The sequence below is a fragment of the Vigna unguiculata genome, chromosome 5 (assembly GCF_004118075.2).
Source record: "Vigna unguiculata cultivar IT97K-499-35 chromosome 5, ASM411807v1, whole genome shotgun sequence".
Taxonomy (NCBI): domain Eukaryota; kingdom Viridiplantae; phylum Streptophyta; class Magnoliopsida; order Fabales; family Fabaceae; genus Vigna; species Vigna unguiculata.
This window is the reverse complement of record NC_040283.1, coordinates 2,338,044-2,620,706: the sequence shown is the minus strand read 5'-3', so window position 1 is coordinate 2,620,706 and position 282,663 is coordinate 2,338,044. Positions and strand designations below refer to the sequence as shown.

The 282,663-nt window shown below is 31.7% G+C and overlaps 34 protein-coding genes, 1 long non-coding RNA gene and 2 pseudogenes across 49 annotated transcripts; 17 read left to right on the top strand and 20 right to left on the bottom strand.

The window, feature by feature from the left end:
• Window positions 1–11,223: 11,223 nt before the first annotated feature.
• On the top strand, window positions 11,224–13,211 carry LOC114185131 (phenolic glucoside malonyltransferase 1-like). The gene has a single exon (XM_028072665.1). The coding sequence runs from the start codon at window positions 11,647–11,649 to the stop codon at window positions 12,988–12,990; it is 1,344 nt and encodes a 447-aa protein (XP_027928466.1). The 5' UTR covers window positions 11,224–11,646; the 3' UTR covers window positions 12,991–13,211.
• An 877-nt stretch (window positions 13,212–14,088) lies between these two features.
• On the top strand, window positions 14,089–16,280 carry LOC114186114 (phenolic glucoside malonyltransferase 2-like). Its single transcript, XM_028074139.1, has 2 exons — window positions 14,089–14,102; window positions 14,599–16,280. Exons 1-2 carry the CDS (start codon window positions 14,089–14,091, stop codon window positions 16,127–16,129), a joined length of 1,545 nt encoding a protein of 514 aa, XP_027929940.1. The 3' UTR covers window positions 16,130–16,280.
• Window positions 16,281–21,844: 5,564 nt separating this feature from the next.
• Window positions 21,845–24,138, top strand: LOC114184042 (transcription factor TCP13-like). 2 transcript variants are annotated; one of them, XM_028071274.1, is made up of 2 exons: window positions 21,845–22,127; window positions 22,681–24,138. In XM_028071274.1, the coding sequence occupies exon 2, from the start codon at window positions 22,749–22,751 to the stop codon at window positions 23,874–23,876; it is 1,128 nt and encodes a 375-aa protein (XP_027927075.1). In that variant the 5' UTR covers window positions 21,845–22,127; window positions 22,681–22,748; the 3' UTR covers window positions 23,877–24,138. The 2 variants fall into 2 exon arrangements, with proteins under 2 accessions (XP_027927075.1, XP_027927076.1); XM_028071275.1 differs by having other exon boundaries at window positions 21,857–22,115.
• A 4,341-nt stretch (window positions 24,139–28,479) lies between these two features.
• LOC114185535 (transcription initiation factor TFIID subunit 8-like) lies at window positions 28,480–30,529 on the top strand. 2 transcript variants are annotated; one of them, XM_028073317.1, is made up of 2 exons: window positions 28,480–28,784; window positions 28,998–30,529. In XM_028073317.1, exon 2 carries the CDS (start codon window positions 29,108–29,110, stop codon window positions 30,254–30,256), a length of 1,149 nt encoding a protein of 382 aa, XP_027929118.1. In that variant the 5' UTR covers window positions 28,480–28,784; window positions 28,998–29,107; the 3' UTR covers window positions 30,257–30,529. The 2 variants fall into 2 exon arrangements, with proteins under 2 accessions (XP_027929118.1, XP_027929119.1); XM_028073318.1 differs by having other exon boundaries at window positions 28,485–28,784; window positions 28,880–30,529.
• Window positions 30,530–34,653: 4,124 nt separating this feature from the next.
• On the bottom strand, window positions 34,654–40,035 carry LOC114182931 (protein LONGIFOLIA 1-like). 3 transcript variants are annotated; one of them, XM_028069742.1, is made up of 6 exons: window positions 39,826–40,035; window positions 39,242–39,571; window positions 37,797–37,852; window positions 35,859–37,721; window positions 35,615–35,756; window positions 34,654–35,476 (listed from the first exon to the last, which is right to left on the bottom strand). In XM_028069742.1, the coding sequence occupies exons 2-6, from the start codon at window positions 39,393–39,395 to the stop codon at window positions 34,803–34,805; spliced, it is 2,889 nt and encodes a 962-aa protein (XP_027925543.1). In that variant the 5' UTR covers window positions 39,396–39,571; window positions 39,826–40,035; the 3' UTR covers window positions 34,654–34,802. The 3 variants fall into 3 exon arrangements, with proteins under 3 accessions (XP_027925543.1, XP_027925542.1, XP_027925541.1); XM_028069741.1 differs by having other exon boundaries at window positions 39,839–40,035; XM_028069740.1 differs by having other exon boundaries at window positions 39,242–40,035.
• Window positions 40,036–56,069: 16,034 nt separating this feature from the next.
• On the top strand, window positions 56,070–64,866 carry LOC114185086 (E3 UFM1-protein ligase 1 homolog). Its single transcript, XM_028072590.1, has 20 exons — window positions 56,070–56,397; window positions 56,569–56,880; window positions 56,968–57,234; window positions 57,891–57,938; window positions 58,209–58,274; window positions 58,397–58,500; window positions 58,650–58,743; window positions 58,820–58,876; window positions 59,449–59,887; window positions 59,971–60,125; window positions 60,281–60,346; window positions 60,426–60,494; window positions 60,569–60,661; window positions 60,821–60,886; window positions 61,288–61,334; window positions 61,432–61,495; window positions 63,352–63,429; window positions 63,505–63,567; window positions 63,781–63,873; window positions 64,432–64,866. Exons 1-20 carry the CDS (start codon window positions 56,224–56,226, stop codon window positions 64,534–64,536), a joined length of 2,460 nt encoding a protein of 819 aa, XP_027928391.1. The 5' UTR covers window positions 56,070–56,223; the 3' UTR covers window positions 64,537–64,866.
• A 1,402-nt stretch (window positions 64,867–66,268) lies between these two features.
• LOC114183049 (putative pentatricopeptide repeat-containing protein At1g02420) lies at window positions 66,269–69,305 on the bottom strand. 5 transcript variants are annotated; one of them, XM_028069883.1, is made up of 5 exons: window positions 67,689–69,305; window positions 67,349–67,531; window positions 67,051–67,244; window positions 66,865–66,966; window positions 66,269–66,480 (listed from the first exon to the last, which is right to left on the bottom strand). In XM_028069883.1, exons 1-2 carry the CDS (start codon window positions 69,144–69,146, stop codon window positions 67,394–67,396), a joined length of 1,596 nt encoding a protein of 531 aa, XP_027925684.1. In that variant the 5' UTR covers window positions 69,147–69,305; the 3' UTR covers window positions 66,269–66,480; window positions 66,865–66,966; window positions 67,051–67,244; window positions 67,349–67,393. The 5 variants fall into 5 exon arrangements, with proteins under 5 accessions (XP_027925684.1, XP_027925683.1, XP_027925687.1 ...); XM_028069882.1 differs by having other exon boundaries at window positions 67,051–67,531; window positions 67,689–69,304; XM_028069886.1 differs by lacking the exon at window positions 67,349–67,531 and having other exon boundaries at window positions 67,689–69,300.
• A 639-nt stretch (window positions 69,306–69,944) lies between these two features.
• LOC114183405 (uncharacterized FCP1 homology domain-containing protein C1271.03c-like) lies at window positions 69,945–73,981 on the bottom strand. 2 transcript variants are annotated; one of them, XM_028070418.1, is made up of 7 exons: window positions 73,705–73,981; window positions 72,167–72,635; window positions 71,996–72,077; window positions 71,776–71,845; window positions 71,283–71,468; window positions 71,096–71,156; window positions 69,945–70,327 (listed from the first exon to the last, which is right to left on the bottom strand). In XM_028070418.1, exons 2-7 carry the CDS (start codon window positions 72,492–72,494, stop codon window positions 70,239–70,241), a joined length of 816 nt encoding a protein of 271 aa, XP_027926219.1. In that variant the 5' UTR covers window positions 72,495–72,635; window positions 73,705–73,981; the 3' UTR covers window positions 69,945–70,238. The 2 variants fall into 2 exon arrangements, with proteins under 2 accessions (XP_027926219.1, XP_027926218.1); XM_028070417.1 differs by lacking the exon at window positions 69,945–70,327 and adding an exon at window positions 70,406–70,773 and having other exon boundaries at window positions 73,705–73,980.
• A 16,501-nt stretch (window positions 73,982–90,482) lies between these two features.
• Window positions 90,483–95,737, top strand: LOC114185562 (putative methylesterase 11, chloroplastic). The gene is made up of 5 exons (XM_028073375.1): window positions 90,483–91,076; window positions 92,434–92,670; window positions 93,533–93,676; window positions 93,960–94,091; window positions 94,817–95,737. Exons 1-5 carry the CDS (start codon window positions 90,762–90,764, stop codon window positions 95,087–95,089), a joined length of 1,101 nt encoding a protein of 366 aa, XP_027929176.1. The 5' UTR covers window positions 90,483–90,761; the 3' UTR covers window positions 95,090–95,737.
• A 1,443-nt stretch (window positions 95,738–97,180) lies between these two features.
• LOC114184237 (probable receptor-like protein kinase At5g38990) lies at window positions 97,181–98,263 on the bottom strand (the record flags this gene model as incomplete). Its single annotated transcript, XM_028071518.1, has 2 exons — window positions 97,181–97,548; window positions 97,630–98,263. Coding segments are annotated over 2 exons (1,002 nt in total), but the record flags the coding sequence as incomplete, so codon positions are not given.
• Window positions 98,264–103,116: 4,853 nt separating this feature from the next.
• On the top strand, window positions 103,117–107,566 carry LOC114184941 (putative disease resistance protein At1g50180). 2 transcript variants are annotated; one of them, XM_028072360.1, is made up of 4 exons: window positions 103,117–103,225; window positions 103,901–104,928; window positions 105,125–106,903; window positions 107,172–107,566. In XM_028072360.1, the coding sequence occupies exons 2-3, from the start codon at window positions 103,911–103,913 to the stop codon at window positions 106,897–106,899; spliced, it is 2,793 nt and encodes a 930-aa protein (XP_027928161.1). In that variant the 5' UTR covers window positions 103,117–103,225; window positions 103,901–103,910; the 3' UTR covers window positions 106,900–106,903; window positions 107,172–107,566. The 2 variants fall into 2 exon arrangements, with proteins under 2 accessions (XP_027928161.1, XP_027928160.1); XM_028072359.1 differs by having other exon boundaries at window positions 103,132–103,225; window positions 103,894–104,928.
• A 2,869-nt stretch (window positions 107,567–110,435) lies between these two features.
• Window positions 110,436–111,434, bottom strand: LOC114186098 (receptor-like protein kinase FERONIA). Its single transcript, XM_028074118.1, has one exon. The coding sequence runs from the start codon at window positions 111,432–111,434 to the stop codon at window positions 110,436–110,438; it is 999 nt and encodes a 332-aa protein (XP_027929919.1).
• Window positions 111,435–112,824: 1,390 nt separating this feature from the next.
• Window positions 112,825–115,340, top strand: LOC114184967 (PI-PLC X domain-containing protein At5g67130-like). Its single transcript, XM_028072404.1, has 8 exons — window positions 112,825–113,022; window positions 113,123–113,245; window positions 113,770–113,907; window positions 114,015–114,113; window positions 114,241–114,544; window positions 114,632–114,855; window positions 114,961–115,047; window positions 115,149–115,340. Exons 1-8 carry the CDS (start codon window positions 112,939–112,941, stop codon window positions 115,182–115,184), a joined length of 1,095 nt encoding a protein of 364 aa, XP_027928205.1. The 5' UTR covers window positions 112,825–112,938; the 3' UTR covers window positions 115,185–115,340.
• A 4,212-nt stretch (window positions 115,341–119,552) lies between these two features.
• LOC114184968 lies at window positions 119,553–120,331 on the bottom strand. The gene has a single exon (XM_028072405.1). The coding sequence runs from the start codon at window positions 120,231–120,233 to the stop codon at window positions 119,841–119,843; it is 393 nt and encodes a 130-aa protein (XP_027928206.1). The 5' UTR covers window positions 120,234–120,331; the 3' UTR covers window positions 119,553–119,840.
• Window positions 120,332–123,863: 3,532 nt separating this feature from the next.
• Window positions 123,864–126,725, top strand: LOC114186088 (receptor-like protein kinase FERONIA; the record flags this gene model as incomplete). The annotated part of the gene is made up of 1 exon (XM_028074106.1): window positions 123,864–126,725. A coding segment is annotated over one exon (2,715 nt), but the record flags the coding sequence as incomplete, so codon positions are not given.
• A 9,058-nt stretch (window positions 126,726–135,783) lies between these two features.
• On the bottom strand, window positions 135,784–138,706 carry LOC114184966 (annotated as a pseudogene).
• A 1,059-nt stretch (window positions 138,707–139,765) lies between these two features.
• LOC114183400 (kinesin-like protein KIN-12F) lies at window positions 139,766–141,487 on the top strand. The gene is made up of 5 exons (XM_028070414.1): window positions 139,766–139,962; window positions 140,038–140,176; window positions 140,391–140,474; window positions 141,046–141,138; window positions 141,289–141,487. Exons 2-5 carry the CDS (start codon window positions 140,111–140,113, stop codon window positions 141,310–141,312), a joined length of 267 nt encoding a protein of 88 aa, XP_027926215.1. The 5' UTR covers window positions 139,766–139,962; window positions 140,038–140,110; the 3' UTR covers window positions 141,313–141,487.
• Window positions 141,488–148,350: 6,863 nt separating this feature from the next.
• LOC114186071 lies at window positions 148,351–149,810 on the top strand (annotated as a pseudogene).
• A 437-nt stretch (window positions 149,811–150,247) lies between these two features.
• Window positions 150,248–150,836, bottom strand: LOC114186294. The gene has a single exon (XM_028074349.1). The coding sequence runs from the start codon at window positions 150,754–150,756 to the stop codon at window positions 150,415–150,417; it is 342 nt and encodes a 113-aa protein (XP_027930150.1). The 5' UTR covers window positions 150,757–150,836; the 3' UTR covers window positions 150,248–150,414.
• Window positions 150,837–151,500: 664 nt separating this feature from the next.
• On the bottom strand, window positions 151,501–153,278 carry LOC114183785. Its single transcript, XR_003604518.1, has 3 exons — window positions 153,187–153,278; window positions 152,994–153,071; window positions 151,501–151,709 (listed from the first exon to the last, which is right to left on the bottom strand). It is a non-coding gene; the product is annotated as an uncharacterized LOC114183785 (long non-coding RNA).
• Window positions 153,279–169,582: 16,304 nt separating this feature from the next.
• Window positions 169,583–172,440, bottom strand: LOC114183161 (receptor-like protein kinase FERONIA). Its single transcript, XM_028070074.1, has one exon. It carries the CDS (start codon window positions 172,244–172,246, stop codon window positions 169,679–169,681), a length of 2,568 nt encoding a protein of 855 aa, XP_027925875.1. The 5' UTR covers window positions 172,247–172,440; the 3' UTR covers window positions 169,583–169,678.
• Window positions 172,441–175,047: 2,607 nt separating this feature from the next.
• LOC114184154 (receptor-like protein kinase FERONIA) lies at window positions 175,048–177,868 on the top strand. The gene has a single exon (XM_028071413.1). It carries the CDS (start codon window positions 175,259–175,261, stop codon window positions 177,815–177,817), a length of 2,559 nt encoding a protein of 852 aa, XP_027927214.1. The 5' UTR covers window positions 175,048–175,258; the 3' UTR covers window positions 177,818–177,868.
• Window positions 177,869–183,717: 5,849 nt separating this feature from the next.
• Window positions 183,718–185,373, bottom strand: LOC114183391 (coumaroyl-CoA:anthocyanidin 3-O-glucoside-6''-O-coumaroyltransferase 1-like). Its single transcript, XM_028070404.1, has one exon. It carries the CDS (start codon window positions 185,212–185,214, stop codon window positions 183,811–183,813), a length of 1,404 nt encoding a protein of 467 aa, XP_027926205.1. The 5' UTR covers window positions 185,215–185,373; the 3' UTR covers window positions 183,718–183,810.
• A 1,046-nt stretch (window positions 185,374–186,419) lies between these two features.
• LOC114185240 (solute carrier family 25 member 44-like) lies at window positions 186,420–191,776 on the bottom strand. The gene is made up of 6 exons (XM_028072859.1): window positions 191,431–191,776; window positions 190,555–190,936; window positions 189,625–189,821; window positions 188,802–188,946; window positions 188,226–188,379; window positions 186,420–186,880 (listed from the first exon to the last, which is right to left on the bottom strand). Exons 1-6 carry the CDS (start codon window positions 191,469–191,471, stop codon window positions 186,855–186,857), a joined length of 945 nt encoding a protein of 314 aa, XP_027928660.1. The 5' UTR covers window positions 191,472–191,776; the 3' UTR covers window positions 186,420–186,854.
• Window positions 191,777–194,934: 3,158 nt separating this feature from the next.
• Window positions 194,935–197,713, top strand: LOC114183395 (protein COBRA-like). Its single transcript, XM_028070410.1, has 6 exons — window positions 194,935–195,128; window positions 195,700–195,779; window positions 195,919–196,375; window positions 196,610–196,769; window positions 196,860–197,137; window positions 197,284–197,713. The coding sequence occupies exons 1-6, from the start codon at window positions 195,047–195,049 to the stop codon at window positions 197,484–197,486; spliced, it is 1,260 nt and encodes a 419-aa protein (XP_027926211.1). The 5' UTR covers window positions 194,935–195,046; the 3' UTR covers window positions 197,487–197,713.
• Window positions 197,714–201,051: 3,338 nt separating this feature from the next.
• Window positions 201,052–204,693, top strand: LOC114183393 (protein COBRA-like). The gene is made up of 6 exons (XM_028070407.1): window positions 201,052–201,328; window positions 202,295–202,374; window positions 202,784–203,240; window positions 203,466–203,625; window positions 203,713–203,990; window positions 204,090–204,693. Exons 1-6 carry the CDS (start codon window positions 201,247–201,249, stop codon window positions 204,377–204,379), a joined length of 1,347 nt encoding a protein of 448 aa, XP_027926208.1. The 5' UTR covers window positions 201,052–201,246; the 3' UTR covers window positions 204,380–204,693.
• Window positions 204,664–207,161, bottom strand: LOC114183394 (COBRA-like protein 4). Its single transcript, XM_028070408.1, has 6 exons — window positions 206,976–207,161; window positions 206,799–206,878; window positions 206,035–206,491; window positions 205,801–205,948; window positions 205,438–205,715; window positions 204,664–205,343 (listed from the first exon to the last, which is right to left on the bottom strand). Exons 1-6 carry the CDS (start codon window positions 207,025–207,027, stop codon window positions 205,063–205,065), a joined length of 1,296 nt encoding a protein of 431 aa, XP_027926209.1. The 5' UTR covers window positions 207,028–207,161; the 3' UTR covers window positions 204,664–205,062.
• A 4,049-nt stretch (window positions 207,162–211,210) lies between these two features.
• Window positions 211,211–213,592, bottom strand: LOC114183077 (UDP-arabinopyranose mutase 1). Its single transcript, XM_028069924.1, has 4 exons — window positions 213,178–213,592; window positions 212,206–212,456; window positions 211,950–212,118; window positions 211,211–211,858 (listed from the first exon to the last, which is right to left on the bottom strand). Exons 1-4 carry the CDS (start codon window positions 213,487–213,489, stop codon window positions 211,529–211,531), a joined length of 1,062 nt encoding a protein of 353 aa, XP_027925725.1. The 5' UTR covers window positions 213,490–213,592; the 3' UTR covers window positions 211,211–211,528.
• Window positions 213,593–216,319: 2,727 nt separating this feature from the next.
• On the bottom strand, window positions 216,320–220,394 carry LOC114183716 (cytochrome P450 85A). The gene is made up of 9 exons (XM_028070831.1): window positions 219,764–220,394; window positions 218,692–219,013; window positions 218,439–218,588; window positions 217,806–218,051; window positions 217,634–217,720; window positions 217,414–217,492; window positions 216,998–217,104; window positions 216,798–216,922; window positions 216,320–216,653 (listed from the first exon to the last, which is right to left on the bottom strand). Exons 1-9 carry the CDS (start codon window positions 219,952–219,954, stop codon window positions 216,560–216,562), a joined length of 1,401 nt encoding a protein of 466 aa, XP_027926632.1. The 5' UTR covers window positions 219,955–220,394; the 3' UTR covers window positions 216,320–216,559.
• A 15,862-nt stretch (window positions 220,395–236,256) lies between these two features.
• Window positions 236,257–237,104, bottom strand: LOC114186122. Its single transcript, XM_028074150.1, has 3 exons — window positions 236,970–237,104; window positions 236,799–236,887; window positions 236,257–236,564 (listed from the first exon to the last, which is right to left on the bottom strand). Exons 1-3 carry the CDS (start codon window positions 236,991–236,993, stop codon window positions 236,417–236,419), a joined length of 261 nt encoding a protein of 86 aa, XP_027929951.1. The 5' UTR covers window positions 236,994–237,104; the 3' UTR covers window positions 236,257–236,416.
• A 2,629-nt stretch (window positions 237,105–239,733) lies between these two features.
• LOC114183928 (protein DOWNY MILDEW RESISTANCE 6-like) lies at window positions 239,734–245,234 on the top strand. The gene is made up of 4 exons (XM_028071121.1): window positions 239,734–239,936; window positions 241,409–241,650; window positions 243,855–244,176; window positions 244,355–245,234. The coding sequence occupies exons 1-4, from the start codon at window positions 239,736–239,738 to the stop codon at window positions 244,601–244,603; spliced, it is 1,014 nt and encodes a 337-aa protein (XP_027926922.1). The 5' UTR covers window positions 239,734–239,735; the 3' UTR covers window positions 244,604–245,234.
• On the bottom strand, window positions 244,460–249,071 carry LOC114183926 (receptor-like protein kinase FERONIA). Of its 3 annotated transcripts, XM_028071120.1 has the most exons (4): window positions 248,219–249,071; window positions 247,747–248,137; window positions 247,549–247,551; window positions 246,625–246,713 (listed from the first exon to the last, which is right to left on the bottom strand). In XM_028071120.1, the coding sequence occupies exons 1-4, from the start codon at window positions 248,847–248,849 to the stop codon at window positions 246,650–246,652; spliced, it is 1,089 nt and encodes a 362-aa protein (XP_027926921.1). In that variant the 5' UTR covers window positions 248,850–249,071; the 3' UTR covers window positions 246,625–246,649. The 3 variants fall into 3 exon arrangements, with proteins under 3 accessions (XP_027926920.1, XP_027926919.1, XP_027926921.1); XM_028071119.1 differs by lacking the exons at window positions 246,625–246,713; window positions 247,549–247,551 and adding an exon at window positions 244,460–244,546 and having other exon boundaries at window positions 247,701–248,137; window positions 248,219–249,070; XM_028071118.1 differs by lacking the exons at window positions 246,625–246,713; window positions 247,549–247,551 and adding an exon at window positions 245,851–246,385 and having other exon boundaries at window positions 247,701–248,137; window positions 248,219–249,070.
• Window positions 249,072–249,906: 835 nt separating this feature from the next.
• LOC114185716 (receptor-like protein kinase FERONIA) lies at window positions 249,907–251,445 on the bottom strand. Its single transcript, XM_028073594.1, has 2 exons — window positions 250,464–251,445; window positions 249,907–250,403 (listed from the first exon to the last, which is right to left on the bottom strand). Exons 1-2 carry the CDS (start codon window positions 251,092–251,094, stop codon window positions 249,997–249,999), a joined length of 1,038 nt encoding a protein of 345 aa, XP_027929395.1. The 5' UTR covers window positions 251,095–251,445; the 3' UTR covers window positions 249,907–249,996.
• Window positions 251,446–252,421: 976 nt separating this feature from the next.
• LOC114185643 (receptor-like protein kinase FERONIA) lies at window positions 252,422–253,824 on the bottom strand. The gene is made up of 2 exons (XM_028073499.1): window positions 253,119–253,824; window positions 252,422–253,027 (listed from the first exon to the last, which is right to left on the bottom strand). Exons 1-2 carry the CDS (start codon window positions 253,714–253,716, stop codon window positions 252,600–252,602), a joined length of 1,026 nt encoding a protein of 341 aa, XP_027929300.1. The 5' UTR covers window positions 253,717–253,824; the 3' UTR covers window positions 252,422–252,599.
• Window positions 253,825–257,511: 3,687 nt separating this feature from the next.
• Window positions 257,512–259,945, bottom strand: LOC114183616 (hyoscyamine 6-dioxygenase-like). Its single transcript, XM_028070697.1, has 4 exons — window positions 259,696–259,945; window positions 259,229–259,479; window positions 258,078–258,399; window positions 257,512–257,879 (listed from the first exon to the last, which is right to left on the bottom strand). Exons 1-4 carry the CDS (start codon window positions 259,891–259,893, stop codon window positions 257,646–257,648), a joined length of 1,005 nt encoding a protein of 334 aa, XP_027926498.1. The 5' UTR covers window positions 259,894–259,945; the 3' UTR covers window positions 257,512–257,645.
• A 9,544-nt stretch (window positions 259,946–269,489) lies between these two features.
• LOC114186132 (myb-related protein 340-like) lies at window positions 269,490–270,763 on the top strand. 2 transcript variants are annotated; one of them, XM_028074159.1, is made up of 3 exons: window positions 269,490–269,754; window positions 269,878–270,007; window positions 270,097–270,763. In XM_028074159.1, exons 1-3 carry the CDS (start codon window positions 269,580–269,582, stop codon window positions 270,626–270,628), a joined length of 837 nt encoding a protein of 278 aa, XP_027929960.1. In that variant the 5' UTR covers window positions 269,490–269,579; the 3' UTR covers window positions 270,629–270,763. The 2 variants fall into 2 exon arrangements, with proteins under 2 accessions (XP_027929960.1, XP_027929959.1); XM_028074158.1 differs by having other exon boundaries at window positions 269,497–269,784.
• Window positions 270,764–276,094: 5,331 nt separating this feature from the next.
• Window positions 276,095–281,728, top strand: LOC114183650 (developmental protein SEPALLATA 1-like). 2 transcript variants are annotated; one of them, XM_028070733.1, is made up of 8 exons: window positions 276,095–276,641; window positions 279,729–279,807; window positions 279,962–280,026; window positions 280,237–280,336; window positions 280,916–280,957; window positions 281,042–281,083; window positions 281,174–281,313; window positions 281,393–281,728. In XM_028070733.1, exons 1-8 carry the CDS (start codon window positions 276,457–276,459, stop codon window positions 281,487–281,489), a joined length of 750 nt encoding a protein of 249 aa, XP_027926534.1. In that variant the 5' UTR covers window positions 276,095–276,456; the 3' UTR covers window positions 281,490–281,728. The 2 variants fall into 2 exon arrangements, with proteins under 2 accessions (XP_027926534.1, XP_027926535.1); XM_028070734.1 differs by having other exon boundaries at window positions 276,096–276,641; window positions 279,965–280,026.
• The last annotated feature ends 935 nt before the right edge of the window (window positions 281,729–282,663 follow it).

The window sequence follows — 282,663 nt, the reverse complement described above, 5'->3', positions numbered from 1 at the left end:
AAAAAGGAGAACAAAGACAAGAAGGGCAAACAGAGAGAGAATGATCATGATGATGATGATCGTGTCACTACTGCTACAGATGGTGATCTTGTTCTTCTTCGTGACTTTGAGTCCGTTAATCTTGTATCTGATGAGAGCATGTGGATTATTGATAGTGGTGCTACACTGCATGTTACACCTAGGAAGGAGTTCTTCACATCTTACACTTCTGGTGATTTTGGAGTGTTGAAGATGGGTAATGATGGTGAGTCTAAAGTGATTGGTGTTGGTGATGTTTGCCTGCAAACCAACATGGGAGTGCAGTTGTTGCTTAAAGGAGTCAAACATGCTCCGGATGTTCGTTTTAATTTAATCTCTGTGCAGTTGCTTGATGATTGTGGTTATGACAATCACTTTGGTTCTAGTAAATGGAAGCTCACTAAAGGTAACTTGGTTATGGCCAGAGGGGAGAGACAATCTAAATTGTATTGGACTAAAGCTTTGGTTGCTAAAGACAGTGTGAATGCTATGTATATGGAGGCATCTTTGTGGCACCGGAGGCTTGGTCATATAAGTGAGAAAGGGCTTAACTGCTTAGCTAAAAAGGATGTGCTTATGGGATTGAGAAATGCAGAATTGGAGAAATGTTCTCATTGCATGGCTGGTAAACAAACCAGAGTATCTTTTAAGAAGCATCCACCCTCAAGGAAGTCAGAATTGCTTGAATTGGTGCATTCTGACGTTTGTGGCCCATTAAAGGTAAAGTCATTTAGTGGTGCAGTTTACTTTGTTACTTTTATTGATGATTGTTCCAGGAAGCTATGGGTCTATGCTCTTCAGCGGAAAGGTCAAGTACTTGAAAAGTTCAAGGAATTTCATGCTATGGTTGAGAGGCAATCAGGCAAGAAGCTGAAATGCATCCGTAGTGATAATGGTGGTGAGTACCGTGGACCTTTTGATGTTTATTGCAGGCAGCATGGTATTAGACACGAGAAGACTCCTCCTAAAACTCCTCAGTTGAATGGTCTAGCGGAGAGGATGAACAGGACCTTGGTTGAAAGGGTTACATGTATGCTTTCAGAAGCAAAGTTGCCTAAGCACTTTTGGGGAGAGGCATTGCTTGCAGCTGTGCATGTTATTAATCTCAGTCCCGCAGTTGCTTTGAATACTGAGGTGCCAGACAAAATTTGGTTTGGTAAGAATGTTAGCTATGATCATTTGCGTGTCTTTGGTTGCAGGGCATTTGTTCATGTTCCTAAGGATGAAAGATCCAAGTTAGATAAAAAGACAAGGCAATGTATCTTTATTGGCTATGGTGAGGATGAATTTGGCTACAGGTTTTATGATCCTGTTGAGAAGAAGCTTGTTAGAAGTCGTGATGTACAATTCATGGAAGACCAGACCATTGAAGACATTGATAAGGTGGAGAAGACCACACCCGAGAAAGATAGTAATCTCACTGATGGTAATCCGATGAGGTTGCCCGCTCACAATTTGGAGAATGTTGAAACGGAAGCTCAAGACAATGAGCAACATGGTGATGTTGATGATCAACAGTTTGGAAGTGGAGTAGAGGTTCCAATTGATGATGCTCAAGAGGAACATGATGATGATGACGATCTTGGTGATATACCTGAATCACCTCAAGTCCAACTCAGAAGGTCTAATAGACAAAAACAACCTTCTACAAGGTATTCCTGTGATGAGTACATAACCTTGACTGACGGTGGAGAACCTGAGTGTTTTGAAGAGGCTTTGGATAGTGAAGAGAAGAAACAGTGGCTGGATGCAATGCAAGATGAGATGAAATCTTTGCATGATAATCACACTTACGACTTGGTGAAATTGCCTAAGGGCAAAAGGGCATTGGAAACTAGGTGGATTTTCAGGGTGAAACAAGATTCAAATTCTACGCTTCCAAGGTACAAGGCCAGATTAGTGGTGAAAGGTTTCAGACAGAAAAAGGGTGTTGATTTCAATGAGATTTTCTCACCTGTGGTGAAAATGTCATCCATCAGAACTGTGCTAAGTTTAGCTGCTACTCTTGATTTGGAGGTTGAGCAGATGGATGTGAAGACAGCTTTCCTTCATGGTAATTTGGAGGAAGAGATATACATGAAGCAACCTGATGGTTTTCTTATTAAAGGCAAGGAAGATTATGTGTGTAGACTAAGGAAGAGTCTATACGGTTTGAAGCAGGCTCCAAGGCAGTGGTATAAGAAGTTTGAGTCTTTTATGTGTGAGCAGGGTTACATGAAGACTACTTCTGATCATTGTGTCTTTGTTAAAAGTTTTTCTAATGATGACTTTATTATCCTGTTATTATATGTTGATGACATGCTTATTGTTGGAAAAGATATTTCCAAAATTGACAGGTTAAAGAAGACACTTGGCGAGTCTTTTGCCATGAAAGACTTGGGAGCTGCTAAAAGGATTCTTGGCATACATATCTCACGTGATAGGAGAGAAAAGAAGATTTATCTATCACAAGAGCAATACATTAGGAAGGTGTTGCAGAGATTCCAGATGGAAAATGCTAAAGCTGTGAGTACTCCTCTTGCTACTCATTTTAAACTGAGTGTTAAACAGAGTCCTTCAAATGAAGTTGAGAAGACCAATATGAGTAGAGTTCCTTATGCATCTGCGGTGGGCAGTTTGATGTATGCGATGGTGTGTACAAGACCAGATATTGCACATGCTGTTGGTACAGTTAGTCGATTTTTGTCAAACCCAGGTAGAGAGCATTGGAATGCTGTGAAATGGATTTTGAGGTATCTTCATGGTACAGTTGATATGAAGCTTTGTTTTGGAGGTGATAAACCTACTTTGATGGGTTACTCAGACTCAGATTTGGCTGGGGATATTGATTCCAGAAAGTCCACTTCGGGCTATTTGATAAAGTTTGCAGGGGGAGCTGTGGCTTGGCAATCAAGACTACAAAGGTGTGTAGCGTTGTCTACTACAGAAGCAGAGTTCATTGCTATTACTGAAGCATGCAAGGAGGTGTTATGGTTGAAGAAATTCTTGCAGGAGCTTGGTTTTAGGCAAGATAACTATTCATTGTTTGTTGATAGCCAAAGTGCTATCCATCTTGGTAAGAATCCAACTTTTCATTCTAGATCCAAACATATTGATGTGAGGTATCATTGGATACGTGATGCTTTGGATGCTAAGTTGTTGGAGTTGAAAAAGGTTCATACAGATGATAATGGTGCTGATATGATGACTAAAGCATTGCCAAGAGGAAAGTTTGAAGTTTGTTGTGAGATCGCCGGTTTGGCGGTTATCTCCACATAGTTGTGAGGGGGAGATTTGTTGGGTATTGGGCTCCCTTCCTATGTGGAGAAAAGGCCCAAAATTTGAGAAGCCCATGTCTCACTTAAACCTAGTGGAGAGGAGGCTATAAAATAAAGAGAGAGGCAGAACAATAGAGTCAGAATACACTGAAAGCCCTAACACATAGAGGGAGAGGTAGAGGGAAAATTCTGTTCACGTTTTTCATAGAGCTGTCGCAGTAAATTCGGCGCTGCGGATTCGTTCACCGTTGGATCGGGCTGAAATTTTTACAGCAGGTTCGGAACTCATTGCTCTTCATTCTGACCGGTCGGATCTTTGATACGAGGTCTGAGTTGGAAGATATTAATTTCGCACTGCAGCAGTGATTTGTAGAGGTTTTCCTCTCTTGTTCTTCTCTATTTGAAAGCTTTGTTGCTTTGTTATTTGGTTGGGTGTTGGCACTAATTTGTGCTATTGATTAAGACTCTTTTGTACTCTTGTTGATCATAGTGAAGCTATTTCTTTGGTCTGGACGACTCGTGGTTTTTACCCTTGATTTGAGGGGTTTTCCACGTTAAGAGTCTTGGTGCCTTTATTTGTGTTTTTGGTGATTTATTATTGCTGCCCTTTGATTATTGCTCCTCATAGATTCTTGCAAGTTAGGGGAAATTATATCCGCTGCATTCTCTGGTATATTGTTTGTTGTTGTTTTCCCCATCAAACACAAATACTATAGTCACACATTTATATCCGTTTATAAATTCAACCATGAAACATTAAAGTTTATCAATGAAATTAGTTTCCCTTACCCTTTTACGATTTTGCCTAGTATTTCTCTCTAACTCTAGATAGCTTTACACTCAAAATTACCCTTTCTACAAAGCAAAAGATTCCTATTATCATTTAAGGCATAAGCATCTCCTCGAAAGGATATTTTAACGAGAAAGAAGGAAGACTACATGTAATAAAAAGATAATCGCATTGAAAGGAAAAGAAAAAAACCATATTGCTTCCTAGGAAAAACAAGAGAGGAAGAAATCAAAATTAACTAGAAAATTTTGATCAAGAACTTTCATAAAATTCTTCACATAAACCACTCTTATAGTGTTGATTCTGCTGACTAAAAATTTAGAAGGAAATAAGTGAGATTTTACAAAGAAGAAAAGTGATTTTTACGGAAAGGGTTAATTGAGACTCTAACTAAAAAAATCAATTATTTTTTATAAATATTTACTAAAAAGTTATGCAATCAAAATAAATAATAAATTAATTATTAACAACAGAAATTTGAATATTATTTCTACTGTTATAATTTAATTACTTTGTAACTAATTTTTTTAATATATATTTATTTTATTTAAATTAAATTAAGAGTATTTTTGTAGTTTTGTTCTGGTACACATTTAATTTATTTACTGTTTCTGTTACATGAATTAAATCTACTATAAAAATGTCCATCATGAAGATAATACGTCCTTTTAGAAACACTATTTAAGAATGATTGGAATTACTAATCAATTGTTTAGCCTCCATTAGTGATAATAAATTTTAATCATTAGTATGTAAGTGGAAGACTTAGATCATCCACTTAGAATTTTATTTTAATTGTGGGATACTATAATAAAGTTGTAAAGAGTACTCAAAAGCAGTAGAATCCAACCAACTCACAGTACTGTTGAGAATCGGACAAATCAATATTTAAAAATGGTTTGGTATAGGAAGTGTTCTTGTTACTTTGTGTTTTTTCTTTCGTTTTCGTTTCTCTTCGATGCTAATAAAATTCTAATCAAAACGTAATGATCCGTATTGTATTTGGACGATTAAACATGTAAATATTTTTCACTGCAACTTAACAATAACTTACTGACAATAACAATATTTCAAATCAAGTTAAATTTTATAATATATATATATATATATTAATTTATTTTAAAAAATGAGTTATTTTCCCTCATAATAGCTTCACTGGAGATGTTTCCGGAGTTTTGTGAGGAACTTTACCAGATAGTGGAAATCATTTACATTGTAATGTGAGTTTCGAGAAATTAAAATTATAGATAATATAAAATCTCAAATTTTCTATATGTGTTGCATCGAAATAACAACTCTATATTTCAATTTTGTTATTTTACATTACCAAAAAAATATATTTTTTATTATTTTTTCTGACATTATTTTTTATAAATAATTATTGATAAAAAATTATGGAATTTTTTTAAAATATTTTACGAATATATTTACAAATTTTATATTTTTATAATAAAGGAAATTATCTGTTAATTAATTTTTTTAAATATAATAAAAATTTTTTTTTTAAAGATATTTATAACAAATTTTGAAAAAATCTCATAAAAATTTATAGTGTTAGATAATCTTGATTCTAAAACTGATTTCAGATAGTATCTACTTTGTTTGGTGCTAGGGTGAAAAGCTCCAACTTTTTATGCAAAACTAAAGAAAAAACAAACTATATAGCTTCAATATTTATAAAATAATAATAGACTATCATTTCATATAATTGATTGTGATTTTCTATTATAAATAATTATAATAATTCAAAAATAATAAATACAAATAAAATTATTTATCTATTTATTTATATTTATATAAATAATTTTCTTTCCACTTACTATTTTTTGCGTTACCTAGGTAACAAGCAATTTTGTTTGTTTTTTTTTTTTTTTTCTGATGGAGCAATTGCTTCATGGATAAGTATCATCTCTGTCTAACTATTATGGTAGACACAAAAAAAAAAACCTACCCTTCAGCTCGGTACTGAAAAACTGTACCGAATCATAAAGAATGGTGGTACCGTGATATTTTTAGCTCTGTTTGTTGGTTAGATAAAATCTTTTCAACAAAATTATAAACATGAGAGAAATAAATAAGAGTAAAGATTGTTTGGTAAAAATAAATAAATAAAAATAGGTGAAGTGATTGAAATTCCGAATATATGGAGATCGTATATGAGGTGTTATTTGTTTTTAAATTTAGGGTGTTATTATAATTTTATCTTTAAAAATGTTATATTTGGTTAAAAGAGAAGTAAATATTTAAATTGTATTTGGGTTCGATTTTTAAATGATGGAAAAGTATTGAATATATGAAAATAAATCTCTAGTTAGGAATTTTTTATTTTCATAAATAATGTCAATATTTTGATTTTAAATCGGTTGAAACAGCATAAATAATTGAAAAAAAAATTAATCATAGATTTTTTATTTAAAAAATTCATAACTTATGTCTTACATTTTTATTCAATCATAAAAATTTAATTATTTGAGCTTTTTATTCTGATTTTTTATTTATGCGCAACTTATTTATTTGTAGTTATATATTGCTTAGGATATGGTTAATTGGGATGAAGAATTGCTAGACTTATTATCAAATGTAATCTAACAATTAATTAATATATTTTTAAAATCCAAAATTGAATAAAGTTATAAATAATTAAATATTAAGGAATAAAAACTGTGAAATAAAAGATAGAAACCAAATTTTGAATTTTTAAAATATAATAATTATAATTAAAAAAGCACAGATAAAATATATCTTTTACTAAAACCATGAGATAAATATTTATTTAAAATTTAGAGGGGTTATAAATAAAATTTTATTAAAAGAAAAGATAGGTGTGTATCTACCTCAAAACTAAAAGTGGTGTGATGTTCTTTAGGATGATTTTAGAGTAGCCGAACACGTAATTTTTTTCTAAATAAAAAAAAAAAATAGAGAAGGGCTTTAGGCCATTAGACTTTTCTTTGTGAAAAAAAGTTACAAAAATTAAATCAATAAGGGATAATATGTTGAATGTGGTATTATTATCCCATAACGAAAAAGTGAATCGAATCACAGTGAAATTATGATACTTGAATTATTATATTTTTAAATAAAAAAATTATAATCAAACTAATAATTATAATTTTTGACAAGAGTAACCACTCGATCCTAATATAATCAAATTCTTCATGACATTTATCTACCTCCTACTAAATAAGATTAGCTGAAAAAAAAAAGACGTGAACTAAAATGGAATTCCGAGTTTGTGGAAAACTGTCTAAAAGGAGATAGATTTATATTTCTGATGCATATTTTAGAGACAGCCATTCAAATCGATGAATGTGACACAATTATTACAATTGAATTATATCAATGCCCCACCCAATAGTAGAAAAGACAACAAATTAAAAAAATCAAAGGAAAATAAATTGCATGCCTCGATTAACTTCAATAATATTTAGTTGAAAATATTAGATATTTTTATTCCAATTATAATAATAATTCATTTGTTGTTATGTCGCATGTTATTTTTTGTTAACAAGTTAAACTGATAAGTACTATTTATTGTTTAATTCATGTACTAGTATTCGTATTAGAAAACTATTATCATCAATTTGTATAATAGACTAGATGAGTATAAAACCACTCGTTTTTTGAACAGGGCAAACAAATTGAGAATTTTTAAAATTGTTCAAGAGAATTGAAAAAAAATAATATTATAATAGTAGAATAAAAAAATTGTTAAACTCTAAATTCATTTTTTTATAAAATAACTTATCACTAATTTATCGTTTTTTTATTTCAAAACGGCTATATTATAATTTTAAATTCTTTATTTTTTTAAGTTTTCTCTCTGTCATTCAATTACGATATTTATTAATTATAAAAAACTCTATATTTTTTTAATTACGCTAAAATCATAGTAATTTTTGTAAGGACTAGGTTTTTATTGTAAGTGTGTAAAATTAGAAAAGTTGCAAATAAGTTTGATATATGTTTAACTTTAGTATTTAAAGTATATATACAATGCTTATGGATTATGTTTAAATTTTTATTAGAATATGAAAGTTTTATTAATTTAAGGGCCGTCAGTAATTTTGGAATGTTCAGTGTGGTTAAAGGAAGTTGAGCCTTGATGTTTAGATTGTTATAAAAATAAAATAGAATCAAGATGAAAAGGGTGAGATTATAAGTATAAGGGTGCATATAACAATGTAATAAAGTAATTTCATTTCACCGAAACTCAAACTTTTGTTCTTTCAGTAAATTTTGAAATAAGTCTATTTTAAAATTTTGAACCAATTTAGCTTTTAATATCTCAAAATATATGAATTTAGTTATTTTAATAAAATTTTGTTAGGTTTATTTGATGTTTCGTATGTATTTCAGAATCGTATTTAAGTTTTTTATACTGTTTGACATATTTTTACTTCAATATTAAGTCAAATATAACTATGAAATGCCTTTGAAATGTCAAATAAACTTAAAAAAATTTGATTAAAATAACTAAATTCATGTATTTCGAGAGATGAAAGATTAAATTAGTCTAAAATTTCGAGATGTACTAATTCCAAAATTTAACGAAAGTTAAGGATAAAAAATATATTTAACTTTTTTTTTCAAGTCTCATTCACATTTTTTACTAATTTATCCTTTTTCTTTTATGCTCATAGAAGATCAGATTCTCTTCTTCCTTTACTACAGAGCATCAGAAATTAAACTCTTGCCATAGGGTACGTTTTTCTAACTTTCATCTTTTCCTTTTTGATGAAGTAGTGTAAATAGGGTTTCATCTTATTTTTAAAATATGAAGATTAGATTCTCTTCTTCCTTTACCATGGAAAATTATTTCTTAACAATTTTTTTTGACAAACTTTTAATAATATTGATGTGGTGGTATCTCATTAGATAAAAAAGAAAAGGTTAAGTATGATTTGAACAGAGAAGAGAAAGATTTAGTGTGTCTTTAAAATAAAAAAAAATCAAAATTTATAAAAAAAGAAGTTTGTTAAACTATCAAACTCTCTTTTCTACAGAGAATCTGAAATTAAAGTCTTTTTCTAACTTTCGTCTTTTTCCTTTTTATGATAGAGTAGTGTAAATAGGGTTTTGTGGATTGAAGTGAACCTTTACTTAATCTTGACTTTGGGGTGTTTGAATTTTTGACTTAGTGAAGAGAGAAGGTGCTCTTGTGTTATTCTGCTTCAATAATTCTTTTCTAGATTTTATTTTTGTTAGAGTTTAAGGAAAGTTTTGTTAGAAAATCCAAATTTATATTTTTCTCTTTCTCTTTCTTTTTCTATATATATGTATATGCATTTACATGTTTATAACGTGTTACATTTTTCAATTCTAAAAATTACCCCTTTTAATTTTATGGCCATAGCTTCCATTGTTTTCAAATAATCTTTAAATTTATATGATTAAATTAAAAAACTGACAATTTATTCAAAAATTTAAAAGTATTTAAAAAATAATTTAAACCTCGTCTTTCAATTATACTTATTTATTTTATTCCAAGTTTATTTTTAAAATAACAACACCCACACTAATATTGAAACTGGTTTTTTTTTTTTGAAAATGACCCACAACAAACTGGTTACCCTTTAATCCTTACCCAATTTGCCAAAAAGAAAGCAACACGTTGAGAATTCCGTTTTGCCAACTAATTTCTAGACACGAACAATAATATGTACGATGCATGATTGGAGAAATTATTTTACGTTATCTGACCAAATTCGTGTGAAATTATATATTTCTTCAATGTCATTGTTTTTAATCAATATTATTATGTATTTTCATTATCATGTATTTCCTTTAACTGTTTTGTAACTTTCATTATTTTTAACTAATACAATGTCTTATAAATTTCTCGTGTATTTAAACATGTTTTACAAATTAAATAAACTAAGTTTTCTCGAAATTTTAATATTTTAACGTCAATAATTCAAAATAGGCTTAAATATCTTTTTGGTCATCATTTTCGTAGTGTTTGTTGCGGATTGTCACAGAATGTTTAAAATGATCATCATTTTGACCGAATGTTTAAAATGATCCCCATTTTCGCAATTCGTGTTTTATTTAGTCCTTTCCTGTAACGCCGTTTAAATCATTAACGGAACATTGTACCACACCTATACAGTACACGTAACGTAACATACCCTAATACAAACCGTGTCACCTGGTTTAAATCATTAACGGAGCATTGTACCACACCTATACAGTACACGTAACGTAACACACCCTAATACAAACCGTGCCACCTGTACAATGTTCCGTTAATGATTTAAACGATATTACAGAAAAGGACCAAATAAAACACGAATTGCGAAAATGGGAATCATTTTAAACATTCGGTAAAAATGATGATTATTTTAAACATTCTGTCAAAATGAGGACAATCCGCAACAAACACTACGAAAATGAAGATCAAAAAGTATTTAAGTCTTCAAAATATATATAAATATTTTATTATCAAAATTAAATATTATAAAATAGGAGTTTCTTATTATAATTAGATAATAGATTCTTGAGATACGAGAGTTTACGTATAAATAATAAATAATAATATTTTGATAATTTTTTATATTATTTAAAATAATATTTTTTAAATGATTTTAAAATATAAGAAAAATGATATATTATTTAAAATATATTACAGAAAAAAAAATCGACATTTAGTTGTTAAAAAATTATTATTTTTTAAATATATATTAGAGCACGTTTTATAAGAAGCTCAAAAGGGTTTCTGTTGTTAGATATGAACAATTTCAGCGAAACAGTAACCACAATGAAGGAGATATATGATTGTTTGCATTTTCAGATCTTGCCCATATGGCTTCACGTGCAAATATTCTTTTTTTACTTCACCACAAGATATTCTTATTTTTTAGAGGCCAATATTTATTTTTCTCGGCTACCACAATTCTGCACAAAGACCAGTTGCTGTGTGATTTACCCATGAACTAAAATCTCATCACACTCAAATGCTCTCAGAAGGTAAAAGTAGAAATGAAGAAGAGGTTGAAACGGGGTGGGGTAAAGCATTGGATCTCAATCTCCTCTTTCTTATCTTCCAGCTGTTTGTTGGAGACTGTGTGGTTCTGCTAGAGTGTAGATCTCATTGCCTTCTTCAACATCTTATTTAATTTGTTTTTAAAATATTATTTTTATTATTCAAATTTCATTCTCATTTTACTTCAAATTTTACAGAAGCAGACCTTCTGGTACGTTCTGTAATGTCAGTACTAACTGATAAAACAACTACCTATTAACCATGTTACAGCAATAGAATGGGGTTTTCTCGGTTTAAACAGGGTTCTGTTCTGTGTATATCATTGGGAAAACAGAGAGAAAATACTGATAAAAGTAAAACGTGAATGAATGAATAAGAAAGTTGTTAGAAAGTAGATGGATAGATTTTGTTTTATAAGCGCATCGATGTTGGTACCCGAGAAAACTTATAAAACTAACACGTGAGTGAATGAATAAAAAAGTGGTTGGAAAGTGGTTGGATGGTTTTTATAACAGCACTGAGGATCGGTAATCACTGGATTATAGCTGTCTGGTTTTCCCGTATTTGGTCTGGGTAGAACAAAGCAGCAAGAAGCCATGAAAGTGGTAGAAGTTGAGAGTATAGCACCAAGCTCTGAATCCAAAGAGTTACCGACAGAGGCATCTTTCGCCCTCACCTTCTTCGACATATTATGGCTAAGGTTACCCCCTGTTCAACGTGTCTTCTTCTATGAATTTCATCATCCAAGTGATGTTTTTTTCGATACCCTTCTTCCCAAACTCAAACGCTCTCTCTCTCTTGCACTTGGCCACTTTTACCCTCTCGCTGGACACCTCACTTGGCCCACTCACTCCACCAAACCCCTCATCGTTTACAACCAGGGTGATACTCTTTCACTCACTGTAGCTGAATCTGACGCCGATTTCAACCATCTTGCAGGGACAAATTTCACCGAAGCTACAGAAACTCACCCTTTTGTACCTCCCTTGACCATATCCCACGAACAAACCACGCTTTTTGCCGTGCAAGTTACTCTCTTTCCAAACGCTGGATTTGCCATCGGAATAACCTCCCACCATGCTGTTCTTGATGGCAAGGCTTCAACAACATTTGTCAAATCGTGGGCGTATCTCTGCAGAGAAGCACAACCACCCTATTCTCTGCCAGCGGAATGGGTTCCTTTCTTTGACAGGGAAATAGTGAAAGACCCCACAAAAATAGGAGAAAAGTATTCCCGTGATTGGTTAAAGATGGGTGGACCCAACAACAGAAGCCTCAAGGTTAGCGAGATGCCAGTTCCGGAAGAAGCAACTAGAGGCTTGTTTCATTTGTCTAGCTCCGGTATCGAAAAGCTGAAGCAGATTGTGCAGAGTAAAGAGAACAACACCAACCTTCACTTGTCAACTTTTGTTCTAGCTGCAGCCTATTCGATGGTGTGCAGAGTGAAAGCAGAAGGTGGCCAAAGTACAAGCACTGGTTTCGGTCTGAACGTTGATTGCAGGCGTCAGATGGAACCGCCTGTTCCCCCGACGTATTTAGGGAACTGTGTTGGTATCACTGTTGCAATTACTGAAACAAAAGACTTGTTGGGGGAGGATGGGCTTGTTGTGGCTGTGAAAGCACTGAGTGAAGCTTTGGGAACATTGAAGAAGGAGGGTTTTCTGCACGAAGCAGAAGACTGGTGGAAGATGGTGTATGAAAGTTACAAAGTTGGTGACACAAAGACAGCTGCATTTGCAGGGTCACCGAGGTTTGACATTTACAGTAGTGATTTTGGTTGGGGGAAACCAACGAAGGTGGAGATGGTGTCTATTGACAGAACTGCAGCGTTTTGTTTTTCAGATAGCAGAACTGGTGATGGTATTGAAATAGGTTTCGTGACCAAGAAAAAAGCTATGGAGACCTTTGCTTCTCTCTTTGAAGAGGGTCTTCGATCTTGAGTCTCTATCCTATTGGTTTGGGTAGATGTTGTGCTTTTCAGGAATAAGACTCTCTATCATTTGGTAGCTTATTGTCATCTGAAATGTTGTGTCGGTGTGGAATGATGAAATAAATCATTTGACAACCATGTATTAGCAGCATAGGTGTTGATTATCCCCATGTTTGGGTAGATCATTTCTCTTTTCAGGAATAAAAGTCTGGCAAAACTTTTTATCTCTTATACTCTATCATTTGGCTAGTTATTATTATCTGAAACGCTGTGTAGGTTTGCAATAGTAAAATAAATCATTCCACTATCGTGTATTAGCACTGGTGTTGGTTATCCCCATATTTTGTTAATGTGAAGTCGTAAGGTGAAGTACTGGTGTTGATTTTTGAAAATGTTGATCCTCCCCCTCAATTTTTTGGGAGGAAGTATGAAAAGTGTTAAAAAGGAACAAAAAGAGAAGAAAGAAACTGGGTGGGAACGAGGACAAGGACAAAAGGAAAGAACTGATGATATAATCTTACAAAAACGACTTGTTAGATTTTGTGAAAGATTGATTAGAAATTAAGGTGTGTTGTTTTGACTGGACTCTTTGTAGGAACTGGAACCATTGTTTCTTGGCATTATGAACAAGCTAGTTCTTCGAGAAATACAGATGAAGATTCAATGGACAATAATTTGCCAAGTCGAAGAATCCAAACAAAAATAAACTGATATGATTCAGTCGAGGCACATTCTACACGCAGAAATAAACTTTCACTCCTAACATGATAAAATTACAATGACTAAATGACCGACTAATTCACCATGTAACTAATACACACATTACAAATCTTAGACATAGATCGACAAAAGGATGAGACTAGAAAGATTTTTGAGTGAAACACGAATCCACCAAGCTGTTTGAAAGAAAAGGACGGAAATAGTTCGGAATCACTTGGATGAATCTAGATTTTGTTTGTCTGCTTCCGTATCAACTTGTTGATAAATATAATCTTATTTATAATTTGTTGCTTTCACAACAATAATAAAATATAAGAGTAAGATTGAAAAAGACATTTTATTATGATTGAAGTGTTTTAAACATAGATTTTAGCACAATATACAATATATGGTCTGTGTTCTGTCTTTATAGATGCAATCTAAACTAAAGAAATAATAAAAGGTCATTCAACAACGAATACTTAAGACAATAAACAATCTCTATAAGACCATTTAATTGTATGATTGAACTCTTCATCATACTTTTAAAACCAATCATCACATAATTTAATATTTTATATAGTATGGCATTACACATTTCTCCCACGATGATATTTAAGATTTGAGAGATTTGGTGTGAAGGAAATTATCATCTATGGAATTTTTGGAACTGCTGGGTCTAAATTGGATTGTTTAAAGTATGAGTTATATAGAATGGATAAGATACGTCTAAGAACTTAAAAATGTAATACAAAAAATGTTATCAAAACGAAAATAAGCTAAACTTAGAAGAAGTGAAATGCAATTGGAACTGCACAATTCATCTCGTAGCTTTAAACACGTACATTGAGGGTAGGAAAAAAATTGTTGTAGAAATGACACGTACAAAAGATTCATGCAAGAAATGACACCTGTGAAGTGTGAGGAGAATTCATCAGAGAAGATTAATAATAGCTAATAGCTTAGAATCAACACATTTGAAATGTATAAGATTACAGGGCACGTTATGCAGAGAATATAATGTATATCTGTTTCAATTAACCACCTGCATCAGTTTTCTTTTCTCTTTTCCTTTTTTTCTGTTTGGTCCAAGCAACAAGAAAGAAACCATGCATGTGGTACAAGTTTTCAGCATAGCACCAACTTTGGATTCAGAAGAATTACCAACACAAACATCGCTTCCTCTCACCTTCTTTGACATACTATGGTTAAGGTCACCTCCTATTCAACGCATTCTCTTCTACCAATTCTCTCACCCAACCCCACCCTTCTTCCATACCCTTCTTCCCAAACTCATAAACTCTCTTTCTCTTGCACTAGGCCACTTTTTTCCTCTTGCAGGCCACCTCACTTGGCCCCTTCACTCCCAAAACCCCATCATCAATTACAAAACGGGTGACACCGTTTCTCTCACAGCAGCTGAATCTGATGCTGATTTCAACCATCTAGCGGGCTCAAATCTTTGGGAAAGTGAAAAAATGCACCATCTTTTACCTCACTTGACAATATCACACGAACAAGCTACGATTTTAGCCTTGCAAATCACTCTGTTTCCAAACTCCGGATTTTCCATTGGAATAACCTCACACCGTGCTGTTCTTGATGCCAAGACTTCAACATCGTTTATCAAGTCCTGGGCTTATCTTTGTCGAGAATCACGCGCAGCCACTTGTTTGCCACCTGAATTGTGTCCTTTCTATGAAAGGATACTAGTAAAAGACCCCAACCAAATAGGGGAAAAATTCGTCAATGATTGGTTAATGCAGGGAGGATCCAACAACAGAAGCCTGATGGTTTGGGATGTGCAATCTCCGGAACATGCAACTGGAGGATTATTTCAATTGTCTGGTTTAGATATTGAAAAGCTGAAGAATTGTGTCGTGTCTAAGCAGGGACAGAACAACAACATCAATCTTCACTTGTCAACGTTTGTGTTGTCTCTTGCATATGCATGGGTTTGCAGGGTGAGAGCCGAGGAAATGGAAAACGAGAGAGTTATGTTGATTCTGACAGTGGATTGCAGGGGTTGTTTGGAGCCACCTCTTCCTCCGACCTATTTTGGTAACTGTGTTGGGTTAAGACTTGCAACTGCTGAAAGAAGAGAATTGTTGGGGGAGGATGGACTATTTGTGGCTGTGGAAGCACTAAGTGAAGCTTTGGAAAGTGTGAAGAAGGATGGTGTTCTGAATGGAGCTGAAAATTGGTCATCATGGTTGCTTGAAGCTGATGTGAAGGCGATTGGAGTTGCAGGGTTACCGAATCTTGAGGCTTATAGTTGTGACTTTGGTTGGGGAGGACCAAAGAAGGTGGAGACAGTGTCTGTTGAAAGAACTACAGTGTTTAGTCTTTCAGATAGCAACAGTGGAGAAGGAATTGAGATAGGTTTTGTGTCCAAGAAAACAACAATGGAGAACTTTGCTTCTCTCTTTGCTAAAGGACTTCAATCTTGAGTTCCTCCCATGGCTTTTCAAGAATAAATTCCATTTAGGAAAATTATGTTTTGAAATGTAGCATGTAACAGCTTCTTCTTTGAAATGTTCTGTCCTTTCATAATAAAGAAGTGTTTATGGAATGTGGTTTGAGAGATATTGTTAATGGTTATGGGAACATAGCATAGAGCAAATACTTATTCACCCTTAATATAAAGTGGACAAATAAGTTAGGGTTTAGGGTTTTTAGTGTTCATACATCAAAATGAAGTTTAATGAGAAAGAGAGCTTTCTGGGACCAAATCAAATGCTCTGAAAAAGAAAACTGCAGAAATGAATTTTGAATCTAATTTGAAATTTCAGATAATTGATGAACGAAACACTCTTTTTGTGAATATTTTTCTTTTCACCCACGATCTTTTTTAAACTCTGATATTGATGGACAAACCTTCATATCTCTTTCATCAAAAGATGCTGTTTGACAATTTTTTTTTACTGAATATATTTTGAAAAATTGTTCGAGACAGAATAAGAAGAAAAAAAATAAAACATATTCATTTACAAGGAAACTCTTATGTATACATTAATATGTAAAAATGTTTTCATGTCATTTCTTTAAAATTTTATTTACTAATTTGTGTATAAGTTAATTTTAACTTATAAAAGGATATTTCATTTATTTTTATCCAAACAAAAAGAATCATATTTCTAATTGGAGAATGAAAGGTATTTTTTCTTTTCAAGGAGGTTGATCATACATCAAGTCTAGATCAGGTATAAATTTTCAAACAAAATTTTTACGTTGCCACACCTTGCAGATACAATTTTAATTCTTTTTTGGATTAAAACATATAATTTATTTTTTTTGGATCTATCTCACTCAGATCTCATTACCAAGATTCACGGATGTTTAAGATAATCAGGCCTTTTAAAAGTTTTAATGTCAATTGTTGAGACTAAAAATAAATCATATTTTGAAAGAAGACAAAAATATTCAATTAAAATATAACTCTGACTTAATAATTTTAATATTACTACCTCTGGCCAAAAAGTGAGGTATGACATTAACAATCTAACCACCCTCCCCTTACTTCTACTTTACGGAAATTTATTAACAGAGGATGAAATTACCAACTTCAAAAAAGTTGTTTTTCTACAGCTAAATCATAATTATGATTAAACCTACATTTATTAAATTAATCAGAAAACAAAAAAAATGAAAAGCTTGACCCATACACATAAAAAAAAAAGCAGGCGACAAATCATAGGGCATGCGTCCGACAAAGCAAGTTATGGAAGACAAAAATATTAGAAAGACAAAGCAAAGAGGTGACACATATCCCAACAAAACAAACCATTTGTTATGTCACGAGTTCTCTTCTATTCAGTCTCAAGAGACAAAACCTACCGTTTTTCTCTTTTCTTTTTCTTTTCCTTCTAAGTTTCTTTTGGATCATCTTTCTGTAGTCTGCTCATAACAGTAACTGCATGTCACACAGAACTGTTGAATGGAAGTTTAATTGAATCACTTCCTTATTAAGAAATATTAAATAAACTTTTGATTTTTTTTTCTTTTAATGAGTCAGTCATACAATTTTAGTCACATGGTTTCTAATTGTGTTAATTCGATTCTTAAGTATTCAAATGTACATTTTTTATCTTTAAGAAATTCAATTACAATTTATATATTGAGTTTTCATATATCAAAATTGTAAAATTTTAATTACTTCATCGATTGGGATAACTTACCCATGATATGTTTGAAAAATTAAAATTATACATTTACAGCATATAAAATATTTAACTAGAGAGTTTTTTGTTATCCGCATTTAACTAGCTAGCATAATTAAAACATGACACTAAAATCATTGCAACAATATTTGAAAAACCTGATTATCATGAAAAATTAAAGTAATACATTTGAATGCTAAAAAAATATAGAATTTTAGTTAAAACTAAAATATAATTAGTGATTTAGAAAAAGTAAAAGCCAGCACTCATAGACCGTGTTTGATCATGTTCTTTTTTTCTCTTCAAGTTGAATCTCAAAACAAGGAACAACTTTTAGTGTGTGAGGGAACCTGAAATTTCAGATTGTAATGGCTTGAAGCATGTGGATAAACTGCATTTTAGACGAACTAAATCACACCTTTATTTTTTTTCAGTGATTCTTGTATTAATTTGTCATTCAAAGCCTGGTACTAGAGATTAAAAAGATATTAATTTCTCAAGAAATTAGATATAAAGTTAGTTTTGAAAATCTAATTACTTTTTTTATTGGAACTTCAGCGTCTTTAATCCTTATCCCTTAGGAAATGACCTCACTTTATAAATATCAGTACCGAATGCTTTAGAGTACAAAAAGAAGGATAAACTTAAAAAAAATGAAGGATTATCTTGATGGTGCCAAAAAGATAAATATTTATAGTTTTTATTTGCTAAAATAATAATTATTTCAAATAGATGGAGAGTTTCTAATCGGGTAGGAGTTTGCTTAACGTTACCTCTACTTTTAAGTGTGACTGATAGCTTTCGTTCTCAATATGCATATAGTATCAGGATTTATTTGGATGAATTCATTAGTAAAATCTTCAAGGAGAAAAATACATAAAAAAGAATGAAATTAATTTTTGTAAAACTTTAAACTTAAGTTATGTATAAATTAGAAAAAGAATATAGCATAAAATACATGCTCTGAAATTTGACAAAATTGCAGTGAGCGTGAGTGACTATGACGCTTGATTCTTTAGAGATATAATAGAGCGATTGGCATTGAAAAAACTGTAACATGATTGGTGTGGCGGTGCCTTAGTCCAAGTGTTTGGCAACTATTTTTTCATGGAGGTTACTGTCTCAATTTCTACCATTATGGGGGCCACTACCATTTCTATATCATTCTTATAATACACTCTGAAAATGAAAACCTAAAACATTAGGTTTTGCATTATATTATTACACCGCAGTTCTTCTGCTGGTTAATTAGGGTAAGAGAAATGATGATATTAATGGAAATTATGCAGTTGTAAACACCCTAAAAACCTAGAGGATGTGGACAAAATTGTAGTTGTAGACTGTTTTCTAATCATCACACAACACAACATACAAATAACTTCTTTATTTTTCTCTATCTTTCTTCCTTTTGAATCACCTGCATATTACACTGTAGTTGTGATTACGATTTTAACGTGTTCTATACAGTTGTGGAAGCTATCATTTTTTTACGTTACAATTGATATTACAGTCGCATATTTTTAAAAGCTTCATAGCTGTATTGCAAATTCGTCACGAATCACCAAACTTCCATTGTTGATGAGCTTAGACTGACATGCAAAATTGAAGTTAGGAGTTGGACAAAGACACAAGATAACGTTACAGCTTACAGATAGTACGGTTGCTTCTGCTTCTGATGCGTTCTGGCAGTTTATAAAAGTGGATGATTAGTCACGAGCTCTGCGTCTGACCCAGGGTTTCTATGACGAATCTGGAAACCATTTTTTGGATCATATTGTTTCCCATACAAAGAAACCAGTCATTAGTCTGTTTATCATTTCTTTTTTTCGGATAAAACACTAGACACTGCTTGTTCATAGTCTTTTATATAGCCTCGGAAGCTTTCACGGATGACAGAAAGGAACCCTCTATTACAGTGTAAAGAATGTATATATAACCATTTTCCTTTCTCCTTTCAGAAAGTAGAAACTTGATTTTTTTCTTCCTTCTTTTCACCTTTCGCTCATGTTCTCTTGGCCGTTTATGTCTTAACTTCTTAATGTCCTACGTTATATATTAGGTATATATGATGTTCTTTTAGCTGCAAAACATATTCATATCATAGTACTCCCTTCTTCTTCGATGGTTTAAATAATGAAGCAAATTTATAACACTGTTTAGAAATGTTTGGGCTTAGTGACTGTGGAATAACTTCTTGAGCATCCATCTCTTTCAGATAATCACTCGAACCATGATGTTTTTTTTTTTTTTTGTAACGTATGCGTGATGAAAAGGAATTGGAGCCAAAGAGTCGTTTGCCTTTGTTCTTTTTGTGGAATTAAAAGAAGGCCCACTTCTTTTTCCATGGAAATTAAAGAACATTGTATCTTTAGGAATATATATAGTCTGCCTTTTTCTATTTTCTCATGCTTTTACATGTCAAATATATGCAAATTAGAAGATATTTTGTTTAGGGCATATAAGAACTTTGCTTAACACGTATCTATTAATTAAAGAAAAATCAGGTTGGTTGCTGTAGTTTTCAGATTTATTCCTTGTTTGTTAGGATGAATTTATCCATGTTAGAAACCATGAGAAGGAAAATTGTAATGAAGGCTATACTGGAACTGAGATGGTTTAGGGTTTTGAGATGAAGGCTAATCCAAATTGAAAAGTGAAAGAACATAATAGCAGTCTTTGCCAAATGAAGAAGAGAAGAAACTTGGGTTACGTTTGTGCATCAGACATATGATTAATTGACTTTGTTTTGATGAAAGCATGCGCCATAGGGTTAATAACTGTGTCAGTGTCAGCTCAATGAAAAGCCTCAACTTGCCTCCCATGCATATCTCTCTGCAAAAGTTGTGTGGTCCTGTTTGTGCTCAGTGGGTGTACGTTTCAAAAGATATCACAACATAATTGGTCCCTCACCTACCAGTACCTTTCCCTTCTCCGAAGTAGCTATCATACACATAGACATGACAATGCCCTTGGACAAGGCACCACAACTTTTTAAGTCTCGCCATTACTTATCCCAACTGGATTTCTCTGTTTGTCTTCTAAATCCTCTCCATGTGATGCCCTTACTCTTTCTGTTTTATCTCAACTTCTTTTTTTTTACCTTTTCTTTTCATCTCTGAGCCACCAACTATGAACATCCCATGCTCCAAAATATAGTAACTGTAAAAGGAAACAGATAATTCTGCCCAAGAAAAACTGTCGAGTGAAAACATTACGGATGACATATCAATCAATGATTTGTTTATACAAAAATCATTGTCACCTTTTGTTTTTTTCGTCAATCCAAAATCTCTTTCGATCTATTCTGCTGATAACTGTTATTTCGACAATACAAAGATTAATTTAACTGTCGACTCTTGGTAAAACAAAACTTGGGATTATTGTTGCAATTGGGTTGTCCAAAACTTGACTGATCAATGATTATGAGGCTGTCATGTCCTTCTGAAACTATTCATGTTCGATTATGAGAATACGTTAATGGAAAACTTCTTATACATTAATATGTTAAGAGATGCAGATATTAGTTAACAAGGCTTTTGCCCTTAATAAGAACAACATTTTTTGTTGATGCTTGCTACATCTGTGGATCCCCATGTGATGTGTTCAGTCACAAAACCTTTTGTAGTTGTCGATAAAGTGTAATCAGGCGTTTTAGAAGTGTGTATAGGAATGGTCCCCTTCTGATATTATTAACTGTGTTCATTAGGTTAAGCCCTAAAGCAAGCACTTTTTTTTTGTTAAATTAAAACCTAACAAATATAGTGAAAAATCTTTTGTACAGAAGTCAAGCCACTTTCCTTTAATAACAAACTAAGAAAACTTACCCCGAACACTTTTACCTTCCAAAAAATTAAAGTAATTTGTAACAATTTTTATCAGTAAACGTTACAAAGTTGTTTAATTGCCCTACATTAAGTACTCAAGGTTTGTGACAACAAAATATCAGAATATATAGCAACTATAACAAAGGAAATGATTGCCCATTATGCCTGACCAAAAAATGATAAGACAAAGACTACCATACTTATTTGACCAATTGGGATGTTTGCCACGTGTCAAACTATGCGCCATTGCTTTATCTTTCAGTGTGGCGTGGTAGTTGAATTCCGGCATCTTCCTTTTCCAAGCTGCAGACTCCAACTTCCACACTATTATGTGCAATTAAAGCCAAGTCAAGCTCGATCGCAAATATCAAATTTTGTTCAAGCTTGTTATTCAAAACCACAGTGCAAACTTCATCCTTCTACCTTGTGGTGCATGCTTGGTATGAGAACAGGCACGTGTTCATGTGAGTTTGCAGATTTACGATCAATTATATATATATATATATATATATATATAACTAGGGTTTGTATAAATTAAATTTAATATTCAAGCGTAGCTACATGTTTAGCTTGTGAGCTTAAATATTAAATAGTTGCATTATTTTTCCTGATAAGTTTAATTGCACCTTCCTGACTGTGATGCAGCCTTTTGCTGCAGTTTTCTTTATGTATATATGATAGATAGATGCCTCTGCTTCTAATTTCTAAATTATTTTAGAGTATTTTAATATACAACTGCATTTGATATGATTCTTTTTGGTATTTCATACAAATGTTCTTTAATCCCCTCAAAATCACATATATAGAGAGAGAACTATATGCTAACATCCATTAGTTTTCTGCAAGTCAGCGATCTGTGTCGCCTTCTTCATGCTTCCACTTCCAAAGGGAAAGAATATGGATTTTAAACAATATTTATATTTGATTTATTTAATTAACGCCTTTAAATCTGAGTAAATTTTATGGAATCATCTTCTTAGTATTTCCTATTATTTTATTTCGTGTGTTTCCATGCAGATTCCTAGGATCGAGAGACAACCCGTAAATCCGCACAAGGGACTTAAAATTTAGCAGTTTCATTGTTGATGGTACTGTGGAACAGAATTTTGACAAGCATAAAGTGGAAGGACAAAACTCTGCACCTAGCTACCAACAATGAGATACATAAGATCATGATTAAGAGCCCAAAAGAAGTGGATTTTGCTTTAAAACAAGAGGGTGGTCATTCTCAATCAATTAGTGATCCTGAAAAGGCAAAGGCTTCATCAAGCTCAGTAGCACAATGGCCAAGATTGAAGGATCCAAGAATTGTTCGAGTCTCTAGAGCCTTTGGAGGGAAAGACAGGCACAGCAAGGTCTGCACAGTAAGAGGGTTAAGAGACAGACGGGTGCGATTATCAGTACCAACTGCTATCCAACTCTATGATCTTCAAGATAGGTTAGGGCTCAGTCAACCCAGCAAGGTTGTTGATTGGTTGCTGAATGCTGCTAAGCATGAAATTGATGAACTTCCACCACTGCCACTTATTCCTTCAGTGAATAACTTCACCCTTGGTTATCATCCATCTGCTGTTACTTCTAATGATGCCACAAACCCTCACTCTCAGCAGAATGAACAAGTTCTTAATATAAATAGCAGCATTCAGTGGCAAGGTTCAGACCAAAATTCTTCATGGAAATTAAAGCGTAAAGAAGTTTCAGGAGAAATGATCAGCACTGATCAGGATGAGCAAGGAAGCAATAATGAAGGTCCTAGCACACATGTTATGCCAAATAATCTTTTGCCAAGGGTTAACCATAATTCATTCTTGGGCCTGCTAAATGCTATGCCACAAGGTTACCAGTGGGAAGCTTCCGCTGGTGATGTTTCTCATCCTCAGTTGCCAAACAATGGATTTTCTAACCAAACAGACATACATAACGTTGTACCTTTCCCAACATCAACATTGTCTTTATCAACAGGGAATTCTCAAATTCTGCTGTGTCCTCCGGGAGCAGCACAGCCATATTTCCCATCACATTTTACAGCAATGGACATGGATCAGAGGCAAATCAACCACCACTATCAGATGATGAGTTCAGGTTCTCAAAACCCATTGGCGAATTCTCTCAATCATTCTTTTAGCTTTGCTATGATGTCTCATAAACCCCTCCATTCACCCAACAGCAGCAAAAGCCCTTCCGACAAACACCAAGATTTCCCTTCCAAGTGAGTGATACACAAAAATACAAAGTTTATCTGCTCCTTCTCGCACAATGTGCATGGATCATGAAGACTGTGAGAAAGCTTCTTCAATTACAAGATGGTCCACGTTACGGCGAGTTTGAATAATCATTTCGTTCTTGAATGCGTGTTTGGATTTCCTTCTATTTCTTTCAGTTATATAGGTAACCCTTAAATTTTCCCTTTAGTTTTTTGAGCTTATATATTTGCATGAAACGGTCTTACATATGAATGGCTTTCTATGGGTATAATATAATATAAGAGTTCTCCTTTAAGCGATAATGAAGAACATAAGAACTAAGAGAATGCATATATTCTGCAGATCTTTAACTCTTTATGCAGTAAGATATTTTTTCTTTACTTACATTGTGCTAAAGCAATTGGATTTTAGTTCATTCACAATAAATAATTTCTATCTGTTTAACATTAAAGACATAAAGTAACACATTAAAGTAAATTTATAAAGCCTTAATCTTCTAATTTATTTTTATAAGCATTACATAAATCTCTGAAGTTAAAAAGAATAAAAAGCTTATTGTGATCCAAACTTCTCCTTAGAGAACACATGTGTTATTGTCGTATTATTCAGCCTTCTTTTGTTTGTCTTGTTATTCCGTGAGATGACATAAAACGAAAGATAATGGTTCATGCGCGGTCGCCAGCGCAGCGATCTACCATAGGTTATTGTCTGAAAACCGTGAATATGACTTTCCCCGCCAGTCACTAAAAGGTGACATGAAAATAACGTATCTCTAAAATTGCTGCACAAAGCAAGGAAATTAAACAGGAGATAGGTGTGCATTATTAGGGAATATTTTTATATTAATTACATTATATGGTACTATGTACTTTAAAGAAAACTGAGCAAGAAAACAGAAGTTCAGAGTACTTACGCCTTCTGTATACGTTGTCTCGGAATAAAGGTTAAGAGGTGTCTTCCAAAAAGGTCAACTTGAAATGAAAGGATAAAGTATATTACTACAAAAAAAAAATTAAAAAAAAAATCGACAGTATAAAGATTTTCTATCCCTATTTAAATCTTAATAAAAGCTAATACTTTTATTTTTTTCAGTTTTTTTCAAACTATTTCATATTGTAAAATAAAAATATAGATTATTAGTGTTGAATAGGTGTAGAATAGAAATGAAGGCATTCATGTTACAAGAAAATTACAAATTATCAACGAATTTTTACAGTTTTTCCGACAAATAATAGTCGTCGATAATTTTTGTTTTTTTAGTCGTATCATCACTAAATCGTAATCAGAAAGATAAAAGAAAGTACAAAAGTATTACAACTAATATAAGTGTGTGTGAGTTTATCTTGTATTGAATAAAACTGAAAATGTTGAATAACATACAAAAAATATTTATAACGTATTTTTTTAAGATTTTGATTTGAATATATTATCAATTGAACTTGTATCTCGCATCGTTATATCTTCTCACTTTCTGGATAAGCATTTAATATAAAAATGTTTTTCTTGTCCTTGACTAATAACATATCTTGATTTTAGTTTAGTATAATTTGAATCTCTATTAAATTAAAAAAACAAAAAGACTTAAAACAAAATTTTATTCCTCAAAAGCAACAACACAAACACCATACAGCAACATCTATTACAAATAACACTACTAAAAAAATTCATATTTTGTTTTGAAAATTTTTTCGTAGAAAATACTTACAAATTTTATTGTGAAAAAAATTTGTAAGAAATTGCTATCAATTTTCTTGCAAAATATTTTGTATAAAACATTTTTCACAATAACTTTTGTAGGAAATACTTATTTCGTAGAAAATGATTATCCACGAAAAAATTACCTATTAATTAAAATTTTTAAAAAATAAGAGAAAAAACAATTTTTTTACAAATTTTCTTAATAAATTCGCAAAAAAAAATTCTACATAATATGAGAATTTCTAATAATGAAAATACAAAGTTCAAAATTGTTTCTACGAACAAATGAGTCATGATGATATTGTTTATCTGAGCATGAAAGCACCACGTACACAATCAACCATGATCAAACAGAATACCAAACAAGTAGATTGAGGAAAAGGAAAAAATCAAGTGATTACAAAATTATTGGGATGGTTAAAATAGAAAACACATAAATATCACGAGACCGTGTTAATTGTATACCTTCTTTGAATATTTCAATAATAAATTTACAACTATTGTTGGACATACACATATCTACACCATCACCATCAACATATACTAACATATTTAGGGTTTTGAGTGTGTGTAATGGTAGTGTTGGGGTGAATGATCGACATGATTTGATTTTAAAGTCTTGAAGTTTATTCTCAATTAATTTGACAAGACCAATGACTTGAAGATGGTTCTGGGCAAATATTAGATTAAAGACCTGATAGGAAACTATTAAGGATAATACCAGCTAATAATACATTTGCAGAGTTTTTAAAACATGGCTTAGAACTCGGTGACACTGCCATGATGTTGTAGTTTGAAAAGTTTTTGCTCGGTGTATCGGTGAGTGAGTTTTTTTTTTTCTCAGTATTATTAAAAAAATTCATATTTTATGTTAATTTTATTTTTAAATTTTTTATAGAAAATATTTATTAATTTTGTTATGAAAAAAATTATAGGAAATCGCCGTTAATTTTTTTGTAAAATATTTTATATAAAATACTTTTTACAACAAATTTTATAAAAAATATTTGTGAATTTTATAATTTAAAGGGAAATAATTATCCACGAAAAAATTACTTACCAATTAAAATTTTTAGAAAAAATTATTTTCTTATAAATTATTTTAACAAATTTACAAAACAACTTTAAATATAATATGAGAATTTTTAACAGTGATACGCGTCAAATTTCCTACAATATCTTATCAAATTTCTTCTTGCACCCCATCAAACTGGATTTTACTTTCCTGAACATATTAGACCAATTTCGGAATTTTTTTCGGAAGACACTCGTCCTACCACTATTCTCAGTTCAAAAATTTTGGAAGTTTGTAAGGAAGTATAAGAAGAAATTTGACGGGGTGCACGAGGAAACATCCATATTTAAGGCAATCATTTGTTGTTGGGCTCAATGTATTAAGGCTTAGCTGGTTTTATTTCTATGAAAAAAATGTGCTATTTGGACCTCTGATTCTTTTCAGTTTGCTCAGAACGGTTTTACTAGTATTTTTTCTTGTTATGTGATATTTAATTTTATTATTTTTATTTAATGTGATACTTAGATTAACACTTAGGATATTTTTAACAAATAATAATTGGTAATGGTATGAGAATGACAGAAAATGTTATCCTAAAAGCAAATTCATAATTTGTTTATGTCATGAGGGGTGGTTAATCATATGATAATTTCTTGCTAATACAGAAAAGAAAGTAAGGGGAAAAAGAAAGAGAAGATCGAATGAACAAGGATAATCAAGGATAAAACAAAAATTGCAGAAGACAACCATTCAAAGTTTACTTCTTAGTAAAAAAAATGTCCCTTTTTAAGTGTTAAGACATTAGAAAACACAGAGTGACTTTACAAGAAGAGGATATTGTACATCCTAGGATTACGTATATATAACAATGAGAATTAAATTGAATTAGGATGATTTTCAAATATTTATAACCTCCTATTTCATTTATGTTTAATAAATATTAAAAACATAAAATTGAGTTTAGTAAAGAGTAGAATGATAAGGAAATATATAGAGAAAAAAATTAATATATATATATATATATATATATATATATATATATATATATATATATATATATATATTATATTTCCTCTTCTACTTTTTCGATTCATATTTTCTTATATCAAAATGTAAATTCATCATTTCTTTTTTATTTTCACACTATTTTTTTTTCATTTTTGAAGAAAAAAAAATACATTAATTTATTTCATCACACATGTTATATTTTATTCTTAAAAAAAAGTATAACCTTTTCTTAATCTGTTAAATATTGAACATTAGTTTCATAGTGTAATATTTATGTTTCAAGATATGTCTGAAAAATGTATTTAATGAATGAATAATATGAGATGTTTATGATTTGATTGTTATAATGAATGTAAATGAAATCGCTTTATCATATTAATTAATTGTATTTCAAATAGTTTTTCCTTGATTAGTGATCATATAATAATAACGTTGTTACACAAAAAACAATTAAAAAGCTTATCTAAGAATGAAACGATCGATGAGTAGAAAAATAATATAATATTTATATATAGTATGATAAATATAATAATTGTTGGAGTGCTATAGTTTACCTATAAATATGTATTTTTAAAAGTTTGTGTGACATACTTACAAGTGTGAAAAACATTATGTTCTTTACGTATATGGATGTTATTTGTGAACAACATATAATTAAGGATAACAAAATTAATAGTAAAAAAACAAAAAATTGCAGTTGAGAAATCGCTTCACTACCAACTAATATCATATTACGGGTAAAAAGTCTTAAGGTACAATATATTAATCCAACAAAATTTTTATTTTGTTTTATGATCTATTTTTGGAAAACATTTTTGGTAAGCATGGCGTGATCATTCCTCAACTGAAACGACGCCGTTGCGTGGGAAATATTTATGATTATTTTTTGGGTATTGATGCCCCTACCCCAATTAAGGTTGAGTATAGGAGGGTTCAAATCTCGAAACCGCATCGTGTCCGTGTCCTTAATTCTGCTTCCAAATTTCCAACTCCCTCTGTTTCTAATGGTAGCAGTGTAGTGTATTTCGATCCAAGGGTTTCCCAGGGTTTAACCTGAACCAAACCCTAAACCCTAAATTTCCCAATTTCTTCCATCTATATTCCGCTCTGTCTCTTTCTCTCTCTGTGTCTCATAATTGCTGACCCATACTCTCTCGTTTGTGCTCTCAGATCCAATCACCACCCTCTTATCACTGGTAAGTTTTTCTGCTATTTTCCTTTTTGCTTTTAATTTCCATTTATGGTGAATATTTATTTCCGATTCCTCCTCCCTTTTTATTGGACGAGCTAGGGTTTTGCTTAGCTAATAAATATTGTTAGTGGGAAACGCCGAAATTGTGATCTTGGCATTCAACTCAAGTTCTGTGTAATCTGAGACTCGTTTTTCTTTTAATTGCGATTTTTCTCAGAAGTGATTGGCGTTGTTGGGGTGTGATTCTTGGTGGGTTTTGGGGTGCTGAATGATAGTGATTTGGGGAATGTGTATTTTTGGGTTTTCAAGTGATATGAAGTGCTGAATATGAGCAATGGCGGTGGGAAGACTGGAAGACAGCTTGAGCAGCCTGGCCCATGGAGGAGGAGGAAAGTGGGTGGTGGTGACGACTTTGCCAGGGCAATTGCGAAGATTGCGGTAGCGCAGGTGTGCGAAAGCGAGGGGTTTCAGGCTTTTCAGCAGTCGGCTCTGGAGGCGTTGTCTGACGTTGTGGCTCGCTACATTTTTAACGTTGGGAAATCGGCACATTGCCATGCTAATCTTGCAGGAAGAACTGATTGTCATGCTTTTGATGTCATTCAAGGGTTGGAAGATATGGGATCAGTGCAGGGATTTGCAGGTGCTTCTGAGGTAGATCATTGCCTTGAAAGTTCAGGTGTTATTAGGGAAATTTTTCATTTTGTTAACGAGGGTGAACCGGTTGTGTTTGCGCATCCTATTCCTCGCTTTCCAGTTGTGAAGGAACGGGTGCTTAATCCAAGCTTTTTGCAAAAAGGAGAAGAACCTCCTGGCGATCATATTCCTGCTTGGTTGCCTGCATTCCCTGATCCGCAAAATTTTTCACAGTCACCAGTGGTGAATGGAAGGGGTACAGAACCTCGTGCAGTAAAATTTGAGCAAGAAAGAGAGAATGGCAGCAAGGGGGAGTGGCCTGTGTTGAATTTGAAGCAGCAGATGGTCTCAAATATGTTTGAAAAGTCTGCCTTGGTTGACCCTGCAGACACTAAGGCAAAAAGAGTAGCAGCAGAAGGTAACCCATTCCTTGCTGCTCCTTTGAAAATTGAGGACAAGGAAATTGCTTCTGTTCCTCCTGCAGCCAAGCTTTTCAATGATGTGGTTCTCGATAATCCTGTTGTTGAAAATTTCGTTGAAAATGAACCAATTTCAGCTTTGGAGACATTTGCTCCAGCAATTGAAGCAATGAAAAGCACATGCTTTGATTCTAAGGAAGGCCAGACAAAAAATTTTGTGAATGAGAAGCCTATTGTGCGTTTTAAGATTGGGATAAAAAACAAATTAGTAGGAAGGTCCATTGGTTTGATCCCACAAACAGAGGAGCATAACAAGACTTTGCCATGGTTTGCGATGGAAGATGAGAAGGATGACAGGAAAAGGAGGGCAGAGAAAATTCTAAGGGAATCCTTGGAAAACCCAGATCAGCTTGTTCAGTTGTAAATTAGATTTTTCTTTAACTAGAATCTGTATACTTGATCAGGAGAATGTCAGGATAGCTAGTTCTGGGATATTCAAATCTTGGTAACTGTCTGGTTGTGGGCATTATAGGATGGATATTACTATTTTGCTCTGACATGTTCTCACTTTAACAATCTTTCAGGTATGTGCATGTCAATTGTTTGGTAGATCAATTTATGATTCTTTTTATTGAAGTCCTTTGGATCTGTATGATCTTATGCTAAATATAGCATATAAAAACATCTCAACTTCTGACTTGTGGCAGTTACTCTAAATTGTTTACCGTACTCCTTTACTTCATAATTAGTGCTACATCCACAGCTAAATTCCCACAGAAAAAAAAAATCACATTCCTTTATGAGTAACCTACAAACTGGCGGTAGAACTGAATCAATTCCAATTGTTTCAGATCACTTGTTATAATAACTAACAATTGAGAGAATTCATTTAGTTAACAGTGACAGATAATCCTCGTATTCTAATGTATAAACAAGTGTACTAAAGTCTCACACCCAGATATTACATTATTCTTATTCAGCACCCTGCTGTTTCAATTCACGTGTTATAGTTAATAGTTGAGAGGACAATGCATAAGATTCGTTTAATAGTTACCCGTATTTATCCTCTGCACATTGTCATTGTAGCATGTTCATGTATAAAGAAGTAGTATCTGAGCTTCATGCCTAAAATGTACAGAGAACTATTTGTTCTAGTCTAGCTGTTGTATTTTCCCTTTTTTCTTGTTAGCATTATCTTGAAAAGCCACATTTTTGCTTGTACAAAGAACTTGAGTTTTGCACTACCAATTTATCTTCATTTTACATATTTTAATCCATTTTTCCTTGTTTTAAATGTATAGTTATTCTTGCCCTGTTGCTAATTTTTTTTTTGGATTTGCTTTTAATACTGGACATCTGTAAACCCAGCAATACGGAGTACTGACAATAGCATAAATAGCGGTAAAGTTGATTATAAGCTTGAGATGAATAACTGGGCTTACAATTCTACAAGGTATGAAGGTCGTCAGGTTAAAGTAGTTGCTATTGAGGAATATGGCATGAATTTGCCTACGTAAGTTTGTATATTATCATGTGAAAATGTCGAGAAAGGCTTTCCACAAGTAAAATGGTACACGAGGACCAAGTAAAACTTAGAGGAAATCATTAGAAACTACTTCTATCAGAGTGAGCTTATTGAAATTTAGTTCTTGACAGAGCCCAATGACATTTTTGCTTCATGTTACTAACTTCATCGAATGTTTTATCAAGCTCTCCTTGATCAGGTTGTCATATAGAGTTGTTCTTAAACTGTAGAACTTACTGGTATCTTCGACTTCTGCTTTATGCCAGGATGTCATATATTGTGCTACATATCTCTGGTTTCTGATCACAGTTGTCATATGGCCTTTCTTTACAATTTTTTATTAAAATATTTTCATTTCAGATAATTAGTGGATATGAAATTCACGTTGAGCTCAAATCCTTTGACTTAGACATGTAAATGCAGCTTGACGACATTCTAAATTGAAGCAATTTGTTTCTTTGAAGTACTAAGACTCATCTTTTTCCCCCCACATCATTTGTGGAACAATGTGAACTGTCTATATGTAGGATCTTGTCTGTTGGATTGTTCGATCTATATTGTGGAATTAAGGTTGGATATAAACAAACAACCCATATCTTCCCTGGTTCTTTCTCCCACCACTTCTCATCGTTCTGGAATAATTCCAAATACTTTTCTTACAATATCTTGAAAATCTTGCTATTTTTTTGTGGTATTAGATTTTTTTTATATTTCTAAGATGTTTAATACATTTATTTTCTCAATTAATATTTTCTTATTAAAGTTGTAATAATATTTGTACGAGGGTTTATATTACTTCACAGTTGTAGAAAAAAAATTGGGGACCTGTTTCGGGAAAAGGAAGATTTGTAGTTTGTATACTGAATGAGAGCAATATTCAATGGGGGTTCCTCCAAATTTATCCCGTAAAATTATGATTATGGAGACTTATAAATGTTTATAACAGACTTGGATGGTTTATAAGTGGTACGTTTTATTCCAAGTTTATTGGATAGCTGCACTGTCTTGGCATCGATGCAAATTTTGGGCAGAAAAATCACTGTCTCTGTTCATTTGGAGTCAAATTTTGTAAAAATGTGTTTTCAGCTTAAGTTTTACTTGATTTAAAGTTGCAAACAATTTGGCCCAGTTCACTAGTTCATGAGCTCAAGTCTTTAGAAGCATATACTGATAGCATTTTGTGTGAAAAATAATTGCCGAAAATGAAATACAAATATATTATATTTTTGGTAGAGCCAGGGCTTAGAATGGAATGAATATTTGGTACAGTTAAAGGGTAAAGTGATGGATCCAAAGTTAAAATGTTAAGAATTAAAATGGAGTTTTGGACAATAGTTTGTAACTCATTTAATATATTTAACTTGTGTACGCACTCATTCACTTGTTAAATTAATCGAATTATAGTTAACTTAAGTTTACCATATTTATTTCATAAATCAATTGCATCAGGCTAATTAACTAGTTCGGTTTTAAATTAATATCTGGGTTGGTTCAATTAGTTGTTATCACTCCTAAATGCAATTATATGAAAATTGTTGGTGTTGTGGAGGGTGCGTTTTCTTTTCTTTCTGATGTTGGTTAGTACTGTTCAAAACTCAAATTAATGCACAGACATTTTGGTTTTCATCACTCCAAATTTTGTCTGAGATGGCTCACATGACTTAAACGTCCCAACCCAACAAGCTTCATTTTACTAAATTTATTAGAAAAGGTTATTTAATGCACAGGTATGCTAATTATGACTGTGTTAAATGCTCATAAAGCAAATGAAGTGACGCAATAAAAGAACCAGCTCATCTTCAAGCTATGGTGGTTGTTTATTTGGAAATGAAACCATTTCCTTTTACAAGGGAACAATATTTGAATTTAATATTTCACATAATTAGGAAACCTTGTTAAGTTAAAAACGAGACTGTTTCAAGGAAAAAGTAGAAACATAAGAAAGAAGATTCAAATTACTCCATTTTTATAAAAGACTCAAATTTTTGAAAAAGAAAATGATTTAATGCATCTTTCATTTCAATTAAGAAAAAGTAATTAATATTATTCACAAACTTAAAATTGAAAGACAAATTAAATCTTTTTCTTTTTCAAAAAAAATACTTCTTGTCTAACTTTTAATAAATGTATTCAATTATTATGACAGTGGAAATAAAAGTAACTAATACAGGGGATAAAAAAATTAAAAAAGAATTATACAAACAAAACAATATAGCATTTCTTGGTTAATGTCACTTTCAGATATTTAAATGAGATCTCATGTATTTTGTGTAAGAAAAACAAAAGTGGTTGGAAGGAGAGTAAAATCAAAAGTAGCTAAACAGGTTTCTTTTTTTAAAAAATAAATGAAAATTATAAATGCTATACAGTTCATATAGATCGAATGTAGTTATTTTGAATAGATTACTAATTGTTGTAGAAAAAAAAAAGACACTTAAAAAATAATCCAAGTTGTAACTGCAATAGACTTCTTAAGTTCTTATATATAGATCAAATATGGTCATTTTGAATGAACTGTTGATTATTATATTTCGGGCATACATAATTAATTATGTTTCTAAATATGGTTATTTTGTTTCACAGTTGATTAACTATTATTCTCACTATTCTCGTTTATAAGACAAAAACAATATATTTTTTTCTCAAATACTATAAACAAATTTTACTCTAGGCACTAAAATTGTTGGAGGAAACTCAATATTAAATTTCCAGCACAAAATTAATATTTGACCTTGGTTGCACCGTTATAATATGTTCTCCCGTTTTTATAATGCAATAATTAGAAAAAATATCAGGAGAGTAGTAAAATTTAACAAAACTAACAGATATTTTTAATTCGTGCGAATTTACTTGTTTATATATAAAAATGTAGAGGGTATTAAATATTTATCAAATAAAATTATTACCCACTTTACCATATAGTCAATCACTTTATGATAATATTAAACTCAATTAGATAAAAATATCCGTTTATATACCTTTTAAAATGAATGTTAAAATCAATAAATTACAAGTTGTTACTAAATCACAGTATAAAATTATTTTGTATAACATATTTTTTCTTTTTTAAATCAATAAATGAAGACTTTACACCACGATGTTTGTTGTTTTATTAGGATTCAGACTGAATTAAAAAAGAAGAAAGATTTATATGTAACACTCTGCATATTTTCAACAGCTTGTCACAGTTCACACCACTGATATAGATTTGTCTATATTTCTTCATGTATTTACGAACATTGACTATGCAAATACATGAAGAAAGACAGCAATGGCAAAGGTAAACGTGGAAACAATTTATACAAAAACAAGTGAAACTGCCAATTAAGCAGCTTATTACCCATCAAACTATATATCATGAGTAGCTAGATTAGAAAAGTGAAACATGAAAGACTACACAACTAGGTATATTCTCTTTTACCCTCATACTTTTGAGCTAAAATTCCTACTTGAAAAACACTAGTTGCCTGCAATGTGTACCAGTGTGGTTTGCTACTTCACCTCTCACAACCTCGGTTATCAAATCCTTAAAGATCAAACGTTCAATATCCAACACAACATTTGGTGTCTCAGTGCAACAGTTGGTCCAAATTGCATGGTGATGCTTCAAATTCTCATCCTCATGAGCTAAACCGACATTCCCATATTGAGGCTGCAACTGATCTATTTCTGTGCACAGTTCATCCAATAGCTTCTGCCCTTTTGTTCTTGTGCTTGCAAACTCACTTGGTTGGCACCACAATAATGCAGAAGAACTATCCAATATCAGCTTTTGAACTAAAATGTCATTGACAACATCAAATATGAGTTTTCTTTGTATCTGCTCAGGATTTTTTAACCTGGCACTGTCTTCAATGTTAAAATGTCTTTTCTTTGTCTTCTCTTGTTCAAGTGCAAAGAACAACTTTGGATTAATCAAGTGACCCGGCGAGTGAAATATCTGGCTGGAGCTGTGGCCACTCAGCAGACCTGATGCTATCAGTATTTCTGTTATATACTTATGGTCAGGGTGCTTAGTGTTATTGAAATTGATGAATTTCTCTTCAAAGAAGTCAATTTCTTGAAGTATATCCACTGAGTTCTCTTCACTGTCGCCATCAGTGCTTTGAGCTTCACCTACTGCAGAACATTTGAAGAAAACCAAAATGTAACTCAGAATTCTTCCCTGTATTATTTATGTAAAACCACTAAAATGTGTATGAGTAGTGATACAGATAAAAGATTTAGATTATCCTTGATTCAATCTTTGTTGCTTACCTGAGTATTTTGAGATGTCTGGTTTCTTTTTCACAGGAGATGGTGGGTCATCTCTATAGAATGCAGCATCAAGAACAGACACAGGACTTGGTTGTTCCGCAGTAACCATTGTCTCAGCCTTCCTCAACTCTTCAAATGCATTCTGATCAACAAAAGAATGTTAAATTCATTCTGTTCAACAAAAACAATGTTTAACCAGTTGATACAGTTGCAAAATGTTACTCTGCAAGGCAGAAATACTTACATTTTGATGCATGCAACTCAGCTGGATGGAGGAGCTAATGATCTTTCCAGTTTGATCAATTCGAATGACTTCAATCTCACTATGACCGGTTGAGTTTCTTTTGTCGTCTAAGTCCGAAATGACATTAACATGGTGCTTTAAATTCCTCCAGTTACTACTGATCTCACTGAAACGTTCATTTATTTGCTGCAAACTGGAGAACTTATGTCTTGGTGTTGTACTTGGAGAAGACAATTCCACAGGTTGAGTATTGTGCTCTCTTCTGTTAATGCAGGAATCCGATGATGAACTGGTTGGTCGTGAACACCTCTCCAGACCAAACTTCTTTTGTAATCTGGGGCTCCCAGACACAGTTATATAACCAGAACTGGTGGTGCATTCTCCAGTCTTGTCTTGAGAAACTTCCAAGGATTGCATCAATTTTGAAGTTCTCAAGTTTTTATATGATGGACGAACCTGTTGGCCCAAAGGATCCTTGATATTTTTTGTTGAACTTATGCCTTTAGCACTATTCTTGTCAACCAATCTTCCATTTGTTGGATTGCTAGAAGAACACTTGTTGACACCAGATTTTCCATGAACTGATAGTTCTGTAGGAGAAGGACTATTGACTTTTCTAGCAACTTTCGCAGGTTTCATGATGACAATTGGCAGTTTACTACCACGGTTAGAATTTGACATCTCAACCGTGACAGATACAAGATCTTTCTGTCGTACTCGTGGGCTTTGTAAGTTCGAGCTTTCACTGGTATTAGTACTATTCTTATTGTCAGATGGAGAATTTGAAGCCTGATCTCTAGCAATGTCTAACGAATCTTTACGTCTCTGCATTGCTTCAAGAATGTGTTTAAGGGCTCTGAGATCCTTTCCAGACTTTTTGAACTCAAGTTCTGCCACCCTTTTCTCAATTTCCCCATATACCGTGAGAGAGGTCTTTGAGGCTTTTACATCAGATTCACAACCCTTGGAAGTTTGTAATTGAGAACTTTGGATTGCATCAGGTTGCCTCCAAGGAGTTGATTCTAGTGCAAATCGTGAATAAGGCTTCTCATTTGTGATTGAATCAGCCTTTCTAAATTGAGGCAAGGTGAATTTTTGGTGGTGCATATCTTCATCACATGTGCTAGAGAACCTAGAAGTTCCAATTGGACTCCCACAAGTTTGTGCACGCTCCGGGAGGGCTTCAAGTCCCATCAACTTTGCTACAACACTGGAAGATCTTTTGGAAGTTTCTGGTTCTTGCAGCTGGTTAATCATTGTGCTAGAACTCTTTGCATAACCTTTCTGCTGACCCTTCAACAGGTTGCGAGACTTGTTTCCTTCATTGGAACCTCTATTGGACCCTTCTCTGCTGTCCAAGGAAAGCCTTGGGAATTCCTTATGCTTTGTGGCAGATTTGAATGTTTCATCATAAGAGAGCCTTGGTGAGTCCCAAGGTGTTTTCTTGGACTTGGCAAGAGTGTGGAATTGTTCGCCGGCAACTGTAACTCCTACATTGACAGATTTTTGTGACCGCAGAGGCCGGGGAGAGTCTATGAGTTTCAAGGTATTAGTGTGACCCTTCTTTTCCTCTTCAGCCACAGTTCTCACAGACAATCCTTGAGCTTCTTTATGCATTGAGTCTTTGACAATATGGTTGAAATGGAGGGATTCATGGCGTGAGGTATCAAGTTGCTTCTTTGCTACTTTTGAATTTGTATGTTCAGGAATTCTTGTCTGATTTCTTGATGATGATTGCATCTGAATGGTTCTGTTAAACTCAAGGGATGACATGCTAGATGAACAAGAGGATGAAGACAAAGAAGTTATGGATGATTCTGTGGAGAATTGTTGCTTTTCTCTAGCATCCTTCAGATTCTTTGCCTGCACCGATCGATACAAATGTTTAACAGATTTTTTCTAAAATTCTGCAGAAGAGTCAGACTACTGCTATCTTACCTTAGTTTTCTTCAGCATTGTACCATTGAGCTCTTTAATTTCATAACTGCTTGCACCTGAGAAGTGAAGGAATTTTTACTTAGAAGTTAGAAGAAAGTACAGCGGAATATTTTGTCAAAGGTTAAGTTTTCCTAAATCCATTTTCAAACATGCTGAAGCTCCATAAGTCACAGATCAATGATATGACTTTTAAGGTTTTTGATTCAGCAGAAATTTGGAAGTTGTGTGAGAAACAAGGATGTTGAGACACAAATTTTTCATGCATGGAAAAATCAGAACACAGAACGATACGTTTTTGGTTTTCAGTAGAATGACGTTCTACTTCGGAGATTTTGAAGCAACTTCAAGCACCCATGTTGCATTGAATGAGGAAAAAGAAACAAATCCATATATTCTGCAATGTGTCGCTTTAAAAAGTATTTTTTTTATACATTAGAAAATTTTCAAGTTTCGTATATTGAGCATCTTCCATCTTAGACTTCAAAAGGGGAAAAGTACTCAGATTCTTATATTATAATGGATTATGCAAATTACAGAAACTACAGAGGAAACTCCCTACAGAATTTTTATCAGCCAAATTCAAAATATGTAGAAAAAGAACATATTTTTCAAAAGCAGATAAAAAAAAACTACAACTCCGAAATTTAATTACAGTTACTTGCATTATCAAACCTAAAGTTGTCCACTAAATTTATATATTCGTTAGAAGATGAAATATAAGAAGTTTCACCAAAATGTGATTTTCTTAGATCAGCAACCAAAAAAAAATTTAAAGACTAGGAAACAGGATGGAAAAACAGCCATAATCTAAGTTGAAACCACTAAATAAACAAACTTTAACTCCCCTTGAAAAGCAAAAATAAAAATGAAGAAATTAAATTGAAAAAAGAGCTCTGTGCGAGGACAAGTTCCTGACAGATTGAAATAGGTTTTTTGTTTCTGAAAATTAATGTAGGAGAAAGCGGATTCTAATAAAAATAATATTTTGGTAATGCATGCAAAAAATTCAACATATACTCAGGACACAACTAGAAGCAATTGAACCAACAAACTTGCAGCATTTCTCTATCTCGATATACGAGATTGCAGAGAAATTTTGTACGTGTACCTAAACACTTTCCACGTTAATAAAAATACTAATTTGTTTGCTTAACCATTTGCCTTAATTTTAGTATGCATGTAAATCAAATTTTCTCTGCCCCCAACATCTACCAAAAAGATATCAAAATCTAAAAAGTGCTAACACCCAAGTTGATAAATCTGACTGTAACATCAAGGGTTTTTCAGTTTTTAAGTTTATAACGGTAGTTGCATCGATTGTGTTTTTGCAGTTTTTCCATTATATGAAGAAACGCGGTGAAAGCCTCGTTGTGGATGTAAAACCTTGCTAGCATCATTGTATCACTTTCAAAACTCTGAACAGAAACAAGTATATCACAGAATACCTGAAGTTGGCCTGTGCTGAATGCAGGTGCCGGAGCGTTGGCCGGTGAGGAAACGGTGGCGGTCAAAGAGCTGAAAAAATCCAGTGATGCACCCAATTTGCTTCTGCAAATCTGGGTTTTCATCCTTCAAGGATTTCAAAGACTGTCCAGACATTTTTGCTTTCTCAACCTTCAACTTTGCAGACTCCGCAAGGCTTAATATGTTAAGTCGCAGCAGTAACAACAACAAGAACAACAACAACCATGTTCCTAAGAAGAGAGAGATCTTGTGTTTCTAGGATTCAGTGGAGGCAAAAAGATTTGAATTGTGAAGATGACTCAGCGCAGGACCTGACCCATAAGAGTTTAAAGTTTCAAAACAAGATAGTGACAAGAATTTGCATACTGTGTGCTGAAATATGAAGACTTGGACATGCAAATTTCATGAAGGGTTGTTTTTTTGTGTTACATGTGTGTGCATGTGTACAAAAGTGTGGACAGAAGCAAAGGGAGAAGAATGAGATGCAGCGAAGAGAATATTATGCACTGCAGAAACAGATGGAACAAAAAAGAGGAGTGGAAACAAAGGAATCACAAAGTGCTACCGCTAGCATCCACCTTCTAGTGAATAACAATGCAGAAAGTGAAGAAAATTGAGGCACCCAAGAAGAGAGATGTTTTGTTAATTTTCTCTGGGTTTTCCCACAGAATAAAAGGATTGCTTTTGTTTTTTGTTATCTCAGCAGGTGCAGAAGCCAGAGTGTATTGTGTTGGGTTGGGTGAGAGAGGCGTTGTAATTATTATATATGTGAGGCAAATGTTGAAAAACAGGTTGCTTAGAATATAGTATAGTATAATATAAGAAGTAGAGACAACCTTTTAATTACATTACGTAAGAGAGAGGGGAAATGGGTGGAATTTGGGGTATCAAAATCTGAGTGCCTTAAAGAGGGAGAAAGTCTTTCATAGTTAAACAAAAATACTCAATTTCTAACTTATTTTTGAAGGAAATCAGTGCATAATATGTCTATGATATTGTATAGTTTTACGTGATTTATAGTTGAATTATGTTCATAAGATTTAAATTTGAGATTTACACTTATAATGAAGTTAGTGAATTGTAAGAAGGAAAAGTAAAATGTTGAATTAATAAAGAAAGAGGAAGGGTAAGTGGGACAGGTTAATGAGGTCTGGTCTTTGGTCATTTCGTAGCACTTCCATGTGGACAAAACAACGTGGGTGGGACTGTGCCTTCAACCTCTCTCCATGAGCATGTGGAGTTTGTCAGACTCAAAGAAAAAAATAACATGTAGAAGTAAGAAGTGGATTTTGTACCAAAACAAAAAAGCAAATTTAAACAACAAAAGTGAATACAGATATTCAGCGAAAGCCTGCAGGATCTAAACCCCTTGTTCAACCATTCTCACACACACTTTTCACCAAATTGCCCTTCATCTCTTCTCACCTTTTTCTCCATACTTGGGACCTGCCCTCAAAATGGATCTTATTTCACTTTGCCATCCAAAGTGCAAAACACCCTTATTAAACTTTTGTTTTGCCTACCCAACTATATTTATTACATCAATGTCACATACACATTTACCTTTCTGCTGGGGGAATCGCATTGCACTTGCAAGCCACACACAGTGACATAAATGAATATCTCTGCATTCAATTCTCTGAAAGTCGTCACATGTTGGTGAAATGGGAATTGAAGAAAGCTATTGTTATTGTAGTTATTCAACCCGATGCATTTGCTAACCTAGAAAGTAACAAGAGTGTCCACTCCCAGTGCAGTGAGGTGGTGGGTTAGGTGCTTTTTAGTTGATACATTTCAGCATAAATGTGGTCCTGCTCCAATGTGTCACAAATACTATCATGCAAAGCTTGACAGTTACAAAGTCTAGGAATGTGTTTGGACCATTAGCATTTCCAGAACAATGAATATGGGAGATTAGGATAAAATCTTGAGGGAGTCCTTTTAAACACTGTGTAGTGTTTCCGCCGCAAAGTTTTGGTGTGTTTCTGCTGCCACATTACTGATATAGGACCACCTTGTTAGTGCATCATCGCTGTCATTGGTACTGCATGAGTTACACTTCACTCACCTCTCTGCATTTTTTCTTTCATCAAATAAAAACCTATTGGTCAAGCTTCACCTATTAGATTAAACACGAGTTTTCTTCCCAAGTCATTTTCATCGAGATCATCATCATAAACACACTTTTTAAAAATACTTCATTTATTTCTCTAAATTAAACTGATTATTTGTTATTATATATCTTAGCTCCTTGCTTTATATTCAAACACACACATTTTTTAACTTTAGAATGATGTATAAACCACTTAGAAGATGTGCATGTTTGGTAGAACTAAAGAAAAGTAATTGTAAAGAAAGAGTTGAAACAGGTTACTGAGACTTTTTCCTTTCTGGAGGTTTCATTGTTTGTTTTCTGAAACCAGTAAAATTTTCTTCCCTGTGCAAACTAGTAAAAGCAGGAAAAAGAAATAGGTCCAACGCTGAAAGAATCTACCCCTTCACTAACATGAATTCAAGCACCATCATCATGGAAATGCTAACGTGTGATTATCCATCACGATCTAAATGTGGGAAATACCACCCATCACTTTCTAAACTCGATAGCACCTCAAATGTTACGTCTTTTCTTCACTCTACTTAAAATAAAATTGGCATTATAAGTGGCTCATATATATATGTAGGACTGCTATATATTGAAGAAAATACAAATTGATCTTTATAAACGATTGAGAGATTATACATATATAAATATACTAGATTTGAATGTCTATAATGTAAGAGATTACGTAACAACCTGCAGTTAAAGCATATTTATATAGCCCTCTTTCACATGCATCCAAGAAAATACTATATGGTTTACATGTGCAATATGCTTTTTAATAATGTAAGATACGTCCTACGCTTCACAACACAGTTGTACAATCGATGCTTCTGATATGTTGATTACAAATATATAATGCACAAATTCTTAGAACGCCACATCAATGTCTTATTCCTTTTAGATAGTTAAGAATTCAAATAGAATGTGTTAGTTTTATCATGAATTGTATTATTCATTTTTATATTATTTTAAAAAATTAGGTTATTTTTAATTAGTAGATAACATAAAACTAGAATATATACAACTTAAACTCTATTATTAACTTAACCAAGGACAATAATTGGAATGATTGTACAAATCAGCTAGGCTAACTTTAAACACCCACGATCTCGGGTCTTTATTTATTGGATTTCGAATTATACGTACGGGAATTACAAATACATAAGATTAATTATCATATTAAGCACTTGTTTGCGGCTAATAATACAAATTGTTGTCTTATAAAACATTGAGTATGATTGGGAGATTTTTAGTAAACAATTTAGTTAGTCAAGTGAATTACACACAAAAATTATGTCAGAAATTTAATCATAAAAATTACTGCAAGTTAAAAAATACTAAGAAACTTATTATAAATATGATTAGAAGTGTTTATAAAATACTTGTATAGGTATACAGGTATTTTCTGTTAATTGTTTTTAATGTGGCATAATTAGGTGTGTTTCAAGTAGAACTTATTTTAGTCAAAATTGATTTGTGTTCGAATGTATTTGTTTAAAACTAAGTCCTTTGATGGAAATTTTACAAATAAGTTACTAGTAACACTTTATAAAAGAAAGTTAATTAACTCAACAAATTTCAAATGTAGAATCAAACTTGTATTTCAATTTAAATCTATCTAAAAGATTATACTAATTGATCTCACTTTAGATTATGTACTAATCAAAATACACACCAAGCTATGGCTAGCTTTCCCAAATTCTGCATAGTATAGACATTATCATCACATTAATGCTAGAGAGACACTTACTCAAGCATCACAATGGTGCTTTTTCTATTATGGCAAAGCTTATCTGAGGTCTTTAAATTTTGTCGCTGAGCTAAAAGTGCTACCTGAATATTCGTCTTACGTATGTAATGGTAAATTTTGGCTAACAAAATGCTCATAATGGAGCTGCATAATGATCATTTTAGACCATTAATAGTTGCATATTCACCAAATTAACCAGTGAGCTATATGTTATAGGTTTTTGACCAAGAGGGCAACTACTACATATATATGCTAAGTTCTGTGCACCTGAGTGCTCTTCGTCAAAGAAGCATATGTTACATATCCATGAATGGTATTGTCCTGTAAATTATAAATGCTACCACATTTCATTTTATAGTATCTAACTTTTTTTTTTTAGAATGGTAAATTAAAGATGAGAGGGAATTGTAGTTTTCCTTCACAAGTTTGAGTGGTTCAGAAAAAGTAATTTGCATTGTTATCATGATTTTGCACAGGTACATAATCAACGAGTAGCTTCTAGCTTAAACCAGAGATATCTGCACACTGTATCTGTGAAAGCAATAAATGAGAGTCATTCACCCAAAATGCTAATAGAATTAAATTTACAATCATGATATTTAGATACCAACAAGGTAAAGGAGACCAAATAGAAAAAAATTGATTATATAACATCATTTAATGAGTATGTTTTTTAGAAAAGAAAAACAATAGTAGAAGCCTAGAATAAAAAACTAGAGGAACTTGAAACACTTATCTCTAAGACTTAGCATCAAATAGGTTCAGTCGAATTTAAACTCAGAAAGTCCAATCCGAACCAATGTGTTTGGTTTGGTCCATATTATTTATCAAATGAGGCTACCGTTTGGGGAGGTCACATGTTAAGAAGGTCACGAGTTCAATAAATGGGTTCAATCGTGTAAAAAAATATATGAATTTATTAAAAGTAAGTAAAATAAATTTGGAAAAAAAATATAAACATAGATCATTTAGTGCTTTTAATAAATGGGATTGGAAAGAGTAATGACAACAAAATATAAATTACAATTAGAATAAAATTTAAATACAAATTTTCTTAGCCTTTGCGTATTAAAAGTTTTATTGTGACAAAATTTACATTTATATTAAATGTTAGTTTCAAGGTATAATAAACTCTAATTTAAATTGAGAACCAAATCTAAAGAGATGTATTTACTTTTTTGTCCTTCAATTAGAAAGTTGATGTTATAAATGTAAAAAAAAAAAACGTACGTAATGTATCTATATGTGTGTGTTATCAATGCAAAATTTATTTTGTATTTACATAAATATAAAACCACTTAATTAAAATTTTCATATTTCAAATCATAACTCACATATTTTGATATTAGAAAATAAACACGACAAATTATCCATTAACATCTATGCGAAATACATTAATCATCAATTACATGTCATTTATTTAACATAATTTGCTAGCGTGGAAATTATCTAGAAAAAAAATATATTATTTTCTATCTTTCTCTTGCTTGAGTAAAGGATCTTTCACTTGAACTAAAATTGTCACTCAAGTGATAAAAACACCATAAAACAAGTTTGATATCTTAGTTTTATTTTTGCCTAAACTACATTACATAAAATCAATCAAAATTTTTAAACATTTTCAACAAACAAACACCATTATAACTTGTTTTATAGTTTATAACATTAATAATGTGTTGGTAATTCAGAAACACTATCTCAAACTCAAATTAGTTGCTTGTATTTAAAGTTCAAAATTATCAATAGATTAATTCATTGAAAGTTTTACTATAATACCCTAATTCCATCAATTCCTTCAAACCTCAGTAACAATTCAAAAGTCCATATCTCACTAGTCTAGTTTTTATATATTCTTAACTTCTACGAAATTCCAACACAACTGAAATGAAATCAATATATTAACTTTTTTTTTACCTTTAATTTCAACTCTTGAAGGAGGAAACTAAAACTAAGCAAACTTAAGGAAGTACTAACTTCCGAAGAGATTGAATTTACAAATAAAACATATTACTTTTGACTTAAATTAGTATATATCACTACTAACGAGTAAAGATTAATATCTTAGTTCAAATCTTACATCTCACATGCAAAATAAAGAGAAAAAGAAAATAATAATAATAATTTAAGGAAAAGAAAACTTACTCTAAGATAAAAATTTGGCCATTTAAGAAAGTTTTAAACTTTGATGTCTTAACGACTTCTTACATATGAAAAATTGATAAACGTTTTCAAATTTTTAGATAGAATATAAGAAAAAAATTAAAAATGATAAAATTTATTAAATAAAATACTAAAAGATTAAAATTCTGATTATGTATTAAGCATTATTTAAATTTTAATTTATATTATTTTTTAAATCATCATTAAAGCAATGGAATCTTGCAACTCACGAAATGAAACTCCTGAAATATTTTAGTCCTGTCATGCATGGGATAGAGACAATTAGGTCAATCTTTTACAGAGAATATAATTTAGGAAATATTTTCGTTGGATCATAGTTTTCAAGAAAAAAAATGTAACTTGAAATGTATTTTTAGGTATATTTAAAATTACATTTGGTTAGATGTCAATATTCTTTAAAAATATTATAAAAATAATAATGGACATAAAAAAAAAAGTAAAGATGATAATGGACGTTATAATTGAGTTACAAAGTAGATTCACACATTCACTTAGAAATTTCACTTCTTCACCTCTCATTACATAAATAAAAAATATAATAAAGGCTTAACTAATCATAAAATAATATTCTTGTGATTTTTGTTTATTTTATTTCTATTAATTTTCTTTTATGTTGAAATGTATCGTTATTTCGTTAAATACAACGAAAATAATGCTATCGTAATCACATGCTAATAAATGATAAAGTCAAATAGGAAACGTATCACATTAACATAAATTAAAATAAAATTAAGGACACATCTATACAAATAAACTAAAAAAAAATATTATATGTACTAAAAAGTGAAATTCATAACGAGTAAAAGAAAAAATAAATAGTATTTATAAGCACTAAAATCAAGTAAAAGTAACATGTTTTCAGAAAAACAAAAAAAAAATCTTTAAAAATATTCAAAGGTTAGAAGTAAAATATGTTGAAAAAACTAGATAGGTTCAACCATGTAATCGATTAAAAGGTTGTTATGCACTTGACATGCATGGAAAGATAAAAAAAGATGATTCGATTATTGGTGATATATATACCTAAAGAAAAGGAGTAGGAGAGTTGAAGTGGTACTTTGAAAAGGGATGCACAACCACATGCAAAAAGTGGATCATCACGACCTACCTCACTTTTTATTGCCCACTAAGCAATCCACATCATCTTAATTCCAAACACAACTTTACTCTCATCCATGTCTCATCAAAGTCTCCACCAATTAATACGTTCTTAATTCACCAAAACAATTATTTATTATTAATTAATTATATTATAAATTTAAAGAGTTTATGAAAATTAAACTTGTATAAATTTATGAAATAAAAACATTATCTCTTGCATGAGATTGCGAGGAATCCTATCCTATAGTATTTGTTATTAATGAATTGAATTCATTTGAGTAAGAAGTTAAGTTTTCATTTTTTAAGACACGAATCAAGTAAATTTGAAATATACTTTATTTGTTTTTTATGAGTGAAAAATAAGAAGGAGTTGGAAGAATGAAAGATATTGAAAAGGGAGGCAAAGGTAGAACGTTGTAATGAAATAAAGAAGTGACAAAAAGGGTGTTTAGATATTAAAAAAGGGACAGAGCATTGTTAAGAGAAAGAATCCTTGATTCTATCTTATCCCATTCCTACATACATCACTTCACATGAGAGGACAGCTTTTCAAATCTACCATGTGGAGCACATACTCATTCCACATTCAATTGCAAGAACTCATAATATCTTATTTTTCTCTCACACCTTTCTTAGTCAATTCCAATAACTCAATCATATTGCTTCTCTTTTCCAACATTTTCAACACCAAGATCAATATGAATGTGCTTCGCCATTGACAGGTACCAAAACAATCACACGTGGAAGATTGTGGACTTTGCATTTTTCTGACAAATTCTTTCTTCTTTTATGAGAAAAGATAGACCTTAAAGTTTTTCTCAATAATAGGTGCTCACGTGGACTGACTACTATTTATTTTTTATTGTATATAAACAAATGTTTCACACAATATGCTTAGTAATAAGAATGTTAGAAATCAAATACCACAATCTACACAGGTCATCACAATCAAAAGCTTTCATCTTCACATGCCCCAACCACGACGAAGCTCACAACATTTTTGGCTCAAAATATGAAGATTCCATTCTGTTTCCTGGTCTTGTCGTTTCGATATTCAATGATTCCAACCATTTCATATATTTTTTATAAATTTAAATGAAATCACGGTAGAAGTGTCACATTTATTAGAGATAAGGTCAATTCAAAATATATAAGTGAGTATACTTATAAGCTGATTTTGTAGGATTGAGTTAAACTTAAAGTTCACTTTTAACCTAGTATCAAAGCCAAATTAGAGTCTATCATAGTTAATTTTCTTGAACATTATGTTTCATTCGCTATCGAGCCGTTAATAAATTAAGGGTTAAATATGTTTTTGGTCCCTTGACTTTCAATGAATTTTGAAATTAGTCCATTTCGAAACTTTGAACCAATTTAGTCTTTCATCTCTCTAAATACATAAATTTAGTTCTTTTAATCAAATTTAGTTAGATTTATTTGATCTTTCATATGCATTTCAGAATTATATTTGAGTTGTTTATATTGTTTGACACATTTTTTTTGTTTTAATGTTAAGTCAAATACTATTATGAAACGTGCTTGAAATGTCAAATAAACTTAACAAAATTTGATTAAAATAACTAAATTCACGTATTTCGAAAGATGAATGACTAAATTGGTTCAAAAATTTTAAATAAACTAATTCTAAAATTCACTTAAGAGACCGACCAAAATCATATTTAACTCATAAATTAATAATACAAATAAAAGATAGGTAATCGAAAAAAGAGATAAAAGATTGAGTGTGTGTGTTTATTCATAGGTGTGCACACCGATAACGTTCAATTTGTTGTTCGATGAATTTTAAGGTTACTCCAAACCTAATTAAATATTGACCACGTTATTCTTCGAAAACTGAATCATAAGTCTATAATAATTGTACCCACAAATGCTATAACTTCTCAATACAGCAATATGTAAAATCTACATTAGTAATGTGAATCATGTCTTCAACTACTACTAATAGTATTAAACATGCTAAAAAATAGTTACCATTGTAAAAAAAAGTTAATATTAATCATGGCTTCAACACTTAGGCTAAGTTGTTTGTGTTACAATAATTATACCAAAACGGAACGACTCTCAAGATTGGCATCATTTTGCACCATTTTTTTAATAGCTTTGTATTTTCATGAGATACTACTTATGAATAGAATTTTATTTTATTATTTTACATTAAAATACAGAATTAAAAATTTATTTTAATATAAAAATATAAGTTTCTTAATTTATAATAATATAATGTAAGATTATCAATGACGTCTAAATTAGTGTTTCAGTATACAATAATATATTCAGTGACATATTCTAACGTTATGGGAAAGGATCGTAAGAAAGAAAGTGAGAGTGATGGGAATGCGCCATGATTTGAAAAACCGTACAAAGGCGTGCTCAAAGGAACTCATCAATTCCTGCTACAAGTTCAAGCTGCCATCATCATGGCCAATGAACAAAACCTTGTGTTATGACCTGATTTCTTCCGAAAAAATAAAATATATTTTTAAAAATTAAAAAGAAAATAATAAATACAAATAATAACAATAATAAAGTAAACAAGTAAAATCAAATTAAAAAAGTAAAAAATTTTATATTACTTTTTTTTGTTGTATTTTTAAAATACATCAATAATTATTAATTTTAAAATTTTAAAATATATTAAAATTATCTTTTAAAATATTAAAACAATGCGTTATTAATGTTCGGTTGAGAATAACACACCAAAATTCAGAAAAAAAAAAACCGGACTCGATTGAGATACACTGTGATTAGGTTGGAAACAAAGATTAAAAGGACAAATTGAATTTATTTGACAAATTGTTGACTTTAATTGCTAATTAGATTGTGTGATTTGTGTTATGTCTTGAGTGATAATTTTAATTTCGATTCATCTTATTCGAATGGATTTCGTTTAAACTTTGATATGTGAGAATGCATATAACAGCTTAATCCAGGTGTTTGGTTCTGATGGAGGAGTGCGGATATCGTGTGGGCCGAGTTAAGGCCCATATATCTTAGAACTATATTCTGTCGTGCCCGATTTCCTTTATTTTGGGCGCCTTCTCTCTCTGCACCTCTAAGAAATCTTCTGTATCTCCAAAATTTACGTTTATGTCCTTATTTAATATATTGTGAGAATGGGTGAAAGTGGGTAGTGACGCAGTAAATTTCATTTACTGCGTCAACGTCCCTGCACCCCCCAAAACGTTACTATATGTTACTATTTAGTATTCTTGTACTTCGTTTCTTCTCCAGTGTCTGCTTTCATTAAAATTTTTGCTCAGTTTCATTGTGGTTCGTGGTCTGAGAGCTGTCCTTCTTCAATCGTTCATTCTCTCTGTAGTGGTCCCTCTTATCTTCATTCGTTCATTCTGTCTGTGGTGGTCCCTTGTATGACTTTCATTTATTTTTTTTAAGGAATCCTGTTTTGTTTATTCTGTCACTGAGTATGCATTATTGTGATTGCAGGTTGATTCTGTGAAGGAAGGTCTTGTGAGTAACTGCCTTATCTCCGTGGTACTTCCGTCAATCCAGGTTAGCCTTCATACCAACTTAAGTTATTTGTAAACGGAATTTGTTTGAACGGATTGTCTGCGTTTCAAAACTCAATACAAAAGTTGTTTTTCAAAATGTATGGGAAACGAAATACAGAATCCGTTTCAAAACGTTATGAAACGGATTCTGTATTCCGTTTCTAAAAAAATTTGCAAATTTTTTTATGAAACGGAATACAGAATCCGTTTGCAATTTTTTGTGAAACGGAAGACAGAATCCATTTCAAAACGTTATGAAACGGATTCTGTATTCCGTTTCATAAAAAAAATTGCAATTTTTTTTTTGAAATGCAATACAGAATCCGTTTCATAACTTTTTGAAACGGTTTCTGTATTCCGTTTCATTTTCGCATCCATTACAAAATTGCATATGTATGTGTGTATATATATATATATATATATATATATATATATATGTTTATTACTCATGTTGGTAGGTGGTTGTGGGGATGGTGTAAGTCAAGAATACATTTGTTTTTGGTGTACGTTTTTTAGATGATAAATAAGGAATCCGTTTCACAATATTTTACGAAACGGAAAGTGTATACTGTTTCGCATAAATTATGATTTTTTTCTGACACCCATTCATAAAAAAATAACACGATCATCCCATTATTTTTAAATGTTACTTTTAAATGTTATTGGTAAATAAATCTTCCATAATATTCTGTTAAAAATTACACCCACACACCCCCACCTCATTTCTTTCTTCTTGATTCCATTTCCAGTTCTGTGCAAAGAAAAGAACTAGTGAATAAGATTGGTGGCATGCATGTACGTGCTGTCATGGTCTTAGAAATAGAATTGAATCATTTATTTCGTTGAAATTTCCGCTCCTTATTTGCATGGATGTTTTGTCTGATAGACCAAACACTTGACAAACCAAACAAGTTTTTTATGATTTTGTTTTATTATAATCTAATTAATTATATACAGGCTAATCGAGACAAGTGGATGACTATACCAGACATGGGGTATGCGATTGCTAATCGGTATAATGTAATCCTCGTGTGCTTGTCATCAGTTCAGAATTTGACTATATTCCCACTTCGTACATCCCCACCTATTTCGCAAAGTCAACATCGACTAATTTGTATCGGACATGTTTACAATTCTCATTTTGTGCAGGTATATATGTTTATATATATATATATATATATATATATATATATATTATTTTTATAAAGAACTTTATTTCTCTATTGACTAATTGCGTATTTACAGGTTCGTCTACAAGAAGGCTGTCCATTACCGACAGTGGATATCATATCATCTAGCAATTGTTACCCAAAGGCAAAAGGGTGGGCATCATTTTATAGAGATAGGATGCAAGCATTCCTAGATTTACACATAGTGGATCGTAGTTATGTAGATCTCATGGAAGACTGATATTTGTTGATTGTATTTAAGTATTTCACTGTTGTAGTTTGTAATTATTTTACCAATATATAAAATTCTAACTCCTTTGGCCAATGGACGGATATATTTTGGCCTCATTGCTAACATTAAATAACTTAATATAAAATACCATATATAGATGAAATATCTTAATATAAAATCCAATAGAAATGTCAATTCTAACATCAAATACAAATAAATCGACTATCCAGACGTAGATGGTCGTCGACCTCGAACTCTACGTCCTCCTCTAGTCTCTTCCTCTTCAACGCCATCTTGAGCCATTTGCAATAACTCATGAGTGCGATCCCAGACAACTGTGCCCTCAGTAACGTCTCTACAGTCTATCATCCGCTGAAGACCACCTACGATGCGTTTCACGAGACCCTGTGATAATAACAAGTTAATGTCAAATATTAAAAGTTACTAATAATACGAACAACTAAATGTGTTACATACCAATAAACCACTAGAAGATGATGACGGTGACGTTCTCTGAACTGTTATGTCATCTGGCAAATTCCGACGAAGGCAGGGCACAAGCACAAGGCTAGGTCGGTCGGCCTCAGCTCCACGTAAAATGTATGGATGGGAGACTCTCCTAAACCACTGCAAATATCCATCTGAACATGAAAAAGGAGCAGGTGCTTGGACCACTTGATGTACAACAAACTGCTCGTGCTTTTTCCACCGATCATCAATAGCCTCAAAGTCCATCATGGGAACCGAACTAGGCGGTCGTGGAATAGGCTGGATGAAGCCAAATTGTCGCAACACACGCTCCGGCAAATGACGTTGTACGATGGTCCCAACCCTCAGGAAGCCAGAAAACATGCCATGTGGTCCCAACATGCTCTGTGTGCTACATATGGGTTCCAAATCATCCCATAATATGTCAAGCCATCCAACTGGACTCTAACATTAGCTATAGCGGAAATGGCGCGTCCAGTGACATAACGTAGAGCACGGGGTTCGGTCTTCACATATGTATCCCGTACTTGCTTCCTTCCCAATGTAGGGAAGTGCTCATATATCCAAGCCTGTATCAAATAATACTTCATTTAACCATTGTCATATAAAACTAAAAACAAGTCAAATAAAGAATAAAATGTTATATAAATGGGTACCTGCAGAAGAGGTAGATATCCAGCTAATTGCTTTGTATTTGCAAAGCTGGCATCTCCTAGCTGCTCATATAAGTGGACAAGAGCAGCAACTCCCCAACCATATGTACGACATGTGGAGAGATCTCTAAATAGCTCGAGATAATGTGTACGAACATATGTGGCGCTTTTGTTAGCAAATATCGTGCACCCTACAAGGTGCAAAAGATATGCACGTGCAGCAAACTCCCATAGCTCGTTTTCACAACAGTTGTGATACAAGTCTCAACCATCTCAATCGGACCTGTGCACCCCGACTTTGATTCAGCTCCACACATGCCATGGCTCGGTCAACACCAAGAAGTGTCGTCAAAATCTGAACAGAATCTTCATATTCAAGATTTTCAGTGGAGCAAAAGTTTCCACTGATGGAAAGATGGAGAAGTGACCATACGTCATCCAAAGTGATGGTCATCTTCCCAATGGGTAAATGAAAAGTATTAGTCTCGGGATGTCATCTCTCCACGAAACCCAATACTAACCCAAGATCGATATATTCATATAAAATGTCGCACAAAGGCGATAATCCAGAAGCTAACACAAAAGGTGCAACAACAGGGTGAGGACGTCCTAATTTCTTAACTTTTCTAATATGGGAGACCACTTTCAAAGCTCGATCCTAACAGAAGAAACAAACAACAATAAAAATACTTAACAACAACAAAATTAAACCTATATAAAAACTTCTTACTGACCTGACCATCCCATATCATGCGTGCAACATGATCATAGTACTGCGTCAATAAAGATGTATCATACGGCCCACCAGGAAATCCTCCACCATCGTTATCAATGATCTGCTCGTCCTCCCGAGGAACGTCAGGAACCTCATTCTCAACAATGTCATCCTCAACAACATTAGCCTCATGCTGACCCCTTCTACGAGCCGATGCTGTCGGTCTCTTTCGTGCACCACCCTGTCTGGAACTCTCGGGTGCATCATTTGAACCACGTCTAGATATATTTTCTCGTGTCCTAACCATATCTATAATAAAAGAAAATACAAATTAATAAATAATAAATACTCGCCCTCATCTTTCCTTTTTTTTTCCTCATAAAAACACTCTAAATGCAGTAAGTGCACATTCAATTTCACATCATCTTTCCTTTTTTTTCCTCGTAAAAACACTCTAAGTGGGTTCAATTTCACAAACTGAAGACGAACCACAATCAAATTAATTACATCAAACGAATTTAAATAAAAAACATTAAACGCATCCAAAAAAAAACAGAAACGGATTTTGTAAAAAAAAAAATTAAACGTGAAACGGATTACACAATCCGTTTCAAAAAAAAAAATGGATTCCAAAAAAAAAAGGGAAACGGATTCCACAATCCGTTTCCTAAAAAAAATATTAAAACGGGAAACGGATTCCACAATCCGTTTCCAAAAAAAAAAAAAAAACGGATTCCACAATCCGTTTTGTAAAAAAAAAAAAAATAAAATTGGGGAAACGGATTCCACAATCCGTTTCCTTAAAAAAAATACACAAGGCCACAACCCTTCCTCTCAAACGCACACCACTCATCAACACAACCCACCTTTCCAGGTTTAAGAAAAAGCTACATGTAAAAAGCTACATATAAAATCAATTAAAATAAAAATATACACATGCTGTCTAATATTAAAAAACCAGTATTACTTACCTGTAAAAAATGGAGAAGCCGCGGGAAAGGATGAAAGGTGGTTGCCGACGGTAGGGAGAAGAATGGTGTGTGGAGGAGAAAAGGATACTCTATGGATGAGAAAAGGATGGCGTGGGCAGAATGCTTTGTGGGAGAAGAGGGAGAAGAGGGAGAATGAGTGCGGTGCAGTGGGGAGAAGAATGCTTTGTGGGGAGGCTTATTAGGTCAAAGATTCCAAGGGTGCAGTGCCTGCAGGGAGGGAATCTGCTTTATTGGGGTGCGGGTGGAGGGGTTTTGGGGGTGCAGTGTGCTGAGGGGTGTGAGGGGTGCAAGCGTATTTGGGGGTGCAATGCGGTGAAAGAGAGAAAAGACACAGTAACTTTCTTTTTAACTAGGGGCAAACATGGAAATAAAGTAGGTTTTGGGGGTACAGGAGAGATTATTGGAGGTGCAGGGAGAAGCCCCCTTATTTTGAGGTGTTCCAATTTTGTGGCATTTACTAGTTTAGGTTCATTCGTTTCTATATGAGTTAAGATGAAATGACAGGGTGGCAACTTGCTTTATAATGTTTTTTCAGAATAAATTATAATCTTCGTAATTACATTAAATTTAACATTCTTATCATATATGCCATTTGTAATTGAATGAAAATGTAAAAATATTTTACTCTATAAGTGGTTGCTTATTTTCATATAATCAGTTCAATTTTTTTATTTTCTAATTCTAGCTTTCATGGACATAGCATCTCCATCAGCTTAAAGCCCACGGACCCTCTTACATAGGGTTATTTCTTCTTGCACCACCCTTTTTCCTTCCTACACCTATATAGCATTGACGAAATGACAAAATTATTTCTTCTTCTTCCCCTCCCCGTGTCCAATCCCTGCAATGCTTCCCGACGAGGCCTCCGCTACTGCATGTCAAATTGGGGACGAAATTACAATTTTAAAATTATTAAAAAGTAGTTTCTAGTATAAACCGTAAACTAAAATGTTGATTAGATGAGTTATAGTGTTATTCCACCAAATTACAAGTACAAAAATAAGAAATTGTTACAAAATTATGAAGATCAAAAGTATAGTAAATAATTGATGGATTCATTATATTAAACAATTGTATTTTCGTTTAACATTACGATAATTTATTCTAATTTATAATAATCTATAAATCATATTAGTATTGTTTTTATTTTTTATTCAATAATAACAGATATAAAAACCAAGCTAAAGTCTTACAGACCATTATTTTAATTGTAAGAATATAAAATGGGAAAAACTTGGATTCAATATTATTAATGTTTTTTTATGCTATTTTTAATTATATTTAAATTTCTACTTGAATAACATATAAATTCTATAAAACTTTAAATTTAATGAAAGAAGAATATCAATGGTATACATTTTGTATTTTAAAATTAGATTTAATTAAATTTTGCATTTATCATAAAGTTAAATATTTTTAATTAATTTTTTATATTTCTAATTAAATATATATTATTGAAAATTTTCATTAATGAAATTTGTTCATATCTGATGAAGTCGACATATTCTTCAATGTGTCTTGATTTATAATAACTCAAAAACTTGTCATTAATATAAATAAGAAAAATATTATCTAACATTTATAATAGAATCAAAGTCATTTATTATTTTTAATATTGATTCATATTAATTACAAATTTTTTTATTTTTTTAAATAAGTGAAATTAAATAAAAAACTGACTAAGCGTTTCTCAACCAATTAAAATAACTATATAGCAGGAAGAAACTCCATAACAAATATAAAATTACACAAAAAACAAATAATATAAACTCAGTAAAAATAAAAAACACAAATTTATCAATAAGTTGAAACTTAATATTATTTATGAATAAAAATTAAACTTTATATTATAAATCTATAGAAAATAATGTTAATAAACAAGAACACTGGAAACTATTGATTTGTTCCTTGATGGAAATTCTTTCTTCAACAAAAGCTTGTAACTGAACCCAATTTCAGTCGTCACTACAAATAAATACCGAAGAACATTTCAGTGATCTTCCGAAGGGCGACAGAGAAACGCATTCGGAGTGTGCGTGAAAATCAAACCATGGACGACGAACTGCTCGAGCTGCAGCGACAATTCGAGTTCGCGCAGCAAGCCAAGTCGAGCATTCGATTATCAGAGCGAAACGTCGTCGAATTGGTCCAGAAACTGCAGCAACTCCAAATCATCGATTTCGAACTTCTTCACACTGTCACCGGCAAAGAGTACATCACTCTCGTACGCTCTCTCTGCTTCTTCTTTCGCCGATTAGGTTTCATCGCTCGCAATTTTCATTTTCAATGGATTCAGTAACCGATAATTGACTATATTACCTTGCTTCGTTCAATGAGTTGTAATAATGCTTAATCTTAATCAAACGTTTATTAAAGCGATTGCGCATGTTGTTAGGATCAACTGAGGAATGAGATGGTGGCTGAGGTGAAGAGATTAGGGCGCGTTTCTTTGATCGATCTCGCTGACTCTACTGGAGTTGACTTGTACTACGTGGAGAAGCAGGCGCAGAGCGTTGTAACAGCACAACAAGAACTCATGTTGACTCAGGGAGAAATCATTTCTAGCTCTTATTGGGACTCAGTGGCGGAAGAGATTAACGAGAGGCTTCAGGAGTGTAGTCAGATTGCGCTGACGGAGATCGCGGCACAATTGAACGTCGGTTTGGACTTGGTTGCCTCCGTGTTGGAGCCGCGCCTTGGAACAATTGTGAGTCTGTGTGTTGGTTTGAACGTGCTTTGTTGAATTTTCATGGAGAGTGAGAATTGCGTTTTGATGAGTGCTGGATTTTAATAGGTGAAAGGAAGGCTTGAAGGTGGCCAGCTGTATACTCCTGCCTATGTGGCTCGTGTTAGTGCCATGGTTCGAGGAGCTGTGCGGGGCACCACTGTTCCGACCAATTTGACTGTGGTATGGAGTTCGTTGCAGCAGTTGCTGCAAGAAATTGACGGAAGCAGCGGTTTGGCTGTTGAAGGATCTTTCTTCCAGTCATTGTTTAACGGACTGGTGAAGGAAGGGGAGGTTCTAGGGTCACTTCGTGCAGGAGTACATTGGACACCAGCTGTAAGTGGCCTCTTTTGAAATCCTCTGTACATTGCTAGAGTGTTACCTGGATTGTGGTTCTCATATTTGTTTTGGGCCTGTGGAGTGGTTCCCCTCTGGATCCATGTCCACCGAGCGTTTAAGTGACAGTAATTGGGAGGATTTTGGTATTATTTTGATTTAATTATATTTCCTGTTCGTCAGTCTATATTGATATAACGCCAATTGATAAAGTATGGCATTTAACACTGAAATCACGAACAATGCAGCTAGACACTTAGTGCTTCACAGACGAAGGTCTCCTACAGAGAATGTTTTCTGTCCACAAAATGCAAATAACCGCACCCTTCCTAATTACACAATCTACATTCAAATATATATCTAATACATAATTGCCAGCAGTTATTTCTGTGTACACCTGCTATTATGCAGTTTCTAATGCAGAATCAATTGTTCTCTAAGCTCTTATATATGTAACAATTAACTACCTTCAACCCATTAGTAGATGCTTCCCTAACTAGGCTTTTAGTTTTCATCAATAATTCTCTGATGGTCTGACCATTAGTGGCCATGGGTTGAAGTAAACTGCTATAGCTTATACCTTGGGGAAATAAACTTATTTCCTAAGTCTTTAGAAAGTATTTATTATAACTTATACTACTTTTATCATACAACAGGTATTTGCTGTTGCTCAAAGGGAGTTTGTGGAGTCATTCTTTTCTCAGGTATGGTCTTTAATGTTTCCCTTTTGTTGAAGCTACCAACATTTTTTCCTATTTCATATGATCCGTTGATCAGAGCTATATAAACTTTCTTTACAAGTTCGCTAGATTGGATTTGTATAATGACCGACTTCTACCCATTTATTCTTTGTATATTGTATCTTTTACCTGTATATTCTTTGTAAATGCATTTGTAACCTTCTCAGTCTCTTTTGGTAAAGAAAATTCTTAACTGCTGTATTCTTTTTATGCCATCTTTTTTGCATGCTATAGAATTCTTTTATCACCTATGAGGCGCTGCACAAGCTTGGAATTCCCCAGCCCATTCAATTTTTGCAGGTAGCTAATTTCTTCTGATGTTGATTCGTTTTAGGATCAAAGATATTTGTGAAATAAATATTTTGTACTACTTGTTTCCCTAGCTTAGTTAATGAAGCCTAAGTTTGCGCAATCCAATTTAGTCCAGATACCCTGAAGGCAAACCTTTGGTTACAACATTTGTTCATCAATCTATGATTGAGATGCTAGATGCTGCTACTGAGGATGCTATTGACCGTGGTAGCTGGTAAGTTCTTGACAATTTTTTTTTCCATTATCCCTTCTTTTTGTCTTCACTAGGCAGAATGGGATAATTCCATGTTTCTAGAAAATTATATTTACTGTTTAGAACACAATTATTTCAAAGCATTGTATTCTAATATAACAATGTTGCAGGAGTGATTCTCTTTCCTTGTTACCTTCATCTTTTACACCTCAAGATGCTTCTAAAATGTTGTCCTTTTGTCAATCTGTGCAAAATGTTCTTAAGGTGATACTAAACTATATTGTAGACTTATGCTCAGTGCTGTTGATTCATGTATTGATAAGCTTTAATTTCTTTGCAGTCTAACAAAGCACACATTTTTGGGGACTTTTATGTGTTGAGCAGCAGCTTTATAAAGGTGTGTTCTTGTATTTGATGTAGTCTTGTAGAAGTCAACTTAATTATTTAATTTTACAAACAACGTTGTCTATTTAGTTAGGCAAACATGCACTACTGCTAGTGTTCAGTTTGAAGATTGGTTTAACAGATTTATTATTGCAATGAGAACAAAAGTTTAGGTGATAGACGTTTGTTATGAAATTGTCTTACAAGAGGTTCAGGACTGCCATGAATAAACAGTTCAGCAAATTACTACTCAGGTCTCCATACACGGCTATCAATGGGAATCCTAAAAAATGTTGTGATATAAACTGCCTGCATTCTCATCTACTGTTGAGAACTGACTTAGATGATAGGTTATATATTCGACCCTTTTTTAAATGAACATATGTATGACCCTTTTGGGCTTTATATTCCTTTCTGTGATTAATTTCCTTCACAATATGCAGATTTTGTTTTGGTTCTTCTCCTTCCTTGATTAAGACCTGAGAATCAAGTGTAGAAGTTACTGCTGAATAAAAATATCTATCTCCAACTATTTTTTGTCAATGGTTTCCTGATGCCTGTATGTTTCTCTCCATCATCTACTAGGACATTTGTGATCATGTTGTGAAAGAGTTGGAGACGTTAGATATTTCAAGGTCTGCTGGCATTACCATGCCTGGTAATGTTAAAGTACCCAATGAAGCTAAAGTAGGACGGGAGTCGAGCAGGTTGAATGAGTCCAATGAGATGGCAAGTGATGGTGGTGCCAACAGGCAAGCTGATAAAGGATCAAAGAAGAAAAAGGGGAAAGCCACAGGGAATACAGTAGTAAATCTATCCGAAAGTGGGGCAGATAACCAGGAACAGACTTCGACAAAATCTAAGAGAGGCCAGAAAAGAGGTAAGGACACATCTGCACAAACATCCGATTCGAAGGCAGGTTCTAGGAAAGAATTGCTTAAAATAAAAGAGGAAGATCTCAGTCCCTCAGAAGAATGGATCATGCAGAAAATTACAGCATTAGTTTCTGACTTTGAAGAACAAGGTCTGTTGGCTTAGCTATCAATTTTGTTCTTTCTTGCACATATATTTTCCCCAATGTTCTCAAATGTAGATATAAATTGATAGGTATAGATGATCCTGAAATAATTCTTAGGCCTTTGGCTAACCAATTAAGGCCTACAATAATCAGTTCTTGGATGGAGAAAAAGAAGGCACTGCTTACAAACAATGCAGAAAAAATGAAACATTTGCTTGATAATTTGCAGAAGAAACTTGACGAGGTTTGACTGCTAAAATTGCATCTTTTTTTTTACTGCATTCACTATTGTTTTGTCTTTATATAGCTTTCTTTCCTTCTTTCATTTGGGGATACTCTTCTAGACATGTAAAATTAGTGTGTACAGTTCCCTATGTTGATTGTTTATTTTTCTGGCAGTCTTTCTTAAACATGCAGCTGTATGAAAAAGCCTTGGAATTGTTTGAAGATGATCAATCAACTTCTGTAAGTTTGATTCAGTTATTTGGAATTTTGTGTTGTCATTGATGAACGCAAAATAAGTTAATGCTCATTTGATGGCCAGGTTGTTTTGCATAGGCATTTACTAAGAACAGTAGCAGCTCCTATGGTGGATTTGCTTCTTCGTAACCTGGTATTATATCTAACTTTGTTAATGTTTCTTGAGTTTAATAAGATCTAAATCTAATTCTGAATTATCATCTGTAGGATGACCACAACAAATTAAAGAATGGACTTGACGTGCAGGAAGCTCCAAATTCTGAATTTGTTTCACTTAGTCCTGTTGACAGAACCGCAATTGTAATAATAAGGCTCTATATAGTGTTTGGCACAAACATATGCATCATATTTCTGTTATTTAGTGAGCAAATTTTGTATCAGTGTCATACTTTTGCTGAGGATCACCATTTTGAAGAACCACATAAAATGACATCAAATCTCTTATTATTTTCTTTGCAGTCTAAGAGTTTTCCAGGAGCTCTTGCAAACAAGGCTCTTGCTGTTGTTGAATCATTGGAAGGAAAGGTGGGAAATTTTAACTCAGAAACACTACTTATTTTAAGATTTTTTATATAGGTTTACCTGACTTATACTGCTGGTTGGATGGAGTTGGGTCTATTTGGAGAAATTTCTCCATAAACTTTTCTAAGAGAGAAGAATAAGAAGAAAAGATGAAATTAACTTCTCCATTACCTGAAATTAGCTTATGCTCAAGTTAGAAGAAAAATGTAGAAAAACTGTATGAGAAAGATTTCACAAATTAACTCATGCATAAACTAATTTTAGCATATGAAGAAACTAATTTCAATTATTCCTCTTATTTTTTCTCTCTAAAATGAGCTTAAAGAGAGAAACACATCCAAGCAGGCATATTGTTGTGTTATTTCTTAAAATTATAACTAATATTTGAATATTCAATACAACAGAGTGTGGAGACATTCATGGCTGCTTTTAGAATGGTTACAGAAGAGAGGTATTGAGTCTATATTTGTTTGTAGAACTTATTCATTGATTTTACTGTTCTTTTATGATGTGATCCCTGATATATAGTTCTTCACTGATTTTTCCAGTGGGCTGCCTTTGAAAAAGCTTGACAAGAAACTAGAAAGAACACTCTTACATTCATATCGTAAGGTATATGTTTACATTTATGAAAAAATTTACTAGAATTTAGTGGAGGCTAGATTCTTCTTCAAATATTGTTGATGCTGGTTATGGCATTAACACGGAATGGTTCAAAGAGAATTTGAGAAGAAATATGTCACATTACTCACACTTAATCAAAGTGTTAAAGAGGTGTTTGTAGCACAACTGTCATTTCAAGAACAGTGTAATCGAGTTAACCACCCACTAATTGCCTGAGTCAGGCAAAGAACTGCTCTCTTGTACAATTCTCCTCCCCCTGCTCACAAACTCAAGGTGGGTGGGACGTAGAATAAGGCTAAAGTATCTTGAGTTTGTCTCAATATGCTTCAGCCTTGTTATGAGCTGGGATGAGCTGAACAGACAATTGCTTGGCAGGAAAATGACAGAGAACGGGTCAATCTTTGAGCTTAGTGAGTATGGAGAATCAGATTGCGAGCAAGAGAGATAAACACTCTTCTGTCAGTAGACAATAGTTGAAAAGGAGACTCCAAGCTTAGTATCGTTTCAATCCACAAATTTCTGCTGTCACTCGGACAAGGCTGCGATCAGGCACCACTCAATGCTCATGGGACCACTGGACCAAAGTATTAGTGCAAATACTAATTACTCTTAGAAAATAGGTTTTAAGCCTAACTCAACCTCACATAATTAGTTAGTATGGTAAGGTGTACACCTAGTTGCATAATATAATTTGGTCATATATATATCTAGTTAATGTGAGATTTATAACACACTCCCATATTCAGAACTAGACATCTTGAGCGTGAATAGATATTTATGATAGTCCAATAGTGGACAAGATGATGGACCTAACATCAGAATAAACTCTTGTACCATCTTATTAAGTAAACATTAAACCCAACTTAACCTCATAAAACTAACTTGTTAGATGAAATTTGTATCCACTTGTATACTTCAACTTAGTCATATTTCTAATCGGTCTGGAATCTGAGAACAATTACAATGATTCAATCCTAATTATTAAATGAATAAAAATTGTAAGTTAACTCCTATAATTGCTCGTAATTTTGTTTTGCTAATATCCATGTATGCTATACACCCCTATATTATAAATTCGAGTCCTCACTCTTGAGGAGACATTCTCTTCTCTTCCTCATTCAGTCATTTAGCTTCTCTTACAGTTTTTTATTCCTTTCAAATATTATTTCTTAAAATTGTTTATTTTCAATTTCATTAAAATTTTAAAATTTGCATCTTTATACTTAATATCAAATTGAAGATAACTTCTTTAGAATGAACCATGTGTTTAATGTTTATTGTAATATTTGGTAATCTTAACTTTAATTTAATTTTAAAATATAAATTAACACATCATATCAATTGGGATATTATTCATTTAAATAATTTATTTTCAAAGTTTTTTAGCCAATTTTAAAATCTTATGTATTTAATATACTCCTGTCTAATGAAATAAAATATTCTTTGTTAATAATGAAATAATCCATTGGTCATTTAATTGTTTTTATTCATAAATAAGTTTTTCTCTTATTTAAACATACCTGTGCAGTGCATGGAATACTTGCTAGCTGCCAGTATGAACATCTAAAATATTCCAACAAGAAAACATTAAGTGAGTTGCAATCTATAGTCAACTGATCCTTTCTGGTTCAGTTTATCTTTATAATTAATATTAATTTCAACATGATTCCCTATTCTCTCAGTTAATTCCCCTATTGGATATCTTTTTTTAAACTTCTTAGATTGTAATTCTCCCTAATATTAGTTAGGGAAGCAATTCCACATAAAACTCAGCCAGTTTTTAAGTGATACCTACAATTTGGTTGTTCTTAAATTGTGTGCCTTCTATCATTGTTATTAAACAGGAATTGACATCTCAAGTTTCTGCTGAGACTGACCCTGTATCACTTCTAGCAAAAGTTGTTTCTTTACTTTATATCCAGGTAACTATAGTCTTTCTTTTTTTGTTCCCACCTCCTTTTTATCTAATTAATAAACATAAATACTTGTATGAATAGGTTTACCACAAAGCTCTTCAAGCTCCTGGAAGGGCCATTTCCGTTGCCATTTCTCATTTAAAGGTATGTTCTTTCTGTCAATTGGATTTAGTCGTGTATCAAATCACAACTATAAACACTTAGTAATATAAAATGAAATATATACGGATTGTATAAATCAGACTAAAGACAACAGTGGTAGATGGGCACCAACCTTGGAATTAGTTTTTTTTGTACTTCCAGTAATAATAATTTTCTATTTCCATGACACTTTTATTCAATACGTATTGATTTCAGGATAAGGTAGACGAGTCGGCATGCAAGATTTTAACTGATTATCAGACTGCCACAGTGACTCTTTTGACACTAGTATCAGCTTCACCCGGTGAGGTGAGTAACGACTAATCCTGCACTCTTCTCACAATGCATATCATATCAAGTACGATATATATATATGTCTCTCTTCGAGGTAAAAAGTTAAAGCAGTGCTATTTTTCGAAATGGTATTTTATGGCTTGTGCTTTCAAGTTACTTTTTCTTGTGCAGTTGATTTTTTCTTTTAATAGCTAGATTATAAAGTACACTTTTTTTATCAGATTAAAAGAAAAATGTAGCAGCTGAACACACTTTATTTAGTTTATTTCTTTATTTTAAAAACTTATGCAAACAGCAAATAATCAATAGAAGCAATATTTGAAGGACGACTTTCTCATTATCTGAGGATAGGGGGGAGTGACACATTCGTTAATGTTTTGAACACCCAGTTTAGGGTGTTTGGTTAAATTTTTTTTAAGAGAAATAATCACTTATTTTTATTAATTTCCGTAATTTTTGAAGGAATAATGGGTTATCTTCTTAAAATAATTGCTTTCAAACATGCACACTTTATTTAGATTAATTGGAATAATGCAATTTGCGCATTACTGTTTTTCTTCCCATTTTCTACAGGATGGGGATTGTGCATCTGATAGGATTTTGAGTACAAGGGAGCTTCTAGAGAGCCAGATGCAGGACCTTAAAAGCTTGGTTTTGAGCACGACCCAATCTTCGTAAAATGTTTTTTCAGCCATATTGACTACCGAATCAAGCTTTGTCCTAATGATGCCCTGTTGTACTGGCTATCTTAGGTGCAAAAATTCTCTGATACTCTGCAATTTGCTAAAGTAGACAAATGCTGGGAAATTAGATTAGGATTTTATTGTGGACATTTACTTTACTCTAATTCACATTTGCAGGAGCCTCTTAAACAAAGATCTGTACTTTTTTTTATAAGTGAAGGTATATACTGCTTTATAAACTATTCTGGATTAGTAGAGGAGATCCAAAATTAGTTTATAAACCAATTTCACCAATCACAAATTGAAGGTATACTGGTTTGCAGAAGTTGTGTAGAGTTTGCAAAATGACATTTACTCATTTTATTTTTAATAATTGTATAAATTGGTCTATGATATCTGAAATTTAAAGCAGTGACATGTTAATTTTTAATTTAAATCTACACTTGTGTAAACTAGGTCTAAGCAAGTCTCTTGTGATCAACAGGTGCAACAAAAGATTTCTATACTTTCCCACCTTCATTCATTTTTGTTTTTCAACCGACTAATTTTGCTTTGCGGCATTTTTTGCTATATTTCAATCAATATATTCGATCGTTTCTAATGTATTTTCTTTTACTCAATTTTTATATATAAATTTAGAGACTAAATGCTAGTGAACATTAATTGAAGCGTCTTTTAAAGACAGAGACTCTTACCCCGTCATTTGTACGGTTTTGTTTTCCAGGCAGGGATGTTAGAGGGATGAAATCACAGAGGTGAAAGTCGAAGAAGTCATACATTATATTTTAAAGCAAATAACCCATACGTTATATTCTAGAGCGAGCGAGTAAATTTTAATTCCTTACAATAAGAAATGAATTTCAAATATTATAATTAGGTAAAATTTCAAGTTCATTGTTTGATGACAAATATCTGATAATCAACGGCTCCAGTTCAATCTTTATAGTTGGAACCAACCCTTAATCCACTATTCACTCACTCTCATCTTAGATTTAATGCGACAGATTCCCTACAATCTTTATATGTTAAGCGGAAGAAATTTAAAAATGCAATCACAAAAGCTTGGCCTTCACATAATCTCTCAAACTGCACATATTTTAATGTAAAATCTGACCAAATTTAAACTTCTCTCCCAATTACATTCAGCAAATTATAATTAAAAGGAAAACCAATTCGGCTTAAAACAAAGCATACACTCGGAAACCTTCCGGTGTCAATAATAATAAAAGAGGAGGACAAAACTGACAGTGTCGAAGTCTAATAAATTAAGTAATGTGGTCTTCGACCTCTTTTATATACAACAGAAAGTTTAAGGTATTCAAAGCTGTGTGGCCAATGGGTTTTGCATTAAATCTTGCACACTAGCCTGTAATGCTTAATACTACTATACTAATACACAGGTTATTTCCAGTAAGAGGATAGCATAATCTACAGATATTTTAAAAGGTGGAGAATAACTTCTATTTAAATGCTTCATCAGAATGATGAAAAATATGCAATATTTTTTAAACAAATTTATTCAAAATTCCCATCACGCATAGGCAACCATTTTAAAATTCAAATTTTAATAATTCAGATAGATTTTTCATTAATTCAACCATATTTTAAATTAATTCATTAATTCAAATAATTACATATTTTAAATATAAAATAATAGTCAGCAACGAACCTGATATAAATTCATTAAAAAATTATATAACATGTCTAACAAAATGAAAATATCATTATAAATAATAAAAACTCATACTTCGATTCATGCATCTAAAATATTTTTGAATAACTAGAACTATAAAAAGATCAGCATTGTACAAAAGATGAGACTTCTAAATCTTTTATAACATGTAGCTCACAGAGAAATGCTGTGATTGCATCATTGGTACAGTATTGTCGTGAAGTTGTTCTTTCTGGTGCATATCCATAGCATAATCTGCATTACCGCCTGCCAAATAATATGGCAACAAACAAATATTGAAATCAATTAAGCAACTTTGAATAAAGTATAACTCAGTAAATCAACACATGTAACCAAAAATAATTAGAAAAACACAGCTCTCATTTCCACCTCGGCTTGAAGTTAATATTTAATAGATAAATTTGATGCCTATCTTGAAACAGAAAGCAGGGGTGCATATAAATATCAAAACCAAGTAATGAAACAATACCGAGAATAATAAAAGTATAGAGTGTAATAAAGCCAACGCTGAAAGTAAACATGTATACAGATCCAGAAGACCTTCCTAATAAATTGTATAAATTTCATTGAACAACCACTCTCTCTCTAAGAAGACACTCTTTAACCTTCAAAATAGAAGGCATACTACACCTTTGAATCCTGGTAAAGCTGGGAAATCTTCATTCTGAATGCTAAACTCTTGGTTTTGTTGAACAATGGGACGGACGCCAAGACCCTATTTTCGTAAAGAACCTGAAATATTTTTGGTTATACCATTATTTATTGTTTAAGATGCGCAAATAAACCAAACATAAAACATCATTTATCTTCTCTTACCCAACTGTCCTTGAGGCCCTCCAGCAGAACTAGGACGACTTGTCAGTTGAAGGAAGTCATTGATATCAAAAGGGGAGCTGTCATTGGTATTCACATCATTCAACATTCCCATAGAGTTCAAGTTACTTACTGCTTGAACATGGCACCAGCGCTGGGATAAGAATTTCCTAGCATTGAAATTACCTGTGGAGATCCTGGATCAAGAAAATTGTTCGTTACCAGTCTTCTCTATTCAAGGGGGAAGTTTACATACTCAACACGGAGAAACATACAAAAAACTTAATCATGCAATTCATACATATCTCAATAAGCAGTTCTTTCAGTTGCTTCCAATCAGATTTTGCTACCATAGACAAAACATCCGCACATCACAAAAAAAAACTCTTAATATCACTAAACAAACAAAATGGAGAAGTGACACCTGAGCCAACAAATTTGAAGCAGGAAAACAAGAGCATACGTTGCCAGAAAGCATGTCCCACTATCAAGTTAAAAAAAAAAAGGTAAAAAACCAGGGAGTTGCTGCTACTCTCAAGGACAACAGTCCACCAGTCCAGTCCATGATTCTCAATATAGCAGAATAATGTCGTTTAGAGGCAAGAATGAATAGCAGACACTGGTGTCTCAGTTTGGCTCACCGAACTTTGATGCAATTGGAGTGGTCGCCCAAATATGGACATTTTCTGCGTCAAGTTCTCAAGGGCCTCATGTCTATTCGCTAGTTCCATGAGAACCTTAATTCTTCTAAACGACAGATTACTCGGTTTCTGCCCCTTCTCAATCATCTCCAAGAAGCACTTCTCCGCTTCTTCCAACTTCCCCATATCACAAAGCAAGTCAAACAGCACGTCAGAAACCAAGGTATACGACCCAAAACCCTTTTCCACCATGTTCCCCCATAACTGCAGTGCCATATCCACCTTCTCATACTTTCTAAACAACCTTATCAAGAACATACAAGACTGCGTATTCGGAAGGCACCCCTCAACCATCATCCTATTGTACATGATCCAAGAGTTATGCAAATCATTGGACCAGTAAAATACCCTAAAGAACAAATTATAAGTAGTTGCGTTCGGACTCAAACCCTTGCTCACCATCTCCTCCACCAAACCATAAGCATCACCAAGTCTCTTTGCGATGCAGAAATTCCTGATGGCAGCATTGTAGGCTGCAGCATCAGGGTAACACCCATACTCCTTCATCTCCTTCAAAACATCCCTGGCTTTATCAGGCTGCCCAATCAACCCCAACCCACTAATGATACATGTATACGTGATCACATCCGGCGACAAACCCTGGTCACGCATTTCATCAAGCACCTTATAAGCCTTCTCAATTTCCCTCCCCTTGCAGTAAACATCCACCAAACTATTGTATGTAACAACATCAGGTGTCACTCCCATTTCTTTCATTTCCTTGAAGAACCCTTCAGCATCCTCAGGGGTCTTCCACCCCGAAAGAAGAATGTTAAAAGTTTGTAAATTAGGACGAAATCGATGCTTCAAACTATGGTAAACGTTTCTAGCATCCGTCATGCTCTTCTCCTGACACAGCGTTCTCAACAGAGCATTGAAACAATTAGTATCAAATTCAGCTACCAGCTTCTTGAACTTTCTAAACGAGTCCACCGTTTGTCGAACGGAACACACTTTTGCAACTCTTCCCAACACGACCATAACGGTGCGAGCCGTTATGGCCGTTTGGTCTTTACGATGGCATTCAATTAAGACGTCCCAAACGTGACCATACATGCGGCTTCTACCGAGAATGTAGAGCATGGTGTCGAGGGAAAACGCAGTGTGGTAAAACCCTTTCCTTCTTCCGGTGTAACGGAAAAACTCTAGGGTTTGGGAGGGGTTCCCATGGCTGAAGCGAACCCTCTTGAGAACTTGATCGATCAATTCATTGGAGAGGAAAACACCGCTTGATTTCAGGGATTGTTTCAGCTGTTCCGGTGTGGAGGTGCTGCTGAGTATGCCGAACACTTTCTGTACGTCGTCGTTTTCATTGGAGCTTGAGAAGCAGTGCGGGATTACGGTTGAGGGAAGAGCGCAATTCAACGGCGATTTCACTGAGAAACGCCTCACCAACATTTTTTAAATTTGTGAAGTGAAATTGGTCGTTCAGGAAAACAATAACTTAAAGAAAGGTTCGACCCTCATTATACTATAATAATAAAATCACTCTTTAAATAGTTTATCAAAATAAATCAAAAATGGCATTCGTATATTTTTACTTTTCCTCTGACATTTGATTTTTAACTCTCTTTTTGTAAATTGTTGAGAGGCGAAATGCAGAAAGTTTTACTTGTTCATACCAGATACTATTATACGAAGCATGAAAAAAAAAAGACAACCTCACGATAAGAAAGAAAAATGTGAAAAAAAAAACTTATTTGGTATATAATTTTCAGTGCAATATATTTTTTCAAAGTACTTTTTTAAAATAAATAAAATTCAAATTTAAAAATTTACTTTACACATTATCATTAGTGATGTACTTGATTAAAGCTTCTATAAACTCTTCTTTTTTCTTATCTAAGGTTGATGAATTTGATTCGGGGTGTGTTTATTTTTCCGTTTTGAAGCCCAAACCCACTTTTATTTTGCATTAAAAGTGATGCCAAATGTGTGACAATTTTGTTTTGAGATTTATTTGGTTCAAAAATTGGTTAGTTTCAAAGCAATTTAAAGATGTTTTTCTCATATTATTTTCATTTCATCCAAAGAAACTTACTTTCCTTAACTGTAACCCAAACACACTATCAGTCGTAAAGTTGAAAGTAATCGCGAATTTTGAACGCATTCGGCATTAGCTTGTAAGTTAGCTGAAAATCGAAATTTTATTCGTTCACGAAATAGCACCAAAACGACTTAGAACGTGCGAATCACATTGCAAAACTTGGCTACTAGTTATTCTATTCTGTTTCATAAAAAAAAAACTTGGGCTACTAGGGAGTAGTAGCTAGGTAGATTTGTTGGAGATGAAAAGATTTTCACGTGCAATGTATTAATGGGAAACGAAATATCATGAAACAGGAGCATTAAGACTCATTAGTCACACTCACAATGACACTGAAGCTTGTCTCCTTTCCTAACCCTGCTTTCATTTGACTACCATCATTTGGCACAACTGATTCACATTAAATAGGAAATTCCGTGCTTTCGTCCTCTGATTCAATGGGCTCAAGGTTTCCAATAAATTTTTGGCCCATTCCACGTGAAGTGGGCCAAACAAACTTTAAGGCCAGATATGATTCGGCCTGACGCCACATCTGTAATCAGTCTCCAAGTAATTTAGGAATAGGCATAAGGACATTTGATATATTAAAGCATAAATCAAATATGTGTACTAATAAATAAACAGATGTTCCTATATAAATATAGTAAGTGTATAAGAATTGAAAAACAATGGAAAACATTAAAATTCAATGGAAAGAACTTTGAAATATAGTAATTTTAAAATTTGAATTGAAAAACAATAGAAAACATTAAAATTCAATGGAAAGCACTTTGAAATTTGTATTAATGGGACCTTTTTTTCACTTTTCAGGTTAATAGAAAGACTAAGAAAGACTATCGAGAACTTCACGGTAGAAGTTCCAAAATTCACTTCTTTCATCTATAGCACTTTGACCAAACGGGTGTTGCTCCACATACTTCTGCATATTTTCAGCATCTGCCAATCCGTTCAGATATTCTCTCAGATCACCTCCACGAGCTGTCATAATTCATTCGTGATTAATTACCACTAGAAAATCGTGCTTCAAAGAGAAAATAAATGATCCATTAATGCCTTTTTGCGGTTGAAAAGTTATAATGAACCAAAAGTACTTTGTCTATGACAAAACTTGCTTACAGTAACTATAAGCTTAATGTTAAATGAAAGATGAAGAATTAAATATAAAGGTTAAGTTCAAAGAAAAACAGAGAAGCGCTACAGAACAAACAAAATCAGTCAAATCCACTTAGTCCATTAGCAAAATCTAACCAAGCCACAAGCAAATATAAATTAGAAGGTCATTTTGTAGTTTGGACCATACCTAGTGAATTGTCGCTCTGATTCTGAAAGTCGAATGATTGCGGAAACACGGAATTGCATGGCTAAAACAAATTATTTTACCATTCAAGAGTAAGTTAGTAAAATAATAGAAAAATATACGGGTGGTTTCGATTTTCTTGAATGAAAATTGAAAAAAAAAAAAAAGAAAAAGGGAACTGGTTGTTTACAGGATTAAGTAATGCCTTGTATGGAGAATCATCCAACAGCAAAGTATTTGATTCATTGTAGTATCCCTTCTCCCATGGAAGTTTGGAATCGTACTTCTCCCAAATTTTCCTCAAATCTTTAAAAACCAATGGCTTGTACTTGTTTTCGAGAGTTTTGAAACTTGTTTTAGTACAATAAGAAAGATCCTACAAAAGTCAATAACATTTAATATGAGATGCAGAGAGTAGGCCATTATCTGATATAGATGTTTAAATTTTAAAGAGTTTCAAGATATTACCTCCTTGCCCAAATTGAAATACATATGAATATATTAACAAGTAAGAAGGAAAAAAATGGATCAATGTTAGCTTTTACTCACATGGTCGGTACAAATCCACAATCCCAAACATAATTTATACCAAATTTACAAAAAGAGGGTCTCCACAGGACAAATTATTTGAAAATCAAGAACAGTAGCCAAATGAATTCACAGATGACGGATAAAATACTTACCCAACAAAAAAGAAACCTGTTTCTCATTTTTCTTCCCATCAAATGATCAAGGACACGATTGATATTTTTCCTACAAAATAGTAATATGAAAAATTAATACGCCACAGATAAAACATCACTGAAAGAACATTGGGGTGGCTACTGAAAAGATGATGCAGACAAAGCGAACACCAAAGTTTTTAACTGACATTTTAGAAAAAGATGGTTGAGGAATATATACCTGGTTCTTGAAGACCATATGGCTACTTCAAACTTCTCAAAGCAGAAGTTCAGAAAGTCGAGATAAAAGGGCCTCTTGAATACTGAAATGAAGCATAACTCGATTGGTAAAGAATGCATAAGGCACACCATCTTAGTATAGAAAAAGTATAATAACAGAGTTGTTTCTCACATGCTTTCTTTCCTACGGTTGCATCTGCTTTACGATGCTTTGGAGCAGGAGAAACAATGTCCACAAGAAGCCCATTTACATCAAGAACAATAAGCTTTTTCTTCAAATATACAGTTGACGGTCCAACTAAAGAAATTCGCCTAGTTTTTGGCCTGTCTTTTTCATTTGTGGTAGAAACAGAAACTTTCCTCTTTTTATTTCTGCGAGAAACCCGTCTTCTACGGTTTGCTTTATCTAATACAGGTGACTCTGTACTCGTAGCATTTTTTATACCCTCCTTTGGCATGTCACAAACTACTATTTTGTTTTCCTCTCTAAGGTGTTTCATCCTATATATCTTTAGTTACTTAGGTAAATTAATGATGCAAGTAACACTATAATGGCACTATAGATGACAGCAATCTTAATATACTCTCCTCCCAAGGTTGATTATCTTGTACTGTTCCATTGTCTTTTGTCTAAATGAACTCTGCAAATGTAGACATCAAAGGACTCAAATGATATATAGAATTGTATCTACAGAAAAATGAGCCAGTAAAATCAAAAGTAATTTAATAAATAGGTCGAGATTAAAATAAAATACAAAACTGCTAGAAACAAAAACTCTAATTGTTCTGTAGGAAGACCAAATAAAACCTTGTAATCATCCATCACCATAGTATGCGAGGCTTCTGTTCAATTTATTGTTTAGTTTACTAACTAAGACCACATTCTCAATTTCAGCTGTGCAATCATCCACTGGAATAGAGAAGGCACTAAAAAATGCTAAAGTTCAACAATTTTAACGAGTTCTGATTCTGTCGTTCTTCCAACTCTAGCCGTTGTATTGGTTATTAAACTAAAGGCGTAACTTCGAAAAATGGAGAATAACAGAGACAGAGAGATTCCAAATAATCAAAGCCATGCGTATACAACTTACAATATACAGATGAACAGCTCAAATGGATAAGCTATAACAATTTTGAAAAATAAAACAAATTATACCGTAAAACAGAAGTGCAGAATTTTCATAAAGTATAATTCAGGTTAAGCAAATACCCATTACCAAAGCAAGGTCCCGAGAAGACACTCCAACTTTGGAACATAGAAGGTAGAAGAGTTTGGCTGTTCTTTTTTATCTTGACGTGTTGTCAAAGAAAATTTAACGTAAATAAAGAGAAAAGCAATTACAGTTCAACATCTGGGCTCAAAAGGAATATGAAAAGTTTCCAATATTAACACTCCGTTCACTCACCTGAGGTATTTCCTATTTAGAGGATCCAAGGGACCAGAGAAAGAAATGATTTGAAGGTGATTGAAATGTTTACTTGTAGGGGTTTAAGAGAGGGGAATAGAAACCAATCCAAATCTGAGACAGTTATCCAAAATCAGATCCGCTGAAAGTACTTTGATAAGGTTTTTTCACTTCTGAAAGTAATTTGTATAACAATCCTCACAACAGCAATGTACATGTACACAAAATTAAACTCGTGGAATTTTCAGAAACGATTCAGATATTCGATGCTACCTAATTGAATTCATTGTATTCTTCTACTAACCTGGCAGTTGGAGACGGTTGACGGAGCCTACCGTTTCTGTGTCCTCTGCGGCAGCGCAAGGGTGTGGTTCGCACCACCCTTGTTCCTCCGTTGGTCTTCGTTGTTTTGGTGGCGCTGGAAATGGTGGTGCCGGTGGCTTAGGTTTGTTATGGAGTTGAGATCTATTGAGTATTGAGTATGCCCCTTGGCTTTTAGGACAAAGTGATGTAACCGCAATGCAGATGAAGTGTTCGATAAAAGGGAATAGCAGCAATTCGAGCAAATTGATGTTCACGATTTTAAATAAGGGTATAAATAGATCCAATGGTAAGAGTCAACGTGAATTCCCGAAAAAGTCTTTTAGTGTAGTCACTAAATTGAATTCAATTTTAAAATTTAAATTAAGAATTGTATTTAAAAAAAAATGAATAAAATTAAATTAAATTCTCAATTATAATATTGTTATTAAGAAAAATATTGACATGCTGTCTTTCAAAAATCATACCTAAACATATATATATCAGAAACTTCTGTTTTTTAATAAATGAAAACATATTTTCATATATGTGTTTTGGTGTATAGCAAGAAAGGGTGTAAGAATAACATGTTGTTGAGTTTCTCTTGTTCACCGGCCCAAGCCCAAACATGAGTGCAACGGTCCGTGCTAAAATGGAAAACACGGGCCATGTTGAGCAAGCCCAAAAGGAAAATTCACCTTAAATATTTGCATTATGATCATTCTTTTAATGGTATCGATGTCAATTTAACAAAAACAACTACATTAACACGTTTTAAATAAAATGAAAATTGAATTGAAAATAAAATAAAAAATTTAAAAATCATATTAAATAAATGTCACAAATATTTATTAAAAAAAATTATATATTGCAGGACCACTGTTGTAAAACGACATTAATTGTATAATTAAATGCATGGTTGAGTAAATATGTTATGTTTGATTTGGCAATGTGATATTATTGAAGACGTTGAACCTTTAACAACAGCAACTTCTTCATAAAGCCACAATTATTTGGATATTAATGTTTTAATTATTGGCAGTAGCCATCTTCAAGTACTGAGTGAAGCTGGAGGACAGTTAAGAAGAATGAAAGTTAAAAGATGTGCAGTACATGATGAGAAAAATCCTTCCGTGCATTGGTAGGTGCATCCAATATTAAATCAAATAAAGCTAACTTTATTATACTGAACCGAGGAAAAAATATATAGCCACCAATATGGAGATTAATTAATGATAATCGTACTTAATTCGATTGAAGTTATCTATTTTATGCATGTGTATAGAAAATAAATAAGATCCAATTTTACTAGTCATTAAATCATTAATAATTTCCTATAAAATACTGCTGGTACTTTCCGTATACTATACGTATATTATAATGTCAAGAATGTGTATTGTTACGTCTCCGTTATGTACGATTCAAAACCAAGTCTTGTCACAGGTCTGTGAATTTGCCATATCCCTTATTTGTAATGTTAAACAATAGTTATCTGTTACGATCGGTGGTGACTCGCCTTGCGAATTAGACTAAGCCGAAATTTTTGAAAGGAAAGAAGAAACATGATGATGAAGAGATATTTATTTGAATAAGTTTTTTTCTTGATTATGAAATGTTATAAATCGATATCATCCTAACCACGTAAAAATTAACACATGGTCTGATAGTATAATTATATTTAGGTATTGATATTATAATTACGTAGTTATAAATAAGTAAATTTAAGGTAGACATCTCTTTATTAACTGTTTGTTTATTGAGTGTTATAAAGTTTTTCTAGTACATCTCAACATATACTAGAGCAGTGAGAATATTTATTTAATATTTTTTATTTAAATTAGTTTTTGAGAAAAATTTCAGTTTTAAAAATATTTTTTTAAAAAAAATATACAAATATTTAGTATATCTAGAAAATCAAGATTGAGATATTATAAGTATTTAATATTATGTTACATTTTATTCTATATATAAAATATATGAATAAAATAAAATAACAAGTTTTTCTATACTAGATATTTTTCATATTTTTAAAAACTCTAAAAATTTCAATAGTGGTATCATAGTCATCATTCTTATGAGACCTACAGATGGAAGAAAATTTCTCATAAATTGTTATTTCACTCTTTGACGGTAAAAACTATGATCCATGGACGAAAAAAATGTAAACTTATCTAGATAGGCTAGATTTGTGGGAAGTCGTGACAGAATACATACGACATTGGTTATTTGCCTGAAAATCTCACTATGACTCAAATCAAAATACAAAAGAAAAAAAGACAAAGACAAAATCATACTTGGTGTCTCACAAATGATCCTTATCAAGATTGTGACTCTAAAGTCATCCAAAGAAATTTATGACTAAGAACTATCCAAACAAATTGTTGGATATTGCTAACAAGATAAACTTATTAAGAAAAGAATTTTCAAATTTCAAACTTGTTGAGAAAATTTTGATGACTGTACTAGAGAAATACAAAACATCCATTACTTGAAAAATACATAAGATTTGTCTACAATTACTTTGACATAAGTGATATATATCTTACAAGCACAAGAGTAACGGAGACCAATGAAAGAAGATCATGCGAATGAAGTTACTTTACTTCATTATTGGTAAAGATACTCTTGAAGTCACGAACAACAAAAGAAATTATACAACAACACACAAGTTTTTTCATCTTATTTCCATTGTAAGAAAAATAATCATCAACATAACAAGCGTTAGTGGCTATATGCAAAAGGCCACATATGCAATCAATTGACATGTGAAAAAGATATGCAAATCCCAAAATCCTTAAGGTGTAAATATTATATATGATGAATTGGGAAAGAACTACTTTGTACATCATCATGTGTTACAACCAACATATCTACAAAATGTTGGATTATAGATAATCTATATATATATATATATATATATATATATATATATATATATATATACACACACACACACAAATGAGAACTAACAAATAGCAACTTTTTCAATTAAATACTATATATCACACACTTCAATTCAAAAATTTTTATCTACAAAAACTAAAAAAGCTAACGTGTCACACTCTCATCATTTTGACACTTCGAAAAAAAATTAAAAAAAAAAATTTCTCTCTCTTTCCGCTTTCTCCACGTATCCCACCGCTTATTTTTCCTCTCTTTCCACTTTCAAAATTCAAATTCAATTCTCTCTCTTAAACTTTTTCTCTCTCTTTTTTACTTTTCGTCTCTCATTCTCACTTTCACAGCTTCAAACGCTTCATCTTCTCACTCTTCCTCAGTCTTCTCACCTTCCTCTTTCTCACTTCTTTCTCTCTCTTTCTCTGTCTCTGTTTCTCCGCGTTCATCATGGTTTCTCTGCCTTTCTTAGCTTCTTCTCTAACATCTTCTTTTCATCGAGTTGTTTTTAAATCGCAAAAAAATGACTATGGAGATGGTTTATATTTTGTGAGATCTAACTTTTTCATGCCTTTTTTTACAGGTTTTAACCCAGAAGTCGAATTTATTTTGAGTTTTCTCAACCGAACAACTTATCTTCTTATATTTTCCGATATCTAACTTTTTGATGCGTTTTTTTACAGGTTTAAAACAAGAAGTCGATTTTATTTAGAGTTTTCTCAACCGAACAACTCATTTCTTCTTATTTTTTGTCAGATCTATCTTTTTCATTCGTTTTTTCAGAGATTTAAACCCAGAAGTCGTATTTATTTTGATTTTTCTCAAGCAAGCATCTCATTTTCTTCTTATATTTTGTCAGATCTAACTTTTTCATGCGTTTTTTTACAGGTAAGAACCCAGAAGTCGATTTTATTTTGAGTTTCTCAAGCGAACAACTCATTTTCTTCTTATATTTTGTCAGATCTAACTTTTTCATGCGCTTTTTTACAGGTAAGAACACAGAAGTCGATTTCATTTTGAGTTTTCTAAAGCGAACAACTCATTTTCTTCTTATTTTTTGTCAGATCAATCTTTTTCATGCGTTTTTTTACAGGTTTAAACCCAGAAATCGTTTTTATTTTGAGTTTTCTCAAGCGAACATCTATTTTTCTTCTCATATTTTGTCAGATCTAACTTTTTCATGCGTTTTTTTACAGGTTTAAACCCAGAAGTCAATTTTATTTTGAGTTTTCTCAACCGAACAACTCATTTTCTTCTTATATTTTGTCAGATCTAACTATTTGTTTCATTTTTGTACATGACTAATATGGTTCACTGTGACATATGGTTTTATTACGCAGATTTCGTTTTCATTTTGACCTTTCTCAAGCAAACAACTAATATTCTTCTTTTATTTTCTCAGATCTAACTATTTTTTTCCGATGATGGTATTTTCTAGGGTTGCTACATGTCTAATATGGTTCACTGCGACAGATTTAACATCAGGTTTATAAAAACTTTTTATCTAACTATTTTTGGCGTTTATGTACTTTGATCTAACTGTTTCTTATATTTTTCTTCTGTTTACAGGCTTCAAATCAAGATTTCAAACTGATTCAAGAGTCTTTTTCGCTGTACAACTTAACTGGTAAGTAATTTGTATCAAAATCTACCTTTTTTTTTACCAATTTATCTGTATTTTTCCACCTTTTACAAGCAACCCGTTCATCTTCTTCATTTTTCTACCTTCAACTCTCTTGGTGTCATTTTTTTTTTTCGTTCATGGTATTTTTTTAATAATGCATTCTATCAGCAGATCTCTTTATTGTTATCCGATTTACGTTTTTATTTGGACATTTTTCAAAGAGTTCATCATACACTATATTTTTTCAAAGTTCTACACCAAACAAAGTTAATCTAACTATTTTTTCCGTTTATCTACCTTGATCTAACTGTTTTTCTTCTGGATACAGGCTTCAAATCAAGATTTCAAAGTCATGCACGAGTCTTTTTCGTTGTACAACTTAACTGGTAAGTAATTTGTATCAAAATACCTTTTTCTTTACCAACTTATCTGTATTTTTTCACCTTTTACAAGCAAACCCTTAATCTTCTTCATTTTTCTACCTTAAACTCTATTTGTGTCATTTTTTTTCGTTAATGGTATTTTTTTAATAATGCATTGTATCACCAAATCTCTTTATTTTTACCCAATTTTTGTTTTTATTCGGACATTTTTCAAAGAGTTCTTCACATTTTTCCAATCATCGTTTACTCCATCAAAACCATTTCGTTTAGAAAACGTTTTGTATTCCAACCCCTTCAAATACGGCTTCAAATTTTTTTCCAAATCAACCTGTCAATCAGTGTTCAAACGCATTAAATTTCGCACTGCTCGAGATAATGATGAATAAACTGCTTCATCATCTGTCACTGCTCCATCATCTGCCACACGTTATAATTATTAAACTTTATTATATTCCAATATTAAATACCCCTTCCTGAAAAAAATCAACATTAATAAATTACATTAAATAATTCTTCTTATACTTTTACGACGCTTCATAATTCTTTTTTTTTAACGTATTATTTTTTAATTCGTATTTATTAACATGTACTTTTACCAGTTCAGACTGTCCAGTATGTACGGATACTTCCAACACCTATGACTTCTCCTATTCTTTTTATATATATATTCCCTATGTTTACCAATTCAAAGTCAGACATCTGATTTTTCTACTGTTACCCATTTTCTTCTCTTACAATTTTACTTCATCACCAACCTATTCTCCTGCAATGGAATCCATGCCCACACCACAATCCATACTTTCTTCAGAAATGGTTGGCAGATTCATTTCTATGTTTTTGAAAGACCATGTATATTTTTTGATTTCAAACTCATTTATTTTTGTTATTTATATTTATTTATTTATTTATTCTTAACTTGCTAATATTTTAAGGACTTTGGACACGTCGACCGAGTGTTCATAAGACGCTATTGGGAGGACCTTGCTGCTAAATGGATTGTTGTTGATTACCAAAGTAATGTTCACCATGTTACTTACAACATGGATATTCACACTCCAATGATTACCCAAGGCTAGAACCAACTAAGATCTTTCTATGGAGATCATCAACTCTTTGTAGAGGATCACCCTGAATTGTTTTTTAAAGTTGAAAGTGAAATAACAAGCAGAGATATCAAAGTTCTTTATCTATTCTTTTGGTATTAAAGTTGAAAATTTTGTATGTAATTTTGTTTGAACTTCTTATATATATATATATATATATATATATATATATATATATATATATATATATATATATATATATATATATATCTCAATATATAAGAAGATTTCAATTGGACTCTTATTTTGTATGCAGTTATTATATATCTCAATATAAAAGTTATATTTTATTCTCTTTTATTATATGTATTTTCCTTTTTTGTATTAGATTTTGTTCGACTTCATTTTAGTCAATATAAATTATTTTTAATTAGAAATTGAATTAATTAACATTTATTACCATTCCATATAAATTGGAAATTTAAACGTCAGTGAAATAAATAACTATTACTTATTAATTATTATTATTAAAATAATATAAGTTATAAAATAATTAAAATATTTTTCACCATTTTCATACTCAAAAGAATTTAAGATCAATTTTTATGGAAAAATAAATTTAAAATGACCGTTTAAAAAACTTTTTGTATTCCAACGCCTTTCAAAAAGTGGTTCGAATTATCTCCAAATCAACGTGTCAATCAGTATTCAAATGCATTAAATTTTGCATTGCTCGAGATAATGATAATAACTGTCCAGAGTTATCAACACCTCTCAAGACGATAATCATAATTGCTCTACATAATATTATTATCACTAACACGCTTTGATTACCGGTACCTCTCTTCACACTCAAAGAACGCTGCTACGTCTACAATTTACAATTTATCTTCTTTCAAATATACTCATATGGGTTCATATGTGTAGATTAGATTTCCAGACATGTATTGAAATATACAACATTCATTTATTACAGTAAGAGAATGTCATGTCCCAAAAAAACATAATTGGTGGTCTTCATAATTAATGTTTTGGAGCAGTAAGTATCATATGATGACATTTTAGGAACCTTTACAAAGTTTTTTAGAGAAAGTAACTATTGTTTTTAAAATAAATTAAACTAAAAATGGTAATACAATAAATTAATTAGGATTTGGTGTGGAATTTACAAAATATTACACGATATTTACTAAAATGTTTCGTAGTTTTGAGAGTGAATACTTTCAAATATAATTTTCATGTTATTTGATACAATAATATTTACTGTTTAAGAATTATAATAGTAAAGTAAATGGAAATCATAAGTTACAATTTATTTTTAAAATAAATGCAAATCGAGGTAAAATCTAAATTTTCTAAATTTTTCAACAAACAAAATTGAAATAAAGTTCATGCTTCACCAAATATTTATTAAAGTTTAATAAGTTAAATCCATGAATGAAATATAATTGTTTGCTTCCTCATTCCAGTCCCACGTCTTAAAAATTTCAGAGTACAAAAAATATTTATAATTTAAAATTAAAAGAATACATAATGATAACTACCAAATATTTTTATATAAATATTAATAGTTTCTCCTTTTTTATAGACAAAATTAGTTATTTTTTTAATTTTTGTTTTAAAAATAATATTACATATTACACTTTTTTGAATCTGATTAATTAATATTTTCTTATTAATAAAAAATGCAAATAAAATTATTTACTTTAAATACATTTATTTACCAAATTAAAAATTTAAATTTTTTTTACTTGGCTTGCTAGATATGCTTTTAATACTTTTCAAAAAATACTTTTCATCTTCCAAAATTAAAAGATATTTAGGAGAATAAAAACAACTTTTCAGTTTCTTTCAACACTACTTTCAAGATAAAAATTTGTCTCTTCCAACACATTTTTATAATCAATTAGCATTAATTATGAAGAAACCAACAACTTTTTAAGTGTCTCAATACAATGTTATATTTGAATTTATTGTATTATAATTTTAAATGGAAAATATTTTAAAAAATCTACATACCTTCTTGAAAAACTTTTATACGGGTCCAAAAATCTTCTCACATTCTCATAGAGTAAAAGTCATTTTGAATGATCAAAATCTCTAATAGTATATAATCTAATATATAATTATATACAATTGCAAAGCTAACAATACTGTTTTGAGTTCTAATATGCATTGTCCCAAAATATACATCATTGGTGGTCTTCATAATTAATATTTTGAAGTAAATATGATAAAATAACAACTTTAGAAACTTTTACAAAGTTTCTTGGAGAAGGTAGCTAATTTTTATAAAATAAATCTAATTAAAGAATGTAATATAATAAATTAATTAGGATTTTGTGTGAAATTTACGGATATTACATGACTGAAATGTTTTGTAGAATCGAGAGTGAATATTTTAAAATATAATATTAAATCTTATTTGATTTACCAAATAGTCATTACATATTACACTTTTCTCAAAATCTGATCAGTTAATAATTTCTTAAAATTACTTACCTTAAATATATTTAATTACCAAATTAAAAATTAAGACTTTGTTTTTTTTACGTAGCTTACTTAAAAATATATTTATATTTTTAAAAATCTACTTTTCATCTTCCAAAAATATAAAGATGTTAAGAATTAAAACAATTTTCCAGTTTTTTCCAACACTACTTCCAAGCTATATATTTTCAACCTCTTAAAGAACTTTTCAGTTTCTTCCGACCTACTTCTAAGATATATTTTTACGGCTTCTCAAAGATGAATGTCTTTGTCATTAAATAATATTAAATATTAGAAACCAACAACTTTTTGTGTTTCTCATTTCAATTTTATATATGAATTTATTGTATTAAAATTTTAAATGGAAAATATTTTAAAAATCTACCTACCTTTTTAAGAGAGCTTTATAGAGTTTTCAAAAATCTTCTTAAATTTTAACTTAGCTTATTGAATAAACTTTATAAATCAACACTTACGTCTTTCAATATAAATGTCAAAAATATACAGAATAAATGGAAAACTTTTCGTCTTCCAAGAATTTTTCATTTTGAATTATGACTATTTATTATGAACAACAATAATCATGATTTGTGGGACTCAATGAATCATGGAGTATCAATCAAACACATAATTAGAGTTTAAGACATTCACGAAAAATATTATTTATCAATTTTAAGTATATAAAAAATATAAAAATTTTATATCATCATGTTGTTTTTTGAGATGTTATATGCTTTTTTATTTATCGTTAATGATTAATACAAAATGCAAAATCTTCTTCTATTAATGTGCTTGAAAACCGATTGATCTAATATTACTTATTATGGTTGTATTCTTAACTTTATATAAATTATGGTTTTAAAATATTGCATTGGAAACCAAAATCTTCTTCTATTAACGTGTTTGAAAACTGATTGATCTAATAATAATGATTATGGTTGTATTCTTAACTTTATATCAATTTATGATTAAATTTAAATATTAATTTAAGAATAAATTTATATTTATGAAGGATTAATGTAATATTATCATTTTATATTTTTATATAATATTACATTACATTGAATTTACATTGGAAACTATTTTTTTTCATTTAATGTTCTTTGAAACTGAAATTTTCTTATAGTTGATTTTTGTAAACATCAAGCAGTAGATAATATTAGGTAATATATTTCTTCCGTGTGTTTTTAGAATAAATTTCAAAATTAATTCATTGAAAATAATATCGTTTTTAAGTTGTGAAAAATTAATCATAATACATATAATAATATTAATAAATTTTGAATTCAAATTTGAAATCGTAACGGACAGTAAAAGAAATAGAATGTGATAAAAAAATTAAATTTAACATTTAAAATGAAAAATATATACAAAAGTTAATTTTTGTAATAAATACTTTAACATTTCTGATAAAAATATATAAATTCAAATATTCAAAAAATTTGATGACCCATAATGATATAATAATATATTATAAAATATAATAATATGTAACAATGTAAATATAAAATATAATAATATTAATATAATTAAAATATAAGGTAAAAATTAAAAATTAAATTTTTTTTAAACTTTTAAAGATATGGAAATAATTAACTATTTCAATTTCAATATTATTGCAAGATTAAAATTCATATATTATGAAAATTGGAATTCAAAGTATATACAGTAACATTTTCTCTAAAAGCAATTACCAAACTGAAACTTTAGAATGAAAATGGTACTATTTGACTAATTAAACAAAAAATATACCAATAAAATTTAAATTTTAACATTAAAAAAAATTGTAAAATAGTGTAGGTTTTTCAATAGATTCTTATAATGTCTCTAAACAACTTTCAAATATTTTTAACTTATGAGAAAGGTTCGTATTTTATATATTATCAAAATCTGAAAAATGATAAATTAAAAAATTTAATGGAAATACATTAATATTCACAATTAAAAACAATAAAAGTTAAAAATATGATATAGAAAATAAACAAGTAATATAATATTTAGGAACAAAAGATCTATGATTCTTAATAATATAATAATATATTAACATATTAGTCCTAATATAATAATAATAGTAAAAATAATTAAAATATAGTGTAAAATAATAAATAAATAATTGTAAAATTTAAATATGATTTTATTTAAATATTTTTAAATATTTTTCACATATTTTTTGACATTTTACACAAACTTAAACAATAATTTAAAAAATATTTTTTATAACATAGACATTGATATATCATTACAAGTTAAAATTATACATTCTTAAAATTTTTAAAGATATAAAAATCACTAATAATGTCGATTTCAATATTTTTTTTTCTAAATTAGGATATATATTGTCAAATTTGAAATTCAAAATATATAGTAATAAAGTTTGAATTTAAATTCTAAATTTTAAAAGCTATGAAATATGGGAGCAAAGTTAAAATTTGAAATTCAAAATCCAAAAAATTTGTAAAAAAGGGACTCCAATAGAAGAGTCTATCAACATCTAACCTTTGTATTTTTGCATAGTGTACTATTTTGTCTACACCATCTGAAGAGAGTGAGTACTATTTGACTAATTAAACATTACATTTATATGCACTTGTAGCTTTATATCGCTTACTCTTCACATTTTTTGTATCGTCTAATGTTTGTATCTTTATTAAGTCTACTCAACAATTTCTATATTGTCCATCATTTTTATTATTAGAGAAACAACTATTATATTTTTTTACATTTTTTACTCAATATTTCATTTAAAATTAAATTTGATTTCTTAATTTTAATTATCTAAATCTTAATATATTATTTAAAATAATTATATATAATACATTTTATTAAAAATATATATAAATAACTTAAATACATTTTTATTATAAAATCAATTAAAATATTATTATTGAATTTTATAAAATAAAATTTATATTAAATTTAATTATATTTTTATAATTTCAAATTAATTTAATAAATACACTGTAATTTTTAATTTTAAAATTCGATATCCCGTGCGTTGCATGGGTAAAAATACTAGTAGATATACAAAGTCATAGGACTCATAATCGAGAACTTTTCAAAGAACTCAATAAATTTGATATTTTCAACATAAGAATTGGAAATGAGGAACCACTTATGTGATAAGTATAAGAACAATTATAATTAGAACTCATTCAGGTGTAAAATTAATTTTTAACATGTGTTATATGTTATCGAGACTACTCAAAATTTTAAGTGTTACTCAAATGTTGGAGAAAAATTATAAAGTTTCCTTTATAAATAAACTTTGTTATCAAAATTGTTAACAAGTTAGAAGTATTCAAAGTTTATATATGAAAGGCAAAATGTTTACTTTGGATTTGATGAAGGAGGAAATAACTGCAAATGAAGAGAATATAAACAATGATTAAAATTAAAAGAAGATAAATATTTCACGAAAAAATTTAATATCAAAGTAATGAATGTAAATAAAGGTCTACATTTTAACATCATTAAAAGTCTAATATCACTATCATAAAATTCATAATTGACAAAGAATATAATGTTAATAGAAGAAGAAATACTAAGGAATGTTAAATTTAACGAAGACGTGGTATCATGGAAGAAAAGAAAAACAATTACAAGAGAAAAAAAATCAAACATAAAAAAAAGTAAATTTTTAAAATCTGAAATTCAAATAAACAGATATTAAATGATAGAGAATAAGTAAAAAAAACATAAAATTATAAAAAACTTGAAGGCATGATATTAATATAATCTCAATTTTAATAACAAATTACTATAATAATATTTCTTTGTGTGGATATTAAATAATACGTCTTTTATGATATTTTATGTTTTTATTTTCTAAGTTTACTATTTTTTTATATAAACTTTTATATAAAGTTTGCAAATGATATATATACTCGTTATATATATATATATATATATATATATATATATATATATATATATATATATATATATATATATATCTTAAAAGTTAGTTTTATTTATAAGATTAGATTATGTTTAAAATAAATTTTTTAATATAATATGTGAAATTTTCAATACATTTCATCACATTGAAAACTAAATATATTGAATGTGAAATTATATATTTGTCGGTAATTTGATAGTTGATAAATAATACGATTAGTTTAATAAATGTTACCAGAACAAACTTCAATATGATATTAAAAGGTAAATTTTAAATTTAATTTCAGAAAAATAATTTATAGCATAAACTCTGTACCAATTTATACACGGAAATCGAATTTCATATTCCATTAATGTAGAATCAATCTCTTTCAAGATATATAAAAAAAGTGGAGGGAATTGGTGTCGAGTCGTTTGTTGTTCATAAAAGAAAAAAAAAGTGGTGAGAAGGGTGATAGGGGAAGGTTTAGTCATTGGAATGATTAGGATGAAAGTTTATTAAAGGAGGGCACTTCCCACCCACTACTTACAATTGCATTCAATATATACGAGGAAAGCTAAGGTAGCTATGATCATCATATCATGCATCATCTAATCAAATGTCACCATGCCAACCAAATTACTTCCACTATATACCCACCGACATGTCCGTGAAAAGAGTTCCAACCCTTTAACATATTCATTAAATACATAAAATTGATAAATATAATAGTAAAATACGAAAAGAAAAGTCAAAATACTAAACTCTACACATTAATAATAATTGGGCAGTGAAATATATAGTTAAATTTAATTTTAGATTTCCAATTTTCTTGTCATAAACAGTAATGTCATTTGTAGGTATCAATTTTAACTATCGACTCTGATATCATTTATTAGGTTTACAGAAGAGGTTTGACTGGAGAGAACAAACACCAATAAGACCTGAGTCCAACCACATAAGACATTGATCTATTATATCATCCACTATTAAAATATATGTTGTTTGTTAAACCTATTGTGTCATCTGCTATCAAACTACTCACTAATAGCATAAGATAAATTTATAGTATATAAATGAATACAAATTTCATCTTATAAACTGAATTTTGTGATGTTAAATTAAACTTAAAATCTACTTTTTAACTAAACCTGCGTTCAACTCAAAAAATGAAATGTGATGCAGCGTATTGGAAAAACGAAAAAAAGGGATATTACATAGAATTGAATGAAGCTAATTATATAACTAGGTAGAGTGAATGATTGCAAGAATAATGGACATAGCAATACCCATATATTCCTATCTTCAAAGTTATAATCATATGCTATAAAAGCATTTGGCAGAGAAAAAAGTGATCATATCTGTAATCTAATAAGTTACTCGCAGTCTTCATTGACCAGATCCTTGAAGTTAATTGGTTGCAATGAATTGTAAGTTGGTGGTTGTTACTTTGCAGAAGGTTCACTGGGATCATGTGCACATTTCATGTACGCCATGATTGTAGATTCACATGCTTAAGAAGATGCAGTGTTCATTCTACCTGTTACAGGATTGTGAGATATATCTATAAAGCTTTTTTATGGTTTATGACCCTCTTCATGCATTCTTCGGCTGAAAAGTTACAAGAAAAAAGTGTGATGCAGTGGTCCTGGTTGAGAAAAGTATATTTAAAGAGTGGTCCTATAGTGATTTGAAATCTGAGGAAATGGAATTGGTTTGTGTGAGGATTGCTGCAACCAAAGAAATTAGTATATGCTGCTATAAGCATGTTTTCATATTCCTCCTTAACAATTTGATTATGTCCTTTTGGTTTGCTTTCTTTGCATATTTATCATTATCAACTCATACTTCAGAAACATAGAACTCTTTTATCCAAAATAGAATGATAAACATGTTATTTAATTAATTTGTTTTTTAAGATTTGCTTGTTTTTTGCTATTTGTGAATACGATTCTCTTTGTTTGTAGATGTCTTTCACTAATGTTCATTTTAGTTTTTGAGATGGTCATTTTAAAATTGATTAATTTATCTTTGAAAGAATGAAAAATGTACATTTCAATCATCAACCAACGATATTATGTTTCACAACCCAAAATCTAATAGATTGTATTATTAAAGAACATTTTATGATTACTAGATGAAACATTTTAAAATTAGTGAAAAATGAAATTCAATTTTTTTTTGTTTAAAAAATAATAAATAGTTAGTTCTTTATTTCTTAAAAAATTACATCTTTATAATTCTTTTCAAATATCTATTTAACTTTTTTCTAATTCTTTTTTGAATTTTAAGATTTTTTCCCCCTTTTTTGTTCATAGCATATAACTAGAAAGTGACCAAGCTATGCCAATCTTATATTATAACTTCAAGGTGAGTAAAATTTCTTTTCCTTCAAATTTAATCTTTAATTATTAGAGGTGAAGAAACTTATATCCTCAGCATTTACCTTTTATTCAATGTTATCTACATAATTGTAATTTATCCAATAAATTAATCTTTGTCTAAAAATATATATAAAATTTCATTGATAAAACAAATTCAAGTCTAACAACAATTTGATTTAGACTTTTTTTTCTCTACCAAAAAGTTATTTTACCAAAATTGTTCCTCAACACTTAATATATACATAAAGAAAATAAAAACGAAATATTTATAGATTATATAATATAATAAGGAATAGAAGAAAAAATATAGAAAAAAGTAAAATAATATATATGTCATTACACTCGGCACAAATTCTTACGCAAATATAGTGTAGCATTAATGGTACAAAGATATTAAAGTGTCAACGCATTAACTGTGCAGGTCAAGAGAGGTGGGGTGGGGGTTAGAAAAAAAAAATGTTACATTATCTTAGAATGTAATATTAAAATAGAAATGATACAAGACTATTTTACATTGATTAAATAGAATTTATCATATTCTACAATTCCCATGTATCTAGATGACATAGAAATATAGAATATGTGGGTTATTAAATAATTAAAGTTTTTTTAATTATGAATATGTTGCCTTTGGGTTTATATTAAATAATGTGTATTCTCTTAACATTAATCTTATTCATTTAACTCGGGAAAGATGTGAGATGGTTATATAAACCAAGGAAAAGTAAATACTTAGTTTTTTAAAAATAATAAACTTTATTTATCTAATTCGATAATATAATAAAATGGTGGACCACAGTTTTTATTATGGGTGTGGAGCACAGTTAAAATTTACGTGCATTAATCAAACATCGACCAAATAGTATAAAATATTACCTCAATTTATAGGCTAATAAATGAAGACTCTATTCTCATTAATATTTATGTAATATCAACAAAAAAAAAAAATAGCATTAACATTTATGTAGCTAGATCAATTTGTTAGTGAGAGGTTCAACCAATTTTGCTAGCCCTATTTATTCTAAGGGACATGGTATATATCCAATATAGTCAACCCTTCATTGTATCAAGAAAAAATTGGCTAAAGTAGGTGGAAAAAGCATAGTGAGTGTGATACATGCTATTAAAAACCAATTGCTACTATTCCTACTAATCATCTACATTTATTAAGGAATTGAAAATAGAAATATATTATCTTATTCTATTACCAATAATAAAATATAAATATATTAATTTATAATTCACCTATATTGTATTTGAATATTTATATGATATTATGATTTAAATATTATAAATACTTTTTTTTGTTAAAATTTATATTGAGAATATATAAAAATCACAGTATAATATAATGTCACTTTCCAATAAAATTTGTTCTGAATTCTTGAACCAGTGCTCGCACTGTAGAGTACTAATTACATTAGGTGTAACATGAAAGATGTAAAATTTAAAATTAATCCACATTCTATATGGTCTTGGTTTTCAACAAAAGTAATTCAATGTAACTTCGGGATCAGAGATTTTATAAAGTGCAAAGGACATGTCTACAGGAATCTGCATTCAGCAATGCAATAAATAACCAAATAATTCAAACCCAATAATAAAGATGCTTTCCTCTTAAGCCATTTTTTATCGATAATAATCTCTAACTTCATATTCTCTCCAAATAAAAATATGAGTTAAAATTAAAATATTTATACAAGTTTCCTGTTATTTTTTCAACGGCACGACTCATCCATAACAATATAGGATAAAATCCTATTGATACGAAAATCCTTGTTATCGAGTAATTTTTAAATAGTTTGCTCACTAACTTTCTTCAAAAAAATCCAAACACCTTTATCAAGTCAAGATTACGTGTGGACATTTTTGGAAAAAAATCTCTGCAAAGTAAAATTCGTTTTTCTTTTACCGTGAGAAAACGTTGTTTTAACTTTAGGAAAAGTGAAGAAGGTTGGTGAAGGGAATACGTTAGATCCGACAAGTTTCCGATGGGAAAACGAAATTTGGAATTTGGAACTATCAATTCAGGAATCATAATTATTATTAATTTGTTAATATATTTAGTGTTGAATTTGGAAGAAACGTATTTGGACGCGTACGTTGTGAAACAAAGAAACGTTATTTCCTGTAAGCAAACAAAGTCTCTTTTTTCCTGTTGCTGCCAACTCCACACCTGACTGAAACTTCCCAAACCCCACATCACCACGCCACGCTTCGCTTCACTTTTTCCCTCTCTCTCTGTTTTTTTTTTTTTTTTCTTTCGCTCTTTTATTGCACACTCTTCTCTTTTCTTCTCTTGCATGCACCACCGTCACCATCACCATCGCCATTGAATTGATTCAATTCAATTTCGATTGTTGCAATGGGTAACATCTGCGCTCGCTTGAAGGCGAAGCCCGCGCCGCCGCACTCCACCGCCGCGAAAAAACGCTCCTCTTCCCGCAGAGAGAGGAAGCTCGACGACGCTGCGATTCGCGAGCAGGCCATCGCCGCCGCGATTCTCTTCAAGCAGCATCAGCAGCAGCAGCAGAACTTCGATCGCTCCACTTCGCTTAGGTACCCGAATGGGGTCTCCAAGAAGAGCAGCAGCAGCAGCAACACCTTGCCGAGGAGTTCGAGTTCCAGGGCCAGGTCCCTCACCGACCCTCTCCTTCAACCTCATCAGCTTCTCAACCAGGTGAACCTTCTTGATAGTTTAAATGAAAAAAAAAATTGAAACTCAAGGTTCCTAGTTTTTTTTTTTTTTTTATCGCGGGGGGTGGAATTGGATCGCCACGGTTTTGGTTTGTAGGTCCGTGTTGCGGTTTTTTGGCGATTATTGATATTGGTGTTGTAGTGAATTGCGGAAAATACCAGCCGAAGAAATCCCGAAAGGAAAAAACCTTGACTTAAATTGCAATTTAAAACCTTTGAAGAAAAAAATGAGTCATCCGTGATTTTTCTGAGGAATTATTTTTTTTTGGTGGATTTGGTTGGTTGTTGGACTCGTATTCGGTGATTTTGGAAATTTTGAGAATTTAGTTAATTTTGGTGGATTTGGTTTGTTATACTCGCGTTGGGTGATTTTGAAAATTTTGATGATTAAGGTAACTTTGGAGTAATGAGGGTTATTGTTTTCTTTTAGATTTTTATTTTTGTATTTTTTTAAAACCTTTGAGTGATGTGAAAGGAAACGTATGCATGTTGTCGGTTTTGATGTTTATAGTAATTTTTAAAATCTTAATTACGGTGTTGATAATTACTGGAGGGGGCTTCTATGATGATGTGGTTTCTTAGAGTTAAAGTAGATGAAGATGTGGAAAGTGGAATGAATGATGAAGAAAGCTATAGGATTTTGGAAAGGATCGTCTGTAATGGTCAGTTATTTTTCTTCTGACCCCGAGACTTGTATCGGAACAATGTTGGGAAATAAAATAACTTATTTCATTTGCATCTAATGCTATATTAGTTGGAGAGGCAATTGTGCAGATATGTGTTAAATCATCCCGGTGAATGTGCCATTGATACTAAAAATAGAATTTTGTAAATAATAATCTGTTCTAGTCTTGACTAATGGCAGGGCGTATGAAGGAGGTGAAGTTTGTCCTTTTGAAGTGCTTTTTACTGGACGTTTGTTGTAGCTTTGAAGGGAACCTTATGTTGCCTCTTTCTTGTCACAACATAGATGTCAGGCTAAAGTGAGATTGAAATTCAGATGGATCTAGTACCATCTTTTCTGATTTGAAATTGCATATGTTGTGTCTTTTTCTCAGTTGAACATTTATATTACAAAATTCCTTTCTTCTTCCGACTCTAGTATGGGCTTGCATAAAGCAGGAATTCATTATTGTTTATTTATTTCCTTATTTGTAACTCTTGGAAAAAAATGGCATGTTTTTAACACTTTCATGCTGTCTTTTCCAGTTACAGGGGAACATGCAAGCCCCATTGTTGTTTTTTAGTTCAAATATTAACTGTTCTTTATTTCATCATTTCCTTGTTATCTTTGTTGGTGTATTTTCTTTCGCTTATACACGCAGCTTTTATTTTGACAGGACGTGAAAGTCGATGATCTTGAGACAAATCATATTGTCCTTGTTCATGGAGGTGGCTTTGGGGCCTGGTGTTGGTATAAATCCATTGCACTTCTAGAAGAAAGTGGTTATAAAGTAGCTGCAATAGATTTAACTGGTTCTGGAGTGAGTTCATTTGATACAAACAGCATTACAAGTTTGTCACAATATGTGAAGCCACTCACTGACTTCCTTGAAAAACTTCCAGAAGGCAAAAAGGTAGTTCCGCTTTCATTTTCTGTAAATAATAGATTGATCTATTCCATCACTGTTGTGTTGGTTTGAAGTATTACAGAGGAGATATGATGCCTGGCTTTAGCATATACTATATTTTTCAATCATCGCCAATTTCTGGTGAAAGTCACATGACTTGCCACTCCCATCCCCTCCAAATTCACTTTGTAGAGTAGTTATAAATTCTAAGGTAGATTAATGGTCAAGGAGATAACAAGGAACATTTATTCCCATGGCCAAAATTGTGGAAAAAATAGGACAGAAAAGAGGTGCTGAAAAGCAAAGAAATTTTACTAACAGAAGAGAAAGTTCCACAAAAGTTATTGATGCTTTGGATTGAAGTTTGCAAGTGCAATTGTGAAAATCATAAAGCTAACGAGTTATTTCCCGACTAGTGGTGAAGTAGGGAAGGAAAAATTACGTGCTTATCTCAGTAACTTCTGTATGTGTCTAAAGGCAACTATACTTATGACTTGAAGGTATCTATTCGGAAAAAAAATTAGTACAACTTCCCTTAAACTGCTTAGGATATGTGGTGATGGGTCACGTTGTTCAGTGTTGCAATACTTTTTTTTGTCTACATTTTCCGAGGGTTAGAGTGTTTATCATGACACTGATTGTATTTGGAAACAGACTCAGATTTAATTTGAGGTAATCATGGTCGTGTTACAATTTGTAGTTTCCCCCCTCTGTAGTCGTAGTTTGTTCCAATTAAATTTCATTTTGTGAAATGTAAATGTTTCACCCTCACTTTGCTTGGATGCAATATTGGTAGCACAATATCCAAGTTTGAGCTCTATAGGAATTTTCTTCCCATATATTTCTTACCTTTTGAATTCTTATGAAGGTGATTTTGGTTGGGCATGATTTTGGAGGGGCATGTATATCATATGCAATGGAGATGTTTCCTCTTAAGATTTCCAAAGCTGTGTTTATTGCTGCAGCAATGTTGACGAATGGACAAAGCACTCTCGATATTATTTCTCAACAGGTGTTTCATCTCCTGCTAGCTTTAATATTGATGCTTCTTTATTTTACTCCAACTGAAGTCTGAAATCTTAGAATTTCTACCAAAAAAAATTACACAGATTTATGATCACACTACTTTGGTGCCGAATGTTTATATTTAACAAGGAACTAAGGTTGAAACCAGAGACAGAGGGCATCTGAATTGTTTTATAACTTCTGCTGGTTATATATGCGATCACAATTTCTATAAATAAAGAATTCATCTATCCTTTTAGTGATGATTTGTTTGTGGCTGTATATTGCAGGCAGGTTCAGATGATCTTATGCAACAGGCTCAGGTTTTTATATATGCTAACGGGAATGATCTTCCTCCCACTTCTTTTGATCTGGACAAGTCTTTGTTGAAGGATTTGTTATTCAACCAAAGTCCCTCCAAAGTAAGTAGTTGGGTGTTGGCCAAATTTCCTCCTTTCATTTTTTGTCCTAGTGAACAAACAGAAGTCTTCCCTTGCTACTGCTACGTGAGCATTTTTTAAATTAGACGACAATACTTGTGAAAATGACTCATCTTTACTTTATATCAAATCTCTTATTCAGTCTGATTTGGTATAAAGATTAGTAAAGTATTTTTTGACACTGAATTATTATTTGCAAAGTATAAAACATATAGTTTGTTGATCTTCAGATTTATTGGGGACTCCACTCCATTCTAATTAATAAGAGTGAGAATTATCACATAAATTATGTTGTATGATAATTGAAATTGTGCAACTAGTTGAACTGCAGGCAACTGCTTATCAGTGCTTCGTAATTTTCAAAATGGATAGTTTTCAATGTTGTCTATTGAACATATAGCATTTTCAGAAAGGTTTTGCTCTCTTTTATCTGTTACACATGCTTTGTGGGCCTTTGTACTAAAAGTATATTCTGTAATACATTCTTTTGTATAAATGCTTGCAGTCAGGATCTTTCCATTGCTAACCAAAAATGGTCTCTAGCATTAGGGGATGCACTCGTAAATATGCAGACTACTGTATAAATAAATATACATTTGTTTATGTGATTCAGGATCTAAGTTTTGTTTCTGTCCTTTTTAATAGTTTTGCCAGCTTATATCTATTTCCCCTGACCCTCCTTGTTTCTTGTTGCTTTCTAAATGCAGGATGTTGCATTGGCATCTGTCTCCATGAGGTCTGTACCATTTGCACCAGTTTTAGAGAAGGTTTCCCTTTCAGACCTGAAATATGGATCTGTAAGGCGGTTTTATATACAAACTCTTGAAGACAATGCCATACCCATTTCACTCCAGGAGAACATGATAAATGCAAACCCCCCAGAAAAGGTTTTCCGTTTGAAGGGGGCTGATCATTCTCCTTTTTTCTCAAAGCCTCAAGCTCTGCATAAGTTGTTGGTAGAAATCTCAAAGATCCTCTGAGAACATTCGTTGGCTAAATTGTTTGTGAAGCCCTACCCACATGAAATAAGAATGTGCATTTGGCTTATTAGTTAAGTCTATTAGTGTGTGCAAGTTACAGGTTTCATTCTTTTCCCTCTTTCTGGAGTTAAATTTTGAAAGTTAGCTTGTATATCCTGTGTAATTTGTACCAGGTGTTACTTGCAACATAAAACTCATGTTATATTACTAGTATCACTAGTTATAAGTGTCGGTACCTGCTGATTAACGTTGCAAGTTACCCTCCTAGACAAGTAGGAAAGAAAACCTGTAACTTGTCACTGATCCTATGCAAACGCTGCGTTCATCGTAGCAAGATATCATGACAATGCAGAGGCACATTACATGAAAGGAGTTCTTGGCATCAAACGTGTTTACATTCTTGTTGATGTTCCATTTGTAATGCTGGTTGATGGAGATTTACATTTTGAGAATCCTGGAGAAACTCCTCAGAGCTGCTGCTGCTGCTACTTTTCTCTAGACCTACTTTTTGTTTTAGCCAGTTTGCTCCAATATTTTTACTTGCGACTCTAATAATAAGTGTTTTCTACCTTTAGCAACACGGGTGAATAAATTCCCCGTGCTCTGCAAAATTGCAAGAAAGCTGACATGTTTTAGTGTTTTTCTTAATCACTTGCCAGTTGATGGTGATTGATGATTCTGTTGCTATCCAGCATGAATTTGGAGGAGCTAATGATAAAATTTAGTAAGAATAATAGTTAAATCCTGCTTGGAGTTATTTTTTATGAAATTAAACTAACATTTGCTGTTGAATGAAAACTTCTTGTTTCCTAGAAAAATATTGTAAAAGTAACATCGAAATAGAACTTCTTTTCTGTTTTCTAATTTGGTCAGCCGAAAATTTTGAATTTTTAGAAAATCCAACACTAAGACTTAGCTCTTACATGAAAACATTACATCTCCATCAAACAATAACAATTTGGTGGGGGACAAAAAGTAGTTTAAGAATTTGAGTTTGAATTTTATATGGAGTTTTAGCAATAGATGTTCTAAGTATAGCCATCGTTGGACAAAAAGTAACGTTTGAACAAAGTTGTTAAATACATGTTTTAGGAGTACGAAGCACAGGGTCTTGCCACACTCACAAAGTTGGGAAATGGAATGATTCAAAAGAGAACAAAGCAGCTCAAAATGCCTTACGGCGGTGTTTTAAATTAGAATAATAATTTTCAGGGTTTAAATGTTTAATATTATCATCATTAGAACAGTGATCTATAAATAGAATTAATCTTGTATGATGTTTTTTAATTTGTTTATTTCCACAATTTTGTAAATACACCCTTACGTTACCGTACATCCTTTTCACATGTCATGAATGGAAGCCACCTCGTCCAATTATTCGTTATTTGTCAAAGTTGACGGCTTACCTCTTTTCTTATGAGACGAATTGGTAAGCTTTGAACATTGAAAGCCGATATTGGCTAAACATGAGTCAAAGCGTTGATTCTCTGTTTCAAATAATTGCTAAAATTGTAATCTATAGTATATGTTTTATCACTTCTGATTTTTTTTCCAACGTATAAGTCTAGAGTTGAATAAAAAAAATTCTCAAATAAAATTATGTAGGAACAACTTTTTTGGTGTATTTTTGGCACACATGTAAACGAGAACAAATGAGTAATGATTCAGGACTAAGCCTGATATGAATATATTTCCTATATAAGAAAAGTCTTTTATGTCGTCTTGAAGAGTATTCTCTTTGCAGACTAGAAAATTGATAAATGGAATAATATAGTGGAGTAACGTAAGAAAGAAATAACAATGAAACAGTGTTACACTATCAGTTCAATTAGTTGGTCAAATTCTAAGGCACAAACTTACAACATTAAAAAACTTTCTAGAGAGGCCAAACATTTGAAGACGATGATGGCAAAGAATTAAATGTCATTCTTGAACTTCAAATCCTTTCTCATGATTTCCTAATCATCTGCTATACTGAGATTGATGAACAACGAGTTTCTCTGTTATTATTGAGACAACCTTGGTAGTTCCACCATCCATCAGTTTTGTATTCAACAAAAGATCGTGCCTAGTGCCTAATGTAGTTAAGGACTAATTAATAATGGTAAGAGATAATAGGGTATAATCATCACAAGTATTTCTTGCATCCGCTTCTTCCTGCAGTGGCAGAGCAAGCTCAAGTTGAATCTCCACTTCACCCGTTGATGGTCGCTCATTAGGATCAAAGTTCAAGCATCTTTCTGTGATGTCTATAAATACTTCCCAACTCTCTGGTGCAATCTTTCCTTCAATATTTGGATCAATATTCTCCTCAACAGGGTGTTTCTGCCTCTTCTCAACACTGTTTAGCTTGTCTTTGCATACCACTTCTAGTAGAACTACACCAAAGGAGTAAACATCGCTTTTCTCTGTTAATATATTGTTTTCTGAAATCTCAGGAGCCACGTAGCCAAGTGTACCTAGAAGTGAAAGTTTTATTTAGATTATTATTCAGTAAAATTCTTTTCAATAAACACTACCAACAAAACAAGAATGAATACCTGTGAAGCCATCTTTTGTTATTGTCTTTGGTTCTGGCTTTGATGCATAATGTGGTCCTGTTAAGGAAAGTCGGAAGTCTGAGAGTTTGGCCACCATGTTGCTATCCAGAAGAATTTTATAAGGTGTTATGTCACGATGAAAAATTGTTCTCTTGAGACCTGTGTGAAGGTAGTGTAGTCCCTGTGCTACTCCTATGCAGATCTTTAGCCTCTGCTTCCATGTTAGTGGCTCCATTTTCATATCCCTACGATATAGGCTATGATGGAGAGATCCATTGGCCATGTACTCATATACAATATTCTTCTCGTCTTTGTGGTCACAAAATCCTAATAGAGTGACCAAATTTGGATGGCGAAACTGGCAGAGCAACTCGATTTCGTTCTTGAACTGCTTAAGTTCCTTCTCAGTGATCCCATATATTCGCTTGATTACAATTGTGGACTCAGTAACACTACTGTTTTGAAGAGAGCCTTTGTATACAGTGCCAAGGCCTCCACTTCCAATTATTTGGTTTTCGTTAAAGTTGTTTGTCGATTTCCTAAGATCGGCCAGAGAAAATTGAGTGCATAGCTCTTCTATCACAGTTGGATACTGTCGCTGAGACGAACCTGTATGCTTAAACGTTGTCCCATTTTAGATACCTGTTAGAGAACATGATTCAGAGGACAAAACTGAGAGAAAAGTATATAACTGAAATATGATTGTATCCCACAAGTATTAACCGGAATGAGATAAAATTTCTTGCTTTTCAACTGATTATACCACAAGTACTAAAAACTTAACCTGCCAAGTTTTGATTTCATATTTCCCTGTGTTTCATTTCAAAATGAAATACTAAGGAAAGATAAGAGAAATGAATCTTCAATTCTATACCACAAGTATTATACAACTAGATACTTACCCTGTTACTACTTTGTAAGATGCAAAACAAACAAAGCATCAATTTAGATACCTCAGAAAAAAATACACAAGTTAAAGGGTAGTCTGCATTTTTTCAGAAATAGAGAATAAAAGTATAAGGGATATCACATAAAGTTTCATATTAGTTGGAGAACCTGGAAATGAAGGGAAAGGCAGAAACAAGGTTGTGTTCAGCACATGGATCCTGTTGGTTCTGTTTCTTATGTTGTCATTAAGTTTGAGAAAAAATCTGGCCTCTGATTATAATTTCCTATCCCCACATTTCTCGGTGTTAGGTGTCTTGACATTAAGGAGAGTTGAATTGAGATACTACAGTGACTTGAGATTAATTAAGATTTTAATCTATTTAAACAAATTTATTTGACTTGATGATTTTAAACAAGGTGTTATGTAGATTGTGATTTATAAGTTACTATCAATTTCTGTATTAATATTTTATTGTTTACATTTTTTTTTAAGTGAAATAGTTAAATATACTTTTATTTCTTATGTTTTATTTGATGTTTGAGAGAGAACGTTTATTTTTCTTTTTTAATTTTATAATCTCAGTAATCTTTGCACGTTTTCTTATGTTTTTCTTTCTTAATAGTATTATTATGTTAGACCATTTTTCAACTTTTATAAATTTTCAACAATTTCTTAACTTTTTCAATAAAGAAATATCTAGAATAATTTTTAATTTTGGATGTAAGATCTAGAAAGTTTTTACCAGTGAATAGAACTTATCGAAAAAAGTCTAGATCTCTATATTTCATACTTATAAATACTTTATTGTATTTGATATTGTTAAGTAATAAAATTTGAGTTTTCTTTTTTATTTCTCACTTTTTTTTCTTTCACAAAACAGTATTAGAGTTTGGTTTGATCTAAACAGTTGACAGAAGAAAAAAAAGAGTTAAGAGATGGTCAGAAATAGGAATATTGTATTCCAATTTCTTTATCTTAAAATCAAGGTATAATTATTTATTTGGTATCCCAACTTTTTTGAATTGTTTAATTTGAATTCGAATTTTAGGAATGTTTAATTTGATATCCAATTTTTTAAATGGGTTTATTTTAGTATCTTCTATTAAACACTACTTAGTGTTGTTTGACTTTTGTTGAGATGACACTTTGCAATAGAGACGTGACAAATTTTACACAATTTCCAAATTCACCTTTCAGATTTTACACAATTCTGCCCTAATTTTCCTTTTGCATGTGGATCACTCTGCCTTAATTTTTTCCCCAATTTTGATAATAACGTGTTTTCATTTTTATTATTTACTTCACAATTTTTTAACAGTAAATCCACGTGTACAACCCTTATTTTTGCCACGTCTCTGTTGCACAGTGCCACCTCAACAGAAGTCAAACGATGTTAAGTAGTGTTTAACGTAAGGTACTAAAATAAACCCATTTAAAAAATTGGGTACCAGATTGAACATTCCTAAAGTTCGGGTACACAAATTGAACAATCCCAACAAGTTGGGGTACCAAATCAATAATTATACCTAAAATCAATTATGAAAACCGTTATGTTCGCATGGAAGTGTTGCTTAAAGCTTTTAAGGTACTTAGGAGATTATATAAAAAGACTTAGGAGTCACAAGATGAAGAAAAATTACCTCAAGATTGGTTGGAGACTCTACTGAAAATATGAAAAAAAAAATGACCAATTACTCTTATTCATCTATGTTTGGATGATCCCATATTCAAAAATGTTGCCTACACTACTACGTCGAAGGAAACTTGTGGGGTCTTGGAAAAATCCCTCCAAGGCTCTGACAAAGTGAAGAAGATAAGATTTCGTTCTCTAAATTTTAAAGCTTTGAATATGAAGAAATCCAAATCAATTTCAAATAATTCCTTAAGAGTAAAGATGATTGTAAATCAATTGAAAATAATATAGAAATAAAAGAAAATACGTTCATGTGGTAGAGAAGAATCTCCATTCCTTGAATCCAAAGTTTGATTATATGATATATATGATTGAAGAGTCAAAAGATCTCCACTCCATGATCATTGAACATTTGGAAGGTTCTCTTTAAGCTCATGAAGAAAAAACATGTTGTAACTAATTGCCTTTATTTTTGTTCTATTTTATTATGTTATGCTCTTCTATATGTAGAAGCAACATAGTAGTTAAAGTATATTATGATATTCCACAATTTTAAAATCAATATACAGTTTTATGATCCTTGTTTTCTTGCATACATACTACAAAGTAATCTTTGTTAGATGGAATACCATAATCTTTATGGTAACAAAGAAGGCTAAGGCATGCTCTGCTTCCACTATCTCCAATTTTTCTTTCGCCTGTGTTGTTACAATCTTTTTTTGGTTTCTTACTTCTTCTCCTATGGGGTCCTTCATAACTAAATCTCAATCCACAACCGAATCTTATAATGGATTTCAAACTATGGATCTTGTCAACAATCCATCAAGCCCTTATTATTTGCATCCTTTTAGAAAATCCAAGAATGATTCTTGTTTTACCTCCACTTAGTGAAATCAAATACCACTCATGGAGCAAAAGTATGCATCACACTTTCCTTTCAAAGAATAAGTTGAAGTTTGTCAACATAAGTATTAAGATTCTTGAACGAGATGATCCAACCTATGAGACATGGTAAAGATGCAATATAATGATTTTGGTTTGGATAACTTGTACTCTTTCTTCACATTGATAGTGTTGTCCACATCGATGTTGCAAAGGTTTTTTTGGAAAAATTTGAAGGAGTGATTTTGTAAAGGATATTATTTTTGGATCTCCGATTTGTTGGAAGAGATTCACTCCGTCAAGTAAGGAGAACGAACTATAACCCAATTCTAGACAAATTTAAAGATTCTTTGGGATGAATTGGAGTTCCTAAGGCCTATTCACGATTGCGTTTGTGACAACCCATGTACTTGCGTCTTGTCCAAGATCACTCCAAAATATAGAGAGGTTGAATACATGATGTGTTTTCTCAAAGGATTGAACGAAACTTACAATACAATCAAGACCCAAGTTCTCCTGATGGAACCCCTTTTTGGCATAAATTAAGTGTTCTCGTTATAGAACAAGAAAGAATTAACATGTATTATCTTCCAAGATGTTAAAGCTTCTGTAAACTTTAAAAGAAGACAAAATCATTAGAATGGAGTACCACATTCTTTTGAACAAAGAAGAGACAAAAGGAGTACAAAAAGAATCATCAGAGTAAGCCTTCAAAGTTTCAGTTTCTTTAAAGGTTAATGAAAGATTTAAGAGTCAATGAAAACGTAGAATAAGAAAAGAACACATTCTTAAACATGGAGGAAAATGACATGTTCATGAGTAAGGAGGAAACAAAATGGTAACATTGATGCAAACAATAAGAAAAAGGTTATTCATATTCAAGAGTCTTTAAAAGAGCAAAAGAAAGAGGTATTGGTTAACGAGTTCATTATTCACTTAGGTAAGGACATAAACAAAGTGATAGGATGACTATTAAATAAAATTAGAGTTGTGAATTTATTTATTTTTGTGGAATAGGTGGTCATGGTAAAACTATACATACGAAAAACAATTACAATTAATGTGAAAAAATAAACTTTAAATTTAATTTAATCATAAAAAAACAAAATTATATAAGTTGAGCTCATATCATATTTATATAAACCTAATTTATATATTTCAATAAATAGTAAATAAATGATACTTAGTTGAGGAATAAAAACATCATCTCATATTATATATTATATATTACAATATGATAGTGTTTGTATGGAGTGAAAATGGAGAACCTTTGGTCTCTTAATACCATTTCACTTATAAAACTTTTTATTGAATTATATTTAAAAATACATGTCTTAAGTAAGGGTTTATGCTTATTAACAACTAATTCGTTGTTTTCTTCTATATCAAACCATCAATATATAAATACTTATCGATATGTATCATAAGATACTCATATAATATTACTTAACATAATTTTGGATAAATGTTAACATTTTTAATTTTATATTAAAAATTAGTTATGATCTAAAATAAGTTTTAAACTAAAATTTTATAGAAAAAATTATATTCAAAAGGTACCAAATAATATTCATAAACAGATTAAAAATATATCTCCTATTTAATAATAAAACAAATAACTATGATAATATTTCAATAAATTCGTATATGATAAAAATTTATTAAATTATTAAATCTAACGATATGTATTAAATAAGTTGAAATATATATTTAAAAATGTAATTACTTGTTAAGTTATTATATCAAGATTTTTAATTAACACTTTTTTTTTTCAAATATCGGACGCCTATTTAGATTCGTAATCTAAAACCATGTTAAAATATTACTTAACATAATTTTGGATAAATGTTAACATTTTTAGTTTTATATTAAAAATTAGTTATATCTAAAATAAGTTTTAAACTAAAATTTTATAGAAAAAATTATATTCAAAAGGTACCAAAATATCATTATTACCTTAAAATTAAAAAAAAAAATCATCACAGATTATTTTAGTTTAAAATCAATTTTATTCAAAATTATTATTTATAATAAAAAAAAGTCAGATTCAATTTCCGGACTTTTTTTTCTTATTAAATGTGCAATAAAATGGCATGAATGGAGCATCCAAACTCCAAAGCGTCTTTCTTCTTTGCACAGCCACACCACACATTTGGTTGAACAAGAGGCACTCCATGCTCTCTGGATTGAAGGTGTATCTTTTTCTTCTACAAGTTGTTCCTTAATCTTTTTCTGTGTTCTACAATACTATCATCCTTAACTGGATCTCGTTGGTTATGCTCCCGTAATTGATTCTATATCTAATTTCTCTGTTGTACTTTTTGGCTTTAAATTTATGCTTACGACAAATTTCCTGCTGTAGAATCATGCTTCGTATGAAATTATACATTAATAAGCATATGATATTCTTTAATAATTTATTGAGCATATATATATATATATATATTTTTTTTTTCCAAAGTCAACTCTGGTCTGCCTCTGACAGTGTAGGGATTTACTTTGCAGTTGAAGTAACAGGCATAAAATTACACCATAACTGGATTTTTGTGGTTTCTGGAACATGGATTGGAGGAACATAGTATAGATTTGACTTTGTATAGAAAGTACAACTTCGTTTAACATCCTTTTCCATTTTTTCTTCTTCTTGTTACTGCTTTTCCACCTTCAGTTTATCCATTTCTTTTCAATTTTAGCATGTTTCTGTACTTGAAGTTTACATATTCTAGGTTTTTCCCTGTTTTGTTAAGGGATTCTATCCATCTCTATAATACCTGTTTTATAAGAGTAAAGTAGCTGTCTCATATGTGAGGCTTAACGCATATTAGATGTGAAGTTTTATCTCATGATTTTGTTCTTGAAGGTGACAGAATAATCAAGATGGTTGAGGCAGTTGTGTCCTTTGCAATTGATAGGCTTTATGATCTATTGATTGAAGAGGCCAGATTGTTAAACGGGGTGAGTGACAAAGTCAAAAGCATGCAAAATGAATTAAAGAGGATGCAATGTTTCCTAAGAGATGCTGAGAGCAAGCAGGATGAAGGTGATATAATAAAGAATTATATTTCGGAGGTTAGAAAATTAGCCTATGATGCAGAGGATGTGATTGAAATTTATGCTATTAAGGTTGCATTTAGCATAAGTATTGGAACTAAAAATCCACTCTCTAGAGTTAAAAGTATTCACAAAGTCGGCTCTGAGCTCATAACAATCAATTCTCGAATATCTGACCTCACAAGAAGCTTACAAACTTATGGTTTGACTGCAACTAAAGACAATGAAGAATCATCTAATATGAAAAGGCAATTGAGATGGTCTTATTCTCACATTGTTGACGAGTTCATTGTTGGCTTAGATAAAGACATAAACAAAGTGACGGAATGGCTACTAAATGAAAATGAAAATGAAGGCTGCCGATTTGTTTATATTTCTGGAATGGGTGGTCTTGGTAAAACTACACTTGCCAAAAGCATTTACCATTACAATGCTATTAGGCGAAACTTTGATGGTTTTGCTTGGGCCTATATATCTCAGCAATGCAAGAAAAGAGATGTTTGGGAGGGAATTTTACTAAAGCTAATTTCTCCTACGAAAGAGGAAAGGGATGAGATTACGAAAATGAAAGATGATGAATTGGCAAGGAAGTTGTTTAAAGTTCAACAAGAGAAGAAATGTTTGATCATCCTGGATGATATATGGAGCAATGAGGCATGGGACATTTTAAGTCCTGCCTTTCCATCACAAAATACAAGGACTAAGATAGTTTTTACATCTCGCAATAAAGACATTTCATTGCATGTGAATCCTGAAGGCTTGCTTCACGAACCAAGTTGCTTAAATGCAGAGGACAGTTGGGCATTGTTTAAGAAAAAAGCATTTCCGAGACAAGATGACCCAGGTACCTAGAAATGTCTTCAGCTAGCAAACTTATTTATCTATTGATGTCCATATAGTTTGTTTCATTATTTCATATCTAATAATTTCCCAATTCTCTCATTTATTTTTCATATTTATGTGACCAGAAAGTGATAAAAGCACTTGTGTATGGAACCACTGTTTTAGTTAATGTGATAATTGCCTGTTACTTTTTTCAGAATCCACAATTTCTGACGACTTTAAAAGGTTAGGCAGAGAGATGGTTGCAAAGTGTGCTGGTCTGCCTTTGGCTATCATCGTTCTGGGAGGACTTTTGGCTACAAAGGAGTCGGTCAGTGAGTGGGAAAAAATACATAGGCATCTAAGTTCGTACCTAATAGGAGCAGAGGTTCGTGATAGTCGAAGATTAGATGAAGTGTTGGATTTAAGTTACCAGGACTTGCCTTGTCAACTGAAGCCATGTTTCCTGTATTTAAGTCAATTCCCTGAAGACTCTGAGATACCAAAAACTAAACTACTGCAATTATGGGTGGCAGAAGGTGTTGTTTCATCTCAATTTGAGAGTGAACGGGATGAGACAATGGAGGATGTTGCTGAACGCTATCTGGGTAACTTAATTAGCCGTTGCATGGTTCAAATTGGTCAGATGGGATCTACTGGTAGGATCAAAACCTACAGGCTCCATGATTTAATGCGGGATCTGTGTTTGTCAAAAGCCAGAAAAGAAAATTTTCTCTACATTATCAATGGATCAGAACAAAATAGTACCACTGATGCTACTCGTTCATCTAACGTATCAGATGCAAGACAAATTGGTGAAGTTCGTAGGCTTGCTGTCTACTTGGATCAACATGTTGATCAATTGATTCCACAGGACAAGCAAGTGAATGAGCGTCTCAGATCCCTTGTATTTTTTCATGACAAGAAGTGTAGGATGGAAAATTGGGACCTAGTCAGAGGTGTTTTTGTGAAGTTCAAATTACTTAGAGTTCTAGATCTTGAAGGAATTAAGGGGCTGAAGGGACAGTCATTGTCTAAAGAAGTGGGAAATCTCTTATGGTTGAAGTTTCTGAGTCTAAAAAGGACTCGTATACAAATACTGCCATCTTCCTTGGGCAATTTGGAAAATCTGCAATTCCTAAATTTGCAAACCGTCAATAAAGTGAGCTGGGATTCAACAGTGGAAATTCCAAATGTAATTTGTAAGTTGAAACGTTTGAGGCATCTATATCTTCCAAATTGGTGTGGGAATATTGTTAACAACCTGCAATTGGACAATTTGACTAATTTACAGACACTAGTAAATTTTCCTGCCAGCAAATGTGATGTAAAAGATCTATTGAAGTTAAAAAAACTCAGAAAGTTAGTGCTGAATGACCCACGACATTTTCAAAAGTTTAGTGAAAGTTTCAGTCCTCCTAATAAAAGGTTGGATTGCCTTCTATCCTTGTCTTTAAGAACTGACATGCTTTCCTTCCCTGAAAATGTAGTAGATGTTGAAAAATTGGTCCTTGGTTGTCCCTCCCTGCGTAAATTGCAGGTTGAAGGGCGGATGGAAAGGCTGCCAGATGCCTCACTGTTTCCTCCACACCTTTCAAAGTTGACTTTATGGGGTTGCAGACTTGTGGAAGACCCAATGGTAACATTAGAGAAGCTTCCTAACTTGAAGTTTCTAAATGGGTGGGATTTGTTTATTGGAAACAAAATGACATGCTCACCAAATGGTTTTCCTCAACTAAAGGTTCTAGTACTCCGTGGCTTGCCTAAACTAGATGAGTGGATGATAGAGAATCAAGCCATGCCTAATCTTTACCGATTGAGCATATCTGACTGCAACAATTTAAAGACAGTTCCTGATGGGCTAAAATATATTACCAGTCTTCGGGAGCTAGAAATCAGATGGATGCCCAAATCATTCAAGACTAGGCTTGGAACTGCTGGAGAGGATTACCACAAAGTCCAGCATGTTCCATCTATTATATTTTTGAACTAAGGATGTAAGTTGAAAATTTTAAATACCACGTTGAAGTAATTTGCTCAAAATTAGTTTTTGTTAGCTTTCTGTTGTGCATGTTGTTTCATTCTTTCATGTTTGGTTGATTCTCATTTCTATATTATAGAAAACAAATAAGTACGACACAGTTGATCACTTCCGGTTATAGATTTTATGTTGCTTGAACTCTTAGTGTTCAATGAAACAAGAAATTATTTTTTATGATTTGTTTACACAGTAATTCATGCTAACAACTTTTTGTACATTTGCAGTCTTTTACCCTCGTGCTTCCAGAATCTGAGTTTTAAAACTTGGAACTTGCTGTGTTCGTGCCTGGTATTTGTATGCATTGTCATCGATGAATTCATTTATTTTAGTATGGTTTTTATACTTGCGAGATTGTTGGTAGAATAGATTCCGAATTTATTGCGAAATTTGTAATTCCTATTAGTGAAAAGGCTTGGTTGTTGTATTATCACAAACTTGTACGATGTAACCACTATTTTGTATGTGTTTTCGGAATGTGTTACGCACTTCATTTCATATAACTTCTTCACTTGGTAACTTTTTCTAAGGGAGGAAATATAACCACCCGAGGATAGAAAATTTACCAACAAAAGAATGTCTTGTGTTTTAATGTCATGAACATACTTTACTCTTGTGTGAAGTTCTATGCATGAGTAAATTTGAAGCCTCCTCTTACACAGAAGTGAATCAACTTTGTTAGTACCCTTGTGATAAATGTAATCATGGAGGGAACAGGCAGTCATGTACTCATAATCGAGAACCAACTTATATTCTTCATTGCAAAATCCAATCAAAGGCACAAGATTGGGGCGGTGGAGTTGTGAAAGCACCAATCTAATGCTGATATGGGAAAAACCATTTAGAGAATGTTTAAGCCACCATTAGACGGCATCCCGCAACCATGATGGTATTGCCATTTTCTTTCAGATGTTTTATCCAATTACTCAACTTTGCTTGAAGTTCCTTGTTGCTTATTGCAACTCTTCAAGGGAACAAGCAATGACAAAGTTCTATGATAAACATTTTTTATTAAAACACACATGCACATACATTTTTTTTATCAGTACACGCATTCATACATACGCGTCGAACAAACTATTCCATTGATTGGATACACCACCATATCAAATCTAAAGCATTATAGCTCATACATAAAACATAAGTTCGATTGATCTGCATATATTTATTTGATATTTTATCCGAACACCTATTTTGTTAAATCTACTAAGAGCAAAGAAGTGTTAAAGCCCACACAAACTCATTTGATGACTGAGGACGAGCTGTTTCTTTATGCACATTTTTTTTTCTTCCTGCACCTCTATAAAAAACATAAACCTCAAAATACCCCTTCTTAAAATTATAATGAAAAATAAGTTATTCCTCCACCTTATTTCTTTAATGAATTTCAGATTGTTGATTCTGAAAATATTTTCGAATCTAGAACATGTTCCAAAATATATCTTGAAGTATATTTAAAAAATAAATTGTAAACTGTGCACTTTATAACGTATTTTCAAATCCGATATATTTTTTAGATTTCATAATCCAAAATGTATTTGAAATAAATGTTTTTCAGAATATGTATTCTAGAAAGTATTTCCATACTTGAAAATAGTTTCTGAAAATAAATATTTCAGAAATGTACGTTTTAAAATATATTTTTGGATACGAAAGTACCTTTTAGTTTATACAATTCAAAATACAAATAACATTTCACAATATACATTCTGAAAAATATTTTTAGACTTAGAAATATATTTCAATATATATATATATATATATATATATATATATATATATATATATATATATATATATATATATATAAACTTTTGGAATAAGTGTTCATGAAGGTATTTCCTATTTCCTTCCTGTACTTCCTTTTCTCCTTCCTTCCCAATTATTCTTCTCGTTCCTCCCACACTCCTTAGCTTCTTCTTCATCTCTTACCTCTAGATTTCTTGTTCTCCTCCTTTCCCATGTTTCTTATTTCATCTTCATGCGGTGGATCTAGCAGTGGCAATGGAGTCGAAGAGATGTGCCGCTATTAGGAACAAGACTAGACATAAGAAAAAAAAAGTGTAAAAGTATAATTTTATCATGCCTATGGTGGTGTAGAAAAAAAAAGAGAAATACAAAAAAGAAACAAACTTGAAGTACTCAGAGCTAACACGCTCACAGTAGAATGACTTATTGTAATAAACTTAATTTATCAACAGTAGTAGTAGAATGTTGTTTTTTCATTTAAATAACAAGTGCTGCTAAACAAATATTCTAAATAAATTTATATTTTAGTTGAAATTTTGTTAAAATTATAAGACAAATGTATTTCAATAAATAAGAAAGATCAATTTATAAATTTTATATTTTTCTAAAAAATATATTAAAAAGTATAAATTGAAGATTCACGATAAGAAAATGATTAAATAGTGATTAAAAATCAGTCATGTAACTGATTTAGTGATTAAAAATCGGTCACTAATATGTTCATCATTAATTTATAGTGACCAAAATCTATGATCAGATTTGTGACTAAATATGTGACTGGATTTATGACCGAATGAATCTATGATAATTTGTGACTTAATTTGAATCTATGATTGAAATTAGTAATCGAATCAATGACCAAAATTAGTGACTAAATCTATGACCGAAATTAGTGACCAAATCTATAAATAAGACAAGATAAATTGAAGACAACAACTATAGTTGTAGAACGATTACCACCACGATAGAGTGAGTGTAACAGGGGAAAGTCTCACTTAGCGATGGGTCACAATGATGGAGAGTCACGATGACTGAAGTTATGGTAAGGTGCGAGTCACAATGATAAGTTGAGACACAAAAACAAAAGATGAGATGACTGTGACAAACTCCAAGAATGGTGCTAGGTCACAAGCAATGAGGAAAGTGATGAGATAGTGAGAGAAAATTTTGGAAAGAGATAAAAAGGTAAAATAATAATTAAATAATACAGTAATCGATTTGATGACCGATTTTTTGTGGTTAAAATTTCAATCATTGTTTCGATCACCGATGGTGACCAAATTTTTAGGTGACTAATTTCGATCATTATTTAATAGATTAGTAGTGATTCTAAATTAAGTAAAATTAAAAAAAATTGAATCATATATGAAACATACTCTTATACAATGTCTAAATTTAAAAGTTAAAAACTCCTTTAATATTTTACATAGGTATTGACCTTCTGATATTTTTAAGTTTAAAATAACATTTGATTTTTCTTAAAAAAAATAATATAATTTTTCATTAATTTATATATCTATATATCTATTGCGATGTAAAAGTAAAAAAACAACAAAATAAAAATCTTATAATTATTTTATCGGGATAACCTTTACATTTATTGATTTCTAAGTTAAAAAAAGAAGAAAAGAAAAGTAGTGCATTGAATAAGTCACTAATTGCATAAAGTATTAGGACTTCCATTAACGTTATGATCATCTCTGCGTTTAAACAGTTTGGACAAAATCAACATTGCAGTCAACCTAGGTTTCTGCTTTCTCCTGCAATTGAAGCGCAAGCTCAAGTTGTATCTCCACTTCGCCCATGTTTGGTCGTTCCGTTCCTTGTTTATGCAAGCACCTCTCAGTGATATCAATGAACGTTTTCCAACAATCTGGAGCAATTTTGGACTTAATAAACGGATCAACTATTTTTTCTGCATGTAACTCCACTGAATAATTCGGGTTCTTCACACGTTCCAAGTACAAATCTCGCGCTTGCTTTGCACTCACAACTTCCAACAGAACCACACCAAATGAAAACACATTTGATTTCACAGTCAAGATACCAGAGGCTGCATACTCAGGATCACAATATGCGAAAGTATCATGGTTTCTCGCAACAAGAAATGAACTTGCAACATCAACGGATCCCCTTTTTGACAACAATAAACCAGAAATTTTAGGTTCCCAGTTTTGATCCAAAAGGATGTACTGTGTTTTGAAAAAATTATGTATCACAGAACACTTGCCTCCTGTGTGCAGATAGTGCAATCCACGTGCCACACCAATGCAAATTCGAAGCCTCCTTTCCCACGAAAGTGGAACAAATTTGTGATTATTTGTAAGATGAAGGTGATCATTGAGGGAACCGTTAAACATGTATTCATGTACAAGAATCAGATGGGGGAATCTTTCAATGCAAAATCCAATTACAGGCATGATGTTGGGGTGGTGGAGTTGACAAAGGAAGAGAACCTCGTTCTTCAACTGTGATTCTGAGAGACCAGAAAGAGAACCTTTGTTGAAACACTTTATTGCAACAGTGGTAGCACCTTTGTTCAGAAAACCCTTGTACACTACTCCGAATGAATCTTCTCCAATCACCAAAGATTCCTTAACATTCGTTAGTGATGACTGTATCTCTGCAAGTGAAAAGTGGTGGCAATGTTCTCCCATGATGTTGAAGGTTGTTGTCACGAGTAATCTGTTTACCCCTGCCTCAGGTTTAGAGAAACATGACAAAAGTGAAAGAAGACCCATAGTGTTGAAGAAGTCTGGGGCATAAATAAACCATCTATATCAATGACTGTTACTGATGTATAAGGTTGTCCACAAATAGCTAAATTAATTAAGACTTGGTTTTGGAGTTCGTCACAAGTTATTAGGAAAAACATATTCTTGATTGTGTTGCCGAGTCTTGGTTTGTCCCAGTAAGAGTACAAGACTAAGCCAGAGAAAGCCACATTGGACTTGGTCATTATGGTTCCTTCAGTTTCAGCCCTTGGCACCATGCTTAATTAATTAACGTTTTGTCCAATAATAACATATTTCGCTTTACACACTCCAATCGTTGAACCAACGACATGCATCAATTTTCAACGTAAAAATTCTCTTTTACTTGGTATTTGCGCTTCATGCCAAGTTGTACTTCGAAAAGGTTAATGTGTCAAGTCCAAGGTTAAATACATAAAAAAAGAAGTTCTTTTATATTATAGAATTGCCTAGTCTTAGCATTACAAGTGCGTATTAAAAATGTTATAATATGCTAAGCTTGATGTTTGTCATACAAGATATTCAAACATCTATGTTATGTATTGATTTTAAGTATGATATATATTAGTAAATTCTATAAAATTATTGCAAAAAAAAAATATATATATATAATAACTATTTTGAATACTAATAATTTTTTTACCATTAAATGATATCTAAGTTAATCGTGAGTAATTGTTTTTGTTTTAAAATTAATTATTATTTAATATTTTTTTGTAATAAAAAATTATATATATATAATCAATTAAATTATTCACAAAATTTTCACTTTTCTTTTTTTTTAACTATTTCTTCTCCCATCAAAACAACCATACACATCTTCTATTATATTTCTCCTATATTTTTTCACAAGTCATTTTTTAGTCTTTAGTATAAGAAAATAATTATTTTGACATTTCGTTTTTGTCATTTACAACGTATTAATAATTCTAAATAATAATAAAATATATATTCAATTAAGTTATTTAGTTAAAATATAAATTAAATGATTGATTATAAAACTAATAAAATGGGTTGAAAAAAGGCAGTAATTAAAAAAGTTTGACGGTTGTCAATTAATGGTTAAGTAAGTTACTTACATCTAATTTACGGAAAAATAACGTTCTTCAAGGATAATTCAGATGCAGTGAACTTCCATAGTTACTTTTGGTGTTCCATTTAGATAAGAAATTCACCTCCATAAGTTATGTGTGGTTTCATCTGTATAAAAAAGAATTATATATAACATCAAATAAACATTTAATACTATCCTAAATGCTTTATACATATGGTCAACCTTCCCCCATGATATATATTAATTAAAACTTTAACTTTCCTTGTAATTAATCATTCAATGTATAAGCGTTACCGAAAATATTAATTTAAAATTCTGGGATCAAAATGGTTCACTCGTAGGATTTCCATTGTTTTCTCAGCCGAGACAGAATAAAAGCCATTATTCATATCGTGATTGTATTCTGTGTGGTTGTTCTTTTCTTGGATCAGTGTCCCAATGAGTTCTCTTCTGTGCTTGCTTGTGGCTATTCTTCCTCTTCTTTACAATATTGCTGCTGCTTGTTCTAATGGAACGTGCAAGGTTTGTATTCCCATTCTACTTCTTGGACAATTTATTACGTTGTACATGTTTTCTTGTTTTCATCTTTTGTCGGTTTCGAACTAATCTTTCAACATTGTAGCTTCTTGATGAGTGTTCCTCAGATGGAGATTGTGGCGCTGGTCTCTACTGTTTTTCTTGTCCATTGGGGTTTTCAGGCTCTAGGTGTGTTAGATCAACTGCCACAAATCAATTCAAGCTCATAGTAAGATATATATCTATCTATATCTTTTCCCTAACTTTCACAAACGCGTTGACTTCGATTATGCAAACGCATAACTGACAGACTTAAACCTAATTTTCAAAATATCTTTCACAGCAAGATGGAAAGAGGGGTGTAGGAGAAAACCAATAATTTGATTAAGAGAGATAATTATAGGCATGACAAAAAAATTATAAGGACATGTGAATAAAATCATACATTGAATGAGTGCACAAACCAATTATTCAACAACCACGTGGTTGGATCACTTGGATTTCTTGGTTCCTGTTTGTATGAAATTGGTCTCATAACCACTATATTTATATCGCCACTGTAATGAAATCATGGAGACAGACCATTTGTTAAAAGTTTTCTACTTATTCAGCAATTGAAAAATAAAATGAGATCCGTATAAGTTTGAAAGATAGATTAAAAATATGTTTCATTTATTTTTTTCATCCCGGTCAAAGGAAAAAAAGAGATGTTTGATCATTCTCTCTCGTTAATTGCTTTTTTTTTTCTGATAGAATAATTCTCTGCCATTCAACAAATATGCATTTTTGACAACGCACAACGCTTATGCGATTGATGGGGAGCCATCTCACACAGGCGTGCCTCGAATAACTATCACCAACCAGGAAGACACAGTCACCCAACAGCTAAATGTATTCTATTCTCTACAGTTAATTAATTATAGCTTAAAATATCAGTACTTTTCTAATGCTAGGATTCTCATAAGAAATGATTGACTTCAACAATGGTTAATTTGTAGAATGGAGTGCGGGCACTAATGCTAGATACGTATGATTTTGACGGAGATGTGTGGTTATGCCATTCATTTGAAGGCCAATGTCATGACATCACAGCTTTTGTACGTAAAATCATCCACCCAGTTTTGTTTGTTTTTGTTCTATGTTTTCCCAGCTTATTTCTGGAGGAAACAAGTTTGAAAAATCATTGGTTATTACTAAAGATCCTCACTTGTGATGAACTTGTAGGAACCCGCCATAGACACACTGAAGGAAATTGAAGCTTTTCTATCAGCAAATCCAAGTGAAATTGTGACAGTTATTTTGGAAGATTATGTTCATGCCCCAAATGGTTTGACAAAGGTCTTCACTGAAGCTGGTCTGATGAAGTATTGGTTTCCACTGGCAAGCATGCCAAGAAATGGTCAAGATTGGCCTCTTGTGAGTGATATGGTTGCCAAAAACCAAAGATTACTAGTCTTCACTTCTATCAAGTCTAAGGAACAAAGTGAAGGCATTGCTTATCAGTGGAATTTCATGGTTGAAAATCAGTGTAAGGAACATTTCTTTCTTAGGCTTTTGCTTTTTTCTCTTGTTGCCAACTTTCTTTTTGGTCATGTTCTTATCTTGAATTGTGCAGATGGAGATGGTGGTAGGAAAGCTGGAAGCTGTCCAAACAGGGCAGAATCATCTCCTCTTAACGATAAAAGCAAATCGTTGGTGTTGGTAAACTACTTTCGATCCGCTCCAATTAAACCAATCACATGTGAAGATAACTCAGGAGAACTAATTAACATGATACACACTTGTTATGGTGCTGCTGGTAACCGGTGGGCTAATTTTGTTGCTGTTGATTATTACAAGGTTGGTTTTAGGTTAATTTTGTTCTCTTCTTCCAAATTGTGTTGCTAAGGCATCAAATATTTTCAACCCATATAATCCTTATAATATGGAGGGCTCATTATGCAGAGGAGTGAGGGAGGAGGATCGTTTCAGGCTGTAGACACACTCAATGGAAAGCTGTTGTGTGGATGTGATGATGTTCATACCTGTGTGGTAAAGCAAATTAACTTACCTCTTTTTTTCTGGAAAGCATAAATAAACATTTTAGTACACAGTTCTCTATAGTATTAACACTTATGTTTTTTATCTTTCAGCCTGGATCAACATCACAAGCTTGCTCATCATCATAGGAAATCCGTAGGAACCATCTGCAAATAATTCAGGCAATATATTGTTGTCAACTTTTCAGTCATTAAATATTGCTTGTGATGAACTCATTGGCAAAGATAGCATATCAAAGGCAGAATCGAGAACATCCATTATTAATAAAAGCACTGGGTGGTAAATTCAAACGTCCGTTATATAGTTTAGAGAAGAATTCATCAATATCGTAAGTAATAGGAGAGGGGTCATATGCTTTCTTGTAAAAAACTAGAAAGAACAAATCCTTAAATCAATATATTAAGTTAATAAAAAAAATTCTAGCAATTGACCACATATTATCAGTTTAGAATTAAATTAACCAAAAATACTAGGTTACAACGTTATAACAGGAGACGATATATTTTTTTAAAAATGTATGGCTGCAATTCTAATGATAAAATTATCTTTCTTATACTACTATGTGGAAACATGCGTTCACGTGTGTCTCATTATTTTTTTTATTGTAGTTAATTAATTTAGTTTTAAAAAATGATTAAATTTAAATAATTAATCACTTAAAATTATAAAATAATAAAATTATTATTATAATTTAAAAAAAATTAAATAAACAATTACTTAAAAGGTAAAATAATAAAATAATAATTTTAATTTAAAAAATTATAAAAAGAATAAAATTAGAAAAAGTTATGGTGATAAAATGATAATTATTTCAATTTTAAACGATGACTATTTGAAGTATACAATTGGAAAAAATTATGTACGAAGAAGTTCCTTATTGATGATATAGATTATGTTTAAAGTTAGAATGATTTATGCTTTATGCTTAGGATTACACATAAAATTAGATAAAAATAAAATAAAATAATGATTAGACACAAAATAAAAACTTTAAACCATGAAAATATGGAAAATCTAAGGTCTAACTTCATTCTAACATCAATAAGTCGTGACTAACTTATATGAATATGTAAATATAATGTCTTGATAAGTGTCTAATATGAGTTAATTTTTAGATGAATTTGACACTTATCTTGCTTTTATTTTGTTAAATTCTAAATAAATCACTCCAATTGTTTTTGTAGTTTTCAATACTAGTAGAGAATCAAAGTGGAAAAAAAATTGATGAATTTCAAGCAATTTTGGAAAAAACCTGATACTGGTACTAATGAGTGACAGGATTGAGGCTTGATCCACAAAGCAAACACATTGCAAAGGAAAATCTTAAACATTAAACCTAAAGCTAAGTCATGAAGACTTATTCCCACAGAAGTTATCACAGGAGCCAAGATGTAACCATTTAGAACTCTCTTGTACTTATACTATTATGTTTATCAAAATATGCTTTTCTTACATGTTACAAGAATGGACCCAGAGTTACATTTAAAGAGAACTTCCCTACCATAAATGGTTGCATCTTTGTAAATAATGATCGAACTAATACAGAGAAGGGAAAAGTGATAAAATTTAGCTTCCACATGTATTTATTATCTTGAAGTTAATCTTTTAAATTGTTCTACTATCTTTATTGCATTAAACCAATATTTTCAATACATCAAATTTGTTTCTTACATTCCATATAAAGCAAAAATTATTTTACTCAAGTCAAACTTGTTTAAACTTTGTGTATTCTATCTTATCCATGTAAATACGACATTTATTGTGCTACAAACTACCTAATATTATCTAGTATACTTAATATAGTGTTGTTGATGTTTGCATTCAAGCATTAACAACACTATATTTAATAAGTACTAAAATATACACTAAAAAATCGAATATTATTGACGATTAGTATACGTCAATGACGATATATATTGATAACATATTTTTCATCGGAATACTGACAATTTAAAATTCGTCAAAATTTTGCTCATTTGTAAACTTTACTGACAAACTAAAAAAATCCCTCTATAATTACCAATAAAAAATTCGGGTAATTGTATTATAATCAACAAGTGCATAATTCTTTAGTCTCCGCACCAAGCAAAACACAACCAAAACCTACTAGTATAATATACACAAACTATTAATATTATACAATGAAAACTCTTATAAAAAAACTCCTAATAAAGATAACTCATATACAATTAAAAACTCCTAATAATAAAAGAATTTGACATCTTAACATCATAAACCCAAATAATAATGAAATTTTAAGTTCACATGTCTGTACTTCTTTAAATGTTTTTCATCTTTTCCAAATAAATGTAGTAATTTTTCTTATGTTTGAGTTTCAATTAGTTCAATAAAATCTTCTTCTAATAAAGTAAAAAAAATAACTTATAATTTAAATCTTTTAATTTTTAGTAAATTATCAACTACAAAAAAGATATAAATCCATTTTACCAAAAAAAATCTCTTTGTGGTGTGAGTTTGAGTGGATGAGTGTGGGTATGTGTGGATGTGAGGGGTAGGGATGTGTGTGGATGGGCGGATGGATTACCAAAAGTACTTGTACAGTTGAAGACAAAAATTATTGATATTCACATCTGCGAATAACTCCAAATTGTTAGTTCACTTCACATGGTTATTGCCTTTATTGAAAAGTATGCACAATAACTTCACATGGTTATTGCCTTTATTGAAAAGTATGCACATTAAGATTTAGGCCCATGCGCTTCTCCAATGATAAAGCAGCTCATATTGGGTGTTATCGGATTGAGTTGATTACCATCAAAATTTAATCATAACTCACTGAAAAAATATTTTCATTTTTTCTATTTAAATCTAATTTATTTTTGAGTAAGTTATTAGATTCAGTTCAGTTAATTATGCAAAAATTTTAAATTTTCTTATTATAAAATTATAATTTTAAATATCAACCTAATTTAAAAAATATAATTTTTACAAAAAAAAAGTTAATTTGAGATTTCAAATAAGTCAATAAAATAAAATTATATATAATAAAATTGTCAAAACTAATTTAAGACATAAAAAGAATATTTATCTATAACATAATTATAAAAGTGACTTTTGAATCATTCTTACTAAACTCATCATTCAAGTGTTTAAGACTAAGTTAATGTGTGTTAAATTGTATTTAACTCGATAAAAAGTGAAATGTAATTGGATTGAATTAGATTAAGCTAGGTTATTACATGAGTCTCTCTTTTTCATTTTTATATGGTATATTTTCTCTTTTTATGGTGATCCTTTTTTTTATATGGTTATACAGACAGTTATTTCGGTGATTTTTTTTATTATGATTATGCGATCAGTCACTTCGAACCAACGAGGCTCTGATACCATTTATGTGTTTGTATTTATCATATGAGTTATAGTCATTGAGAGATTGTGATTCTATATTTATGACATTGGTTTTAAACACATACAAAACATTTGACACCATTTTTACCCCAAAACGTTAAAGCAATGATGTTATGAGTATTTATTTTATATAGTATTTAACTTTGTATATTCTATGTAATATGAGATTATTGACTCACACTTGGACTATTCCTAACAAATTTTATGTAGTTATTTTATTTTTATCTGACCAATATTTTTAGGACAATAATGAAAAAATATTAATAAATGAACGTCATTAAAAAATATCAGTGTTATCAATATACTCCACTATAATTTCTAGCTACTACATTTCTAATAATGTAATTTTTGTGAACAAAATTATTATTAATTATTTAATCTGTATTCCAACAACGATTTATAAACCCTTTTATTTTAAATGGTTCTTTAGAAGTATTCGAACCATTTATTATTATTACTCTATTTTTATGCTCAATGGTTTCATAAAATTCTTTATTTAGCCTCTTGTGACATTTCATTATTTATTTTATCCAAACTTATAGTTTAATTTTTGTACTGTTTATTACAATTATTAGGTTATTTACATTTCTAATTTTATAAAATATTTTTTAGTAAAATATTAAGATTTCAAAAGTAACTAAAACCTAAACTATAATTACTCAATAATATGTTTTTTTGGTACAACAAGCTATATCAAATCTTATATAAATATGTTGTCTGTATATAATTTTATATTTATTAGCCATTATAAGTAGTGAATTAATCTTCTAAAATACTTCTAATTCCAACAACTTTTAAATTTGAGTTAAAATTATTGTTTCAATTTTGAAGTACTTTTAACTATAGCTTGTTTTAAACATTAGCCTACGTATTAGTTAAAGTATTTGAAATAATTCGTCCGTTAATAAATACTTCCCTTAATTACCAAAAGTAAAAGGATGTAATGCTAATCTGTCTTACAAATAAGGTGCACTTTCTTATAATAAATCACGTCAAATAAAAAATCATAATATCAATGTTCTGTAGATATATATATAAAAAAAAAAAAAAAGCTCCCAAGGATTGAGAACAGGAATTATCAGTAACATTTCTCTCTATAAAGCAGAAGATTATATTAACTGACGATGAAGAAGAGAATAATTGTAGGCCACCAGCATTCCATTATTACTTGAAGAGAAGACACACATAGTTATTGACTTAAGTAAACTGAAATAAAGAAAAGCATACATATACACGTTCACCATTCTTACCAAACACTTGTCCAGTTGATGAGATGGAATTACTATTGCAGTAACAGAAACACGCCCAATAATGGAGACACAGCACAGCAGTGGAGTGAGGAAGCGAAATCATTGGTATACATAAACATATAGCTTGTCCGGCCGACGCGCGGTCGACGACGATCTTAGAGATCATTATGAATCAGGATTAGGATTAATGTTAACGCAATCCCTTTTGTAAGAAGTATAAGGACAATGGCTATCCGTACCACCAGGATTAGCTTGGGCCCCACATTTTTTATAATGCCCATTAGGATAGCTACAACGGACGGCCGGGTTATTAGGATTGGGAGTGTTTTTAGTCACTGGGTCGTCAGCTTGAGCAAGGATTCTGCGGAAGTGAGAGCTTGAGATGGTGGGAAGCTGTGAATCCAAGTGAATGACGTTGAGACAGTCCTCTAGGGAGCCGTCGCACAGAGAAGTGGTGACATTGGACATGGACATGACGGACACAGCTGCAACGCAGTGATAAATCACCAAAATCCACATCACCAAAGGGATGGTTGAACCTCGCTTCTTCATGTCCATCTGCTACTCTCTTCTCACTGCTACTAAATCCTTCTAGAGAGATATTTTCTCACAATAATGAACGCTGAAGGGTGAATATCCACCCTTAATATATACAATACTCCCTAGTCCAATTGCACTACATTACATATGCAAATTATCACTCGCCAGATATTTTAATACCCCACAACTTAACACTTTATTTCCGCTACCTTTAATTTTGGTTTAATCATGCATTTGATTCTTCGTTTTAGAGTTAAAATCTTAATCTAATATCCGAATTTTTAAAAGTTTTAAATTGGTCCATTTTTTTGTTAAAACGTCTTAAATTTGTCCTTTCTTAAGTCTGGGTTGACATTGTTAGAGAGAGTGTCACGTGTCAGTTCCTCGATTTTTTTTATCTTTTATTTTATTTTTTTGAATTTTTTTTTATTTTTATTTTTTAACTTTTAAAAAATCAAAAAAATTGTTACGCGTCAAGTTGTCGTCGTGCCACGTGGCAGGGATAGAGTGATGTGACAGTGATAATGACACATGTCAGTATTATACCAGGTGTCATTTCCTTAGTCCCACTTTGGTCCCTTTATTTTAACTTTTGTTTCAATTTAGTCACTATTTTTGTAAAAGAAATCCAATTTTGTCCCTCTCCAAATTAAAACAAAAATTAACTTTTATATAAATGTTATACAAATATTTTTTATTAAATTTGATATTTTTATTCAAATTGATATTTTTATTATATATTTTGAACATAGCTAAGTTTATTTAAAATTGTGTTTCACATTCAACTTTACTTAAAACTGTTTTCAAATTTTAAATTTATATGTTTTTTTTATTGTTACATGAACTAGTTAATTTATGAATTTTTTTTATTAACATTATTTTCTATTAACAACTTTAAAACAATTTTAAATAAAGTTCAATGTAAAATATTAATTAAATGAACTTAATTTGGTTAAAAATATTTACCTGAGTGCTTTAAGAGAGCCTGTAACCAAAACGTCCCCTGCATTCTCTAGATGAAGTCTCAGCTCTGAACACGCTAAATCGGCTACATGTCGGTCAGTCGGTATAAAACTCCCCTGGTGTTCATCTCCAATTGAAATTTGTCTCCACTCTTGTGGAGACCCTCATCTATGAGGCCAGCCGACAGGACGCATGACCCTTCGGTCGGGCAGCCACGCCAAAACCTAAATTAGTAAGATAAGAGTGGATTAAGATAATACAAGTCAGTAATCAAGTTTAAAAAGAAATTGGGCCATTATTAAGAAACCCTAATTACAGGCCCATACCAAAAATTATAAATAGAGGCCCAAGGTAGGTTGGTAAGGACCTTTAACTCGCATTTATTACAACATTTATTGCTATCTCTTGATCGAACTTGAACTGACTTAAGCATAGGAGCCTTTTAGACAGGTACCCCGATCGGCCGATCAACCAAGCGGGAAGAGAAGAAAACCTTGAACATGAGAAAGAATTAAACAAGCTAGCTGAGAAGAACATCGGACGAGAAGGACTTGAGAACAATTTGAGTGTTTAAAGTAGGTGCTTGGCTCCTACCCTTGAAACAAATACCATTAACATCTCTACTCGTAAAAAGAGAAAATCATGCAACTTTTCTTTAAGGTTAAACCAAATTTGGACCTATTATTTTTAGGTGATTTTTTGTGTATTTTTAGATTGAGTACAATGTGCAGTGAAAGCAGAGAGCGGATTTGGGGGATGGATGGTTTAATCCATCCACCCAAAAGTGAGATGATATTTTGGTTTAAGATTACGAAATTGTCCCTCTTTTTGAGAAACAACAATAGGTGTGTGTGAATTGAATGCAGTGGTGAGTGGTGAGTGGTGAGTGCGGCGATGGGTCGTCAGGGACGAAGATGAAGAAGGTGCTGGGGTGTGGTGGGCGAGGAAGATCAAGGAAGGGGTGGGCTGTGGTGGCAGACGAAGATGAAGGAGGTGGTGGACTGTGGCGGGGATGAAGCTCGCGGAGGAATGGTGGTGCATAGGGTATGCGCACCGATTACATAACCGGTGCAATGCATTGTGTGTGTGTGTGTATGACACCGATTACTTAATCGGTGCCTTTGTAAAGAGGAGAGTAACATCGATTACGTAACTGGTGTCGTGTTTGTATGTTTTTTTGTATAACTTCTTTTGTATAACTTTTGTTTAAAATTTATTTGTATAACTTTTTTTTAATTTAATTATATAATTTTTTTTACATTCATAAAAATTTAAATTTTTTTAATTTTAAAATTTCATATAATTTTAATATTTTCTAATTTGTATTAATTATTTATAATTATTTTTATAAAATCAAATTACAAAATCATTATCTTTTTCCATCAAGAGTATTTTAGTAACTTTATAATTCTGTCTATTTTTACAATTTATTTTATTTATCATATCAATAAAATCTTTCACTAACTTTCATAAAACTTATCTCCAAATCCATTCATTTTAACCTCTAAATCCACTAAAAAAATATACAAATTCATCTACTCAAATTCACACAAATCCATCTTCACACTCTCCCCCAAATCCATACCTCCAAAGGAACACACCCTTAGTATTTTATTTGTTTTTCTTTTAAAGATTGTTACCATAACATTCCATTAATTGAAAATTTTCAAAGTAAAGAAAAATATCACAGATTTGAAATTCAGAAGGATGCAGTTATTACTATATATATAACAATATTATATTTTTCATAACACCTCAAAACACCTGGAGAAAGAATGTATTACTTATGGAATATCAATAACGGAATAAAATTTTCCTATAAAACATAATTTATCTACAAATTTTATCAATAAATATTCTAGTATTTTAATTACATTGACAGATATTTTTGTCAACAATAAATTAATGAATTAATAGGTGAATTACAATTTGTGATACTGATGAATATTTCAATCAGTAATATATCAATTGATAAAATTATTTAGTAATTGATTTTTTTTTCAAATTCAACCGTAAATATGTCATGATGAATTTTTTTTTTTATATTTGCTAATATATCTGTAAATAATTGAATTTTTTGAAAATTAATTGACAAATCTATTCATAAATAAATTTTTAAAATTTGTCAATAAATCTATTGATAAATTTACCAATAAAATGTGCATCAACTTTTTCGTTAAATCTAACATAATATTTATAAATTAATGGATTAACTATGTTTTTGTCATAAACTATAACAATATTTCAATTTTAATTCCTATTTCAAAAATTTTGATTGTAATTCTTATTTCAAAATTTTATTTCCTTTTAAAATCTATTGATTCGAACCCTCGAAATTGAAGGACGATGACGATTTTTATAATATCACCAACCGTGTGCCACATCATACCTCTATTGCTCAAGATATTTTTCGCATACCCGGTCCAAAGAAAAGAAGAGAATAGCGAAGAAGAAATAAAAATCAAATTTAGACTCTCTTGGATGGGTAGACTTGAAGTCTCCACTAATTTCTTAAAAAATAGTGAGAAACACTCTTTAAAAGAAGAATTATTATTTTTTAACAAAATTTTATTAACAAATTTTTAATAATACACCTGTGATAGCAATTTAATAAATAAATAAAAAATTTGATATGACTTAAAAAAATAAAAAAAAATTTGATATGTATTTAAAAACAAACTTTATCAAAAATATCATAATCCTTACAAGAATTTGTTTATTTATCTTGTTCAAACTCTTTGTTTAGCCACTGTGTGGTGCTTTCTCTACAGCTTATCGATGGACACAACCTGCAAACAAAGTGCTTTAGGAACCATACTCCTCCTCTTCCTGTTGTGGTGCCTCCCCTGCCTTTCCATAGCAGATGTTATCTATCATCCTCTTGATCTCTTCTCAATCAGCTGTGGCTCTTCTACCAACTTCTCCACGCTTGATACTCGGAATTGGACTGCAGACATCAATTTCCTCTCTCAAACCCATCACTCAGTAGCTGCTCGTTCACTCACACCAACTACCATCCAGGGTCCCTACACCGATGCTCGTCTCTCTCACTCCCCATTCACTTACTTATTCCCTCTCACACCAGGCCCCAAGTTCATTCGTTTCTTCTTCTACTCAACTTCATACCAAAACTTTCCTCGCTCCCAAGCCTCTTTCTCAGTCCAAGCAGGCCCCTATACCCTCCTTCAACATTTCAATTCTTCCCTCAACGCCGATGCCGATGATAACCCTAGATACCCTGACATCTTGCTCAGAGAGTATTGCATCAACCCCCAAGATGGTGAGAACCTCAACATAACCTTCATTCCAAGCACCACAGCCCAGCATCCAGATTCCTACGCTTTCATCAATGGAATCGAGATTGTTTCAATGCCCTTTTATCTCTATTACACCAATCCTGACGTGGAAATCGATGAATTGCCCATACCTGCTGACATCAGGCACCCATTCCCCATTGAAAACAGCTTTGCGCTGGAGACAGTGCACAGGTTGAGAGTTGGGGACAAAGATATTCCACCCGCAGAAGACACGGGTATGCTCAGGCACTGGGATCTTGATAAAGATTATGTAACTAGTCCAAGTGTAGAATCTCTTGATATTGACACTAAAACTAAGCTGAACTTCACTGAGAAGACTCCTAACTACACGGCACCAAACGAACTGTACCGATCTTTAAGAAATATGGGGTTCGATGGCCCTGCCAACATGCGGTTCAACCTCACATGGCAGCTTCCGGTTGATTTGGGTTTCACCTACTTGCTAAGGTTACACTTTTGCCAGCTTGACCCAGAGATTCATAGTCCTGGTGACCTCACCTTCTACATCTACATTCAGGATCGGTGCGTTGAAGAGTGGGCTGACGTCCTCAAATGGAGCGGTGAACAGAAGGGTGTACCAGTGGTTAGAGACTACACAGTTTTCGTGCCTCTCAATCAGGACAAAGCAAATCTTTCACTTAAAATGCATCCTAAACCTCAAAGCAAGACCTGGGACGCACAAATAAATGCAATTGAGCTCTTCAAAATCAACGACTCATCCGCTAATCTCGCTGGACCAAATCCATCCCCTTCTCCAAAAATCTCCGGGGTTCCTATTCAAATTTCAAATAAAAAAAGCAGAGGCACCAAGAGACCCCTAGTTCCCGCTGTCGCCGGTGCAGTTTCTGCTGTCGTTTTACTCTCCTTTATAGTTGCTTTCTTCGTCATCAAACGCAGGCGTAGCGTTGCCATCGACAAGGGTTCCAACAAGAAAGACGGAACTTCTCGCGGGGGTGGCTCATCATCTCTACCAACCAACCTCTGCCGTCACTTCTCAATCGCAGATATTAAGGCCGCCACAAACAACTTCGACGAACTCTTCATCGTTGGAGTGGGAGGCTTTGGCAACGTTTATAAAGGCTACATCGACGGTTCAACACCTGTGGCAATCAAAAGGCTCAAACCGGGATCTCAGCAAGGTCTCGACGAGTTCATGAACGAGATCGAAATGCTCTCTCAACTTCGTCATCTCCATCTTGTTTCCCTTATCGGTTACTGCTACGAGAGCAACGAAATGATACTTGTTTACGATTTCATGGATCGTGGAACCCTCCGTGATCATCTCTACGGAACCGATAACCCTCCGCTCTCATGGAATCGAAGACTTCAAATATGCGTAGGTGCTGCACGAGGACTGCATTATCTGCACACGGGTGCGAAACAGATGATCATTCACCGCGACGTGAAGAGCACAAACATCTTGTTGGATGAAAAATGGGTAGCGAAGGTTTCAGACTTCGGGTTATCAAGAATTGGGCCCACAGGTTCTTCGATGACCCATGTGAGCACTCAGGTGAAGGGCAGTATAGGGTATTTAGACCCGGAGTATTACAAACGGCAGCGTTTGACGGAGAAGTCGGACGTGTACTCGTATGGGGTGGTGCTCTTGGAGGTATTGTGTGGGAGGCAGCCTTTGCTCCGAATGGTGGAGAAGCAACAGGTGTCCCTTGTGGATTGGGCGAAGCATCGGTATCAAAAGGGATCTCTAGGTGAGATTGTGGATCCAGCTCTGAAGGGCCAGATAGCACCTCAAAGTATGCGCAAATTTGGTGAGGTTGCGTTGAGCTGTTTGCTTGAGGATGCGACTCAGCGACCTTCCATGAACGACGTCGTTGGGGTGTTGGAGTTTGTTCTACAGCTTCAGCTTCAGGACAGTGCCCATGTCAATGCTGTGTTGGAAAGTGGTGGGGATTATGAAGACAGCGGTACTGAGAACATGTTTAGCAGTACACATAGCAGTGTGCATGTTTCGGAATATAGTAACAGCAGTGGACTGATCACTACAAGCTACGGGAGTAAGGATTCTGACAGGTTGATCCCAGATCCTGTTTTCTCCGAGATTAAGGATCCGAAGGGACGCTGATCGAGTTACTTGTTCAAGTTCAGGTGGGGTTTGGTATTTTACATAAGAAAAAGGGTTGCAATGTTATACGTAATTGGTTCTAATTATACTTACATATACTTCCATGCACTTAATGTTCGGAATAATGGAAGTTTGAGTTCTTCGTTACTAAACTCTTGTTTCAGTAAAGTGGTATGAGAATTGGGATAGTTTTAGTTAATTCATCATTTGTGGGGGTGGTTTTTAAGTTTTACAGCACGACTATTATGGTATTAAAACTATTTGTGGGACAGTGTCAAACAAGTTTTTCCTTTACAGTAATCTTGTGAAGTTTAAGAGTTATCAAAAGTTTGATTGGCAACTCTATGAACGGCCAGCAAAACAAAGAAGATGAAATATAGAAATAACTGAGTGTTGACAAATAAAGACGAACTCGGAAGAATTCTAAACTGACTCAGTGCGTTAACAAACACGACAAAACCCATCGCATAACAAGCACATAGTGCGCGAGAATAAAACAGTATCATTATGAGTTTGGGGTTGGTTCATGTTCTGGTATATTCAATAAGACTCGTATTGTTTAGAATTTGAAATCAATTGAAATTTAAATATTTTTTATTTTATTTTATTCTCCGAAACACTTTTAATAAAAAAAACTATGATAGAATTCAAACAAAAATATTCTTTAACAAATAAAATGACACATCTTATAATGTAATAGAAACTTGTGAAAATTTAATTATTTAAATATTATTATCCTAATTTAAAATATAGGAACCTAAATAAATCATTAAAAAAATAAGTTGTGGAATTTGGATTTTTTACCACTTTTTTTAAATTACAGATATATTATTAATGTTTAAAAGACAAAAAATAATAATAAAAAAATCTATATTCTTAAAAGTGCATGGAAAAAAAAATTTAATAAAGAATCTAGATTCTTAAAAATGCATGGGAAAGTTTCTTTTTTTTTCTTCTAGAGACAGAAAATTTCTGGATCGGTTAGAGAAGATTCATGCTCGAAATGCAGAAATAAATTGTATTGAACCTATTGAGCTATATTTTTCTTTCACTAGCTCAAGTCATGAAAGAAATGCAGACACACATGATCCAATCTAGAAGCCAAATAAACTAAAATCTGCCTCGGCTAAATTTAACCGGAATTTCTTCTAATAATTGAACGGAATTACTATTTACGTCCCCTTTTCATCTACAGTCAAATTGTTTTAATTAAATGCTATTCCGACCATATGATTAGATTTATTATTCCTAAACTAAAGTTTGGAAATTATAATAAACATACTATTGATTATTTGAATTTTACTCGAACTATGTAAATATAAATATTAAACTTATGAGATGTAATGCCCAAAACTCAATTCTCAATGTACATTTAAAAATAAGAGTAATAATTTATAGTTAATATATATTTAAAGAGAGAACTAAAATATATATATATATATATATATATATATATATATAATAAAATCAAAATTTCCATAAATCATATTCAAAATTCTACTTTAACTAGTGATAAAATAAATTTATAGTATATAAATAAATACAATATTTTTGAATAGTTATTTAACTTGCTCTCTTTTGAGTTTTAATTGAGTTATCATCCCTATAGTGATATTTTGATATATGTGTATAATTCAAAATGGATGATATTATACTTTTGTAAAAAGGTTAGAGCACTCCCAAGTGCTCTGTTATTAAATTTATTAATTTTTTATTGATAAAAAAATGGATATAAATCAATTTTGTAAGATTGAGTTAGACTTAAAATTTATTTTTTAACTTGGTATCAGTGTATCTTAATAAAACTTGTTATTTTTTGAAACTATTATATTATTTATTATCAAAAAATTTATTATTTGTTAAATTTATTATTTCACGCTGTAAATTTGTTATGAGACAATATTCGCATCTAAGAGTAAATGTATTAAAAGTCTTATTTCAACCAATAATAAAATTAAATTACAGTATATAAATAGATGAAATCAATTATATATATATATATATATATATATATATATATATATATATATATATATATATATATATATATATATATATATTTATATATATGGTGTAAGTTTCGCGTTCAAAAACTAGTACAACAAAATTGAATTAGATTTTAATTTTACTTTTTAGCGCCCCTCACCTTCCCCCTTCCATTACATCTTCGGTCACGTCAATCATTCAAAACCTTCTCTATTTTTATATCTCCAGCTGTAGATATTTACAAATAGAAAAATGATTCATCTCCACTACATAGGGTATCATTATCAATTCAGGTCAATTATAAAAGGTGATGTTTACGTTTTTTCATTTTATTTTCTCTTTTTAATTTATCAGTTTAACTATGACCTTTTTTATTTTGTTTATGAAATTAATTGGAATATTTCCAATTTTATATAAATGAAAAAGGAGTATAAATAGTGATATTGTTTCGGTGTAAGAAAATTTGAATGGCGATTGCATAGCTTAAAATATGATTTTTGGGTGATTTGTGGATATGACATGACTTTGTAGAAATTTAAGCATATAATGAAGTCGGATAAGTTGAACCACTTCAATTTATAAATTTTAAGTAACGACAAATATTTATTATTCAAATTATTTTTCTCCAAAATCTCTAATTACAAGATTGTGTTGTGTGTGTGAGCAGAACTTCAAAATATCGCTTGTTATAAATTATAGTCATTACTCATCTGATATGAATTATATATCTGTGTTATCCATTTAAGTAAAATAGAAAATTTGCATTCTAAAGAGCTAATGCTAAAACAAAATATTTCCATACATTGGAATGTAAGAAAGCATTGAGGTAGGCATTGTCATGCCCACCAAAAAATAAATGTTAGAGGTTTCGAACTATAGATAATGCTAATATTGTTATTCTAACTTGTTAAAAGAAACACACATACACACAAATATAGAATAGGGAACTATCCATAGAAGCCTAAGGATAAATAAGAGCTAGCTAGGGTAATTATGCTTGAGATACTTGATGAATGATTTAAAACAAAGAGTATAATAAAGAGTTGGTAAAAGTAAAGCACAAATGCTCTCTTGTCAATATTGTTCTCAAATAGTTATTTTGTATCCAGAAAAATACATGTTTTCATGTAGTCATGCTACATTACAAATCAAGACAAATTTTAGTGATCCTTACATGTATATGTTTTCACTTTAGTTTTGAGTTGATGCTCATGCCTATTAATTCTTTTGAAAACAACCACTGATAATTATGAGTTAATGTCACGCATAGGTAATGTGTTCTTTTTATAATTCTAAAGCAGATTAAGTATTTCTTGGTTGATAAGAAACTAAGTTATAAATTTAAGGTGTTTGATAGTGGTGTTATTATAAATAATGATCATAGAACTTTTGGATCTTAATAATCATAACAATAATAAAATAAAGCACTTTAAAACAAAGTTTTAGAAAAAAAAATGATTAAATTAAACTAAGATGTATTCTATAATTAATTGTGTTACAAATAGATTGAAAAAGGATGAGTACAAAGAGGCGAACTTCTCGCCAAAACAATAATAAAATATAATACTCACTTATTACAATGAAAAGCGTTTTTATCACGCTTTCTATTTCCCTTTATTATATTCACTGTTATCTTAGAAATTTAAAATAATTTGTTAAAATGATTATATTTATTAATTATTTTTAAGTAATTAACTTTCTAGAAAATGTTTTCTTCCAAATATTAACCTTTTAAAATATTCCCTTTCAAACCGTTTTACCGGAGATATAGTTATTAATAATCTAAGACAATGTGGTTTCAAAAGTGAAGTAAGCAAAACATTCATTTTGACCTAAAAAAATTATAACAAATTTATTTTTATTAAATTAAATATAAAATTATTTTTTAAAAAATTATTTTTTATAATATTAATATATTTTTATTAAATTAATTATAAAATAATATTTAAAAAATGCCTCAAATATTTTTAGTATTAATATACCTTTATTAAATTAACTGTAATTTAAATTTTGAAAATAAAATTTAATTAAATTATTATCCATGTATGCTAATTTTTATTGGTATTAAAAATGATTTTTATAAGTTAAAACTTTTTTCAATAAATTATAATTTTGATTAGGAAAAGATAATAGTTAATTATTTTTAATTTTATAATTAATTTTGATTTCTATTTTTTTTTATTTCTATCCAACTTATTTACTGATTTCAATCATTATTTTTCCTTAATTTCTTCTAGCTTATAATTTTTTTTGAGAGTATTGATAGATTTTACCTTGATCTTATGTTATTTGTGTATATATTTTATTTTATTTTCAGTTCTAGTTATTATGTTTTCTTTCTATTTAATGTTGTTGTTATTTTTCTTTTATTTGTTGAATTTGATTAAGATTAGAAATGTGTGTTTCTTTTGTTGATTTTTATTTTTCAGTATTTTTTGATTTATAGATTTCGAAAGTTTTTCTATGTATGTTTTGATGAAAAATTGAAAATTTTGCTTGAATGAAGTTATAAAATATTAGTTAGTCTTTTGGTAGATAATATAAATAAAATATATGAAATAAACTATGAATAAAAGTTAAAATTGAGGAAGAAGGTGAAAGTTTAGTAAAATTAATTATTAACAATTAAATAATTTTACATAAATCAACTCCAAAAAATAAATTTTAAATAGAAAACATCGATCTTAATTTTGTTTCAGACTTCTCAAAACCTTTAAATCTTCCCTTATCTCATATGGTTATAGTTTTACATAAATTTGTATCAACTTTTTTAAATATAAATATTTTGTATTTAAATTCATAACTACCTATTTCTCTTTATTTATTTAAATTATTATATATCTTTTAAAATATTTATAATTCAAATATATAAAATAAATAAAATAATTATTAATAATAGATAAAATAATTTGTAATTTACATTTCAACTTTAGTAAACAAGTCAATGACCAAGACATAAAGTCATAAGTTATCTATTTGTCAAGAAGACGAAATGGGTGGCTAGAACTACTAACCAGGCACAAGTTGCTTAAAATATATAATTTTATATTTTCTATTCTTCTAGAAGCTGAATAATAGGTGCAGTAAGTGACAAAATGTCGAAATGGAAAAAAGAGCATAAGATTAGAAGTAGGGACGCATTCATCTGATACCAAAGAAGAATGTTCTTAATTATCCGAGCTAAAGTTTTCTAAGCAAGTTTTTGTTTTTTTTTATACGTATATCAAAATATATATATATATATATATATATATATATATATATATATATATATATATATATATATATATATATATATATATATATATATATATATATATGCATTCTTTGGAGATCAAAGAAGAAGATAAAAGAAGAATGCTCTTAATTATTCAAGCTAAAATCTTCTAAGCAAGTCTTCGACTTTTTATTTCTATACGTATATCAAAATTTATATTATATATATATATATATATATATATATATATATATATATATATATATATATTCCTTGGAGATAAAAAAAAATGCTCTTAATTATCCAAGCTAAAGTCTTCTAAGCAAGTCTTCGGCTTTTTATTTCTATAATTTATATTATATATATATATATATATATATATATATATATATAGATATATATATATATATATATATATATATATATATATATATATATATATATATATATATATATATATATATATATATATGCATTCCTTGGAGATCAAAGAAAAATGCTCTTAATTATCCAAGCTAAAGTCTTCTAAGCAAGTCTTCGGCTTTTTATTTCTATACGTTTATCAAAATTTATATTTTATATATATATATATATATATATATATATATATATATATATATATATATATATATATATATATATATATATATATATACGCACTCCATTGAGACCAAAAAAGAATGTTCTTAATTATCTAAGTTATAGTCTTCTAAGCAAGTTTTCGGCAATTTTTTTGCTTAATATTTTTCTACACGCATTTATCTATCTATATTATATATATATATATATATATATATATATATATATATATATATAAATTAAAGAAGGACTCTTTAAATTAAGGTTGGACAAAGTTAATTTAACTATACTAAACTACAATTAATTGTATAATAAAAAAACTAATAAAACTCTTTATATTAATTGTACAAGAAGAAGAAGAGGAGATCGCGTGCAAGTTGTGTCCATTAATATTATGTAATCCAAGCAACACACAGTAGCAAAACAAATAGCTTAAAGACGATCAATCAAAGAAGGTGGTGACGATTATACTCAAACAGTTCAACAGTCATCCAGTATCAATAAAACAATAATATAAATAAATAATTCTATTACTTTTAAATACAAAAACAAGTATAGAAAAATTGGAAGATTTACACGTATAATTTTGCATGACTAATTCAAAAGGGCGGTGGTGACTATTTTTTGAAGAACTCAGCAGAAACTTCAAGTCTACATTTGATTTTTGCTTTGTTGAAAATCTCAGTAAGGAAAAAATATTTTTAAAAAATTTCAATTATATATTTTTTTATATTTTTAAATCAAATTCATTTTAATATAATTTATTAAAAATTTAATAAAAATAAATAAAAATTTAAAAAATCATATTTAAAATAACATACACACACACACACACACATATATATATATATATATATATATATATATATATATATTTTAATTTAAAGTTTTATTATTTTAAAATCAATTTAAATATTAAATAAAATTAGTTGAAGCAGAATATATTTTTAATTTTTTTTATTTATTTAAGTTTAATATTATTTTAATTTTACTTATTTTTATATTTATATTTATTTTTCAGTATATTAAATAAAAATAAAATTATATATATAGATATTAATATTTTTTATTTTTAAAATATATATTAAGAAATATGAAAACATAAAAAATAAATAAAATAATAAATAATAAACTAAAAAAACAATTAAAAGTTAGAAAAAATAAATTTTAAAAAGAATAAAAAATATTTAAAATAGAATTAATTTTTTGACTTCCAAAAGTCAACTTCCGGTAATGTTTTTTGACTTTCGGTGATAATTTTTACTTCCGGAAGTCAACTTCCGGTGATACATTTTGACTTTCAGAAATTGACTTTCCGGTGATATATTTTGACTTCCGAAAGTCGACATGCAAAAATAATTTTGGGGGTGTGGTATTTGTAGATTTTCTTAAATGGTCAAAGGATTTTTTTGAGAATTTAAAGAAATTTTGGAGATGTAGAAGAAAATTTAGAGGTGCAGGAAGAAAGTCCCTCTTTTCTAAAAATAAACGTTCCCATTTTTTAGAGTTATCAGACCATTATCTGATTTGTGACCACATTGATTCACAGGTATAAGTAATAAATAGATATTTCAACTTAAGTTATTATTGAGTTATAATATTAAAATTTAAATTAAACTGCATTTTATCTGAACTATTATAATAATAATAATAATTTCATTAAATTAATTTAATATTAAGGCTATGTTATATATATATATATATATATATATATATATATATATATATATATATATATATATATATATATATATTCTAAATTCATCATGATTTTTAACAAATTTATTATTTTTTTAAAAGTACCATTGTTATAACCATCATATTATTTTTAAAATTATATCAAATTATATATTTTTAAATTTTAAATTGATCCTAAATTTACGCATCTCTTTACATTTTTTTTATTATCCGTTTCTTTTGGTAGTACATACCATATTCAATGGCAGATTATATATCATAATATACAGTAATAGATTTATTGATAACAATTTTAAGAATAGGAAAATTATCTTTTGAAAATTTTTTTAACAAACTTTTGACAAAGTTTCTATAATTAAAATTAAATAGATTAATTTTTTATTTTTTAATCAAAATAAAGTAATAATAATAATACTTTTTTTACTTAAAAAAATAATTTCTCAAAAGTTTGTTAATTTTTTTTTTGTCAAACTATCATCTTCCTTAAGAATAATATCAATTGTAATTTCTAACATATAACAAATCTACATCAATAATAAATACAAATATTAGATTCGAACTTAACATGAGGTGTTGTTAACAAGTATAATTATTTTTTTGTAACTAGATCGTATTTATTCTTTTAACCATAATTTAAATATGGAATATATTTTCCCTTGATTATATCAGGTCGTATATTGAAACTGGGAGTGCATTTGAAATGTGGTTGAAGCTCATCGTCCCTTTGGATCCTTAATCTCTGAGAAAACATCATCAGGAATTAATACAGAAGATTCGTTTCTCGTCCAGCTGCTATCTCCGTCGCTAGCTGTGGTGCTGTTACTACAATCTTCATCGTGTTGGCTAAACACACCACTGCCCGACACCTCCTCACCAACACCATTATAGTGAAGTTGCAGGTTTTTTTTCCCTTTTAGGCAGACAGCTTTTTAAAAAATTACGAAAATAGGCAAAACATTCTGGGGGTACACGTTTTTTGGTGAAAAAATCGTGCAGCCCCAAACATTTTCGCGGTCAAGCGGGTCAGAGGGCAAAATTGTGTGGGGTACACGTTTTTTGGGCCACGTTTTCTATGAGAAAATGTGTGGGGGTGCACACTTTCATTAAAAGAGAAATTTTTTTCCTTTTTGCACCCCCATCCCACTCCATTTGCACTCCATTTGCATGCCTCTTATGTTTCTAGCAAAGTGGCATGATATCTGCCTATTAAAAAGGTTCCATCAACTTGAACAACAGGTTTACAATACTTAAAACATTCAATGCATGGTCCAAATACCCAGAAGCAACGTTCCATAATGTATATGGAACTCCCATCCTCAGCATCAACATTAACTGGAGGACCGGAAAGTTGAAAAATTGTCCCAGGATTGGTTTGCTGGGCAGCTAGTAACCATCTAGGAACTTCATTATAAGATTGGTCTCAATCACCATACTCCATTGTAAATTCTTTCTCCTTCGCAATCCATGCTCTTCTATACGTGACTGTGTATCCGTAACGACTTTTGATGTCAACGACCAAGCTTTTGATGCGAATGTTTGGATTTGTGCGAACCAAATGAAAACCTGTTGTTCAAGTGGATGGAACCTTTTTAACAGGCAGATATCATGCCACCTTGCTAGAAACATAAGAGGCATGCAAATAGAGTGCAAATGGAGTGGGATGGGGGTGCAAAAAGGAAAAAAAATTCTCTTTTAATGAAAGTGTGCACCCCCCACACGTTTTCTCATAGAAAACGTGGCCCCCTACACGATTACAGCATGCAGTAATCGATTACTGAGCCAAAAATGTGTACCTCCACACGATTTCGCCCTTTGACCCGTTTGACCACGAGAATGTTTGGGGCTACACGATTTCTTCACCAAAAAACGTGCACCCCCAGAATGTTTTGCCCATTTTCATAATTTTTTAAAAAGCTGTCTACTTCCCTAATATTGAAGACTGATCTGGCTAGAAGAAAAAAAAAAACCGAAGTTGTAGAACAAACTGGAGCATCCCAACCACGTCCTTCATGGAGGGCCTCTCAGTCCCATCCTCCTGCAAGCAGCTCAGAGCAATCTCACTAAATTTTTGCAAACACTGAGCTGCTGTCCGGCCCTTCACTGTGGGATCCACAATCTCACACAGACATCCCTTCTCATAGCAATGCTTTGCCCATTTAACAACTGATATTCGTTGCTTCTCCTCCCAGTGGATCAAAGGTTGTCTCCCACACAATACCTCCAAGAGCACTACCCCAAACGAGTAAACGTCAGACTTCTCCGTCAAACGCTGTCGTTTGTAGTACTCCGGGTCTAAGTATCCTATGCTACCTTTCACCTTAGTGTTCACATGGGACATCGAAATACCTGTGGGCCCAATTCTGGATAAACCGAAGTCTGAAACCTTGGCCACCCATTTTTCATCCAACAAGATATTGGTGCTCTTCACGTCACGGTGAATGATCACCTGCTTCACACCTGTATGCAGATAATGCAATCCTCTTGCTACACCTATGCATATTTCGACCCTTTGCTCCCACGGCAGGGACCGGTTATCGGTTCCGTAGAGATGGTCACGGAGGGTTCCACGTTCCATGAAATCGTAAACGAGTATCATCTCGTTGCTCTCGTAGCAGTAACCGATGAGGGAAACAAGATGGAGATGACGTAGTTGAGAAAGCATTTCGATCTCGTTCATAAACTCGTTAATACCTTGCCGAGAACCTCGTTTGAGCCTTTTCACTGCAACACATGTCGAACCGTCGTCAATGTAGCCTTTGTACACGTTGCCGAAGCCTCCCACGCCAATGACTAACAGTTCATCGAAGTTGTTGGTTGCTGCTCTGATTTCTGCTATGGAGAAGTAGCGGCAGAGGTTTGTTGGTAGTGACAACGAACCACCCCCGCGGGAAGTTCCGCCTTTTTTGCTGGAACCACTGTCAACGGCGATATTCTTTTTGCATTTGATGATGAAGAAAACAACAGTAAAACAGAGCAAAAGGACACCTGCAACTGCTCCTAGTATGGCTTCTCGGCTTTTCGTGATGACGCTACTTTTGTTGTTTGAGATATTAAGGGGAACCTTGGGCTTTTGTGGAGGATGGTTTGGGTTTTGTCCAGCGAGACTACCAGTTGGGTCGCTGATTTTGAAGACTTCAATTGCGTTGAGAAACGCGTCTTTGATCCGGCTTGTAGGGCGAGGATGCAGTTTCACTGATAGATTTGTTTTGTTAAGATTCCCTTGTATGAAAACCACGTAGTCTTTAACCACCGGTACACCCTTCTGATTATCAGTCCACACGAGAACGTCAGCCCGATTGCTAGCCAACTGATCCGCTATGATGATGTTGAAAATCAGGTCACCAGGGTATTTAACCGTAGGATCAAGCTGGCAAAAGTGCAACCGTAGCATGTAGGTGAAGCCAGAATCAATGGGAAGTTGCCATGTGAGATTGAAACCCATGTTGATAGAGCCATTAAGTCCCATATTCCTAACGGTTCTGTACACTTGGTCTGGGGCCGTGTAGTTATAGGTTGTAATGAACGTGACCCATAATCAACTGATTGTGTATGTTGAGTAGTTACGTACTTGTTGTCAGGTTCCCACGTTCTGAGCATACCCGTGTCCCCTGAGGAGGGAATTTCAGCGGAAACGACTAACCTGTACATGGTCTCGAGAGCAAACTTGTTCTCAATGATATATGGGGTCGTGGTGCCAACAATTTGCGGCTGCTCCGGGAAGCCGTCAGGATCGGTGTAGTAGAGATAATGGGGCATGGAAACAATCTCGATCCCGTTGATGAAAGCGTATATATGTGGTGGTAGGAATGAAGGTTATGTTGAGGTTCTCACCGTCTTGGAGGTTGATGCAATACTCTCTGAACAAGATGTCAGGGTGGCTAGGATCATCATCAGCATCGGCGTTGAGGGAAGCATTGAAATGTTGAAGGAGGGTGTAGGGGCCTGCTTGGACTGAGAAAGAGGCTTGGGAGCGAGGAAAGTTTTGGTATGAAGTTGAGTAGAAGAAGAGACGAATGAACTTGGGGCCTGGTGTGAGAGGGAATGAGTAAGTGAATGGAGAGTGAGAGAGACGAGCATGGGTGTAGGGACCCTGGATGGTAGATGGTGTGAGTGAAGGAGCAGCAACTGAGAGTTGGGTTGGAGAGAGGAAGTGGATGTCTGAAGTCCAATTGCGAGTGTCGAGAGTGGAGAAGTTGGTGGATGAGCCACAGCTGATGCTAAAGAGGTCAATGGGATGATAAATAACGTCTGCCATGGAAATGAAAGGGAAGCACCATATCTGGAAGAGGAGGAGGATGGTTCTTGAAGGTGTTCCGGTGCAAGTTGTGTCCATCGATAATCTGTAATCAAAGCAGCAAAAGAGCTGAACTAGAACACCGTAAATCAACCTATATGAATATATAGTTTGAGAGGTGATACTAGCCCGGGCATTTCGTGTATACTTTTTTCTAAGCAAGCGGGACATTTCAAGTCTGTAACTACCAACTCTACGCTTGCGTTTGGTTTTTGGTTTCTTTGAATGCCTTCAACAAGTGAATGCCCTATGTGTGGAAATTTCAGCCAAGAAAAAATATCTTGATTGATTTTATTTTTTCTTCACGAAACACTGTTACATTCTCAACGTTTTTCCACCACGTTTTACTCCTTGCGGTCCATTAAGTTATGTTTTTCTAGGTGGATAACTCCATAATGAATTACAGCTCTATAAATTTGAGACATACTTTTCGTTTTCAGTGACAATGTGGGTTAGGTTACATACATTAGGTTACATGGACAGTATTTAACAAAAAATTAACTTTTATATTTTTAAATGAAAAAGAGAGTAAATAATAACGAAGGACAGTATCAAATGATTGTAAAAATATAGATTGGGTGATTAAATTCTGTTACCGAGTAACTCATAGGGAATTCTAACTATGTGGAATAAGGACAAATTCAAGTGCGTAAAACAAATTGTAGGGAATATGTATATAGGAGTGTTAGGAGAGTTTTATAGTACTATTAATAATGTCATATCTATACTTATTACTATATTTAATGTGTATTTAATGAAAAAGCTAGTTTGTGGGAGGAACTAGTCAATGTAAAATTGGGAGAAGAATGTAAACAATGATGTGTTTTGGGAGACTTCAATGCGGTGAGAAAAATGGTGAAAGAAAGGGTTTTAAACTATGAGTAATGATACTTTAACTTGATAAAAGTTACCTATTTTTAACTCAGTGAGGTGGCAGCTGAAGTGTAATTTCGTTTTTTTATTTATAAATTATATTGGAATGATGCGGTGGAAAATTGAATGAGGGGAAATAAAAGGAAAGGGTGTAGGGCACGTGATATGGAAAGAAAACTAGGTTTTGGCTTCCGCTGCTCGCTCGTGTCAATGAAAGTGTGATTTCTTCCGCCATTCACTTCCTTTTTTGCTTGTCCCACTCCATGCGAAACTCAATCCCTAGTTTTTCTGCTGCCATTCGCAAGGTTCTTTCCTAACCTTTTTAGCCCTTTAGGACCTAGATCTCTTTGTTTCCCGTGAGTGGTTAGCCTTGATCAATAGCAGGGGCAATCACCAAGGTTTGTTTGTCTCTCGTTTTTTGCGGCCAGCAAAATTGTGGTTGTTTCTGATAAGATTCCAGCCACCACTAACGGCACAACAACGTTTGAGAGAGCAGCATGTGCAGTGACAATAAGGGTTTCCTTCCAGCGGCGACAAGTGCTTCCTTCCTCTAGCGACGAGAGCTTCCTTCCATCGACGATAAGGGTTTTCTAACCGCGGCGATGAGGCTTTCCTTCCAACGATGGACAAGGACTTGTCCAGATGGGGTTCATGGCGGAGTTGTTCGCAAAATGTAGCTACAGATTGAAGCCCACTACCCATTTTCCCACAATAACACACATTTAAACTTTCAAGATGTAATCTTTAGCCTCCGAAACTAGTGTGTAAAAAAATTACATTTTTCTAATTATATTTTGTGTATTTTGGAATAGGTTGTGGTGAGAATTAAGCCTGAAAATATCAACGGAAAAGAGGGGGATTGGGAAATTACAAAGGTTTCTTCTGATGCCCTGTGTATTGGGGACACAAAGTTCATGTTTGATGAAGTTTTTTTATGCCAACTCCAATCAGGTAGGAACTTAATTTCATTGTTTGGTTGGGATTGATGTTTTCAATCTTAAAGTATCTCTCTTGATTTAAGAAAAAAAATAGTAATTTGAAATTATATCAGTTTGTTGTAATAATGAGGAAAAGGAGAGTTGTTTTATTCAATGTTCTTGCTGTTTGATTTTCTTTTAAGAGAACATCAATCTTGAATTTGATTTATGAGTTGTTCTATGTTCAGGAAGATGTTTTTCAGTCAGTGGATGATCCCTTGGCTAGAAACATCTTAGTTGGTTACAACATTACTATTCTGTCATTTGGCCAGGTACATTTGGTTGCTTGTTTTTAAACTTTCCTAGTGACAAAACGAGTGTCACTTTTTGATGGAATATTGAGGATTATTTTTCATTTATCACCAGTGTTGTGCTTCTTTACTAGTCTAGGAGTAGTAGAAAGATTTACACAATGTGAGGTCCTCTAAGAAATATATATAAAATTTATCACTAATGTAAATTTGTATATATGATTAAAAAATAAGATATATAATTATGTCACGCATAGGTGTGGTAATCAAATATTAATGGACATCACGATTAAACAAGGTTTATTTATTCATTAACTTTTGTTTTAAGTATTTTTATGGCAAATGAAATCATACAGGTAGTTACCATGATAGAAAGTGTTCAACATTATGGAAATTAAACCGAAACCATATATATATATATATATATATATATATATATATATATATATATATATATATATTAAAGTTTGAATGATTGAATTTGGATTACTCAATCCTATCCAACAGAACCTTGAGGTAGGCAAGTTTTCATGAATTTATTGTTTCTCGTTTCTGCTCTACATGCTTGTTACCTTTGTCAAAATTATTGCAGGTGAAGGATGATTCAAGAAATGCTACTTATATTGAGAATCTGATTGAGGAATACGTCACTAATTATGATTATGTGGCACAAATTTTGATTAAGGTAGGGAATCATGAAAGGCTACATTGTTGAAATGTATATGTAATTTATGAGAAGCTAAAAGCTTTGGTTTTGTTAGCTGATACTTTTCGATTAACTATTGTATACATTTGCCCATTAATAACAGCGACCTTTATTGGTTGTATGTTGCAGGACCTTTCAAGAGGTAAAAGGTAGTTGTTTGGTCTCAAAAAAATGACTCTGGCAACTGATTTTCTCTAGTCTCATTGTCAGCACCAAAGCATGACAGCACTATGCGTTCTTGCATAGGGCTATGTACGATTATAGTGTTAAAAAATAGAATTGTTTATGCCAACCTTAGATGGTTGGTTCATAGTGAACCATATAAGTCTTTTGTTATAAATTTTGAATTTGAAAAAACTTGATGTACTTAAATATATATTTATTCCTAAATGTGTCCAATCTATGCATAAAATCAGGTAACATACTTTTGAAGTGTTTGTAATACTTAAGTTGAAGGAAGAAAATCATTTTCAACTCACAACTTTTAGTTTATTTTTCTATATTTATTTGTAGTGTTAGATAGGTACATTGTTACTTCTACTTTGTTTAAAAGAAAATGTAACAAGAACTTATTTTCATTGTTCTAATTGTGAGTGTCAAAATATACAATTTAATAACATTTTTATATGCATAAATAAATATCCACAAAGCATACATAAGAGCTGATGAGAAAAATGTAATTAAATTGTAATTAAAAGACCTTATATAAAAAAAGGAACACTATCAAAATCAATTGTCTTTATGTGTATAATTATGTGTCTTTATCAGTGTGAAATTTTGTAAAAGTAACATCTCATTGAATCTTTGAGGAAACCATTCACTGAAATTAGAAAAACATTAAAAAACTTAGGTAAGAAAGGAAGACATTTAAAAATAAACTATCATAATGTGTACAAATATATGTCTTTCACCCAATGGGTATAAACATTGTCATTGAAAAAATAAACAATTGCACAAGAAATTATCTTACGCTATTATTTTTGATTAGTTGCATGACGAATTCAAGTAACAAACATAAGTGTCTTTTTATGGATAAACATCTGTCTTTTTTTTTTAAGATTTTGTACACATAATGTAGGTGTCTTTTTATGTACAAACATTTGTCCTTTTTTTTTATAAGATTTTGTACACATGGTCATTCTCATTCAATTGAGTATTTCCACTAACACTAATTTTGGTTACTCCTAATATACTATTCAGTTTTATCAGTTGCTTGACCAACTCAATGTCCACTGATACCACAAAAGCACATTTGAAAGGCTGCCTCCATACCAACTCAATGTCCACTGATACCACAAAAGCACATTTGGAAGGCTGCCTCCATACCATAGTAAGTGTCTTTCTCTGTACAAACATTTTTTTCTTTGTAATATTTTGTACACGTGGCTGTGCTCATGCAAATGAGTATTTCCAAAAGCACTAATTAGTTACTCCCAATATGCTATTAATTTTTGTTAGTTGTTTGACCTACTCAACGTCCACTAATACCGCAAAAGCAAATTTGAAAGGCTACCTCCATACCACACCATAGTATCAGTAACAAACGTAAGTGTCCTTATGTGTATAAACATCTGTCTTTTTTTTAGTAAGATTTTGTACACATGATCGTACTTATTCAATTAATTATTTCCAATCACACTGATTGGTTACTCTCAATTTGTTATTAATTTTTATTTGTTGCTTCGCCAACTCATTCGTTCAGTGCCATCACAAAAGTACATTGTAAAGACTTACTCAATACCATAGTACTAGTGAAAGACGTAAGTGTTTTTTTGTGTAAATAATTATCTTTTTTTTTCGTAAAATTTTGTTCGTGTGATCGTGCTTATTCATAGTTCTCATAACAATAAATAGTCAACCCCAAGCATGCAATCAAACAAAAGCAAATGATTTTAAATAATGTTATATATCGAAAATGGTTATTAAAAATTAAAAATCAAAATATAAAATCATACTAGTGGTTGACTATTCAAACATATATAATAAAATTCAAATAAAAATTTTCTCTTAAACCAAGTAGAAGTAACATTGTACCCAAGCTAACACTAATAAACACAGAAAAACACTTAATTGAATAAAAACGACCATATATACAAAATTTTATATAGAAAAAAGACATATAATTGTACACAGAAAAAAATACTTGATTGAATAAGAACAAAACACTTAATTGAATAAGAACGACCATATGTAAAAAATTGTATTTTAAAAAAAAACATATAATTGTACACAAAAAACACTTAATTGAATAAGAACTATTAACACTTAATTGAATAAGAACTATTAACACTTAATTGAATAAGAACTACAATGTGTACAAAATTTTATTTAGAAAAAAACATATAGTTGCACAAAAAAAAAAACACTTACGTCTTTCACTGGTATGTGATGTTGACTAGAGCTTTAAAATGTGCTTTTATGGTGACAATGAACAGTTGAGTTGGTGAAACAACTCATGAAAATTAATAGTGTATTGAGAGTAACCAATCAATGTTATTAGGGTTATTTCATTAAATAAGCACAACCATATGTACAAAATGTCACCAAGAAAAAAATAGTTACGTGTACACAAAAAAAACAATTATGTTTGTCACTGCTACCATTTACTGTTTTGGAGCCTACTTAATTTTGGTAGTTTCCACACACGTAATTCTCACACACAAAATGGTCTAACAGTAACAAACTTAAATGTCTTTATCTGTACAACAATTATACTTAGATCTGTACAAGTATACTTAGATGTCTTTCTCTGTACAAGTATATGTCTTTTTATGTGTACGACTTTGCACACCTGTTAAATTATGAAAAAAAAATTATAAAAGTCTAAAAAAATATATACTAGTATACAAATAACAATGAACAAAAAAAATCAATTGAATAGGGAACAATTTTAAAGTGCTGAAAAGTTAAAAGATATAAAAAAATAGAAAATATTAAAAGTCATTATGAAATCATAATACAATTTTACTTTTAAATCTAATCCTAATTTGTTTACTTCCACCACTTGATTGTGAGATGGTGCACCACTTTACATATCTGCATATTCATTGAATAAAGAATATAAATAATTGAAATTCAAATAAATTAAGACTAATTTATGTTAATATATATATAAATTTAAACTATAAAAATATACAAATGTACGATTAAAATTATGTGTAAGGACTAAAAAAATAAAATTGGTACAATTATAAAAATCAAATAAATAAGTCAATATAATAAGAAAGCAAATGGATTACTATAATCATCCTGCAATTTTATTCAATGATCGGTGTTGGTTAGTAAATGGAGTCCAACCAATCAATCTATACCCATTGACTTTTCAAAAGTAAAATCTTTTGCCTCGTAGTATCTTTGGATGATAATCATAAATAATTAAATTTTTTAGTATTTTAATATTTATCATATCATCAAGATTAAATATATCTTGATTAAATATATCTTTACCTCTTTCAGGAAAAAGTAAAAACATACTTTGGAACCATTTACTACTTAAGAAATGGATTTAGTAATATGTTTTCCAATCAACAGTTAAGGTTTGTTATCATAGTATTAAATATTTTCTTACATCTATCATGATATCAATTAAAAGATTTTAGAAGGAAAAGACTTACTTCCTCCCACTATGCCTCAGCCTGACGCAGATAAATGGTCAAAACAATTCAACCAGACCTTATGTAGCTCTCCATATCAATAAGACCTTCAAGAGAGGTTTACTCTTACTTTATGAAAAAGTGGCTTGTGCCTACTTAGTAAGGTCTTCAAGAGACGTTTACTCTTATTGGGGTATTGTTCTACGTCTTTGGCAGGGTCTCTTTCGGCATATAATCGCATTGAAGATGATTTGCGTGGCTCTGAAGGGTACTGGTGAAAGCATAAACAGAAACAAATAGATAAGCTACTGAGGTTATTGGTGATACGCTAAGCAAAGAGCATGATTTATGTGTAACTCACACTTTGTCTAGTATCGGAAGGATTTGGTGTGGTGGGTCTAAGTGGATTCCCATCTCCTTCGCGACAATGAAAAAATGGTTGTCGGAGCCATTGAACTTGACCACAATAGCTTCCTTGTTAAGGCACAAGCAACAGTTGCGGCAGTCGTGGACGAGGTTGACGATGGTGAGGCAGTTCTTACGCCGGTGAGGGTGTGCTCACCGGACACCAAATTGCAGTGCAGCCCCATAAAAACATAACCGCCACATCACACATATAAAATAGAGAAAAATCGAAAATGAAAAAAACCCTAAAATCCAATACTTGCAGAATCAAACAACAACATTCAGTCAACCATAACTTTAACAAAAAGAAAATTAAAATATGCTTACCAACAAAGAAAGCAACTCAAACCAAACCACACACCAAGCAACGAACTTTTGACTACTATTCGGAAGGAAAAAAACATAGGTTTGAAACGACTCCGCCAAGGTACTAGAACCAGACGACACACTGGGATGGTTGTCAGGGGCTAGGGTTGTTTTAGAGCATCAAATGAAGGACTTTCAGGGAATGCTTAGACGCTTTTGTATGTAAAAGTTCTGCAACCACAACAAATATTTTAATGGTTTATGTGGTTCACGAGTTACCGAAGAAGAAACAGGAAAAAGAATGCAAACAACAAAAGGAATATCGACAAACATTTCCTCTTTCAAAGAATAACTCACCAGGACAATCAGTGAAGGTTGTGCCACCTGTCGAAGGCTTCAATGACGACGAAGGTTTGAGCGATGACGATGAAGGTTTGAGCAGGAAGAACCAAAACCCTTTTTTTTGATGCGGACCGCTTCATTCCAAAATTTCTTTTGGCCATTTCTTTTTAAGAAGTGTACTCCATCACCCAATCTCACAAATGCACACGCGCTCTCACATTTCAGTCAATTGTCATATCACACGACTCAAAAGTTAATTAAAATTTAAAATTAAAATGCCACTGCGGATGACACGTTGGTAGGTTAAAAAAGGGTAAGATTTACCGGGTTAAAGTATCATTACTCTTTAAACTATAGAGGTAGTACTGCAAAAAAAAGAATACTTCTATAGATTCTAGAGGAATTGGAACGGTTACTTTTGAGATTCAAGGAGAGCCATAGGATCAAAAGACTCATGCGCTTGATGATTGACACGTGTAGGGGTTAGGTATGATATAATAAATATTGTCAAAGATGTTTAATCTCGCAAAGGGGAACAACCTTAGGCTTTGTTCACTTGGGTAGATGGTTTGAGGGAGAGGGAGATGATGGGTTTGAATGAATTTGAGAGTGAAATGTATGTTGTTTTCTTTAAAGAATTTAGAGATGATTATGAGTGAATTTAAAAATAAAGTTTAAGAGAATTTGTGAGTGATTTGATTGATGTAATAGATAAAAAAATGTTTTAATATATTTAAAAGAGAAATTACCATTTTGTCCTTTATGTGATAAATAATATAAATTAGTATTTGTATAAGTTTTAATCAATTTTTAAATTTTTTTTATTTAATACTACACTTTAAATAAATAATTTACAAAAGTTAATAAAATAAATTAATTATTTTCATTGAAATAAATTTTACCAAGCATGGAGGCAGGAGTATGGATCGGATCCACAAGGAAGGGATCGATTCCACTATCCCACTTGCCAGAAAAGGTTCCAGTGAAGTCCAACAAAGAGGAGATCCGTTCCAAAGCTTAAGGGGATCGAATCTGGACGTTTGGAATCGGTTCCAAGGTTCTAGGGATCGGTTCCAAGCTTCAAGATGCATGAAAAATGAGTGGGATCGGTTCCAGGCCACCACAGATCGATCCACTGCACTGAAATTTCTCACACAATCCCCACTGAAGCTAAACAACGTAGGTGCTATACGTGACAATGGATAAAAAGGTCATTTGCTGCAGTCATCCTTCAAATCTGATCTGCACAAGCGAGATCAAAAAAATCATCTATCCCCCAAATCACTGCAAACACTCGTTCATATATCATCTAAAACGAACATCATTCTTTCCTGTTAATCCATCCTTTCATTTACGTTGAAACAGAAAATCCTCTAAAGCGAACATAGCCTTAATCTAGCTAACTCGATGAATGGTTGGAAAACTGTGTATTGGTATAAGTCCAAGCTCAAAATCTGACCTGTCCAAGCTCAAAATCTGACCTATACATGATGTTAAGGGTCCGAGCTCGGGACCCGACTTATGTATTTAAAGGCCCAAAGGTTTAATATGGACAGCCTTAGTTTGGCCCATTAGGCCCAATGTTTAATGTTTGGATATTAGATTCCGGGCGCTTCTCCCTGCACCTCCAACAGTTCTTCTGTACCCCCAAAATTTACTATTATGCCCTTATTTAACTTACAGGTGAAAGTGGGTAGAGACGCAGTAAATTTCATTTACTGCGTCGCCAACTTCTCTGCACCCCCAGTACTATTTCTTCTCCCGTTCCTTCTCCGTTCCACTATGCCTTCATTTAAAATTTTCTCAGTTTCATTCTCTGTGGTCCCTGAAGAAGTCCCTGAGCTATAATTTTTCTGAGCTTCATTATTTCATTCTCTGGTGGGTGGTGGTCCCTCTTCTCAGGTTTGTATAACTTTCATTCATTTTTTTTAAAGGACTCTTGTTTATTCTCTCAGTGTCTCACTGTGCAGTGTGATTCTTGTGGTTGAAGGTTCTCTGTTTGTTGGTTCTTTGAAGGAAGGTTGTATTCTGAGTAACCTCCAAGTGTGGTACTTCCCGTCCTTCTGTCCAGGTTAGCCTTAGCTTAACTCTTTTTTTTTTCGTTTATGATGTGAAACGAAATTCGTTTTCCGTTTCAGAAACTATGAAACAGCTTCCACATTCCGTTTCAAAAAAACAACACGAAATCTTTTTATGAAACGAATTATGGAATCCGTTTCAAACCATTACGAAACGGATTACGTAAGCTGTTTCGCGAAAAAAGTTAAAATTTATGGGAAACGGAATACGAATTCCATTTCATAAAATTGTGAATTTTTTCCCGAAACGGATTACATAATCCGTTTTGTAAAGATGTGAAACAGATTTTGAATTCCGTTTCACATCTTGCCAATGATATAATCAGTATATATTTTAATGTAATTTTAGAATAAACTTTTGAATTATTTGTATAAACTAATAGTGATACTTCCGATATATATATATATATATATATATATATATATATATATATATATATATATATATATATATATATATATATATAATGGGAATTTGTGAGTAATTTATACGAATGTATAAACCCTGCAAGTGTTACTTTGATAAATTCGTTTGTAGCTTTTGCCTTTAACTTTGGTGATGCTTTGTGATGCAACAGATGATGTTGACACACAGGCTATCACACGCAGATTACGGCAAGATGGCAACCTCATTGGTGTGTTGAGTACCGACAATTCTATAACAAATGAGGAACTACTTAAGATGTCTCGTTCTTGGGACATTGTTGATATGAATATGAATTTTTGAGGCTCTGGAAACATTGTAGAAGCGTGTGACTGTTATTTCATTTTGCAGGTATTGATTTAATAAGTGGAGTGTCATGTCAAACTGTGCATGAATGGGTTGATAAAACAAAGCAAGAATGGGATTTTAGTTCTGGAGGGAGTGGGGAGACTTTCCATGTAAGAGTTAGAAAGAAGCATTCTTTAGGCACTTCCACATTCCTTATTTAATGTCGTTGAATGAATCACAGGTTGTTGCTTATGATTTTGGAATCAAGCATAATATACTTAAGCGTTTGGCGTCTTATGGCTGCAAAACCACTGTTGTACCATCGACGTGGCCAGCAACAGAAACTTTGAAAGATGAATCCTGATGGGGTGCTTTTCAGCAATGGCCCTGGAGATCCATCTGCTGTTCCTTATGCAGTTGAGATAGTGAAGAAAATTTTGGGAAAGGTGCCTGTTTTTGGAATTTGCATGGGCCATCAATTGCTGGGTCAGGCTTTAGGAGACAAACCCTTCAAGATGAAATTTGGCCATCATGGAGGGAATCATCCGGTTCGTAACCTTCGAACAGGACATGTTGAAATTAGTGCTCAGGTATGCGATCTAATGAACTTTCTACACTAAAAAAAGGAGGTTAGTAACATTTGATCTCAATATAATGGCAGAACCACAACTATGCCGTTGACCCTGCTACATTGCCAAAAGGAGTGGAAGTTACACATGTTAATCTTAATGATGGAAGTTGCGCAGGCCTTGCTTTCCCTGCTCAAAGAATAATGTCTCTTCAATACCATCCTGAAGCCTCACCAGGACCTCATGATTCTGATTACGGTATGAAATATAAACTGCTGCTATAATTATTTCAGTTGCAATCGTTTCAAATATTGTTGTTCATTATGCAGCTTTCGGGGAATTTATAGAACTAATGAAGCAGCAGAAGACCAAGAAACTTGAAAAGAAAATATCTACATGGAACCAAAACGGGTTCCATGTTCCATTTCAGCGTCTTCTACACGGATTTCAAAATCCGTTTCTATAAAAATAAAAAGAAAAAAGGAAACGGATTGTGTATTCCGTACGGATTGTGTATTCCGTTTCAGCGTCTGACACGGATTCCAGAATCCATTTTGGGGGTGCAGAGCGTGAGAGTGGTTTTGGAGGTGCAGAGCGTGAGGGTGCTTTTGGGATGCAGGGGTATGCTGCAAAAAAGAGACAGTAACTCTTATATTTTACCATGGGTAAACATGAAAATAAATTTGGTTTGGGGTACAGCAGAAGAGATTGTTGGAGGTGTAGGGAGAAGCCCCCTTAAATTCCTCCACGAAAGAGGGCACACCCAATAGAAAGGAAATAGGCCTAGATATCAGGAACTAGTCCACGAATCTAGAAACATGGCAGGAGAAACGACTTGGCGAGATATGCAGGACAATTATACAAGTCAAGTGCGGAAGGATAGGTTACACCTGACTTATTAATCGGAGTGGCAGTTAACAGAAGGAGATGAACTATAAAAACAAACCTATGGTGACTGAGAAGGGGATCAAAAAACAAAGGAGATCAAAAAACATAAAAACAGACCTACAATTCTTAGATTCTGTAACCGGAACTATATATATATATATATATATATATATATATATATAAATAATTGTTCACCATCTCTATCTTTCCCGGAATTTATTGAGTTCGGGAGATGGAGTTATTGTAGATATATATAACGAAAACATATGGCCAATAATAAGACGTAGCACAACAACAGCAGAGGGACGAAAGAAAGTCATAATATCGTTATTCTAAATAGTTTTACCCACTCAATCACAACCTTAACATCCCCGGTTGAACTGACCACAATTTACTCTTTGACCAGTTATCGGCGGCAGACATGATTGGTAATTTGTAACACTCGGACACATTACGGCGGCCTCATTAGGATTTGGTGTACCTGCCGTCTTCTGGCCATTGGGTCCAGCAGCAAGTATTCTGCGGAAGTGGGAGCTGGAGACGGTGGGAAGCTGTGAGTCCAAGTGGTGGCAGTCCTCTACAGAGCCATTGCACACAGAAGTGGAGTCATTGGACTCCGACAATGACACAGCTGCAATGACCAGATAAACGTGAACACAAATCATAACCCACATCAGGAAACGGGTTGATCCTTGCTTCTTCATATGCACTACTCTGCTTTTCACTGCTTCACAAAAATTCACACTAAATGCAGACTAGTCTCCCTTTCCCCTCTCTACCAGCAACGTCGGCAGCCGCTATTTCTTATTTGGAAAATTATATTTTGATAAAGTTTTATTAACAATTGTTTTTTGACAAAATACACGTGACAAAATTAACATGATAATATTTTAATAGATTAAATAAAAGGTTTAAAATGATTTGAAAAAAAGAAGAAAAATATTTAGTACATATTAGAAAGCAAACTTTGTTAAAAAAAAATGTCAAAGGATCATGGTCCTTATTATTTTATCACTGCCAAAACCAACTCTATGCTCATTTTTTTTTTAAATTACAAGATATAAAATTTGACATTTTCCAATATTTTTTATGCGACTTTTCTTAAATTATAATTTACTTAAGTAAATATGTTGATTTAAAAATAAATAACTAAATATTTAACATTATAATTTATATACTTAATATAATTTAAAATTTTAACGTTTATTACTTTTTAGAGTTATTTCTACTAAACATAAAACAACATCCCCTCCAAAATTGAATTATATTAATAACTTTTCTATCAAAACTTCTAATTAGTTAATTCCCAAATATATTGATATTATAATTGTGACATCCCATTTAAATAAATTAATCTATTAAATAAAATATCTCATATTCTTAATAATAAAAAGCAAAGCAAACTGATGAAAAATCATAATCAGGGAATACACTTTTACAGTCATTCATAAGAGTACTTAAAAGGGATTCTAGGCATACAACCATGCCATAGCCAAAACAGAAACAACAAGGTTCACAGTTATGCAAAAGAAAAGCTCCTAGAGCCAGGAGTTACAAAGGCACTAGGACCATAGAATCATCTTTCGAGGGCCACCCCAACGAGCCCACTAAGCTGCACCGCTACCGCCATCAGGCCTACCTCCAGAAGTATTTCCATCTGCTCCCACCATATGATCATCGCAAAAGAGAAATCGAAACAAGGACACACACACAAAAGAAATAACAGGGTAAGCTAGAGTGAATTAAATTGTGCATGTTATCGTAGAGAAATATTTAGAAACAGTTCAAACATACAACACAGTAGGCACAAGAATCACATTATAGCAAATAAGCAAGACATTATGACTCAATTATCCAGATACATATACTAGGATCGAATTCACTGGACGCTTGCACTTGTGGTGGCCTCTACTACTCTGCAGAGCCATTGCCAATGAGTTTCACCCTACCACACACAAGGTTAGCCTTTAAGCGTCTAAGGCCATTATCTTGCCAAAGACTAAGGTCTCCCGCTACTCTCACCACTTGGGTCAGTTTGCTCTACATGAGACTCACTGACCCTTTAGAGTTTCGAGATGTGATCCTTACTTGAATCCTTATCCTAACATATACACTACACACCACCATGAGATCTCCCCACGAGACTCATGGAATTACACCTATCACACAATTTTCATGTCTCTCATGCCACTACCACCACTTATCATCTCAACATTTAATTCTCATGCATGTTCTCAACCAACTAAACAGAATTCCTTATATTACTCATGCTAACATACAACTTTCAGTGTATACAACTCATACAACTCATGCAATCACACCGTAATCATGCACGTTCGAGATAAATAGCCACACTCAAGGGAAATAGAAATATAACATATAAATCTGCACTATTCTCGTCCAAGCTAGAAGTCCTCGCCTAAGCTACAACAACTGTCTCGCTTAGGCTAGGCATTCTCGCCTAGGCGAGGCCTGTAACAGTGGCACTCTACGAGCATCTCGCTTGGGCGAGACCAGCTCGCCTGGGCGAGATCGCTCTTCGTCCAAAAATAAAAACCCCTCGCTTGGACGAGGATGCGAGTAGAGCACACCAGGTTCTTCTTTGAGAACTCGCTTGGGCGAGTCACTCTCGCCTGAGCGAGACAACGCGTCGCTCAAAGACAAGGGCCCTCTGCCTGGGCGAGTTGCTCGAGCAGAACCTGGGTGAGTATCAGACACTCTCGCCTAGGCGAGACAAGCTCGCTTAGGCGAGATTGACAGTACTCACCACTGTTTCATGCATGCAGCAGGAACACACACACAAAGGAACATACCAGATGCAAACAAGACAAGTCTCATACCACCAAAAACCTCATTCATCATTCCAAAAGCATTCAACAACCCAAAAACAACAGGAGAAATATTTTAAACGGTAAAAAAAACAAATACTAGCTTCCCTTACCTTTTAGATGCAAGAAAAGGAACAACAACTTAAAGAGCACAAGTTAGGCACAACAGCTCCACAGACTAGGATGGTGAGCTGAAACAAAACCCCAGGACCCAAACTAGAGTAAGAGAACGAACCTTTAAATGCAACCAGACACCCAACTAGAAAAGAGGAGAAGGAAAAAAGGCCAAACCGAGGAGTAACTTACCAGAAGAGAACGAGTGAACTAGCTCGAAGGTGGAGTTTTCTCTATGCCCTAACAGAACTTCTGCTTTCATAGGGAGGGGTGAGAGGAAACTGTTTTTCTGAAACAAAGGTAAAGTGAGATTGTAGGGGCTGGCAGGGTATTGGGTCCTTCAGAGGGGCTGACCTTGGACCTACGAAAGGTCAGGCCCAACCCTTTTTAAGACAGAAAAAAGGGCTTACAATAATAATAATAATAATAATAATAATAATAATAATAATAATAATAATAATAATAATAATAATAATAATAATAAAATGATAATCTCGTTTATTCTTGGACCCTGTCGTTTCTATCCTATTAGCGAACTTTTATAAAAGCAATCAGGCATATTTTATCACAAAGACACTCAACACGTGAACTTTGGAGTTATGTGCACATGTGAATCTAAATTATGAGTTTTGTCTTCAACTCTCCAATTTATTTTGGTTACTTAGTATACTCTTTTCTTTTCCTACTAGTTTTAAACTCAGCCATACGTATCGGTTGGTCTTATTAAAATATATTTAGAGTTGAAAAAATAAATAATAAATTGTTAAATTTATAATTAAGTTTTGAATAAAATAAATATGAAAAATAATTTATATGTTTAAAAAATTAATATTTTTATAAAAAATATAAATAATATATTTTACAAAAAAAAATTAAACATGTGTAAAAATATAAAATAAATTCTCTAAAAATATAAAAAATATGTGTAAAATATATTGATTAAATGTTAATCAATATATAAACGCCTTGATTAATGTCAATTACTAAACACGTCTAATTAAGATATAGACTAATATTTTATAACATAAAAATATACAAAAAATTCAATAATAAAAATATTTATCCATTATAATTTAATATAAAAATTAAATGTAGTTTTATGTTGATAATTTTCTTTAGACAAAGTTATTATGACAGTGAAAATTTTGTGTTATCAATAATAAATATATTATTTTAAAAAAATAATCATATTAAGAAATAAAAGTAAAATATACTTTTTTAAATTTAATTTTAATAAATTATCAAATAATTAGAAATCATAAAAGGATATAATTAAAAATAAAAAATACTACTGAAAAATGAATTAATACTTTAAATATAAATTATTTTTGTCAAATATTTTTTGCTAGCGTTTGTTGTTAAACTGTTATATTTTAAGACAATTAAATGGTTAGCTTACACGTTTTTTTTTCGGTGATGTTAAAGTCACAAACTTTGACATTTTGAACTTGCAAATAGTAGAACGTGAATTCAATAAATATGAAAAAAAAACTATAATATTAAAAAGTGTGATTTTTTTTATTGTAAATGTATATTTTAAACCTTTAAAATAAATTATTAAGTATAATCTTTTAATTTATTTTTTTTACAACTACAATTATTTAAAACCTTATACGATCTTTTATGCATATGATTCATACTAATTTTTCATTAAGTAATATCGTTTTAAATTTGACATAAGAAAAAGATGAAGATAAGAATATTTATAAGTTTATAATTCTATAAATTTATAATTTCATAGTTTTATAATTTTATAATGTTATAGTTTTATAATTTTATAGTTTCATAAATTTATAATTTTATAATTTCATAAATTTATAATTGCACTCTCTTTGCCCCCAGGTCAGAATCTAACCTAGTTTTCGAGTAATACACAATTCATTAACGATTTTCATAATGGTAAGTCAGACAACTCGGCCAACGGTAAGTCGGATAGCTCGTCCAACGGTAAGTCGGATAGCTCATTCAATGGTAAGTCGGACAGCTCGGCCAATGGTAAGTCTGATAGCTCGTCCAATGGTAAGTCGTACATCTCGTTGAAGTCATCAAGGTCAAATTTAATAGAAACATATAAATATCAAAGAATGACCCATCATAGTTCATCTACGCAGCCCAAAATAACCTTAAAGAAGATAGCCCCAAAGACAGGAAACATGGTGCGGAAGGAGTGTGTAAAACAGATAGTAACCGCCAAATAAATATCCCTAGATTTCAGGAATAACTTAGGCGAAATTATAGGAGAAAATGGTGGAAGAGGAGAAAGTGGGTAGGTTGGTTAGCTAAAAATCTGGTAGTAAAGGAGCAGCCATGATGCTGAAAGGGTATATATATATATATATATATATATATATATATATATATATATATATATATATATATATATATATATATATATATATATATGAGAAACTAAGGAATGGGGGCAAGTTTTTCTGGAGTTCATTTTTACGGCAATTAAAATTATAGTTCTGGTTTAGTCCATTATCCTGGACCATAACAATAATCTTATAATCTTATGATCTTATGATCTTATGATCTTATAATCTTATAACTTTATAATTTTATAATTTTATAACTTTATAACTTTATACAACAAACAATTCAAATCAACTTTTCACATTTCATTCCATTAAGATTCACTTTCATCAATTCCATTCCATTAAGATCCACTTTCACCCTCATAAAACCATCACACTTCCTTAGAACACAATTCACAACTCTTTACACCAGTATTTCCACTTCATACATTACTCATTATCATAATATAACTTTCCCCAAATGAGTTTACAAATACCATAACAAGATTCCACAAGTTATAAATAAAATCATTTCATCACCTTAGCATCCCTTACTTTGCATATCATACACATTTATCATTGTTAAAACACACACTTTGATATCAAGATCAACCAAAAACCACAACATTACATAATAACTTACTGACTGATCAAATAAGAATACCCTTCATAAAAGAGAAACCTAAAATATAATGCAAACATGAGAAATTAACTGGTCTAACTACAAATCTCAAATCAAATATCCCACTAGTCAAAGTGAAGAATCATGTGTCTAGGATTAGCTGTTAAAATTTCAGCTTGATCTAACAGTTAACGAAGTAAAATTCTTCATTTTACCAAGAGAAAGAATACTAGAAAAATAGAATGGCACCCGACGCTGGAAAAGTGGCGTCTGACGCCCAACCCCTGGAATTCACTAACTTTTAGCGCCCAACGGTTCAAAAGTGGTGCTTGGCGACACTAAGTTAGTGGCTTTGCGCCCTACGACACTATAACAATGCTCGACGCTGTATCAGAAACAACAATTTGGAGAAAATTGATCCTATCTAATTGACTAATTGGGCACCTTTCATTTAGTGTTTTTTATTCCAAATAATTTTAGAGAGTTCAAAATTGATACTTTATCCCTCAAAACACAGATTCAAACATTTCCCCAAATCAAGTCCAACCACAAATCAAATATCAAACAGTTTAACATATGATTCATCAATTCAACAAATGCTCATAAGTTCTATGTTTCTTAACTCAACCAATGCCATATTTCCCAATTCAAATCTCAGAGGCATTCTCATTCAATCAAATACTAGTTGCAAACCATCAAACACCAAAACCCACTTGAAATCAAAATCAAACATGTGCAAGCAGTGATCATACACAATTGGACATATTCAACAACACAACCACACTATCTCAAAGCTTAATTTTCTAACATGCATTACAACACACAAAAAATTCCTAAACAAGAAAAAGACTAGTTTCCCTTACTTGTAAAAGGCAACCCAAATAGTTCTTGGAATACCAAATTACCTCCAATCACACATGATGTTCTATCTACACATAGAAACATCACAAGAACGATCAGAATCTACCGTTAAGATCATTGATCAACAGAGAATCATATAGAAGATGAAAACCTCACATGCAAGCAGTAAAAGCCTCACATGCAACATAAACAAAAGAAGATAGAGTTGTTAGAATTATGGTGCTTGATTTAGTCCCACATCGCTTAGAATAGTGAGATGTGGTTCTCTATTTTACTATATAAGAGACTCTATGTAAAACTTTAAGATACACCAGAAATACAAATACTTCCTAGTGTAGTCGTGGACGTAGGCATACACATTGTAGCCGAACCACGTTAAATTCTCTGTGTTTTTTTTTCTCTCCTTTATTCTTTCCTTTATTGCCTTGTTCCTAACAATTGGTATCAAGAGCCATTTTTCTTAGTATGCTCGGTGGTTGCAGCATTGTCTGATCTTCCACATCAGAAAAGATTTGGTTTCTATTTTTTCTTCTTGGGGATATCAGTTTAGAGAAGTAGTGGGAGCTTTGGTCAAAAGCCGCAGCAGGAGCTTTGGTCAAAGACAGCAGGAGCTTTGGTCAAAGACAGCAGGAGCTTTGGTCAAAAGTAGCAGGAGCTTTCGTCAAAGCAGCAAAAGCAATGGCATTGGAATAAGGGAAGGTGAGGATTGAGAAGTTTGATGGCAGTGACTTCGGGTTCTGGAAGATGCAGATAGAGGACTACCTGTATCAGAAGAAGTCGTATCTACCCTTAACAGGGCAGAAGCCAACTGACATGGAGCAGGCGGAATGGGATTTGTTAGATCGGCAGACACTCGGTGTGATCCGGTTGACATTAGCCAACAATGTTGCGTTCAACATCATGAACGAGAACACAACCGTAGATTTGATGAAGGCATTGTCAAATATGTATGAGAAGCCATCTGCAGCCAATAAAGTGTATTTGATTCGCAGACTAGTCAACCTAAAAATGGGTGAAGGTAACTCGATTACTAATCATATTAGTGAATTCAATACAATTATTGCGCAGTTGACATCAGTGCAGATAACATTTGATGATGAGGTGAAAGCATTAATTTTATTATCATCTCTTCCGGAAAGTTAGAGTGCAACTGTTACTGCAGTTAGTAATTCTGCAAGTAATAGTAAGTTGAAGCTTGATAACATTCGTGACCTGATTTTAAGCGAAGATATTCGTAGGAAAAGTTCAGGGGAATCTTCCAGTTCTAGTTCCGGTTCAGCATTGAGTACTAAAACTAGAGGAAGAAGTAGCCAGAAAGGTCGTAATCAAGGCCGAGGCAGATCAAAGTCTAGAGAGAAATCAAAACCAAAATTTCGGAATGATATCACTTGTTGGAATTGTCAGAAAAGGGGTCACTTTACAAATCAATGTAGGGCTCCAAGGAAGAACAACAAGAGGCAAGATGATGATCAATCAGCAAATGCAGCAACTGATGAAATTGAAGATGCACTATTATGTAGTCTAGATAGTTCTATTGACTCATGGATTATGGACTCAGGTGCGTCATTTCATACTACACATTCCTTAGAACTATTATCTAATTATGTTCCATGAAAGTTTGGGAAGGTCTACCTCGCAGATGGGAAATCTCTTGATATTATAGGAAGAGGTGATATCAATATCAGAACCTCTAATGGAAGTGTGTGGACTTTGAATAATGTCAGACATATTCCTGCCTTAAAGAGAAACTTAATATCTATAGGGCAGTTGGATGATGAAGGACATTACACCACCTTTGGAGATGGACACTGGAAAGTAATGAAAGGTAATCTTGTTGTTGCTCGTGGAAAGAAGTGAGGATCTCTTTACATGATTGTAGATGAGGATATGATATCAGTTGCAGAAGTTGGCAATAGTTCCTCTTTGTGGCATCAAAGACTTGGGCATATGAGTGAGAAAGGAATGAAGCTCATGGTCTCAAAAGGTAAAATACCTAACTTGAAGCATGTTGACGTTGGACCTTGCGAACATTGTATCTTTGGAAAGCAGAAAAAGGTTAGCTTCTCCAAAACAAGTAAGTCGTCTAAAGTTGAAAGACTAGCACTAGTGCATACAGATGTTTGAGGGCCAGCTCCAGTGAAATCTCTTGGAGGTTCACAGTATTACGTAACCTTCATTGATGACTCTACAAGAAAGGTATGGGTTTATTTTCTTAAAAATAAATCTGATGTGTTTTCTGTGTTTAAAAGGTGGAAACAGGAGGTTGAGACTCAAACAGGTTTAAAGATTAAATGTTTGAAGTCTGATAATGGTGGAGAATATGACAGTAATCAATTCAAGGAGTTTTGTTCAGAGAATGGGATCAGAATGATTAAGACGGTTCCAGGAACACCAGAACAAAACGGTGTGGCAGAAAGAATGAACAAAACCTTGAATGAAAGAGCAAGATGTATGAGAATCCAGTCAGGATTACCCAAGGTATTTTGGGCAGATGCAATAAGCACAGCAGCCTATCTCATAAACAGAGGACCATCAGTTCCTTTAGGCTATCAGTTACCTGAAGAAGTATGGTCTGAAAATGAGGTAAACCTTTCACATCTAAAAGTTTTTGGTTGTGCTTCATATATTTTGTTGAACTCTAATAGTAGAGATAAATTGGACCCTAAGGCAAAGCGATGCTATTTCATTGGCTATGGATCTGACATGTATGGCTACAGGTTTTGGGATGACCAAAACAAGAAAATTATCAAAAGTAGAAATGTTACTTTTAATGAAAACATGTTCTATAAGGACAGGACTGCAGAATTTGCAAATGCAAATAAAAAGCCAGAGCAGGTATCATTAGAAGAAGTTTCAGAAAGTGATGTAGCCAACAGAAGGCAGAATACAGAAGTAGAGCCTGAGTCAAAGCCCGAGTCAGAGTTTGGGTCAGAACTTGAACAGATAGTAGAGTCAGTAACTCCTGAATTACCAACTAGAAGGTCTAGCAGAACAATTGTAGCACCACAAAGGTACTCCCCTTCATTGCATTACTTGTTGTTGACTGATGCTGGTGAGCCAGAGCATTTTGCTGAGGCTATACAGGGAGGTGAATCTATTAAGTGGGAGCTAGCAATGGAAGATGAGATAAAGTCTCTTCAGAAGAATAAGACATGGTCTTTAACCAAGCTTCCAGAAGGAAAGAAGGTTTTACAAAACAGGTGGGTCTATCGGTTAAAAGAAGAACCAGATGGCAGCAAACGATATAAGGCCAGACTCGTAGTGAAAGGGTTCCAACAGAGACAAGGAATTGACTTCACAGAAATTTTCTCTCCTGTTGTCAAGATGACTACCATCAGAGTTATCTTGAGTATAGTAGCTGCAGAAAATCTTCATCTGGAGCAGTTAGATGTGAAAACTGCATTCCTACATGGAGATCTTGAGGAAGAAATCTTTATGGCACAACCAAAAGGTTTTGAAGTACAAGGCAAAAAGAATCTTGTATGCAAGCTTCATAAGAGTTTGTATGGGTTGAAACAAGCACCGCGACAATGGTATAAGAAGTTTAATGAGTTTATGAGAAACTCAGGATTTCACAGATGTGAAGAAGATCATTGTTGTTATGTGAAGAAATATGTTGACAGTTATATCATTCTTGCCTTGTATGTTGATGACATGTTGATTGTTGGTGCTAATATGACAGAAATTGACAGGTTGAAGAAACAATTGTCAGAAAATTTTGAAATGAAGGATCTTGGTCCAGCCAAGCAAATTCTTGGTATGAGAATTTCCAGGGATAAATCTAAAGGTATTCTAAATTTATCTCAGGAAAAATATATTGAAAAATTGCTTAGCAGGTTCAATGTTGGAAATGCTAAAACCAGGAATACACCTTTGGGAACTCACTTAAAGTTCTCAAAAAGGCAATCTTCTCAGACAGAGGAAGAAGAAAATCACATGTCTAAAGTGCCATATGCATCTGCAGTAGGGAGCTTGATGTATGCTATGGTTTGCACCAGACCTGATATAGCACATGCAGTGGGAGTTGTGAGCAGGTTTCTATTCAATCCCGGAAAGGAGCATTGGGAAGGAGTGAAGTGGATATTGAGATATTTGAAGGGCACTTCAAAGATGCATTTGTCCTTTAAAAAAAGTAATCTCACTTTACAGGGGTTTTCTGATGCAGATTTGGGAGGTGATTTGGATGGTAGAAAGAGCACAACAGGTTATATTTTTACGTTGGGTGGCACAGCTATCAGTTGGAAGTCCAAACTTCAAGGAAGAGTCTCCCTTTCAACCACTGAAGCTGAATATATAGCTATCTCAGAAACAACAAAAGAGATGAGATGGTTGAAGAATCTTCTAAAAGAATTAGGAAAAGGGCAAGATGAACCTTCATTGTTCAGTGACAGTCAAAGTGCCATTTGTCTTGCTAAAAATCCAATTCTTCACTCCAGATGCAAACACATTGAATTGAAGTATCATTTTATCAGAAACTTGATAAATGATGGAGATTTGATTTTGTTGAAGATTCCAGGTGCAGAGAATCCAGCTGATATGTTGACCAAGACTGTCACAACAACTAAGTTGAGGCTTTGCATTGCCTCAACTGGCCTTCGAGAAAATTGATGATGAAGGCACTACACTAGGTGGTAATGTAAATCAAACCCCAAGTGGGAGAATTGTTAGAATTATGGTGTTTGATTTAGTCCCACATCGCTTAGAATAGTGAGATGTGGTTCTCTATTTTACTATATAAGAGACTCTATGTAAAGCTTTAAGATACACCAGAAATACAAATACTTCCTAGTGTAGTCGTGAACGTAGGCATACACATTGTAGCCGAACCACGTTAAATTCTCTGTGTTTTTTTTTTCTCTCCTTTATTCTTTCCTTTATTGCCTTGTTCCTAACAAGAGTAAATGGTTGAAACTCAAGTTTCCAAATTTATGAGGGACTCAAAACATAATTAAGCCATAAATTTAGAATTGAGGAGCCCACTCTTTGATAGATGAATTACGAATTTTAATTGATTTTTTTAGCCCCCCAAACTTTTACAATTTTTTTTAACTTTTAATTTTTTTTAATTATATGTGTTTTAAATTTTTTAAATTATGTATATTTTTAATTATTTTTTAATTATATGTATCTTTATGTAGTAGTATATTGAAAAATTAATGAAAATTAATTAGGTATCTTTTTATTTCTTTTATAAAGTACAATATTTAATGTTAATAAATAGTAAAACATAAAATCAAATATAATAAAGAAAAAAAATTAAAATTATTAAGATAATTTTCATTTTCTCTTCCCATTATCTTTTGAGTTTTTCATATGTTGTACTCATTTCTCACTCTTACCTAATTTCTTTTTTTTTTTTAAAATCAAGTTAAACAGAAACTCGTTATTTTTGTCCTCATTTTTTATATCTTTTCTTCCATTTATAAAGAAGAAAAAAGTAACTTATTTTCTCACTTGATAGTGAAATACTTGTTTAATATTTAGCACTAATTTTTATCTCATGACATTTTGTATATTATTATTTATTAATATAGAAGAGTAAGTAATGTATTATCTGATTTTTTTTATAAACAATTTTTAAGTAGACTTGATTATCATAATTTTTTGTAGTAGTTATGTCTCTCAATTTTTGATTTGATTATGATAAATTATTTTTTTATTCTTAAACTTATTTTTTAAATAGGTATATTGATAAAAACTAAAAGAATAAATTCATTTTTTAAAATTGATAAAAGAAAAGTGAAGATCAAAACAGAACAATATCGTTGTTCATCGTACAACAATGAAATAAAATGCTTGTGATGACTTTTGAATCGATATGTGTACATTAGTAAAATAGAAAATGAATATTTTACAGATAATTTGGTTATTTATATTGGAAAAAAATAAATGAAAAATTTAGTTATAATTGAATAATTTGATAAGTTCAAGAATATAGAAAACGATGAAAAATCCTTTAAATATGTGTAGTTTCTTTTATAGTTAAAATTGTACTAAATTATGTATTCATTTTTATTGAATTAGTGACACTAATGTTAAATATATATTATTTTGACTCCTCCAAGAATTTTGGTCAAGATCTGCTACTATCGACCCATATTTTGTCATCCTATGATGAGTTGGACTAAAAAGGATCAAATTGACTCGTTTTGTCACCCCTATCTCCTTTAAATATCTCAACTTTCTGTTGTGTCTAAAAATATCTACATATGTATAATATAATTCAATGTGAAAAAAATTACATTTTGTTCAAAATGACTTAAATAATTTTATATTCCTAATACACGAGTTTTTGTTTTTGAATAACTATTACTTGTTTCTTAAATTAGGTATCTAAATAATTATAAATTTTGGTAAAATATTTATTTTTATTTCATCTATTACTATTTTAACTTTTTAATTGACTTCTCAAATATTTTTAGATTTTCTTCTTTTATTTTTAAATTTTTTCATATCATAACATATAATGTATTTTTTTATCATACGATTATGTATCATGATAGTATAAATAATAAACGAGATTTAATTATATTATTTGTCAATACTTCCAATTATACGAAACACGTATTTTAAACTAAACACATAGTACAACGACTATAAAAAATAACATCGTAGAGTTAAATTAAGATTTCTTAATAAAAGTAAAAAAGTGTAAATAAAAATTTGATTGTAAAAGATTAGATAATGCAATCTATCATACTGTTTTCCTGTACACCCTTTTTACTTATAGACGGGGAAAGATAGGGGGAACGAGGAAGAGAATCAAGTGAAAAAAAAAAAATTATAAAAGTTACATAATTCTATTTACTACATATTGTACGTTGATAACATGTTTAATTATATTATAAATGTTTTATTAAAATTTAAACTATTTTAAAGTCTTATTTTCTTTATTTTCACTTTTTTATTTATTGAAATAATTTCATTTTCTATTTTTGTAAGGACCAGATACTACAGAGGGAGATAACGTGGAAAAGAAAAGAAAATATATTATTTTTGAACGTTATAATATACCAAACATTAATATGTATAACTAAACTTCTTAATTTATATATTTAATATATAAAACCAAATATTAATTTCTGTTAAGGTTTTTAGATAGAAACATTTTTTTATTTAAAGTCACAACTACCTATTTCTCTTTATTTATTTAAATTAATTATACATATTTTTAAATTAAAAAGTTATTAGTAGTTTACATTTCAAGGTGCTGAATAAGTCAAAGAGAAAGTCAAGAAGTCATGCAATTATCCATTTATCAAGAAGACGAAACATGTGTGGCTAGAAACCACTAACCAGACACTAGTTGCTTAAAATATATTATTTTATATTTCCTATCATTCTATAATTGAGAGAAGATGATAAAGCTGAATAATAGGTACTCTAAGTGACAAAATGTTGAAGCAGAAAGAAAGACATAAGATTAGAAGTAGGGACGCGTTCCTTTGCTGCCATAGAAGAATGCTCCTAATAACTTATCCAACCCGAAGTCTTCTTAACAAGTCTACGCCTTTATACTTTTTATTTATGTGACATATTAAGACACCGCGGTATTTAAGTTATTTTTATCATTTTGACACATTTTTATTTAGATATTTATTAAAAAATATATTTATCATAAAAAAAATTAATATTTTAAAATTTAAAAATTAAAATATATCAAAATTTGAAACGTGAATAAGTTTCAATTTTATATTAAAATTCAAGAAGTAAACATATTTAATTCATCTTTATATATATCTATACATGTGTTCAGAAACTAAAATCATATTTTACTTATCTCTTTATATGTGTAAATACATATAAGAAAATACTCTAGTTAGGTACCAATGATATAATTTTTCCTAATTTCTCACTTTTACTTAAAACTTTAATAACTCATTAACACAAGATTTTTTACATATGATATTTTAGATTTTTTAAGTCTGATATAAATCAGACATAATTACAAAAAACATAAATTGTTTTCTAGTGTTTCAGGATTTTATGTGTAGTATAGGTATCGAAAATAAAACTGTAAATACTAAAAAAAGAAGAAACATAACAATTATTACTTAAACCATCATCATATTTCTTAACGACAGTTATAACCAGGACTGTCATTGTATATGCCTTTTTAACAATCCTTTAATTGTCAACTATCGTCCTTTTGCAGATTTTTTTTATAATTTTCTCTTTTGCAACAATTATGATTTTAATTGCCGTTGATTTGAAACCATATAAAACAAATCATATTACAACGGATTCAAAATCATTATCAAAAGTCCATTCTAACCATTCTTAAAAACTCTATCTAGAATAGTATAAATTATAATTGAATCTACTTAAATAAATCCAAACAAACATTCACATTATCCTTCATAGTGTCTTTACTATTAAGAAATGTTTTAATAAAACATTAATGTTTTATACATGCATTACATTTATACAAGATTTAACATCTAATTTATACATCTATACGTATAAAGAAGGTAAAGAAAAAAATATATCATTCACAATTGCATTATTCTTTGTTTTACCAAAATCAACATTAATGAGCTTGACTATTTCACAGAACACCAATTAATAAAGTGGGAGTCCCAATGTCGAACCAAAGATGGACAAAAAATTATTTTGCATGATTTTTCAATTCACTTTTTCTCTGATCCAAAATATTCATTTTATTAAAAATTAAATCAATTTAAAATTCATTTTATTGAATCTGAATTTTAATATGATCTATATTTTATACATTTTATGGATTGAATATCCATTCTCTAAATTTAGATTTTCAAAATGGATAATCCAAAATATCCAATCCAAATTTATACATTTATAGTTTTGGTTAGGTTAGGCTAAAGATTGAGACAAACTAGCTCAAATTTAGTCATATTTGACTTAGTTGGTGTGATTCTATATACGAAATTTGGTCGAATTTAGTCAAGCCGTTTCTAATCGAAATTTGGCCTAGCCAGTCTTAGACAAAATTTAGAAGTATTTGATCGAGTTGACTCATACCCAAATTTGACTGCATTGAACTGAGTCGATTTAAACAAAATTTGACCGTATTCGATTGAGATGACCGCGACCAAAATTTGGCCGTATTCAGCCTAGTGGTAAGAAAAATGTTAAAATGCAAGAGTTAAATAATTGAAAGAAATAAATTTGATTAATTAGTGGAGGATCCTTTTACATTGAAAATTCAAACATTGAAAAGCTCTGATAATGGCTTCTTGTTACTGAAAGCTCTCGGTGGCTGGGCTCCTTCGTTGGGCCTAATAACGGTCCAATTAAATTTAGTTCAGCCCAGTCAATGGTTATTTTATGAAAAGATCATTCACAACAATTTTTTCAGGGCTAACATAGTTGTCTTTTATTAGTCATTTGAATTTGTAAAGACTGCGCCTTTTACTTGCAAAATAATGAATGATCCGATTATATTGCTTTTACATCAGGTGTAGATTCTCACCCTTGTAGAAGTCATGGCACTGATGAATCAAATTGTTCATCTCCACCGACTATATTGCTTTCTTATCATATTATGCAAACTGATCGTAATATTTACCTATAGACCAATCATAAATACAAAATAATAATTAGTTTGTTAATTATAGTCTATAATCATCTCTAACATTATTTATTATAAAATTAATGTTCTAATCAGTCTTTAATTGATAATTATGTTAGAATCATTTTAGATTATAATCGACAAAATAATTAGAATTTTTTATTTATAATAGAAATTATTTTAAATATTAATAATTTTTAATTTATAAATTAATATCTCAATTAATTATTATAATGATTAATTACTTTAATCTCTAAAATCGGTTGTTTTTAACAAATTTCTTTTAAGTGGACGAACTATTTTAGTCTTAGTGGTGTGCTGCTAAATCATATAAAACACCTTTGTTTTTTTTTCATTTTTTTATAAATTTGAAATATATTTTAATCTAGCTATATTATTTTTCAAATTTAAAATACATAAATTATTATTTTTTATTTCAACATCTATTTTTCTTTAATTATATATGCCTATTTATCGTGATGCAATAATAAGAATAAATAAAAATCTTACGATTCTTGTATCAGAATAATTGTTTAAGTACATTTTTAATTTCTAAAAAGAACAAAAAGTAACAGTCCATCAAATAAGCCACCACTATTTACATAAAAGTTAGAACTTTCATTATGGTGTCCGAGGAATGAATATGAACTTATAGTTAAGTAGAGACAATTGATGGTTTACTTAAAACACGTAAACAAATCATACTATCGTTCAAGGAACGAACACGAACTTTCCGGTTTTCTTTATTTCGGAGTTTATTTGAATTTAAATTTGTAAAAATAGATTTATTTTTTTTTTAAAATAGGGTTAAATTGTTAGGGTGGAAGACGACTCGTCCTCTATCTTGTCGATTTCTATTGTATTTTTTTGCAAAAAATTGAAATCATATTCTAGAAGACCAATTTTTGTTTATGTCAAAAAGTGAAATTGTTATTGTATACGACGACTTCACTTTTCAATTTTTTTATGTATATTATTAAAACTTTTATCTGATATCAATACTGTATTTTGCTTGTGACGACATCATCAGTGCAGGTGCACCCATAAGAAACCTGTCCCCTGCATTTAATTTTCATCGATATGCATTTTTCCGCATGCAATTATGTTAACTTTCTCACACCACTTTTATTCTTATCAAAACTCCCACTCTAAAAACAACTAGGTCAATTATAAATTGAATCAGTTTATTTAAATTTAAAATAAATATCTTTCAAATGAATTATGCTACTCGTTTATGAAAACACATTAAACCTTACGGATATAAAAGTTTTCTTGTATTTTGGTAATATAAAAAAAAAAAAAAAGTGAAGTAGTAATATCTAGAAACGACTTCACTTTTTGATAATGAACAAAAACCGATTTTCTCCCTTACAGTTATTTAAAAAAACAAAAAAAAAACCGGCAGGTGTAGTGATACTTTACCAAAGTTTTTTTTAACAAACTTTTGACAAATTACCATTTTAAATAAAAAAGTATTATTTTATTAATTTATTTTGATAAAAAAATAAAATGAAAATCTATTTTAATTCCATTTATAGTAACTTTGTAAATTTGTCAAAAAATTTCTTGTCAAAACATAATTTTCCAATACAAAAATGCCCGAACTTTCAACATCAGCCGCTTTATGGTTGCAAGAGAATATACAGAACTATCGTCCGTTATCGTGCAAGACAATATATAGCAAGAAACTTCATTAAATGAAAGTTGAAATAAGAAAAGCAAACTTGACCAAAATATTTCATTTCTGGTGATCGAGTTATTCGTACAGTAATGAAAGTGATAGGTGCCCAGTAAGTAACTAAAGATACATAGAACAACGAGGGAAATGAAGGTTGACACCCCAATCTTGGAAGCTATTCAACAACTTCTTTTGAAGGGATCACTGCAACGTTCTTTAGGTATTTTCTTCTCATCAGAAAAACAATCTCTATAACGGTCATTGCGAATGGGACATGAGGATGCACGATTTGTTGTAATAAGGGTCTTACTGTTGATTTCACCAAGCATTCTGGCCAGGTGAGAGGCGGCGATGGTGGGGAACTCCGACTCCAAGTGCCCGGCGATGAGGCACTCCTGTAGGGAGCCATCGCAAACAGAGGTGGTGTCGTTGGTCTTCGCCGTGTCTGAAATACCGAGGTATGCGTTCACCAAAATTATCACCAACCACATCACACCAGAAACGTGTGTTCTTTTCATTCCGGCTCCTCTGCAACTATAACAAAATATAGGTATATATCTCAACATGAAGCACCACTATATCTGTAAATCCTATCACTTCAGTGCTCGTTTTTCAAATGCTTAATTATCTTCCTTTTTCATGTCTAGTTTGTGGGGCTACATGTAATTGCAATATAGCTGAGTGATAACGACACGTTCGGTCTAGTTTCCTCCTCCAACGTCACACTAACTTACTTATAGACCATTTATTTCTACTTTCTTTTATAAAAGTCTTCCTTTAACATAGTGGAATCGATCGTGCTTGTATTGAATGCAGTGGGTAAAAGAAAATCCATCCATAGTCTTTTTCTCTCTATGGCTACATTGCTACACTGCCATTGTAATATTCTTTCTAAAACTTCATATTATACCTCTCTCAAATTCAAGTCCAATCACTAATCATTGTTCAACCATTTGTTTACGCATCATAGCACTAAAATTAGTATCAAACTGTATTCGGTTATCTATGTAGTTTGATTTATTATTCAACATTTTGCAAATAATTTCTTCCTATATTTTATACTATTCTTGTATCTGATTATATGGTGTGATTTTTGTAAGCATGAAGATGAATACCTTTTGTTTTCAAGATCTATGGGAAACATAAAATATATTTCAATTGAAAATTAGATACAACTTGACAAAATAATACTAAAAATATATGAGAATTAGTAGGTTGTGAGGGGAAACAAAGTATCACTATATTTCTTTAATTAAAAAAATTAAAGTTAAATATATTATTGTCGGGTGTTAATATATCAGTGTCATAGTACCTACAAAAAGAGCTAGAAAGAGATCCTTATCATCAATCAACCAACTTACACAAAACAAGAGTAGTCCTGGTTTAGACACAGGATGTGAAGGATAGACTATCACTCATTCCACACAATAACCACTAAAACATATCCACCAAGCTGAACAATGTAAACCTGTAGCATATATCAATACTAAAGGACAATGATCAGCTACAAACATGCGAGAGAGTATTAATACTTAATTATGCATGTATATAATCGAAGTTCTTCTGTAATAGTGGAATGTCTGGTTCCGTACAAATCAATCATTAATGCCATTTGCTATTACAATTGGAACCATTTTTGTTGTCATAGACACCAAACTCATTGAGCACACTAACTTCAATCAGCGTCCCTTTGGATCCTTAAGATCAGAAAAAACATTCTCAGGGATCAACCTGTCAGATTCCTTATTCCCGTAGCTTGTAGAGTTTAATCCACTACTGTTACTATGGGAACCGCTAAATATCTCCTCAGTTGTACTGCCTTCATAATCCCCACCACTCTCCCACACTACATCACCATGAGCACTATCCTGAAGCTGAAGCTGCAGAACAAACTCTAACACCCCAACGACGTCGTGCATTGAAGGTCGCTGAGTCCCATCCTCAAGCAAACAGCTCAACGCAACCTCACCAAATTTGCGCAAACACTGAGGTGCTATCTGACCCTTCAGTGCTGGATCCACAATCTCACCCAGAGATCCCTTCTCATACCGATGCTTCGCCCAATCCACAAGTGACACCTGTTGCTTCTCCACCGTTCGGAGCAAAGGCTGCCTCCCACACAATACCTCTAAGAGCACCACTCCATACGAGTAAACGTCCGACTTCTCCGTCAAACGCTGTCGTTTGTAATACTCCGGGTCTAAATACCCAACACTGCCTTTCACCTGAGTGCTCACATGGGTCATTGAAGAACCCGTGGGCCCAATTCGAGATAACCCGAAGTCTGAAACTTTCGCCACCCATTTTTCATCCAACAAGATGTTTGTGCTCTTCACGTCACGGTGAATGATCATCTGGTTCGCACCTGTATGCAGATAATGCAGTCCTCGTGCTGCCCCGATGCATATCTGAAGCCTTTGCTTCCATGAAAGCAAAGGGTTATCGGTGTCGTAGAGATGATCACGAAGGGCTCCACGATCCATGAAATCGTACACGAGGATCATCTCGTTGCTCTCGTAGCAGTAACCGATGAGGGAAACAAGATGGAGATGACGAAGTTGAGACAGCATTTCGATCTCGTTCATGAACTCGTCGAGACCTTGCTGAGAACCCGGTTTGAGCCTTTTGATTGCCACAGGTGTTGAATCGTCGATGTAGCCTTTGTAAACGTTGCCAAAGCCTCCCACTCCAACGATGAAGAGTTCGTCGAAGTTATTGGTGGCGGTAATGATTTCTGAGATTGAGAAGTGACGACAGAGGTTGGTTGGAAGCGATGGTGAGCCATCCCGGAGAGGAGAAGTTCCCTCTTTCGTACTTTTAACGGTGATGTTTTTCTTGCGTTTGACGAAGAAGAAAGCGACAATAGAAGAGAGCAAAAGGACACCGAAAACTGTCCCTGTCACAGCCGCGAGGGTTTTCTTGGTGGCTCCGTTTTTCTTATTTGAGCCTTGATGGGATACCACTGCGGTTTGAGGAGGGTCCGGATTCGGTCCAGCGAGACTACGTTTATAATTGCTGATTTTGAAGATTTCAATTGAGTTTATTTGAGCGTCCTGGATTATGCTTTTAGGGTGAGGATGCATTTTTAGCGAAAGGTTAACTTTTTTCGGACTCTCTGAGATGATAACTACATACTCTCTAACCACGGGCACACCCCAATGATTTGTCCACATGAAAACGTCTGCCCAATCCGTAGCCAACTGATCTTGTATGAAGATGAAGAATCTCAGGACACCAGGCTCTTCAATTCTCGGGTTAAGCTCACAAAAGTATAACCTTAGCAAGTAGGTGAAGCCGGAATCAACGGAAAGCTGCCAGGAGATGTTGTTCATCTTATTGAAAGAGGCATCCCTTCCCATATTCCTTACAGATCGAAAAACTTGTTCTGGTGCCGTGTAGTTAGGAATCTTAGTGAAGCTCAGCTTAGTTGTGCCCGTAAACTCAATAGATTCTTCACTTTGAGTATCTAGGTACTTGCTATCGGTATCCCAAGTCCTGAGCATACCCGTATCCTCAGAGGAGGGTATAGTATGATCACCAGCTTTTAACCTGTACATGGTCTCGAGAGCAAACTTGTTCTCAACGACATATGGGGTCATGGTGCCAACATATTGCGGCTGTTCTGTGGAGTCGTGAGGATCGGTGTAGTAGAGATAAGTGGGCATCGAAACAATCTCGATCCCGTTGATGAAAGCGTAGGAATCTGTGGTGGTAGGAATGAAGGTTATGTTGAGGTTCTCACCGTCTTGGAGGTTGATGCAATACTCTCTGAACAAGATGTCAGGGTGGCTAGGATCATCTTCAGCATCGGCGTTGAGGGAAGCGTTGAAATGTTGAAGGAGGGTGTAGGGGCCTGCTTGGACTGAGAAAGAGGCTTGGGAGCAAGGGAAGTTTTGGTAAGAAGTTGAGTAGAAGAAGAGACGAATGAACTTGGGGCCTGGTGTGAGAGGGAATGAGTAAGAGAATGGAGAGTGAGAGAGACGAGCATGGGTGTAGGGACCCTGGATGGTAGATGGTGTGAGTGAAGGAGCAGAAACTGAGAGGTGGGTTGGAGAGAGGAAGTGGATGTCTGAAGTCCAATTGCGAGTGTCGAGAGTGGAGAAGTTGGTGGATGAGCCACAGCTGATGCTAAAGAGGTCAGTGGGATGATAAATAACGTCTGCCATGGAAATGAAAGAGAAGAACCATATCTGGAAGAGGAGGTGGAGGATGGTTCTTAAAGGTGTTTCAGTGCAAGTTGTGTCCATCGATATTCTGTAATCAAAGCAGTAAAGAGAGCTGAACTAGAACACCGTAAACCAACCCATGAATATATCGAGATTTCGGATAAATTTTCTCAAACTACTAGTGCTGGATATTTCGTTTGTACTTCTTTTTCTACGCGAGAGCGACATTTCAAGTCAAAGCATGTATGTTCCGTCATCAATCTAAGATCCTATGCATGGTTGGGTTAGATTGGTTTGGTAGAAAGGATTTGATTAGAAAAAAAAAGTATTTATTTTAACAATTTTTTATTATCATTTAATAACATTAAATTATTTTAAATAATTTATTAGTATAATTAAAAGAGAATAAAATAAAAAATAAAAAGCATGATTATATTAAATAATTAAATTAAATTTGTTATATATTTCTAATTTTAATTAATGGTTTAAATTTGCCTAAGTTTAAAAAATGTATAATGTCTAAATTAAAAGATAACAGTGAACAATAGATAAAATAACTGCCCTTATATATGTCTGTGGTCAATCAAGAAGCCAATAAGCAAGTCATATTATTAACTATTAGTTTTTGTGTAGAAAGTAAACAAAAGATATTCCAAATTTCCATAGCCACCCACACTTGATTGGTGGTTAGAGAGACTATAAATACATTATGGTGCGTTGATTATGGGCACAAAAGATTAGAGTGCACTAATAAGCAATAGATATTTCCCACTCATGAAGTTACTTTTGGCTTCCATTATCTTCATTCCCACTTTAACTCTCCCTCGAGTACAAGGATAATTCCAAAAATAAATTTGATTTGACTAAACTTGGATTTAGTTTTATTTACCTAGTAACAAATACAAATTTCGGATTTTATATATTTATTTAGACGAACAAACTTAATTTTTTCTAATTTGGATGAAGCACATAATGCAATTAAATTTCAACGAAAAAACTATATTCTAAAACATATTTGTGTGTTTTTGTTTATATAAGTTTAATATTCTAAATACATATAGAAATAAAGCTAATATATATTTTAGGGTTTCTTTATAAATAAATTAGTAATAAAGCTAATATATATTTTAGATTTACTTTACAAATGAATTAGTAATATAGCTAATATATATTTGGAAAGAAATACATTAAAATAGGTAATGTTGTGGGTGAATGACACTCTTATGGAGGTGCGTATCAACAACCATGGCCTCCCATCTTCCCTTTCCCGACCACCTGCATAGAGTGAACAATGTATTAAACTAATTCCAACTCTTTCATAAGTTTATATTCGATTTTGTTTATGCATATTTATCAATAAAATTAAATGCGGTGATCTTAAATAGGAATGAATTGAATATGATTTATACATGTTGAGTCCGATTGATTCATTAACTACTTCAATATATATTGAGTTCAATTTGTAAAATTTAGGAAGAATCCGATTTTAATCATTTAAATTGAAAAATTAGTTTCATCTCTTAAATTAAAAAAAAAAACAATGTTTTTAGTTTATAATTGTTACATTTGAGAGATTAAAATGATATTTAATCAGTAATCAAATCATAAATTTAAGAGACTCTATATAAATGGTGTATTTGTTTTTCAAGTTTGAGGGAGTATATTTTCTTTTATTAATTTGAAAGCCAAATGAAATTTATCTTGAACTTTAGAATTAAAAATATAATTAAACTAGGCACATAATTTCAAATACATTTTTTATTTTTAAATATTTGTGAATTATGTTTCATCTTTTTTTTTTTTGGTGTGTTTCTTGTATCTTTTTCCATTAATTAAGCTAAATCTATACAATGAAAGGTGTACCATACCTAGTTGGCCTAGCCGAATAACAACAAACACTTATCATCCTTTACCGACATAACTATATTGACAAAGGCTGGGGGACTGGTATACCACACCTAGTCGGCCTAGCCGAATAATAACAGTTACCATATATATGCTAGAGTACCCGGACTAAACTGCTAAGAAACGACATTGATCAAACAAACCATAATAACAATAGCGGCCTAAGCCGCTAAAGAATAATCGGCCTAGGTCGATAACTCCACGAAAACAACCAAGGACTTGGTAAAAGCAGAACGTTTCAATAAGATTCACCAGGCTCACAACAATCGAACTAAGGGCCTGGGGCCCAGGCCCACCTACAACCCAAACAAAGGCCCAGCCCATGACGTGACCAAACATAATTAATAATCTGTAAATATGCATGGACCCCACAAATTAAAGGTACGCATTCATTATTTTCCTAATCACCAGATTTGACTTTCTGAGAGATTTCACTGACTTGAGCTTCGGAGTCCCTTCTACAGGTAACCCCTCCCGGGTCCAAACCGACCACTCTGAGATACCCATAAGCGATATATATCAACCGGAAAGAAGACTACCGAGGAGATGGCGGACCAGGGTAATACTTGTGTCATTTGGATTCTGACTCGATAAGTATTTATCATAAACAACGAGATTCAGTCACAGGCCGAGGTGGTCGAGGTGACGAGCATTTGGGCCAAGGTGGTCGAGCTGACAAGCAAATATCCTTGGATTTTAGAAATAACCACCCCATGCAAAAGAGAATAGTGGAGAAGTTGATAGGTTGGTTAGCTAAAGATCTGACAATAAGATAACAGTTTTAAAACTGGAAGACCCTATATATACATAAGGGATTAAGAGAAGAAAAAAAGAGAATTTCGGATGGTAATTAATTATCATAGTTCTGTTTTGATCTTTAATTTCATACCGAAACAATAATAAAAATAAATAAATAACTAAAGGTGGAGAAAAATGATTGGGGTGAAATGTAGGTGTATAATACGTTATTATATATTATTGAATTCATATTATTAATTTTTTAAATAATATTATAGTTTAAAAGTTGAAATGGAAAGAAAGAGAAAGGAAAAGGAAAGGTTAGACTTGCGGACGTAAGACTTGAAGTCTTCCGGCGTAGTCTCCTCCCAAGACTCGGGTTAATTTATGATGTTTGAGGTCCTGTTTTGGTGTTTTGGTATTGTGTGCTGCTTCAATTACGTGTAATCCATGGAAACAACTACCAAACCAATAGCTCTGGGAACCATCCTTCTCCTACTGTTGTTGAGTTTCTCTCATCTTTCCAAAGCAGATGTTATTTTTGATCCCCCTGACCTACTCACTATCAACTGTGGCTCTTCCACCAACTTCTCCACGCCCGAAGGTCGGAACTGGATTGGAGACACCAACACAAAGCTTCTCGCTGTAAGCCGGGGCTCACTTATTGCTACTGCAGTCACAAAGACAACCATACAGGGTCCTTACGACTCTGCTCGCCTCTCCTTCTCCAATTTCACTTACTCAACATTCAATCTCACTGCTGGCCCAAAGTTCCTTCGCCTCTTCTTCTTCTCCACTTCATACAACAACAACTTTAATCGCTCCAAAGCCGTTTTCTCGGTCAAAGCAGGCCCATACACTCTCCTTCAACATTTCAATGCTTCCCTCAACGCCGATGCTGATGATGACCCTGCTCGCTCCAACATCCTATTCAGAGAGTATTGCATCAATCTCCAAGAAGGACAAAACCTCAACATAACCTTCATTCCAAGCTCCACGGGTTCCTACGCTTTCATCAATGGAATCGAGATTGTTTCAATGCCCTCTTATCTCTACTATACCGATCCTAACGTCGACATCGGTGGATTGCCGAAACTTGTTGGAGGACAAACATATACAATTGAAAATAATTTGGCTCTGGAAATGAAGTACAGGTTAAGATTTGGGGACCGAAGTATCCCCGCCTCGGAGGACACGGGTATGCTCAGGACATGGGATGTTCATAATCAATATATTACTACTCAAAGTGTAGAATCTCTTGATTTTGGCAATAAAACCAAGCTGATCTTTAGTAAGACTCCTAATTACACTGCACCAGACCAGGTATACCTATCACTAGTGAATATGGGACCTAATGCCTCCATCAACATGGGGTTCAACCTCACATGGCAGCTTCCTGTTGATCCTGGTTTCACCTACATGCTACGGTTACACTTTTGCCAGCTTGACCCGGAAGTTATTGGGTCTGGTGACCAGATCTTCCTCATCTACATTCGGGATGATTTGGTTGAAGACTTTGTAGACATTTTCTCTTGGGGCGGTAAGCAGAGGGGTGTACCAGTGGTTAGAGACTACGCAGTCATCATCAACGCCTCAGATAATCAGAAAAAGACATATCTTTCTGTGAAATTGCACCCTCACGATAAAAGCTTGATCAAGGACGCACAACTAAACGCAATTGAACTCTTCAAAATCAGCGACCCAACAGGTAATCTCGCTGTACCTGGCTCAGACCCTCCTCCACAGACCGTTCAAATATCAAAAAATAAAAACAACAGCACCACCAGAATCCCTGCCGCCGTTGCGGGGGCAGTTTCGGGTGTCCTTTTGTTCTCCTTTATTGTCGCTTTTTTCCTCATCAAACGCAGGAAGAGCGTCTCTGTCAGCAAGTGTCCCAATAAAAAAGACGGAACTTCTCTGGGCAGTGGCTCATCATCGCTACCAACCCACCTCTGCCGTCACTTCTCAGTCGCAGAAATCAGAGCAGCAACCAATAACTTCGACGAACAAATGGTGGTTGGCGTGGGAGGCTTCGGCAACGTGTACAAAGGCTATATTGACGACGGTTCAACATGTGTTGCAGTTAAAAGGCTCAAACGAGGTTCTCGGCAAGGTATTAACGAGTTTATGAACGAGATCGAAATGCTTTCTCAACTACGTCATCTCCATCTTGTTTCCCTCATCGGTTACTGCTACGAGAACAATGAGATGATACTCGTTTACGATTTTATGGAACGTGGAACCCTCCGTGACCATCTTTACGGAGCCGATAACCAGTCCCTGCCGTGGGAGCAAAGGGTCGAAATATGCATAGGTGTAGCAAGAGGATTGCATTATCTGCATACAGGTGTGAAGCAGGTGATCATTCACCGTGACGTGAAGACCACCAATATCTTGTTGGATGAAAAATGGATGGCCAAGGTTTCAGACTTCGGTTTATCCAGAATTGGGCCCACAGGTATTTCGATGTCCCATGTGAACACTCAGGTGAAAGGTAGCATAGGATACTTAGACCCGGAGTACTACAAACGACAGCGTTTGACGGAGAAGTCTGACGTGTACTCGTTTGGGGTAGTGCTCTTGGAGGTATTGTGTGGGAGACAACCTTTGATCCACTGGGAGGAGAAGCAACGGATATCAGTTGTTAAATGGGCGAAGCATTGCTATGAGAAGGGATGTCTGGGTGAGGTTGTGGATCCCACAGTGAAGGGTCAGACAACAGCTCAGTGTTTGCAAAAATTTGGTGAGATTGCTCTGAGCTGCTTGCAGGAGGATGGGACTGAGAGGCCCTCCATGAAGGACGTGGTTGGGATGCTCCAGTGTGTTCTGCAACTTCACTATAGTGGTGTTGGTGAGGACGTGTCGGGCAGTGGTGTGTTTAGCCAACTCGATGCAGATTATAGTAACAACACCACAAGCGACGGAGATAGCAGCTGGACGAGAAATGAATCTTCTGTGTTAATCCCTGATGATGTTTTCTCAGAGATTAAGGATCCTAAGGGACGATGAGCTTCAACAACTATTCAAATTCACTCCACAGTTTACTTTCGTGGTATATTGATTATTAAATTTTATCAACTTTATCTTCATAAAATGATCTTTTTAAGTGATTTTAAAACATTCAGAAAGTGAAAATAAAAAAATAAAAAATTAATATCGAGAAAGTTGTTAAAATTTAGTAGTTAATAAATAAAACAACGATATTTTGACTATTAAATTTTGACAACTTTCTTTTATAACATGATGTGTTATTTTTTAAGTGGTTTTGAAAGATTAAAAATGAGAAAAATAAACAATAAAAAATTATTACTTAAAACATAACACCTAAAATTGTAAAAGAAAGTTATTAAAATTTAGTAGTCAAAATATTATTTTCTCATAAATATTTTCTTTAGGTATACCACGTGATTTAATCAAAGGGAACATATTTTCTGTATTTAAATTATTGTTATAAGACTAAATACGATCTGGTTACCAAATGAACATATAATTGTTAACAACATTTCATGTTAAGTTAGTATCTAATATTTATATTTATTATTAATGTAAAATACATATTATTCTTAAAATTGTTATCAACAAATCTATTACATGTACCATAAAATGAAACACATAAAAAGAAAAAAAATAATCTGTAAAGAGAGGTGTAAATAGGATCAATTTAAAATGTAATATATATATATATATATATATATATATATAAATATATAATTTGATATAATTTAAAAATAATAATAATATTTTGACAACTTTCTTTTATAATTTTTTGATAAATTTTTTTAATAATTTTAAAATAAAAAAATAAAAAAATGATAAGTTACTTGAAAAATATAATCTCATATTATAAAAAAAAATTATTAAAATTTAGTTGTTAAAATTTCATTTTTCTTTTAAAAAGAATATAATGATGATATCAATGATATTTTTTAGAAAATAATAAATTTGTTAGAGCATGATGAAGATAGGATGTATAATAACATAACCCTAATATTGGATTAATTTATTTAAATTATTATTATTATTATAATAGTTCAGATAAAAATATAAATTAATTTATATTTTAATATTATAACTCACAATAATAATTTAAGTTAAAAATAAATAAACTATCTCTTACTAAAAATATCTGTGCAGTAAACTGTGGACACAAATCAATCAAATAATGGTCCAAGTCAATGATAACTCTCAAAATGGAAAGTGTATTTAAGGTTTGGAGTCATAGATCACTAATGGTCTATTGTTTGACACGGTACAATATGGAGAGGAGACTACCTTAATCATCTTAAGGTAGACTTAGTCTTGTAGGGTTTGATATGGAATAATATCCGATATTTCTTCTTTATTAGAAAGAAAAAAAAAACTTCATTTTCCTTATAAATAAATATCCTTTTAATGAGAAAATATTAAAAAAAATTAACTCATATAGAAAATAAGAAAAAGTGAGTCTTATTCTCTATAATAAAAGCTAAAATTTATAACAGATAAACAAAATTCTTCAAGTATAAAAGTATTTTCAGTTTTGTAGAGATGAGATTAGGAATAAGATTTGTTAAAATAATTATATAATTTTAAGGATGAAGCTCTAAATTCTAAATATTTATATTTATGTATGTTTAAATTGCCATCGCACGGAAAATATAATTATATAAATAATCGTACACAGATGAACTATAATATATATATATATATATATATATATATATATATATATATATATATATATATATAATATTGTCAATGGTCTTGTTAATTTTTTTAAGTATATATGTTTAATAATTAAAAATAAATAATTTTATTAAAATTAAACTAACTTATACGAAATATTTAGAAGAACTCACATAACTAAATTCATTTAGAGTTAATACTGTTTAATAAATTATACTATTCAACTTATTAATTTTAGTTTGTTCATATATTTTTTTTATTGTATAATTTGTATTCTATTTCACATTAGATTTAACAATCATATTCAAATACTAATTAATATGATTTTAAATAAATTTATATAAATTTTAAAGTTAGTTTAAAAATATTTCCAAAAATATTTAATAAAAATTTCAATTTTAGTAACAATATTAGAATAAGATTTATACAAAAAATAAATTGAGTTTCAATTTAAAGATGGACAATATTATTTTCTTTTAACAAAAATTAGGACTAACTTGAATCTAAAAAACAAATCTAAAGACCAAATTGAGACTTTAACCACGTGACACTATCACATCACAATTTATCTTGTTGTTGTATGTGTTACTCATGATTTTTTATCAATTGCTCTATCTTTTCTTCAAGTGTACTATCCTTCAACTTCTGAATAGTATCACACATGTCTCTTATTTGATGTACCACCGGCTAGTAAAAGAGTGAGTACTCGACAAACTTTTTTCTTTAGTGTTCCAAGTCCATACATATTTCATTTTACCAAACCGACATTAAATTAAATAAATTTTAAAATGAAAATACATTAGCGTCGGCTTAGCCGATGCTAAATGCCTTTAGTAAAAAAATAAATCTAAAATTTGTTTAAGTAGGTTTATTATTAATAAATATTTCACCAACACAAAAAAAAAATTATTATGTCACTAAATTTACATCCGACATGTAGGCAACAAATCTAAAAATGTGCAATGGTTTTTTTGAAATTAAATGGTTAATATTTAGGTCTAATGCATATACAACAAATGTAAATTTACGTTGTCAAACGTCAAACGTAAAAACGCTTTTTTACGTCTAACTCTTACAACTTAGACGTAAAAGCGTTTAAAAAAACCTATAGTGCTCATTTTACCTCACTTTCTTCCTTGTGCGAAACTTCCTCTCGACGATTTTATGCGAGTTAGGACTTCCATTGATAGTCAAAAGTTGTATTTTTAGCCATTCTTGTGCACAATTTAATGGAAAACATCTTTCCCTGAGAATATTTTTCTGCATTGAGGTTAGTTCTTATTACAATGATTATTATAGTGATAACGCACATGATTGATATTTTGGGAGAACTCAATCATTGCTATGCATAAATATCCTCTTTGGTTGTCTTAAATGTAAGTTTTATGCTATTTTTGTTTATATAGATGTTTGATTAATTGTAGATATATTAGATAAAGAAAAATAAGAAGAAAAATAAGAAAGAAAAGAAAGAGACAACAAAGAAGAAGAAGACCAATGAGAAGAATAAGAAAAAGAAAAAAAAGAAAGAACACAGGGAAGAAAAAAATAGATGCATATATATGAATAAAAAATACGTAAAATTATGTATGTTATAGATACAGACATACCTAAATTTAGATATGTTATTAAACCAACATCCATAAATTTTCGTCTTCTACACTTACATTTAACCTATAAGAGACGTAAATAACCTAAAATAAGATAGATAAAAAGCTTTTTCTATGTTAATGTTTATGTAAGTAGGTTTAGAATTAATAAATATTTGTTTAGAATTGACGGTTACAGAATCAATTTTCCGGAATCTCCAAAAGCAGTAATTCGGAAACCAATTTACCTCTCTCTTCCTTATTTTGAATAATATTTTTCGGAAACTTGTTCTACTTTTGGGTATCCCAAAACGCAAGCGAAAATGACAATCATAATGTTTTCCGATATCCCACAGCGCTCAATTGCACAAATCATCACCGCCTTCTCAAAATCTCACCAACTGTTCAACAAACATTCACCAAAGTTTCCAGAGACCCCACACCACAACATATGTATGTTGCGCACCGGAAAGTCTCCACAAAGGATACAACTTCAACTAAAAATCTGAGGGTAGGAATGGAATTAAAAATATGACCGAGTGCAGGAAGCAATTACCCTGTTTTTTTTCTTCTTCTCTTTTGTGAAGAAAGTTTACATGTTATTCGGCCATTATTTCCCGCACCCTTATTTTTTTCTGCACTCCCCCATGGATGTGTGAAATAACCATTTTAACCTTAATGAAGAAAACAATAAAAATCTAACTTGTTTTCAGAAGAGGAAGTATATTCTAGATCGTATAATTCAAAATGTATTTTAAAAAATAATTAAATATATTTATGATCCCTCAATATAAAATTAGAATTGATTTCTAACTCAAAATTTGGATTGGTTGATCATTTAAAAAGTAATGGCTTTGGTCTCTCCTACCTAAGGATGTTAAATTCTGTCAAAGGTGACAAACGGTATTCAACTCAAACGTATGACTTGTTGACACGGGTTGTCCAAATTACGAAAATTATTTTGATCATATATTACATTTTGAATATGGTGTTTTTTTTATCATATATTATGAAAATTCTCGTAACCGTGCATTTGTCTAGTTGTGAGGCAGATTACATTGTTGCATCATGTGCAGCCTGTCAAACAGTTTGGTTGAGATCCCTATTTAAGGAACTATAAGCGGAACTACAGGATCCGAAGCAACTCTTAGTTGATAATAAGTCGACCATTAACTTATCAAAGAATCTGGTGGCAGATGAAAGAAGGTAACATACTGTGACAAATTACCAATTTTTGTGCGATCATGTGAACATAGAGAAACTTGAGTTAGTGTACTACAAATCATAACTGCAGATAACATATATCAATAAACCAATGAAGATTGAAAGAATCAAAGATCTGAGAAGCATGAATCTAGTATATATCCTTAGATACATTGAATTAAAGAGGATTAAGAGATTAATTACATTGAATTAAGAGATTAATTCAATTTTGTTACATGGTGCTAATGTACTATAAATACAATTACATAATTCAAAATAAAATGTAACATAATTTTGTCTGATTAATCCTCTTCTTCTCTTTATAATTTCACATGTGTTTCTACAAGAATACGTGGATACGTAAGATTGTGCATGTGTGTTCCGACAATCATGCCATCTCACATCGAGAAAACAATCAAACTCGGTACATAGAAATTAACACAATAATCTCAAAGTATAATAAAAAAAATTCAACTACTAAGAGAAAAATTAACTTTAAAAAATAATTTAAAATATGAAGATAGATAGAGTAGTTATTGAGAGGACGTGATTAGTTACAAACATTTTTAAAAAACTTGTGATATGCTCCTTTCAAATGTGACCTAAAGGGGACGAAAGTTTTATTTTTATTAACTCTAAATTTAACTTTACAGTACTTATTAATTGTTTTTATCAAATATATCATGTGAAACTTTTGTCTTCCAAAGTTGTTATATATATTACACAAAAAAGTTAAAATGAGTTTGTGTAATGAATTAATGTAGTGCATTCATTCATTTGATATATCTACTCATATAATTAATTACTCTATAAGGTTTAAATATTTATATTAATTACATATTTTCATATTACTTTTCAAATTAAAATAACATGAATCACACAAGACAACTCTTAAATAAATGATCAATCTAGTAAAAGATATCCTAAGAGACCAATCTCCTTATTAGAAATCAATTTCCTAAGTAGAGACCAATTTTTTTGGTAGTCAAAGTCTTGGTAGTTAATATTAGTGACCAATTTAAAAAACAATTCATAATAGAAACTATTGTAGTTATCAATATAGAGACCAATTATAATTTTTTGAAACTATTGTAGTTAAAACTAATTTTTAGTTTATAAATTGGTATCTAAATTGGTTATTACAGTGGCTAATTATTTTTTATCACTAAATTGGTTATTATTCAAGAATTTTCTTGTAATGAATTATTATTTTTTATTTCAACATCTATTTTTCATTCATTATATATGTATACTTACATCGATGAAAAAAAATTAAAATAAATAAAAATCTTACAACTGTTTTATCAGGATAATTCATTATTTCTAAAATGAGAACAAAATAAAATGTAGAATTAAATATGTTTTTGATCTCTTAACTTTGAGTGAAAATTAAAATTAGTTTTTCTAGAACATTGTACAGAAAGCTGGTTTAACGATGAAAGTGAGCAAAGATTTGAAGACCTTTAATCGGGATATCAATAGAAAAATATCAACCTTCGGGGCATAAGACAATTCTCATAAGATATGAATATGAATGAAATTTTTTCAGTCAAGAACACTAATTTCTGTGAGGTGCTCTTCCAAAATGGTACTGAATTTCTTCATTTGAATCTTTTGAAGTGCTAACCCAACTTCAATTCGACCTTCTTTGTCCCTGCAGTCAGAAAGGGAAATTGATCCAGAATTATCTACCTGAACCACTTCACTCTTCTCGGGCTTTCCCCACCCGAAGTCAGTTTCATACGCTTTCAGACTTGGTGACCCTGCAATTATTGTCATGTGCTTCCCCAACGTGGCAAATTCAGTAAAATTTGACATCAATGTTTCAGCCCCTTCAAATGTTCGTCGTTGCAAATGTCTAACTTCACTACCAATAGCGATGGCTGCCTCCAAAATACCATTTCCTCCAGCAAGCTTGCTCCTCTTGACTTCAGCATTGCCACAAACCAAACAATTTCCAAAGTATTCCAATGGAATTGAAAATTCAGGACGATTACGGCAATCTGCCATAAAGGCCAAGATGTAGGACTCATCATTATTGAAAAGCACAGTACCAGCCTTAATCTCTTCTGATTTCACCTTACAAACCCAAATCAGAGAACATGTCACCACAAAGGTTGTTAAGTGTGGTAATTCTAGACCATGACTTTTGCATTTAACAGACACCCATTTCTTGAGTTTCTCAACATGGTCATGACTCAAGACAAAAGTGTGACGCAGCATGTCAGTAGGAACATCGCGTATTTCACCCGTGGACTCTACATTTTCCGGTAAAAAGTTCAACAATTCTTGCAAGAAAATGTGCTTTAGACCTTTCGGGTCTTGAATGATGTCCCTGTTGTGCAATGGCAAAGCAAGGGAAGCCAAAGTCAAGTCTCCGTTGGACTTACAAACAGAGGCCCAGAATTTCATGAAGTGATGAAAAGCTCTTCCATCAGCAGCCGCGTGTCTGAAAGTGATGCATATGGCGAAGCCAGAATGGGGCATAACAGTGACCTGAATGGACATGAGAGGGATCAAAAAAGTGCCATCTTCTAAGGTTTGTGGTGGGGGCAAGACAGGGACAAAAGGGTGCAAAGCTGTGACATTTTTTGGGGAATCGGAGACAAGGGTGGTGAAATCTGCTGAGGACTCAGCAACTGTGAAGGAGAGAGAATTAGGTTGTGTAAAGAGGATGTGAGGGGGGTTTGGCTTTGGAGGGAAGACAAGGTTGGAAGAGAAAGGGAAGAAGTGTTGGAGAGTGAGGGAAAGAGAGTTCTTGAGAGTTGGAAGGAGAGTTTGGAAGAAGTGTTGGGTGGAATAAGGGAAGTTATAGAAGAAGATACGTTTGAGAGGGGGACAACATAGCCATGGAAGATCGAAGAAAGTGAGAGGGAGAGAGGTTGAAGGAACAGAACCTGGTGGAGGACTAACTTCACACTGATCTATCACCTTCACTGTGTGAGCCATGGATTACAGGGTTGAACTTCGATGTGAATGTGTGAATTCACAGATAGACAAGAACAAATATAAGGATGACAGAGACACTGCAATAAAAGAAAGATATACATCGAAACTTCCACCATGAAGTTGAGTAATCCAATTTGCAATTGAATCTTAATTCGTTTTAATGTTTTTTCTTTTCTTGCAAGTTTTTATTTTTTAATCAGATTCGTCTGATTTTGGTTGAATAACTAAATTTTATTTTGATTTACTTAATCATTTGGCTCCTTTCTAGCTACAGTTTCTGACAGCTGATGTCAACTATTGTTTTTAATTAGCATTAAATGAAATAAATTATTAACCAATTGTTAATTTATTTTTTTTAAATAATGAATAAAATAAATGTAAGAAATCTAATAAAATAATAAATCATAACCAATTGTTTTGAATTTTTCTTGTCTTTCTTTATGAAACTCTTCTTTTATTGTCTTCCATATTAATATTTTTTTATTAAAATTACTAGTTACTATTTAATTCATAAATAATAAATATTATAAATAAGTTTTCTCCCTTATTAAAACTTCAGCAATAAAGAATTTAATTTTAAAAATTAAAACTGGACTTGTATTATTTTTTTTTTCATACATTAATTACTCAGAGAACTTTTAAAAAAATAGCATTATAATATTATTAATTAAATTAACCAACTTTATTAAAAGTGTGAATGCGTCATCAATTTTACCCATTTCGGAGTAAAAAAAGTATATGTGGATTACAATCCTTGTTACTTATTATATTATTTTAGCATTACAATATATAAAATAATAATAACAAAAATCTAAAAAAACAGTTCTTGGAAGGACGAGTCTTGATTTGTTTTGACATTCTATCTTTTTAACCATCAACAACCAAGTTTTAAAAGAATATTTAATCATTAAAACTGGCTTAGGATAACTTATCCTACCACAGAAGCTGTTTATCTTCGTTTTTCTACCCTGTGCTCACCATTTGCTCCTCTATGGCTTTTCTGTTTTGTTGGAAAATTCCTCAGAGTTAAAGGAATATAACAGAGCATGGATAGCTTGTTTCTTAGTTATATTCAAGAACAAGAAAAACTATTCCACAAATAATATCTCAGCTGCTGTGAGCTATACTCATTGCATGCTTGTAATAATAAAACCTATTATCATTTTAAGCACATAAAATTTTAACAATATGTAAATAATTGTATCTGCAATAACTTCTACCGTCTGGGGTAAATAAAATTTAAAAGTTCAAATTTATTTTACATTTCTTTACAATACATCTAATTGCAGGTGTTTATTTCCTTCACATTTATTTCCTTCCCTTCCATAATACAGTATCCAAGCCAATACTATAAAAAAAATACCTCAAATCCAATATAACTATTAAAAAGAATGATACAATTCATTGTATACTGGGAATGTTTCTATATTTATATCCAGCAGGTGTTTGATGAGAAATCGTTAGCATAGGTTTACTGCAAAAGTTTAACTCTCAAGTCAGACTGATAAATGTTGAACAGTCACTCCAATGCTGAAGAAGTAGCCGTGCAGGGTTATTAAGCTATTGTGTGCTTAGCCAACATCATCATCCTAATCTTGGTTAATCAATCAGTAAAATACAAGCTTTCAAATCAATTGTTTCTATTCATCTTTTGCGCATACGCGTTCTGCACAAAGAAAAAGTTGAATTGAAATGCTTTTAGGTTAGCTATATATGTATGCAGAAAACAAATACAATGATCAATGAGGATTCATAGTTTATCATATTTGTTCCAAACTCGATACCAGTAACTTCATAATAGTGTAACTTATTCAATAAATATGCAAATGAAATAAGCATGAAAAAGGGAATCAAAAGAAAAATGCATGCAATCGGAAGATCAACTTAGTTTGTGGACATAGATTGTGTTGTGTCACAGCTAAACAATTTCTGAACTATTTTCTATAAGGCCAACAGGGATGACATGTTGAAGCGCTTTCACAGTAAACTTCGGAGAATATTCCAACAAACAGAACTATGTAAAGTAAAGTATGATTCCCCTTTGTTAGAGAAACTTATAACAGATAGCTTCTTGTCAAGAACATGTAAATAGATCATTTATAAAAGCCAAAGTAGTTATTACTTAGCATATATAATAAGAAACGTGATGACCAAACCTTTGGCAACATAAAGGAATACTAAGAAAGCCTCTATACTGGAAAGTGTTGATCAAAAGGAATACAGTTCAATAAAAAGGGCAGAGGGAATATCTTAATAAACATTACGTGAACCATTAAAAGAACTTTTTAAACTATATTACTTCAACAAAAATAAGGTTTTTTAGGAGAACTCAATGATGTAAACTTATCCACATGGGTGACCACCTGGTAGGCTAAAGTTTGGTTGTTCTATGATATATGGGCATTTTGATAGAAAGGGAATGCATGTGACCCTAAATATGTCTCTCTCTCTTCCTTGCCACTGTTCTTAGATAGGATTGTCTTAATGTCCTCTCTTTTGTTATTTGTTCATGTTGTTCAAAAGGAAGGAATTCCAATTGCTGATATGAAAAAATATTGGACAGCTTTGCAGTATGATGCATTTTTTAGCTACTCTAGCATACTATTTTCTTTTCTATTTTCTTCTGTTCAGGAGGGATTTCTTATGTTCCCTCCAAATCTACTTTCTCAAATATATTGTTCTTCCACAATTTGAAGAGTAAAGAACATTCTACTGTAACTAAAATTTATCTTTTCTACTGTAACTGCTTTTACGTTCAGTTTCACTTCAGTTGCTTTCTCAAGTGCAACATTGGAAGTAAAAGAACGGTGGGAGGGGATCTAAATATAAGTACTAGGACAATGACGTTAGATGTCATTAACTAAATCATTCATTATACCAAAGCTTAAGTTGAACAATTATTCCAATATTTGCTAGCACAAAACCAGAAAACACAAACAGATAATACACATAAAAACAAGTACACATACACATAAATAAAATGTAATAACCAGAGAGGAAGAGTTTCTTACTCAGATACTCATAAGTCAATATCATTGAAGTGCCCCACGCTGACATGCTAAAGAATCTTGGGCCAAACCCTCTATAAAAGCCTTTCCAACCATCTTCGTTCATTAAATCTTTCGCAACTTGTTTTATAGAGATTCTATTTTCATGACCCATTACCTGGAGTGCAGAACTAGCCACTCAGAAAAGAATAAATTGGTGGTAATTGGAACAAAAATTATTTTGTTAAGTTAAATGAAAAAACTATGTTCATGAATTGAAATGTTCATTTCATTCTTTCATTCTCCTTTTTTAGTCTTCTTGTGGAGAATGAGGGTGCAATCTACCATTCACCATAATAGTTCAATGAACTAATTCTGTGCATACAGTGAAGCAGTAAGTGTATTATTATCTCTTCATCTTTACAATCTAAAGAGAAGATGATATGCACATAAAGAGAAGATGATGAGAGCCAAGAAAAGATTGATGAACAGAACTATACAAAAGGAGAAAAACCTGCTGTGGGGGTTGTAGTGATCAGTGAGCACAGAAAATAATGAACTAAAAACAGAAATTAATCTGTTCAATGAAATTATGCAAACCTGTAATCGTGTCTTGATAGTATCCAATGGGGTTGTAATGCAGGATGAAGATGCACCAGCAATAATCCCTCCGGTAGCCTGAACTAACATTATTTTCTGCAGACTAGGAGTGTGTTCATCATATTCGGTATCATGATCCAGGAATCTGTTCATGCAACCAGGTGCTAATTGTTTTTAATATAGAAAGTTTGCCTGATAAAAGAAATAAAAATAATACAGCAAGCACGTGTACTAAAAGTGCATTACCATATTATTTACAAAAAATCACCACCATAAAAAATATTGAATCAGAAGCCTACAGCAGAGACTGATATTCTTTTGGCAGGGTTTCTCGGCCAAGAAGAAATTCTACCTTTCCTGACTTAATATAATTTTGCTGTCAGCCTGCAGAATGGCAGATGCAATTACAGCATCATACACTTCAACTGGTATAATTCCATGATTAGAAACTGAATCTGCTACATTATCTAACCAAGCTCACATTGAACTTAAAAATATTTGTCAGATTTAAATAGTGCACTACGACAGTCCCTTTTTTTCCGTTTCTACATGTCCTAGGAACACAATAGGCTTCATAACACTAACTTAGATGGAAGACATACCTATAAGCTATGTTTGAAACTCGTGCATACATCATAATTATCATTTGTATAGAAAACACCATGTATTTTAATAAAGACTAACCTTTTAAATGGATTAAGACTCATACAATAATCAAAGAGATAATAATTTTTCTTATCATTTGTCAATTGATACAATATAAAAATAACTTGAAAGGTAATGTAACAAGGATTCAGTTCTAAGACATATTATCATATCTTACCTCCAAATGACGCGTTGGCTTGAACCATAACTTGCCCACCATACTGCACTAGAAGGTGAATAAGTCATAACAGACAGACCAAACCCTCTATACAATCCCCGGATGCCATCAGATCTTAAAACCTTGCGAGCAACATCAAAACCCCCGCTATACTGGGCATGGCCTGAGTATCCTTGCACCATCAACTTTTGGCTAACCTTAATATCATTCAATGTGAATTAGATATTAGAATTATCCATAATGAGGTAAAAGAAGAAAAAATCATCAAGAAAATAAATGACATCAAATTAATAGAATAAGGAACTTCCTTACCACAAAAGAAAGGGCAAAAAAATAAATAAATAAATATAAAATAGCTTTCTGTATGTTTCTGAGCATCAGCCATCAGAATGCTTTAAACGAAGCACCAGTAGAACACTCACAGACAATATATTTATATCACAAATAAACTAAAAAGTATGCGATTTAAAACATGTCACATCATTATGCAATGGAATACACCATTGGTACAAAGACTAACACATCACTGCAAAAGATTGCTTTCCACCCTTCATTCAAATAAATTTTCTGAGCTTTAAAGAACACATTTTGCATTTTATGTGTCCTAGGTTGTGAATTAAATAATATTGCTTCTAAAATCTTAAACAAAAATGAGAGCAAGAAACGCTTATTTTCAATTGATTCAATTGAATCTGACATGCTAGAACATTAGTAAACAAACTCCAAGTTCCCAACTTGCTAAATTGAGTAATGGATTGTTGAGCAGCCGAAAGAGCATGTTTAATAGCAGAAAAGATGCATTTGAATGTATCATCATCATGTCCATATTATATAGAATGGCTGTGAGTCAGTCCAAAACAAAGTATTTTGAGTTCAACGATATAAACACAGACGGTAAATCTAAAGGTTACACAAATTGGATTATCATACCACATCAATTGGTACAAACACAGATTGAGCAAAAATCGATGATGTCATGCCTGCAACTCCATTTGCAATGGCAGCTTTGGTAGTTTCAGATAGTCGAAACGGTTCAAGCATTCTGAAGGCAGCCACCTTTGTGGTCTCTAGAGTGGAGAGGAAAATTATTCTGGCAGGAATAGCACCAGTGATAACTGTGCCAAACCCTCTATACAGACCAGGGACGCCATCTCTTTTAAGTAGTCCTTTCACAACAGAAAACACACTTCTCTCAACAGCATCCTTTGCGGCAACCTGCAGCCTGGTTTTCACGACCGAAATGGGGTAAAGTGCTACCGAAACACCTGTAAAGAGTCCAGCTCCTACGACATAGAACCTAGTTTTATCTAGCCTGTATAATTGGGAGAAGTTCATTAGTATAAAAGCTTGTAAATGCAAAGTTCAAGATAATACCATAACCTCACAAAGGTCAAAACATCTGCAAGATATGTTATTGATAAATCAAAGCAATGGCAAGAAAGAAGATGACCTCAATCTGTAAGATATGATTTTCACTTTTCAGCGGTCCCATCAAATCTGGAACTTCAAAAGATTTTTTTTTCCCTTTTCCTTTGATGAAAATTAGCTTACAGTTTTATAATTTTCACTCGATTCAGATAATACAAACGCAGCAGAAATCGTAACTCCCCCACCCCCAAAATAATTATTCCAGAGGAAGAAACTTTAGCAACCATGGTCTATCAATTTATAATTTTCGAATGATGGGTATGTCGAAATACAGCAAACAAGAACAAAAATAATAAAACAACAGCATCATTCAAAAATATATACATAAAAAAACAAAAAAGAGAGAAGAAGAAGAAGAAGAAGAAGAAGAAACAGTACTTGTCCCAGTTAATCTCGGTCTGACCGAAGGACTGGGCCATTGGAAGAATGCAAAAATCTCTCTCAGAATAGAATCTAAGAACACGATCCGAGGCTGGCTTCTATCTTGTAAAATTGTAAAATGTAATTCAAAGAAAACGATATTTGCAAATAAGGGAAATTGTTTGTTGAAAATTTGGTAAAAAGGCTGCGGCGTACGCGGGGTTGTGTCTGTGTCCGTCGTGGGAGAAGCACGCTTTCCACGCCTTCCAATTAGAATTCCTTCATTTTTATTTTACTTGGACTATTCTAAATTCTCTTCCTCTGAACATAGACCAACCCAATGGATAATAATTTCTCACCACTTCCTCCTCACAAACCCCTGTTAGTTTAATGAATAACCACTACAACTTATCTAGGTACCTGAATCTTGTTCAGAGGGAGAAGACTTCATTTAAATTCTTTTTATTAAATATTTTTTTGTAAAAAAATTACAATATCCTGTATACAAATTAAACTTTATTAGTTTTTTCAACTTTATTTACTCAAAAATAAATTATTAAAATGATATTTTCAATCTCATATTAGTTGTCCTTTAAAACAATATAAATGTATTAATGAACTACGTAAATTAACATAAAAATAATATTTATTGCAATATACTTGAAGTGCGGATTAAAATTCAAAAACTAATCAATGACTTCAAATAATCAATTCCATCGTGACATCACATTACTACCCATAAACACGATGTAGGAGAACCGTGGATTCTTCTTATTGGACGTCTGTCTAAATAAACAGAGGACAGAGACAAAATTAAAACTCTACTTTTGATATTCTTTTTGTTTTTACACTGTAGTATAATAATGGTCATGAGTATCCCTCGGATCTAATTGGACTCAAATACAACATATTCAAATTTAATATTGTAAAAGTTATATCTATTTATTTAATTAATTGAATTTAAATTTTTATTTTACGAGTTAATTTTATCAGATTTTATAAATCGCAGATTTATATTTCATTAGTTTTTCTTAATAAAAAATATTTTTATTTTAAATCAATTATATAAATATAGTGAATTTTTAACTAAAAAATAATATATAAGTAGATAGTTTATATTTCATCATTCCAATTTTATCCTTATTTATTATTTTAAAAACTAGTTATTATATAAATAGTTTATTTTTAACTGTTAGTCTAAAAACATTTTCTTGTTTTTAACAATTATTTTAAAAATTTCTCTTATGTATATATTTTATTTTTCTAGTTTTACATTTAACAACTATTTTAAAAATTCATTATATATTTTTTATTGAACTGAATCAAACTGAATCGAATCGAACTAAACCGAAATGGACCAAATCGCACCGAATCGAATCGGACCGAACCAAACCGCACTAAACCAAACCGAATCGAATTGAACCGAACCACACTAAACCAAACCAAACCGCACTGAACCGCACCAAACCGAACCAAACCGAACCACACTGAACCAAACTGAACCACACTGAACCGAATCGGACCGAGCCGAACCAAACCGGACCGGACCAAACCGAACCGAATCGAATTGAACCGAACTAAACTGAACTGAATCGAACCGAACTGAACTAAAATGAAATACTCTTTAATTTTGCTAAGTTTTAAAACACCTTCAAAAAAAGAAGAAAAATATTAAAGGAAATTGTACACTTTCATAATTAATTCATATAGAGCAAAAGGAAAGTCGCTTTATATTCAACACCAACCACCCTCACAATCGCGAGGTCCCTCTTAAACAATTGAAACATAATGTTTTTTTCCAAATTAAATATAGCAAGTGCATAAACAATAACATAAACAAACTATATACTTTCAATAAAAAAAAAACATTCAAAGGACAAGCTTAAATTGCTTTGTATTCATCTTTCACACAAATAAATATTTTGTCAAAGTGGTGAATATAGAGTTTCGAAATTGGTAAAAGCCTAAATATTTAAGAAAAATATTAGAAGACGATGAGAAAAAAAGATGAAATGGGAGTAGTGAAGCATTGAGTATAAAAAAATTGAGAAGAATGCAAAAGACATATATGAGAAGGATAAATCGAAATGGACCAAATCAAACCGAACTGAACCGTACTGGAGCTGACCAAACCGAACTGTACTGAACCGAACCACACTGAACCGAACCGAACCGCATTGAACCAAATCGGACCGGACCAAACCGAACCAAACTGAATCAAACTGAACCGAACCAAACTAAACCGAACTGAACTGAAATGAAATACTCTTTCATTTTGCTGAATTTTAAAACACCTTAACAAAAAGATACATATTAAAGGAAAATTTTGCACTTTCATAATTAATTAATATAGAACAAAAGGAGAGTCGTTTTGTAATGTGCGTAAAAAATGTCACACCTAAAAGTTTTTTCAGCACCAACCAACACCATAATCGTGAGGTCTCTCTCAAACAATTGAAACATAATGTTTTTCCCCAAATTAAATATAGCAAGTGTATAAACAATAACATAAACAAACTGTATATTTTCAATAAAAAGAATATTCAAAGGATAAGTTTAAATTGATTTGTATTCATCTTTCACACAAATAACTATTTTATCAAAATGGTGAAAATAAAGTTCTGAAATTAGTAAAAAGAAGCCTAAATATTTAAGAAAAATATTATAAGACAATGAAAAAAAAGTAAAATGTGAAGTAATTATGCATTAAATATAAAAAGATTGAAAAAAATGCAAAAAACATACAAAATAATGATAAAATAATAAAATTGTACCCTCAGATAAAATCTTAAGAACAATCCAACTGTCGGCACCGAATATCGGCACCTGTTCATTGTTTGCCATACGACTACGTATCTTTTTGGAAATAATCTCATCCTGTCATACAATACATTTACTATGAATAAAAATAAAATTATTTATATACTTAAGCTTTTAAATAAAAACAATTATCCAATACTATACTACTAGGAAAAAAGAGTACTTTATGGCTCCATATTCTTTTAAAAATTACAAAAGTTATTTCTTTAACTTTCTTTCCACTACGTTTTAGTTTTTTTCTACTCTTCTTTTTTGTTTTTTTATATACATTTTTTAATTATATTAGTATTCATTATTATAATTTTTTTACCGCCACTTCAAAATATTATTGAAAAAATAGGAAAATATTTTTGTAGGTAGAATAATTCATTGTATTATATTGTTATAAGATTACTCATTAATGGAGTCAACTAACTTAACTATATTTCCTTTTCTGCATTTATAAGCCTCTACCTTCGAGGAAAGATACTCTGCAGATTTTGTTGACTTTTATAAACATGATCTGCTTTGAAAATGTGTATGAATTTAAAAACGAGTTTGTGTTTCTTCGACTTAACTAATGGATAACGAATTAAAATTTTAGATTTATTATCTCAAAATTTAAGATTTGGATGGGAGGTAGTTTATTATAACGAATCTTCCCACTTAAGTAATGGATAACACTCAGCACTTCCCTATTTCAATATATATACACGCTAGCGCTTCTCCTTCCTCTTATGCAATAATGTGTTTCTACCAAAGTTAGTCTTCAAAAGTTTGTTGACTTCGAAGTCAGCGCTTGATTAGCTTCTGGTGCAAAGGTGTTGCTAAAAGAATGGCCTTCTCTCTGTTACCAAAGTTATCTCCTTGTATTTTGTTCTTGCTTCTGCTATCTTCAACTTGCTTCACTTCAACAGGTTCACCCCATTGCTACTGTTTTCTTTCTTCCTCGTCCATTTCGTGAAATTGTAATTGCTTTCGTGTTTTTTGTATAATGGGTTGTTCAGATTTCCTTAAATGGACAACCTTTTTAAGGAAGTCTTCTTTAATGCTGTATGGACCTTACGTGCTGTTGGATTTTGATGTGCTTATTTATGCCTGAGAAAGATGCTACATTTGAACTTGATAAGTAAAACGTGGAAACTTTGTATCATTTATTAACTTCTGGTGGCTAATCTAGTTGATGCCAAGTATATTTAGTTGAAGTGAGTCGTTTAGCTTGATTTGATTCTATGAAGATCTGATTATTTTATTATAACGAGATTTGTCCTAAGAACTGCAACAGGGAAAACTAAGAACTATAACTTCACCCATAAAAAAAAAATGTGTGCTTGCTTCGTGCTTTCCTTTTTATGACTACATAAGCAAGTATTATATCAATGGCGCGTAGAGTAAATTATCGGAATATTTAGAGGTTCAACACTTACTTTGCTTACTTTCTTTTTCTTTTAATCACTTTCCACTTGATGTTTGTTGTTTATCTTTCAGATGCTTATGATCTGCTTGACCCAAATGGGAATATCACAATCAACTGGGATGTTATGTCATGGACTCCTGATGGATATGTAGTAAGTACATTCTCTTACAACATCACCTGCACTAATATGAAAACATATGTTGTCTTTTTTGCTTTTCTTTCCACTGGTTGGTTCCATCTTTTGTCCGGTGAGTTACTCGAAATTCTAAGAAAGAATTGAATGTACACAGGCTGTTGTTACAATGAACAACTTCCAAAGATATCGTCATATTACTTTACCTGGCTGGTTTCTAAGGTGGAGATGGGCAGAAAAGGAGGTAATATGGGCCATGATGGGAGCGCAGACCACTGAACAAGGAGATTGTTCAAAATTTAAGGGAGGTATTCCACATTCTTGTAAGAAGGATCCGACAGTTGTGGATTTGCTTCCTGGAACACCATACAATCAACAAATTGCAAATTGCTGCAAAGGTGGGGTGCTTAGTTCATCGGTGCAGGATCCAAGCAGAGCAGCAGCAGCTTTTCAAGTTAGTGTTGGTAGAGCTGGAACCACAAACAAAACTGTCAAAGTCCCGAAAAACTTCACCTTGGAAGCACCTGGACCACGTTATACTTGTGCACCAGCTAAGATTGTCAGACCCACTCAATTCATTACTCCAGACAAAAGGAGATTCACCCAAGCATTGAGTAAGTTTTAGGATTTTTAATGCCATTTTCACATTTCTGCATTCAGTATGATTATCTATTTTCATCTTGTATCACCCTCATTCTGTTGTTAGCAACTAGTAATTAAGGATCCAGAGTTTGATTCTTCTTCAATTATAGTCTTCCTTACTCACCAGAAAGATCTCCTTGTTTAAAGAACTGTCAGCAAATTGCTACAGTTTATTGTATCCTTAATATAATTATTATTTATTGCAGTGACATGGCAGGTGGTATGCACATACTCACAATTTCTAACTCAGAAAACTCCCACTTGCTGCGTCTCACTTTCATCTTTCCATAATAATACTATTGTGCCTTGCCCAACATGTTCATGTGGCTGCCGAAGTAACTCATCTCAGTCAGGGAAATGTGTAAAGTAGGTTTCCAATCGCCATCGTGCAGTATCGTGATTTCCTTCTAGATACTAAGCTGTAGTAAAGTCATTTTTTTGTGTGTGTGGTTACAGTCCAGGTACACCACATTTGGCCTCATTCGTTTCTGGCTTCGGGAAGAACGAATTTTCACCTACGGTTGAATGTACCAATCACATGTGTCCGATCAGAGTCCACTGGCATGTTAAGTTCAACTCAGAGAAGTACTGGCATGTGAAGGTTACTATTACTAATTTGAATTACGGGATGAATTATTCTGACTGGAACTTAGCCATTCAACACCCAAACTTCGACCATCGGACTCAAGTGTCCGGTTTCATCTACAAGCTCATGACTCCTTATGCTTCAATAAGTAAGTGTGTGAAATGATCCTAAATTGTTTGTTCCAAAATTCGGGACCAATGCTAAATTTTTTGTCTCAGTTCTTCTTCATCATAAAATATCAAACTTTTCATCTTGTTTTGGGAAAGTAGAAGTTCTGAAAGTTGGTTTTAACAGATGATACAGCAATGTTGTGGGGAATGAAGTCCCAGCGTAATGATGTTCTGATCCAAGCTGGCCCGAATGGAAAGGTTGAAGGAGATGTTCTCTTCCGAAAGGATAAAGCAACTTTAATTGATAAGGGATGGGCTTTCCCCCGAAGGATCTACTTCAATGGTGACACTTGTACTATGCCACCACCCAGTGCTTACCCCTTTTAGAGTGTAATGAGATTGCAGTCTTCGATCTCAACAAGTTTGCTGAAAATTCTTCTGCATTGCTATTTTTAAGACCATAGTATTTGCATGTTGCTTTAAAAGCTCCATAATGTTGGTAATGAAGAACAATGTTAAGCATCAAGAGAAGCTATCTTGATCATATATGTTAAAAATGTATTGAGTATTATAACTTTTATTGCATACGTTTGAGAGTTTTTTTGTTTTCTAAATTAGATGCAAAGCCAAAATACATATATATCATGATCGATTAAAACAGAAAAAATTATAATTGATTTCTAATTTTTATCAGGGACAACCGATTATATATCAACTTAATATAATTGATTAAATATGTTTTAATAATTAGTGTTTCCAAAACTCTATAAATAAAAAATCCATTCACTCTTTTGGACATCTAAAAGTACTTTGAAAAGCAAAATAAATTCAAAAGGTTTGTGTTGCGCTGTTAAAACTAACTTATGATTTCCTTCTGGTTTGAAATTCCTAATAAATTCTTTCTTTTACTATGTTGTTGGAGTTTATATATATATATATATATATATTCTCTTGTTTGTACGAACATAAGTTGAATAATTAAAACTAGATTGAAAATGAGGATGAGGAAAAGAAACATCTTGTTAAAGAGTTTGTCGGAATTTTTTCTTCATTTCATCCTTTTAGAGTAGGGTAGGGTTAATATGAACGGGTTCAGATTTAAAATGGTTATCCGATAATTGACTTTGACTTTCTTTGTATCCTATATTATTGTTACTACATCATTTTTCCTAAATATACTTTCAATATTATTTCGTCAACAAAAATAGTTTACGTTTTGATCATATTTCCTTGATTGCATTTCTCATCATTTCATGATATTTTACTCAAAAGTGAGAAAATGCAATTTCATAGAAACAAACACCAACCGAAATACTTTTCTTTGAAATAATGCCACATTCTTTGAACTGTCCTAGAATATCACCGAAAATAACCAAAAAGTTTATGAAATATTGAAATTTTCTGAAAACAACATTCCTAATCCCAACAAAATAATTGAAAAATCAAAGCCTGAAACAAAATAATTGAAAAATGAAAAGCATGTGAGAGACTTCACCAAAATAACAGCTGGCAATGACTTTGTTTCTTATATTCTTACTGTCAAACATAACATGACAACTTGAGGACACAACAATTCTTACTTCTCACTCTTGGTTGCCAATTTTCCAGACCTTCCCTGGAACTATTTCTTTCTTTGTTTGGTTGGGTTTAGTTGTCTCCTGCTTAGGAAAACGACAACAACAATAATGTTCAATATTATTATATATCATTCAATAAAAAAGAATCCTTTTTAAAACAGAAATGAAGATTTTCACAATAAAATAAGACTAACAATATCTTTTATTCTCTGAAATATATACCCATATTAAACATGAATTTAAATGCTATATTTGTTCGCCATCAATTTCCCAAAAAAGAAAGAACCACATTAAAACAGCCCCTGATGTGTTTTGTGGGTCTAATCTAACGGTGTCGGTAAGGCATCTGTAAGTACACACACAACCCTACTGCATAACATAAAATGCCCCACCGACACTAAAATCCATTCTGTTCACACACGTTTGTCCAACCACGAGATGACACGTGTAATTATGCTTCAAACACATAATTTCTTTAATTTGGAAAGTAAATATGAAGCAGAAGAAATTATGAAAGAGCTGACCAAATGGGAAGGGTTGCTTTCGTGAATCTTCAGACTTAGTTGGTTTGAGAATGATGGGGATTAAGTAATAGCTGTTTATATTATTAATTAATTTGCTTTCGTCTACTTCTTTTTGTTCTATTATGCAATTAAAAGCCATGAGAAAAAACCATTCATATGGTAGGTGCAACTAAAGCTTCTTTATTTTATTAGTTTTATATTTAAATATGAAGACATTGCTAAAAGTATATAAATTTAGGTTTGCGATAAACGAAAATGCTAAATAGTAAAACGTGTTTTACAAAATCAAAATTGTTGCGTTTGGTGAAGCAATTTTAAGCAATAATAGTCATATAATTTTTATATTAAATAATTTATTCGACTAAATGGGAGAATATTTTGCATTGCTTATACACAGATGAAGCCAATTTATTGAACTTGTCTTTTGGTTTGGAGTGATAAAAAAATAATGGCATATTTGTGCGGACTTCCTTTGTTGGAGTCTTTTGTCTTTAATATGCAAGGGGTGTTTATGGATATATTAATAGTCCTATTTTATTTGATACTTTACATTATTTTTTTATTGGATAAAGAAATTTGTATATTTTTTTTGTCATGTCAATACTCAACAGAATAACTCATATATAAACTTCACGTCTCTCACTTATTAATGATATTTTTTAAATTTATTTTAAAAAATAAATGTGGATTAAACTTGGAAAATATTTTTTAAAAGTAATTTAGATTTGAAAAAAATATTTAAAATAAAAATAAAAAATAATTAATTTAAGATTTTGAATTTCAAAATTTTAACATAAAAGAAAAATAATTGAAAATTAAAATTAAAATACTTACTAAATATAACAATAGAAAATATTAAAAGTTTGATTCTTATATCAAAAAAGGAATACTCAAATCAAATTTATAATGTATTAGTCATGGTTATTGTAATATTAACTAAACCCTAAAAATGTTCATTGATTAATAAAAGACAGACTCAATAAAGGCTGTTTGAACGTCATCCTACAAGTCAAACTATATATATATATATATATATATATATATATATATATATATATATATATATATATATATATATATATATATATTATATTTTGCTATGCCAATTTGTTTCTCCACACATGTCATGCCACATTATTATATTTTAAAGACTGTTATAATTTATTGCATTATATTTTTACCATTTGACTTCAAAGAAATAAAGCACATAATTTTTAATTAATTTTTTGCAAAAGATGAATTTAATTTTAATACACTATTCCTAACACTGTTTGTCATCAACAAAAAGCATTTACAATTACATATTTGGGAGAAAATCACTTGTAGATGAAGATAAGTATTAAATAAAAAATCATTAAAATTGCAACTTTTAACACATTTCAGTTAACAACAGAGTATAGAAAAGTACATTTAACTTTTATTTACATTATAAATATACAAACTTTTAAATATAATTTTAAAAATAATCACAATAAAAAACAATCGTGCTATACAGTATTGTATATACTTAATTGACTTTTTTATTTTCTACATCCTAGGTAATTGGATTGTTCTCATCATACACTAATCATATGGCTCTTTTACCATAGCTTTTGCAGAGTATAACAAGCTTCTCTCATTATTATCTTGTGCGGAAAATCAAAACCCATTTTGTTTCACATGACAATCTCTAGTTTCTGTAAAAGGTGAAAGTTTATCATCACAAATTTGCAAGAAAAAACCTTTTTTTTATAATTTTTTTTATGTACAAAAAGCAAAAGTTCTACTTTATTTTAGAACACCGTCAATAATGGAGTTTAGGTACGTGCATAGTTTTTTATAGATAACAATTTGCATATATACCTTTCTTAAACACAAGATGATGAGCCAACTGGGACAAACTAAATAGTCAGTTTCTGCCGATTATTTTTTCCACTCTCTCACTTTCTTTTCTTCACTCTCTCTCTCTCTTCCTTTTCTTCTTTTTCTTTATTTCTAGTCTTCTCTGTCACAGATCTTGAACTGTTCAGGCAAGAACCAGACCACTCACCTCTTGTGGCATCCAAAATGGGTTTCTCTCTGTTACCAAAAGCAACTCCTTGCATATTGCTCTTGGTTCTGCTGTATTGCACTTCCTTCACTTCAACAGGTTCACCCCATTACTGTTTTTTCTTTTATTTTTTCTTCTCTTCTTTCCTTCTCTGTGTCTTGGAATTTTCATTGGTTCTGTGACTTTGTTCAGTTTTCATTAGCTGCCTAGCATTTTCCATTCTCTGGGGGTCTTCATTTTATGCTGCGTGGACATTACGCCCTTTTTTGTTTCTTTAAATGAAGGCTTGTGAGTTTGGAAAGATGCTGCCTTTGCCCTTTGAATTTGATAAAGAAAGTGGGTTTTGTCCTGTTGTGGAAAATTTTGATCATTTATTAACCTTGAAGGGTAATCTTGTTGGGACCAAATGTTTTATGCAGAAAATGCGCTGTTTGATTGTTTGGTTACTATAAAAGATTTACATTTCTAACAGGGAACTTAATGAAAATTGTGTTCTGACTATCTTTTGATTAAAATTGATTTCGCATTTGAATTTTTGTTGAGTCAAAAGAGAAGTAGGTTCATGGTTTGTCTTTTTTTCTGTTCTTTTTTTTTTTCTTTACCTGTTGTCGTTTGTGATAGTTTTAAGTTGAAATTGTGATTGCTTCCACGAGATTTTTGCCTAAGAACCCTGTAATTAGGTATACTCTGCATGAGGATTTGAGTAGGCAGTCACCGGTGCTGATCAGTTTTGGCTGTATATGGAATAATTCATGTATAAAGGTCCACGCATTTTAGATCCCAGATATCTTCCGGTTTAAACGATGGAATTATGAATCATACATGCTAAAATATGTACTGATAAAAAAACTATAACTTCACCCCGTTGACTTCAACAATGTATTTGCTTATTTGCTTTGTTATTTTTGTGACTGCTTGAGCAATTATGCAATTGTGTGTGTAATCATTTCTACTGTGTGTACTTTGTAGTATACTATAGGGATTTTCAGAGGTTCAACATTTATTTTGTTTTCTTTCCTTTCCTTCTAATTACTTTCCTCTTGCTGTTTGATGTTTATCTTTCAGATGCTTATGATCCGCTTGACCCAAATGGGAATATCACAATCAAATGGGACATTATAAGTTGGACCCCTGATGGATACGTAGTAAGTATAGTCTTTTACAGTAACAACCATTAATATGAGAAGCAAAACTGTTGTTATGCATTATGCATGGATTTGCTCCTTTTCTTTCTACTGGTGTCTCACCATCTTTTGTGATGCATATACGCATGTTCTTGTCAGCTGCATCTCATGTAATATATCAATTCTTGGATAATATAGAGTTTTGGATAAAAAGTAATTTTATTTCAACTAGAAACCTGACATGGTTTGAATTTCCTGTCACAATTATGAGCCGTGTTACAACTATCTTCTGTTAGTGTTCTTTTACCATTGAAGTTTTAATTAATGAATAAGGTTGATAACTCAATTATACAGATGAATTTATTTAAAGTAGTGATTATAGACATTTAAAGTGACTTTGCTTATATCTAAGATACCACTGAATGTGCAGGCTGTTGTTACAATGAACAATTTCCAACAATATCGTCATATTGCTTCACCTGGCTGGTCACTAGGATGGACATGGGCAAAAAAGGAGGTAATATGGAGCATGATGGGAGGGCAGACCACTGAACAAGGTGATTGTTCAAAATTTAAGGGAGGTATTCCACATTGCTGTAAGAAAGATCCGACGGTTGTGGATTTGCTTCCTGGAACACCATACAATCAACAAATTGCAAATTGCTGCAAAGGTGGGGTGCTTAGTTCTTGGGTGCAGGATCCTACCAATGCAGTTTCATCATTTCAAGTTAGTGTTGGTAGAGCTGGAACCACAAACAAAACTGTCAAAGTCCCGAAAAACTTTACCCTGAATGCACCAGGACCAGGTTATACTTGTGGTCCAGCCAAGATTGTGAAACCCACCCAATTCATTCAAGCAGATAAAAGGAGAGTGACCCAAGCACTGAGTAAGTTGTAGGACTTTTTTTAATGTCATTTTCACTGTTGCCAATATGACTATTTATCTTTATGCTGCCTCCTTCCAACCTTCAACAGTGTTACACACCAGATGTAGGTTTTGTTGGTAACAAAATCTGAGACTAATGTTTATAATTCTCTTAAAGTTAGAACTAATTGAAGCTTACAGTTGTCATAAGTAACTACATTATTAACATCACTCTTGTTTATTGCAGTGACATGGAATGTGACATGCACATACTCACAATTTCTAGCTCAGAAAACTCCCTCTTGCTGTGTCTCACTTTCATCTTTCTATAATGATACTATTGTGCCGTGCCCAACATGTGCATGTGGTTGCCAGGGTAACTCATCTCTGTCAGGAAGCTGTGTGAAGTAAGTTTCCAACGCCAAGTGAATTTTCATTTCCTTCTAGCCACTAAGTTGTGTACACTCATATATTTCCTTTCTCTGTGTTTACAGTCCAAATACCCCACATTTGGCATCGGTTGTTTCTGGCTCTGGGAAGAATAACTTTTCACCTTTGGTTCAGTGTACTAGTCATATGTGTCCCGTCCGAATCCACTGGCATGTTAAGCTAAACTACAAGGAGTACTGGCGTGTAAAGGTTACTATTACTAATTTTAATTACAGGATGAACTATTCCGAGTGGAACATGGTTGTTCAACATCCAAACTTTGACAATTTGACTCAACTATTCAGTTTCAACTACAAGTCATTGACCCCTTACGGTTCAATAAGTAAGTGAGGCAACTTGTTTAGAAATAAAGCATCAAACTTTTACTCCTTTTTTTCATAAACTTGAAGGCAAGTACTGATTTTTAAGTTCCCTTTTACAGATGATACAGCAATGCTATGGGGAGTTAAGTTCTATAACGATTTTCTCAACCAAGCTGGTCCTAATGGCAATGTTCAATCCGAGCTACTCTTCCGAAAGGATAAAGCAACTTTTACTTTTGATAAGGGATGGGCTTTTCCTCGAAGGATCTACTTCAACGGTGACAACTGTGTCATGCCACCACCTGATGCTTATCCCTGGTTACCTAATGCTGGTTCTCGGCCAGAGGTTTCTTTGTTTGCCGTAGTGATAGCTTCTTTGGTAGCCTTGGTATTTTATGCCCATGCATAAAGTTCCAATCTGTGGTACACTTAGCCTTGTAACAGAAAATTTTCAATCAGATCAGTTTTGACTAAATTGTGATGTCAATTTGTCATTTGAAGCATGTGAGGGAGGAACGAGAATGACATCTAGTGGCAACTCAAGATAAGCTTCACGTGTCCTATGGTTTATTACCGAGGGTTCAGCACATTGGTGGTAGAACTTGTTTTTTGTTCGTGTTTGTTGTAATTCAATGATGTATGTATCGTTATTTTGATGTAACTGTAATTATAATAAATATACACACCAACATGTCACATGAAAAATATAGACTTGATGAATCATATGTGGGTTTGAAATGATAGTGGTCTTTTACTTACAGTTTCCTACACAGAATAAAACTATATTTTGTATCATACACGATGTGGTCTAAACAGAACCACCTGAATAAAAGGAAGAAGTGGGATCCAACATCCATTACAGCATTGCCATATAAGCATTGACACGATTCAAACAAAATCATTGCATGGAATTATATTCTCTATTCAGCACCCGATCAGCGCTCATGGATCGGCTCACAAATTCATGAGTTTTGTTTGGTGTTTTCAAACAATTCCTATAGAATCTTCATACCTGATGCACGTTATGTGGGTGTAAGAAAACTTGGCTTCAAAATTTCATAGAAAACAATTGTATCTCGCTTATGTGTTAGTTCACCAAACAGCTAGCATGACAAGCATTGTGAAAATGAATTCTGGGAATTTCAATAGGTTCACAGGGGCAGAGTTAGGGAGGATCGGATAGGTATCCGGCGGTGGCAGCATGCATTCTTCGCCATTAAAGTAGACCTTGCGAGGAAATGCCCACCCCTGCTTGAGTGTGAATGTATCCTTATCTTTCTGAAGAAGAATTTCTGATTGAACATTCCCAGTCGGTCCAGCTTCCATCAATAGATCGTTAAAGTATTTCATTCCATAGAACATGCCAGTATCATCTGCACACAAGATAATACATATTAGCACTCATTCTTAAAGGTTATAGATTTGACTTATAAAACACACTAAAAAGATTTATTTCTTGCCACTCACTTATGGACTCGTATGGAAGTAGAGGCTTGTAATCAAAGCTGAAAACTTGGGTGACATTGTTAAGATTTGGATGCTGAACAGCAAGAGTCCAGAGGGAGTAGTTCATCCTGTAGTTGAAATTTGTTACGGCAACCTTGACTCGCCAATAGTCCTTGTAGTTGAGCTTCACGTGCCAGTGCACTCTTATTGGGCACATATGATGAGTGCACTGAAGCAATGGTTCATTGTCTTTCTTTGGAGTGTGAATCCCCACCATGTTGATACGTTTAGAGTCACTCCTGCATACCATAGCAACATGTAAGAGAATGATTCTAGTTGTTGGATATTAAGAGGTCATTAATTGTTTTGAAAATCAGACTTTACTTGACACAGTTCCTCTTGTTCTGGCATCCACATGCACAAGAGGGACAAGGGGTAATGGTCTCGTTGTAAAAGGATGACAAAGATACACAGCAACCTGGGTTCTTTCTTGCCAGAAATTGTGAGTATGTGCAAGTAACATTCCATGTCACTGCATGATGTAAAACAAAAGAAACTAAGGAAACAATTGAATTGAATATGAACAGGAAATTGATTTCGCAAAGTTAGAGAACTAACTTAGTGCTTGAGTCTTGCGGCGCTTGTCAGGTGTAAGGAAAACGGTGGAAGGAACAACCTTTGCAGGACCACAAGTGTAGCCTGGTCCTGGACCCAAGAGAGTGAAGTTCTTGGGAAGTTTAACAGTCTTGTTTGAAGTGCCGGCTAACCCAACACTGACTTGGAAGGATGAAACTGCTGCTGAAGGGTCTTGGCCCCATGCTGCAACCACTCCACCCTTGCAACAGTTTGAGAACTGTTGATTGTAAGGTACACCAGGGAGCAAGTCTACAACTGTGGGAGTTTTCTTGCAGCAGTGAGGTACATTGCCTTTGAACTTAGAACAGTCTCCTTGCTCTGTTGTTTGAGCTCCTACCATGGACCATATTACTTCCTTCTTTGCCCATGACCACGACAAGGTCCACCCCGGATTCATGATGTGCCGAAACATTTGGAAATTGCTCATTGTTACCACTGCCTGGTAAAAAAATGCAATACACAGAAACAGGAGATTTCATTAAATGAAAAGTTACTTTTCAACTTAGTTACACTCATTTTACTCTCTGAAATAAGTTGCAATGCTAGATGACTATACTGTGGCCTTTCTATCTAGGTGTTTTCCTGGATGAGTAATGGCAAAATATGATTTTGATCTAAATAGACTACGAATCAACTCGTCAAATGAAATCAAACAGATGAAAAATTGACTTAAAATCATGTTAATTAGGATTTTAAGGTGATTAAGGAAAATCCAACGTGAAATCAATTCAGTTAGTATTACTTACTACATAGCCATCTGGTGTCCAAGACACAACATCCCATTTGATCGTTACGTTTCCATTTGGATCCAAAGGATCATACGCAGCTACAATAAGAACATGAACAAATCAGTTGAATGTGTGTGAAATGCAAATGAAAGTGAAGCAAGTTCAGCATAAAGGGTAACTAACTTGTTATCTGACCTGTACAAGAGAATAGCACAAGAACACATGCAGCTGATATGAAAAGCCTCATTCCCTGATGTTATCAACTATATGATGAGAGTGGTGCTGAGAGTGAGCAACTTTTTTCAGTGAGATTGGAGTATTGTGAGCTGAATGGTATGGAATTGGATGTGTAATATTGTAGAAAAAGAGCTCTGAAGGGAATATGTTTGGGGTTCTAAGTGATGGCTCACCTAATGGTTGTTGGTTACCTTAACATTTATATTTCTATCATTGTCTGAGCCGTGAGATTTCCTTTTGAACTTCCCATTTCTTAAAGCAACGGCCACTGACTAGAATAGGCGGGAGATACAAGAGTGAACATTACACGTCAACCGTTGTGTTTGAAGGCTCATTTCTTCTCTGATGGCTTAGCCTCACCACACCATAAACTTACCAGTATACCCCTTATTCCCTACACATCAATTTTTACAGAAAAGTGTGTATCAGTCCAAAATGATATTAGTCCCGATGTTAATCAGAGATTAATTTGATGTTAATGCTCAATACTTTTAAGAGCTACTTACATAAATTTATCCATTTAAAGAGTATTCAGGAAATTACAATAACATTTCAACACCATATTGATGATTTATTGAAAAAACATTATAAGTCTGTCTAAAATAAGCCTGGTAATGCTACATTTCAACACCCCTTTACCCTTTTTTGAAGTTTGATCTGGTCTAAACATTTTCATTTAGGCATTCAATTACATCCAAATGAATATGGCAGTAGTAACAGTGTGTATAATTTTCTTTTGTATCTGGCATCTTCCCATTTTTTTTGAACCTTTTTTTAGCAAGAATGATTGGAAGATAAGTGTTGAACAAGTGAGGGATGAGATGAAAACGTGGTACTATGTTGTGTCCACAACTTGATCATTGTATTAGGTAACATATGTCACTTCTTTAGACCTTGCCAACTAATTTTGTGAACGATTCTTTATGGTCTTGCTTTGAACCAGAGACATGAGTTTGAAGCAAGCAAGCTAAGTAGGGACTAGGTAGTGAGTTCCTTTCTAGTCAAAAGGACACTCTATCTGCTGCATGCATCTTCACAAAACCTTGATTGCTTCAAGCCTAGAACAGAAAAATTTATCACTCAGATACTAATTTGTCTACTCTTTTGTCCCTTAAGAGTTGTTCATGAAGTTTTTTATATGAAATATCTGTTTTTTGCCCCCTTATTAATACAAACTAATACGAGTCTTGCATTGAAAACCGACAGGGTCGTTAGCAATGTTACTCAACCCTCTATACATGCAACGTATTATAAACATTAGGAACAATATAAAATTATAAGCAAATAAATGTTATAAAATTCAGTATATGAGAATGAATACGTTTCAATATGGATAGAGTTTGATGTGAATTTAAATACATTAAAATTCAGATTAAGGAAAATTTACCCCGCGTACAATTAAACCCTTAATCACTTTATTAAAGAAAAAGAATTGTACAAGAATCTGATTTCAAAGTGGAAAAAATTCCTGTGAACTGTCTTTAGAAAATTTGAAAAAAAAAAACTACATATATTTCTTAGGAACTTTATATCGCCAAATAATTTCATTTGTTAATATAATGTAATGCAAAGATGAATTTACATTGAATTCGTGGGTAATATTTTCTTTTACATTTAAACTCGTTTGTTTTTAACTAAAAATTAAAATATACTATTTAGCCGGTGATACTTTCATTCTTTCAATTAGACAACGTTCACTCCCATGTTTGCTTGCTGAAGAAGGTCCATTTTTTAATATTTTATGTAATACTACTACAAAAATTGTTATAAAAATATTTTAGAAAATACTTATAAATTTTGTTATAAAAAAATTATAAGGAATTGTTGTCTATTTTTTTACAAAATATTTTGCATAAAACAATTTTCACAACAAATTTTGTAAGAAATACTTAGAAATAATTACTCATGAATGAATTATTTGTCAATTAAAATTCTTAGTAAAATAATAGAAAAAAGTTTTTTCTTACATTTTTTTAATAAATCTATAAGAAAAATCCTTTGTAATATGATAACTTTTAATAATGAATTAGACGGCTATATGATATAGTTTTACCTTAGTTTGGTAGGGTCACTTTGTTGCTCGTAGCATTGAATTTAGGAATTTATTCAGTTGAATATTTTCTTAATTTATTTAGAATTTCCAACGTAGTTGATGTTTTAATGGTTGCTTTCACTACTAGAACTTTTAATTTTTTGTTGAATTTTTCTTACAAATTTGTTATAATATTTTGTAATAAAAGACTTTTTTTTTTATTATTTTTTCTATAAATTTTAATTAACAGATAATTATTTTTTATAAAGTTTGCAAGTATTTTTACAAAAAAAAATTTTAAAATTTTTTGTGTAAAAATGGTAGTAAATTATTTCAAACCATTGTTCATAATAAAATTAACAAAGTATTTTCTAAGAAAAAAATTTCAAAAAGAAAAATTGTTTTTTTAGTAGTATTTATTCCCCTGAAAGACCTTGGTAACTATTTTCTCTTTCTCCAGTTTAGTGTATGCTGGTGTTCGATAACAATGTCATCTGAAACTTTTATTTCCAAAGATTGACTGCATGCAGAATTATCTATTTTTGTTTGTTGGGATTTGTATGATTTAATGGACATTGAATCCAAAAGAGAAAAGGTATGGTAGTCTATGGATCGTTAATGGGCTTGGGCATTAAGCAGTACAGGGCTTTTCCATCTTGCATTCCCATGATTACTAAGTGTACTTCCATACTGGCATTGCTATTATACTCTTACGGAGAAGGAAGAAGAAGAGAGAAAGTGTAAAATGGTAGATTTGGTTAGATGCTTATTCGGAAAAGGTATTGTATGTCTTTTGTAAAGTTTGTTCTAGAAAATTCGGGAAAGCTATATTCAAAATAATCTTTCCCATAATCTAATAACAACCGATAAAATTCTCCACAGAAATGTTTTTCCGGTACCACCATATTCATATAAGAAAAACAATCCTTCTACTTGTGAAATACTATTGTCGTTGATCTCTTGATAGACATCTCCATAATTCAATTCATTTATATCCTATTTTAGAATATGAATGAAACAAAAAGATTTGTGGTTGAAAACTTTAATCTTTTAAGAACTTAGCATTCGAAATTAAGAATTCTTGTAGTTGTATAAGCCAAAAGTGATGTAATTAAAACTCTCCAATTTGTAGACTTCCATAAAAAATATACATGATATAAATATTGAGACAAGTAATTAATTGAAAAAACAATTAAAGTTAATACTGGTAGATTGAAGTCCTTCCGTTTTGAATGGGTATTTATTTGGAATGTAAAATTTACATTCTGCACGAGCAGATATTTTTATAGGATGTAAAAAAAATACCCAGGTTAACTTTATAGGTTACACACAATTGTTTCAATGAAATTGATAGTTGTTACAGTATAAACGCGAAACCGAAATAATGAATTACAAAATTTATGAATTTACCAGTTAGTAAGTACAAACATGACCACCACAATTTACCTGAAGCAATAATTTCCATGGCTAACCGAATAATGAAGCAACATTTTAAGGAATTACAAAGTTGTATCCACCCAATAAAAAGAACCAGAATAAAACAGCTCTGCAGCTTCAGTAACAACTTTCATATGAAAACCATTATCTAGAAGCGTCCAAATGTATGGTGATGTCCATGTTCGTATGGCAGCCACACTAATGCGGGATTTTGACTTTTGATGTGAATGTAGCATGAAAGTTTACTTGTATAATCATTCTTTTATCTTTTCCTTTAGCTTGTGCATGTAACATACAAGAACAAAATCGTTTTCAACCAGATATAAATTTCAAATTGATTGACATTCATTTTGCAAATTGCGGTTGCTTGTGTAAGGAACTTCTAGGTTCAAGTTTCCAGCAGTGCTTCTGAGTGATTGTAAGTTCTCATTCAATTGAATTTAGTTGTTCATCATATTGTCTTGTTCCTAACAATTGACATCAAAACTAAGGTCTAAGAGTTTTATAGAGAAGTCAAGTGGGTCAAGTCACAATCGAATCATGATGTTTGGGCTGTTACACTCTTAAGTAAAAAGAATCGCGCCTGACTAATGGAAATAGCTTTTGGTTTAGTGATAAACACTCGATCCTAACACATAGTCCTGATAGATTTTGATGTTTTTCAATTTCAAATTGGTATAGATGTTAGGACAGTATTGAAGTGGCAGATAAAGTATCAAAGAAAAATCCAAAGCTCTGATCTCATCGGTTAAAAATTGATCACTATGGATCTATACTCAGTATTAAACAAGGTATACATCAATATCTGTCCATCCGATCTCTAACCTTCAAACAATAATCAAAAGAAAAGAACACCCTATAACATGTGCTTCTTATTTCTAAAAGCTCAAACCAAAAGTTACTGATAGACTTACAGCTAATAGTGCTGCAAATTTTAAGAGAAATAACAGCTAAGTTGAAAATACATACTAGACAAAATAATACAGTATAATTAATTTGAGTTGCAAGTTTTGTGGCTGTTATGCAGTTAACCAAAGCTGATTCATTTTTTGCCATTGGCCAGTGATGCTCCAGCAGGGTTAAGTTCATCCCAAGCTTCAATCCAAGTGACCATGGCATCTGCCAACTTGTCAAAGTAAGGATCTACCTTGGAAAGCTTTTCCTTGACTAGCTTGGCAAGCACAATGTAGCACTTCTGAACAGTGGTAGCTTCTTTTGGCAGAACAATGCTCTGGAAAAATGGGATAATGTCTTCTTGCCAGAATATGCCTTTGTACTCTTTCCTCAGGTTCACAAATGGGTTGCTGGCCTTGCTGTGATAGATATAAGGCAAACCAGTCTTGATTCCCAATCCCAAGTGATCACAGATTACCTAAACAATCATTCATCAAAATATCTCAGTTCTTTTCATGCAATGATATTCATACAAATGAAACTATCAATTGATTACAAAGATTTGGTACCTTGCAGCACCAACCAGCCCACATGTCATCGTAGCGTCCAATAGGCTGGCCATCACCCATGAGACCAAAGTACATTGCTGGTCCTATGAGATCGCGATCAAAGGCCAGGTTCATTCCACACATGGGAAACAAAGTGCCCTTTGGTATGGTCATAACAGCATCCACGTACCTAATAAGAATATCACATTATTCACAATCAAACACACTCACAAGTTTTAATTTTTCAAAAGGTCACAAGGGTAGATAGAAGAAGTACCTGGTGTTCCTCTCAAGAGGCTTCACAAGCTGAGTAGGAGCATCGTAGTCTGGGATGTTGAGCCAGAGACCATGAGAAACTGCAGTTGGCACACCTTCCCGGAGACTGAAAGGGTAACCGCGAACAAAGTCTGCACCTTCTCGGTAAGGTTCATAGAGAGTGTTGAAAAAGAAAGGTGTGGATGGACAGAGAAGATTTTTTATATGCTGCTCAAGTGCATTAATCTGTTGTCCAGATGGATTGGTGGCAACCTAAATCACAACAAAAAATGATAAACCCTAAATTTTCAAATGAAGAGGATGCCTGACAAAATATATAAATATATCAAACAAATGTCGGCATTAACACATATAGCTGGAGGGCACCTCAGGATTCCATCATATGCACATGATTACATATATATCATGTCATTATTAACCAAATGCAGACAGTAAAGCTAGCCATAATTTCGAATTTCACTCCAACATTGGTTAAGGAGATCAAAACAGGTGACAAAACACGATTACATCGTGGACCAACATCAAAGCTTTACAGTAAAAGAATAACACATCCTTAACGTAGGCAACTCTTCCGATGACAAATCAAATTTCATTACATCACATTGCCAGAGACTAATCATTTCCATTAGACCCAACTCCAGAGATTCAAAAATCACTAGCTACATTGTAAGAAAGCCGACATTCTGTTTCAAACAGATCATAAAGCCAAAAGGAAATATCCGATCCATGCAATGGCCAGAAAAAGCAGAAGCAGCACCATCAATTACACTTGCAAACAACAACATTAACAACCAGCATAACAAAAAGATCCAAATTTTACACGGCTAAGGAAGAGATCAACCTTGCAAAGCAAACCATGTCAAGATCTAGCCAAAACCAAAGTCAGAATGCAAAAACCAACGAGATCCCAACAAATGGGTGATGTGATGAGATTGAGAGAAAATAAAATAAAATAAAATAAAATAAAACTCACAAAGCAGTCATCATCAATGGTGTAGATGTATTTCTTCTTGGAGACCATGTAGCCAAAGCAACGGCACGCAGAGTCCTTGAAGGAGATGCAATTGGCCTTGGGACCAAGAATCCTATTGATGTCATTGCGGTTGTAGAGCTCATAGTCGAACCCTTGAGGGACCTTTATGGTCTTTGAAGGGTCACCATCTTGCACAATAATGAGATGGTAAGGCTGAAAGAATGGCCTCCACATCTCCAAGAAATCCAGGTTCCTGATGGTGGGGATCACGATGTCGAGCTCATCTTTCAAAGCTGGTGTTGGTGTTGCCATGGCACTCGATTGGAAACTGAACACAGGGTGGTGTGAGTTTTTCACAAACACAGAGTTATGTTATGTGTGCGTTTGTTTGAAGATGCAGAGGGAAAGAGGGAGTTCGTAAAGGACTATGATATAGACGAGTGGCACGTGCCAATCCACTGTTTTCGGCACGAGTTTGGGAGCTTTCAAATAGACGTGTCTGAATGTTTAACGTGAGAGGACTCCTTCAACTTCAAACGTTGTTGGTGTGTGTTTGCCTTAAGTTGTTAACTAAATCTAGAATTTTATTTTATTCACATTACATCGTGAAATTTATAAATAAAAATAATCCTGATTAAGAAATAAATTCAAAAAGTTTAATTTTTTTTAGTATCTGAATCCCTGATTTTGTTAATGATATTTTCTTAATTTTTTTTTCTATCCTCTGTTGAAGACAATATCTGATTATGTCAATTATATTTGACCAATAACACATACTTGAAATATACACTCACCAAGAGCAAACTTATATTAAAATAAAGGAAACTGAATATACGATTCTCTAATTATTAAATATATTTTTTTGTTTTGTTTATGAGATGTATGGGTTGCTTTGTGCTCTTTTATGGAATTCTTGTACGAAGAAAAGTCACCCTACTCTTTCTTTCAGTGACTCAAATTGATATTTAGGTAGAATGAATAAAGGGGGTAAGAAAAATCAATGCCTTTTAATGGATCAAAAAAATGTCAATTTCTAACTAAAGAAGAATCTTATGGTGATGTCTTGGTCAAATTAGTAGTTACAAAAAGACCCACTTTTGAAAGTGATTTCTGTGGAATTAGTACTTTCATTTTCTTTTCTTTTCTTTTCCCATTCAATTTACACTAATGGTCAAAATGGTTTGTGATGATTCTGCCAACCCCCTTCTCACGCTGCTAAGACTATTCTCAACTCTTGAATTCTTCAATTACAAAATATAATTAATTTTGTTCAAATTCAGGCAAAAAAAAGAAAAATCTAAAAGTAATCAACGTACATGAGTGACACTATTTTGTCCACTGTTATCTCTCTTATTAAAAAAGAGTAATTTTTTATTTTTATATTTTAGCTCTAAAATCATGATTGTAGTCCAAAAGTAAAGAAAAGCATTTAGTACATAACTTGTTAAGTTTATTTGTCTTTAACAAACTTCACAATTTTACGTTGTTTTATGAGTTTTATGCATGAAGAAAGAACATGTGAAGGTCAATATAGAAGTTTGAACTAGCTGATTATCGTGTTTAATGATTGTAATAAAGTAACTTAACTTTGTAAGATATAATATATTTTTCTTATTCTTTATGCCATAACTTGTGGGTTCAATTTTTGTGTGGTGTCTTTTGATGCGGAGAGAGAGGCGGAAAAGGGGAATTGAGATGCGTATGCGTGCAATTAGGGAAGTTTCTTTGCTTTCAAAACGAAAAAGAAAGGCGACTTTGCTTATTTGTGGAAATTTGTGTGCATGAATGGTGATGCAAGAAATATATTTGGATTGATTAATATAAAAATGTTGTCATTTCTTAATTTCTCGCAAAATGATAAAACATTATTTCAATTTTGTTTTTAGATATGCTCATATTGTGTACTAGTTTGTGATTTATTGTTATTTGATATTTTCCTTTGTTTTCTTGAGAATGTTAGGTTAACATAATATTAGGCAGAATTGGTGGAAAATGCATCTGCTTTTACGTCGTGAATGGGGCACAAACCACATTGATCATCCATTTACTGGGTTAGGCAATTTTTAAGTCTAGATGGCACCATGATTAGGTCACTCACCAACCCTTTCAGTTTTTTGGTCAACGTTTTGCCATTTACTTTGAAAATGTCACATTCACAAGCACACTGATAAGTTCTCTCTTTTGGGGTCGAAGAATTTAGGTTAAGTGAGAAACACAGGGTCAAGCCTTTAACTTCCATAACAACACACTTAAAAAAAAATACTGATTTTGTAAAATTGTGAATTTTATTAATTATGAGGTCTAGAATTGTGAAAAAGAAAATAGGATAAGCCAATTGGTTGACCAAGAATTAAATGAAGACCAAATTATGATTTAATATAAAAATATTTGAAAAAATAATTTCGGCAATATAAACAAGTGAGAGGGGTGAAAAGAAAGGCAAAATGGTCACCACCTTCTTTTTCCTTTTTTAGGTTTAAGATAAAGCCCAATTTTGTAGACTTGAAAACCCAATAGTCCAAAGTGTAATGAGTCAATACAGAAAAGCTTAAAAGAACGATAGTATGGCTTTTTCTTCTTGCACCCCTATAAGTTTTTAAAATGCCATTTTACATTTTGCAAATGTGATTTCCGGGGAGTATCTTTGTTCTGAAACGATTCTGAAACAAGCTTTCTACAATTTCTGGAACCAATTTTTTTTCATAAAAAAAAAAATTCAAATAAATATTTCTAGAACATATTCACGTGACTTACAAATGGTAGCAAACCGAACATACTTTCACGAGCTTTGTTCTCTGAACCGTGCGAAAGCTTTTCCACGAACCACACACTTCTATACAAAAACTCGTTCTTTTCCCACCGAACTAAACTTCTCAACATGCTTATTCACATCCCATTTCTCATTATTTCAGTTTCTTTAGTATATTTTTTTTCGTATGAAAGCGACGTTTGGGTTGAATTGAAGTATGGCAGAATATTAGTCGGGCTGAAACTGAGTCCTAGCTTTGAAAGGCGAGCCCAATAGTTTATAGGGCCTAGCCCATGTTGACCAAGTGTGCAACATTTGAAATTGAAAGGGAAAGGAGCATCTTAGAGTGTGGTACACTAGCCTCTAGCTTTGACCAAACCATGTTACATACTCTGATCCACAAATCGTATACTCTCAAAGTTTTACTAATTAAGCATGGGCTAGGCCTGAGTTCTGACAACTCAGGCCTAAACGCCCCCAGATTTGTTCATTGCCCCTTATAAATTCAAGAAAGAAGAAAAACAAGAATGGAAAGAAGCTAATTTTGATTGATTTCTCTAGTTGTTAGAGCATATTATCATACAAAAGAACCCTACTATTTCCTATATCTCAGTACTGTACATGCGCAAAAGCCTAGCTAGTGAAAGATGAGACCCTTATGTGCAGTCCATTTGGTGCCACAACTCTAGGAAACTTCATTAGTTTATCTCCTCCTACCTCTTCCCACCTGCAATCAACATTAAATATCACATGTGTGTTTATCAAAACAGACAAACCATTGTTTCATTAATGTGTACCATCAGTAACATCATCAAACAAACGAATTTGGATGTGATGGATGCTGATTAGGTAAAGAGATAAATTCCCTCACCTGTATCTAGTTACAAAGTAGTGCAAGAAAGTGGAAATTTCTGCTATCCCTAACTCCTTCCCTGGACATTGTCTCGTTCCCCCTCCAAAAATCAAGAAGTGGCTTTGTGACTCCAGACTGTTACCCTGCATTTTCCAGTTCCTCATTAATTATGCTGCTTTTTCATCACAAAGAAAAAAGGTATAGGTTGTGTTACAAACCAGCCATCTCCATGGATTGAAGGTTAGTGGATCATGATACAGAAATGGATCATAATTTATCTCTCTCGTATATACATATATCCTCCACCCTTTAGGAATCAGATACCCTGAAAACAACCACAAAATACTCCAATAAGTCTCTTCATTGCAGTAAAGTAACAATTTTTTTGTAATGGTCTCGTTCTTGATTTCACTGAGACTAAAACATTAAAAAGTTTAAAGTGGTTATCTCTTAGGTAATACCATGTGTACAATTACATTATCCTAGGGATAAATCTATTCTCCGGGTGCTTTCTAAGAAGTTTTGTTGAAGCAGAAAAAGTTGCTGAAATAAGACCCCGAAAGTCAAAAACAGCTTCTTGAGCCCATAAACCTAAGTATACAACAAAAAGCTTGAGACATGCTACATAACCCACCGTTTAGTTCCATGTCGTGAGTTGTTTTTCTTAGAACCCCGTTAACTATTGTTGCTAATCTCGAGGTCTCGAAAATCACCTGCAAAGGGCAGAGATGGCAAACAACATAAATATCGTGATCAAAGATTCATTCAATTCAACACGGTTACTGAAAAGAAAAACAAAAAAGACAGATCAAACAATAACAATAAATGAAAAGATAAAGATAGCAGCATCTCACCGCACGAGTAAACCTCATTGACTTGAGATCATTACAGTCAATTGGATCCTCTGGCTTTTTCCTTTCCCTTATGGCAAAGTGCTCTTTCTGCATTCAGTGTTATCACAGTGAGGGCAGAGTATAATAAAGCGAAAACAACATACCTAGAGAACATGAGAATCTTTGCACTCACTCTGATTTCTTCAAGAACTTTGGGATGGTCATGGAGATACTTCACTGCCATCATCGATGTTGTTGAAACAGTTTCATAACCAGAATACATAATTGTAATAACTAGATCAATGATTTCCTCGTCAGTTAGTTTGTATCGGTTTTCATCTCTATTCATCAAGCAACCCAGCATGTCCACGTGGGATTCTTGGGATGCTGTCCTTTCCTCCAGCAACTGACTCAGAATGCCGATGATACTTTTCCTTGCCTACAACACATACACATATCAATGTATAATCAACGAAATACAGTGCAATGTGATAACTCAATGTTCTTATATATTTGTAAATGTGAATCTGTACATAACTTCTGATTAAGTTTGATTTACATAAAGAAATTGTTTTATTTTCAAAATGATTTAATGATAAAATTCAGTATTGTTTTTCATTGGATGCTTTACAGAAGTTGTTTCAATTTTCAACTCAGGTAAATTTGAACCATGTTATTATATATATCTTTCTTAACCTGAGACCAAACACAAAAACATACACCAAACCAAAAACATCATTAGCTGTCTGTAAATTTTAGATAAATTCAATGTGAAATCAAACAGGAGCAATATAAAGCACCAATGGTTAAAGATGAAGGACAATACCTGCAATCCACCGCGATAATTTGTGCCAGGAAGGTTAATAGGCAAAGAGAGTGTTCCCAAAACTAGTTTAAAGAACTCTGTCATGAAGGGTTGAGCTATTGAGCTGGATTCCATACCAGCAATCTGCTTCAGGGAAGAGAGAAAAGCCATCTGTTCCAAATATTTGAGAATTAGTACTTGAAAAAATTCTGATAACTTTTGGTGTTAAATAGTGAAGTAGTGTATTCAGTTTTGAATCGATGGTGAAACAAACCTCTTTAGTTTTCTCCTGGATGTTTATGACTTTGTTATCCCAATCAATCAAGTGGGTTCTCATGAACTCATCAATTTTTGGCAAAAGCTGATCCCTGATCAAGGTGGGGCTAATAATTGAAAGCAGTGCCCCTCTCATGTACTTGTGAGTGGAGCCATGAACAGCTGCAATATTGCGTGTGCCTAAGATATCTAACATGGATTGTGGGTACCCAGGAACAAGCCCTTTTGCTTCATTCATCAGTATGAATCTATTCAGCTCCGGATCCATGGATACAATGGTAGGACACCCCAGAATGTGAGATTTGAAAAAACTGCCATACCTGCCATTCACAAAACAGAAGGAAAAAATAAAGTTGTAATCACAACCAATTAGGTAAAAGACCAAAAGTACAAGAATGAATAGTATTTACCTCACCCAGTTTAACTAGTTTGAGGAAAAATATTACTAAGATCATGTTTTGTCCAACAGGTATGTTTTTTTTCGTGCTATTCCTATTACACTTTTTTTTAACAATCTCCAAAATCTTCTTTTTTTTCCATATCTCCATCACATCAATTATACATCTCTCTTTGCTCTACAAAAACAACTATACAAAAAAAAAAAAAAAAACTTGTTGTGCATATCCAATGTCTCCTTTTTTCATTTCACACGTTGATGATGTGAGTGCCATTCATTAGGGACAGTGAGAGTTTATCTTTCCCTGGATCTTCACGTCTATGCCTTATAACCCCACCCCACTTTCCTCTTCTCTTCACTCCCAGAACTACAACGCAAGTAGTAGTTCATTGATTTTACTCTGAAACAACGTTCATCGGCATCTCTTAAACCACTTCATGAATGAACAGCCACAAGCTGTTCCTCATGAAAATGCAAGATGCCAGGCCCAGTACATGCCATATCCTTAATTACTGTGACAAATCACAGTGTCATGCAGGGGATGCTGATGAAACAGCTCTGAACGAAAAAAAAAAGAAAAAAAGAGAGAGGCTAAAATATGCAACAAATCATGCTCACTCCAAAAGAACCGAACAAGACATAACTACGAGGAAACAAGCACATATGAAGTTACCTTGCCCTCTTGTTCTTCATGAAGTTTGGACCTTGCTTAAGAAACTCGGTTGTCTCCCCAAAAACTGGCCAACCCATTGCGCCAGGAGGCAAGCCTTTCCTCCTGTATCTAACACCATTCCACTTCAAGAGAACAGAGCAAAAACAGAGCACAAACACAACAACGCCAAGAATTGCCATGAACAAAGCCATTGGTGTCTTCAAGAAGAGACTTGAAGATAGCAACAGCCTGCTTCAGTTGAAGTCACGAGAAGTGCACCAACATACACATATATATAGGTCCTTGAGCTACCATTTGCGCATAACAAGAATAGCTACATAGAAAAAAAACCGCCACTCTATGGCCTAGTGGCATCCCCTATTGTAGGCCTTGAAGATTAAAAAATTGAAAAGTGAAGACCCGAAGAAAAAAGAAAATGGATTGAAGATTATAGGGGTGGAAAAAAGGAGTTGCCTTTTGGAAGGGATGTCAGGGGAGTGCACAACTCAACTCAACAGACATTAGCAACCTTCAATGATTTGTGTATAAAAAATACAGATTTTAAGCCAGAAACCTTTGTTACCTTTATAGAAGTAAGAGAAGAAAGAAAGAAAGGAAGGGTCGGTTGGAAGGATGTTGATTGATGATTGTTCAATGAAGTATATAACAGTAAACTATTTACTCAGCCACACTTCTTTTTGTATAAGGTTTTGTTGGATTTGGGTTACCATTGGATGGAAAAATGTTTTTTTTTTTTCTTTTGAATTATGTAACCCAGAGGAATAACATTATTGCTACTTTGATTTTGACTTTATTTTCTGAGGTATTAGTGTTCACTCTTAATTATAACAAAGTGTCAGGATTATTTAACTTTGTCAATAGTTTTGATCTTGTGTAACTAATTATGTTAAAAGTTAGATGATAAATTTTAATATTGTCATGTGATGGGTTGATATATAGTTGGTGGTGATTACGAATTTGTATATCATGGAGATCAACAATAATTGTATTATCCCTTTTTCGAATTAGCCTTTTGACAAAATAAAATCAGAAACTCGTCAAGAAAAAAAAAATAGTAACTTGTCTTTCTGAAAAATTGTTAGTTTCTTACAAAACTAGAATGGTTCAATTTCAGTCAATCAAATATTGCTTTATAGATAACTTTAAACTTGTCCACGTTGCAATTTCAAATTTCTTCTCGTGCCACTGTAATTCCTAAAGAATCATTCAACTGTGTTCTTCGTCTTTTGGATTATTCAGTGTTGTGATTACAATCAGATCCATCTCAATCATGTTCATGAAAAAAATAAAGAAATACGAAGAGAAAAATAAATTAAAGGATTAGAACGTATATATTCTTTAACAAATGAATTTGCGTTTAATTCAAACTTATACAAGTAACTTGTGAGACGATTATTACACTCATTTATGTATTATGTTTCATAGACAAATCTACCTATTAAGTATTTACATGTAACAACACATAAGTCATAATCAATGAAAGATAAACCTTGCCATTTATATCTTAACCAACATGAAGTTCATCACGAAACTTGTTATGTCCCAAGAAAGGAACATTGATACATCCATGACTGATGATTTTTATCTCAATTATGTGATTTGTGAGCAAAAGATTCTGCATGTGTAGCTACATAGATAAGTACTTAGTTTTCTGCTAATCACGTCTGGCTGAATTAACATATAATTTTTTAAAGATGGTTACTGATTACCCTTTACTATTCGATTTTTGGCTCATTGTAGATTACGAAAATTTTGCATGGTTGAGATAAAGGAATTTGATTTTTACTTTTCAAAAATGGTTCTCGATTAACTATTCAGTTTTGGCCTTCTTGTTCATTACAAAAATTTGCATGGTTGAGACTTGATAGGATGCACACACGAAGGAATTTTGAGGGGCACTAATTAAAAACTGTAAGAGATTTTTTTTATTTGAAATTATTAAAAAAAACAGTTTACAAAATCATAATCGTATTTTTATGTATTTTAATAAAAATAAAAATAATTCTACTTCTGATTTCCTACTTAAGAACACCACTTAACACTTGTCTTTCGCTTTAGATAATGATATAATAACCAATGAATTAGTTTTTGTGTCATACAGTACATGACTATTGGATCAATTCTTCCGTATTTTGCCAATTTTTTTTTAGAAAAAAAAAAACATGTTTTGAAGAGAAATTGTGAGTAATGTTTAAAAGTTAAAATAGTTTTTATTAATAATATTACATAAAACCTGTTAGTTTGTTCTAAAAAAACAAAAACGAAAAGAAACAAGGGAAAATCCATGCAAAAAGTACAGAAAACGATCGAAAAAGAACATCAAAATTACAGTGTCTATGTTTTAGAATAAGAAAATAATGCACGCGATAATGTTGTAAAAGATTTTTATAATGTTTTTCAATCATAAGTTGTAACAATCATTTATAATATTTTTTTACTTTTACATAACTAACCCAAAATTTCTATTTCTTACTGGCTGCTATCATAAAAGCTTCACTATTACAGAACACAAATTTTAATTTGGACCAATTTTATTATCTTACTGTTTTTTAATAACCTTATCACTTAAGATAAAAAAGTGTAATAAAATATATGATATAATAAACAATAATATCTCTAATAACAAAATAACTATGTAATAAACAAGGGTATTTTTGTCTTTATGTTCATATATAACTTCTTTATTGCTCTCTTCTTCTTCTTTTTTCTATGTAAACTGAGAAGAAACAATAAGTTCACTAGGAAACTGTAATAAGTTTATTTTCTTCCTGGTATCAGAGGAAAAGAAATTTGCTAGCGTATATCATGGTGAGAACATGAAAAGTTTTAGGGGCAAAACCCTTAAACAGATGAAGACTGTTTGAAGTAGATTTTTATCCTTAAAATCGTGAAAATTAGAAACCTTAAAGAAATTGAAGAAAGAAGAAAGGGTTTGGTCCCTGTACACCGACTGAACATTGGACATTAACCGTACAAAAGATGGTAGCCAATCAAAGTCATTCGATGAAGATGAGGTGAATAATGCCATGCCATCCTATTATAAAAACTGTCACTTTCTTCTTAGTATTGTTTTTTCTTTTATATGTTTCTCCTTAGTTTTATTTGTAAAATATGTTCAATACTATTCCCTCTTCAAAACACTTCAATCACAAATCAATAAGTATTGCTTGTTAAGGAAACCATAGTACTGGATCTCAGGCCAAACCATGTATCACCGGAAAGAAACACTTCTCCTTTTATTATTTTCTTTTTTCTGAGTTTCCTTCTTCGTGTTTAGTATTCTCCCATCCATATTAATTGAATTAGACACACAATCCATGCAAATCCTAGGATACTTTCGCACAAATTCTTCATGGACAATATTTAACATTTGTTTTCTATCTTCTTATTATTTTTTTTAATATCTTATGGATCTTTAAAAAGAGGTCATTAGGAAGATACAAATAAGACATGAGCTCAAATCACATAAAATATTGATATCATTTTTAAACTAAAACATTAAAACTGAGACAGATTGATGTGTCTTTATTATTAATATGATGTTCAATTTTGTCATATCTGTCAAAGAGTGAATCTCTTCCACATAGATATATTCCCCCTCAAACGGAAGTATTCCTAACCACAAATTGTACTATTGTTTATTTTAAAGGAATACACTAACTTGAACTATTTAGTAAGAAGACTTTCGACATAGGAACCCTAATGTACATAATGTACTTGTATGTGCTAGTCACCAAGACTAACCATCAACTAATATTACTGACAGATCCTCAAAGAGAAAGTTTATTAGAGAAATATAATACTAATGAGACTTGAGTCTAAACCACACAAGGGACCGATCATTTTCTACTCAAAACCTTAAAACAATGAATTTATGGGTTTTCATTCTTATATGGTGTTCAACTTTCTCATATATACAAAATGTGGTGTTTATACTCACATTTAGGTAACAATATCTTTATTTTTGCACAATCACTTATAATAGTAAGACATACATAATTGAAAATTTATCTTTAATGAGAAATGAGAGAGAAAAATAATAGTTTTAATCAAGTAACATATATAAATCAATTTTGTCTTGTTTGCGTATGAAATTATTAGTGAGTAAAACCACATGTACAGTGGAGTTGAAACTGTGTAAGAAGTTATCGTTGTTGAGTAGAGTTTGATGATTGATATTCTACGTAGAAGTACGAGATGATCACGGCTCTAACATGATTCCAATAAGAGGTGTGATTTTCTGGTTAACATGGATTTCTTTGCTCAATCGTGGTATTGTTTTTTTGACTAAATTTGCACCAAGAAGAGGACATGTCTTCAAGTGGCATAAAAAGGTTAGATTGGATGGTGACCAAAAGAAAAATGTGGATCCACGTAGAAAGATTTGACACCAAACATTGAACATCTTCTTCCCTCATATCACAAATTACTATATATAATCATTTTTTTTTCTTTTCATCTTTCATGTGTTTCAGATTCTTGGTTTCTTTTTGAAAAATTTAGACATTTATGTCTACCTAGAAATATATTAATGTTAAACTTCTTTGCATAAACACTAAACAATATTTAATTGTCTGTGAAAAAAATAAATTTCACTATAGTTGTGTATATGAATTAAATATTTAATATACAGAATGTTTTAATATTGTTGACAGATTGAAATTTTATTCTGAGAAGAGCAATTTCGGTGGGAATAATTTGTTACAGCAAATGGCACCTAACATAAAACAAGTTACAACCAAAGTAAAGAAGTTCGGTGTTATAATAAAAATAAAGTACTTCATTTTAAGTTTGTATTAGTGCACTTTGCATGCACAAATTACCATGACCTATGTTGCTCCATGGAATAATGTTTATTATAATTGTTGGTTCTATGTATATGATGATTTAAAAGAAATGGATTAGAATAATACATGTTAATATTTTAAGTTATATCTTATAGATACAAATTAGATTTAATTATTTAGTTATTTAGTTATTTATTTGTGAATGTCACTATTGTATTTATAACTTATCTCTTTTTTTTATATTCTTTCCAGCTTCTTAAAGTGGATTTTTTTTATCAATTAAATTTCATCATTAAGGAGGTGATTAAGTATAGACTTTTTCCAGCAAATGTGAATTTGATTTTGAATTAGTCCTTCGTTTCCTTTAAAGACTCTTAGTTTCTTATCCCTGAGCTCCCATCTTGATTCTATTTGTGAGTATTTTGATATTTTTATTTATGTTTCATTTGTTAGGTGTAATTTTCAAGGTCTTTATGAAATTTTGGTATAATTTCATCTCTTTTTTCTTATAGAGTTGTTATTACTCGAAAAACATGAAATCATTAGTAATGAGGACTTAAGTCATACTGTTTTGTTTGTTTTTTAAATTTTTTGTCGAAAGGACCTTTAATTGTCTACCAAAATTGAGTTATTGAATTTTGAGGTTGGTTTCAGATTTAATATGGATTAAAACAAGCATAGGGTGTATTTTGGCCTAATTTAGATGTTTCTAATGAATATGTAGATTAGTTGATAAATTTGTCCATTTGATTGTAAAAACTAGTTGTATTTGGTGTGTAATACACGTTAAAATATATAGGAATAATTGATTTTTTTTTATGTAATACTCAAATGACAGACAAATAATACTATCATTTTTATTTCTTCAAATTGTTAATAAAAAGAATTAAATCCACAACTTTTATTTTCTTCCTTTCCTTTTAAGAACTACGCCACCTTATTACTTCTTAAGTATTATCGTGTGTAATTGTATTTTTTACTTAAATTGCTTAAATTGTGGCATAAATTTTGAGCCAAAGAATTATTCAGACAATTTCATGTTTTTATATTTTCAAAATCTTAAATTGCCGGTGTTATTGGTATTATTAGGTGAGTTCAAATCTTAGAGTAGTTGTATTTAGGGATGTCAAAAAAAGTTGTATTCATAAATATTTGTGGATAAAATTCGTAACGGGTAAGAAATGAATATGGTAAATGGATACACGCGGTAACGGATATAATACCCGCATGTTAATGGGGCGGGTACGTGTATCATATTATCGGTATCCGTATTCGTGGATACCCATAATCGCTATATTCTAATTTAAATTAAATAAAAATAAAACAACATGATTAAAATATTAACATATTAATTTTGAATGAGTTATTTTTTTTATCAATTAGTTTTAAAAAAAATTATTTCTTTGTAAACTGTCATTCAACACTATTTAAATGGGTTATTTAGACTTTGTTTAAAATTTATGAATGTTATGTATTTTATTTGATTTTAATTTATCATTAAAATATGTTAAATATTTTTTTTAATATCCGCGGGTACCCGTGGATATTAAAAAATTATGTGAGTACCCTCATAACATATACTTGGCATATATGGGTATGGGTACATGGTAGATATTTATCCAACCAGTAGAATTTGGGGGAACTGCTATTTGTACCTACCCGTCCCGTTGACGTACCTAATTGTGTTTCTATGAAAAAATGTTTACTTAATTGTATTTTATTTTTAGGATACTGTAATTATATGATTTTAACTCTCCAAGTCTTGATTTCGAAACTATTTTTTGTTATTGTGACATTGAATGCTCATGTCTCCATGGAATGAGAACTAACAATTATAGTCCATTTTATAGTGATTTACTAATATAGTTATAGTTTCATAGGAGTAAAATATGCTAAAAAAATATATTTAGCCTAAAATTTCATTTCCGCTTTGTATAATTATTAATCATGAAACATGTACACTTTCTATTTATATCTTTGTGAATGTGTGCATTCCTTTAGACTTGTCTACGTATATGTGTGAATATGGACATGACGTTGATTGCACTAACAATAATTCTTTGTCCATAATAATCTAAAAATCAATAAAGAAAATCTAAAGATAATTATTTGACAGACAAAAATCCTGCTTATTATTACATATGATTTTTTTTATGCAATCATTATGAAACTTATTTTCCTTTCTAAGAATTGTATATCGTGTATGGTGTAAAAAAATTTATGTAAAATCAATTATTAGCTACAAAACTTAATTCTTAAAATTTACCATTGGTTTAAAAAGTTACCGTTAGAATTTGGTTAAATAGATTAAACATGTTAGGGTGAAAGAAAAGTGTCAAATAATTGGTTTGGTTGGGCGATGTGGGCCATGGCAATGGTTGCAGAAAGGAAAGGGAGGAATGTCTACCCACACGCATGCATCAAGTTTATACTCTTTCCCTTTTCATTTATTTCTCATTTAAACCAAAGTTTCAGCTATGCATTTTTTTTTCTGTCCCAAAAGTTTGTGATGTACATTGAGACAACTAGTTTGCACGAGGGTCTCTGTTCTGTTTTCTTGTGCTTTTTTGTGTCCCTTTTCGTTCCTCAATTTCCTTCTCTCTCAAACATAAAGGGTGAAGACCGTGAGAGAAGGAAAATTTTGATTGAATCAAAAGATTGTATATTATATACACTTACACATGTGAGTCTTGAATGAGGTTATGTAATTGAAGGACCAATTGTGGGTGTAATGCAAGTTAGAGCAGAGAAAGAGTTTTGGGTGTCTGTTTTTTGAACTGTGTTGAGGTTGTCATGTAGTTATTCATGATGTTTGGCTCCATATTTTGAGCTATCTCAATCGTGGATAAGTTGGTGAAGATACTGGTACTTCTACTACATGTTACGTTATATTATATTATATGTCAAAAGTTTCACCACACCATAATGAGATTGGTGAGGAACATTTATTGATCACTTTGTCTGAATAAAGCCAATGCATACCATTTTGATCACGGCTCTGTTTTTGGCTGATTCTATCGACCAGTGGCTGTCAACAAATTTCAATTTTTTTTTTCAGCTCTTCGTTTTTCCTTCGATAGGTGTACTATAATCATCAACTTTTGTTATCTTCTTTTGCTCCAAAAATGTGCACGATTGTTTGTATTTTGTTTCGACGTGATTATTCATGAACCATCTCATTCAGTTTTTTTTTTATTTTTTTATTTTTTTATTTTCCTCCAATGAATCCCTCATCACATCAATCTTTCTGATTATGTGGTGCATACCCTCATTTCACTTTTTCACCATTGTGGCCTCTTTTTTACATCAACTCATCATATGCCCCCCAATCAATCCTCACCTTGCATAAAACTATTTTTTTTATCCAATTTTACCTTGTTTATTTTATGTTGTTACTTTAAAAATTTGTTTTCGAATTTATTTACAACAATTCTTTAGTTTTTTATTCATTTTATTTTCTGTTTTTGAAATGTTTATATGAAAAATATTAAAAAAGTTGTTGTTATTTGTTTCTAAGATAAAATACTAAAAATAGAAAACAAATTATATTTTGAAAGACATCGTATATGGCTTCTATTGTTCCCTTCTTTTTAAACAGTGTGTGTTTGAGTACATTTACATGAAATTTTTCTTACATTAAATAAGTTGTAAGAATTTTTTTTTTTTATTAAAAATTTTAATTAATTTTATAAGTAATTATTTCTTACAAAATTATAAAATTTGTACGTAATTTTTACAAATTTTGTTGTAAAAAATATAATATAAGATATTTTGTAAAATATTTTTTAGTTTTTATAATAAAATTTGAAGTATTTAAAAACAATTAAAATAAAATTCGCAAAAAATGAGATTTTTTTTTTAACAATGATACATATCAAAGAAATCGTTAATAATTCATTTTGTTATATTTTCTATCATAGACTAAATTTATTACAAAAAGTTTTAATTTTTTTAGTCTTCTTATTTAAGAAGTCTCTTTCATGGTTTTATAATTTTTGTTAAACTCTGAAAAGTTGTAACTGATGTAGCCTCCATTTAGTATGTGTTCATTAAAAACATGAAAAAGATGGTATATCTTCATTAATTGCTTCCTTGTTATCTTGAAACCGTTAAATCATGCATCTGGGACCATATCTTAAAACATAAAATGAGATATTATCCAAAGATTCCAATGAAGATATCTGAAATGTGGCAATCTTCTTTCTCTGGTTCTCTTTTAACTACCATAATTATGTCACCAAATCTTATACGTGTCTGCACACGAGGATATTGACATGTTTTCTTCTTTTACTTCCATGTATTGGCCCAACTTATTCCAGAATACGAGTATTTACTGATCTTTTTAATATATACACTATTTATCTATTTATTTTAGTTTGCAAATTTTATAATCTGATAAATTTAAACATTTCTAAGAAATTCATTTTAACATTAACATTATTATTATAGTGTAAGAGTGTGTACTGTATGTGTGATTTTAACATTAACATTATATTCTTTCATTAAACATATAAAAAAAATATGTGTGATATTAATCAATCCGGCAAGTGATGATAATGATCACTTCGAAAATTATAAAAATATGTGTAATAATGATATGTCATCGGCTGATCAAGTGACAATTATTCTAAACTTTAGAAATTATGAAAATATGTGTAACAATAATTGGCTATCGGCTAAAGAAATGACAATCACTTCAAAAATTATGAAAATATGTGTAATATTGACTGAACATTCAACCAAATCTGTGTAGTAACATCACGCAGGAGTTGTGCTGAGCGACGACCGAAGCAGGTAAAATAACTTCGTCGTAACTATTATGACACAGGTTCATAATCAGGTTTATACTATACTCAACACTTATTCAATCTTATACCCTGGCAGGGTGTTTATACTATACTTCAAATTGTTCTCTTTGGTTAAGGTGTGGGACAAAATGTATTTTCTTTAAAGGCTAAGGACAAAAGAATGAAACAATTAGACTAAAAAAAGGTTAACAATAGACAATTAACATATATCAGGATTGACTATTTGACTAAGTAGCTTAAACATATCAAACAAATGTTTTTATCGTTTCTAACCAATTATGAGACTATATTAACAAGAATTGGACAAAAATCAATTTCATGATAACAACTATTTTTCTTATAGCTCTCTACTCTCAAGCCCATAACAATCATATGCTTTTCAACACTCAAATGTTTCCATACTTAAATATCCAAAAATTTGGTCATACTCTCGTACTGAACAAGGACTCACTAAATATAAACATATTATTTCACAATTAATGTATAATACAAGTTATCTCAACAATATACACAATAGTATGAGACAAGAAAGTTATTGCTCAAACATATTCTAACTCAACTGATTATCCAAACATTCAATTTATATATTTTGAAAACATGATTATAACAAGTTCAGATAGAATTTCAATAATTAAGCAAATTAGACACAAATTAAAATACTACCAAACAAGAAAATAATAAAGAAAAATAAAATTTAAATAAAAATCTTAGAAAACACTGGTTGTCTTCTAACAAGTGCTTGTTTAACATCTTTTAGCTCCACATTTTATTTTCATAGTTTGACCCTTTGTCTCTTTTTGGTGGGTTGCTTGTGGAACCAATGCCCTCTACTTCTTTATGTCTTATCTTCATTTTCATCAATACCTTCCATTCACAAGATCACAAAAGATACTTAAACAAACAAGTTATCCTAATTTTTATACAAACAAAAAATTTAAAAAGTAAAAATAAATATAAAAATAACAAAGAAATGTAAAATATTAAATGAATTTTTCAAAGAACCTCAGATATTTCTTATTGCAAAATTATTCGGTACTCTCATTTATAATGAATGCTATTTTTCTTGTTCTCTAATATTATCTTATATAATGCATATATAAATATGATATACCTTATCAAATCTCTTAGGTTAAGAATGGATCAAAACTTACGTTAAAAATCAGAATAATGAGAGTTAAACATATAATTCCATTTATGATGAATTGTAATATTTGATTTGATTGTTGAAATCTCATATCTAAAACTTTTCTACAACACTTAGATACGTTCTAAGACGTATTATCTTGTAATTTGACATATTAAAATTCAAAATATAATACATAATATATATTGTTATTTAAAATATAATTATTATTTTATAAAATGGATCGGTGGATTAAGTTAATTTAGATGAGTGAATAAGGAATTAGTTAATTTATTGTTTTATTGAGATCTAAAACATTTTGTAGAATTTTGATGATGAATAATTTTTTGTGCATTAGGATGGATGGTAATCTGTTTTGGCAGGTGAGGATGCAGCTTTGTTGTCATAGAGATTCTCCAAAAACAGAGTTAGGAAGTAAAGAAGAAAAAAGAAAATAAAAAGAAAATAATAGAGGTTGGTTGTGCAGACCTAGAAGGATAGCACTAGCAGCTACACTCAGTTCTCTTCAGAGGTCAGAATCAGACATCAATGCTCATTTGTTTTCTAGTTCTTTTCTTTACAACTTTATTATTCACAAACACAAGAAAAGAGGTGAAAAATCCGCATGATCATTGAGTACACGTGTGGCAGGTCCTATCCACGTGCACCTGTTTCTATTCTTTCAATCCATCTATTTGTCGCTTCTTTATCATATCTTTTCTACTTTTTCTCTATTCCACGCTTCCATCAAACCATATGTTATTTTCTTTACCTTTTCTATATTTTTACTATTTTTTAAACATCTTCGATCAAATTAATATATACACGCATTTCTTTTTCATTCTTTATTTTCAAAAACCATTATTTTACTCCCTCAAATCCTCAGAAATTCCTATGCTCCGTCTTAAATAAATAACTCAGAAATCGATTAAAAACATTATTTAATATGGCAGAAATAATGAGATTATTTGACGTGGGCTTATGATAGGTATAAGCAATAGAAAAATAAACTAGACTTAGTTTGTATATTGAACAACATTTTGAAATTGGTTTATTAATCAAATTGTTTTAGGTTCATTTTAACTAATCTATTTGTAATTGTGTTAAGTGTTAAAGATTAACAAATTGTAATTGCAACGGTGGAGATAAAAGTGAAACAATGCTACTTGTGGACTTGTAGTGATGAATGTTAAATACGAGATAAAGAAAATAAAATTAAACGATGCAAAAATAGGGTGAAGAACGAAAGCAAGGATGTGAGTAAATTTAAAGACCATATTATATACAAAATTTAGGGGCCGTAAAAATAAAGGGTTAAGTCTCTGAATTTGATTACAATTACAATTTGTTATTGTATGAAATTTTGATATATTTTTATTTAAAAAATGAATATAGTATTTTTAATCGTATTATATATTTTTTATATATGTGAAACATATTTTTCAATGGATATTCGAATGGAAATGTGTTGGAAAAATAAACCATTTAAATCATAATATAAAACACATTTAATATTTTTAAAGAATTTAAGGCAAGTGAATTAACATAATTATATTTATTTATTTTTTAAATTTAGGAACAAATATATATTAAATTTTTGAACATCGACAAATTATAAATTTCTGTTAAAACTTCGATACTAAAAACTTAAACTCAAGATAAATTAATAAAAATTTTGAAGATATCAAATGCATAAAATACATTAAATTATAAAATAAATATATATATATATATATATATATATAATAATTTTCTATATATAGGAAAAAAATTTGATAGATCTGCCACTAATTACATATTACATTAATTACCATATACAGTAAATGTTATATTCATTTGACTTCACATCTAACATAGATTACTTGCCTCACGAATGTAATATTTATTTTAAAAATTTTAATTTTGTCAGTCTATTCAATTTTACAACGATTTCCTTTCAATTGATATAATATATTGACATAAAAAAAGACTTTCTCATTACTTTAAATTTGTGATTATACCTTCCTTTTATAATCAAAGTAAAATTGGTATTTCATTTCTTATTTTATTTATTTGTTTCATTTTTTTAGAATACATCATTATTTTATTTAGTTAGCTCAATTATCTATCCAAATCGACACAATTAAGATAAAATAAAATAATTTAAAAAACTATGTTTCATTTGATTGGATATTAAATTAGAACAAGATTAATGTAATATGATCACGATACATTATTATAAATTTTAACAGTTATTGTAATTGAAAAGTAAATCTCTCCGATTTTCCTTCTCCTCCCCATTTTCCCATTTTTAAATTTGTCACTTTTTATTTATTTTAGTGAGACACTTTTTTGGCTACAATCACTTTTATTGACATAACATTAATGATGTCACTTTTAATTACATGAAACATAATAATATCACCTTTTTTGTTAATGTGATACTTGAAAGTTTCACAATCAACGTCTTTATCAATTTTGGACCTTACTTAAAAGTGCAACGAATCAGAACCTAGAGTTAAAAAAATCTATATAGTTTTATTTTTTTTTGTAAATTATTTCATATAACTTTTATAAACAGATTGAAATTATTATTTCTTTTGATTTCTTATTTTGGTGTATGTATATTAAATTACGTATTATTTTTTCTAACTCATCGTAACTTATCACCACGTAAGGAATTAATGATGATTGCTTATTTTTCTAACAATAGTTACATCAAAATTCAAATTATAAAAGAAATAATAGTAAACGTTGATGTATTGTTAGAAATGTATACGTCTAAAAACAATTCAAAATGCAAGCATAACCACTGAGTTATTAATGTAAAAGTTAATGGGTTCGTTTAATTTATATCTAACAAATTAATTGGATGGATAATACAACATATATTTCTAATCCTTTGAATAAATTAATACAAAATTCAGTGGTCGAGCAAAAGTTTTGAAGGGAGAGATCTTTGTATTGAAATGTGTACTAGTATTTGAATTTCTTTTTATGAAATAATTTTTAGAAAAAAATAAATTGGAATAGACATGGAATGAATGAATTTAATATTAATTTAGAAAATTATAAATATTTATAATCCATCCTTTGTAATGAATTGAAGATCTATGAAATCTATGACACCCTGCTTGTTACTGCTACACAACTGTTGACAACTCTTGAGTACTGAGTATGAAAGATCTGCATGAAACCTATGAGAAGTGACACTTGATTTGTTATCCTTTTCCTTAAACAACTAAAAAATATAAAGTGAATTTTTAATTGTTGAAAAGGTGTTCCTATTGTTTTGACTTAAATAACATGTGACTAGAGTTAACATTCTCTTATGCACCATTTTTTCTGCTAACTTTAGCCATCTAAATTTCTGTTCAAGTACTTAATTACGACAGTTTCAAAGGACTGTCACAAGCTTACCATAATCAATCACTTGTTTTGTTACAACATACAATGAAACTACGATGTTCCAGGCAAACACTTTTTCAAATAATCGATGTGGGATTTAAAACGTTTGAGAGTGTTTTGGGGTTAGATATATATGAAGAGGATTGTAGGTATAGTGTCTGAATGAGAAATGAGAAGCATGGATTGAAAATGGAATGAAGAGAAAGGGTTGAGTGAGTGTGATAAAGTTGGAGATAGAATAGTTTGGCATTAATAAGGTAGAGATTGTTGGGTTTGTGGTGGGTGGGTCCAGTTGAGAATAAGAAAGAGGTCACCCCATGTGTAATCGGTCCCGTTTGGGTTTGTTTGATAGTTGAGGAGTGGTTTTGTCTTTGCTGTTGTTTCTTTCATTCCCACTGATGCAATTTGTATTAAAATCTTTCATTCCCTTGCTTTCAGCCCACATTAGGTAACCTTATGTTAGAAAAGAGTACCAAAACCCATGTGATCTGGTGTGTGCTTCGTCACATTCAGGATCAACCTCAAGAACCTGTGGGGCTCCCCTCGGACAACTCTTGTGCCACAAACAACAACGCAAAATCATGCCTCATTGCATGTTACCCCCTCGTGGGAATATCGTACTTTGGTACAAAAACAAAGCTTTTCACAAGTACCACACACTTAACTTCTCAGCCCCGTTACCAACTTCTCTCTCTATTCATTCTTCTTTCTTTTTTCTGCACATTAGGTTAATTAATCATCGGATCCTGTATTCTATAGACACAATATTTTGAGAAAAAGGTCGATATAGGTTGCTTTTTCTGTGGTATATATTTTAATTCCTGCAATGTTGCAGCATGTGTGAGGCACTTACGTAGTAATCTACAATCTACTACCTAATCACATGCTTCGTAACAAAATAAAACTACAGGGTGAGAGTAAACAGATTAAAGTGGTGAGAAGGTTAATAATAGAGATTACATAAATGATTGGCTGAAAGTTGAAGTTGTGAAGCATTGAAATGTGTGTTTGAATGATGAGTGTAGATTCAGAAGTTGAGGTTGACTTGGTGCCTCTTTTTGCTCACAATCTTATGGGCTCCCTCTGACCCTGACTCTCTGAATATGTGTCGGTGGATGCTTTTACTATACTGGAATCACTCTTCCCCGATGTGGGAGTATCACATGTCTAGGTTAAAGGTTGGCCCCAACGTATGTGCCTAATCTCAATGCAAATCCTACTTTCCTCATAAATCTACTCCTACAACAAACCCAGTTTCCTTTGTTTTCCAATTTCAGATTTCAAAATCCCAAAAAGCTTTCTACATACAACCAATGAAATGATCAAGCAAAATAGAAAAATGATTCCCCCAGTGAAAGTGATACATTTCACATGCGTTTCAAAGTGCTTTTATTTGTTTATCTGCAATTGGTTTGACACAGATGAGAAGAATTAAAAGAAAGAAAATATTAGATTTGCATGGTGAAATACAACTAAGTTGTTATGGATTTAAGGCACAAAAAGCTTGACCATTGATGTTTGTCTGGATTTAAAAACTGATAAGGTGTGTGTGTCGGGTCATAGGGTAGCCAAATCAGTACCCAGTGCCAGCAAATGGTGTTGGAGTTAAATGGATATGTGTAATTTTTTGGGATTATCTTTTTGTTCTTTGATTACTTTCGCTTTAAATCATTCTTAAGTTGCAACCCATTATTCATACAGCAAAACATGGGAGGAGCATAACTGTGTGTGTATCTTGTGCTATCATTGAATAGCATCCAAAGAATCATAATGCATAAACAAAGAGGATTCTGGATATTTTCAATTGGCTTCTTCACATGTACTTTCATGCCTTCTTCCTTAGTTGCTTCTCATGCACGTGCCTCTTTATATCAATCCATTTCATTACTCCTTTCTTTTTTCTTTCTTTTAAAAAAAATATTAATATGCAATTACCATTTATTTAATTCCATTCTATTCAATGTTAAAAGAATGAACAATAAAAGTCTACGGCAGCTGAGCCCAAGTTCAAGTTTAGCACTGGGTTATTTGGGCTTTTACAAATGGGCTTAAACATAGCTCTTTCTTTTTGCACCCCTTTTCTATCCTTTCCTCCAACTTTAATTTTTCTTCATGAAATTATTATTAGAGTATTTTTGACTCAGTTCTATCCAGAAAACATCTCAGTCATATACTATATCTAATGATCGATAAAATATGGTCAACTTATTTCATGATTGGTTATTGAGAGCATAGAATCTGGTCAACTTATAATGACGATTATAGTTCTATAATATGGTTAATATTCTGGAGATTCTTCCATTCACCAAGTGCTGGTAATATTGATTAATCTCAATGCTGATTAATCTATGTAAACATAGACTAACGATTCTAAGGAAAACGATTCAATGAAGTAAAATAATTATACATCGATTATTACTGATGAAAACATATAAATACTCATCACTGGACGATAAAATAATGAAAGATCACTAGAGACAATTAAGAAAGAACAACAGTGGTTTATTTATAAACAAAAATTCCAAAAGTGATAAAGTTGATTTTTGTTTCATTTATCCTGGCTGAAGAAGTGGTTAATGGTTGGCATAATCTCTGGTGGTCGAGTACGAAGAAACTTCCTCAGACTATGCTCAGCATATTTCTCTCCCTCTTCTCTGTTATCCAACACTGCCATGCTGCGTCGAGTTTTATTAATCCTGCACCAATTTTCCAACCAAAATTAATCACCAAAATCTGCACTCACTTCATTATCACATCATTTCATTCAAATAATAATTTGATTAGAAAACGGTCAAACTACAAAGATTCTTTACAGTGGGAGTATGTTTGTAAAATATTGGTAGCTAGAGTTTGTCCTTAAAAAAGACGTTGACTATGAATTTCATGTGAAAATTAAGCTCTTAACTAAAATCAATTTGAATAAGCTTTACCTAACATCAGGGTTTTGCAGCACATTTCTTGTTAGTTGGAAGACACACATGGTGGTGACAAAGGTCATTGCAGCCAATAGAGGGTAAACCTAAAAAAGATATACAAGAAAGTGAGAAAGGCACATAATTAAAGATTAGATTTAATTAAATTATGCATGGTATAGTACGTACCTCTGGTTTCATCCAGCGCCCCATTAATTCGAAAAATGTTCCTCTCTCGTGAACCTTAAAGATGTTTTGTTACTGTGACAAAGAACAATGGTGGTTTTAATCTAAATGTGTGTGTGCCATGTGTATAAATAGTAGTTGTTAATGCAGAACTTGGAGGGCTAGTTTGAAGAGTTGGCATGCAAGTGTTGCATATACAGTGGGCTGTGTGGAAACATAAAATATTTGACTTTTGGAGAAAACTAGGGGCTGGCCTCATGTTTTTCTGGTTTTTTTAAGGTAAGAATTTGCGAAGAATGACCAAAATAATAGGCAATAGGGTAATTCAGTTATTCACGACAGCTTCAGCCAGAGATAAAGAGATGACGATGACGCGGAAAATTAATATCACACTATCTTGTTTGAAGGGACGAGGAATTGACCTGCTTGGTCAGACTCTTATCTTCCTTTGTTTGGTATCTTTCTACATTTTTCTCAACTATTAAATTCTTAACTATTTTCTACCCCTGCTTTAATTAATACATTCAATTAATGAATTACTTATCTTAATTAACATTTAGTATGGATTATGTTAAATTTTAATTAATTGTGAACGTATAAATAAATACATAAGAGCTTTTGTTAACTGGTTTGCTTATATCTGACCATATTTGTGATCATAATATCTTAAATACCATTTTTAATTTTATATATATAAAATATGAATGATTTGAATAGTCATACTTTAAATATTGAATGATTATATAATTTTCATACTTTTTTTTTAATTTGTGATAATGTTTAAATCTAAAAAAAAAGTAGAAAAGGATTTTTTTATTATAATTTGTTTACTGAGTTAGTTGATTATCTCATAGCTTTAAAAAGATTTAGTTTTTTTTATAATTATTTTAGTGTTTCAATAATAGCGAATTTTCTTTATTGCAATTTTTTTATAAAATAATTATTAAAAATAATAATATAGTTAATTACTTTTAAAATATTATATTTAAATGATTAGAAATAAGGGTGAATATAATACGATAAAAAAATTGGATGAATTAACTCTTTTTATTCTTAATAAATGAATTAATTTTTTTAACCTTTTCATTTCCAATAAGAATTTTTTTATATATATATGGTTACTTATTTAAATCACTTTGTTTCACTTTTCAATTCACTGTCTAAACAATCTAAACAATCCGGGACAAATAAAATAGAATAAAAAAATAATTTGGTATAATTTGAAATTGTAACAAACAAAGAAAAAGGAGAGATGTTCAAGCGATATTTTCTTAAATAAGTTCAAATACAATTTTATAATATACAAGTAAAGTACAAGTTAATTTTGTAAAATCGAATTAAATTTAAAGTTCACTTATAATATTTCTTTATACTTAAATGACTTAAATTTAGGAAGGATTTATCACTTTTAAGATCAACATAAAATGTTTTATAATGTAACATATGTAATTCTACTATTAATTGTCGAAAAATATATTTTCAATTCTAATACCTAAACTTTAAAATTTAAAACTCTTTTTATATCATATAAGTTTCAATTTTTAGTATTTTTTATGAAATCCATACTCATATGTATTACATACAATTTAATAATAATGAATGTATGTTATGATGGTTGCTACAGTGATGAAAGAAACGAAGCTAAAACATTTTAAACATCAAAACAGTGTGTTTTGTGGCAACCAAAGAAAGTGTGGTTGCGCATGGTTCAAGGATGTGCTTATTATCATGTCCATATCATGTTACAATATCACCAAACATTTGAGAAACTACTTGTGACTTCCTTTGGTTTTGGCATAATTGAGTTGAGTTCAAGAGAGTGACACACCAAAACATATGCTCCCCATTTTATCTTACCTCAAGAGAAGTAAAATTATATTTAAAAATTAATATAAGATGATCGAAGAATCACACAATTCACATTATCATAAGAGGAACCTTTTATGGTGATAATTCAACCCACATATATAACAAATATTTATTATTACAACTGAATAATGCAATTTGATACCAAATTAATTAGTATAGTTCATTTTAGGTAGGAAAAAATGTCAAAAACTATTTTACATTATATATATATTGCTTCCCGAAACACCATTTTTAATGATAAAAATACTTCAATTAATATAGTTTAATATTGTATTGATCATATGTAACTTCGTATTTTAGGTAGAAGGAAATATTACTCTTTACTTTTTTTATAGATAGTGAGATAAGAGCATCAAAATATCACACAAATAGGTAAAAGATTACAAAAATGAACTCTATAACTTATGTTATACAGTAATGTATGTTTATTTGATTATTTCTATTATATATTGTAAAGTAATATTTACTTTTATTTATTTCTAAACACGGGAAGATATCAAGGGAAAAATAAAGAAAATATAACAATCAACATTTAAAAAATATAAAAAAAATTAAAATGAAAAAAAATTAACAATTTAAATTATTTTATAATTCTATTAACATAAAAAAATATTTTATCATATCAATTGTTAAATCATTAAAAAAATCATTTATTTCTTTTTATTTTCGTCCCATTCAAACAATTAAACTTTTTATGCTATTCTTTTTCATTTCACTTCTTTCCCACTCCTTTCCATCCAAATAAAACTCAAACTTAAAGTTGAAATTGACCACAAAAGTTTATTGTTTTCTTTCTACCTATAAACTTGTGTAATCATCATTTAGCATTTTTCTGCTATTATATATATATATATAGCTCCTAAGAGCATCTCTGTGCCACTCATGCTGTCATAACATATCATGGCTCAGAAGCTGGTGTCTAGCTGGTATAATCTTCATTCTGCGGTGCCATCATCATATGTGCAACCACCAGAAACAAGACCTGATAATGCTGTTTTTGCCTCTGGAAAGTTAGTTCCAGTTATTGATCTTGAAGGACATGATCGACCTGATATCATAAGGAATATCTTAAAGTCCTCTCAGGATTATGGCTTTTTCCAGGTCCATATATTCTTTATTCACCAATATCCTTCACTTCACTGTCTTCTTTCATCACACGTGTTTGCCATGTATGAAATCATGGATATTGGTTGCACACACGTGGCTTTAGAGTTGGAATCTCCCATCTCTTGCAAAATGTACATACCAATTAGAAATTACATGTCATGCATGTATCTTTGGTGTTGTGTGATATAACTCGGTGTTTTTTTTTTTTTAACTTGCAGATAAATTTGTCTCCGTTATTACGAAAATGAACAAATTTATAAAAAATTATGAAAATGAAAAGATTGTGCAGTTCCATACATCTTTTAAAAGAAAAATCATGCACCCCTCTCAAGTTTTCTTTGAATCGGTGGTCCAATAATCAAATTAGAAAATCGTGTTGGTGTGACACATTTTTAAATCAAAGTCGTGTTGGGGTTATATGATTTCAAGCTGAAATCGTGCAGGGATTAACGATTCCTATTTTTGTAATTGATTACGGAATTTATTTAAAAGGAAAAAAGTGTGAAGGACAACGTTTTATTTATTAGAAAATGTGTATGGGTGTGCCATTTTCTTGTAGTGAATGACACATATGTACTATTAGTTAAGTTATACAGGTCCTAACCTTATATCAGACCGTTAAACTAGGCGTAAGGCTTCCGGATAACCGTCCACTACAAGGATCCATAATGAAATAGATCAACCAAATCTGGATAAACAAAAAAAATGTTCATACTTGTTTTTGGGTTTATCCGGATTTGGTTAATCCATTTCGTTATGGATCCTTGTAGTGGATGGTTGTCCGGAAGCCTCACGCCAAGTTTAAGGGTCTGGTATAAGGTTAGGACCTGTATAGCTTAATCAATAGTACATATATGTCATTCACGTACAACAAATGAAGTTACTGGATGACTTTTGAAAGGGAAAATGGGAGTGCAACTAGAAATAGTAGAAAATGGCACACCCCCACACGTTTTCTAATAAAGAAAATGTTGCCCCTCACTCTTTTCCCTTTGAATTTGTGTACCCCTTAATCAATTTCGTAATCGATTGCAAACACTTTGTAATCAATTACAATAGAAATCGTTAACCCCTTGCACGATTTTAGCTTGAAATCGTATAATTTGATTTAAAAATGTGACACCTACACGATTTCTTATTTTGACTATTTGTCCACCAAATCCAAAGAAAAACGTGAGAGGGGTGTACAATTTATCTTTTAGAAAACGTGTGGGAGCTGCACGATTTACTTATTTTTGTAATTTTTTAAAAGTTTGTCCATTTTCGTAATAACGGAGACAAATTTGTCTAGAAGTGAAAAAAAAAACCTAACTTGGTGTGTCCTAAACTATTTCTTATGTGAAACAATACACCGTTTACACCATTTTGTAGTCTTGTTGGAAATCTCACATATGGATTAGAGATAAAGTCCATGTTTTCACGTGTATGTATATTTGGTTAATCTGAAACGGTGAAAAACAAAGTAGGTTATCAACCATGGAGTTTCAAAGGATATAGTTGATGCTACACTGAATATTTTCAAAGAATTCCATGCGATGCCTGAGGATGTGAAGATAAAGGAAAGCTCTAAGGATCCAAATGGAAGGTGCAAGCTCTACACAAGTAGTGGAAGAGCCACCAAAGATGTTGTTAAGTATTGGAAAGACTCATTATCACACCCTATGGGAGAATTCATGGAGTATTGGCCAGATAAACCACTTGGATATCGGTAAATTAATTTATTTTTGCTTTGTTTCTTCTTCTTGTTTTTCACTTAAACGTTCACGTTTCATCCTTAAACTTTTCAATTTATCATTTTAGTCAATGGTAGCTGATGTGCTGGCTAGACTTATAATACTGATTTTCCTACATGTGGATTTCTTAATGACAAAAATGATAGTCTCGCATGGTCGTGTTATTTTTATACATATGTAAATCACCTGATATGTTGAAAAGAATGAATAAGAGTGAGATTACAGATGATTCAACTCACAAACAATAACTGTCATAATTACTATAATCTGTTAATATTAATCAAAATGAGTTGACCCGTATTTTATGTTCTATACAGTGTTTAAGCTACGTAAGTTTACGATGTAATTTTTAGGTTTAAATTTTGTCCTTAATTTTAGTAAACAAATTTTAAAACCTTTAATGGATATGTCAATTTCTGTCCCCCCATTGTATTTTTTGGTAAATAATTGGTGTCAACTGGATTGAACAACTCGTTTTATTACCTTGGATACTGCAACAAAGAAGTACAATAATGTTCTACAAAATCATATAATATCACAACATATATATATATATATATATATAATAAATTCAAGATAAATTAATATTAGAATAATTTTAAAAAATGCATATTAAATTATTTTTTATCAATAAAGTACAATAGACATTTGTTTAAGTTCGTATTCATTAAAATTCGAATCTCGTATAAATTAGTATTTAAAAAGGAAAAAATTCTCAAATCAATAACTTTTTGACTTTATCGTTATAAAAAATCACGTAAAGTCATTTGATGACTATTTTCTATTCGTTCACTGTGATTGTTGATTCACCATCTAGTAAAATGTGATAAAAGGTAAAGAACACACCTTAACTTGATTTAATTGATTCCATGATAGATAAGGAGAATCTTTTCAACTCATTCACATTGACATCAAGGTTGATAACACTTTCTAATGATTTAAATATGACATCATGTTGGTCAACTTCATCTTCATTCAAACCAATTACTTATATTTTATATTCTATTACATTTTATTGTATATATATATATATATATATATATATATATATATATATATATATATATATATATATATATATATATATATATAGTGGATGAATCAAATAAAATAACAAGTTTCTCAATATCTCTTATATATATTATATATCTTATATCTCTCATATTTTCACCATCTTTGAAAATTTCAAACACCCACAATATTTCATATCCGTAATATTCCATATTATAATATGACTCTTAAAATTTTATAAGTTCGCATCTCAATTAAATCCGAATCAAACTCTCAATATAAAAATGCGAATTTAAACAAATGTTTACTGTATATATACTTATATGGGAGCACTTGGAGCATTCCAACCTTTATACAAAAGATATTTACATTGTTTCCTGCTTTAAGTCTCTATAAACATAATTAAAACCTCTATATTTGATATAAAATATTCCTATCATATACCCATCTATTCTATTCTTGATACATATATGGAAACCGAGGATGAGAATACAAAATATTGAATCAAATTAGGGGTTAAGTTTTCATCACCCTATCTTCTATTAAGTGGCTTTGTTTTACATGCAATGCTCATATTATTGCAGCAAAGAAAAAGACGAAAGTATGAGAATATAGATTTTTTAATTTTATCCATGTCCAGGGTCTAGAGTCCTGATATGTGCGATGCATAGTATTTCTTCTGCATCAACTCTCTCATTTCTAAATATAATACCATTTCTTTGATTCCATATACCATACAATCGCTATCCGCATTCCCTTCAAGATCATGTTCCCTTCCTGACTTAATTTCATTAGGTAGAATTGTTGAAATGTATTCTTACCTTATTATGGTATACATTATTGACTCCTACCCAAATATTACACGTATTCCATATTGTACTAGTTATCTTACACTAAAAAAAAAGTGACTAGTTGTTCCACCAAGTTTTTCCCACACATAACACATAGATCATTTCCCAAATCACAATTAGATTTTCTTTAGTGACCACTCTATTTGGTATTACTTTCCAAACAAAGTGTTGTGAAGATGGTAGTACCTTCACACTCCATAATGTTACAAACAAAACAATATCTTTCCCACTATAAATTGTTAATTGTATATTGTTATAAATTACTGCTTGTATTATGTTGCAGTTGTTTGAGGTGACTTTGAGTTGTGAACTTTCAGTGAAGTTGTAGGGAAATACACGGAAGAACTGAGAAAAGTGGGAGTTAAGATCTTGGAGCTGTTTAGTGAAGGATTAGGACTTAACACAGAATATTTGTGTGGAGGACTTAGTGAAGACCCTGTAGTGTTGTCTCACTACTACCCTCCTTGTCCTCAACCAGGTTTAACCTTAGGAACATCCATTCACAAGGACCCTAACCTTATTACCATTCTGCTTCAACAAGTAGGGATCACTGCACTTCAAGTCTTCAAAGATGGGGAATGGATTGCCGTTGACCCCATTCCCAATGCCTTTGTGGTAAACATTGGGATTGTGTTACAGGTAATTTTTTTTCTTAATATATTACAATACATAGATCTATGACAAAGAATTATATTACAATACTGTCTTAATACATAGATTCATACAAAGAATTATATTACAATCCTGTCTCAATACATTGATTCATACAATAGTTTCTGCATGACAAAGTTTAACTTTCTATGATTTCCATACATAGATCATTAGCAATGGAAGACTCGTTGCTGCTAAACACCGGGTTATCACAAATTCAAGCAGTGGGAGACACAGCGTTGCTTATTTCGTTAACCCAACAAAAGAATCCCTTGTAGAACCTGCTAAGTCTCTCATAAGTCCAACTTCTCCTCCAGTGTTTAGATCTATGACATTTGGAGAGATGACTACAAACTTTCTGACCAAAGGCATTCAATTTGAAGAAGAATTGCGCACAGTAAATTTCCAAAAATAATGGAAAAGTAATGCAAAACTTAAAGGCTCATTTTCAAACGACTATACAAAGTTATATCGCACTTGAAAAAATAAAGTTTATGTTTGCAATGTCCAAGCTTGTGAATGTAGTGAACATATATTACACTTCAATGGTTTGTAGCCTATTTGTATTTTCAATCCTTCGTACTCTTAAGATTGAGAAACCCTTCTGCAATGAAGTCAAAATTTTCTGTTTCTCTATTAGTCTTCTGGATAATGATGACCACATAAGTAATGTGAAATCAACTGAGCAAGAGATTGGATTGTGTGAAATATAAAGTTTCTTGCTGTTAATTGCACTCATGTCATAATTGAGGAAAGGTTAGAGAATTAGCTATTTTTTCTTTTGGCTATAATAAGAAGGCCATTTGTGGTGTTACAAGCAACGAAAAACTGATGTAAAACAGTAAGGAGAATATACAGAATCTCATCAAAAGGATCAATCAAAAGCAAGCTACCAAATCCCACAAGTAAATAACAGAAAAATCTCACAGATGTTAATCCTGCTGATGGAATGAGAGAGCATGCTCAAGTTCCACCTCTACTTCACCCAGTTTTGGGTGAATAATGGTAATGAACAATAAGGTAGAATCATTATCAGCATTGGTATCTGTTATGACTTTGGCAAGTGTACCAAATCGCGCAAGTAGTAACCGGTAAGACCGGGATATCGTTTCCCAAGAGACTCGTGTATACTAAATAATTGTGTAATTAGTGACTAATTTAAACTAATGAATAAATTCATGATTTGGGTTTTTATATGCAAGAAAGTAAATATTTCATAAACAATTAAAATTGAACTTGATATTTGAAGACTCTAGAAAATAGTAAAGGCTAGAAATGCAATGGATTGATATTGTTGGAGTTAGACTTCACCTACTTCACTCTCATGTATATTAAGCAATAAAACTCTTCTCCATTAATTACTAATGTCAACTCAAACTCTAATTCCTTAATTGAATGAGCCTAGGTTTCCTTATTTAGAATCAATTCCTTGAATCCCTAAATAAACAAACCCGCTTTACAAATTAGGGTTTAAGACAACTAATGGGTCAAGTTCCATTCCTAGATACAAGTTCCATTAGGTATCTTGTTCCAATTCAAGGTTTCAAGAGATATTTTCCAATACCTAATGACCCAAATATCATGCAATGAATGGGTAAAACAAAGCAAGCTTTAAATGCACAAACAAAGATACTAGAAATCAATGGAAGAAGCATATATATATTCAACCCATTCGAAAATACATAAGAGTTCAGTGGCTACATCTAACCCCAACAAAAATGGGTTTAGCTCTCCATTGTCATGGAGAGCTCAAGCTTACAAAATGGAAATGGAAGAGGAAGGAGACACAAAGAGGAAGATGGAGTTGTTCCCACAAGTCCTAGCAGACCTCCAAGCGCTCCAAGACGTGTTGTTCGAGCTCCCAAGTGTCCAAGATCCTTTTTCCCTCGCGAAGACAGAAGAAAAAGAGCCAACTTGCCACATCAGCGAACACTGGCGCCTGGCGGAAGGGTCTCACCGCCAGGCGGTATCGAGCAAACAAGGGGCAAAACTGGCAGCTACCGCCTGGCGGTATCCAGTTACCGCCAGGCGGTTCGTAACAGGGGCGCCTGGCTGGCGCTTGGTTGGCGCTTGACTGGCGGTCTGTTCCGCCTGGCGCTTGCTTCGTGTCGCCAGGCACTTCCTGTTGGCATTTTTCTTCTTCTCCTTGCTATTCCGGGTCACTCATTAATCTGGATTTTTGGACAAAGCTTCCCATCTACAAAAAGGACACAAAAAATGGGGATTAGTGGTATATTTAGATAAATGTAACCCAAAATGTATTTATTTACAAAAGTAAGGTAAAATTGAGGATTAAGTAGGTTAAAAGCTTTGGAAGAGATGATTTTGCTAATGAAATATAGCTTGGATAATGGTAAAAATTAACATTATCAGTATCTGTGATATCTGCTTAATCATGCTCAAGTTCCAACTCTACTTCACCCTAGTTGTTTTAACCTCTACTTCCCTTAAATTTTCACAGCTAAGCTAATTTGGGTGCTTCCAAGGTGTTAGGATTAAGGTTGGGATTTTCTTCCAAGGTAAGACTGATAATTTTTAATTACATCATTTTATCTGTTAAAAAAAATAAAAATTGAAGACGAGTGTTTAAGTAATGGTCACATCTTTTAAGATGTATACTACTGGGACATGTTAGTAATTGACTTTTATGTTGGTAATATAGTTGTTAAATTTCACTCATGATTTTTGAAATTGAAAAATATCAGCTGCAATTAGCTTTGGTTCCACCAAATGCCTGAAAATAGATCAAACATGTGAGAATCAATGCACAAAATCAATTTGAGCTAGTTTTTTTTTTTCAATGAATAAAGACTCTGGTTTGACATGTACATACAAGTTGCTACTTATTTATTTCGTTGGCATGTAATTTGAGAGATCCATTTTGTGAAATCAACAGAGTAAGTGTTTGGATTGTGTGGAAAACAAATTCTCTGACACTCAACCGAAGTTTCTTACTGTAAATTTTCATTTGTCTTCCCTTTTGCTTCACTACTCCACTATTGTGATAACAAAGGACAAGTTAGAGAATTAAGAAGAGGAGTTCTATAATTTTGCTATAATAAGTTGGCCATTTTTGTTTTGTTACAAGCAATGCAGAAACTGAAATAAAATAATAATGGGCAAATACAGATACTCATCAAAATACCAAGTCTTGGAAATAAAGAATAGAGAAATCTAACTCAGCACTTCTGACATTCCTGCAGTTCTCGATTAATGAGATATTATATATTATTAACGTGGATTTAGTCTCTGTCTTAGTCACTTTCTACTTCTGCTTTTCCTAATTTAATACTTAACGTTTTTGTATTTTTTGTAATGGAAGGCTACAAGATGTATAACGTGGACTTATATATAAAATACATCCTCATACATTGTCGTTAAGAATTTTGGAAGTGTAGCAAAATTACATATAGCCTGAAAGCATGTATCAGAACAGAAGCCACACTAGTATCTAAATGATAAACTAATTTCAGCTTACTGTAACTGTTATTCTTTTTAATAAAAACACTAACCTTAATTTCGGTGATCTAGTCACTTAATTTCTTCAGTATCACATACTGTTTCACTCCCAGGGGAATAATGGTTTTGGACAATAAAGTATAATCACAGTTGGAGTTTGTGATATCTGCTTGTTCCTGCATCGATAGAGCATGCTCAAGTTGCACCTCTACTTCACCGATTGCAGGTCGCTCATCTGGTTCATACTTCAAGCAATTTACCATGACATCTACAAAGACTTGCCAATAATCTGGTGCAATCTTTCCTTTGATAATCGGATCAATTTTCTCCTCAATAGGATTCTCCAGAAATTCTTTTTCAGCCAGGGTTATTAAATAAAACCTCCCCCTGCACACAACTTCGAGTAGAACCAAACCAAATGAGAAAACATCCCATTTAGCTGTGATGGTACTATCCATGACAAACTGCGTAGCCATGACACCCCAAGTACCTATGAGAAAAAATATTAGCTCAGTTTGACCCAAAAAAATTCATTGCAGTGAGTAAGGTCATACAACAGAACAAAAATTACCCATAACATGCTCTACATTGATTTGCTTCTGCTTTGACATAAAACGTGATCCCTGCACGCTAACACCGAAACCAGCGAGTTTTGGCTCCATGTGGTCATCCAAAAGGATGGTATTAGGACCCAGGATACAGTGAAAGATCGAACGTTTCGCTCCGGTGTGAAGGTAGTGTAGTCCACGTGCTACTCCTATGCATATTTGTAGCCTCTTCTTCCATGAGAGTTCACCATGTTGTAGGTGTTCATTTAGAGATCCATTGGACATGTACTCGTATACAAGAATCTTCTCCTTTTCGTGGTTGCAGAATCCTATAAGAGACACACATCTGGGGTGGCGAAGCTGGCATAACAATTCTATTTCGTTGTTAAACGCTTCGCATCCTTGATTGTTAAATCGCTTTATTGCGACCGTGTAATCAGAAGCACCATTATGCTGTAGATAGCCTTTATATACTTCACTGAATATTCCACTCCCTATTACTCTGTTTAGATCGAAGTTATTGGTGGCTTTCCTTAGATCGGCGAGAGAAAATTGATGGCACAGCTCTTCTATCACCGTTGGAAACTGTCTCTGAGCTGAATTTGTATTCGTTGTGTGCTTCCAACAACTCCTACCCAAACAATTGAGAAACATAGTTCCAATTTGTGACACCTGCTTGCTTTAGTTCTCACTAGTCACTTACCATTGATAGACATTGAACTATGCTACTCCTCAATCGTTTGGCTTGAGAAGCATATTAGGGTTGGGTTGCAATCTTGCCAAAACGAGATCCCCTAAAGTTTTTAACAAGGCTGCGTTTATTTCTTACTAACCATTCATTTCAGAGATTGTTTGGCCAGCATATTAAAGTCTGACTTAGTCAAAATGAGAAAAAGCGGTTGGGGAAGTTCAAAGATTTTATTTTCTGGAAATGTTTAAAGAGAAATTCATACAATATGGTCGTAGATAAGGTTAGGTAGATTAACGGACTCCAATAGTGGCAAGGGAAAAATTAAAGGTATCAGTCAGAATACTATTTCTAGTAAGAAAAAAAAATTTAACACACTTTTACACTTTATTTAATACTTTATTTTTCCCTTTTTCATTATAAAAAGTATGTCAAAAAAGTGTATGTGTGTGCTACTCTTCTGGTAAATGCTACAAAATTAGTTGGTTCTATTACACATATACAGATTGTTGACAACCTTGTTGCTTGCAATGCAAGTATTGAAGAAACTTTTCAGTGCTGTTAAGATCCTTGTTATGTAGTTTAACAAATTTTTGCCGTAATTATTTTCATACTTCACCTCAGCTTCAACTTGTGCTTCTTTTTTGTTAGTAGCGACTTTCAACACCTGTTAACTGGTTTTCTGTCTCTACTTCTATTTAAATATCCTGTCAACGATTATAACTTGTCTATTAGTTATGTTTTTTGAGACATAATTCACTTTTCCCAGGAAGCTGAGTCCAAAATCTGGCAGCTTCTATTCTAATTGAAATTTCTAAAGGAGTGGAAAGACATATAGTTTCGTTTACTTATGAATCATTTAGTGAAACTAAACCTCGCGGGTAACCAGCTATTTTGTGGCCCAGATAATGCATAGTGATTTCAATTGGTTTCATGACTCTTACCCTTGCTATAGTGTAGTTGATTAGAAGTTCTTGTTTCTAACGTTGTTGTTGCAAGAGGAAAACTGATAAAAAAAAAGAATTTTGAACCACGGCATAATCTATGCTGGTATTGGTTATACTCCTTTTACAACAAAGTAACCACCAAATTCAATTTGATGGAGTTCTGTTCTTACATCGCATTCTTTTTCAATCCCATGGGAATAATGGTTTTGGAAAATAATGTATAATCGCGGTTGGAGTTTGTGATATCTGCTCGTTGCTGCATCAATAGAGCATGCTGAAGTTGCACCTCTACTTCACCCATTGTAGGTCGCTCATCTGGTTTATACTTCAGGCAATTTACCATGACATCTACAAAGACTTGCCAACAATCTGGTGCAATCTTTCCTTTGATAATCGGATCAATGTTCTCCTCGACAGGCTTGTTCAGAAGTTCTTTTTCAGTCAGGGTTTTTAAATAATTCGTCCTCCTGCACAGCACTACTAGTAGTAGAACCAAACCAAATGAGAAAACATCCCATTTATCTGTGATGGTACCATCCATGACATACTCTGTGGCCCTGTAGATCCAAGAACCTATAAGAAAAAGTATTAGCTTAGTTTAACCCACAAAAATTCATTGCAAACAAAAATTACCTATAGCATGCTCTACATTGATTTGTTTCTGCTTTGACTTAAAACGTGATCCCTGAACACTGACACCGAAACCAGTGAGTTTTGGCTCCATGTGGTCATCCAAAAGGATGGTACTAGGACCTAGGATACAGTGAAAGATGGAACGCTTGGCTCCAGTGTGAAGGTAGTGTAGTCCATTTGCTACTCCTATGCATATCTCTAGTCTCTTCTTCCATGATAGGTCAGCATCTTGCAGGTGTTCATCTAGAGATCCATTGGACATGTTCTCGTATACAAGAATCTTCTCATTTTCGTGGTTGCAGAATCCTATAAGAGACACACATCTGGGGTGACGAAGCTGGCATAGTAATTCTATTTCTTTGTTGAACGCTTCCCATCCTTGATCTTTAAATCGCTTTATTGCGACCGTGTGATCAGAAGCACCATTTTGCTGTACACAGCCTTTATATACTTCACTAAATAATCCACGTCCTATTACTCTGTTTGGATCGAAGTTATTGGTGGCTTTCCTGAGATCGGTGAGAGAAAATTTATGGCACAGCTCTTCTATCACCGTTGGAAACTGTCTCTGAGATGAATTTGTATTCGTTGTGTGCTTACAACAGCTCCTACCCAAACAATTGAGAAACATATTTCCAATTTGTGACACCAAATAAGATCCCCTGCAGTTTTTAACAAGGCAGCGTTTACTTCTTACTAAACATTGGGTTCAAAGATAGTTTAGGCTGGTGAAAAATGTTAGGAATCCAACTTTTTGAGTATAATTTTCACGTTGATCAGAAATGAGAAAGTAGAGTACTATATAAAGATAAAGACCCATAAACCAATTGCCTTGAGGTTTTGGATTGAAAGTGGTGTCAATTCTTTAAATGGTTGATTATATGGTTGAACTCAGGTCTCATTGGTGTTTGTTCTCTCCAGTGCAACTCTTACCGTAAAAAACCTAACAAGTACTAGTGTTGGGAATCCTTCTGCTGTTGGAGGGGAGTGTACCAATGTAGTCAAGGACATTGACTAAAAATGAAAAAGTAGAACAATTTATAATAATAAAGATCCATAAACACATTATCTTGAGTTGAGAGTGGTGTTAATTTCTTAAGTAAATCTCTTGGTCACAACTCTTCTGTTACTAATTTGTGAAACAAACAACTCTCTCCATTCTCAACATCTAATCCCGTCCTCTTTTCTGCTTCATTTTTTAGCGTTTCCATACTTCGTGAGAAAGAGCCATTTCCACTTTCTGACAACTAAAAAGGAAATGAAATAAAATATCGTACAAATTTTTTTTTCTTTTACTTAAACGTGTACGTTACAACTTGAAATTTTAACCTCTAGCTTTATAATTAATGACGTAGTTGATGTTATGGGCTTATAATATTTTTCCTACCAGTTGTTTTTCTAATAATATTATACAAATGATCGCTGATCACACTGATGAGCAAAAATACATACAAAATTTGAGAGGATAAAGTTGACTGTTTATATTATAAATTTAAATACTGACAAGTTCAATGATATAGGTGGAATGATGTTAAAATATATGAATGGCAAAGTGAAAAAGTGTGGTTTTGAACGAAAGTTTGCAGCTTTTTGATGTCATATAAAATGAAAGTATTATATACAAGCATGTAATATGATCAAGAAAATGTTTGTAGTCGTACAAATGCAATGCAGTCAGAGCTAAACGAAGTTCTGTTATTAAAGGTTGGAAGAGAATGCTGCTTCAAGAAACAAGCTGAACCTGTTTCAAAGTAAAGCTTATGAATCAGACAAGATTCCTACATAACCATCTCCCTTAATTCACAGTTACTATAACTATCTAGATATGGATATAAAAACTAGAAGTTGTAATAGTTTATTAATTCTGATACTGCTATTCCAGATGTGCAATCCAATACAATATTTTTATTAAGAGAAAATAGTTATTAAAATTCTATCATTCACAAGAATAAAGAGTCAAATCAATACAGCAGCCATCTAACATTAGATAAATCTCACAACGGTTTATCAAGTACATATTTATGGTCACACAGCAGCCATCTAACTCTTCAAATATTTAAACCTTAAATAACATAACTTGTCTATATGTTTGTGTTGTTCTATATATATACGAGTGTTTAATTATCAACAAATACGTTACATTTCTTCAGTATCACTGTCTTCTGTGCTGTATACCAGTTCCGCTCCCGGGTGAATAACTGTGGTGGAAAGTAAGGTATAATCACCATTAGTATTTGTGATATCAGCTTGTTCCTGCAACGACAAAGCATGCTCTAGTTGCACCTCTACTTCACCCATTGTTGGTCGCTCATCTGGTTCATACATCACGCATCTTTTGGTAATATCTATGAACACTTCCCAACACTTTGGTGCAATCTTTCCCTTGATGCTCGCATCAACTTTTTCCTCAACAGGCTTCTCCAGAAATTCTCTTTCAGCTGGCATTGTTATGTATTTCCTTCCACACACAACTTCTAGCAGAACCATACCAAAAGAATAAACATCAGATTTCTCTGTGATGGCATCGTCAGTGAAAAGCTCTCTAGCCATGTATCCAGGAGTACCTGCAAGTAAAAAATATCAGCTTAGTATACGTATAATACAAAAAAAATCAATTTAGAAAGTAAGCTCATAAAGCAAAGAACAAAGATTTACCTGCCACAACATCAACTTTAATTGGCTTTGGTTTTGACATCAAGCGTGACCCCTTTACGCTGATGCAGAAACCTGTGAGTTTTGGGTGCATGTTGTCGTCCAAAAGGATGGTTCGAGGTTTGACAATACGGTGAATGATGGTGCGCTTAGCTCCTGCATGAAGGTAGTGTAGTCCACGCGCTGCTCCTGTGCAAATCTCCAACCTTTGCTTCCATGACAGTTCCCCACGTTGTAGGTGTCGATCTAGAGATTCATTGGACATGTACTCGTACACCACAATCTTCTCTTTCTTGTGGTTGCAGAATCCTATGAGAGACACACAATTAGGGTGACGAAGCTGGCAGAGCAACTCTATTTCATTCTTGAACACTTCACTGTGTTCCGCAGAAAACCGCTTCACTGCAACTATATAGTTAGAATGTTGGAGATAGCCTTTATAAACTTCACCAAATCCTCCGCGTCCAATTAGTCTCTTTCTATCGAAGTTGTTGGTTGATTTTCTAAGCTCTGCAAGAGAAAACTGATGGCACAACTCTTCTATTACAGTTAGATACTGTTTCTTTGAAGAACTTGTGCTGCCTAAACATTTCATAAACATTGTTCTGATTTGTGAGAGACACCCTTCTTCCTTAATTGTTTTCCACTTTCTAAAAACTCTCACCTCTTTTTTCCTCTTCACTCTTTACATAATTAAGCTAACTAACCTTGGTTATAATTTCTAATTTATAATTAACATTTCACACTCTGATCTTCTTCATTTCGTTTCAGCTGTTTCTCCGGTCTTCACTGCTAATATTATTAGTTTACTGATAAAAGGTTTAAAAACATAACTTGGAGGCTGATGGATTCGACTAATTGAGTTTAAACCAAGTTAAAATTACCAATTCGGATTTCAGTCAACCAAAATATGAATATAGCATAATATTGGTTACATTTTTTTTCTTTTAATACCGGATATCATTAACACAAAAAAGTCATTATCTCAAACAAACTTACAATTTGGATTTTCTCCTGGATTTTCTTTTATTGTTCCTACCGTGTCTTTATACATTATTTATCATTAATTTTTGATGTTATAAAATATATTAAAAAAATATTTAGAATATCAACACACAATATGTATTTTAATATTCACTAGATGATAGGAAAAAAAATAACAAAGGACAGCATAAAAAAAATCCTAAATCACACTTCTCAATGTATAATACACTCCGTCAACCTTATGACGTCAAATTCTGAATATATTTTTCACATATAAGTGACATTATTATTAAAAAAACAGTAAGAGAAAGACTTTTGCAATGACCTTGTAAGCAACTACCATTTTGCTATTTAAAAAGCATCCAGGTTGTTTTTAGTACTCCTATTAAAACAAACCAACTAGAAAGCTATTAAATTAAGCATATTTTTAATAAGGGTTAAATGTTTTTAGTATTTTAACTTGAAAATTAGAATTAGTTCACTTTCAAAATTTTTGCCCAGTTTGATCCCTCAATTTTAAAAATACGCGAATTTAGTACTTTTAACCAAATTTTGTTAAGTTTATTTGACCTTTCACACGTGTTTGATGATAATATTTGAGTTGTTTACACCGTTTGATACATTTTTGCTTGAATGTTAGTAGAGAAACGTGTTTGAAACGCTAAATAAAATTAATTAAATTTAGTTTAAAGGACCAAATCCACATATTTGAAGTTAGTGAACTAAATTGTGCCAAAGTTTTAAAAATGGACTAATTTCAAATTTAACTTAAACTTAAGATATCAAAAACAAAATTAACCCTTTCAATAAATAATAAATAACAATAGAAGAAAAAATTATATAGATGACAATCTTAATATAATATTACTTAAAAGTATACTAAAATTTATAAAAGTATAAATTGAAATATGTTAAGTATATGTTTTCATATGACGTCGTAGGTTTTTTTAATACTTCTCCATATCAAGTTCAAATTGAATAACTATTGACTATATTGAAGATGAACAAGTGATCATACATTTCACCCAAATCTTGACGCATCTGATTTAGATAATGACACAAGGACAATAATATATCTCATCCAGAGTTCTCACACTTGAACATATATTGCAAGAACTCAACAACCTTTTTTAATAACTACATTCGTAACAAATTTCATCATTTTCACATTTGTAATTCTGAGAGTGAAACCCTACCCGTTCAGAAAAAATAATTTTCAGAATCCACTAAAATGTATACAAAAAAATCAATCATCATAACTTTGATAAAATTTCGACAACATTTTTCATTGATTTTTGAAGTACATGAAATAAAAGTACTCACTCATGATCCATGATCATAATTAAATATGCATCCCGAGAACAACATAAAATAGTACAAATCAAAATTTTATCAAATTTATGCATAAATTTACGATATACATGTATTTTCAAATTATGAAAAATATTGTTTTCAAATTGTTCGATTGGACAATTCAAGATGTAATACAACGAAATAATGTTTAATCATTTACGATAAATCTCAAATGAAAATGGAGGTTTTCTCATTTTTACATGTAAAATTATATATTAAATGACTAATAAATCTTTCCATAAACTAATAAATTAATTTCAATATTTTCTATGAATTCTTAAAATAAAAATACTAAATTCTTCATAAACACAACCAAGCCTAAACCCTCAGGGATGAAAATTTTCAGCAAAGCCTAAACCTTTAATGGTAAAAATTTCAAAAAATAAATATATAAATCCATAAACATAACAAGGACATTCAAGCGTACCGACGATGACTTAGTTTCTCAAAAATAGTCACGTGCACAATTAATAAGGAGTAAGAAATTGACTTCAATGCAAAAAATAAACAGAGAGACCATTGCTTCAAGAGAAAACCGCCATTGGAGATGAAAAAACCACTTGTTTTGGTTAGTAATGCAATGACCCATGACACAAACCTTCGTTGCCGAAGAAGAAAATCTCGTTCGTAGAAAAAATGTGGAAGGTTAAAATAAATTTATGTCAGACCTATAACATTCAGACGTAAAAGATCCGGCGTAAATTTATGTGGGACCCATAAGAGTTAAACACAAAATACTTTTTTTTATGTCTCACAGCTTTAGGTTATCCGTAACGTAAGTTTGTAATTTTTCATAGGAGATTGATCCATATAAGTTATACTTAATGAAATATCATTACAATTTAATCAAAGAAGAGTTATTGAATGGTCAGAGAGAGAGAGGAAATTAAATAACCAAGCAAGTGTTGCAATAAGAAATTTCATCTGAATTGTTTAGTATTTTCATTATACATATAAGTGTCATTTTGGACGAGAGTCATATGAAATTTCATAAAATGAATTGTAGTTAGTAAAATATGAGCACTAATCAATGAAGATAGGTGTTTTCAGTTACGAGAGGGGAAACTAAATAACAAAACAAGTAATGTTAATTTTAGTATGAATTTCGTCTCGTATTGTTTATTATTTTTGTTATATACAAGTGCCAAGGTAAATTGAATAAAAAAAATACGATGGACAAAATTAGGTATTCTCATAATTCTGTGTCATTCTTTGTTAATTGGAAACAAATTAAATAAAATAAAATGGTGTCTTATTATCATGACAAAAGTTTGATATTTTTTTCTTATCAACTCTATTCACATGTTTTTTTTTTAAATTGTAATAAAAAAACATTCCTTTATATTTTTTCATTGTTTAAATAATGCTATATTTATATTTTTAGTATTTTAAAATTAATGAAAATGAAAGTTATCAACACAATCAAAATAATGGTTGTATCATCAATTTAATTTTATAGCATTAAAAATCATATATGTATTTATTATTGTTTCTTTTATAGATCATAATAGAAAGGCATTAATATAGTCCATATTTTTCATCACCATGTCCACTTACTATTATTCTTTAATTAAGTTAGTCAATAAAAATCGTATTCGGATAGGAGCATATCCTAAATATTTTAAAATATATATACATATATATTTTGTCGACAAAAAAGAAGTTAATTAATAAAAAAAAAATCGACGATAGCATTTTCAATTAACAAAAAAACAAAACTCAACTAACTATAGCTTGTTTCATAAATTACATTTTGAAAACATCGTTTTGAGTTTATAAAATTCATGAACTACACGATGTTATATATATTTTAAGAACAAAAAAATTCAAATTGTGATCTGTATAATTTTCATGGATCAGTTGATGTTGAACTATTATTTTGCGCAAGGACGATTTGACTATATCGGCACCTGAATCATGAAGGTAAAGTTGCTACCAAAAATTAATCATAAGCGAGTAAGTAAATAAAGCTTTCAACTTTACTAACTTTTCGACGATAGGGTACAATACACCACTTACTATTAGTCTTTAACGGTACATAATTACATAAACACTGTAATAATAATAATGGTAATACTTTAATTGATAAACATATTCAATTCTTTAGATAATTCATGTGCAAACAAGATAAAGTTGTAAGAAATTTGAGAGGGGCATTAATTAATGTGTCTGCAGTGCAGCTTTCTGCTTAGGTTACAAGAGCAATTCTCGTTCAATATCAGTACCCTTGATCATGAAATTTTTCAAGAACTCTTCAAATGCAATGGATCTGTAGATAGGTTGAGCACCAGAACTTATCAAACACTTTGCAGGTTCTATAATCTGTTTGCTATTTGGACGGATGAAATATGCAACTGTGGTCCTTGCAAATTCTGAATTTGTCACCACACGGTGTTCAGCACCGATTAACCTTCCATTACTAATCACCTGCACATTCATCAGTCACAGAATTTCATCATGCAAAACCATATCATCATGACCCAGAATCAGGAACCAAATGTTTTCCGTAATGAGTTGATGTATCAGAAAAAAAGTGTACAAATATTATGCTAATTGATACTACTTACATAATATATATCAATATCAAACAGTTTATTATTATATGGAGAAACATATATATATTACCTGCAACATAAGCCCAATGTTGACCACAAAAGCATAAGGAATAGGTTCAACCACTATCCATTCTCCATCTTTGAAGACTTGAAGTGCATTTATATCTTTTTCTTGAAGCAGAATAGTAACAAGGTTAGGATCTCTGTGCTTAGGAGCTCCCAAGGTTAAACTTGGTTCTGGGCATGGAGGGTAGTGATGAGCTAGCAGTAAAGGACTCTCACTAAGTCCACCACAACAGTATTTTGGGTCAAGTCCTAAACCTTCACATAGCAGCTCCAAAATTTTTAGTCCCATTCTTCTCATTTCTTGCGTGTATTTTGCAACGATTTCACTGCAAGGAGAGGAATCATCATAGTCAACAGAATCTTTCATTAGTCAGAATAAGATGAGTTTCGAAGAAGATAATAAAACTTTAATTGTTAAATTAATGAATTAATAACAATCGTGTATGCTTAATAATTGTATTGTGCTAACCTGTGTATTGAGCTGGATTTTTGTTCGTTGTGAAGTGGCGGCTATAGTATTGATGATGACATGACAGTGTGGTACTTATGTTAAACGTGTGCTGTTAATTGTGACTTTGTGATAATTAAGACCAGATGCAAAAGTAGTAACATTAGGTAGTGGTAGTGGTTTCCAACCCAGTGAAGGAAAACTTAATGGTAAAGAAAAAAGAGGTCTTAGTTAATTACACCTTTAGTTGCCCATGTGGTATGAATAATGTCTACTCACCTTTCAGAACAATCAATGATGACTCATAAAGGTTCAGATTAAACCAAGTTTAATGGTTAAAATCTCATTATCAATCATTTAAAAAAAATTAGAAGAAAATCTAAAAGAATATTCATAGGACTAGTCAATTATGCTTCAAAAGAATGAAACGGAATTATGGAATAAAAAATTTTGATAGTGACTTGTCATTTTTTAAGACATCATTGTCAACCAGAACACATCAACGTCCACAGTCAAAACATCTGACACAAACTGAAATTAATAGTACATATCTACCATTGTCAAGAAGGTTTATAGTTTATTAAAACGCTGATGAAGCCACTTAAATTGGGTTGCGTGAGCTCATTTAAATAAGTTGCACAGGAAACGATACCTCATATTGAATGTTATTTACAGAAAAATTACATCAAATGAAGACGATCTTTTACCGATATTTTGCAGGCTTTTGAGGCAAAAATTGCATGGAATCTTCAGAAGATGGACACAAGTGTCTTAATGTGTCCCTCCAGAACTGAACGGTATCTTTGCTGTTAATCTCACGGCTTGTGTAGAGCCTGCAACCTCCATTTGGATCTCTGGAACTTTCCCTTATCTTTTCTTCAGCAGGCATGGCATGAAATTCCTTGAAAATATTCAGTGTCTCATCCATTAACTCTTTCGATACTCCATGGTTGATAACCTACACCACAGTTTTTCATGCATAAACTAAAATCATTGTAAACAGCTAAGTTTAAACACCGACACTTTCATGATATCAAAAACTAATAACATTCCAGTGCTTATAAAAATTACGACGAAATTGATTTTGTTTATTGTATCTCTAGTGCAGAAAGCGCGTATATGCTGTGAAATTATAACTACAACAAAGGGAAAGAAAATTGATGGGAAAAAGAACCTGGAAAAATCCATAGTCCTCGGAGGCTTTCAAAATGTGCTTCAAGATTTCATGGCGATCGTGCAGTCCGAGATCTACCACCGGGATTTTCTTGCCGGAAGGAAAAACCATGCCAGGTTGGCTTTCCGGTGGTTGCACGTAGGATAAGGGCACTGAGGAATGAAGATGGAACCAGCTTGAGACAAGCTTTTGATCCATATGTGTTGTTAACTCCTACTCCTAATGAAGTTTTTGATTACATGTATTCATAATTATATGTGTGGATTATATAGAGAAGAAAACATAACAAGGTTAAGTCTGAACTGTGATTAGTGAACTTTTGACTTTGTAAACAAAATAAGGGCATCGCCTACTTAATAAATGTATAAGTGTCATGTGATGCAGAGTTTAGTATTACGGAATTCACAAATTTGACTTCTCAGGTCTACTAAAATACTCGTGTACGTACGACTATAAACTTATATTGCCACCTCCCCCATATATAATCAACTTGATAATTAGATAATATTAATTGGAGAACTATTTTAATCAGATTCATTAAATTATAGTTACTTGTTGCAATTAAGAAATAGATATATGGTGCTCCAAGAAAAGAAAAAGGAAAAGTGAGTGTGTATATATATAGACAGAAAATACATATTGGTTTTAAGGATTAAATATAATTCTTTTTTAATCTTTAAATTATTTTTGAATTTATATTTCATCCCTAAATTAAATTATATACTAATGATGTATCGACATTTTATGAAAGTCGAGACGGACCGGAGAGTGTTTTCTATATAATAAATTAAAAATTAATTTTAAATCTAATTTAATGTTAAAAATTTAGTTTGTAAAATAAGGTTTGCATATATAAATTGGTTTTATCTTTATACATTGTAGGACTTCTAATATAGTTCTCATGCTAATGTATATATATTTCAAGTATGAAACCAAATATTAATAGGTGGTTCGATAGCAACCTCATAACGAATAGAATAATAGAACAAATAACAAATTTTAATGGAACATACTCTAATTCATGACTATTATTATCTTAAGAAATGAACTTTAACTTTAATTCAATCTTACATCATTAGTTTGTAAAATGAAGTTTGCACCGATATATATATATATATATATATATATATATATATATATATATATATATATATATATATATTATAAATTGACTTTATTTATAAAGACTTGATACATAAATTGACCTTATTTATAATAATTTCATACACCATTTGGTAAATATGACATTTTACATATTTTTCATACAATACCCAAACAAAATATTATATACTTTAATTTAGAATAAACCAAATATTTTAAAATGATTTAAAGAAAAAATTATATTTAACATTAATTTTAAAGAGATTCTTTCAGAATTTATACAATACAAATTTATTTTTTACTGGTTCTATTCTAAAAAGACATTGGTATTACTTTTCTAAAAGTAGTTTAATTCAACTACTTGAACTATTACACACGCCTTTCTAATGATAAAATACAAGGGTAACAAAGGCAATTATCAATGTTTACTCTCTTTTTTTCTCTGTTAATCAATATTTCTATTAGATTCAGTTTTATTTATAGAAAAACATTTAAAAAAATGCTCCAATTATCGTTAATCATGCTTTTAAATAGATATGAATTCTCGATAAAGATATTTTGTGATACCATGAAAGAACATTAGATTAATTTTATCTAATTAAATTGTGATTTATTACAGTTATTTTAATGCATGCACTGTTTAGACATTAATTAGTTGGCATAGTATATGCCTATGGAGCTTACATCATCATTTTTTTCTTTTATTTTTTGGGATATGGAGCCCAGCCAGCTAGGTTAGAACACAATACTATATGTTTAAGTCGGTAGTTAATTATAAATGATGACACTTTTTAATTGAATTCATTGTTGAAAAATTATAGATTAATTCGACGAGAAGGTAAGAAAAATGCGTGGGAAAACAATAAAATCACACGATGAGTCAGAGGGAAAGGGTTGAAAGAGAAGATGTTGCTGTTCATACTATGTTGAGCAAGAGTTCATGAACTTGGATGCTTTTTTTCTTATGCTTCTAAATAAATACAATTTTTAAATTTAGCTGTTTCCAAGTAATCTTCATATGACAGCTACTACCATTTATTTCTTAAAACTACATTTAAAACTACATTTAATACTACAATTAATCTGGACCCTATATTAGTTAAGTGTTAAATATATAAAATGTTTAATATTTTATACATTTATAATATAAATATATTTAATGTTGATGTAATGTTTTTATGAATAAAAAATCTTAAATAATAATCAATTTTAATGATAAAAAATTATTTCACTATATAGACTAATTTAGATACTAATTTATAAAATAAAAAATTATTAATTATTAAAATTGTTATTATTATAAATAATTAATCGTTAAATTGGTCATTAATTAATTAGAAATTAATTTCTTAGTACTCAAAGCCCCATAATTAATGTTTCTGGACTAATTTATAAACTAATTTCTTTAGTAGTCAAAATTTTGATAACTAAATTTTAGATACTATAGACCAGTTGTAACTTTTTATTTATATTAATGAATATTTTAATAAATAATAATTTTTCATTTTATCAATTGGTATTTAAATAGATCACTACAATGATTAACAATTTTTTATTACTAAAATTGATTTGTTAATGAAAATATTCTCTACCGTGTATAAACTAGTTTATATAAGGTTTATAATTATCTTTTTGTCATTGTCAAAAGAAATTTTCAATATTTTAAAAATTAGCTTGTTACTAAATAAATATATATATATATATATATATATATATATATATATATATATATATATATATATATATATATATATATATAGTAGGGTAATAATTAAATGAAATATGAAGTTAGATATGGTGAAATTATTAAATTATAAAATATTAATTAATAATTTCAAGTTTAAATTTAAATATGTGAAAATTATAAATGATTTTATATAATTTATATAAGTCAATATAAAATGTATTTAACATTTCAAAGCTTTTAACACGGCCCTTTCCGGGCAATTTACTATCCGATTAAGCCTATCGATTAGGTTTCATAATTTCTTCTACCTTAGGTTACATTTAATATATTTGGTTGCAGATTTCATTCTTTTAAGTATAAAAAATATTAGTTGGAACAAACTATTCCAATATTTTTATGTTTCAAAGGACAGAAAATAGGATGTTGTGTTGGCTAAGTGACTTTGTTTATCTTTTCACACTACATCAATCACACTTCAAATTCAAATTTATCCACGTCTTTCGTAATTAGCATGCATAGATACACTAGTCAATTCTATAAATTTAACTTCATTAAAATTATTTAAAATGTGTGGTCCTCCATTAATATATTAATTTGAGAACAAACTCATTATTTCTTTTCCAAGACGTTGTTATCAAAACATGCACATCCAAACCAAATATATAGCGTGATTGAGAAGTCATTGAGAAAAAAAAAGTATTTAAGATGTGAAAATAATTATTAACTTTCTAAATTATATTCTCATACTTAAGAAAATACATTAAAAATATGAAATACAAATTTCATATCACTCTTTATCTTAATTACAATCACAAAATATTAATAATTAGCTCTAATCATACTGAAGTATCTCTTAAAAATGAGCTATTGGAGAGACGTGAAATCTAGATATAATTCACTTAAGGAATAACATCATTTTTAATTTAAAATTTTTAAATAATTTAATTTTTGTATGATATTCAATTATCTTATTTTTTATTCAATGTGAAATTTAGATATTTTTGAATAATAATATTTAAATCATAATATTCGAAAAGAAGAAAGGAAGTATAAAATTATTTAGGAGGAGAAACTACAGAATAATTTATAAAATAAAAATGATATTTGTTCCAACTGAAAAAGATAATTAAGTAGATATTTCACTTACAGCCGTGATATGCTTCGAAACATCATATCTTTCTACACTCAACTAACCCTTTGAAAGTAGTTCACGTTTCATTGTTGAATTTATTTTCCAACTAGTATATTTCACAAATCATAATCATGAACCTAATTAACTATTTATATTCTACACATTAGCAAAATAAATGTATACGATCAAATCTATAAACCTACTTAGCGTATCACAGACATTTTATTAGATTCATAGTAGAAGTAGATAGATTATACTCTGCATATTAATAATGTGGTTGAACATAAAGCATAATAGACCATAAAAATAAAGAAATAGATGAATTTACAGTCATTAAGTCATCCACGTTGTGCTGAATCATTAAATGTAGTAAACGCGTGAAAATTTGACCTGGAGAGATTCCTATACATTACAAAATGCTTTCATACAAACTTTAATAACTTTTTTTAATGAAAAGGTTGAAATCATAAGCATTGTCTCCTACATGCATGTTTGACCTAAATGTAGGTCAGTTGAAGGCTAGTATACCACATATTTAATTATTTAAATGTTTCTTGTAATTTACACAATTTAGATATGTTTTATGTTTTTACTTTTCAAAATATGTTTTAAATTTATTTTATTTATATTTATATTTATTAGAATAATGAGGTGGCACTTCACCACGTGGAACAAGAACGTGAGAGACGGTGGTCCTGGAGAAAAATACAAAGGCTCATAGACATCTTGACATTGATTTTGTTTGCATCTATTATACATTTTTTTTTCTTATCTCTCTCTTTTTATCATATAACATAACTTATCAACTTATTATTATTTTTCTCTCTGTAAGTGTATACTAAGGTTAATGTAATTTTGTTTGTCTATGAATTATTACTCTATAAAATAAAGAGAAGAATAAGAAGCTTTACAAAAAATAAAATAATCTGTCAAGCAAAATGAGAAAGAAAAAAAAAACCTAGTTCTTCCAATAAAGTCATAGCTAGAAAGTTGGTCACAGTGTGTGACAACAAATTCGTTGTTGAGTGAGCTTAAAGTCACATTCAATCCGTAGTGTTATTTCGTTTGTTTTTTTCAAAGCAGATATGAGTATTGAGATTTTAGTAACAAGACATTGTGGTGACCCATGAAATTAGCAAAACTATCAACAAAATTGACTTAATGATCTTTAAAGATATTATCACATGAAGCTATAGGGCTCAGATTGCCCCTGGAGGCATTATCAGTGTTGCACTTGAAGAAAAAAAAAATTAATACAATGGAACTTCAAAAATTTTCGGAGCAACCATAGGGATGATACAAATGTTGAAGAACTTGATGTAGTAATTTATGTTATCTTTTCTTTTTAAGAAGCGATCCTATAAAACCATCAGTTTTGATACCACTGATAGGTTATATATATTTCACATCTATAAGTTATGATCGTTGTTATGGGTCTTTATTCTTATATAGTGTTTAACTTTGTCTTTTCTATTCAATGTGGGACTTTTTGACTCACATTTGTACTATTCCCAACATAATTTATGTTATCTTTTCTTTTTAACTAGTGACCCTATAAAACCTGCATCTTCTTTAATATCAATCCTCTTGTGAAATTTAATAGAGTTGTATGTACCAAATTATTGCAACAAAAAGAATTACAAAGTACTACACAAAAAAAATGGATTTATCGAACACATAAAATCTGTTAATAATCACAAAAATTTGTCGATAAAACAAAATTATTAGTGATTTACTGGCGATATAAATTTCGTCAATAAAATATTCATTGTTTACCGACGTCGATAGATAAGAATAATTATCAATGATAAAACAACAATCAGTAATTACTGACAAATTGTTGATAATCAGTAATTATCCATAACCTAAAACCATCATTAATTATATATCAATGATTATTAGTAATAATTTTCATTGATATATATCATGATTTAGTCTCCCTTCTCTTTTTCTTTTCTTTTTCTTTTCTTTTTTCTTCTTCTTCTTATTCCTCTTCTTTCTTTTCTTCTTCTTCTTCCTCTTCCGCTATCGCCACCATTATATTTGTTGTCGTTGCATCAACCACTTTTAGCTCCTTTTTCTCCTTGTCATTTTTCTCCTCCCCCATCAGTACTTTGTAGTTGTTGTCATTGTCATTATTGTTTCCCCTTCCTCTTTCTCTCGCTTCTTCTTTTCCTCTTCTCACCATTTACATTTAATTTATAACAAATATTTCATCAAATTTGGTAGAAAAATTGGTATCGATTTTATTGACAAATTTTAAAAATTATATTTACCAACAAATTTTCAAAAATTCAATTACTGACGAATTTTCAGAAAATTCAACAAATATTAAAAAAAATTATTACCGATTAATTTTATCACAATTGTCAAAGCTAAAGCGGAAACTTTGAATTACCGAACAAATTTTACTAACGAATTAAATCAATATTTAAAATTTTAAATCTATCAGTAAATTTTATTTGACTGACAATTTTTTTTCATTGGTAAAATGTATAAATAAATGTTATCTTATTGATGAATTATTTATCAATAAAATTTTATCAATAATAAGTCTTTCTTTTGTAAAAAAGAAATATATTTCATATAGGAGATAAACTTCTTAATAGTCTATTCAAAGAAAATTTATATATCACTCTAACCCAAAAATGTTTATAAACTACCAACACGCAATAATTAAAAGGGAATTTATTGAGAAGACACAATTTACACCACAAAAACAAACGAGAAATTAGTATATATGTATGTACCCATAGTAAAAGTGGTCATTAAAATTGATAAGCATATAATATACGAACATATCCGTAGATAATTACATATAGATATATCAATAAATAATTACATATAGATTTAACTACAAAAAATTACTTAGAGATTTATCTATAGGTAATATCTACAAATTTATTTAATTTACTCATAGGTAATTTACCTACATATAAATCTGTAGGTACGTTAGCTACAATTAATTTACTTACAAATTTTTGTCCGTAAAAAATTTATGGATAAAAGTATCTTTTTGACGAATTTTATGACTTACCTATGAATTTTTGTAGTAAGTAATATGTATTTTTATTTTTGTTGTAAGTAATATATATTTTTCTTATAATGTGTCTGTTGGATCTTTTAACGGGAAAGGTATTAAAGTGATGAGTGATGGATAAAATCCATTTAAAGCATATGATACTAGTTTTAATTGGAGTTACTATATTTTTTTAGAAAAAAAAATTGTATAATTTACAAAATACATTTTATAATATTTTTCACTTTATAAAATTACACTTTTGTAATCAAATTGTGCATTCTCTTTATTATAAGAGTTAAACGGGTTTATACACTCCTAACTAAAAATAACTTCAAATAACGAAAAAGAATTAACCGTATTGAAAATGTTCAATAACATATTTTGTATTATTCTTATTGATTTAGAGAACGTACACCAAACCATCTAGTTTTCTCACATAAAAAAGTTATTAGTACTCTATTTTAACTCTAGTTTGTAGCTTCAGAAATTTGGTGAGATAGCATGATTTCCTATATTAGTTATGACTTCAATAATAATAAATGAACTTTCAAATTTTAAATTTTTATAATTTTATTCTTCGTTATGAGTTTAGGTTTATTCCTCCATCTTGTTTTTTGTTTTTGTTTAATACACTATGATATATAGCATATCATATACAGTTTTACTAAAGAAAATATTTTTTTATAAAATTAAAATTTATAAAAAATAAACATTTTTAAATATCAAAATAGTATTTCTTTAAATAGTTAATTGTTGTATATGTATATTTTGAGGATGGATATCGGATAAGTTGCTACATGTTAATTATGATGTTATACAAGAGATTTTTTCTCAAAGTTATCAATGACCATGGATTTATGGAATATGAAATTTTTCACTAAATGCTCCCCAGTGTAACGAGGAATTAATCCTGTTATGTGCTAAATTCCAAATAATTAACTAATCATCAAGAATATCAGGAAAATAGTTCTTTTTATTTCTTAATTTAATTTTGGTGATTCTATTATTTTGTAATTCTTATTTTCATATAAAATGTATAATATTCACATTCTCATTAACATTTTACTTGATTGTCAACATATATAAAAATATCTTTTATTCATTTGTCATGATTTAAGATTCAGAATTTTAAATTTATAAGATGTTACTATATTTTATGAGACAGGTTATAAATCTCAGATCTAATGAACCATTTATGTACAACAAAATTTTCCAAAAAATAGGCGGCGTATTTTCCTTAAAACATCATTTATTGCATTCACAATTTATCCGGCAGGCCCAACAAGAGGTAATAAACAAGGTTGACCAGAAGTCAAATTTGTAACGCTGTTTCAGTTTACATGAGTTTGTGACGGAATTCAAAGAAGATTTTGTCATGGACAAATCATAACTACAAAATTCACTATCCATTATGAGAAATAGAAGGATTTTTATTATTTTTTGAAAACTTAGGAAGCATGAAATTTGGTACGGAGCAAAACTCCCTTTTTCCACCAATTTTTTTTTTCTTCATATTTATAAATTTTCTCCCACTTATATTTTTCATCTATATTTATTTCTTTGATCCTTGTTTATTTTTTTAATACACTCGTATTTTTTTTTATCCACACCCATTCTCTCGATTACATTCTTCTACTCATTTTATTCATTCATAATTATCTCCTCCTTCTACATTCTCTCCTTTATACACATTCTTCTATATTTATCTTCTTCGTCCATTATAACTTTATTTTTATTTATATTTGTTAAATATCAATTTTTTTCTTTTTGAAGTTTAGTGATTAATTATCTTATTTTCAAAATTATAAATTTCAGATTAATTTTAAAACATTTCATTAAAAATAATTTACAGTTAAATTTTACTAAGGATCGATATGTTTAAATTTTTTGTATAATTTCATTGAAAGATAATTTTTTTTTTCTTTAGCTCCGAGTAATAATTCCTCATGTACACATAAGGGTTGGCATATCATCCTTCAGAATAAAAAATCACTAAATAAATTTGGCCAAACATTTGTATGGTTAAAACACTGAAGTGAGATTGCATCAACACTCGAAATTAGATTTTGCGAAGAAGATCGTAATCTTTTCTTGCATAACACGTGCACGTAAACGCCACTAATATGGTCTACTTTAAAAATGGTAAAATTCTTAAGCAAACAAGATTCATTAATCTTTCCATTATCTTTTCAGCACTATCAAATCTAGCATAATTAACGTAACCCAAGAAACTTTAGAAGATCTTGAAGTTTCCTTCAGTCTTTTCGCCAACACCTTTACATTTTTCAATTGTTTCAGTTGCTATCAATACCTATTTACGCGCAAAACTCCTTTCATTATCAAATGGATTAAGGAACTAAACAAATATGCTACTAAATACAGTAGTGAGGCCACGTGTTGCCTAAGTGACTTGCCCTTTGACAAAGTTATGTTCCCCATTATACCTTAATTGGAATCCTATGCTGAAAATCATGGTTAGTTTCATTGAACAACATTAAAGCACACAACACCCAAGGTTGGTAAAAACAACAAAAACAAAACAAAATAAATAATCTATATCCTTAAATAAGGATTACTATGTAATCAATCATACACCTGTTAGATTAGCATTGCATCAAAAGCCACTTTCAAAGGATTATTTCATTTGTTTTGTCTTGATGAAAGATTATGTTGTGCATATGATGAACCATTCTACTTTAGCTAGCTGGAACACTTGTACTTGATTATTATATATATTCTGTACGGGTGCTTAAGATCTCATTGATCCACTTGCCCCATTCTCACTGGGAAGCTAATGAAGCTGTGAACAACCATGTTAAGACTCGAACAAACGTGGAATATATAACTGACATCACAATAAACACAGGAAAAATCAATTTCAAATTTCTCAATGATAATTATTAAGATGGCCCGCTACGATATGGTATAAAAGTGAAGCATATATGTGTAATAGAAATCGCAGATGTATGTGTAGGATCGTGTGGAAGAGGTTGTTAAAGTGTGAAATCATGGTAGCTATGATGGGTTGCGTAGCAACAGAAAAAGAGTGGAAGAAAGGGCCTTGGACTGGTGAAGAAGACAAGTTGCTAAGTGAATATGTTAGCTTCTATGGTGAAGGTAGGTGGAGTTCAGTGGCAAAGTTTACAGGTATATATGTGTTACTTACACTTTCATTCTATATATATATATATATATATATATCATGAATTGCACCATTTCTAATTGAATTGAATTATTCAGGATTAAATAGGAGTGGCAAAAGCTGCAGGTTAAGATGGGTAAATTATTTGAAACCTGGTCTGAAGAAAGGTCAACTAACACCATTGGAAGAAGGAACCATTATGGAACTACATGCGATTTTGGGTAACAAGTAAGTAACAGACACCATAGATGTTCTCCTTTTTCTTAAATATTCAAACTTTCTGTTAATGTTTTAATGGGAACTGCAAAATAACACAGGTGGTCTACAATAGCAAAGTACTTGCCAGGTAGAACAGATAACGAGATCAAGAACTACTGGAGAACCCACTTCGGGAAGAGGGAGAAATCCAAACACAAGAAGCTACAAAGGCGACAGAAGGAACAACAACAAGAACGACAACCTGAGAAGTGTGATTTCAAAAACATCATGTGCCACAAGGATACCACGAATGAAACAAAATCGTTTGAGACACAAAATAATAAGCTACAAGAAATTGGTTCGATGAACCCAACGATGGATAACCAATACAATAACACCGTTCCTTCCATGCACGAGGGTTTCTCATCCACGTGGCCAGATACTACAGTGGATGATGGGTTATGGTTTGGTTTATGGGACTTTGATGAATCACTGAGTTTTGCAGATTATGTTAACCAGTTCAGCAAATGTGGCATGCCAAATGAAAGCACATTTTATGTTGGAGGGGATTCCACGCTAAGTGATGATAAAACTTGTTGTTTTGATGATGCATATGGCAACCTCTTCTACGGAAAAGACATATTTGGATGAACCTTCGAATGATTATGCAGGTTGTTGAATAAATAAGTTCATCGTCTCCATCGATCTTTAGTATCTTTTTTGGATGAATGTTATTACCTACTTCAATGGATCCTTTCAAGGGTGTAAACTTGTTATTAATGAACTAACAATAATATTAATTATTTTCTCTCACTAGTTGCATGCCATCACTTACATTTTACTTAAAATTTGTGTAAAAAGTTAGAAAGAGTGAAGAAATAAATAAATTCAATGGAAAGAAAATGGCGAGAAAAACATTAATAAATTTTTTAATGAATGGGTATGAGAAAAAAAAAAGAAAAGAAGACACATGAAGTGTAAAAAATTGTCTTTTAATGTTAGTTCCCAATCAATAATACCACCACTACTCTTTGTAAGAAATACAATAATCGTCTACGTTAAAAATAACCTACAATAAAAATTTTAATTAATATTAATTAGTAACTAAAAATAATTAGTCACTTTAATAATCAATTTATAAACTAAAAATTCTTGGTAACTAAAATAGTTTTTATTATGAATAAAAAATTATAATTTATTTATAAATTAATAACTAAAATAGTTTTCATATAAATTGATATCTAAATTGGTCATTAATATCAATTATTAAGATTTTACTACCAAATAATTGATCTTTAAATTAGTCTTTAATTAAGAAATTAGTCTATAAATTAATTTTTAATTAAAAAATTGGTCTATAACCTAGTGTCTAAACATTTTGTCATTAAAATTAGTTATTTAATAATTTTTTCGTACTCTTAATTATAATCTAATAAGTTAAAATTATTTGAAAGTCTATACCGACATATTTATAGTTTTTAATTAATTTTTTTTTGAACCGATTTAAATTTACATAGAAATAATAATAATAATAATAATAATAAATTTCCAATCTGAATTTGTAAGATAAAGTTTTCCTTCACACCACTAGCAGCCTTGAAGCCCAAGTTGTCAAAGAAGATGAAGTCCAGTCCAAAATAGCCACATTGTATGGCCCAACTGTGTGTCAGATACCTGCAATTTTTTCAGAAAACAACAAGGCCCGAAAATGATATTGCATGAAAGAAAAATATTAAGAAGTGATTTTTATAACTTTCAACTATTATAAAATTTGACTTCATGCTTTTATAAAAATATTTAAATTCGTTTTTTTTCAAGCCCAGACAACTTATTGATGTGAAACCAATTAGACTTGAGAGGAGGATGTTGTGAAGTCAGAAGTCTAAGTTAACTTCGATATAATGAAGGGTGATCATATAATAAAAATATAATAATATTTTAATTTATTTTTTTATTTATTTTTAAACCACCATTTAGATATTCTTAGATTATCGTATCACATCGTTAAACCTTTTTAAGATGTTACATCATAAAATATTAGAATATTATTCGATTTCAAATTTTCTATTAATTTTTTAGTGTTGTATTCTACTCTAGTTTCAAAATATGTTATTACTTAAAAACAATTTAATACATTTTAAAACATCGATATTAGTGTTCATAATATTATTTTCAAGATACAATAAAGAATTAGCACATAAAAACACGACAAAAAATCTAAATTCGCATTATCCTCTCAAAAGAGAAGCATTAATCCTCCATTTCGAAGGGGATAGAATTTGTTCAATATTCCATGCTGAGCTATGGTTTTTTTGCAGTATATATGCGTCCATCTTTCTTAAGGATAAAGAGGGATAATAGTTTTGTCTTTCTACATTTTATATTACAATGGTGGCAAAGTGGCAGAGCCATGAAAAGCTTTTAGAATGAAGAGTGGTCTAGAATGGGACCATAAGCTATAATATATTCGTTACGCAAATGAGTCATAGGTTGATGCTTTCTAGTGTAGGCTGTTCAATCAAGTTCAGACCAAAAATACTTTACAAAAATGAAGCAAGCATCATTTCCAAATGGTTCAAAGACTTAAAGCCAACACAAATGCTGCAACCACACTTTATATTCCAAAACATAATCCAAAGTAAACAAACCCATGTGAATGGAAGATGCTTTCTGAAATCAATACAAAGTACACATTAGAAATGTTTCAGAATCAAGTGCATGAAAATTCTACTGCACCTTAATGACTACTGGATTCTAACTATTCTGGGTTCAGTCTTTCACTCGCCCCTTCAAGAAGCTTTTGGTTTGAAGCTTTTACCAATTCCAGTTTTGCAAGCAATCATTTATTGTTTCCTCGTTTTAATTGAAAGATAATAACTTGGACATAACAAGGAGATTTGGTTTATGAATGAGAAAAAGAGTATTCATTTATTGATACATGCATATAATACTCTATCTTTCAGAAAAGAACCTGTTACATCCATGACAGAGATTTCGTTGAACAAATTGGGCCATGATTTTAGGTGCATTTGTAGAAAGCTCTACCACAGATCCAAAATCTCATGCCTTGCCACGCATGGAGAACCTCAATACATTTTTCTGCATCACAACTTTTCCTTTGTTCGGTCTAATCATCCCACTTACTATAATTCATAACCTCATACTGCTGCTACACAAATTTAATCCAATAGTTATTTATTTTCACAAATAAAAAAAATATATATATATATATATGTATATATTTTCTTCTTCATCTTTCAGTAATAATATCATCCATGTTATGATGTATAACTAAATAAAAACGACTGCATAATCATCTATTTACTTTTTTAATAACATGAATTTGTTTTTTATTTTCGCAGCAAAAGTATTGCTTTTTCCTTTTTCACTTTTATCTTTTTTAAATGTTTACTATTTTAGGGTATGGAAATGGCATTTTGGAATTTAAAAAGAAGGTAAAATATAGAAATGTTTATTATTTATTTATTTATTTATTTATTGAAGTAATTCTTGATAGTGAGATTGAAGAAGATGATGATTGGATGGAATTGCAAGTGCAGAATTGGTTTTCTTTTCACGGCACGCGTCTTCTTCACTCTCACCCACACAAAATCCCATGACTCGGTGCTCCTCTTCTCCCCTCGCGACACGTATCGCGTACGACGTCGTTGCAATGTCGCAGGCTTTTCCATCAATCAACTTTCTGTCACCTGCTACTACTCTTCTTTTCTCTCCTCCCTCCCTTCGTTTCCCACTCTTTTTTACCGTTGCAAATTCATCACTATCAATCCATCTTCTTCTTTTTTCCTTACAGTTACACATCCAATCAAAGCAATCTTATATTATCAAAATTTTTATTTGTCATTTTTTTTTAAATTTAGACATGAAATTAAAATTCGTTATGTTTTATATTATATTTTGATGTATTTTAATCTTAAATTTAAAAGACAATAGATATAATCTACAAAATACACTTCTTCTAAACTCGTGCTTATAGAGATTAATAAATAATATGTAAATATAAATTCAACGCCGCTACATTTAAAAGTTTGGATAACATTTCAAGTTTGTTTAAGAGCACGTGTAAATCACCCTTGGCATGATATAATAATGTACGAGTTTGTGTTTTTCTTTTGTGTTGGTCTCAAAATGCGAAAATGGTACCTGAATTTCAAATCATTGTCAAAGAAGAAAGAAAGCAATAAAGTGGAGCACTTTCTTCGCCCACGAAAACAAAAATAAGATGTAACATGTTTATCTTCCTTGTTTGGAATGCAAGAACCTATGAAACTATCAATTCTTACACAACCCTAATCCAACTCTTCCATATATATATAGATAGATAAGCACAGAAAAAAAATATATTATATTTACTTTGTCAAATAATTATCTAGTTATTTTTTTTATCTGGGCATTTCATGAGAATAATAAAGTAACAATGTAAAATTACTCAAGTTCCATTTTAGGATGTAAGTGTTTTAAGCATAGGAGAAAAAAAAATGTAGAAGGGAAGGGTTTTTAGTTGTTTTTTTTCTATAGAGATGTCAAAATCAAAGAACTGATTACACCAAACCAATAAGGCCCTTCTCTGTCTAGCTTCAAATTGATAATTAGCCAAAAAATAATAATTTTGCCCATAAAATTGTACCATTAATTGGCTTTAAGAGATTGTATATATACATGATTCTCCTACCTTGGAAGTTTTTTTGTATTCATCATAAAAGTGGTTTTGTACCTAGTCAATTTCCGTGTATGATATGATAAACTATTACATTAAGCATGTGTGTACGTATTCTAAAGGCAAGTCCAATTAAAAATGAGGAAACACAACTCAAAAATTAGTACGACAATGGTTTGTTCAAAAATTTTGTATCTTTGCCGTGCTATAATAGTATTGCGCGCAGCTATATCCATATCCAATACCAAGAAAAGAACAATTTCCAAGTTTTAACATCACCACGTAATATCATATTTTTTTTCTTTTAATTAGAAACCATTGTGTACGTTGTACAATGCATATAAATATAATCTTTTTTTAATTATATTTCCATTTTAGAAGCTATTTTATATAAACAAAGGTTTCTAAATAGTCTCATGTAACCAAGAAAGTAGCTAGGTAGGTAGGTAGGTGCTAGAAATCGTAAACTTTAATATCACATCTTATTTTTCATTGTGCTAATACAAGATAACAATGGGTTTCATTTTCAAAGAAAACAACTAATAAATACTTAGGATATTGACAACTATAAATAAATTGAATGGATATATAATATAACCACGAAAATTATCTAATCGTAGGGAAGACAATTATCAATTTAAATTATAATAAATGCAGATAATTACTTTACGTATGTGTATAATAAATTAACAAGATCAGTTACGTTACCGCATTAAAGATGTTTATATTTTTAATTATTGTAATTTGTGAGTTTTTTTTTTTTTTACAGAAGAAGAGGACACTGTACCAATTGCCACCCTAATTAATAATGTACAGAAAAATATCTCAGTGGTCACTTTCAAATTTCAACCAACTACGTAAATACATGATATATGTTTCTCATTGAAATTTTCACATCAAGAACCTTTTTTTAATTATGAGTACCACTCTCTCATCTGTTGTTATACTTTTCAATGATTCTGCTATTTTAACGAGTAAAGCGAAGGGCAAAGCTTGAAATTATGCATGATAGTACAGTGTATATAAGCCAGTAAAAAGGTGACACGTGTGGAATCCATTTTAAGGTATGTGACGACGTTGCTAAGACAGTGGAAAATGACACAGATTTTCATTCCAAACAATAAATTATTAGTGACTGGGAGAGGTAGGTTGGAGAAACTAAAGTAAATGTAACAACAAAGATGAATAATGTGTGAAAAATATTATGGAGTTTATTGAATGAATATATTGTATTATCGTATTCGTAAGTAACATCAACACATAAGACAGCTGTCACCACGCGCCAGTGATGGGAAGCGGTGTGGAGTGCGTGAGACGCGCGTGGGGTGCGTGTGGGGATGTATTTGTTTTCCAAAAATACGTTAACATGGAAAATCATGGGAAAGAGAAAGTTACATGAAACTAGAAAGAAGTGGAACCCTAAGCTGCACTCAATTTTTCTGGTGGAGATGGAAAATCCTGAGGATAAAAAGGCAAGTTGAAGAGTACAGATAGATATATAGAAATACAAGAGAAGACAACACAAAACTCACACACAGCACTTTCCCTTCTCTCTCTTTCTAGGGTTCCAAGTTTGAAGTCGAAAGTGTTGAACTTTCTCTTGCTTTTCACAAATTTGGTTGCACTTGCAACTGAGCGAAGAAAGAGGGATCACCAGGGGCACGAGAGGAGGAAGAGGAAAGAGAAGAAAAAACAAGAAAAGTGGAGAAAGGGATAGGTGTTGTACTAAAATAGAAAAATTGAGTGAAAAAAAGGAAAAAATTTACAAGTAGAAGGAGTGAGGTTGGAGAATAATAAGGATATGGGGAGGGGAAGAGTGGAGTTGAAGAGGATAGAGAACAAGATAAACAGGCAAGTAACCTTTGCAAAGAGGAGAAATGGTCTTCTCAAGAAAGCCTATGAGCTATCTGTTCTCTGTGATGCTGAGGTTGCCCTCATCATCTTCTCCAACCGTGGCAAGCTTTATGAGTTCTGCAGCAGCACTAGGTATGCAGTATGTATGTGTTCATCTTTCTTTTCCTTTTTCTCTCTTCACCTCTCAGATCTACTTGCTTCTCTACTTTTATATTCCTTTCTGTCTTTCTTTCCATTTTCTTTTTCTTCACAAGAAGGCCTGTGTATGCTTCATTTCTGTTACTGTAAGATGGAGAAATCATAGTTCAGTTTTAATCTGGTTTTTGTTGTAAGGGATGGTAGATTTATCAGATCTAGTAATATGGCACATGATCTGGTGAATATCTAATATTTTCTCTGCATTGTGTGGTTATTGGATGATGGTTTACTAGCCTTTTTTTATCAAATTCAGTGTTAACTTTTTTCCTTCAAGTGTGGCTTTTTTTTCTTTTCAGAAATGAGATCGAGATCTTTCTGTTTATTGACACAATATTTACTTGAGTTTTCTCCTTAACTAAGTAATTTTCGTTGCTAGCTAGGAGAGTTGCAGTTATAAGTAGTGTCGTGACATGTTCTGTGTAACTACTTCAACTAAACTGGTAGTCCTATGAAGCCATAATCATGCAGAAGTTTAATTTTCACAAAAAAAATGAATTACATTTCTATTCTTGAAATTAATTAATATATGTTTTCATTTAGAAAAATCAACTGTATCTGCTTTCCTACTTTGAGGAGGAGTGAGAATGTAAAGATTATTGTATATGAGTATATCAAAAATTGTTGGTTATCATGTCAATTTTTGGCACTTCCATGCAAAAGTTACATTTCTATTTTTTAATTTTTCACCCTTTATTTTAATATTTATTTTAATTTAGTCTCACGACCAGATTTATGTAATACTTTATTTCTTATTTATGTTATACTTTCCAATTCCTTGAACTCAGACCTAAACATTAAGTTAATATATAAATTGTAAAATGAAATGACAAATAAACAAATAGGATATATATGTACCTCGAAATACATGTATAACTATGCAAATGGGTCTATTTTACTTACTGTAAAAGATTTGATACTTTTTAGTGTTAAAATTTTCATAATTTTTTTACTTCTTGGTTAAAAATTGTTTGATCTTATTTCTAAAATTTTGTCATCCTAACAACAGAACAGTTAGGTTAGTTATTAAGACATTTATTGCTTTGGGTAATGTGTTAACAAAAATATTAAACATATACAAATACTAAACAAAAGCTTCATATATATATGGTTGTACATTAGCATGTAGAATGTGTATAGGTTATTGACTCTATTTTTTTCTTTGTGAACATTTCATTATCTTTCACTTATGAATGCTTTTATATAGTTTATGTAGCTAAAATATATACAATTTAATTGTTTGAAAAGTTATTTTTTTATCCTTGATTTTGAAGTTGTGTTAGATATGATCGGTATCTTTCCCAGAATAATATTTTTTTAGTTATTTGTTCATGATCCCACGTAGTACATTTCATAAACGAGGGAATTAAATGGAAAGAAATTGTTTGGGAATTAAAAGAACATTATGCCCTATCTGCTGAAAATATATTTAACTTAAGGTAGGGAAACAGTATATAGCTTGGGTTCTGGTGAATATTATGAAAACGACCAAATTTTGTTTCACAATTTCAATGACCAAAAACATCTATGCAATGGAAGATACAATTGGATTACAGATCGATATAAGTTGAGAATGACATGAACAGAACTCAGAATAGTGAACGAAAAACCACGAAGGGATAGCTTGTTTACTGTGGATGGATGCAATAGTAGTAATTAGGGTTAAATTTTGTGTGACTATTGCTGCAACTTCATGCACACATTTCTTTGAGTTTACTTAGATTGCTACCTCTATTAAACACTTGAACTGGGTGAGGTTAGGTTCCAAGTTTATTACTATATCTGAACATTTATATGAGACAATGCTCCAAGTGGAACCCTGTGCACTGTGAAGTCATAATTTTGCAGTTGTGTGGAACTACAGTGAGAATTCACAAACTAATTTCAATGTAACAAATCCAACAAGAGATGTGATATATTGATATTGTCCAGATTTTTAACACTTACAGGGAGAACTTATATTTGGACTTAATGTTTTTATCATGTTTCAATAAATTCCACGAAAATTGTGTTAAATTACTTTTAACTTATATAGACTCATAGTCATACTTAAGAATAAGATTTTGTGTGAATAAGCTTTTGTTAAAGATATTGAAAAAGAAAAAAAAAACCTTGAACATGTTTATTCTGGCCACCTTTTTAACGTGTTTTTTAGGAGATGGATGTAACAAGTGTTACTATTTAAGTTTAGCCATTTGACTTCTTTTAGTTTTTCTCAAATTTTATTTAAAAAATAATACTCAAGATAATAAATGAAGAAGAACGCAAACATGTAAACTTTAAACTTAACCTACAAACTTTTGTGGTGTAATATTCATACTTTGTTTACGAATATTCAGGTCTAAGACCAATATATATACATATAGTAGCTCTTGCAGACAATATCAAATTTACTAGTTCAGAAAACTTGATTTATTCTCAAAAATGGATTTCATTTATATTTATTAATCGTACCCTCTGAGTGGAATTTGTTAAGATATTTTCTGAGTTAACTTGCATTTATAACACCAAACAAAAACAAGAGTGTTGGTTACAAGTTCTTCAGAGACATAAGTAACTCAATGTTTCCAGACTATGATGTCCGTTTTTCTTTCTGGTCTTTGCTTTGCTCTACTATTTCTAGCATTAATTAAAAGCTTCAATTCATCAATTCTGCTTTCAGTGGCCTAATATATATAACAATTCACATGCCCTACTATTTAGATATATCATGTACTACTATTCAAATGCTGCTAACTATTTTTTCCACTGTATGCAGCATTTTCTATAACCATGTCAGTATTTTTGTAGTCAGCTTGTGGTTTGAAAGATAAGATCATGTTGAAAGATTTGTGTTCACAAAATCCATCTACTTCAAATGTTACTTTCAGGATACACAAGGACAAATATTAAAAAGGCAAAACACAAGATATATAATGTTGATTAATTGACATATCATTTTAGTAATAGTGGTTTATGTATGGTTATCCATGCCATCATCATCAAATTAAATTCTATTTCTTTCCTTGTCCACCTTCAAATCAGCATGCTCAAAACACTTGAAAGGTACCAGAAATGCAGTTATGGAGCAGTGGAAGTTAGCAAACCTGCTAAAGAGCTTGAGGTATAGGAACTGCTGTAGCTGCTTATTGGCATACAATTTAAATAATTATGGGAAATGTAATTATCTATATAACGTACAATATATACATACATATATGTATATAGTTTTTCTGTTACTGTGATATCTTCTAATTCTTATTATTTTTCATTTGTAGCAGAGCAGCTACCGTGAATACTTGAAGCTGAAAGCAAGATTTGAATCACTTCAAAGGACCCAAAGGTGAATTTAACAGGATAGTGTTTAGAAAACATGTAATGAATTAATTCATGATAAAAGAATAGTAACTTTCTCCTAAACGTTTATTTTTTCTGCGCTGAGATGTGAATAAAATTTGTTGTGAACATTTAGTCATCAAATATTTTGTTTCGTATTCTTTCGTGATTAATTTGCATATTACTTTGACCAATGCATTTACCTCTGCTACTGCAGAAACCTTCTAGGGGAAGACTTGGGTCCACTGAATACCAAAGAACTTGAGCAGCTTGAACGGCAATTGGATTCTTCTCTAAAGCAAGTGAGGTCCACCAAGGTAACCATGGAATTTAAGCATATTAGTTTCAAGTTTGTTTTATTTTTCTTTCTCATTCTTTCTCACCTACAATGTTTACAAAGAATTTTACTACAGTTGGTCCTGAACTCATTAACGTATAGTTTTGTATCAGTAGTTGCAGCAGCTTAACATTCCCACGCTTGATTTAACATCTTTTCGTGAGTCTTTTTCTGTGGGATTTTTTCTGATACCATGGCCAGTGCATCATTCACTGTATATGCTAAAGGCATATAACAACATGATGTCCCATGAATTTTTTATCAACTGAAAAGATTATGCTGAATTGGTACTTCCAAACATTCTTAAAATGGAATTACATTATATAAAAGTGGAAACCAATGCAATAGAATCGATTCATTAAGGATTTTGGACATTTTTAGATGTGAAGAAGTCGTCATGACATATTCTTCTTTTTGTTATAATGAAGAAACTTATACATCCTGTGTGTGTCTCTCTCTCTATATATATATGTATGATTTGTGTACTTGAAATTTCCATAAGAAAAGCTTATTGTGACTCTTGTTTGTTACCTGGCACTGCTGAAACATGAAATCGCAGACACAATTCATGCTGGATCAGTTGGCTGATCTTCAAAACAAGGTACCTTGTTTGACCTAATCAAAGGAATAAAGCAACTCCATGGATGCTAATAATTTGAAGCTATTGCTATTGTTTTTGTTGCAGGAGCAGATGTTGGTAGAAGCAAACAGATCCTTGACAATGAAGGTAATAGTGTACCATTATCCACAATGTTCTTCTACCTCTCCTAGAAAGATTGGTTTTGTAACATGATTGATGACTACTACTTGTTGGCAGCTGGAAGAAATAAACTCAAGAAATCACTACAGGCAATCATGGGAAGCTGGTGATCAAAGTATGCAATATGGTGGGCCACAGAATTCTCAGTCTCAGGGCTTCTTCCAGCCACTGGAATGCAATCCCACTTTGCAGATTGGGTAACATATGTCGTTACAAAATGTTTATTTCAACAGTAATGTTATCTGAACTACATTGTAATTTGTCCCTTTTGTTCAGTCCTGATTACAGGTACAATGTTGTCGCTTCAGATCAGATAACTGCAACAACTCCAGCCCAACAAGTGAGTGGCTTTATTCCAGGGTGGATGCTTTGAGCTAATTAGGGTCAGTATTCAGTTGGAGACATAAAAGCAAAACACCCCACCAAAGGACAAAGCCAAATGCTTCTATTATTCTTATTTTGGTATAAGAAACATCTGTGACTTTTGTTCAAACGTTTGAACCATTAGCCATAGACATGTGGCATGTAAGAAATTTATAACATTTCAGCAACTTTTGAAGGATCCTTTTCTTATTATTAGAAATCTGAACTTCCCCTTATTATTTTCTTCTATTGCATCACATGTTAATGTTGACTTCATGTAAGCTCATTTTTCTGTTCATAGCGCTTCCATTATATAAAATCTCGTGAAGCTCTGAATCCTCTTTTCGATCTTTCATTGTATGAAGAAAAATTCAATGTCGGTTTTTTCTTCTTCAATTTTAGATATCTTTTGAACTTTTTTTTTTTTATTTTACTAATGTATCCCTGTATAATAATTTTTTCTTAATTTCAGACAGTGCCATGGTTTTCTTTTTCTTATATATATACTTTGTAGTGGAGACTCATAGCTTAACTGTTGAGATGTTTTTTAGGGCTTTTAAAAAGTTTCTTGATTACTTAAATTGGTCTTGTTACGCTAACATTTCTTTCTTCCCGATCTCGAATTAACTACTTTTCATATTATCTTTATAAATATTAAAGTGATTTATTATTTATTCATGTGAAAGCAGCTTATAAAGAAAGATGTTTATTGTTCACTTTTTATTTTTAAATCAAATCTCAAGTTATTTAGTAGTTTTTAATTTCAATATTTTATTTATATTTGATTCGGTATCATAAATTAATTATCACATTTTTATCGTTGCAGAATGATATGACTTATTTCATAAATAATAAACGTGAATTCAAACTGTTTTTCATGAAAGCACTCGGAGCATTGGGCTTAGCAGCCATTCCTATGGGCCCAATAGCTTGTCCACAGAAGTGTGTGAATATATTTTTGTATTTCGCTTCCTGCATAAAAAGGATTAAATTACCCTTTTTTTTTACTGCACTATACGGTTGCTACCGCCACTGTTTCAGTGGAAGAAAAGGGAGAGAACGCATTACGGATAAAAACTTTTTTTAGATTGCATTTCATGTATTTCAAAAAGTTTATTCTCGAAAATTAGTTCTGGAAGTTATTATATACGTTTTGGAAAGTTTGTTCCATAAATACTGTTCTA

Bases quoted from the DNA above. Each gene is read 5' to 3' on its own strand.
- LOC114183391 (XM_028070404.1), bottom strand. From the start codon at position 185,214: ATGGCTCACACAGTGAAGGTGATAGATCAGTGTGAAGTTAGTCCTCCA.
- LOC114185535 (XM_028073317.1), top strand. From the start codon at position 29,108: ATGAGCAATGGCGGTGGGAAGACTGGAAGACAGCTTGAGCAGCCTGGC.
- LOC114182931 (XM_028069740.1), bottom strand. From the start codon at position 39,395: ATGTCTGGACAGTCTTTGAAATCCTTGAAGGATGAAAACCCAGATTTG. The intron at 37,853-39,241 runs GTATTCTGTGAT...TTCACTTCTCAG, and splicing joins TCAGCACAGGCCAACTTCAG to GTGCAAGCAGTTATGAAATT. The intron at 37,722-37,796 runs GTAAGATAGCAG...CGATCGGTGCAG, and splicing joins CAATGCTGAAGAAAACTAAG to GCAAAGAATCTGAAGGATGC.
- LOC114183716 (XM_028070831.1), bottom strand. From the start codon at position 219,954: ATGGCTTTGTTCATGGCAATTCTTGGCGTTGTTGTGTTTGTGCTCTGT. The intron at 219,014-219,763 runs GTAACTTCATAT...TGTGAATGGCAG, and splicing joins ATGAAGAACAAGAGGGCAAG to GTATGGCAGTTTTTTCAAAT. The intron at 216,923-216,997 runs GTTTGTAACACA...TGGAAAATGCAG, and splicing joins TCAATCCATGGAGATGGCTG to GGTAACAGTCTGGAGTCACA.
- LOC114183926 (XM_028071120.1), bottom strand. From the start codon at position 248,849: ATGTTTCTCAATTGTTTGGGTAGGAGTTGTTGGAAGCACACAACGAAT. The intron at 248,138-248,218 runs GTAATTTTTGTT...TTTTTCTCATAG, and splicing joins CAATGTAGAGCATGTTATGG to GTACTTGGGGTGTCATGGCT.
- LOC114185643 (XM_028073499.1), bottom strand. From the start codon at position 253,716: ATGTTTATGAAATGTTTAGGCAGCACAAGTTCTTCAAAGAAACAGTAT. The intron at 253,028-253,118 runs GTAAATCTTTGT...TTTTACTTGCAG, and splicing joins TAAAGTTGATGTTGTGGCAG to GTACTCCTGGATACATGGCT.
- LOC114185562 (XM_028073375.1), top strand. From the start codon at position 90,762: ATGGGTAACATCTGCGCTCGCTTGAAGGCGAAGCCCGCGCCGCCGCAC. The intron at 92,671-93,532 runs GTAGTTCCGCTT...ATTCTTATGAAG, and splicing joins AACTTCCAGAAGGCAAAAAG to GTGATTTTGGTTGGGCATGA. The intron at 94,092-94,816 runs GTAAGTAGTTGG...TTCTAAATGCAG, and splicing joins TCAACCAAAGTCCCTCCAAA to GATGTTGCATTGGCATCTGT.
- LOC114183393 (XM_028070407.1), top strand. From the start codon at position 201,247: ATGGGTTTCTCTCTGTTACCAAAAGCAACTCCTTGCATATTGCTCTTG. The intron at 201,329-202,294 runs GTTCACCCCATT...TTTATCTTTCAG, and splicing joins CACTTCCTTCACTTCAACAG to ATGCTTATGATCCGCTTGAC. The intron at 203,991-204,089 runs GTAAGTGAGGCA...TCCCTTTTACAG, and splicing joins GACCCCTTACGGTTCAATAA to ATGATACAGCAATGCTATGG.
- LOC114183616 (XM_028070697.1), bottom strand. From the start codon at position 259,893: ATGGATCAAAAGCTTGTCTCAAGCTGGTTCCATCTTCATTCCTCAGTG. The intron at 259,480-259,695 runs GTTCTTTTTCCC...ACTGTGGTGTAG, and splicing joins AGGACTATGGATTTTTCCAG to GTTATCAACCATGGAGTATC. The intron at 257,880-258,077 runs GTAATATATATA...ATGAATGTGCAG, and splicing joins ACATTGGGCTTATGTTGCAG to GTGATTAGTAATGGAAGGTT.
- LOC114184967 (XM_028072404.1), top strand. From the start codon at position 112,939: ATGAGTTCTCTTCTGTGCTTGCTTGTGGCTATTCTTCCTCTTCTTTAC. The intron at 113,908-114,014 runs GTATTCTATTCT...GTTAATTTGTAG, and splicing joins CAGTCACCCAACAGCTAAAT to AATGGAGTGCGGGCACTAAT. The intron at 114,545-114,631 runs GTAAGGAACATT...TGAATTGTGCAG, and splicing joins TTTCATGGTTGAAAATCAGT to ATGGAGATGGTGGTAGGAAA.
- LOC114184042 (XM_028071274.1), top strand. From the start codon at position 22,749: ATGGTACTGTGGAACAGAATTTTGACAAGCATAAAGTGGAAGGACAAA.
- LOC114183077 (XM_028069924.1), bottom strand. From the start codon at position 213,489: ATGGCAACACCAACACCAGCTTTGAAAGATGAGCTCGACATCGTGATC. The intron at 212,457-213,177 runs GTGAGTTTTATT...GTTGTGATTTAG, and splicing joins CCATTGATGATGACTGCTTT to GTTGCCACCAATCCATCTGG. The intron at 212,119-212,205 runs GTACTTCTTCTA...TATTCTTATTAG, and splicing joins CCTCTTGAGAGGAACACCAG to GTACGTGGATGCTGTTATGA.
- LOC114183405 (XM_028070417.1), bottom strand. From the start codon at position 72,494: ATGAAACACCTTAGAGAGGAAAACAAAATAGTAGTTTGTGACATGCCA. The intron at 72,078-72,166 runs GTGAGAAACAAC...GCTTCATTTCAG, and splicing joins AACCGTAGGAAAGAAAGCAT to TATTCAAGAGGCCCTTTTAT. The intron at 70,774-71,095 runs GTATGGTCCAAA...GAATTATGACAG, and splicing joins TCAGAGCGACAATTCACTAG to CTCGTGGAGGTGATCTGAGA.
- LOC114185086 (XM_028072590.1), top strand. From the start codon at position 56,224: ATGGACGACGAACTGCTCGAGCTGCAGCGACAATTCGAGTTCGCGCAG. The intron at 57,939-58,208 runs GTATGGTCTTTA...TGCATGCTATAG, and splicing joins TGGAGTCATTCTTTTCTCAG to AATTCTTTTATCACCTATGA. The intron at 60,887-61,287 runs GTGGGAAATTTT...TCAATACAACAG, and splicing joins TTGAATCATTGGAAGGAAAG to AGTGTGGAGACATTCATGGC.
- LOC114183049 (XM_028069883.1), bottom strand. From the start codon at position 69,146: ATGTTGGTGAGGCGTTTCTCAGTGAAATCGCCGTTGAATTGCGCTCTT. The intron at 67,532-67,688 runs GTGAGCCAAACT...TTAACTTGATAG, and splicing joins TCCAATTGCATCAAAGTTCG to TGGGACATGCTTTCTGGCAA.
- LOC114183928 (XM_028071121.1), top strand. From the start codon at position 239,736: ATGGCTCAGAAGCTGGTGTCTAGCTGGTATAATCTTCATTCTGCGGTG. The intron at 241,651-243,854 runs GTAAATTAATTT...GTGAACTTTCAG, and splicing joins GATAAACCACTTGGATATCG to TGAAGTTGTAGGGAAATACA. The intron at 244,177-244,354 runs GTAATTTTTTTT...TTCCATACATAG, and splicing joins ACATTGGGATTGTGTTACAG to ATCATTAGCAATGGAAGACT.
- LOC114185240 (XM_028072859.1), bottom strand. From the start codon at position 191,471: ATGGCCCAGTCCTTCGGTCAGACCGAGATTAACTGGGACAA. The intron at 189,822-190,554 runs GTATGATAATCC...AATGATATTAAG, and splicing joins TGTTTGTACCAATTGATGTG to GTTAGCCAAAAGTTGATGGT. The intron at 188,947-189,624 runs GTAAGATATGAT...TTGCATGAACAG, and splicing joins AGCCAACGCGTCATTTGGAG to ATTCCTGGATCATGATACCG.
- LOC114183400 (XM_028070414.1), top strand. From the start codon at position 140,111: ATGCCCTGTGTATTGGGGACACAAAGTTCATGTTTGATGAAGTTTTTT. The intron at 140,177-140,390 runs GTAGGAACTTAA...TTCTATGTTCAG, and splicing joins TTTATGCCAACTCCAATCAG to GAAGATGTTTTTCAGTCAGT. The intron at 141,139-141,288 runs GTAGGGAATCAT...TGTATGTTGCAG, and splicing joins TGGCACAAATTTTGATTAAG to GACCTTTCAAGAGGTAAAAG.
- LOC114186294 (XM_028074349.1), bottom strand. From the start codon at position 150,756: ATGAAGAAGCAAGGATCAACCCGTTTCCTGATGTGGGTTATGATTTGT.
- LOC114184968 (XM_028072405.1), bottom strand. From the start codon at position 120,233: ATGGACATGAAGAAGCGAGGTTCAACCATCCCTTTGGTGATGTGGATT.
- LOC114184154 (XM_028071413.1), top strand. From the start codon at position 175,259: ATGGAAACAACTACCAAACCAATAGCTCTGGGAACCATCCTTCTCCTA.
- LOC114183650 (XM_028070733.1), top strand. From the start codon at position 276,457: ATGGGGAGGGGAAGAGTGGAGTTGAAGAGGATAGAGAACAAGATAAAC. The intron at 281,084-281,173 runs GTAATAGTGTAC...ACTTGTTGGCAG, and splicing joins ACAGATCCTTGACAATGAAG to CTGGAAGAAATAAACTCAAG. The intron at 281,314-281,392 runs GTAACATATGTC...CCTTTTGTTCAG, and splicing joins AATCCCACTTTGCAGATTGG to TCCTGATTACAGGTACAATG.
- LOC114185131 (XM_028072665.1), top strand. From the start codon at position 11,647: ATGAAAGTGGTAGAAGTTGAGAGTATAGCACCAAGCTCTGAATCCAAA.
- LOC114183161 (XM_028070074.1), bottom strand. From the start codon at position 172,246: ATGGACACAACTTGCACTGAAACACCTTTAAGAACCATCCTCCACCTC.
- LOC114183394 (XM_028070408.1), bottom strand. From the start codon at position 207,027: ATGAGGCTTTTCATATCAGCTGCATGTGTTCTTGTGCTATTCTCTTGT. The intron at 206,492-206,798 runs GTAAGTAATACT...TTTTTTTACCAG, and splicing joins GGACACCAGATGGCTATGTA to GCAGTGGTAACAATGAGCAA. The intron at 205,716-205,800 runs GTAAAGTCTGAT...TATGGTATGCAG, and splicing joins AACAAGAGGAACTGTGTCAA to GAGTGACTCTAAACGTATCA.
- LOC114184941 (XM_028072360.1), top strand. From the start codon at position 103,911: ATGGTTGAGGCAGTTGTGTCCTTTGCAATTGATAGGCTTTATGATCTA. The intron at 104,929-105,124 runs GTACCTAGAAAT...TACTTTTTTCAG, and splicing joins TCCGAGACAAGATGACCCAG to AATCCACAATTTCTGACGAC.
- LOC114186122 (XM_028074150.1), bottom strand. From the start codon at position 236,993: ATGGGGCGCTGGATGAAACCAGAG. The intron at 236,888-236,969 runs GTACGTACTATA...TATCTTTTTTAG, and splicing joins GGCGCTGGATGAAACCAGAG to GTTTACCCTCTATTGGCTGC. The intron at 236,565-236,798 runs GTAAAGCTTATT...AAATTGGTGCAG, and splicing joins CTGCAAAACCCTGATGTTAG to GATTAATAAAACTCGACGCA.
- LOC114185716 (XM_028073594.1), bottom strand. From the start codon at position 251,094: ATGTTTCTCAATTGTTTGGGTAGGAGCTGTTGTAAGCACACAACGAAT. The intron at 250,404-250,463 runs GTAATTTTTGTT...TTTTTCTTATAG, and splicing joins CAATGTAGAGCATGCTATAG to GTTCTTGGATCTACAGGGCC.
- LOC114186098 (XM_028074118.1), bottom strand. From the start codon at position 111,434: ATGGGTCTTCTTTCACTTTTGTCATGTTTCTCTAAACCTGAGGCAGGG.
- LOC114183395 (XM_028070410.1), top strand. From the start codon at position 195,047: ATGGCCTTCTCTCTGTTACCAAAGTTATCTCCTTGTATTTTGTTCTTG. The intron at 196,376-196,609 runs GTAAGTTTTAGG...TATTTATTGCAG, and splicing joins GAGATTCACCCAAGCATTGA to TGACATGGCAGGTGGTATGC. The intron at 197,138-197,283 runs GTAAGTGTGTGA...TGGTTTTAACAG, and splicing joins GACTCCTTATGCTTCAATAA to ATGATACAGCAATGTTGTGG.
- LOC114186132 (XM_028074158.1), top strand. From the start codon at position 269,580: ATGTGTAATAGAAATCGCAGATGTATGTGTAGGATCGTGTGGAAGAGG. The intron at 269,785-269,877 runs GTATATATGTGT...TGAATTATTCAG, and splicing joins TTCAGTGGCAAAGTTTACAG to GATTAAATAGGAGTGGCAAA. The intron at 270,008-270,096 runs GTAAGTAACAGA...AAAATAACACAG, and splicing joins CATGCGATTTTGGGTAACAA to GTGGTCTACAATAGCAAAGT.